A 205,002-nucleotide genomic window follows, 5' to 3' on the forward strand; every position below is an offset into this window, starting at 1 on the left:
GCCCTTTTAGAAGAATGGACTCTTCTTAAAACAGTTATGTTTCTGCTTTCTAGAATGTCCCTGGTTTGATCCCCAGCCAGGGTGCAGGCCAACTGTGTATAGTTTGCATGTTCTCCTGGTGTGTGTTGTGGGTTTGCTCCCACATTCCACAGACAGGCATGTTAGATTAATTCAGCGGCTTTCGGCTTGTCCCTTCGGGGTCACAGCAGAACATGTTCCACACATTGATTTGGTATGAGTATTTACACCGGTTGCCCTTCCTGCCACAACACTCCCATTTTTATCCGGGCTCTGGACTGGAACCAAGGTCGCCTTTGGTGGCTGGGTGGGGCCACACCCGGTGGGGTGGGATTCAAACCCACGGCCTTCTGTATCCCAAGCAAATGCTCTACCATTGAGCCCAGATCTATACAATGTTGAGGCCTCAGGTGTATTCACTGAATGTGCATATGCTCTTCCATCTAAATTTTACATATTTTTACATATTAGCTTATCCCGTCATTTTTTATGCCGATTTCATTTAAATATTAGTTATGTTTTCCATTTGGAATTTTTGTGTAATTGTTAACAAATCAATTGCTTATTCATTTGCCTGCCTGTCTGACATTGTTAAATAGCCTTTTTATGCAAATAAAACATTTGAATTGAAGTTGGATATGGAGGCGAGGGGCTGCAATATAAAATAAGAACAGTTCAGTACATGCAGAGCAAATACTCAGGCACACACCTGGGGAGATGGAGACAGAGGCGGCTTGCAAACATGACCTAATAAGGTTGGTGTTCTATTTATTTTTTTGATCATCATCAACTGCTTATTGAGGAGCGTTTGAACGCTTGAATAGTGGACATCGTATAATCTCCAAATTGTTTCACACACTCAGTAAAGGTTTACTGTGTTTCGTATGGTAAGTACCTCTAAGCTGGCACAGAGTGTGTAGGTAGTGAACACTTTCAACATTTGACAGGAAACGTGTGTTTTATGACCAAGTTGTAGTCAGAATCTCTCAGATTCTGTTGCACATATTTTTGACAATTGTTTTAAATCTGCCTATAATGAATTCCCCAATTTTAAGTACTATGAATACTGAATGTTCTTTTGATTTCACAATGAGGTTTTTCTTTAAATAATGCAACCATAACAAATATGCCATAAGTTTACACATGTTTTTCCTTCTTTGAAATACAATGACTTGCATCACACAACAGTTTAAAAACTAAGCATATAGGTCTTCCGATGTGTAACATGCTGTGTGAAAAATTATTTCCTAATTGATAAAACCCCTGTATGTTTGTCCATTTACTAAATAGGGTACTAACGTAACCGACAAGTCAGTTTATATTTATCTAGTCCTGAACACTAAAACAAAAATTAAATGAACTGTATTTAGTTAGACAATATATTGACAGAAGGAAAAGCTTTGTGTGCAGAAACTGGGAAAGAAACTAAACAAAAAGAGGGATAAAGTCAGAGAGACCACTATTCTACAACAGATAAATGAGGGAGATTTGGAAATTACACATTTTTCTTCTTGACATGTCAGTGAACTCCTCCTCGAGTGACTACCCTATTTAACCACACTTTTCATCCATCAACTCCAACTCCAGCATCAATAACCACACTGCTTCACCCACCACGTGGTCTTCATGGAGCCAAACAATGTCTCGGGAAGTATCATCTGTTGTTACGCTATCTGTGGGAATCATGCCCTGATGTTAGTGTTATGGTTCAAGCTTTTTGCTTCACCTTTTGACCTGTCCTGGGCACTCCAACAACCTGCCGGAGTCTAGAAGAATAAATCTGAGGATTATAGAAAACATTGTTATCATTGCGATTTCTTTTCTTTTTGCAGCCTCTCTGTTCTCAGAACGGGGAGCTTTCTACTCTATATAACTCAATAACTTCGACTAAATGTTTCCCACCATAGACTGGCTTGAAAGGATTTTAGTCCATCGATCATTAGGCCAGAACCTGCTATGGACTCACCAAAGCAGTTCCCCACAAAGCTAAAAGAACATTTCACTCAGATATTCACAGAGCAGGTGTTCTGGCCAACAAGACACAATATGATTTAAATAGATACTAGTTTGAGTGACAGGTTTGTGAACCCTGTCAAACTGATGTTAATGTGTTTGGAAATCTGTCAAAAAAAATGTCATGTATCAATATACAAATATAGTCAATATAGAGTTTAACTAAAGCCACAGTTAAAGGTCACATGATCAAAAATAAACTAGATTTCTGACGAAATGAACGGTTGTATAACTCCAAAGCAATTTTCAAAGCTCTTATTGTTTTTATTGAATACCTAAAGTTTAAAAATGCACAACTTACAAATGGGCAAACTGCAGCGATGCGATGATAAGACCTCCTTCACCCACCAGACTACAAAAATACATACATAGTATTTTATATGGGGTCCCACTTTATTCTCAAGCAGAGCTTGAATAAATAATGATCTACAAAATTTTAATACCTCACACTTCAATAACAGCTATAACAAATGATAGAGACAGTAACTGAATAAAATCTGGGAATCACGTCACAGAGTCGTTTAGAGAGAACTTTGTGGAAATAATTTAGTGTTTTGATGAAAAAAAAGTCGTTTTGTTTGTTTTTTTTCTGCCTCTAATTAAAGCTCAAGCAGACATTAATCATTTTCCCATAGACTCTGTCAACTATAGCCGGATTATGCAGCATGCGTGGCAAGTGGTAAGCACCTAATAAATGGAGCCATTTTGGAATCTTACCATTATCTCTATCATTGAATCTGTTAAACTAAACATTTACACTTTCTTGTACAACATATGAAGTAATATAATTCTTGCCAATCTTCTTATTCTTATTTGATGCTGTTGTAACCACACACTAATGCTCCTAATCTGTGTAGAAACAGCAGAGGTAAAACCAGACTGCTGGGGAGATTAGCCCACACTTCCGTGAGGATCCACACACATATTTCAATGTCAAAGAGCACAGAGTGCAGAAGCCAAAGCAGATTTAACACACATCTAAACAGGAGCACTCCCAGTATCAGCAAGATGGTGTTGAAAGCCCTGAGCTTCGATCGGTCCCTGTCCCTGCTCTGCTCCCCTGGGCCTTTACGAATCAGAACACAGAGAACAGAAAAGCAACAGAAGGACATGATGATTATACACATTATCAAGAGGCAGATGTCTGAAAAAGAGGTACTGAAATCAAACATAATCAACATTGCCCATCCAATACAAAGCAGCCAAATGAAGGCAATAAGGATGTTTCTCATCCTGATCCCTCTTTGTTTTCTCAGGCTCAGGTAGGTGATGGGATGAACGACAGCCATGAAGTGCTCCACACAGGTCAGAAGGTGAAAAAATGTCTTTCCATACCAGGTTAAACAGTACAGATAAAACCACATCTTAATCAATGAGAAATTGGTCCAATAGGCACCACAACAATGGAGGACGCTTCCAAAGACATTAGTTATTTCCATGATGGCCAGGTGGTAGGTGAAGCTGTCAGAGTGACTTGTTGCTGTTGTTCTGGGTGAGGAGCGCTGTCGCCACCATCGCTGGAGACCATGGTGGAGGATGACGACGTAGAGAGGGAGGAGGAGGAGGATGTTGATGATGGTGAAAGAGGTGAAGATTATGAAGTTTGAGCTGATAAAGGTGCAATGTAGCCAACAAAGGTTGAAGTCACATGGCAACACAGAAGAGTTTAACGACATTTCTGGAAGATAATTTAAATATCAACCAAAAGAAACAAATGTATAAACACTACATCCTTCTACGTGGATTTAGAAATGTTTGTAAGTTAGTACAAAAAAGTTAGTTATGCGTTATGTGTAGACATAAATGAATGAATCTGTAAAATCACCATTTGCCAACATGTATGCCAAATGTTTTAGAGTTGCTCTGTATAAATGCTGAGTTTGCACCTTGTTCTTTAGGCCCAACCTGGCTTAAAATGTCAAGACATGCTGTTTTAAGCATAATGTCCTTCACATTTTAAGGTAATGAACAATGAGAAGTTTGTCATGAATAAGTGTATTTAAAAAAAACATTAGAATAAAAGGCCTATTTCTGAGATTTAGTTTTGCTCTTCAATAAAATCTACCACAAAGTAACTCAAGTGTCTACAGTAGCTTTGATACATCCTCTGCCTATTTATTACTCTGAACTTTCAAATTCCATGTCCCATTTTCATAATTGCTTGCCTTCTTTTGAAAATTGTCCTCAGCCTGATCACTTAAATATGAGGAGACCACTCCTAAATACGTAGCTGCTGTATTCATCATGTGTATACAATATCAACTATGCAAGTAATATAACAATAAGATAGATTTGTTTTCTGAGCCGTTCAGTCATCCACAGCTATATTAGGTTTAAGAAGATGATGGTCAAATGAAAAAGTAATAAGAAAACCAACCTTATCAGTAATCATATGTTTTCGAGTCTGTTCCCTGCGACTTCCCACACTGGAATCTTGAGCATTTGATCCACAAATACTGTTTTCATACAGTGTTGCAGCCCCGTGCTGCCACCAGCAAGTTACATTTAAATATGTTTTATTTGCATAAAATAACAATTTGACAATGACAGACAGGCAAATGAATCACCAGCAGACAAATAATAAAAAAACATAAATAAAAAAATCAAATACAATTATACATCCAGTGTGACAGTACACAGTAAACATTCAAGTAAAAATTGCATAGAAAAAAATGTTATCTTTACTTCTTATCCTGGCAGCCTGAACATATTTCTGTTCAGCTTGAGAAACTGAAATAAACTTATTTTAAACAGATGCCCTTAAAAAATGATTCTCTAAATATTTCTAACATATTTCCAAAACTTGATTTATCAACCCAATTGCAGTTTATTTTATCGTGTCATGATAATAAGCGACTGACATAATACAAATACCATAACTTCAGTTACTACAATACCTGTTGACAGGTGAAGAAGTCTCACTGAGAGTTCCAGAAATTGCTTGATTGCAGTAGCTGCCTCAAATGATTGTGTAACCACTTATTACATTAAGGATACGATCATTTCTGTCCAGGCCAGTTTCATTCATTGTTTTTTTAAATGTCTGATTTTCTTTAGTTGATTGTCAGTAAATTTGTATTCATTATTATATATGTGTGTGTTTCAAGTTATTTTAGTGAGCATTGTGAGTCGTTCTTTCCCAACCAGAGGATGATAACCCACTTTAAATGTAATCACTTCATACATCTACTAATTATGCATCAATCCAATAGTAGCATATTTTATCAGCTTTCAGCTTGTCTCTTCAGGGGTCGCCACAGTGGAACATGTTCCGCACATTGATTTGACATGTGTTTTTACGCCAGATGCCCTTCATGATGCAGCCCTCCCATTTTATCCGGGCTGGGGACCGGCACCAGGTTTGCCCTTGGTGGCTGGGTGGGGTGGGATTGGAAACCCGCTGCCTTCTGCATCCTAACCCTATGCTCTACCACTCTACCACCAGGTTATTATATCAGCCTATTATAATGAACAAAATTCAAATGTTGTTGACAAAGTCTGGTGTTTATCCAAATCAGAGACAGTCTTTGAGTGTTCACTATTTGCATAATCATGGCTGTGTTGTTTTAATGACAACTGTGACTGCAGCTTAGTAAAACAGAGTACATAGCTGCATAGTTGTTGCAAGCAAGTTGTCAAATAACCCAAGAAACCATTTTTTTTTCTCAAATGCATTTTTTAGAATTATTTCAAAAGGGAATTTATCAAATGGGTTTTGTTCCACTATTTATACCAGTCTCCTAACATTTCATAATCAACTAAACAGATAAGACCACAAATAGTGAAAACAGCCAACTACTAATTCACATCAAACTAATCCCCGACCCCTGTCATAACAACTAATTTAGATCCAGTTTGAAAATGATTGCTTCTGATGTAAGACACAAGTTTTACAATACTGACTGTATGATACTGTATATTAGACCAGAAACCAAACTCTTGAAAAACACAAATTGGTACACATGCCATGTGGGGGACACAGCAGACATGTGGAGGAAGGTGCTCTGGTCTGATGAGACCAAAATTGAACTTTTCGGCCTAAATTAAAAATGTGGCTGAAACCTAACACTGCACATCACCCTGAATGCACCATGTTAGAGTCTGCAAAAGGCTTGGGGAGACTGGGGAGGAGGTCCGCCTTCCAACAGGATAACAACCCTAAACATACAGGCTACAATGCTACAATGGAATGTTCTAGATCAAAGCATTTTTGTGTGTTAGAATGGCCTGGTCAAAGTCCAGACCTAAATCCAAACGAGAATCTTTTGGCAAGACTTGAGAATTGCTGTTCAAAGATGCTCTCCATCCAATCTGACCGAGCTTGATTTTGCAAAATTTTACTCTCTAGTACTGCAAAGCTGGAAGAGACAAACCCCAAAAGACTTGCAGCTATAATTGCAGCAAAAGGTGGTTTTACATAGTATTGACTCAGGGGATCTGAATACAAATGCACGCCACAATTTTCAGATATTTATTTGTAAAACAATGTTAAAAACCATTTATCATTTTCCATTCATTACACAATTATCTACCACTTTGTGTTGGTCCATCACATCAAATCCCAATAAAATATATTCACATTTGTGGTTGTAACATGACAAAATGTGGACATTTTCAAGGGGTATTGATACTTTTCAAAGCACTGTATTATGTACTCACGATTATGTTGTAAGATAAACTCAAATTCAAATCGATTTTATTTGCTTATTAGAACACTTGGACAGACTGACTGGAATCCCCTAATTACAAAACAATTACAGTGAAAGAGTAAATGGAAAGTATAATAATATATTTTCTGATTGCATGTAAACAAATTTACATAGAAAAAATGGAATTTTGTGAACATATCCCACACAGGACTGCACATAATAAAAACTGAAACTAACATCAATTAACAAGTCTGATGTCTATTTATTTGAATATAGTATCATTATTTTATTGTAGCATTTATTACTTTATACTTAAACTGCTGCTTCTGTCTAATCAGAGAAACAAACAATTCTTAAAAAGATGCTATTGTAAGACACTTTTACTACTTAATGGTGTTAAATAAAGTTCTTTAGGCATATACACAGCCACAACTTTAATACTATCTGGTGATTTTGATATAAGAATATGATATGGGTTTAAAAAAATACAAATATCATATAAAGTATATAAAAATATTATAAACTCATCAATGCTGAGGTATTTTATAGGTTAACCACCTGTTAGCACATAAAGTGGTTAAAGTCAGCTCCACTGTTACGAACAATGATGCTAGGCCCTTATTTCTTATTAAATAATGTACATTTTGCCATAATTACCATACTATTCTTTGAAATACATTGTTAAAAATTGTTAAAACACATTCCTAGTGACACTTTTACTTTTGTACTTTAAGTAAAAAAAAAGATAATCTGCTTAGTACTTTTACTTGAGTAAAAGATTTGAAGGCGTTTGTGTACTTCTACCACGTTAAAGCACACCTTGTATTTCATTTTGCTGTGTATGGGGCTGTGTAGCTGCAGTCTTCGTGCTGACCCTTGTCCTCCATTACTTTATTTAGACCACCAGTGTTAATGTTGAGGCTGACTGATGTAATTGAATGCCTTTACAGTTTTACTTCTACACTACTGATGTAAAGGTGTACACTTGAGTTGACAAAAGAATGACAGTGACCTCAGATAAGTCTATTCACTGAACAGGAATAATTATGTTAAGCAATGTAAATGGCAACCTGCAGTGTCACGGCTGATGATGATAGTAATTCTTAAACGGAGCTTATTTAAGTAAATTGTTTTGGGTCTACGCATGTAAAACACCAGACCAAAGTATTTAAATATTAAGTATTTAAGTATTAATAAACACAGTTTAAACAAATAAGCTAGCATTCACATTAATGCTACTACTAAATATAGTCAACAGTATTTTTACAGGGTTAAATGTTTTAAAATGTATTATACCTGCCGGCAACACTGCTTATATGTTTTAATAGTAGTGTTCTCATATCTAGTGCGTTTTGACTTTTGCGAACAAAACATGAGACTCAAATGTGAGTTTCAAGCAAGACTCTACACACTCTACTTTCTGCGTAAACTTGATATAACTTAACAGTATGAGCAACTCTTTGGTATTGGAAGTGCAAAAAAAGTTTGGACAGGTGTCATTTTTTATTTTGTTTTTGCAATGCTAATGATAACTTAATTTTATTTTTCTCAATTGTAAAATTGTTTGATAAAAAAGCTTTTCCATCTGAAAAGAACATTTTTCCAGTTTGTTTTGTTGTAAAACTTTCTGAAATTGGGTTAAAAAAGTTTCCATTTGTGAAACGGGTAAAACTAGATTCCATTTGTAAAACAGGTGAAATTCCTTAGAACTTATATCAGCACCAGACTTATTTTTTTCACCCTCATGGCTGAAATTAGGTGAATCGTACTAAGTATAGACACAACACTACTAACTATAACTGTTGTACTAACTCCAACGTCGACTTTTGTTGAAATTGAATCCAATGCTTGCTCTAAACCGAGTCACAGCCCTCTAACAGCTTTTTGACAGGAGATGTGAAAATCTCTGCAACAAAATCTCGTCCCATTCTAAAAATGTCCTCAGTCAGTCTAAACCTGAGGTCTCAGACAGAATGACTGACAGAGCAGGTGTTACTGCATGACACAAATCGATTTGAATGCGAGCTACTTTTAGTTACAGGTCATTTGAATCCTGTCTGATGATAAACAAAGCAACGGTGGAGCATTTGTGAACCTGGCATCCCAAACTAAAACTTGGGCACAGTAATAACATAAAATATAACCGATAATTAACCAGCTCTTTGTTTAATGTGAAGCATTGGGGCTGCACAGTTAAAAAGTTACTCTCCATCACATGCAGAATGTCCGTCTCAGCTGGACAGTGGCTGTCCTGCATTGGTACATGGAAATGTGGAAACGAGATTTGCCTTCTTGAAAGAACAAATGGGAACGAAAAAACCTACCAACCTTTACTGGCTGTACACCTTGCCAAAGGTTCTCTTTATATCTGTCTCTCTGTGCTTATGTGCAAAGGTACGTGTGACATCGACTCAAACATGCAAAATTGAATCTGTAAACCGAGTTCTGCTTAGTCATGTGTGCGGACTGAAAACTGAACACTGTAATGTGAAGGGTTGCCTATAGCTACTCTAGGTATTTTGTTCAACATTAAATATACAATAACCTAACATTTTACAGGAAGGAACAGGTTGCTGCAAATTACCAGCAAATTTGAATAAATCAGTAGAATCAGAGTCAACTGATGAACCGCTTGATGATTATTTTTGTGGCTAAATTATTATTCAGTTTTTTTTTGTTTTTTGTTTTGACCAGTTGTTGTTGTTTTTTTTTTTTATAATTATTTTTTGTAGGTTTAATCAATAATGTGGCAGGGCTTATTTAAACGCTTTTCTGAATTGAAAATGCTGTGATGAGCTATTTTGGTGTTGGCTGAGTAAAATCGTGTTGAGATTCTTGAACTGGAGTGTTGAGATGTTTCTGTAGGTTTGTGTTTGGCATTCCTGCTCTGGTGAACATCTCTTTCACGGGTGGTTCTGAATTCCACTTTTGGCTTTTGGCAAATGCATAAACACATTCAAAGAGATCAGGAAATATCAACATCACATCAACTTTGGTCATTTCCTCAACCCTGTAAACAATAAAAAAAATTACAGTAAAGAATTAATGACAGCCACCTTAGGTGTGCTAGTTGTACCCATACAATTGACTTTCTATCTGTAATCCCTTATCAGTTGCATATCTGTTTGTTTTTTTTTTTTTAATTTGGTGTAGTGTTCAACCAAGACAACCCAGCCAAAAACAATGTTCCAGAGTCTTATCCAAATGTCTGTAGCTGAGACTTAGTTTCTCACGTTTGCTATGTCTGCCTGTAGCTTTGGTTCAAAAATGTGAATGGAATTTAGTTTTTAGTTATTAAGGTTAAAAGTTGCAATTCAATAAAATAATCTGTGTTTTTTCCCAAGAAACAAGTAGGGTTTCAACTTAAATTTCATTCCTCCCACTACAGTCATAGCGAGAGAGCAAGTGCAAAATATACATTTATAATTTTTAACTTACTTGTGCTCCCAGGCGTTTCGTAAGAAGCGCAATAATCCAAACGTGTTTTCAGAGTAATGCTTTTTGCCTTCCATGTCCTTGACCAACTCTTGTGGAAGCTATATAGATGGCAAATGTTTTAGAATTATTCAGTACTTACAGAGGTGGTTAGTACACTTCTATGAAAAACAAAGAAAACCACAATTTTATCTGGATTAACTTGAAGGTGACAAAAGAAACAAACAAACTTATTCTTTTCCTTTCAGCTGTTCCCTTTCAGGTGTAGCCACAGCGAATCATCTGTCTCCATCTAACTCTATCCTCTGCATCCTCTTCATTCACACCAACTAACTTCATGTCCTCCCTCACTACATCCATAAATCTCCTCTTTGGTCTTCCTGTAGACCTCCTGCCTGGCAGCTCCAACCTCAGGATCCTTCTACGAATATATTCACAATTTCTTCTCTGAACATGTCCAAACCACCTCAATCTGGCCTCTCTGACTTTATCTCCAAAACATCTAACATGAGCTGTCCCTCTGATGTCCTCATTCCTGATCCTGTCCATCCTCGTCACTCCCAAAGAGAACTTCAACATCTTAAGCTCTGCTACCTCCAGCTCTGCCTCCTGTCTTTTCTTCAGTGCCACTGTCTCTAAGCCGACTACATCTCTGGTCTCCCCACCGTCTTGAACACCTTTCCTTTCATTCTCGCTGATACTCTTTTATCACACAACACACCTGACACTTTTCTCCACCCGTTCCAACCTGCCTGCACTCGCCTGTTCACCTCTTTTCCACACCCTCTGTTGCTCTGAACCACCAACCACCCAAGCACTTAAAGTCCAGCACCTTCTTCACCTCAGCTCCCTGTAACCTCACAGTTCCACCTGAGTCTCTCTCATTGACACACTCAGGGATGACCGTGACTCCCACCAATACGAAGTATCTCTATGTCTTCGTGGAAAGCATCCTCTTTTCCAATTTTCATTCTCTCAGTCAGTCTGACTCAGGTTTCACAATACCTATCACAATACCTATGTTCACAACTTTAATCATAACTTCTATTAATGACTTCTATTAATAATAATACACATATGATTTTTATCACACACCTTTTTAAAATTAATTTAAAAGTTTTTTATAATATCTCTTTAAAATTTGATATTATTTTACCTACTTCTAAGTTATTTTGGATAAAAGCATCTGCTAAATGACTCATTGTAATCTAAAGTAATAACATAGACCCAGTGGGTAAACCGGCTATATGTTGTATACTGGTTGGAGGGTAGCAGTTTAAAAAAAAATTAATCTTTTAGTCACCTTTTTTTTCCACTCTTTAAAGGACCCATCTTCAGCATAATTTTCCATTGAAGAAATTAATTCCGGGTTGGCTTCTTTATATTTTGCCACTTCCTTCCTGTTTGCAATCTTTCTCAAGTATTCTAATCTCCTGCAAAAAGAGAAATAAATGTAAACATATAGCCAGAAAAAAAGAAACCTGCCCTCATGTATATCTTTTCATTGTCTCACGTATTAGTCCAATTTTTACTAGTTTTTTTAGTTGTCTACAAATAACTAAACTAACCCCCTTGGTTGGCTTATACAAGACTATTTAGTAGCATTGAATTAATCCAAAAAATGCTGGTCATTGTCCGACCCAACCCTAAAGAATACACATAATTCTGAGCTGTATTAAAAGCAAAAGATAGTGATCCTGGTAAATAATATTCTTGCAAATATTCAGCTAAATTAATGAAGTTTGAATAATCTGCTTTGATTAAAGTTATTCTACCTTTCAGCATCCCAGAAAAAGGGATGACTCAAGCATTGTTTCACTGAAGGTCTCATTGTTGGTTCTTCGTTGATCATCCACTCAATGAGGTCCTTAGCCACCACATCTGTAATATGGTCTATTGTGTAGGTCCCTTTGTAAATGTTGCCCTCACACAAAGGTTGGTTGCCAAATGGATGGTGTCCTCCAGAAAGGATATAATAAATCAGCATCCCAGCCACCTTAAAAGTTAACAAAGAACTTTAATTGATTGTTCACCTACAGTAAATTTATATAGATATAGATAGTTTATATGGAAAAAAAACTGACCTGTATATCAGTGCTCCACTTGTATCTTATGATGTTCTTTCCTCCTAAAGTCTCCTTGGCCATCCAGCATTTTGTTCCTGCACTGCCTGTGCGATAGGTTGTTTGGTCTTTGAGCAATCGTCTGCTTATGCCAAAATCAGCTAACCTTGCCCTTCCAGTGACATCTGCAAAAATAAATCACTGATTCAGGCAACAAGAACATGCAATAAAGAGCACATGTGTCTAAATGTTTATTTTACTTGTCTTACCAATCAGCACATTCTGTGGTTTGAGGTCCCGATGGAGAATTGGGGACTCTTGACAGTGAAGCACACTCAAACTGTGGAGGACCTGAGCGACAAGTTCATGCTTCCTTACAGGGACTCCGTCATTTGTATAGTATTCTTCAATGTATTCTTCCAGGGTGTATTCACAGAGTTGAAGAGCAAGATATCCAAAGTTTTCATCCTCTGCAAAGTCAAGGTAACGTACAATGAACTGATGATCAAGCTCTGGAAGTCGTAGGAATCCTTCTTCATTCTTCAGCTCTTGGTAGTTATTTTTAGGCATTTTCTTAATTGCAACTTCAGTGCCATCATCTCTGAGCCCCAAGAAGACTTCAGTACCATCACTTCCCTTTGCGATGCGGAACTTTATATCATTTACATACCTCAAGTTGCCAACCCTGGCAATTTTTCTTTCATCAGCACTATCAAGCTCCTTTATTTTTTCTCTCCACCTCTTGCTGGTTTGTAACCATTTTCGTTGGTTTTTCACTGTACTCGGTTGAGTAGTTTGAATGGATTGTACAGTAGGAATAGCTGCTGGCTCATTTGGACCCTCGTCCGTCCTTTTCTCAGATCTACTTAAGGCTGAACCATCTTCACATTCCAGGGTTAGGTTGCTGAAATTTTTTTTCAGGTATCTGAGCACCTCTTTCAGCTTGTCATTCATTGTCATATCTGCAGATATTAATATGGCTTCCGGCACGGAATTTATCCCATGTGATGTAAAGATGTCAACAGCATGTTCAGCTGAAAGCAAGTTTGCAAAGACACCGTAAGTGTAGACTCTAACGTTATTGCAGTATTTTTCTTGCACAAGTGGAGCTATTGTTTTGCATACATTTTCAATCCAGCTGTGGTCCCATCCCTTTGCTTTCTGTGTTAGCAGATATAGTGCTGTCAGAAGACTTTCTTGTACATCGGGTCTCTCTGAGCCAACTTGTCCCAGTAGTTGGAGGGAAATACTTAGTGCTTGGTCCTGTGGTATTTCTTCCATCGTACAGAAAACTGCATTTAATGTAACAATTGCTGAATTGACATGTTCCTCGGGAATATTTGACAAGCGAGAAGTTACACTTGCAATGTAAGAGTTTAGATTTCCAGGGTCCTTTAACCATTTGATGCTCTCCAGTTGGTACTTTTCTGCATGTGGCACAGTTACATTAAAAAGTGTTTCAATCGTGGTCAGGTGGGTGTGAGGATCTTCCTGCAGCATTTCAAATGTTTTGAAGACTTCTTCAGGGGTTTTTTTTTGCATGGCAACTTCCATGTCCACAAAATATCTCTTTCTGGAGCATAATTGCTCATTTGCTCCTACTTTGGACTGTTCAGGAAGAGTTAGAGGTAACACTGTTACGCATGCATCAGCAGACGGCAGCTCTTTACCGAGATCCTCTCGGTCCTTGACGGCAGGCATTTGGAGTGATTTTTAATGGGTTCTTCAGGGCATCTGTGGAAAGGCATAAGCATGAGGGTGCTGTTAAACATTCAATGATCAGAACTGTTCTAAAACTGACCACAGGTGAGTCATTATATGGGCCCCACTGACGAGTTTGACTCTATTATTTACCTTCAATTTTTTCTTTCATGTGTTTTCAAATGTTTTATTTAATTTACAATGAAGACAGCGAAATATGTTGAATTATAAGGTGTTATAAGGATGTTAATGGTATGCTAGTACATATGCCTGTCATGTAATGAAAATAAAAAAGATATATTCAAAGACTGTAATTAAGCTTTCCTTGGTATCAGTTTCAATAATGTTTTTCTTGTATGTGTGTAACATGGGTATGTTGTAAACCATACTAGTTCTATGTAAGGCCATCAAAACACATTTAATAGTTTTTAGCTTTTGATGCAACATTTAAGTGCATAAACCCAAGTACCCACTGAAATATTACCTATTTACTCTAACCTTTTTAATGTTCTAGTGGAAAGATTAGTGGTTAACTCCACAGCTCCCACTGACTTCAACTCCCTCATTCAAGTCTACAATCCTTCCCGCCCACTGCGGTCTGCTAACAAACGACATCTGGTGGTCCCAGCACCACACAGAAGACACCAAGCAAAACGTTTTAGCGCAATGATCCCACGATGGTGGAAAGAGCTACCAAACTCTGCACACTCAGCATTCTCACTCCCAATATTCAAAAAAACTGCTGAAAATAGAACTCTTCTGCATATTCCTATGCACTTAAATCTCTATAAAAACAAAAAACAACTTCTTTTCTGCTCTTTCTCACACTTGCATCTTGTGAAATGTGAACACATTTCTGATGGGACTTTGCTTTGATGTTTTCTCATTGACTTAGATTTTTGCTGCCTTGTACTTCACTTGTAAATCGCTTTGAATAAAAGCATCTGCTAAATGATCTAATGTAAATGTAAATGTTGAAGAAGCCACTTACAACATCATAAGTCTGTGCAATGATGTTTACGATTTTAATTTGAAAAAAACAAATGAGAAAAACACAGCTAAGAACACCTTCCTCAATACTATGAGCAACATTTCATCAGTATGACGTTTAGCCATATAAAGCAGGGAGCAACGTTAAACCATCTGAACTTCCTGCTTTGTATCAATGCCAAGGCACCAAATTCAAAGTGTCATAACTATAACCTATGACAATACAAAAACCAAGTATATCTTCTAAGTTTACAATGCATGATCTCTATTCTGGTGCAGGTATTGTCCTATCTTTGTCTATGTCTAACAGAGGGCAGGTCTGAACTCTTCACACACACACACACTGACATGCAGACGACAAACCAGGGGACGAGTCTCAATAAGCATAACTTTTAAGACATTGTTAAACAAGCCAAAACAAGTGATACTTTCCACCAACTTACCTGCCGATATGTCTTAAGTTGCTAACAGACGATTCCTGTAAAACAACAACTAACTGTTAGTAACTTTTTAATTAAAAAAAAGCTATTCTAGACTTTGTGGTTGAGGAAACAGGCACCGAACAAAAAGTAATTTCTTCTTCCTGCTTCCCAAACTCCACCTCTTGCTTAAAGTTACAGTACAGCACATGATATAAAAAACCTATTTTCTATAAGATGTTGGTGATGTTGGTATTTTAAGTACTAGACTACGCCTCTGACTAATTTACGTAACAGGCAGACACCAATGCATAGATATCCCACGGAAGGTTTTTGAATGGCACTCACTCTAACCAGTCAGTGAAGACCCCTCTTCTCTGATTTACTGGTAGTTTCATTTACTTTGAGAAGGACTGCTAACTAAAGAGAGATGGAGAAATGGGTGGATGGTCTCATGCTTGACTTTCAAAAGTTACATATTGGAGCTTTAATCTCATCTCAGAAATCACGTCCTCTACAAAATTCATTTACTGCTCTTGACCTCAATCAGAACCTTTTTTTTTTATTTTACAAAGGTTTTGTAAGTAAAAAGATCATGTTAAGTTATCTCAGAAGTCCAACGCCTGTGTTTAATTTCCCCGGAATGATCAACTAAACCCTGAACCATATCAAAAAACAGGCTTCTGTACTTTAAAGTGTAGAAAAAGTAAAGAGCATCAGAAAAAGTTTTATCTATACTTTTATCACTTTTTGTGATTGACGGCAGTTGTTCATTTTGGCCTTGTCATCACTTAAAACCACTTCCTGCCCAATTTTTAAAAATATGGGTTGTGCACATATGGAGGACATACTGTCATTGCTCTGTAAAGCTTTCACTGTGAAGTTTCAGACCATCATCTAAAGTTGTATGATTTTCAATTATATTAAATGGTTCTTTATCTTATAATGGCTCTTTATGCAACAACTCAATTCAGTGAATCATTTTTTCTTAGATCCTGTGTCTCTAGCGTCTACCTTCTCCTGAGCCTGTTCTGATTGGCCAGTTTGCCCCAGTCATCCTGTTGCTGTACTCAAAAGGTCTGGCCATCCACAATGGACGTCCTGTGGTTGTATGTTACACTGTCAGTCATGTAAAAAAATGATATGGCTCCAGCTAAAGAGCAGTCTAGGCTGGGCATTTCATTTGCATCAAACTTGTTACCTCAAGTGACTATACATGGTATTGACACCCAACTTTACAGAAATGTTTTACACTAAGTCACAAAAAACATAATATGGCCTCATTAGTAACAGTCTTTAAAAATAATAACATTTGTTATTATCGTTATTATATAGTATATAAAATATTATATATGTTCTGTGTATAAAAATACTTATAACATACTAATACTAATAATAGCCCTCTTTATACCGCTGTAGATTCGTGATCATTTGTGATATCAAAAAAATACGGTAAACTATCGCATTCCGTGTTAATTTTCAAATATTACAGTCATAAGTCAATGGCTTTCAGCTTGTCCCTTAAGGAGTCACCACAGCGGTCTACATGTTAATTTGAGAAGATTGATTTGAATAGAGGGAACAGAACTAAAAATGTATACAGCAAATTTTTACACAGACTTGAACCTGACACCAGAGACATATCTGATAATTTTCCTGAGTTCAAATTTCTTGGATGTTTTACTTCATTTTTGTTCTAATAAAACTGTTAAACAAAAGTGGTTTACACACTGCTTCTTCTATTAAACGGCATAATAGAGTTAAATAAGTAACATATCTTAAAAGTGGGAGTTCTGCTGAAAAAAAATGATATGTAGCACTTGATAGTGCAATGTATCCCCATTTTATACAGTACAACAAGAAAATCAAGCCCTGCCCATTCAGCCATTTTTAGCATAAAGGGGTTAATTGTGTACTGTAAGTGTTTCCGTAAGGTTCTGTTATTTTGGTGATTGCAAAAAGGTGATTGAAGTTGAAAACAAAAACTTCGTACAAACAATCGTGAAATTTTACTTGATACATATTTACACATAATCACATACTTTTGAAAGATGGACAATAGAAAACATGTATCTTCTAGTCTTCTAGTCATTTTAAATATGGTGTTTGCATCAACTTTAACATCCTAACTCGCTTCCTAACACAAGCAGCTTTGTGAAAAGAAAATGTTAGTCGTCTAATTTTTCTTCTCATCTTCTTTTTCAATGTAATACACAAAAATCAAATGTTAACTTGTGTGTTAACTTGCCACTATAGTGACTGCTGCTTCCATCACTATAGCTACCGACACCACAGGTCACCTTAATATGTGTGCTAACATGTCAAACAGTACAAATGAATAGGACAGGAATATGATTAAATTGTGTCTTGGAGGTATGGCAAATGACAAACATGATTAATTATGGCAGAAGTTTGCTAATCTAGCATCTTGTAATGTAAATGTGTAGTTACTTCCTACTAACCAAAATTTAGTATTTGTGTTTTATGAAATAAAATCATTTCTTTTATGCAAATCTATTCCTTTAATCCTTTGATGTTGTTCGTACAAGTAGCTAATGTTCCTGCTCTCTGCAGAAACAGCAGGGGTAACACCAGACTGCTGGGGAGATTTATCCAGATGACACACATGGACAACACACACCCATTAATGAATCCGAGCGTTAAAGTTTGGACACTTGCGACCACATTCCAAATAACCCTCAACCACAGCACTCCCAGTATGGCCAGGATGGTGAAAAAAGCCCTCTTCTTTGATTGGTCAACCCGCTCTCGGCCCCTGCTCTGTTCCCCTGGGCGGGGACGAATCAGAACGCAGAGAACAGAAAGGCAAAGGAAAGAGATGATGATTATAGCAACAACCATGAAGCATAAATCCCAAATTAGGTAGATGTTTTCTGTAATAGTCAAAATTGTTGATACGGTGCAAAGCAGCCAAATGCAGCCGATGCTGATGTTTCGGATTCTGATCCCTCTCTCTTTTTTTAGGCTCAGGTAGGTGATTGGATAAATAACAGCTAAGTAGTGCTCCAAACAGGTCAGAAGGTGAAAGAACATCTCTCCACACCAATTAAAGCAGAATAGATAGAACCACACTATTAACATTGGGAAATCATCCTTGTAGATACCACAGCAACCAAGGACACTGCCAAAGATATTCATTAGCTGAACAGTGACCAAGTGGTAAGTGAAGCTGTCCGAGTGACTCGTTGTCGGTGCTGCGGAAGAGGAAGCCTGATGCCGCCATCGTTGGAGACCATGGTAGAGGATGAAGATACAGAGCGGGAGGAGGAGCAGGAGGTTGGTGATGGTGTATGCGGTGAAAACTAGGCAACCTGGCTTGTAGTTGAAGCAGTACAACTTAAAAGTTTGAAGATATGGATTGGAGTCATTGGAGGAGGTGAAACGGTTCACTGACATGTCTGGAAACAAAACGAAGACATGACATTTAAATGTAAATATAATTTAAGTTTTGGAATACACAACCATAAACTTGGCTTGATTATTTCAGATTTTAACGTACACTCCTCCAGTCTAAGTACTTAATATATCAGTGGAGTTGTCCCTTTAAAGTCTCTGCTATAAGTCTCCAAGCTCATCAACTCTTTCTGTTTGTTGATTTTAAACCTCCAGACACTGTGGATTTAATAAGATGACACAATTAAGAAGAATTAAGTACACCAACCTTGTGAGTATGTCTTCCTGGGCTTGCTTTCTGTCCGTCTCCTGTGTGAGGACTTCTGTGTCTGAGTACTCACTCTCTCGTATATTGAATATATCTCAACTTTGCTTCTGCTGCCAAGTTAGATTCGAATTCAAATGTTTCATTTGCATTAAAAAAACGATGTGACAAAGATAGACTGACTGGCAAATGGGTAAACAATTAAAGAGACCAAATGGTCATATCAATGTACAATTATATAATATAACACTTTATACACAGTGCATACTCACATTCACAGAATCACACATGCACACACCTTCTGAGGACTGTGCATCATCTGGACCATCTCTGCATCAGTAAATTACTTATTATCTCTAACATAAACTCATAATCCTAATATTTGTCCCACACATACCAACCCGATAACAGTTTCTCGGCCCATTACATTTTAAAATAATGAAACTAATTAATTAGAATTGGAATTGAAATGCTATGTAACAAATTATGTCGTGTATCATATGAAGTCATTAAATGATTGTCTTTTCTTATTAACAGCTGTGACTGTCATTTATTGAAATACAGCTTTACGCCATCACACACAAGAAGGCCTAACAGAGGAATCAGGTAAAATGTTTAACTAATCAATTGCAGATTTTTACTTGCACTAATCACAACTAATCAACCGACCCAAATTTGGACCCAACCTGGATCATGTCAGAGGAAACACGGATTTATCAAGGCGAAAAATGGTGGCTATGGCCCCTGTAGCTATGACGACTGAAAAACATCTCCATCCCCGAAGTGTAAACCTAACTTTATGTGAGCAACATAAACCAAGCGGATAATTTACCCTGTAACTGCAACTTTAAGGTGCCGCTGTTGTTGAATGACCTCAACAACAGATCAACAATCCGATCAGTTGGAGTTAAGAAGGCCTAACAGAGTTCAGAGCCGTTAGATCTGATCAAGCCTTTCCCTGAATCTGGAAATAATATATGGTGAGCATCTTTGGAAGGAAACTTTTAAAGGCTTCTAAGGACAGTAGGACTGTTAGTGTTCATTTCACCATCAGACTTGGAAAAACTGTGAACTCATCCTTTAGGGGTTTGGTCGAAATATTGGATGAATCGTGTAGGAATTATCGCCATTTTTATTTGCAAAAAGCAACAAACAAACAAATGCGACAAGTCAACAGGAACAATACCAAATAATTATAATAAGATCAAACAAAAAATATATCGGTGTATAATGTAATTAGGTGCAAGCATATTAAAATTAACTCTTGTACAAACCATGAACACATTCAGAAATACACAGAACCTGTGAAGGATGCAGGTATTACACACCTGCTTTGCATCAATAGTGTTAGTGTTGTAAATATCCAGCATTTATTCAAATACAGTATCTTCACTGCTGTGTTTCCTAAAACTTTTTCAATTATACCATACTCACAGAAAGTTAAGGTTATTCGACATCTGGTGAAAATGTAAAAAGTTCATGGCATAGTGATATTACATTATGAAAGCAGGGCATTTAAGCATGCGATGGCAATTTCTTCATCTCAAACAATTTGTTGAAACAAAAGCTAACAGCAAAAAATATCAATGCCTCAATAAATGTTTAGGCTTCAAATATTGAAGCGTCAGGGTTTTCATTTTACTTCACTAAATGCTCTGTGCGTCGCTCACCAATGCAAATAGTTTACTTTAAGGGTCAGCATGTAAAAGGACTGGAAACAAAAATGACCCTTTTTGATCCCTTGGGAATGAGAAAGGGTAGAATCATATTATTTATCACTGATATGTAGCTTCCGGCCTATTGGCAGGTGCAGTTAGAAAGAAATAAAAAGAATAATTAGGAATATGATTATAAATAGACTAAGTCACTAAATGGCTCGTGTTAACCATAACAAATCAGTCTAATAGAAATGGAACAGAACTCCATGTCAATATGTTTTATAGTTATACTGCCTCCAAATGGCCAAAAATAAGAAAACTAATAGCTATGAAAAGATTTCTCATATGCAAATTCATTCTAATCCCTATTCTCACAACATGCTAAGATTCCTACTCTGTGCAGAAACAGCAGAGGCAACACCAGACTGCTGGGGAGATTTATCCAGACTCCACTTATGTTCGACAGACATTCATTGATCCATCCATTCAACACATCCATCACAGTCCAAAACAGATTAGAAATACACCTCAACAGGAGAACTCCCAATATGGCCAAGATGGTGTAGAAAACTCTCTGCTTTGATTGGTCAGCTCTCCCACCTTCCCTGCCGTGTTCCCCTGGGCCTGGATGAATCAGAGCGCAGAGAACAGAAAGGCTGCAGAAGGAGATGATGATTACAGATATTATCAAGAGGCACAAATCCAAAATTAAATACCTGCTTACTACAACCATCAAACTCATCCCTCCAAAGCTAAGCAGCCAAATGCAGCCAATAATGATGTTTCTGACCCTGATCCATCTCAGTTTTTTCAGGCTCAGGTAGGTGACGGGATGAATGACGGCCAAGTAGTGCTCCAAACACGTGAGAAGGTGAAAGAAAGTCTCTCCGTACCAGGTGATGGAAGCAGCATAGTAAGACACCACTAACATCTGTAAGTCATTCTTGTAGATAGCAAAACAACCGTACACACTGCCAAAGACATTGATGAACTCCATGGTGGCTAAATGGTATGTGAAGCTCTCAGAGTGAGTCACCGTGGCTGCTGGGGTGCGCTGCTGCCGCCATCGTCGGACACCGTGGTAGAGGATTAGGATGCAGAGAGGGAGGATGAGGACGAGGTTGGTGATGGTGAACAGGGCAAAGACCAAGTTGCCAGGTTTGGACATGAAGCAGCACAGCTCAAAAACGGTTGAGGAGTTTACAGAGGAAAGCTGAAGATCACACTGAGGATCACTGGAGGGCATGAAGGAGTTTACTGACATGTCTGGAAACATGACAATAAAATGAAAAGCAGCGTAAGTTGGAGGAGATACACAGTAGCTATATTTGGTTTTTGTCCATTTCAGTTATCAACAACACTGCAGATCTAAGAGGACAATAAAACAATTAAAAGAGAACACTAACCTTATCAGTGTGTGTTTCTGAGCCTGCTCTCTTTGTCTCCCACTGTGGATTCCTGTGTTAGAGTGTGTGCTCCACATGTAATCTACTTGTATAAGTTCTGTTCATTCAAATATGCTTAATTTGCATAAATAAACAATGTGACAGCAGCTGGTTGACTGTCTTATCTTATCTTATCTTTTAACATCATACTTTTTCCCCCGTTAATACTAAAAATGAAATTTACTGGTTAATGCAAAAGGTCCTGTTCCTACACATGTAGTTTCTATCTTTGTGTTTATCTGTGCACAAACACATTTATGTTCCACATTCTGTTGTAGCAACTTTCGCAAAGTGTATTCTGTCCAGTCACTCGTGCAACTTATGATTCTTCACTTTAAACGCTATGTAAACAAGTGTCCGTATCTATGCTTTTTAAATTTTGCACAGCAACATTTGGGAGCTCTCACATGTTGAAGTATCCTTGGGCAAGACACTGAACCCCATCTTAGCTTATGCATCTTCGTGTTTAAACATACGCTCTGCCACATTGCTGTAGTCCCACAGGGCTGATGTGTTACATCGACTGAAGTGAGAAAAAAGGGACCAGCTGACTCTGATCTGTTTTAGTATTTCCATGACAGGTGCAGAGAGCTACTTACCAAAGTCACGGCGCTGACCAATTGTCGGAAACAGAAAACAAGTACAACATGTAGTAGATGTACATCAGTCATCGTTTCAGTGCACTTTGCTCTAATGAGTGATAGAGAATAATAGGCAGGAGAACTGGTAAAGACCATTTAATGACTGGATTCTTTAATCAGACAAGGCAGGAGTATCACACAATTTATAAAAGCTATATAAAGCTACAATATGCTACTGCTGGGAATCAAACTAGCTGTAGCATGAGACAAGAAATTAATCCACACAGGACGTCAAATACTGACGTCTTTTTAAAGTTATGTGACCCTTTTTCTTTCACCCAAATAAGGTTTATTCATGTTTATTCTCATTTGGTGTCGTTTTTACAGCTTGCTAATGTTTTTTTGTAGAAACAGCAGAGGCAGCACCAGACTGCTGGGGAGATTAACCCAACCATCACACATGATCCAATCACACTCATTTATCATTTCAATTACCAGCGTGTCCAAAATCCAAACTAGATTCCAAGTCAACCTCAATAACATCACTCCCAGTATGGCCAAGATGGTGTAGAAAGCCTTCAGCTTTGATTGGTGGACCCTCTCCCGGCCCTGATCTCCTGGGCTGGGACGAAAGAGGAGGCAGAGAACAGAAAGGTTGCAGAGGGATGTGATGATTAAGGAGAAAATTAAGAAACAGAAATCCACAGTTAAAGAGATCCTATCATTTTCCATGATAGATGTTCCTCCAATGCACAGCAGCCAAATGCAGCCAATAGTGATGTTTCTGATTCTGATCCCTCTCCGTTTCCTCAGGCTCAGGTAGGTGACGGGATGAACGACGGCCAAGTAGTGCTCCAAACACGTGAGAAGGTGAAAGAAAGTCTCTCCGTACCAGGTGAGGGTAGTACAATACTCCCCCACTGTAAATACTAGTAAATCATTTGTGTAGATACCACAACAACAGCCGATGTACCCACTAACACAAATCAGCTCCATGGTAACTACATGGTAGGTGAAGCTGTCAGAGTGACTCGTCGTTGCTGTGGAGGAGGAACGCCTTTGCCACCATTGTTGGAGACCACGATGGAGGATGAAGATGTAGAGAGGGAGGAGGAAGACGGCATTGGTGACGGTAAATGTGGTAAAAACTAAACTATTTGGCTGGAATGAGAGGCAATCCAATATAAAGAGAAAGGATTTATTGGTGGTTAGGTAAGAAGGAAGAGGGGAGTTTTCTGACATCTCTGAAGAAGAAAGAGACATGACAAAGGTAAAATGTACGTTTAACCAATAGGTTATATCAAACATAGACAAGATATTCTGACTCATATTCCATAGTTACTCCAGTTGAATAAAAATGTATGCAGATGCTCTCTGCTCGACTGTTGGCCCCCTGTGCCCCCAGTTTATAGTTCTCGTTTTTGGCAGATACTGTAAGTCATAAGCATAACTCGAGATTTAAGAACCCACCTCCCCAGGCACAAGAGGATCATCCAGGCATCTTATCTATCTTATGACCAGTGAAGCGGACTTTTAAAGCCCCCTTCTGCCATCCAGAATATTATGTATTATAAAAATATAAAAAATGAATAAAAACACCAACCTTATCAATATTTGTTGCTAAGCTTCCTCTGTCTGCGTCCTCCCACTGAAAATTTCTGGACCTAGAGTTTTTGCTCTACATGTGCTGTATTTGCCAGTTATTGCAGCCTCAGCCAAAGTAAATTCAAATATATATTTGCATAACAATGACAGTGATAGAAAAATGAAAAAAAAACAAAACAAGTTAATGATAACATTAAAAGGTCAAATGGAAAATATGACATCCAGTTTATAAATGTTATCGTCAAAAAAAAAAAAAAAAAACACTATACACACAAGGAAAACATCAACAGTCACACATGCAAAACCTGTGATAATTTTACATCGTGCAGACCTTCTATCCATGAGTATGAGTGACTGTCATTTCCAGCACCACCTGATCACAGTATTGATAAATGCATACACACTTTTGTACAGACGTCTGTAACAACACCTTCTCAATGACTAGCAACACAAATTTACAACTTATAAAACCATTCACAGAATCCACATCACTCAAAGCAGAACGTTTAAATCGGGCTTAACCAACACAGATACCTGCTCACAATGCACCTCAGGTAGCACAGATTATTACTTCCACGCCACTTGGGCCTGGAACCCGGTGCTTTCCTTCCGGGTAGTGGTGACAGAGACACTCTCCACCATAATGAGCTGCAGAATCTCTGTGTCTCCATCCTCTGTCTACTTGGAAACATCTCAGAAGTTGATCATCTCCATGTTAAAACTTGAAATCCAGTACTCATCTCATTAACATTTGCCAAGAAAATAATTATTTAAAACTGGAAATGTAAACGCTCTCTACATATCAGTCACTGGACAAATCTTCTCACAGAAAATAAAACTATAGAGAAAACATCACCTACATACAAAAACAATACAGCAAACTTTAATGAAGCTTGGAACCTATTTTTAGAACAGATTACATGAAACTTCTGCACGCACAACCCTACAAAGCCTTTTATTAATATCCATCGACATTATTATTAGCAGTAAAAAAAAAAACAAGATAAATCCGCAGAATACAAAGTGTGTCCCATTAAAGAAACATATTTGTACTAAAACTTTAATCTAGTTTCCTCTGTTATAATGGACAGGATAGCAAATAATAAAGGCCATTTAATAGTGTAAGAACATTAAAAATATCTGGTTTAAACATATACACAGACCCACACACAAAAGGATGCAATGGGTAACTGTAGGTGACAGAGATTCACAAGGACCCAATATGCAACATGTATGTTCTCATAGTGGTTTGCTAAATGCAACACTGCCCCCTAGTGGGGATGTATTGTGCATGTTTAAAAGCCAAAGATACTGTATCTGCACATACTGTATCTCCCAACTAAACCCACATACAGCAAGTTAGCTGTTATTCGTGACAAATTTACACGGAATATTGTCTTTAAGCTTGTTTTGTGATCATATCAGTCTAAAAATCATATTATAATCATGTATCAATTATTTTGAATATTTACATTACTTTATTGATGCAAATCTGTTATCATCCCACAATTTTACAACACACTAACTTTCCTGCTTTTTGTAGAAACAGCAGAGGCAACAGCAGACTGCTGGGGAGATTGACCCAAGCATCACACGTGAGCCACATGCATTCATTTATCCTTTTTTTCAACACAAACTGCAAGAACTCAACAACATCACTCCCAGTACGGCCATGATGGTGTGGAAAGCCCTCAGCTTAGATGGGTGAAACCTCTTCTGCTTCTTGGCCTGTTCTCCGGGGCCTGGACGAATCAGAACACAGAGAACAGAAAGGGTGCAAAAGCAGATGATGAATAACGAGAAAATTAGGAGACAGAGGTTTAAGGAGATCTGATCTACAGTCTGCGGATATGTCCCTAGAAAGCAAAAGAGCCAAATGCAGCCAATGGTGATATTTCTGATCCTGGTCGCTCGCTGTTTTCTAATGCTCAGGTAGATGATGGGATGAATGACAGCCAAGTAGCAAACCCCCACAGGTTAGAAGGTGAAAAAAAGTTTCTCCGTGCCAGGAAAAGGTGATCGGATAAAACCCTAACAAAAATACCTTTGAGAAAGCTCTGTAGTTAGCTCCATGACAACTAAATGGTGAGTGGCCGTTGCTGTGGAGGGCGAGAGCTGTCGCCGCCATCGTTGGAGACCATAATAGAGGATGAGGATGCAGAGAGGGAGGATGGAGGATGGAGTTTGTGGGGACGAACATGCAAAAGATCGAGGAATATGAGGGAAGTGTGAGGCAATTCAGCCAAACAGAGTCCGACGACTTGATCGAGAAAAGGTGATTTCAAGAAGGGAAATCAATAGAGGTTTACTGACCTGTCTGGAGGAGAAAAAGCGAAAAGGTCACTCCTCTGTTCCTCTGGTCATTTTATTGTGTCCCCATTTTTCACTGGTGAAGGTTTTTCCTTCACAGAGTCAAAAGTCTAAGACTATTCAAATTGCTGGAACTATATTTTATTTAATTTACTTTAACAGGAACAATACAAATAAACATTGTTACAACAAAGCAACTGATGCCAAGTACACAGGTCATATTACAGCCCCTGGTTAAGGGTTTTAGATAAAAAGACAACAGACAACTAATAAGCACAGTTATAAAAACAAGAATCAAAAAATGTATTTACAGATATTCTGTTCGTGTGCATTCCACATCACAATGTTAGCGTCAGGCCCGATGTGGCAACTATATGGAACGTCACACACATATACACACAAAGTAAAAATACGCACAACACAAAACAAACACCAACCTTATCGATATTTGTGTCTAAGCTTCCTCCGTGTGGTTCTCCTCCTGTTCGCTTCACATAAACTGTATTTGCAGCCCCTTGCTGCCTCAGTCATTCAAATGTTCTTTATTTGCATAGGAGAAACAACGTGACTCTGACAGACTGACAAGTGACAACTATGTAAGGAGATCAAATGGAAAACAGCGCATTAAAATGCATGTACACCAATGAACACATCCGTAGAGTCAAACGTACACAAAACACCGAGCAGACCTACTATGCATTAATAATGTTAGTGCCTCTAATATCCCGCATTACATGATGATACATAGATTAGCAATTGTGTCCCACTTAAGTAAGTCAAATATAGAAATATTGAACAAACGCACTCTACAACTTGTAATCATTTTTCCAAAACGTTTTTCAACAATGTATTAATCTGACCGCAGTTTGGCTTTTCATCTCATTATGATGAACAGTGGATAGCAATATTATAATGTGTGGACAAAGTCTGTTACTGCAGTTTTGTGAAACTGTGCTTTACATACAAACATGTTAAAAAAAACCCTTCACTGATTTTGAACCTGCTTCTCATTAAATTCTTCCTATATCAAACTTCCTATATCAAAATATCTCTGTATGTCTAACTGAAAAATTCCTCCAGATGACATCACTTGGAGGAGCCTTCAGTTGAGACGATGGTATCTTGTTGCTCACACATATGGAGTTGCAAAGTAAACTATGGACTTTACTTTGATTACAACTCAAATTTAATGACAAGCTCTTGAAAAAAAATTGGAAATCCAGCATTTAAATATCAAGATGCTTTTTTGTTTAGGGAACATTTAAACGTCCTACCTAAGGATGTGAAGGCACTTGAATGGAAGTTGAGTCATGTCAGCTCAACTTTCTTTATATTTTCTTGGACTTGATCACATAAAATCTAAATATGAATCATTCATTCATTTCATATTGTTTTTACAACACGCTAACCTTCCTGCTCTTTGTATAAACAGAAGAGGCAACACCAGACTGCTGGGGATATTTATCCAAGAGTCACATATGATCCAAACACATCGACTTATCTCATCATTTAACATTAACAGCACAAACCAAACCAGATACCAAATACACCTCAACAGCATCACTCCCAGTATGGCCAGGATGGTGTAAAATGCCTTCAGCTTTGATTGGTCGACCCTCTCCCGGTCCCTGCCCTGATCGCCAGGGCCTGGACGTATCAGAACATAGAGAACAGAAAGGCAACAGTAGGAGGTGATGATAAAAAAGGAAATGAGGAAGCAGAAATCCACGGTTACGGGCACCTTGAATACAATGTTTACAAATGTTCCTCCAAAGCAAAACAGCCAAATGCAGCCATTGATGATGTTTCTGATCCGGATCCCTCTCTGTTTTCTCAGGCTCAGGTAGACGATGGGATGAACGACGGCCACGTAGTGCTCTGCACAAGTTAAATTGTGAAAAAATGTCTCTCCATACCAGGTAAAGTTAAAAAGAAACATCCAGGCTAATAACATTTTAAAGTCAAACATGTACATTCCAGTGCAGCAAAGGATGGTCCCAAAGACTTTAATGATCTCCATGAGGGCCATGTGGTAGGTGAAGCAGTCGGAGTGAGTCATCAGTGCAGCCGTAGAGGATCTCTGTTGCCGCCATCGTTGGAGACCCAGGTACAGAACGACAATGCAGAGGGGGAAGAGCAGGAAGCTGTTGGTGACGGTCAGGATGGTGATGACCAAGGAGCTTTGTGCGAAGGAGCAGAACAGCTCAAAGTCGAGGGATGAGTTGATGGAGTAGAGTTGGGGATAAGAAAGGGAGTCATCGGTATTGGTGGAAGAGTTTAGTGACATGTCTTGAGGAGAAAACAAAGAGACATGATGTGATAAGTTCAGGATAATATATGCATCTATCTGTTCTCCAAGACTCATTCTCCCTCGGTAAACCATTTCCCTTTCTTTGTGCTCTATCCATCACTCCATTTAAAGTGTGAGGGTGGAAGCAGGCGAGTGATTAAAGCTGCACATCAACATATTTTACATTAACACATTATTAAACACTAAATGTTGGCTCTGTACCATGAAGCGAGATTAGTGGGTTGACCAGCTCGCTTTAGACTTTAACCTGGTCAGACCACCATGGTTCAAGCTGAACCTGCTGTAAGGAGCAGATCAAAAGCTGTCGACATTGGTCGACTACGACAGCAAAAAAGGCAGAAGGGAAATAATATCAAAGGAAAAACTGATATAAATGTTATAACAATTGAATTTATATTATTTTGGTTTTTATGTCAAATTCAATTGTTATATCATTTATATCAGTTTTTCCTTTGATATTATTTCCCTTCTGTCCCAGTGAATGTTTTAAGTCTTACGTTTAATTGAAAACCCCACAGGCAGAGGGGTCCCAACCAGGACCAGTAAACTGACATTCTTTTAAAGACTAGGGTTTATCAGCATCGATTTGAAATGGTAATAAAACGCAGTAACACCTACCTCATCAACAACTGTCTCTAAGCGTCCTCTGTCTGAGTCTCCCCACTGGTGTATGTCCGTGCCTCAGTATTTGCTCCACATGTACTGTATCTGCATTTTATTGCCGCCCCTTCCTGCGTCCTTAAAATCAATGATTTGAATAAAAAAAGCACAGTGTCGCTGAAAGACTTGAACACAAGACGTGATCAACACTGATGAATGCATACAAACAGACACACGTGTATAGAAACATTAAACACGTGCTCTGTCAAACTAACACCATTTTTTGAAACAGTTTTTTAAAACAATTTATTGATCTGTCTGTGGTTTGCATGAGGATGGATGCATGGATGTATCCAAACCAAACAGAGCCATTAAACTGTGTTCTCTGAAACCATCTGGGTGTCATTTAATCACACCTGTGGTTTGGTGAAACAGTTTATTTGCTCTGCTACAACCTGTTGTGATTGGATCTAAATTAGGCATTTTAATGTAACTGGAGTCTACATTTTATAATGTACAGGAAGAATTGTGTTAATTTAATCAAATCCCTGTTCTTATTCAGCATGGTACAATCAACACGGAGGTCAAACTAAATGCTGCAGAGATTACATGTTGTATTTTTTTTAACATTGCTGATCTTATTGAAATCCCATCACCGGACCCCATTCGACTGTTAGCTCTTCATCATTTGTAGAACGCCAGTCTCTCAGGCTCACAGCAGGAACTCACTGCATTATGGGCAGCTGTTGTAGTAAATAAGATGAAACACACACACACACACACACACACACACGCGCAGCTTTGTTTTCCTACAGGTGCAGCTTTCCTGCGCTGATACATGGAAATGTAGAAATTAAATTTGCCTTCCTCAAATAACAGCAGAATATCTAGTGATCTAAATTCGTTGTACAATATGCAAAAACTCACTTTTTCCTATTTATGTCTCCGTGTTAATCTGTGTGCAGTAATATGCGAGTCATATCTACATGTAGAAACTCATGCAAAGTTTAGTGTAAGTAGATTCCTGCTCTGCCATTCATGCAAACTGGAAACTTATTAATTACGATGCAAATTGTTGTTCATGTCTACTCTGGATAATTTTACAAGGAGAAACGAGTTCCTGCAAATTGCCAGAAACAAGCACTAATCTCTAGAATTGTCTTAAGATCCTGCCTTTCTGCTCCATTTTCCTACACCTCCAAGAGGCCTTACCTCCACCTGTTTCCAAGGGTCAGTGGGTTTCCACTTTCTTCCCCCAAACAACGTCCTTCTCAGCTGCAGGTGCAGCAAGAAGCTCAGCAAGGTAGAAAACCACAAAGTCTGATCTGTGGAGGAAGATTGGGAATAACAAAAACTGTCAACGCTGGCAGCTGATAGCAGTGAAAAGAAGGTAAAACAGACATGTAGAGTATTGGACAGGTCATGCAGTGAGACCAGCCTGCAGGAAAAGCAATAAAATGTAACTCAGCTGAATTCAGAAACCTGGAATTGCGGCTTCTAACAATTTAGTTTATGTCACATAGTATATGATGCATGGATGCTATACAGTGTCTAATGACAGTAAAATGCTGTGATTCGCCTGAAAATAGATGCTTAATTAACATGTCGTGACATATGTAACAAAGCAACACAACAGAAAGTTTTTCACATCAAACCTTAGTCTCTGCTTTGTTGATACAACCATCTACTCAAGACGTCTCCCAACTGAAGTTTGTGTGTCTAAAAGAACAGGAATCCATCATGTTGACCACAGCTACTTCAAACTGCAAATGTCTCTGCTCACTGCACATACAAAGTAGCAACATGCACAGACAAAGAAGAAATTCACAATTTTCTCTGAAATACCTTTAAAAAAGTAAAGAGAAAAAGTTAAGGAAGAGAGGAAATATCAATTTGTTTTCGATTGCTGATTAGCCATTAGATTAGAGTGAAGACTGCAGGTTCTTCTTTTTCTGTGGAACTGTACAAACCTTTTAATTCACGTCTGCATACGACTTTGGCGGACTCTTAAAGCGGACTGGACCAAAAAGTTTTTATTATTAATTTGTGTGCAGGTAAAAGTTGAATTTAGTTAAAGACCCCAACCTCATACTTGCAATGGCTCATCACGCTGTAATGCAGGTTTTACTGGAAAATTTGCCATCTCCGAGTAATTATTTTCTTGCCTTTGAACAGCAAATTCTTTTTTAAAACATAAGGTTAAATCAACAGTTTCAAACATGTACAGGCTGTTTCAAAATTCAAAATGTTTTAAGCAACAGTTGGAGAAGTCAGATTAACCCAGAAACAGAAAACGACAGAAAATCACATCACAAAACCAAAACAAACTCTGGTGTAACCAGGCAGACTGACTTTAATAATTAATTGTCATCATCATCGCCAGGATCGCATCAGTTAACAGTGTTATTACCATCTCCCCAACATCAACATCAACACCAACTCAAGTGACATAATTATGTTAAACAGGCCAGTGACAACAGCTATAATCTGGTGTGATGCTGACAATCTTATTATCAGTTACATATTAAGTAGCTTAAATACTGAGGACCTTTTGCTGTACGGTGCTTGAACAGAAAGCCCAGTACAATAATGCATTGTATATGACATTATTGTTTCAAGTCCTCAGAGGCTGCATGTACATAACAACTACACTGTGGTAACAATTCATGTGTTCGACAGCTCACAAGTAATCCAGCGACATTAGATATTTAGCAGGAAACAAAACCATGATGTGGAGGGACATTGCATGTGTACTGGTAATTTAGTGTTTGAGGAGGGTTTTTTTTTTTATATAGCTTTCAAAAGCACATTGTCCAATGACGATACTCAACAATCAGGTAACACATTAACGGTAACCATTTAAGTGTTATTGAGTAGTAATTATTATGACGAATACAATCCAACCCTGATCATGAAAAATTAAGAAACAAAAAACCACGTGTGAGTCGTTCGTAAGAGTCGAGGACATTGGAATAAAGACTGTATCCCTTCAAACAGAAGCTTGTCAGTGCACTAGGGTTTGTGGACAGGCCGTGTGGACAAATTCTCAGTGTCCGGACCCTATCAGACTGGGGAGATGATGAGCTTTAGATTATGGATACAGACATAGAGAAGAAAAGTATTATTGGCACAATATAATAAATGTATATAGGCTTATTATACTGATACTAATGTATTGCCTTAGACTCCAGAGAATTATTACTGACACGTTGCAGTCACATGGTGATGACATGGTTGCCAGCATTTGAGTTGGTGCTATTTTCAATGTTTGGCACCAAGTTCTGGACAAAACACTACTGGCTAAAGGCCATGTCGAAAATACACAGCGACACACAGATACACAACTCAGGTCAGGCACAAAACAGATTTCTGCATGTTGGGAAATTCATTAGTTACACATCAATTAAACACACAGTGAGTTTCGCTGCTGTCTTCAGTTGTGAGGGGATTTTGTTTTAATGCAAACAAATTCACACTGAATTACCCTGAATTCTGTTTTAGGCAGTTGCTGTTTGTTACCTGATAGTGTGTAGTATCGACATTAGACCAACTACATTTTTAAGAGAATTAGGCCGGAAAATGCAGCTGGAATTCATGTGATTTTTTTTCCCCCATCAAACCAAGTCTACTCATTTTTTTTACAGTATTCGACAAACTTGATATGATTACTTGACTCTTCCCAGGACCACAAGAGAAACAGTAACAGTATTGACAACAATACATCGGTCATAATTGTTAAAGCACTGTAGAAGATGGTGAAGTGTTGATGAAAAGGTGAAAGAGCGAGGGCAGAAATTTAGTGAACACGAAGGACAAACTGTGGGCTGACTGTTGTGGAATAATAGAAAATAGTCAATTATGAAACAAAACGTCCGGCCCATTTATTTGGGGGGATTGTTATACTAAGGCTGACTGAAGCTCTTAATGCTTGTGATTAACAATATGCAAGTCCAGCCAGAAAGCCGAAATATGGGCGACGTTCAGTCCCAGTAAAGGAAAAGAGTGAAATCAATGGAGGCTGAGATAATGGATGCACAATCACATTAGAGGGCACTGCTCTGTGTGGGTATGCTGCACTGCTGCACACATCAGCCGCTGATGTCAAAGCAGCTGCTTTCAATCAGCTGCCAAAGACCAGTGACCTGCTTTGAAAACAGGGTCTTGTGTGCGGGCACATGCGAAACATGCTCAGGTATTAACCAACACAGAGCAGGACAGCAGCTGTTTTCTGCCCTGTCCGATCCACCGTTGGTGTCGAAAGGCAGAACCAGATGTGTTGTCACAGTAGTAGAAGGCTTCTCTGCCACCTAGTGGACAAAAACCCAACCAGCCGGACATACATCATATTGGACACATTCAGGGTGGATTTAAACACAAATTGCACCTTTTTTGTCCGCCCCTCCATTCTTCCTTTGGCATGGTAATGGATTGGTGTGTGTAAATGTTCCGCTTACAGCGACACAGGCAGCAATAACTAAAATCCAGTGCACAAACGTTGGCAACATCGGAAACAAAGGCAACAAAGCAGGACGGCTCCATGCTTTCAGTGTGTGTGTGTGTGTGTGTGTGTGTGTGCATGTTAGTGTTAACCCTCTGCACACTATTAAGGATATTGGATTAATTTTACTGTCGTCTAAAATAAGCGGTTATAATGGCTGCTTTACTGCTGTGACTTAACATGCGCGTTTGTGTAGGACATTATGGGCACAATGTTGTCTTGGCACACTACCTTTTGACACACTCTGAGATAATTAAACACCATATAAATATCCAGTAACAACACATATGAGTGAAATATGCTTCTCATTTTAAAATAAACTAGTATCACTGGGAGCAGACACCTAGACCAATTGAGAAGAAGAAGGAAAAAAAAAAAAGAAATTTCTTTAGCAAAAAGCATTTCGATTTTAGGCATCAATTAAAACCAGAAACGTTTAGCTGTTACAATTTTAAATGTGGCGCACATGAACTATTGCACATTTTAAACGGAACCTCCCAAACCATTTAATTACAATTAAAATAACTAAGGAGATTGAGAGCAACAATTAAAATTTAATTAGCACAGAAGTGTGTTCCGGTGCTTTTTTTGGTTAGGGGATGTTAATGAAGACAATTTTATCCACAACAGGCTGAGATAATAATTACTAGCTGTAAAAAATAACTGTCTTATATCACATTTTCATTCTTTCCGTTTAAGCCGAGCTTTCATCCTTTAACCTTTTTATTTATAGAGCCCCACATGTACTGGTTGGTGTTTACCGTCTCTCACTGTCCATTAATTCTTTTGTCCATTTACTTTCTTGTTTCAAGTTCAGCTTAATATCCCGACAGCGACCGAAAAGCCACCGAGCCACAATCTGTGTATGTGAATGTGTCATGTGTGCTGTGCACCAAATCAGGCTTTCTTCCCACAAAGTTGCCAACGAGAGGCCAATTCTTGGCGTCTCTGTTCCGTCCAGCTTAGGTGGATTGGTCGTTACATACTCGTGTGCCTGCCGGTGTTTGTTAACATGTCCATTATTTTATCATTCATGGGGTGTGTGGAGAATCGCCCTCGGCTCCATTTCACACTTAAGTCCTCGTGTGCAGCTTTCTCGAACGTCATTCTTTCAGTGTGCTTTTCAGTATCGTGTCCGAAGTCAGCAGGTAGAGAACGAGGGAGACCCTTCCAACACCACACAGTGACTGTAGTGACCTCTGTGTGGCACCACCAGTTTGTAGAGAAGATGAAGACATGTTCGTCTACCTACTCTAGCTGCTTTCTTGCTACTGTAGCAGGTTTCGTGTGCTTTTTTTTTTTTTTGCGTTTGCATCAAAGCACTGATGGTTTTACTGTCTGTGCCAGCTGTCTCTCCCTGGGTTGGTTTTCCATGAACACACCGACGCAAAAAGTAGGACAGAGAGCTATTCCCTAAGGATTCTCATCTGTGCCCTGTATCTAAATGAGTGAGGACTGATCATGGATCGCTGCTTTTTGGCACCGCATTTTGCAATGGCAGCCATATTTGCTACGTAGCTACTAGCAGCTCCTGCACAATATCTATTATTAAGTTACATGCATCTCTATGGCCAGCTAACTTTTACACATTTCACTGTGAGGCGATGTTTAGAGAGCACTGTTACCTATTGGCAGATGATTCTTCCAGAGGAGGAGCTAGCAACATGGCACAATGAGGCCAAACTTATTCTATCACAGGGCTGGAAATTATCGATTGTGACCATACAGTGTTCTGAACTGCCATCGGCAGTTTTGGTGTCTACATTGAAAAGTACAAAGCAATAGAAGGCTTCATTTTATTATGCCAGCTGAGCTTGACAGTTTTGTTTTCCCACGCGTCCCAATACTATGGACTCAAATCAGATAAAGAGGGGATTTGTCATGCTTAAACACGTACTGGGATATATAGCGTACAGTTATTGGAGTAAGGGTTCGCGGCTATTGTATCTTTTTCTTCGTACTGCACAAGCTTATCTTTGGGTACAAATGTTTAAAACTATGGTAAAATCATCTAACTGTTGGAGATTAGCCAAACATTTTATTGTGTATAAAAATCCCTTCCTGCGTTAGCCTCTATTGCCCTAAGTCGGGGTCTTCAAAGGCCAATTTCGTCTACACCTTTAGCTCCTCTATGCATGGGGTAAATTCAAAGTACCCCTATACAGTAAATATACACTCACAAGCCAGTTTATTAGGTACTGCTGGCTAAAGCAAATATCTCATCAGCCAATCACATGGCACCGACCCAATGCGTTCAGGCATGTAGGCACGTGCAAGCAATCTGTTGAAGTTCAACGTGAGGACCTTTGGAAAGTGATGCTATCTTGTCAATATGGACCAAAATCTATGAGAATGATTCCACCACCTTGTTGAATTTATTATAAAGGCAGTTCTAAAGGCAAAAGGGGTCGACCGGGGTACTAGCAGGATATACCTTATAAAATGGCCAGTGAGTGTATGGGTAGAGAGGAGATGTAGCTGAGACAGGTATGTCACATAACCACGTCTTTAAAAACGGAAAGGGGTCAGCAGAAGGTGACGCAGTGTAAAGTAATAATGGATGCAGTGAACCTATTTCGGTTTAACAACCTCTCACTTCACTTCCAACAACACAGATGTTGCGTCTAACTGCAGCAGCTGTTATTTATAAAAAGCAATAGATGTGCTGCTCAGAATTACACCTCTGCACTTTTTACTAACGGCGGTTTGTGAAGAGGAGATTGAGGAAGGAACGAGTGCAGAAGAAGTGATAGAAATTGAGAAAAGAGCAAATAGGACGATGAGAAAAGACGAACGCACACAGCTAAGATGTAGAGGAAGCAATCGCTCCCCTTTTTATGGAATTTTTTTTCCTATGGGCTCCACAGCACTAATGGATACAGAGTGGTGGGGAAGCTAATGGTGAAGTTAATGGTGAATGGTGAGTTTGATGGCCATGAAGGGAAGAAATAAGTGTTTATCCTCAGTTATTGGCACTGAAACAAGTATGGCTGCTAGCGAGGTGCTGTGTAGTAAAGAGAAATGCCTAATTTATCCAATGGGTTATGCTGGGATGTTATCTGGATTTCCTCTTTCTCCTCTTAGTTTTGAGAAATTTAAGAAACTGAAAACAAGATTCAGGGTTGTCTTCTATACCTTCTCTATGTTTGTTGTTTCTGTGTTGCATTTTCAAACTCTCGACTTGTCATTGTTGGTTTCGCCTGATCTGCTTCTCTAAACTGCATTTTGTAACTCTTGACTTGTTCGATCTTTCATATTTTTCACTGTATTTTTATTCCACCTCTGAGGGTTTTCATGTGAGCAAAACCGCTTCAAGCCTTCAAAATGCCCTTTTGTAGTTCCTCCACATTTTTATCTTTTGAAATATAACAAAACAAAACAAAAAAAAACCCCACAGCCACTCATCCGGCCTTTCTGTGCTCTCCAAGCTGCTATCTTTAGACCTATTCCTCCTTCCTCTCCTGTTCTTGCATAGATATATCTGAAAATAGACATTCCTAAGTTTTCAGTCTTCCCATCATTCAAACGTTCCATCTCGCACACACAATCTCAGTGTGGCAAAGGCTACATTTGCAAGGGTTTTCTTGCCCCCAATCACCTTTTCAGACTCCATCTTATCTTGCTGCTGCATTTTCTACAAGGTCTTTTCTCTCTCTGAGAAAACATGTTTCCCGTCTTTTTATTGTTTCATCCATCAGGCCACTTACTACTGTCTCTTTTCTGTTTCTCCCCTTTATCTTACAGTACTCTGTCCACTTAACGTGTCTCTGTAACATCTCTCCTTAGTGATTCTGTCACAGAGCTGTTCTTGCCTCTTATGCATTGTTATGACTGAATCCTGTCTCCTGTTTCTGTGGTTGGTAAACCATCAACCTCAGCCTATTGTCTATATATCTTTCTTCTCTGATCAAGTCCTTTCTTTCTGTTCTGTGCCTTCCTTCATCTCCATCAGCCACTGCCCATCTTTTCCCTCAGTGTGTTGATTTTTCTTTTTGTCACATGTCGTCTCCAGCGTGGCAGCTCTCTTCCCCATGTATAATGAGGACAGGAAAGAAGAACGCGTCCTGGTAGGATGGAGGTCGATCCCTCTCGCCCTCCCTCGCTTCGCCTCCTGCCCCACTATCCTGCTCTGCTTCTTCGTCCCTCTCTGTCCCTCCTCTTACCCTGTTTTCCCTTCTCATCGCCTCCTCCTCCTGCTCCTCTTCCTCTTCATCCCCTTCCCCTTCTAGCACTCCCCTGGTCTCTTCGTTGTCCTGTCTTGAGCCTAACCCTAGGAAACCTCCACCACCTCCTCCTCCCCCGCCTCCACTACTTCCTCCTGTGCTCCCTCCTCCTTCTTCCCTACTACCTCCCAGTCCTCCCCCCATGCTTCTTGAATGAAACAGGCTGTTCTGGCGCCCGCCTGCCAGTCTCCCTAATGAGAATCCGCTCCGACTCAGCACCAACCTTCCTCCCATAGCCCCACTTCCTGGCCCTGCTGCCCTGATCCCTGCCACCGTAGCATTTAGGAGGGCTGTGGTTCCCATTGGGGCCCTTAGCCTGGAGGGAAGGCTGGAGCTCGACGTGGTCCTCCGGCATCGAGGGCAGCTCTGGAGAAGGTAGGCCGAGTTGAACACTACAGGCAACGCTAGAGGAGGGGGATTGGTTCCCTGGCTGGGGGTGATTCCGAGAGGCCCAGAAATGGGTGTTGAGGCTGTTGGATTTGAAACCCCACTGGATTCCAAGTCCATAAGTAGGGCTTCAGAGTAGCTCGGGACCATCTGTTGGTTACAGCGGATATGCCACTCCAATTCTGTCATGTCCACTGTGTTGACCCGAGAGATGGCTCTGTAGCTCGTCCCATTCAGACCAATTCCAATCCCAATGTGTGGGTGAATTCCATTCTCTGTCCCTCCTTCAACCCCATCCCCTCTCACACCTCTACCTGGTCCTCCGCCAACACCTCCTCCTCCTCCACCAGTATCCTCGTCCTCTCCGAACAACTTCTCCACATGGTAGTGGACATAGGCTGTGCGATATTCTGACACAACCCGCAGTGGCCATGACAGTAGGAAAGCCGAGGCCAACCAGAAAACCCTGTGCCTGGAGAACCACGGCTGGTGAGTGGGATCTGGGAATGCCAGGATGTGCTCACGGAAATCCACATTCTTCAGGTGCATTCCCTCCCTGGCCTCCATGTAGTCGTCAAGTCCCTCGTTCTCTCCGAAGAAACGTGCTCGCTTGGAATTGCAGAAAAGAAAACAACATGTTAGCGTGTAAGAATTAGCACTGAGGTTTCTTTTCACATTGAAGAAAATGTTTGTTGTGTTAACCTTTTTAAATGTTTTTTGTAAGTGACTATGCCTTTTTAAACATTTAGAGAATGATTCTGAAAATGGCCACATTTTATAGATTAAAAACAATTATGATTAGTCTGACCCCTCATAAAAACACACTACAATAAAGGATATTATATTTGTGGTATTGTTACCACAGCTTACCTGGGTGAGGTAGGCTGCTTCAGCACGTGCACTGGAGAAGCTAAAGAGTACGAAAACCAGTTAATACCTTTCTTACACCTCAAACCATCCTTTTAATCACATGGGGTGGGGTCTAACCTGAAACACTTTGTGAAACGAAGGCGAACAGCAGGGTGCAACTGCAGGTCCAGCAGCTCCTTCGATACATCTTTGACGCCATAACGGGCGTAGTCGAACTCTGAACTGGAGGCGTGTGTGTTCACCCGCTCGTGGTAAACCTATGGGAGGAGCGTGTGGCAGATAGGAAAGGGAAGTAGAGGAGAGGGAACAGACAGGGACGATTGATAGATTCAAGTTATTGGGAAGATATTTTAACCTTTATATATTTTTCAGCATCAATAAAGCTACTAAATTGAATATTTTTCTTACGGCACATAGCTGTTTGCACACAGCCCCGCAATATTTCACTATAGGAGAAATTAAGATTTTCATAGCAGTTATTATAAAAGTTATAATAAAAATTATAATAGCTCAAGCTGATACAGGGCAGCTATAAATATGAAAGGAAAAGAGTTTAATGAGAGACAGTGTGAGCTAGAAGAGTTCGCCTCACCTGTGTGGTTGTGTATGCATCCCCATTGCGATATCTGGTCACCTGCCTCGTCCTCCTCACATAGTGATAACTGATCGCTTTCCACCATATGCAGGGTGTGGCCTGCTGAAGTCTCTGCACACGCTCGTACACTTCCTGCATCAAAGGGTGAGGAAATCATCCAAATGATTTATTATTATCACATTTAAATGGTGCCAAAACACGGCACGGCTGCTTTATTTTACTTGTTTTCTTTCCCACGCAAATGTTTTTGTAGAAATAAGAATGAGAAGATAAAGACGTAACCATGCCCGAGCAGACAATGCAATGGCAGTGCAATCAGAAAGAAAACAGTTAAGGCACTATTGTTTTTATACAGCATTGTTACGTCTGAGCAATCTGGTGCAAAACAGACTCTGTCAGGTTTAGTTATGGCTTTATCATTTGTTTTTATTCTGTATTTTGGACTGGCTTAACCACAGCATACGCACCCCTGACAGTCTGGGCTGAGATAAAAATAGCTGATTAAAAACAAGCATGGTTCTTTTGTGCTCCGGAAATTCCTGATAAGTGACAGACCAGACCAGACAAATCATCCCTGTGGTTTGTGTATTTACACATGAGCGGGAAAGTATATTTTTCTCCTCGCTCAAACAGGAAAGAGAAAGTAAAACAGGGTTCTCTGCTCATGAAATGTGAATATTTCGGATGAAACCACATGTAAAGTTGGACTGTTTATATTTCATACTGTTCTGATGATTTCCTTGACAACAACAGCATCATTTCTTTTGACTTAAGTAAGTCATTTTGAGAATTTTGCTGATGCTAGCATATTTTTTTTGTTTGTTTTTATTGAAAAAACAGTACAAATCACACAATACAAAACATAACAGCATAACAACACAGTGTATGTTTGCTTGTGAAGGTGCATCGGGGTTGGAGGATTGAGGAGGGGTACTGAGGGTGAGCAGATGCTAGCAAACTTGACAAAACTTAAGCTATACTCCTCTTGCAGCACTACACTTCACATTCTGTTGTGTGATGAGTTTTGGTGGTTGTTCAAGCCCTTGGGGCGCTTGCTCAGTGCCAACTTGTTTTGAGCAATACCTGGAATTCAGCATGAGCCAACATGGCCGTCTTGGAGAAGCAGTGCCAACACTCGACCAGGTAAACCACATACAGCATTGCCAGGAAGGCCAGGGGGATGTAGACGTAGCCGCTGGAGCACGGACTCTCCAAGTGCAGGATGTCGTTATAGTAAGCTGCAGAGGTGGCATCGTCGTCTGAGCCGAGGGGGATGGAGGAGGAACCAAGAACAGGTACACGACAGAGAGCGCACCAGACGAGCGTGGCAAAGCAGCCGTACATGAGGAGGGTCAGGAGGAGGCACTTCCAATGGGACTCCCGACACAGTGAGGAGGCCAGAGACTGTTGGACTGGCCGTTGCTGTGGAGAGCAAAGGGAGGAGGACACTTGTTAAAATGCTCCTGCACACGGAGGCATTGGCCAAAAGACCAGTGAGACATTTGAAATGACACCAAATGTCAGCGAGTCTGTTTACTACACTATAAGAAGCATCGCAATAAGAAGAAATCCAATATTAAATGTTTGATTTTAGCTTCTATAAAGTGCAGTTTCCCTTGGGGATCAATAAATGCTATATAGCTATTCATCTGTTAGGAGCCGTGGGCAAAACTTACAGCAGGTCATTTCAGATTCAAGAACCATTTCAGCAGAAATATTATTAGGGTTGAGGATATGGCCAAACAGATTTGTGTTTTATAGATTTTTATTCCTCTCCTTACATGAACTCAGGACAAAATATGATTCAAAAGTAGCAGTATTCTCTAAAATTTCCCACATTATATTGAAAACACTGTGTTTATAACTAATGCATATTAAAGACTGTTTCTTATATATTTTGTTATAACGAACAATACAAAGAGCAACTGTGCAACAATAATAAAGAAGTATTTATCCAAATCAACTGTATAGTGTTGCTGTCCTGTCCCTGGACACCTCCAAGAAAGTCTGCAGCTACAGCTGTTAATGTTATGCAACGAGTATTACCGTCCTAATGTAAAGCACAAAGGCCGGAGAGAAGGACAGGAGCTGGAAACATCACTGGAATAACACGACTTTGTTTCTTCGGTGTCATTCTGTCATGTTTATCTGCTGCGGTTGCCATTAGCAACTCAAGCGCATGCAGACGCATCAAATGCTGGTGCTGCCGTTCGAGTTACAGGAGAAGAAGCTGGGGTTTTTTTTGAATTTATGTTCAAAATTTAAAAAATCTGAATTAATCGAGTTAATTTGATACATCGTCCAGTTGGTACTGATGGTTATTTCCTTCACATTTCCATCTTGAATTGTTAGTTCTTACATTAATTTCACCAGTCAGCAGAGTTCACATATTTCCAGGTTTCCACTTTGACATTTAAGATTATACTGAATAATGGAGCTTGAGTCCCATTTTAATAATTTAATTTCCGCTGGCAGATGAAGTGGGTGTAGATATGGCAGTAATGGGAAATATTTTGCCAAAGCAGTGGCCCATATTTTAAGTACCTGGTGACTCCCCCCCCCCCCCCCCCCCCGGTTTTTAATTGTCATAATCTTCCTGTTTGGTAAACAGCGTCATATTTCATTCAGACCAAGTGTGTAAGCTGAGGTCTTGACCAAAGGAATGCATTACATTACCACTCCAAACCCATCACTAAGTGCTGCATATTATTGCACTGTGAAGACTTCATATTACAGAGCTCTCTCTCTCTCTCTCACACACACACACACACACAGTATGCATTCGATACACAGTGACGGTCTAAAGTGCCCCCTTTCTCTCGCCATCTCTTTCTATTCAAACTCGCGCCAGCGTGTGCGTCCTCAGCATTGTAATGCAGCCAGCGAAGAGTACGTGAATAATTTAGATGAGAACGATGCTTCTAGACTGTTCTCTTGGAAACCGACTGCAGTGAAACATCGGCAGCGTTATCACTGCAGCTGCAATTTCTGGTTCTGAAGGACGGAGATTGGGGTCGTGCCAACACCGACGAGCTTGTGTATGATGATGTGTTGTTTGTGTGTGTGTGTGTGTGTGTGTGTGTGTGTGTGTGTGTGTGTGTGTGTGTGTGTGTTAAAGAGTGATTGTTTGTCTCTATATTGCACGCGGGCTCTCTATGTCATTATCCTCTGTTTCATGATAAATGCGACAAGGCTCAAGAGCAGCGAAGCAGGTGAGAATAAAAGGTGGGATGACACCGGTGTCCTCTCCTCCTCATAGCACCCCCCTCCCTCCAGCCCCTCTCACTCCGTCACTCACTCCTGCTCTGCCTCTCTCGTGCACAGTCCCATCCCTTTAATTGTCTCCCCCCTGTCCAGCACAATGCAGCCACACTTTGCTTTCTGATAGCACGGTTGGCTGGCTGCAACACGCACCCACACTGCCTTTCAATTCTTTTATTAATTAATTAACTTTTTTTTTTACTACCGTACGTCAAGGGCAAGTACTGAAAGGCAAAAGTGAAGGGCACCCATGGTTTCATCAGTCCTCTGCAAAATCACTCTGCATGCACCATCCCGAGAAACCCACTTTCTCTAACAGTGCTGTACGTTTGACAGTTTAATCGACGGCCACGATCATATTTTCCTTCCTTTACGTTTGTAATCTTTCCCCCCCTTGTTCCCTGAATCCCCCCACCTCCTAAGCATTTTATACTCCCATCCCAACCTCAGCCTCTCCTCCCCATCATCCTCGCCCCCACGTCTCCTCCGTTACATCCTCCCCTGAAAGTCTGTCTCTAAGTGGATTGATTGGACTAAAAGTGTTATGCGAGAGGAAGGGAGGGCGTGAGGAGCATGAGGAGAGACAACGAAAGAAATGGCCATGAACTTTGAATGAATGCAAGTATGAAAGAAAGTGAAATGACAGAAGGAGGGAGGGAGACTAAAGAGGCGGCAGCAGTGACAGACGGCACCTCTCTACAGGGAACTCCACTGCCAAAATCCATCCTTCCTGTCCTTCCACTGCCCTCCCTGCCATGTTCGCTCTCATTATGTCTTTTCCTGCTTCTCTCTGCAGATAGACGTTAACAAAAATAAAACGAGTAATTAAAAAAACAAAAACAATCTTGCAATAAAAGAAAAACAACCTACGTAGGTCAAATAATTCCCCGAAGTCAGTGCAGCTGGTATGTGCCCAGTAAGGAAAAAAAAAAAACAACCCCCCCAAGACAGGAGTCAAATTATCACTGCATGCACTTGTGCCAATCAGTATTTGTCGGGATTAGCAAGTTCTTGTTCCCACTGGCAAAGAGCAAACTGCTAACATAACAAGGCAGAGCCTGAAGATGCGCCATTCACAGCTAACTCAGATCCATGCAGTGTTTCTCTGCTAGTATCAGTGATCAATCAATTTTTAACTTTACGCAGCTCTCGCATTTTGCAGAAAGGAGAACAAAGAGCCACTTTAAAAGAGAACCAAAGGTCTCTTTCGAAAAGGACTCTCACGACCGATGCACTTTGAGCCAAACAAATAGCTTCTAGCGACCGCCACCACCTCCTGGAAGCAAAACCGTTTTTGTTGTGTCATGATCGTGTGTCTGTTAGAGCGGCCTCTGCTGAGCCTCAGGCCAGAGCAGATCAGAGGGAAATTTCAGTCTCCTGGACATCATCACGGAAAGAAATCCACGCACCCTTATCCGGAGAGTGTCTGCTTTCATTTAGGACGGGTCTCTGAGGACTGCTGATCTCAGGCATCCATGACAAATGCTCATTTGTCTGCTATTTACATTAATAACAATAAAACAGATCATGTCATATTTATCAGCGTCCGCAGTCATAAGAGACTTTTGTTGTTTGTTTCGTTCACTTGATGGTTTGGCCCACTGGTTTCTTACGGACATACTCGCTGACTAACTGTGCCCAGAGTGTCATTTCTCGCCCATTTTCTTGCCCATTGCGGCAAAGTTCACCTTTGACATGTGACGTAAATATGATATAATATTTATTAATTTGCTTTTCTGCTTATATATAGTTCCTTAAATTTCCACTGTGTGCAGTGCTGTATGAATGCAATATAAACCCTCGACCCTCGAACACCTTTGCATACTGTGCTCATTTCCTGCCTCTCAACACTGACTTGGCTCTTTTCTTTAATTGGATTTGGTTCAACTGGCAAATGTCTCTGAATTCAATCACTGTTCTGTAATCTGGGCTTCAACCATTTGCCGTAATATGCTGCCGTAACTCGGCAGTTGTGTGACATCCATTGTTACTGGCTCTTGCTGTTTCTGTGTGCGCAGGCCGAAAGTGTAACTCATTGTGTTTTTACTATTTCACTCGGTCGTTACCTTATGAGCAACAACAACAAAAAAAGATGTGTTGCAGATTTTATTTTTAGGAGCTTGATGTACTATTAATAAATCCAGATTCTACTATTTTATAAACCCGTGTCGCACAGACAATTCTGCATTTGTGCACTGAACAGATGAGTCTTTACTCCTTGTTTTGAGGCGTCAAACAGAAAGTGTCTCTCTCTCTCCCTCCGTCTCCGTTCGCACTGATTCAGCCGGTTAGGTGCGAACCGGAGGATCTATAATTAGCGCCCCCACTGTAGCGTGTGGGAGGCAAATGAAGTGAGCAAGTGAGGAAGGCAAAGTGCGCTGTTGATGCCTGCGGTGCATTTTGAAACACAATGTGTCATTTCAACGCATTTACGATGTCAGCTGTCCACCAACAAATAATCTGTGCGCATTCGATGCCGGGTGTTGTCACGCGCTCTGTTAAAAACCTTCTGCATGTAATCAACCCACCCATTCAATTGGCCTTAGAGTGCGTTCAATTGAGACTATATCCAGCAACAACAACTTTCAACAGGAAATGAGCAGGTTTCCGATTAGTATTATGCTCAGCAGCAGCAGCAGCAGCAGGTCGTCTGTACATCAATGAATGCGGGAGTTCAGGGACATCACTGTACTTTTGATAGTGTGAATATCTTGACTTGAAATAGCTTATTATACAGGGACATCGTTGTGCTTTCGCATCACTGTTGGCAGGAAAAAAAAACTGTGGCAATAGTGGATATTTTGTGCTTTGCATTTCATCCGATCTCTGTAATGTTTAATACGATTCTGGCAAAGGTGGAAACACAGTGGTGTTAGTCTGTTGCCTTCGTTTTCTCAAAGTCAGGAGAAATATTTTCATGATCTGGTTTTGCCCGGTGTGGCGTGGCACTGTTCTAGATGTTTGACACTTGAGTCAGTGCACATGCATGTACCCACAGGCGCCAGAGAGTGGAAGCTTAAGCGAGATGTGAGTGTGCAAATGCTCGAGACTGAAAGTCAAGGGTGACGCTGTGTACAGGGAAACCTAAGACGGGAAGAAGATGAGAGGAAGTGAAGAAGGCAGGGAGCAGATGCCGGCTGAATTCGTTGCATTGCGTCGCACTGTCGGCACTGCAGGCGTGGGGATGAAGTGAAAGGCATCATTTAACAGGTTTAGTGAGTACACATTAAGTGCTTGAGGGTTTTAATTACCACCGGATCAGTGCCACGTGCTCAACTCTGTGGAGTTATATTAGGATTTCTTGTTACTAGTTGGACAATCAATTAAGAAACCCCTCTTACCTCTTCTAGTTAGTTTTTCTTTCCAATTTTTCTTTTTCGACAGGGATTTAGACGGGATTTTTTTTTTTTGAGCCCGTGTTTCATGTATGAAGAAATTTTTGATCAGTCCACAAACTGTTCACACAGCTCGCACAAGCGGTGAACTGGACACGGGTGTTTCTAAAGCTGTCAGCTTCCAGAGCTAATGGGAGAGTTAACTGTTGTAAAGTGGGCAACTGAAGATCTTTGACAACTTTATAAATGTCAGTTCTATTAAAAAGTATTAGGATCACAGTAAAAAAAAAACAAAAAAAAACATGATTTTTATTTCAGAACAGTGAGGGACATAAAACTTAATAACTTTGACTTATTTTCCCAGAATTTTGAGAATAAAAAGTCAAGAATATATGATTTATTTATGTTTTATTTATGTTTTTGTGAAGTCTGACTTTAAAATCTTTTAAACCACTCTAATATTTTTTTGTGGCCCCATTCCTCTTCATAAGTTTTGGTATGGGAATACTAGTTTTCGTTTTAACAAAATATAATTTAGCCGCTTACTTTAATTTTGTTGCTTAGCCGCATCCCGTTTATAATTATATTACACCAGTATGTTTTAGTAAATTGGCCATAGCCCAGTTTCCTCTACAATGGAACTGAGCTCTGTACGCAATGGAGAATCTTTTCAGTTATCTCATCTCCTGCCATATCTGCACAATTCCACAATCTTAACGTTTCCCATTTAAGGGTTCCGGCGTCCAATCCGTTTCCCCATAAAGACCTGATCATAAAGATTCCCCACTTACAATAAAGTAAAAATGTTAAGATGCAACCAAATATTGCGCAAACAGCTAACAGGTAGCCAGTAGTGTCTCACCTGCTCAACACATGTCTCTGTTCAACGAGGACACAACGAAAAATACGTAATAGCATCTTATGTGAAAAGTATGGAAACTGTTTACTTCCTCCGCTGCTCCACATGCACTTCAATATGTCCCATTAGACCACATGCATAAATAACTCTACTCAGTCATCATAAGTAGTGCAGTGATTGGTAGTGAGAAAACAGCGTGCCCACATCCTTAGGTATCCATTTCTCTTTCCTGGCAGATGACTTACGTAATGTCCAGGTCATTCAGAACTTAGAACAGTCTTTAATTATAAAGGCGATGTGTTTGATAAGCTGCATTATTTATTTAAAGTAAAATGGTAGTAGATGTGAGATGACAATGGTCCAGGAGCTGGTGAAGGACCATTGAAGAGAAAAAGGAAAAGGAAGGTTGCAGGCGAAATTAATTTAAAACACATCGATGAGCATGCTGCTGCTGAAAGGTGTTGTTCTGTGATCTCACCCTTCCCCATCATGTGGGACTCCGAGTGGGAAGTGGGTGTGACAGCTGGCAGCTGGACACTGTCTACTACGCTGGGACGCCACTACATCCATCGCTCCCACGAGTAACAATCAGCGCTGTGGTTGTATTTCAGAGTTCGCTCCCCTGTCTATTCACCTAAACCACAGCCTGGTCTCCATTCATACAAAGCCAATACAGCTCCTGTTCTGCGTCCTTGCTCTTGTACATCAGAGACAAATGTCACCAGAGAGCGGATCTATGAAGCATCACTGTAGTTTATGTGATGCACGGTGTGGAAATGATGGGTTGTTTGAGAACGACCGGTAACAACATTAAAACTGAAGACTATGCGCAACTTTACGCGATCCTGGACTCTTTCTGTCCACACATAAACACCAGCGTGCTCTTTTTGGGGGACAGGGGGGGAAAACAGAAGACAATGTCCTTCCTTACCTGCTCTCGCCCTGAACCTTCGTCCAAAATGGGCTCTTGTGCGGTGGCCGTCTCCTCCTCCGTCTGCATTTTCCCTCTTACCGCTCCTTGCTTCCTTCCTTCCTCAGAACCGGGCGCAGGCAGCTCCCACCCCGGTAACGTCCGAAGGCAGGAACCTCCCCGGCGGAGCAGCCAGCTCGGTCACCCCATCCGCTGCAGGTCGGGATCCAATTTCACGATGGCGGGGCCTGCGGCAAAAAAGCATCGTCCACTCCAGATTCTGCAGCCTCCTCTCTGGCTCTTCTCCCGTTCAGAGTTTGTCCTCTATCCGCTCCATCCTTCGCTTCTTCTGGGCCGAGCCTGTGTGTCTAAAAGCGGCCAAAGTCAAATCCCGTCTCCCCCCCACCCCCCCTCCGAGCGGAACCGATTAACGCTGCTGCCGCCTCCGCCACCCGTGATGCTGGGGCTACGAGTGCACGTGTGAGCGCGTGGCCGACAGCGCGAGAGAGCCACGGATTCACCGGCAGCAGCTGCATAAACAAAGGAAGACGCTTATTTGGCTTTTTTGAGAGAAACGAAACGCGTGGGGATGAACGAACGAACGGCGAGGGGGACCGGGATTATGTCAATCCGTTTGGAGCTCGCTGCACCTTGCGTCGGGTCTCCTTTGACGTCATAAAGCAACATCCCCACCCCGTCACCTGAGCACGGGCGCGAGTCTCCTGAATCGTGAGCGCGCACGCACCGACAAGAGCACGCACCGACAGGCAGGAGCACACACTACGCGTAGACACGTCAAAAGAAAAAGACATCATTCACACACATTTTTCACTTTTGTCAAAAAAATGCATTTCAAGGAAACATCAAAATCCATTAAACCATTGAAGGCACTTTCAGCTTTTCCAGCATTTTACAGCTGTGGTAAATCAGTACTGTAAATTATTATCCCTTTTAACATCATATTAAAAACAATTTCTATCAGCGGAAGAAATTAGGATACAGTCACTTGACAAATAATTTTCAATGGATCTGTTAGTAAAGTAAGAATATTTGCCTTTGTATTGTGCAAATTGAAAGCAAAAATTGATTTGCACAAAGATGCAGTATACACAGATTAAGCATTGTACTGGAGGAGTGTGTAATGTTGAGGTGTGGTTCTAATGTTTTGGCATTGCTATTTAAGTTTAATGAGACACTAAATAAAGGTTTGAGACAAAGCTGTAGGTCTTTTCTGCAGAAGGCTGCGCGTAGATTTGGTCCTCTCTTTATTCATGCTTTGTATTTTTCGTTTTCGAGCCAACGCTCATTAAAACGATGACCTCCTGGGATTTTGGCGCAGTCATGGGCGACTCAGTCTCCTAGGGGGGTGGGGCAGGGTCACACGTGAAAACACACTGGCCAATCACAGTCACACACAGACCATGGGGTTACAGTTTCAATTTTGGACTAGTTTATTTCTCCACCTACTAAGCCGACCAGCTACACTGCTATTTTTATTTTTGTGAAGGACACAGTTACTGTTTCCAGCATTTTCAAGCACTTTATCCAAAATCCGAGCACATTTCAGACCTTGAAAAAAAAACATTCGAGCATTTTCAAGGACTTCATGCACCCGTACGGACCCTGTATTTTGGGATGTCCTGAAAATTAGAAAAAAAAAACACTTAATAACGCAAAAGGTTTTATCCAGCTTGAATCTTTTTAAAGCTACTGACCTGTTTTTAGCAGGACTGGTAAGAAGGCACTGGTGCATCATCTGTGATGGCTAGAAGACAATGTACCTGTCCTGGGGAATTTCTTTTTGTGTGCACTGGCCTGGTCTTTGAGCCAAATGTCATATGACCTTTCAGGAAGGATGGGTGGGTTTTTTTAAGGATTACAACTGCTGTATAATTCATTCAAGCTTGTTAAATCTGTTAATTCACCTGAGTTGTAAAATACACTCTATTTAGTGAGTTCAACACAAGCAGGCTGAATGGTAGCTGATTTGGTTCAGACACAAATACACTTGCCTCTAAAAAGGCCAAAGTTTCTTTATGTATTCAAAGGATATTAGCAGTTACAGGCAGGTAGAGGATGTCTGTCTCAGTGTGGATGATAATATCCTGGGAGATGCACGTTCTTGGCTGTACCTCTCCTGTTTGGCCTGCACACATGGCAAACAGCTGGACCTGCAGCTCAACCTGCAAACCTGCAGCCACCTACACACACACACACACACACACACACACACACACACAGAGCCATACTAAACATCTATTCATCTAATATAAATTGTTAAGTTAATAAATGTTACGAAAAGGGAAGTTCTGGAATCACAAGCTGCTGAAAACTTACAGGCCCAGGAACATAGATGACCCGAAGGCCCGTAGCAGGAGGAGGCTGTTTCACATGGAACCTGACAAGGACACATCAAAATAAAGCACAAATAGTATCAACTTTTCCCGTTGGACTTGAAGGTGACCCACAAATCTCCTGCACTGGCCCAGAGCACTCGTTCTTTTCTGACACGTTGACGGACATTTCAAGCTGAAGTCTAGAAGAGTTTGCGTATTAAATGAATCATCTGTCCGTCTACGCCATCATCTGGATCACAATCCATACCTGCATGTGTCAACACCCACATTCTTCATCACCACAGTAATGGCAGAGGAGGTGCCCTCCTGCAGCGTGCCAAAGTCAACGCTGGATGGGAGCAGGTGGAAGCCCCTTACTACGACATTTGGATCAGTCAGAGAAATGGTTCGACACTTCCTCCTCACAGGCTCTTCCAGTGACAGAAACTGAAATGAAAAACAGTTATACATGAGCATGTGTGCGATTTACAGATGGAGACTCTGGTACAGGAAGGTAGAGCGGTTGTCCACTAATCTGGCAGTTGTTGGTTCAATCCCCAGCTCCTCTGGTCACATGTCAAAGTGTCCTTGAGCAAGACACTGAATTCCAAACTTAGTTGCTCCTGGTGAGTGTTGGCCAGCTGCATAGCAGTTGTATATAGTACATCTGTATGCCCTTCCTGACGCAACCCTCCCCAATTTCTACCAGCCTTTGGATGGGCACTGTGTGGCAGGGGAGGAGCTGTTGGGAGTTCAGTGACATGGCCAGGGACACTTTTGCATGAGGCCGGGAAGAGCGGGGCGCAAACCTCTTCATAGACATAGTTCACTTATAGCGCATACAAATTATTTAAGACACGTTAAACAAAAATGGAAAGAGAAATACTCCATAAACATTCCCACATTATTTGTGATGTGCATTCAGTTACATTTAGTGAAACACATGAACAATCATTATTATTTCACGTTCAAAGACATGCTGCTTCTTTTGTAGGTGCATGTGTATGGTTATCTACCTGATGATTCGGCAGACTGCGGGGTTTGGAGCTGAGGATAGATGTTGGTAGCCTGACTTTAGACCTCCTGGGTTTTCCAGTCACATCCACTTGTACTGACTTACATGGCACACGTGAACCCCTCAGGCTGCTGTCGCCTGACATGGACATGCACAAAAAAAACATCCATTTGCACGTAACTGAAGGTGGTCTGTTCACCCTCTAATGGAACAGAAAAACCAATACTGTAATAATTTGTACGGTGTAGACAATAAAAAGGCACAACTTTAATGTCATTTGTTGCCTAATGGCCACACTGTGCCTGCAGTTTCGGTGTAGTTACATTACTCGTGAGGTCGTCGATTGGGTGATTGATTCAAACATATTCCAGAAGAGAAAGGGAAAGAACAAACCAGGTGTGGGGTTTGTGGGTCTCTTCTCGAGCTCGCTGTCACTCCTTGCTGCACGACTAAGAGCAACACATCAGACATTTACCAGACATGAAAAAGCACCTGCTTCAAATAACAGCAAAAAGAAAACACAGGAAGCAACTGTTTATCAGATCATTTAATCTCATCATTACCTTGCTGATTTAGAGGGTGTTGTGTTTAAGGGCTGTGGAGCTGCAGGGACAAAGGCAAAGACATTATATTAGAGAAAATGCACGTGACTGAATCTACAGGTAACAGTTTTCATGCATTTCACCGTTTGCTTTGAAAGAAAATTGTTTTATTTAAACATTTTAATTTAGCCAGGTTAGCCTGAATTTCACCTTAGCAGCTGCTAGTAAATACTGCCAGTAAGACTTTACCGTTCTCTTGTGGATCATCTTTCAGGAAGGCCTCAAAACTGTCTGACTTGGGGAATGGAGGAAGGTCCATGGACAGAGCCCTCATGTCTGGTGTTTGCTGCTGTAGCAGACTCTAAAAAACGAGTAACAGTGGTTGTGTCTTACGATGTGTCTTAGTGTCTTAGTGTGACCTCTGTGTGTTTCCGTAAGGCAGCAAAAAAAGCTCAATCTACTGTGTGGTTAGCTTGAGGGTTTTATCACAACACAGCAAATCATATAACAATATTGATCCAGATTTCCTTTTAATAATCTACATATATAAATGTAATATATAACATATCGAAGTAAAGTACAGTACAGTACCTGGTATAATGGAGTATTTTCCGAATGGAAATAAGAAACAATGTTTTTATTCCTCAGAGCCGCTCGACAAGCCTTCTCCTCACACATCTGCTGTCTGAGGTACACATGCAAGCAGAACACATTCTGATGAATCGCTGTGTTTTAATTCAAAGAAGCTTATTATTGTGTCTCCCCACAGAATCACGATGTGTGGCAAAGAATGTACAGCTACCTGTGTTGTGCAAGTCTTTCAGTCCATTTTGACTCCTTCCTATTAACAAAACTGGAGAGCAGAGTGCAGTTTAAGAGGACATTGAAAACAGTTTAAAACTGACACAATGTACATTTTTATACATGCCATTGTAATCTCTCAAACCTGTCGCTAGCTGCTGTGGTTGTGTCTACTGAAACATCTGGCTGCTTAACTCCTTTGCTGTACAGACTGGCAATATCCACTGCAGGTACACAAAGAAGACGGTAGAAGAAGTACTGTATACATTTCCCGTATGAAACGTAAAAAATAAATAAGGGAGGATCTAATGTGTAATTTTCAAACAATATTTTGATCCTGATAACCTCAACCAGGCCCCCAGTGTAACATCAATGTCGTAAAAAAACCTCTTCAGCTGAGCGATTAGTATGGAATATGACTCATCAGAGACATTAAACAAGTATGATGTATTTCTTGAAACCAAATCAATAAAACCAAAGAATAATGAATGCGGGTTCTGTTTCCGTTCGTCTCTCACCTGAAGTCCTCTTGACAAAGATGCGGTTCGCATCCTCTTCCTCTGCAAAAGACTAAAAAATATATTATAATAATAATTTATATGTATATTGTTAAAATAATTTGACTGAAGGTTTTCTGTGGAAAAATCCAGTGTAAGAGATAGAACTTCTAGATAACACTTACTGTATGTGTGTGTGTGTGTGCGTGCGTGTGTGTGTGCGCTAACCAGAACCATGCTGAGTAGATCCCTTGCATGGGCGCTCTCCTCCTCACTACGAGGGTCTTTAACCTGTCTCTCCTCTGATCGCTGCTCTCTCTCCATCAAAACCTCGATGTATTCCTACAGTCACAGCCACATCTCAACATGGAGGTTGGAAATCCAACCATAAAAACCACGTGATCACAGCCATGGGTTTGTTTTACCTTCAGTCGTGTGTCTATGGTATTTCTGAGCGCTGTGGAGAATGGTTGGTGCTGGTACAGCTCCCTCATCTCCAAGACTTTAGGGCAGCTCCTGACAGGTTGGCGCTGAGCTGTGAAACCAATGGACCCATCTCTCAGATTCAGACCTGGTCCCATGTCAGTACCAGACTGAAGTCCTGTGATATTTGTCTGGAAGAGAGAGAAACACAAACAGGGGCAAAGTGTCAGTGTCTGGCTCAGGGGGCATTCATGTAGAATATGTTTATGTGCCAGGACCTCTGCTCTAGGGTAGTCAAGCCAGCTATGGTTTCTGAGGTTGGGAGGGGTGATATCAGGGTTCTGTTTGCTCAGCACCCACTGGGACCACACACTCTGGTGGCTGGGCTTAAGGATGGTAATGGCGAATTCATCTGGAACAATCACAAACACAAACAGACGTTTTCGATGATTATTTCAGTATTTGTATCTTTATTCCTAACTTTGAAACCGGAAACAATCAGGTCTGGCAAACATTCTCAAGACCTTCTCAATGCCCAACTTAGATTCTCTAGTACATTTGCTAGAATCTAGAATCAATTCAAATAAATTCAGTTTTAACTAGGGCTGTCAAAAAATCGACCATCGCGTCTATCTGTAGTTGTGATTACTGGCAAATTAATTGTATGTTTTATCCCCTCACAGTTTGCTGTAAAGGACATTTTAATACTCTTAGCAACGTAAGAGTCGTCACAGAACTGATGGTGGTGACACGGTGAAGCTAAATGGCAACTGAGTGAAAGTTCAAAAATTAATTTCTACAAGTTTCAGACCTTACCTCCCTTTCATCCATAAAATAAAATAAAACACTGGTAATTTTAATCTGTAGGTGAGATTTAAAATCCCACAATCACTCACTGATCCTTTTTTCTTGTCCATGCAATTCATTGGTACAATTCATGTGTAGAGGGAGGGGGCAGGTTTAGAGTGGACTCCACCAGTTATTAAATTATGTGACAAACCAGGCTAAACAGTTAACATACAAACAGCTATGGTTTGATCTGGTTCATGTTCATGAAATCTTTTTATCGGATTTGCATTTGTTAAGTTGTATTTGTGTGCAATAGTACAGTTAAAGAGTTACCACTTGAGTGTCTCACCTCAGCTGCAATATGTCTGCTGCAGCTGCTGTGCACTACATATTTGTGTGTTTGTGTGCGTGTGTGTACGTGCGTGTGTGTGTGTGTGTGTGTGCCCCACCTTGCATCGGGAACACCACAATTATAATTAATCTGTTAATCTTACTCAGTGCACTCTTGGAGTGTGAATAAAACGCTCGGCCGTCTTACTTACAACCTTACTCAGTCACTTCACTGTCAAGCACAGGTGGAGCAACAGGTCTTCATAACAGAATGTTCATTAAAAATTGTAAATAAACATTAACATTAATAAACATTGACAACATTAACACAGACATTAAAAGTTAATCTGCATTAACACGTTACGCTAACAGCACTGGTTTTAACTACATACATTGAGCGTTAGAGATACATTTAACTTAACGTGACTAAATAATATAAAACATCATTCGCAGTTTTTTGGTTTCATGCTGTTGGATTCTGAACCGTGCACCTTGTGTGTGTGGCAGTGGTTCCTTCAGAAGTGCTGTGGCAGGGTCATTGTACGCCTGGTAGAGCAGCTCTTCCACATTCTGAGAGCTCAGCAGTTCAGTACCTGATCCATCCTCATGCACCAGAAACAACCTGAAACACAAGATACTTTTCAAACTTACAGATATGTGGAGTTTGATGTTTCTGTTTAAGATTTATCTCACTTCTACTGATTGTAACACATCCTCTGATTTGCCCTACCAGGATACAGTAGCTGACTATTTATATTTGTACCACAAACTGATTGAACAAATTTTCATTGATAGGGATGTGTACAGTCGGTGTGGGAGCCCACCTGGGAAAATGTTCTCTGAATTTTACTTGAAAATCGGTGCTTTCCTCTTGGTCGGCTTCCGACTCTTCCTCATCGGGTTTCAGTGTGCTTGGAGCAGGACTGAAGTTCAGCACCGATATCTGCCCATCCTCCATCACCTGCAACACAGTTTGTCACCATTTCCAACATTGTGCTTTAAAACAAAAGGTGTTATTTCAGTATGTTTTCAAAAAAAATGTTCCCGTAAGAGACTAAGAATTAAGAATACGAGGATCTGTTTTAAAAATTCACACTGTCACCTGCATCACTGACCCATCTTATAAAACTGGTAACTGACCTGGAAGTGGTTTCCATCTGGGTCTGTGACGTCACAGGCCACTTTGTCTGAGTGACTGAAGGTGTAGCTTCCTGGTGGGTTTGTGGGAGAGCCATCCATTGGACTGGGGGTCACAAGAGAGTCAGACGAATACACACACCTCCCATCACTTTGAATCTGCAGCAGCCCCACACTGGACGGGAAAACCTTGGACACACAAGCATTTTCAAATAAACACGGACACAGACAAAAAAACAATTCCGACGATTGTTCATCTATCTCTGAATTTTTAACATTGGCCAGTCTAATGTTTATACCATGGCATTTAACATCTCACCTGATAGGCTCCTTGGTTGTTCCCAGTGATGACGGTTCCGTCTGCTAAGAAGGCGTGGACCGTACGTTGCCCTGGATACATCACCACTGTGGCACAGCCCTCCTTCTCCACCACCACCACTCGCTCTTTGGCCGTCACACTCCCTTTCTCGCTCTCACGTGAATTCCTCTCATTAATCTCCGCCACAGCCTCTTCTGCAAACACACTCTCCTCTCCAGTCTTACACGAGCGACTTTCAGCACGCTGCTGTTCTGGGCCCACATCCTCACACGCACTCAACATTGCACGAGCAGGTCCAGCATCCTCCCTCTCACATCCTCCACTAATCTCATCTCCAGAGTCAGGAGTACCCTGGATGTGTGACTTCTCATTAATTGTGTCCGCACAGCGCGTGGCGCACACACATTCAGTGTAATCACATACACATTCAGGAGTGGATTTAAGGGTCACACTCTCAGACTGGTTTCCTGGAAAGGAACCATATGCAGGTACTCAGGTCAAAAACTACATTTAAAAACATTAATTTGCCAAGTGAGGTCTGATTGTCTGGTAGCCTCCTACTGTCACCTGCATGCCGCAGTACGTATGTATGTGGTGGCCCATCTTTGTAGAGGCTGGTGATTCTGGTTCCATCAGCATGTTCCACACTAAGAGAGCCATCTATGTTCTGGACAGAAACCACGAGATCCTCTCGGCTCAGCATCACCTTACACGACAAAACATTTTTTTGAAACACTAGATGGTTAGAGAATGTCGAAAGGCAGATACTCCCATCCCCCATAACATATGGAGACAGCTGATAGTCTGTGTAACATCAGTTATAACACTACACTCTTACCTCATGCGTGACGGGGTCTGTAGCCTTAAAGGTGAGAAGAGGGGTGGTGGGTATGTATTTGTGTGTGGTCCCCACAGTGCAGATGCGAGCTCCTGAAGGAGTTGTAGTTGACCAACACCCTCTCTGTGCACCCTTCGGTGAGCTCACTTCTGCCCAGACAAAAGACAGCATGACATTGTGGGTCAGTGAAAATTATGCTTAACTGCTCTCACAGCAGGGGCTGAGGGGCATCACTGGGCAGGAAAAGACTTAAAGAGATTCAATGTCAGTACAATCTAACCTTTCTTGTTGTCTTCAGCTTCCTGGGAATTCATGTCAACCTCACAGTCAGGTACCCATACTGGACCACAATCCTCGCTAACACTGACCGAGCCATCAGCAAACAGCACCTGTAGCATGCACAGAAGAAGTGGGCACTTTGGAGTTGTCCACATTTTCATGTTGGAATTCTTGATAAGACAATTCTGTAACTTAATCAGTTGTACATTTGTTACTATGTGTGCCTATTTCAGTGTGTGTCTGTGTGCGTACGTGTGTGTGTGTGTGTGTGTGTGTGGGTGTATATACCTCTGTGGACCCATCTCTCATGTAACGGATCACCGTCCCCTGGCTGGTGATAATACGGGAGAGTTCTTTGGAGAGAGACGGGTCCTGAAGCTGCTTCACTTCTTCCCCGCCGTGAAAAGAAAAGCTCTGTCTCACCAACATACTCTGCTCCTCAGTAGACACTTCTGTAGAGAAAGATTATTCAATAAATTTTGAGATTAATGTATAGATTTATATGCAAAATTATATACATATTTTAAACAAAGCACACGGATTTAACTGGTTGTTTGCAGCTGCACCCTTTGATAGATATTGAATAGAGTAGCATTTTCTGTCAGAGTGTGAGAACAGGGAGATGAGACACTGAACGTTATTGTTCTGGGTTAAATCCCTTGGATGAATCAAAAGATTCCTAAAATGCACAGCTGAGAAACAGCTTTTTATCAGACGCGTTCCTCTGGTGATGAGTTCACTGATACTGAGCCATTTAAGGGAGGCAATTTAGTTTCAGCTGAGTGCTTTTTGTTTTGCGTCTCCCAAAGTGCACAGGCTTTTTGAGAAAATGTTAGGATGTGCACAATTGTGCGTGGGTCTCCATGCACTGCACACCCCTGAGAAAAAGCATCACCGACCTTTAGCATTCTCTCTTAGAAACTGCAGCAGTAAGCCATTAGGAACAGACAGGTTGAGACAGTTGAATGGCTGGCCTTCACACACCGTAGCCTACAAACAAACACAAGGTGCTACACAGGTATCTGATACACACGTGTGTAAGGGTTTGCACATTTGTGAAACCTGAAACTCTGGAAGACGGACCTGGCTGGCTGGAGTGTGTGTCTTAGAGGAGGCTGGTTCCAGCTCTTCCCCTTTAGGGTGCTGGGTGGGGGAGGGGGGTGGAATGGGAAGCAGGGTGCAGGTCTCCGCGATGCCCCTTTCTGCTGGCTTGGGACTTACTGTATCATAAAACAGAAAACACTGTTAAGACGCTCTGCAATGTAGAGAAGATGCAAAGACGCTATGTAAATACAAAGTCAAAGCCTCCCAAAAGCTAAACACGGTATGTGATTTGAATGTAACACCTATGTATTGTCCTGTGGGACCGTAGAAGCTGTACGAGAGGCGGACTCCACTGTCTAGCACTGCTGTCAGGGAGCCCTGCTTTACTCTTTTCATCTGCACAGACTCGGACTCTGAAAAGAACAAACAGACAAAAAAAACAACAACAACAACTTAATAGCATTTTGGTTTCTCCGTTTGTATTAGCCGCTAAACAAAATGAACATTCTGCAAAGACAGATACTAGGAATCCTTGTACTTGTGACTTCTCTGGACTCAGAATGCTCCTCAGTGTCCCCTTGTTGTGTCCAGCATGTTTACCTTTACAGTCTTTCTTCTTTTCACTGGTGTCATTGTTCTGGAACTGAGGGGGAGGTTTTACAACATCAACGACATGGTTGATGTGTGTGTAGAAATGGTGCCCATCCTTATTCACAGCTACTTTCATTAGGCTGGAACCTGGAGCAGAAAAAAAAAAATACTATCAAAATAAAAGCACAAAACGAATGGCCTGTCAGTACCACTTGGTGTCAGTGAGGAACAGCTGATCTTCGCTCCGTCTCTGTACCTTCGACATAGCTGATGTTCTCCACAGCAATGTGTCCACCGTCTGAGGGGAAAAGTCGTTGGACACAACCTGAGACGTGGATCAACTTACCATCCAAGTCGTAGCCTGTGAAACCCTACACATGGACACACACGATGAATTACTTACAAGTAGACGTACAGTAGCTCATTTGTCATTGTCTGCTGATTGTGTTCTGGTGTAAAATAACATCATTCACCTTTTGTATGTCTTCCTCGGCCTGCTGCAGTACATTCTTTTCCTCCACAGTGGTAGTAACGGACTCAGTCTTGGCTAAGCTGCCTGCTGTCTCCGTTACGCTTTTCCCACCAGAAGTTTTACTTTTCTCTGTCAACTTATCATCGTCACTCGGCTGCTTGACCTTTAGTCCAGTCTCCTTCTTTAATTTCTTAGCCGTCTCGTCCTCTTTTAGCCGGTCCTGCTCCAGCTTCCAGGCCTGTGAAGTCATGTTTACAGTAATTTAAACGGGAGGCAGTGTTGGAGAGATAGTAATGAAATGACTGCTCTCTGAAGACTTTATTTTTTCCCCAAAGCTAAAAATACAATAAGTCTAGTAATAGTTAGTGAAAACAGTGCTTCCCTCTGAACATCCAAAGCGGCATTCTTTTAAGGTAAAGCAATTAAAATTCTGCTTCAACTTCATAAGTGATCAGATATGGTTCTGAGAAGATGATCATACTAACTTTGAGGGAGTCTTTTCTGATGACTGGCTCCAAAGCATTCTCCTCCTCTGCGCCATTTGAAGGCATTTCATCTAGTCGAGGAGCAAAACAAACATTGTATTTGTACAATGGCAAGTACAGACTCACTGCAGGAGCCTCCTGTTGACAGCAACAGTACCTTCTGGAGATCCAGCTGGGATGAGATTTCTGAGCTGCATTTCCTCCCTCTTTAATTCCTCCTCTCTTATCCACTCGCCAATGGTATCTGCCACATGCTCCAGGTACTTCCTATCACAAAGATAACTTTTCTTTTTGCATTCTCTCAAATAATACTATTAATTGCTTCTTAGAAGAAACGGGAGAACTTGCTTTCTGACCTGAACTTAACATTTGTGTGAAGGGCTACACCCCAGAATTCCTTGCTGTGGCATTGGGAACCCATAGGATTATGGCAGAATATGTACAGAATGTTGTTATGGCTTCCTCGGAATGTGTCCAAGCAGCAGTATTCTTCTGAGGCTAGCTGGAGTACCTACAAATTCAAAAGTAAATTATAACATTATCTGTCACCGGGTCCCAGGGAGGCTGGAGCCTGTCCCAGCTGTCATAGGGTAAGAGGCGGGGTACAGGTCAGCAGTCTATCTCAGGGTCGACACAGAAAGACAACCATCCGTACTCGCATTCACACAAACGGGCAATTTTAGATTCATGCATGAGTTTGGACTGTGGGAGGAAACTGGAGTAACTGGAGGAAGTCCACGCAAACTCCACACGGGAAGGCCACGGCCGGCCGGGGCACGGACCGGCGACCTTCTAGCTGTAAGTCCTGCACTCATTTTACCCTTTTTGTTTAGATTTAAAGCCTAAATGCAGCAAACATATAAAATCAGCATTCCAATGTGAAGTTTCTGCAGTGTGTCTAATCTCACAGCTATGATTAGGATTGTAGCTCTTGTTACAAAAATGTTGTTTAACACAGGAAACATAGCCATTGCTGACAAAGAAGAGGCGGAAATGAAAACCTGTGGGAAGACAGATGAATCGTGGTGTTCAGCATAGTGCCAGTCAAACAGGTTCCTCAGCCTACAACTCTGAATGTCATTTAGGTCCAGATGGCTGTACACTCTGTCACTGAGGTGCTACAGAAAAGAAAAAACAACATGCATCATGATGGGAGGGACATCGGCACATTATTTTATGAGAGAATACAAAAAGTGTAAGTAGATAAAATAAGATATAAACATTACCTCTGTGTTAGCAGGATCCTCCGTGAGAAATGTTGCACCTGTGGTTAATATAAATAATGACATATAGTAACATGCTGAACAATTTTACAACTTAGAGGTAATATGGTAATTATGTTTTTTTAGGTCTCCTGAGCCTTATTAATAATATACTAACCTCACATGACAGTAAATGAATTATTAACAAAGGTAACAGACCTTTAGTTTGCAGGTTGTGAAGCTGTCGTTTAGCATAGGACAGTGGGTCGTCCCAGGGGATTACTGAAGGTATCTGCTGATGTGCTGGTTCCAGGGTTCCCAGTGATCCTGCAGTTTTCAGAAGCACCCCATACTGGTCCGGCCGGGTCAGCGGCATAGACTCAAATACACTCTGATGAATTAGACGCTCCACCTCAGGCCACGACACAACATCTGTAGGTTGTCATCACATTATAATGACATTTTCAAATAGACCAGTTAGGAGAAAAACGAGCCGTTTATCTAACATCCTTCGGTGAGTAATTAGTTAGATTCAGTCAAAAAAGTGGGAAATAGAGACAGAGGTTTATATATTTGACAAAACCTTTGACAGTCATCAATACTGACCATCTGTGCAGTAGTGTTGGAGCTGCTGTTTGATGGCCATCCAGCAGGAGTTTCTGTTTTTCTGAAGTGCTACTGACTGAATCAGTCCACACACTGGAGACAGTCTCATCATGGACAACTCCACCTCCGCTGGGTCAAAACCCTCAACCGGCTGAAAGCGAACCCCGCGCACACAGAAAAACACGATATATAAAACACATTTGTGGAAGATAATATTAACCAATACAGCACAAGCGTTAAGAGGCAGCTCGACTCACACTGACGTCCTTCAGGCGCACTGCCCTCTCATCATGGTGTCTGATAACCAGAGGGTGCTCCAACTTCTTTCTAGTGACCTGTGCTCCAAACTTCTGCACTAGCCTCTAACGCAGAAAACAGAAGAGAGTAATACAGAGACGGCTAAGTGATTAATTAATTCTGTGTATGGTGTGTCATGTGGAACATACTTCTAGATTTTGTAGTCTAAATATTATTTTACTACTGTGTTTACTTAAATTTTGGTGTAGTTAATTACTTCTCTTGCTCTGCTTTTATCTTCATCTTATCGTCTACATTGCATTTGTGTATCACAGACCCACAATCTTGGTTTACTGGCATACTTAGCTAATAAAACAGTACATAATTCTCCTACAGTGCACCTCAATATCTGGACAACAAAGTAAAACAAAGTTATTCATGCAGTACATAAGTGCAATATACAATGTAACTTGCCCCCTTTGCCCCATTTTGTCACAATCCCTTTTTTCGTTGTAAGGAAAATGAGAAAATAGCTTTTCTCCAACATTGCTGTTTAGGAATATTACATGTAAAGATTGAGATCAGAAACAGTGCTCCCTATTGGAGCACCATTTGTTCACCAAAACTTATAATAAAGCAGAAATGCAGTGCACTTCAACCTGCTTTGGTCATATAGCACCATCTGCTGGACATATATTGTATATGGATTTATTACTCATCTGCACAGTAGACTAGTTAGTTAAGACCGTATGCAATAAAAAAGGCATTTCTGTTGTTTTCTTATTAGAGATAATATGGCAAAAAATAAATAGCCGGATCGCTTAAATATGGGTCTTATGACCGTGTTCTTAAAACAATTAAAACCTACCAACAATGCTAAGGTTGAGTAATAATAACTGAGTTATGTTTTAAAACCATAAATGTGAAATGAAAGTTGGTTTAATGTTACTGTCATTTTAACATCAAATTTTTTGAAAACAACCCACAAAAATACAGAAACAGCAAATGAGAGGACAGATTTCTGTCTCACATGCTGCTTTAGTATTTCACCCTCCCCCCTTATGTGTGTGTGTGTGTGTGTGCGTGTGTGTGTGTGTTTGTGTGTGTGACAGAGAGAGACAGCCCTCTTAAGAAAATAATGCGGAAGCTTGGGGTGACTGATTGGCTGACGTGCTTCAGGCACGTGTACCACGCCCCGCCCACTGAGCTCAGCTCAAAGAAAGAAAAGACATACTGCATTGGCCGGGAATCGAACCCGGGCCTCCCGCGTGGCAGGCGAGAATTCTACCACTGAACCACCAATGCTGCACATGTAAGTCTCAGAACTATTGACACCGATCTATATTACACCCCTTTCACCCTGATTACAGTGTTTTTACCTTCTTTTCTTCCTCTTTCTGTACTGTATTCACTAAGCTATTTAACATAAGCTCTTTCTCCTCTTCTGTGTGCACCAGAGGCAGGAAGCTTTGGAGCATGTAGCCAACAAGTTGTTGGTCTAACCAAGGACCCCCAGGAGGTCTGGGCTTCTCGGAAACAGGCTGCTCGGTGGAAACCACCACCTACAGACACAAATACACCAATTCAAAACGTGGTTAAACCAGCACACTAAGGCCACAGCACATAGGACTGTGACTAAAACTAATCACCCATCACATTAGTATTACTCACAAACAGGCTGCAAATATTTTATTTTTACTGAAATTCATCTCTGAGGACACACACACACACAAACACACCTGCTCCAGCATACAGTGCAAAATAATGGGGACTGAGTAAGCTTCAGGGGGAACCAGGTCGAGTAGGTTGCTATAGTAACGCATATCCACATGTGTAGAGAGAGGATGCAGTTTGGATTCTGTCCACATAGCAAAGAATGTTAAAAAATGTTGATGTTTTGTAAATGAATTAATCATATGTGGCTAGACAACACAAAAATGTAAAGATGATGGTTTTACCTTGGGTTGGTAGAATTTCCTCTTGCGCTGATTTCTTCTTGAAGTTTTGACTCAAGGGGACACTGGAGAGGGGGGTGGGTACATCCTAGTACAATAAAAAAGGCTGTTGATGCTTAAGCCGGAGATTGAGTGTTGGAGCACTATGTGCCATAAGCAGCAGAGTGGCGCAGCGGAAGCGTGCTGGGCCCATAACCCAGAGGTCGATGGATCGAAACCATCCTCTGCTATGCCAGCATTTTTACACAGAAAACGAATATCTCAATGTCTGGCAAAAAAAAAGGCATTTTCTATATCGTATCATGAAATGAGCGACTCGTAAGAAAATAAGCTGAAAATGAATCCCTGATGTTAAGTGTGTGCAGGTATACTAACTAACGTTCTTTCATGCATGTTACCTCTAAAGACTGAAAATCCAACCTAACAGCAGCAGGTACACTGATGAGTTTGAGGTTGTCAAGGTAGTGCTGATGCTGCCTGCGCCAGTCCACAGAGTCAAAGATGAGACTGGCAACACCTTCTAAGATTTGACTTCCCAACTCCAGCTGGACACAAGAAAAAAAATTTAAGGAAGTCGAAGGGAATGTAAAGATATCAAAACAGACAACGAACTGCTAAATTGTATATCTCATCACTGTTGTGTTGATTAAATTAATTCCTAATGTTCAGTATTTCAGAAATTCATGAAACACAAATCTCACCACAGATTCTGGGTCCTGTGTGGGCAATGAAGGTAAGACATCAGGAACAGAGTAGCTGAGCTGAGCCACACTGTGGAGCTTGGAGTCCAGTGGGGCACTGTCTAAAACTGGCCTCAGAAAGGACCAGAACAAATCCAACTTCCTGACCTGCGCCGCCTTCTCTCCGTCTGAATCTGTGATTTGTGGGGAGCAAGTGCTCTGTGTAAAACCAAGTAAAAGCTTGGATGGTTGATATGCTGGATTGAATGTGTGAAGGAGGAGCGAATTTACCTGCATCCAGAGGTGGAGATGCTTCCTGACTTTGTTCATTGCCCTCAGCAGGGGTTTGTTCTTGCTGCACAGCAGAACTTTGGCTTTGCTGTGAACACAATTTGATGACATTAGCTACGTGTACACCTAGGGCATCCAGGGCCTCGATCAGGTGGGGCTGGTAGAAGCCCAGCACCAGGATGTAGTGTTGAGGACCATCGTCTGGCTCTTCATCTGTGCAAACACAAAAAGCGTCACAACAGTAGATCAGTAGTTAAGTTCCTCTTTTGTACACGGTGTCAAGAGAATTTGAACTTAACATGCATTTATAGTTTTAGTTTGGAAACAGGCAACTGTTGATAAAGTTAATGCCTATTATGTTAATAGATTGTTTGCCCTGATGCTGCACAAACAACCTCAACTGTTTGACATTCCTTTGTATGTAACTTTTATTTGATGATAAAAGCTATACATTTCCTGGTTTTAGCATAGTTGGTTTCATTGTGGGTTTTACCTTTGAACACAGGTGAATCCACATCCTTCCTGTGTTTGAGCTTGGTTTTCTCTTTTGAAGCTTCCAAAGGTGAGGCCTTTTTGACCCCTCCTCTTTCCTTACTTGCAGATAGAGCACTGGCCTTTATCTTCTCCTTCTCAGCATTAAACAAACAGGGGGGGGGACAATAATTTGTACGTAAAAGCATCACTGGATGTCCGAGTATAAATCCAATCCAGCTCACAGCTGTCCTGAATTGTTTACAACTACAGCGAATCACTTTTATTACGAGACACTCACATTCTCAGCTTCCCGCCTCTTCTGATCATTGGCTTTGACCGCTAGCAGCTGGAACTTCAGTATTTTTGCCATCAGGTCACAGGGAATCGCTTCTCCTGCATCCAGCAGCACTTTAGCGGCTGCTGTAACCTTTAAATATAAAATAAACGTGTACAGGCAGACTCTGAGTCATCACAAAATTATTTCTTTACTATAAACTACTTTTAAGTGATCTCAAGCTTACCTCATAGTACAGAGGGACATCAGATTTTTTTGTTTTGGGATTCCCCAGTTCATGGATCTGTAAAAAAGATGGACAGGAGAACATTTTCAATGGACAAAAATTGAAGCTATTAAGAGTTGCATTAACAAAAATATTGTGTTGGGCAGGCTAGAAAAAATATTAAGCCGACTGAAGATGTTATAAAATGTGCCATTCAAAAGAAACAGATCAAGGTGTGGCTGAAAGCATGAAGATATTTGGATTGTAAATTACAATGAGATAACACTTTTAATTTATTTCACAGTGGTTATTGTGCTTTCACAACTTATTGTTTCACTGCTTCACTGCTGGGAGCAGCCGGGAGCAGTGAAGTAACTGGAAAGGAACATTTTAAAGAATAAAAAACAGCTCTAGGAAATTATAGGAAACATAATTAAAACAACCTAAACCACGCTGTGAATACCTTTGAGAGGGTGCTGTCCCAGGTCAACGGGGTGAAAAGTTTGTATTGGGGTCGCCGGAAGGCCAAGGCCAGAGCCTGAACCAGCTCCTCGTCCGCTGGACTACTCCCGACCACCCAGCAGACACAGGCCTGCCAGGCGTCCTAAAAACCCACAGAACACCACGACACAGCTTCACACGTGCCCATCGTCCAGGTGACCAGTATGTTCGCAACACTACTTATAATTTGCAGGTGGATATAATGAACAAACACGAGCTAAATGCTACTTACGGAAACATTGTCATGATGTTGCGGAGTGAGGAAAAGCTGCACAAAGCTGTTCTGGGTTTGTTTGTTTGTTAGTTTGTTTACATTGACGATGGCGACAAACAACTCTGCTTCCGGTTTGCCAGCTACGGTTCAAATTAAAAGCCAAAAGGTTTAACTATGTCTACGGGTTTGCAGGAAGTATGTTTGGTAGCTGGACAAACTTATCCACGAAAGGGTTTATGTTAGTTCTTCTTAAAAATAACACAGGCTTTGGAATGTGCCTTAAAGTTCCAACAGCTAGTTATAGCGTCGATTATAACTTTAACAAACAAGTTAAGCGCTCACTGGGTTTGACTCTGTGTGATACAAGACAAAGACAACAAACCTCTTCAAACTGTGCTTTGATGAGACCTGCCTCCCAGTTCTTGTCCACCACTGCGCCTTCAGCAGCAGTGGGCTTTTTGGGTGAGCCCTTTTGGGATGACTTCGGTGGCATTCCGGTGTCGATGGTCTAAGGTTCAAAGAGAGGAACCATAAAAAAACAGTGAAGTACTATTAGGCCAAAAATATCTAATTAGGTCAAAGCCAAAATCATTCTAATAAACAACAGTTCAAAAAACTCACGGCGTCGTCTTGTGCTTCTGTTGCCCCTGGCAACTGCAAAGCTGGCGATATGGCTCTTCAAAATAAAAGCTTCACGGAGCAAATACTTCGAATGTCAACATCTTAGAGGAAACTAATAGACTACAAATATTATTATTTGTAGATAAATATATATATATTTAAGATTTGTGGTGCATAATATCGGTTCACCAGCTCACTAGTTTGTGTGCTGCTGTCATTCCTTTCAACCGCCAGGTGGCAGTAAGGTATTTGAGCTGGGAGACTCTTAAGCATTGTGGTTCAAACTATGAATCTCCAAACAGTATTTCTCAGCGTCACATAAATGAGTCTATTTCTATAACACGGTGCAACCATTCCACAAAAAAAGTCATCAAAAGTTGTTACGATCCACACACAGATACACGTCCTGCAAGTTTAACCACAGTCTGGTGCTCAGTCCAGTCCGAGAATGAAGCAACACAAATCTATGATGGACATTATGAAAGGCAGCTGGTTTGACTTCTGTGCCAGAACCGTTCACAAATGACTCAAAGCATCCCAGGAACGGGAATCTGGAACACATAGCACAGTTTACTGTCATTTCATCTGTGTAATACACTGCCTGGTGATTCCATTATTCCACCAGATGATTTGAATAACAAGGGAGAAATGTTAAATTAGAGCAACACGAATAAGAAGACTTTCTACTTCTACTCTGATAAATGGCACGATCTTAAGAAGTTGAGCAGTTGAGCAATAAATGGCAATATGGCTTCCCAGTTTATATTTCCCTTAGAGATTTGTCTTGGCACATACACTTAATACAGTATTTTCACAATATATTGTGCTTCCATAGGAGAAGCTTATCTGGGTTGTGCAAGTTTTATTTAAGCTTGAAAAATTAATAAAAGAAAATTACATTAATGGCTCAGAACAGTAGCTACATACACAATATATATTATATATATTATATTTATATATATATACATTATACAATATATTTCACAATATATTGTGCTTCCATAGGAGAAGCTTATCTGGGTTGTGCAAGTTTTATTTAAGCTTGAAAAATTAATAAAAGAAAATTACATTAATGGCTCAGAACAGTAGCTACATACACTGGGTCTCTGTTAACAATGACTCAGGGAATCCACAGGATTCTTGCACACCTATAAAGATTTCCATAACCAACATCAAAGCATCAAAGCTTTACTTTCAGATTTCCAATGCATCCTATTGAAGCAATTTTAGTAATGCAAGAGATTATTATCATTGACACGAAGGTGATTGCACTCGGCCAATGACCTACTTCTAGCCAGCTCCCCATAAAAGGTCAAAAGTGAGCCAAGGCCCACTTGTTAGATGCCAGAGACATCCACTAGTTATGAACGAGCTGTCGGCTCCAAGCCTTCCACAGGCAGCGTCTTACCAAGGTCACAGTCCAGCCAGATAAACACTGTAGTGACACTTAAATAACACTCCATCCACAGTGCAGCAAACAGCATAGCAACATCTTAAAATATCTGTATTTTATTTTAGGAATACGCTGCAGTTAAACATGTGCATCATGTGTCTTTTAGGGCTATTTTGTTTCATTAAACAGCAGCAGTCGTAATGGTTAATTTAGAATCTTTATCCACTTGCTATTGATGGATGTTACTCATGTTGACATCATCTGATCAGGTTAACAAAGGGTCAACATTACATAATTAAAAGCAAAACTTGACGTCAAAACATGCCGGAGTCTCAAGGTACGTATGTGGAAACACAGGCAGATATCAGTTTTAAATCATGGGCTCATAAACAGCATGAAATTGTATTTAGGCAATAGGTGGTCTTTCAAATATCGAGCTGTTTGTCAACTCACGAAGCATCATTTATAGTGTTGAGGTGACTGAACACATCGTCCTGATGTAAATACATAAAATAATCTGATAAACAGGAACAACATTGCATTTCAATACAATCCCGTCAGTTTGTCCTTTAATACATGCTGCCAATGTAAAACATATGATTTACAATCACTGCTGGTCAGTTATCAACAATAATTTAACATATTGGGTGATGTTATGTTATTGCAGGGCTATTTGTCTGTGTTGTAATGCATCATGCATTGCTATATTTCTGGACATGGCACATGTCTAGTAGGACATGCTACCATTTGCACCCAGTGACATGGACCAAGGCTCATGTGACATTTCTATCCACCTACAGTCCCCCGAGCAGTAAAATAACAACAATCATGTACCATATTATCGGCCCTTTGAGGCTGGTTTCACAATTTGCTAGTGTTCCCCAGTTGAGTTCAATATGATACTTGTTGACAGTACAGTTAGTGTCTCTCGGCCTGTTTGCAGCGCTCAGATTGCCCTCAGTGTTTTGCTGTTAAAGGGCTGCTTAGAAATGCAAAGTAGATTTAAAATTTCCCTTAGTAACATTTACATGTTGCCAGCTCCAATGGCAGCAACAGCCAAGGGTTTGAACTATAGGAATTCCAGTACCCAGAAATCCTCACGTCACTAAAGAGCAAACAGCAAGATCGTGTTTACCAACCATTTAACGAGTCCAGCCTTCGGTGGGTGGAGATCTCATTCTCAGCTGTTTGGGATTTTGATTTGTTACAAAGAAAAAGTCAATCTGTGATATTTTTAATGAACCCATCTGCACAGGTAAGATCACAGCCTTTCAGGCAGCACGTGCATCCCAGAAAACGGTTTCTGGCCCTGTGTTATTGTAAGAATTGCTGTCTTATTTGTCAGTAACTTATTTGACATGGCAATAGACTGTTCTAAATCTGGTTCCTACCTTCCTAGTGCCAAGTGGGAACAGTGAATGACTAAATAAGGGTATAAGTGTAAATCCATTTACTTTCATTGGACTAGATAATACAACATAGATATTTAAAAGTTGGATACACAAATCAAACAAGTGTGATAAGACTGACAGATAAATGTCTTGTAGATTAACACAAAGTAAAGATATATAATCTGTGTTGCTTATGATACACTCAGGAGACAGATAAACATTTTGTATAATAAAATAATTCCAGTCCCAACGTGATACACATCTGCCCTCAAGCCAAGTTCATCAGATTTCTGTCTTCTCAGAAAGTGGTAGTTCAGTCAGTCAGGAGGGAACATGGACTGAAGCCCGGCACATCCCCGGGGAACAAACAGGCCTATCCGGTGACCCGGACGCCTTGTGGGAATGGAGAAGCGACTCGAAACCGGTAAACATCTGCAGGCTGTCAATTCCACGGTATGTGCTTTGCAGGCGTGGGTGATCAGTCCGATCAGCGCGATCGATTCTGCAGCTGTGACCAAGCCTTGGGCCAGTTTCACAGAGTGGCACTGTCACCGAAACCCACACAATGTGGGGCTGAGATGAATCATGTCGACACAGAGGAGCTCAAGTACCACTAACAGATGCCTGTGCTTCAGTTCAATGAGCTGCCAAACCAGTACAGTGCAGCTCAGATTCTTTTGGTTGTAGAGTCGTGTAAAGGCCTTCAGTACTTTTCCATGTTGGCGTGTCCCTCAGTGGAAGCCTTAGCTGCCTCCACCTTTCATTAGTCATACAGCTTAAACCAAACATGTAATATACAGTAAATGTCACATTTGAAGGGGCCTCTTGACAGAGTATTAGCCTACATGAAATTCAGCAGTTGGCAGAAAGCTTTGCATAGGGTGACCATCAATGTATCTACTGCACATACTGCATATTAATACGGTGGAAATGTTTAAAGCAGGGAAAGTGAAGGGATGATGTTTTAGTGATCAGTTTATTTCACTAAAGTCAAACAAAATATATTTGGTGCGACCGACTTTTGCCTTTCAAATAGCACCAGTCCTCCTCAGTACTGTCATTCACAGTTTTTCTAACCAGATATAGGAGGTTCCAAGGATTTTGGACGGACTTCCTGATACTGAGAGAACCACACCACCCGCAGAACTCCTTGTTATTGTCATCTCTGAAGATTATCTTTTGAACAGGCTGTTCGATAACTTTGTTGGGAATGAATCTGGGCGAGTCAGATGTGAAAGTGACACATGATGTATTACAATTATAAACATATAATTACCTTTTTAAAGTTATGCATGTAGTGGACGTTGGAAGATTAAGATACTATTAATACTATTATTTAATACGATTTATTTTAAGAGAAAAAACATTTAAACCATATTTGCAATGTCCACCTACGTTGCCTATTGTCTACTTTTTGCCTTAGTATTGTCAGTGGGTTTGTCAATAGGTTTTCTAAAGACTTCTTGCAGGAGAGGTTCCTCAGCCAGGAGTTAATAATATATGTGGGGCCTCCGCATTGAAAAGTTTGGCTTAGCATAAACTGAAAGGAGACACCGCTACTATGGCTCTGTCCGATGGAAAACAAGTCCACCTATGAGCACACATAGGTGCTTTACTTTCCACAGTGTCAACACTACTCTATAAACCTTTAAAAAAAATTGTTTGAGAACATTGAGACAAAACAATCAGGTGAAGCTGGAATGTGAAATGACTGATCACTCGTGCTTTGTTCTGTCAAAATGGCAGTAATGCAGCTTGCAGAAGATCATGTGCTACAGTCATTAAGCTCCTGTAATCACATGAGTCTCTTCATATGTTTAAGCACATAAGATCATATGAGTGACCATATCACTGTTTTATGTAATCAGCATTTGGTGTATCGTCGTCAGTGGCTCTTGGTTTAAAATGAAAAGCTGAACCTGAGGCATCAGTGTTTAGCTTAAATGCCTCTGCTGCAAATGTCCCACACAAGTGTCAAAAGTACTGGACGCATCTGACACACACTCGCCGTCAAATTCACTGCAGAGATGCCTCCATTATGACCAGTGAGAGAAATGGAACAGTCTCTGTCAGGTTGTCCAACAATCAGCTGCTAAACTTTTACCAGAAGCTACAGCATTGCGTGTATACAAGCTGCTGTGGAGTCTTGAGCCGACAATGAAATGCTTGGAGCAGCTGGGATCAATAATATATTGGGCAAGTTTTAAGACTTGCCAAAAATAAAATATAGCAAGCCAAGTAGGTGAAAAATCACAAGGATTAAAGATCAGCCTCAAATCAATAACATTTGCAGTTATGTCCTATGACTGTACCAGATGTGCAACCTTGTGATGCAGGTGGTTTTTACTGACTTCTGTTGTTCCAGTCACCACTATGCATAAATTCACACATAGCTGGGATCACATTCTTGTTGGCAACACGCAGTGTCCATTGTCCTCTCTAAAAAGCCTGCATTGTGCCACTGTTGCCTGCCCACTCCCGCTTGGTCATGGATTCAGAATATGCACAGTAATGTTCGGAGGCTCCCGGACAAACAAAGTTACTTAGACACAAATGGCAAAGACAGAATCAAGTACAAATGTAACATAAGGCTTCATATTTTTATTGTCCAATAGACAAGACCTAGTTTCTGTCAACAAGATGTTTAACAAGAATTAAAAAAAAAAAAAAAAAAGTTAGAAAAATTGCACAATTCACTAAAATTTACAAATTACTTACTGGACCTCCAGTAATTTTTTTGCACATTCCAGTTGGAGGACAACAAAACATAAGTTTTTACATTTAGATGAGCCACCAGTTTAATAATCTATGATTTGCATTGTAAAGGGGTGTCTGGATGAGGGCTTATAAAAATAAAAATGCAATAAAACATTTACAGTAAACACACACAGCTGTGATAAGAGTGAAAAAAAAAAAAAAGTACACTTCTGACATTTAAGGCGCCACACATTCCCCTTAGTGTGAGAAGCCCGCACCGCAACAGCAGCATCATCATTCCATTTTAAAAACACCCAGAGCCCTAAAATACAGCATTATGCATATAGCTACATATGGCCCCAAAAGACTAAGTACAAGTCTCCCATTAAAGCCTTGGTGTGTTTACTGCTGCTGAACACATTCAATGTTTCTGGAAACAACACAGATGCTTTAACAAAGTGGCTAGTGTCTTTAACAAACGTGTACCCACAGTATGTCCTTCTCAAACACGTTGATGCGAACAATGTTTTACATTCATCATCTGCAAAGTGTACAAAGAGCAAAACTAATGCCCTTAGTAGAAAACACCCTCCATATTACAATTTAGCTGATACAAATGCACTTTTAGAAACAATGCAAAGCCAAACCCAGAGCTGTCCGGCTCATGTATGCATAAGCTTTTACCTTTAAAATCCCAAGTTCTAAACTGAACTGACTGGCTACTAACAGTTGACCTGCTGTACAAAAACACTGTATAAAAGTGGGGACCAGACCAAGTGTCATTTACATTTGGGCAGAAGTGCATTGACCCACAGGAAACTCATTATCCCACTCTAATCCCTCTCATAGTTCAGCACTCCTCCACCACGGTGCCAGCCGAGGAGGAGTACAGCTTTTTCTTGACCAGACGGAAACCTGGACTCAGTTTAAGTACGTGTCTGAAAGCTGGGGCAAAGCAGGTTCCCATGAAGAGAAAGTCCCGCAGGCTGGGCCAGGCGCTGCCGTCCTGCTTGAACACCAGAGTCAGCTCGAATGTGGGCACCACGGTGGCATCGTACACGATGCGCTCCAGCCGCTTGCAGCCCTTGTCCAGCTCCAGGTGGACGTAGAGGACGCAGCCACGTAGGCCACAGGGCTCGCAGGATGCGAGCCGCACGACTTCGCGGGCTATTCTGCGGGTCAACTTCTCCGGTACCAGCACCGAGGAGCAGTGCAGCGTCGTCTTCTTGGCTCGTGAGAGACAGTTTTCAAACATCTTGGCCAGCTGTTGACAGGTTCTGTCCTCAGTGACATCTGCGTTCCTCTGGGGCTCAGCCAAGCAGTGATCCCAGAAATCCAGTTCTGAGAAAACAATGATAAACATGTTCACACAAACATGCCAAATGCAACGAATTAGCCATTTTTTAATGCTTTTCCATTTCTGACCATCTGCAATTGCACAATTCATCTGGTTTTGCATCTCTTCTGGTTGCAATGTGTGCATGTGTGTCCCCACTACCACAGCAGCAAAGTCAACCATTATCTTTACACATTTTCCAGCACAATAGTTTAGCTTTGTGCAGAAAGAGATGCTGCCAGATCTCCTGTTACAGTCAGGTGGCTGTTGTGCAGACAGGGTAAAGGGATGACTTCATCCTGTGTTGACTTCACTCTCCCTACACCCCGCTCCTCCTCCTCCTCCTCCTCCTCCCCACTGCTGCAGCCATGCACCACACAGGGACAAACAAGCACAACAACTGGAAGTGTCCAGCAGCTAGCAGCTTAGCCATTTGAACAAAAAGCCCACAGAAACAGCCAGCATGCTCACCTTTCTCGATGCAAGCCTGCTCGTATTTTCGCTCGACCAGCTCCGAAATACACTCGCCACTTTTGGTCTTTAATGTGCTTGTGGCAACCATGGCGACAGCCTGAATTTCTCCAGGTACGGGCTGCTGACACTGTCTGCAAAATGAAGCAAGAAATAAGTGGAAGGGCGAAGCGGCGTCAGCGTTTAAAGCTCAATAGCAGACAAAGTGGCTCGTTGCACTCGCTGCGTCAGGACGTTAAACGCGTCAAAGTATCAAAATGTAGCAATTAACCACGCGTGGTACCCGCCCCCTCCCCTCCCCTAAAAACCCACCTACTATAGCTGCTCATCACATGACATTTTATTCTGAAGATTAATAACTTACCTTATATTTGCTGCAAACCAACTTAGTTCAGACAGTTTCTCTTGGCGATGAGCCGAAAGCGCGTGCACCGTTTTCTCACCCACACCCACTCGCGCGCGTACACACACCCACACAAACACAAAAACAAACACACAATAATTCAGCAGGCGAACTTCTGAGGCTTATTTATACATTTCTGCACTCAGATGACCAGAGGGCTTGACCAATCAAAACGCTGCTCATTCCTGATTGGTTACGAAATAGGCTGTAAAATGTAACCAATCATTGTTTTGAACAGTTGTGTTGCTACCTTTACGTGGGCAGGATAATGTGCTCGCTACGAGATTTCTATCAACTCTAATAATCAGGGATGTGGCGATGATAAATCCACATAACAACTTTTACAATATACACCATCAAGCTGTCATCAAGTTTATCTACTTTTTAAACACAAAACCATCGCTAGTTTTAAAGGAAGCACAACTAATCCACTAACTAATGTTCAGATGCAAAATTCAAAATTGTTAACTTCTCATATCTCATATCTCATTGAATACGCCAAACTTTTGACCTTAAAAGATGAGGGCCAAACAACATGTTAACCATTTCAGCTACATTTGAACATTTTTTTAACAGTTTACTGCTAAGAAATCTTCTTTTATCTTTGTTGAAATTATAAATCTTTTCTATATACATTCATAGATGTTTGTTATAGGCAGAGACCTTCAAAAGATGTTTGAGCCCACTTAGATGCCTAAATTCTCTCTCTCTCTCTCTCTCTCACACACACACACACACACACACACACACACACACACACACACACACACACACAATGATTTGTTAATTCAATTTCAAACTAAGGATTGCTGAAAAGACAATATTGCAACACATTCGAACAAAGTACCAGACATGAGATAAAATGCAGAAACATTAATTTATGCTGCGTTTCTTGGCTTAACCTCCACATCTCATCCACAAGAGGGGCCTGCAATAACATGAAGCGTTAGCTTATATTAGTGGATGCCATATGAGAAAAATACTCAAAAACAGGACATCAGTGGATCAAATCTATTCTAAGTGACCTTTACCTCCCACGGGGATGAAAAACATAACGTTTTCCCCCAGATGAATGTATAAAATTAAACAAAACAGACATCTGTTTTCTATTCCAAGCTTTATGGCTGGTCCTCCACATGAGAAAGGAGGAAGCCCCTTGACCATTTTGACCGAGTCAAAATGTCTAATCTTACTGTATTTGTATGTGTATGCTTGTGTACATTTGGCAGGTAAAACACTGAGCACAGTTGTTCAGCTCATCAGCAGTTTATCCCTCACCATACACTGTCTCAACAGAGATTTCCTCACAGTAACTGGATCTTGCCCTCTTATCCCCAGCAGCTCTGCTGGCTAAAGGGTAATGGAATCCAGTAGATGATGAGAGCGTTTGTGTGTCTGTGTGTGTGTGTGTGTGTGTGTGTGCGCAGTCCGTCACATGGGGAGAACTAGATATGCCTCAGAAAAAAAGTCACATGCTTTAGCTTGTGTTACTGCTTTTGTGGGTGCGGCCATATACTGTGTAAAGTGCTAGAAAAGTAGGGCTTTTATAAAACGTATGTAAAACGCAGGAATGTTAGCAGAGGCTAATATTTCCAGGCTAATATTCAGTCTCGTACAGCAGTTTGTCAGTTCTACTGGACAGTGCTTTAAACACATTTGTATGCATGTGTATGTGGAATATACTGTACGTTTCATACCATATACCCTATACACCCCCCCTCCCCCAATCTCAAAAACATTACAAGCAGGAATAGAATCCAGGTCAACCTAGTAAGACTGAAAATACTGGCAGAATCAAGTGAAGTGAACAATATTTAATAATAATATTTTTTAATAAGTGAAATATTAAGTAGACACTGGCCCTGTATGGCCCTGTTGTTTAGTGTTTTATACTGGGCAACAATGTAGGTCATCTGTGCAGACTGAGTGAAGTCGTGCACCACTTACTGTAACGTCTGCAGCAGACACATGCACGCGCTCATAATCAAAGTAAGGGCTCCATGCATGTCCAATGCCTACAAGTGGCAAGAGTTATTCGGGAACCAATTAAATAATAATTAATAAATGCATAAATAAATAACAACTTTTTAAAAAAAATCCAATTCAAGCTCATTTGATGAAATTTTATGAACAATGTCTTCTTTTCTTACTGTTCTCATGCCTTCGTCAGAGTTAACTAAGAAAACCCTCATGCAGCTAAAACTGGAGGGGACCTAATATGTTTCCCTTTCCTCTAAATGATTAGTTTTCCTTTTTATGTACTTAGCTTTGGGAGGTCCTGGCACATGGGCTTAACAAAGACTTCTAATCTCAGTGTCATTTCACTTGTTAAATAAATGTTAAATCAATATTTCTCTTCCCCCCTAACAGTAAAAGATGGAGCGAAAAAGCAAAGCCAAGGCCGTGACCTTGCCTCCGTGTGGGTAAGGCGAGTCAACCAAAATCTGCTTTTGAATTTGCTTCATGTGCCAACTCCTCTGTCTCTGAATGAGGCAAAAGATAAAGTGTGTTGTATTTCAGCGCACTAATCCATCGCAGTCCGCACGAAGCTCCCCTTATCCCCCATAAAGACACCTGGTATGTCAGGCAGCACGGCCTTTAGCTGGAAAACGTGCTGCTCGCTGCACCCAGTGCCCTCCCCCGTGAAATTTAACAACGGGAGCCTTTTTGCTGAGTTGCACCCCTCTACCACAGAAGATAGCTGGTTGCATTTGCTGAGCTCTGCTCGTCTTGCAAACAGCTGACATTTCTCTAAGACGTCACACTCCCCCCCCCCCCAGTATCCTTTATGCCAAACTTTCTGTTATAATATACATGTTTTTCTTCTCCCAGACTCTCAGGACCAGGCCCCTGTAGACATCAGTTGGCATCACATTGCCTTCAGTGACCTATAAAAGTGCATTTTTAATGGGAGTGGGAATAATTGGACTTTGGCATTCCAGTATGTCACTGGCAGTTGACAAAGTGGTGCAGATTTGGCATAAGTGAGCAGCATGAAGCAACAGGAAGGACCAAAGGCCACTTGGAACCATTGAACTCGGTTTACTGGACAAACACAGGAGTTTCACCGAGAAACATTTCCTCTCAGCTCAGATCAGTTAGAACACATTGCTAGTGGAATCCAAAAGAAACAGTTTCTACTTAACCTAATGCAAATATCCAAGCTTTGTTAATTACAACTTTGTTAAACTTATACTGTGGTTTAAATTTAGACAAATCTACAACTCATGAAAAAAATGTTAGGAAGGAACATTCCCACAACTTATGGTAAGATTCCCTGCAAGTTCTGTCAAAGAGGAAACATTGTTTAAAAACATTATTTTAATGTTCTATATATTTGCAATAAGCCTATTGGTCTCATCTATTACACATTCACAGTGCTGGTTGAAATAGTAAGAAAAAACCTTTGGATTTGATGACTGGTTAAACCTCCATTGGCACAAATAATTTCAAAAAATGACCCCAAATATTCTTCCTGGTTGTCTAGGAATGATCTGGAGAAGAAAGTAGCTGTGGGATACTCTCTGTAAAGGCTTGGCCAGCTCAGTTGACCAGATCTGAATTCCATTGGAGCTGGTGTGGGAGAAGCTGGACCAGAGAACTCGGGAACATGGCCCAACCAGCAGAGCAGACCTTTGGGAGGGTCTGCAGAAGGCCTGTCACAAAATCCCACCTGAATATCTGCAAGAAATGGCTGTGTTGTGGCATTGCAGATTTACTTTGTACTAAGTCATTTCATTTGCAGTTATCTAACTACTGCTGGGTAATGAGGTCAAATGTATTTTCCACATGTTCACATTTTTCCCACTCTTTTAAGTTGCTACGTGACCGTTCCATCACTCAAAGGCTTCTTTTAAACTTTAACTCAGTGCAATATTTATTTATAAAGCTCAGGTTTGAATAAATTAGTTTAGTCTCAGCTAATGGTAAATGTATAATAGGACACCGGTGTGTGTGTTTGTGTGTCTGCATATGCACAGGTCATAAGCAGTTAATGAGCTGCGATGTTTGGACCAAAGCCGTTAAACCATAACATGATAACAGGCTAACTTTGTTGATAGCACTGGAGTTGGAACAGTGGGGTTTTCCAGGTTTGACTGCCCGCCACAGTAGTTGCTATGGTTACGATGTCACAAACAGCTCAAAAGTGCAGAAGTGACCTCGTTTAGATTTCGTTGAGTTGTTGCTCAAAAGTAAAATAAAGAGAATTCTATTTCATTTGTGCGAACCTGAGCCCAGTGAATTATTAAGCACAGGGGCTTGATTGAAGCACTGGGGATTTATACTACACAGGACCTCACCTGTGTATGTGAAATATGACCCACCTGAGATCTGAATATTTAATGAAATACTTGTTTTAATTGCTGACATTATGAAGGTGGTCTTATATGGAAACTCGGTTTTACATCACACAGCAAATGTTTTTGAGCTAAGAAGTCTGCTGGAAGACCTTAAACTGTGGCTGGAAAAGAACGTGATGTGCAACATTTGGTGGCATTTGCGAACAGTATCTCTGACTCAATGACGTGCCATCCTGAAAACTATTAAAAACTATTATGGGCTGTGGCCTTAGAGAAGCGCAGTGCAACCGCTCTATTGGATCAGAGAGCAAACTGGTGATGGTCAGGAACATTTCAGCAGGTAAATATAGCACTGATCAGCTTCGACTGTCATCTGATCACTGATACTATTATTTATCCTTAAATGCTTTGCCAGAACTGTGTACATGTTTTCTGAGTATATAAGGTGGATATGGTTCGAAGTTCAAATACTCCTTCAAACACCATTAAAACATTATGGTTTTATTTTAGAATGTTATTTTAGTTAATTGGTTTGTGTGACGGGTTGTGAAAAAGAATGTTGGTATGATGCAAATTATGGTGTGTTCTCCCACACAATGCTTGTGTAAAGTCCTTCATTTCTGAAGGACTTTACACACGTGATATGCGATAACATTCTTCATATTGCTAACTGTTTCTAAAACTGTTCAGGAAAGGAATGTGTAACAATGCTGAGAAAATGTCAAGAGATAATATGTCGGTAATGGTTTAACACTGACAATCAAAAATCTAGGAACCTTTTACAAACATGCTGCTAAAAATATGTAATGGGAACACACAAAAAAAAAATTTAAATATGAGAATATTTCATATGATACCCAATAAGAGGGACCTGGAACTTTCAACACTAATGTTTTTGTAACCTAGCTGATCTGAGCTGGTTTCTTACTTGAGGTCTTTCCACCTAACATAATGAGTAGAACAAATAAACTTCTGGTCGTTTGCTCAAGTAAATAATTTTTGTTTTACAGAAACAAAGCAAGCTGACTTCCCAAAGCAAGACTCTTCAAACTTTATTAGTTGGAAGAAAACATTCTTGATGGAAACTTCTGAGTAATACATATTAAAACCTTTATTGCCACAGTACTAAAAATATAGTTATAAAAACATTATGATAAAAAATTGTGTTAAGCAAGATGAAGGTTAGTGTAAATTTCAGTCCCTGCCAACAGAGGGGGACTGGGAGCAGCGTCTTTGTACTGATTTGGTACAAAGTGAGCTCAACAGCTGCAGCTACAAAGTTCCTCATGTTATACTAACCTGTCTGTTGTCCATGTGACTTAACAGTTGAGTCAACTTAAAATCTTAAAATTGAGTTTACTGGATAGGTTTTCAGAAGAACTCAACTGAACCTTTCGACTTCAGTTCAGATAAAATGGGAGCTAAGGTTTTCATTAACAGTGCAGGATTAGTAGTGTTAATTCTATGTTCCATGTCATGATAGAAATCCCGGGCAGATCAACGAATGATTGCCTTTTTCTGGCTGTGCCATGAATGATACAGAATTAAAATGACCTTCACTGGTTTTATTGTAGTTTACAGTTGCTGGGCCTGCAGGCAATACTGAGCAAATTTCCACAATAAAAAGTGCTCAGTTGAAAGTAACTATAAGGGCAGGATTTGTATTGATTAGACGAATAGATATTTGGTCTGCGTAGAGTAAAGCTTCAGGACAGAGCATAGTATGACATCCTGAATGTAAGTCAGCCACAGCTGCTGAGACATTATAGCTGTGTGTGATGGGCCTCCTGCCAGTCGGCTGACTGTCTCTCCGATGGAAGAGTGCCCACAGTCGCAGCAGATAGCGTCTCAGCAAATGCCTGAGTCTGTCCTAATAACCCTGTGTGTGTGTGTGTGTGTGTGTGTGGGGGGGGGGGGGGGGGGGGGGGGTGTGAAGCAATTCATCATGGAGGTCATGACTACAAAAAGACAGTTTTACTATAAAGTAAACAATTCATTACATTTTATCTAGTTTTAGTTGCACTGGTTCTGAACCGTCCTGTGCTGTAAGAACGTTTTGTTACTGAGATCAAGCAGGGACACAGAGTGACATTTGCACACCGGTTGCCCATATCTCACTCCTCTGTCAACAACCTCACCAAACCTCTCTGCAATAAACACCAGGGTGTGAAGCAGGGCAGAAACCAAGCGTTGCTAATTCTTCCCCTAAATGTTGACTGTCTGCTCCCTCTGGTGGTGGTTCATTAAACCAACACTGTTGTGAGCATCTGCAGCCATGTAAGAAAAGCTCATGGCACAATCGAAAAGTAGGTTTAAGATAAAGTGTGGTGAAGCAAAGCAGAACAACCAAACCATTCTTTTATTGTTTTATTGATAAAACTGAGGTCGAGATCAACAAATTCCAGTCATAAAGCAGTTGCAGCGTCTTTAAATGCAAGTGTTTACGTCTGCTTTGCTTAAACGTTCCATTTGCCGAAGAAAACACTAAAACCATCGTCAGATCAGATCTGACTTCTTTAACTGTTATTTGAGTTTAACTACATACACAACATGTATGAATGAATGCACAGTATTGTTTGTGGAAGGCAATATTTGTGGCTTAACGTACACTGGAGCAGATAAACAGTAAAATATTAAACTATCCACTTAAGAAGCACATAGAAATTACATGACAACGATACACGAAAAGTAAAAATGGAGTACATCTCAAAGGAGTCTGTTCTTATACCATCTTATGGTACAAAAAAACATCATGTACAAATGGTTCAAGGCAAAGAAACAAAAGATGTGTAACAACGCAACTAAATGATTATACAACTGTGAAATGATTCATTACAGCAAATCAGCAAATGTGTGATGGATGGACTGAGGTCAGCACACTGTACAGAAAATGTGTTCTGTGGCCCAGCACTCAAAGTGGAGCCAATAAAGACATTTTTTGCCTTTAAAGTCTTTGCTGATTGAAAAAAAGGTCACTTATTGTGAGATATACAATCACAGTTACACAACCTGCCTTATAAGACTGCTGAAAACTGCTGTGCACTTTGTTTTTTTGCTTCAAACAACTCTCACACACACACACACACACACACACACACACACACATACACATACACATACACACACACACAAAATCAAGCTTCAGAACAGTTCCTCTAGATCATCGATGTGTGGGCGACAGCTGTGACTCATCCACTGGCCAGTGTTGGTGCTACTGCCCTTCTTCTTATCTCCCCGCAGCTGAAACACACATAGCAACAAAGGCAACTGATGAAGTGGTGCCTGATGAAAATGTACAATTCGGACTTTTGTCCTCTAAATTCTGACTTCAAAATTTGGAAATGTCAATTTTTATTCTTTTTTTTTGTTTGTTTTCTTTGTCAAAATTCTGGCTTTATTTCAAAAAGACACAATTCAGAAGGGTCATAATTCAGAATTTGAAGTCAGTGTTGTACTTAACTTTAATGTCTTGCATTGTTTCAAAAATAAAAAAAGTAAAAATGTTCACAATTCGTGGCTGATTTGTAAAAAGCCCGAACTCTTTCATCAGGAATGAACAAGAACGTCGACCTGATCAAGTTGTACCCCACTGCCCACTGACAGCTCCAGACCCCCCCCCCGTGACCCCCAATGGATAAGGGCTCAAGATAATGAATGGTTAAATTCAATAAAATCAGAATTAGTGTGGGATTAAACTTATCACTACACAGCGTACAGTAGACTTCTGCAGCCGCAGGAGAAGTTATAAATCCACAATCCAAAACACTCCAGGAGTCTATAAAACACACGCTTCCTCTGCAAAATTTTTAAAGCGTGACTCAATTTCCCCGTGTAGCTCTGCGAAGGAAGGCAGAACATTTAGTACCCGGATTTTTTTTTCCCCAATGGATGGGGTGGAGGTGTCCTCATGTCACATGCAGACTCGTGCATTTGCACATGCACCTCCTCCACCCGCAAACAAATGAGCACAGCCACAGCGTCTAGCCCACACTGACATTTACTGGCCGCACAATAGCCCCTGTCCAAAATAATCACTGTTTATGTTAGGAAGTCCCTATCTTTCAAGCCCGGCTGCTTGTTTGAGGGCGGGGGTGCAAAATCACAGGAAACACCTTCTGTTGCTCAGCAAAGCCTCAAAAGCCAGTATGGTACAATGAGACATTAAAACAGCTTTAGCAAGTAATGGATGGATTCTACAAACACAAGGAACATGGAAGGGGCTCTTGCAGGAAACAGACAAGATGCAGCTCACCATTTTCCTCTCTGCCTGATGACTTCACGCCGAGGAGCATTACACCATCTCTGGTGCTCTCGGGCCTGCTCTGGTAAGATGCGCTGTGGACGACCAGAGAGAGAGAGAGACAGAGGACAGAATGCAGTGGTTGATGAGACGCGTTTAAAATACGGTCGAAAAACTTTTGAAAGTCGAAACTCACTTCTCGGTTCCAGTATCGAAGGTTTCTGTTGAATAGAACACAGATGAAGACATAAGTAAAATCAAACGATTAAACTTCAAATATTTCACGCATCCAATAGGCCACAAGTTGACACTAAAAGTGATAAATAGGTGCTGGTTCATCTGTATCGGAACACTGACACCTTCATGAAAGAAAATCTGCTGCATCAGTTTTAGCTCCCTGATGACGTGATATGTCGTACACCTACTTTTAGTTGACATGTACCTGTGTGATCGTGGACCTTCTTGCATTTGAATTTGAGGGCCATGGCAGAGGCAGCTGCAATGAGGATGCCGGGCAGGACAATCCACCACAGTCTTTTGTCTGAGGTTAAAGCAGAAACAGACTGTCACCGACTTCGCTCCGACTTCTGACAGACGAAATAGCTAATGACAAATGAGTGACCAGCGATGAAGTAGCTGCAGCAACTTCAAAGTCATTTCTGAGTTTTTTTTTCTTTGCAATTCACCCGAATCTCTATGGATTGTCATGCATCCTTGCAAGTGTATTCATGTCCCTTTAGTTATATTTGTTATCCTTAACTTTCCTCTGGTGTTAGCAAGGTTAGAATTTGTCATTCGATTAAATGAAATGTCAAAAATGTTAAATGATGTCTCGGCAACTCTTAGAACAATGTCCATCTGGAGGTAAACTGTGATAACTTTAACCTCCCACTTAGTGCCACCGTCAAAAATTACAATTTTGCTGATAATGAAACAAACCAGCCTCAGCTGGTTTGTGCAGAGTTAATTAACACTTAACTCTGCACAGAGTCATTTGTCAGTTAGAGAAGCTGCAGCTGCGACATCCAGGTACGTTTGTAGTGTTTGGGGATTTGGCCGAGTGAGTTCAGCACATTACCTTTTGAGGATTCTTTATTTTCATTTCCAGTTTGAGAATCTGCCAGAACAGAGGGGTTTTTATCAGTTTTCTGTTGTTACTGCTACATGATTTATGATTTGACTTCATGCAGATATTGTAGTACATTATATTGTTACTTACCAGACCCTTTTTTTTGCCCAGCCGTCGATGAATGTACTTAAAATGAATCAAAAACTTTTTCAGAACAGTTCTGAGTTTGTCTTACACTCCATTCAATAAAAGATGTAAACGCCAGTATCTACCTGACAAGTTTGTTTGTAATGATAATTCATGTTACGATTTTTGTTCATGAATGTAAAAGAAACAAAACAATACAAAATGTTTGTTCTGTACCTGAGGCAGAAGTAGCTGTGGATGCAATAAAAATCAGTATAAGTTTGATTAAAACCTAAAATGCCTTTTAAAAAAACAAGTCATTTTGAGACAATTTGTTTAGTACTTGCCTGTTTCTTGGTCTACAATACTGTCATGGGGTCCTAACAACATAGTAAATAGTTTAAATACAACTTTAAATGCAGTTTTCTTTTAAAAGTATCATTACACCTTTTGATTGATAGGTAGAATTGCAGTAGCTGTTACACATAATAATGTATATAAAAAGTAATAAGATATCAATAAAGTTAAAAATAAAATAAAACAGCAATAATACTAATACTACATTGTAAACGAACATTCAGCCGGCTGTAACCGATGATGGGCGACTTGGAGCAAAAGGCTTCTTACCCGGAGCAGGTGGAGTACTAGTTTTCATGGTCGTTGACTGTGTCTTTCTCGACTGAGTCGCAGTTTGCGAATTACCTTTTCCCAAAAGAAAAGAAAAAGAGTCAGATTTCTAATAAAAGAAACCAGTCTCGTGTTACCTCAAGACTTATTTCATATACATGGATCCAATGGACATTTACATACAGCTTTGATTTGATTAGGAAATAAAGTCTAACTAACCAGCAGTTGCAGAACTAAGATTCAAACTGTTGTTGGATGCAACAGTTGTAGGTGAAGGTGAAGTAGTAGCTCCACCTGTTGTTGTTTTCTGAACGATACCTCCTAGGGAAAGAAGGGAAATCGGGACATTTTCATAACCTTATCTTCTAATAAAGACACTTCACGCCTCTTCTGCATCATGATCTTCTTTTCTGTTGTATAGGTAATTGTGACGATCTTCAGTCCACTCACCTTTAGTGTTGTTGTTGCTGGACTTGACAGTGACATTTACATTGGGAGTTACAGTGGTAGTTACATTGGTAGTTACATCGGTAGTTACATTGGTAGTTACATTGGTAGTTACATTGGTAGTTACATTGGTAGTTACATTGGTAGTTACAGTGGAAACTACAGTGGAAGCTACGGTGGAAGTTACATTGGAAGCTACAGTGGAAGTTACAGTGGAATCTACAGGGGAATTTGCACGGGTAGTTGGCTTCGTTGATCCTGAGGATGTGTCTAGCGAAGATGACGAAGAAGCTGTAGGAGAATAAAGCCAATATTGGTCATGTTTCTCCATAATTAAGAGTAAACTGAGAGTTTAGCAATTTCCCCAAGTTGCATCATTACGTACTTATCGTCGTTGAACTTTGTGTTGTAGCACTTGAACCAGAACCGCTATTGGACGCTGCAAAGCAGAAACACAATTGTGAACCTCCAGTCATGAATCTGGTGCCCACATATTACAAACATTACAGACAGTGAAGATGAGGACGAGTTATAAAATGTGATTTGCTAGTTGACAGATGAAATCAGCCCCCGTATTCTTTCTTCAGCAGTGTCAAATGAACTGCTTAAAAGTCTCACATCATTTCCCTTTTCAGCAAGTAAAATCAGCAATTTTGGGTCTTAATAAGACGTCCACAAGTATTTGCAGCCCTCATCCATTGCAGTTTTTGATGCCTGTTGCTGTGAATGCTAAGAAGTCCATGATAGCCACACCCCTTTTATTGGGCTACCATGGCAACAGTTGACCGGCAGAATGTTTCCGAATGATTTTGCATTTTGCACATAAGCTCTCTGATTGTGGCATTAAAGCATGTTATGAGCACACACTTAAACACAGTCTTCCAGGGCGATGTGATGTCATATTACCCAGGAAGTCGACTGAAGAACTAGGGGAAATTTAAAGTGTGACATCACCAATTCACAACCTATATCCTACAGCTCTAGTCTGGGGAATACATGCATTATAATGTTTCTAAACTTGTCTGTCTTCCCTATATTTAATATGTTTATGCTTCTAGCTGGAAATCTCGTGCCGATGACAGCATCCGGAGGAGTTTTTCATTAGCAGGAGTTCAGATAATGTCATCTACAGGAGTTCTGGGCAGCAAATTACCAACATTACAGTCATTACATATTATGAGCGATGAGATGACATCACCTGAACCGAAACACTCCTCCAGATGATGTCATCTAGAGGCATTTTCCGTCTAGAAGCATAGAAATATTTTAATATAGGGAAAGCACAAAAAAAAAAAACATTTTATGACATTCATCTAAATCTATTCCCCAAACTAGAGCCAGAGGAAGCCTGTTGAAAATCAGTCAAGTTGCCCTTTAAGGGAAAATCTTAAGTTTATTAGAAAATCATAGTTTCGCAAATTTTGGCCTTGCTTAAAAAAAACAGCACAACAGTGAATTCACAACTACAAGCGTTCAATACCCTAATTTGTCCTCTTTAAAAGTTAATACGTCACTGTAGACTAATGGCCAGCAATACTAGAGCTACAATAGCCCTTAACCCTTAGGCGTCCATGATCACGCCTCCTTGATCGACTCATGATTATTTTAATGGGAAACATCTTTTGATGTGGTACATTATGGTAAAATCCAAAGTTTCAAAATGTCCAAAAATAACTGCAGAGTCCGTTCGGTTAACACTGCACAACACATGAGGCCTGTATGTTACATAACGCCACTGTCTGAAGTAGCAACGCAATTTAAACTAATATTTCAAAATGCTTCCATCAGATAACCCCCGCGATCCGTTTGTGTGTAAAACATTTCCTCTGACAGATTCTCTATTTTAGGTTCATATCTTCATCATTCCTGTTTGGCACAGCTTTAAAGGCCAGCTTCTGTCGGGAGGGGACGGCCCCCCCCTCACCCCTCACAAGTGTCAGACTGAGTCAAGAAGTCAAGACAGTGGTGGAGGTGTGTTGAGGTGGATTTCCTCTGCTTTTAATGCAGCAGCATAGTGAAGCTGCATCCTGTCTCAGACGCATTATTCTCGTCCTGTGACCTGTCTAAGCAAACTTCCTGTCTGCACATATGTCTGACGTGATCCCATTCGACTTGTTTCACAGCAGAGAAGTCGCCCAAAGGCCGAGCTTCACGTTTCAGAGAAGACCACGTGCAGCTCCGTTTGACTTGATTAGCCTCACCCAGGGGAAAAAAATAGCATTTTGGAGACTTTAGAGCTGGAAGAAGTCAAGTCTAACAAGTCAAGTTAATTGTCAAAGTCCCACCCACATCTAATTCTGCCCGACTGGGGAATTGAACTAGCAACCTTACGTTCACAAGCGTCCTTAAAGCTTAAAGCCAAGTCCGAAGCCCTTCGAGACATTTGAGACAAGTTGCAGTTCGTTCTCAAAGATTTTGGAACAAATTCAGGCTCTAGAGTTTATTATAAACAGAATTTGCAAAACTTTGACTAAGATTTTCCTTTAAAGAGCAACTTTAGATGAATGTCATAAAATGTTTTTTTGACCAACAAGTCTTAAAGCCAAGTTTTAAGCCCTTCGAGACATTTGAGACAAGTTGCAGTCCGTTCTCAAAGATTTTGGAACAAATTCAGGCTCTAGAGTTTATTATAAACAGAATTTGCAAAACTTTGACTAAGATTTTCCTTTAAAGAGCAACTTTAGATGAATGTCATAAAATGTTTTTTTGACCAACTAGTCTTAAAGCCAAGTCTTAAGCCCTTCGAGTTGTTTGAGACAAATTGCAGTCGAGCTTAATATAAACCCAAGTGAAGTGACAGGTCATCATACGTAGGTAATGAAATAGCAAGTTAAAACGAATCTTTTAATCTGAATTTATTGTATTTAACCTGGGGAAAAAAAAAATTGTGTTTGGCAGGTGCAGACACAACGAACTTAATAAAGCTTATATTTGTTCCTATTTAAACTACGAGCTGCTCAAGCACATCTCCGCTGGGGTTTAGAAGGCAGGGCGAGGGTGTTTCCTCCAGATGTTTACTGCTAGAGACTGGAAGTAGCTTTGTTGCCAGTTGGGACATTTTGGTCTCAGGACAATGATTTGTTATTTCTGTGAGAGAGGGGGCCAGTCTGGTTCTCACTGCCTATCTGATGTTGGCCAGCGCAGACCAGTTTGATGTTCTTTTGTTTTTTAGGAGGTAAACACACAGATCAAAAACCAGTTTTTCCCTTTCCTTCAACCCAGAGACACTCGCTTGTCACTTGGGCACTACTTTTATTCCTAAGGTTTTAATTTATGACTAACGTCTAAGGTTTATATTACATATTGAACGTCTGCCTTCACTTTAATCACTAAGTGATCGACCACTTGTGCTGCTTGTTCTCACCTGTAAGTACAAAAAACAAAAAGCATGGGACAGTTGAAGGTATGAAAAAACACGGTGCTCATCTCAGCCCGAGTATCGGAGATAATGTGTCAGTGTGTTTGAAAACTGAGATTTTTGCACATGCCAAAAGAAAAATAAATACTATGAGTATAAAGCTACTACAAGTTACATAGTTGTGTGAGATGAAATCATGTTTGCAATCAATACCACAGTATTTTAGATTTTTTTTTACATGTGTGATAAAGGTCATTTGTAAAGAAATCGTCCACACTGAAAAAAGACCAACACTAACTAATTTTGGAGAGCTGCATCCTAACAGCTGTTATCCAAACTGAAACGTTCCCTTACCTGTTGTGAGGTCATGGACAGATGCGAGTAGCAGGAGGACAAGAATCCTGATGGTCTTCATGGTGATTCTGCGGCAGTGAAAACCTCTGACTTCTCCCTCAGTCTCCAACTGAGCGCAGAGTGGAAGAGGTGTCCGGGCTTGGCCGCTCCACTACTGATGCTTATTTTGGCACTTCCTTTAGATTAAGAAGGGGAAGGAAATACACCAGCTTCCCTTACTGACATAAAGTGGGTGGCTACGGAGACCAGCGCAAGGCAGCCAGAGGGTCCACAAATTCAATTAAACAGGAATCTCAGTTGGGAGTGTTTGCGTTGCCAACTCCCATGCCCTATTTTTTCCTTTTGAATAGTTAGGAGCAGATTGGTAGTGCTATTTAAAATGTGCAGTTATGACCAATCAGATAAAGGTTGCCAATAAAGAACAGTGAGTTTAATTTAAAGGTCTAAAGAAAAAAAAAATGCTGTATTAACACACACACGCACACACAAATACAGTCACAACATGGCAGTTTACTACGGTAAATAATGCTCGGAACAAATGACAAAGTCGAGAGCCCAAGGGAGCTGCTCAAATACCAACCGTGACGTTTCCCTATTCTTCATTGTTTATGCAGCAGTGCTGTAAGAAAACACGGGGACAACTTTACGTGAGTCTACATAAACCAGATTATCACGGCCTCTACACAAAGTTGCTATGTGACATAATTATTACTGACCGATGGATTGAGAAACGCTTCATTCATTCATGTGCCATAGGAGCAAAGCAAAACCGTGTGGCAAAAGTCGACACCAGATCAGAATATAGAACAAATATGCAGAACAATAATTATCATAACTATAATATTATGTAATTTCGGATTCCAGCTTTTTGTGTGTGTGTTTCAGTACAGTTCTGCACCTCTGCTCCTGCTGGACTTTAGGCCTGAGCGTTGCAGGACCGTTAGCTGTTGCCGCGTGTAAACCATGCTGGGTCTATTGTAACCATGGTGACGTGTACCCCGTGACACATGCAGCAAAAAGCCCCCCCACACGAGCTCAAGGATCAAGAAGGATTAAGGTGTGCCCATCACCTCAGAAAGAAAAGCTCGCAACCCGTGTTGGCGGAAGATAGCAAACAAAAACACAAACCTGAGGAACAACACACAAAGAGAGGAGGTTCTGTATCTGGCTGCCATCCCACAGGATCTTATTCTTTGTCTTTGTGACATCAAACTTACTGAGTCTTTCTATTGTCCCCCCCCCCAGGCCACAAAATCTAGTTGTTTTTGGGTCCTCCCCCAAAAAACAGGATGTCTCAGTTTACTTCCTTTGATTTTAACATTGTTTAATTTCACTAGAAGACCAAAGAAACACTGCTCCGAAGCTGTGTACAGGAAAATGTAATCTGTGTGTTAATGTTAAGTCACGATTGTAAAGCTACTTGATGCTAAGAGCTATTTGGATCACGACGTACTGTTCAAACTTTTACAAAAAAGACGAGTCTCCTAAAGTCAGTAACTGTCAAATCCATGTTGTTATACGCATGTCTTTGTATAAAAACGATGGCTGCAGAGATTTGTTATTGAACACAGGTAAACTTCCACAATCTTGGCCAAGCCTGCATAGTTTAATCAAAGAAATCACCAAGGTTGCAGAAGAGGAAGCACCTTTGCTGCAAACTTGCCAGGGAACAAGTTCCCATCTCCACTCGGCCAAGAGGAAACAAACAGTGGAGCAAAGCACCGATATCTCTTCCCAACTTGAACTTCTACGAATGTAAGGATGCATTCGAAAATGCAGGATGTTTTATTGTTTCTCTTTGAGCTCTGATCTGTGACTTAATGATTGTCGCCATTGTTTTCTCCAGTATCTTTAATTTCCTTTCACATTTGTATTTTGGGTGAGTGTGAGCGTTTCCTGTGATTCTGTTGGAGAACAGCTCAACTGCGACTTAACACGGCCACAAATTCGACGGCGTCCTACTGTGGGAGAGAGCGAATCACACAAACACGAGCCGTTCATTTCAAGTTGAAAATCATGCACGTTTTTATTGAACAGTTATATAAAATACTTTTCATAGTTGCAAGTGCATGCCTCATCTGCCAACAGTTTTGAAGTTAAATTACAAAAGCAAGGCTTCATGTCGTGTAGTGAATTACTTGGGCACTTAAGCAGTTCTTAAAAAAGATTGAAGTTTTTTTTTTTTTGTTTCATCTTAAAGTATTGAGCAGTATCAAACCCGTAACTGATATACAAAGCAGAGTTCCAAATAATAATAATAATAATAATAATATTAATAATAATAATAATAATAATCAAATTACACTTTCTGTGGCACATTTACAAAACAGAACAAAACCAATTTACCTGTTATATGACACAAACAGCTAATCATGCATTTTTGAGTTCCACATTTAACCACACACCTCACAAGAATTGTCAAACATGCTTAATTGGACTGTGTGCACTTACAAGCGCAGGTTAAAAATATGATTTCTCCTCTGTCTTAGATAATTAAATGCTTCAATTACAAAAGAAGTTGAAGGCATAGAGCATCATGGTGTTAATTGAAAGTATGCAGGTATACGTTTCCAGTATATGTTCACTAAAGCGCAATATATTTCAAAACAGGCTTCCACAGCCAAGGTTTTCAGATTTACTATTTCCTTTGTTTGATTTTTATAAAACATGCATAGGCAGACACTTTATTGTATTCTTTTTTTTTACACAATATAGGTTCTCTATTTTTTACTTTGTTCGCAATACTTAAAGAGAAAAATTAACACTCAATTCCAGCAAGCCACGATAAATCTACCCTCCCCCCCCCCCCATTTCCAAAAGAGACAAAAATAAAACATATTTTGCAAATGATAGATAGGTAAATGTAAATTCCAGTTATGAAACTCAAGAAAATAGGTATTTATTACCGAGTTATTTAGCCATTATACAGAAAAATCAGGTCAAAGCACACACCAAAATAACCTGAGGTAAGCATAATATGTACAAAACCATAAAACGTTCCATTATTTGGCATTTCGACAACATTGCAACATTCTTTTTAAGACTGCCTAATTAATTTTAGAGCTATTTTATAAGAGTAGCAAAAAAGAAAAAAAAAAAAAGATATCAATAAATAGTCCTTATTTAGTTTGTACACCCTTATATGTTAAAAACATTATCTCATGTTCTGTCCTTTTTAGTGCTGTAGTTTTGTAAACGTACAATAGTTAGTAAGAAGTTAAACGACTTTCCATTTCGGTGTAAATGAGCAAGGGTCTTTCAAGAAAAAAATAAAATTAAACGAACAAACAAACCTCCTTTAAGATCTCCTTCGCCCCCCCCCCCCACTCTCCCTCTCTCTCTCTCTGTTTCTATCTCTGACATACTGTGTTGTGGTGTAGCATCAAGCACATCGAGGGCCTGACCGTTCAGACGTGTGAACCGGCGATAACTTAGCAGATTTGACTATGAACAAATATTTTGAAGGCATATCCAAAGACTAGCAAGTGAGATGTCCCCCCAGTGTGACCCCTAGATGCCTCCCCCCCCCCACCCCTCCATGCTCAAACACTCCAACCCACTGCCCCTTTTTCTACGGTGGCGGGCCGTGATGAGGCTGGGGGCGGGGCAGCCCCGTTGGCCAAGGTGGCGCCTGCTGCTGGCCTTCACTGGATGTTGCTGCCGCTGCTGGTGCTTCCCTTGGTGTCCGTGCCGTTGGTCTCCGAGGACAGGGCCTTGTTCAGGGAGTTGAGGCTTGCGTCGGAGGGCAAGGCGTCTCGGCGCGGCGGCATCCTCTCGTTGATGCGGTCCAGACCCTTGGCCTCCTCGAAACTGGTGATCTTGTGCTGTGGCGAGAAGCCTTTAATGGCTGTTGAGATGCAAGAAAAAAAAAGGGAAGAAGAGGAGAAATCAGGACACATTAAAGAGTATAAAAAAATAAAAAAATAAAAAATAGAGTCACACTCGCTCACATTCACCCACACATCACCAGATTTGGCTCATCTTTTGTTTGATCTTGGTTCATGGAATTGTTGCAACAAAAACTTCAACTGCAAGTCATCCATGAAAAATGAGAAAAACTGAAAATCCTTTCCACACTAATCATAACTGCATGATGTTGATACCTGAAAACCCTGCTGTGAAGGAATGCTCTGACATTTTGAAAATGATGCCCGTTTCCTTTTTGCATACAATTAGATGAGATTCATTTGGGGAAATTGCCACAGCCTCATAAGCTACAAACATTCTGGATATTTGTTTATTCTGTACAAGAACATGTTACGTGTGTTTTTTAAATTTCAATTTGATCTGATATGGATTCGTTCTTGGCAGGTTGTGAAACACGACACTTTGCTGAATATGCTGAGGGACTTTATCTCCTAACTGTCTACAAGAAGATGAAAAAAGCACATTTCCAAAAATGTCAAACTGTTCCTTCAGCTGAACATACAAACTAAGTAGGATGTGACATGAATCGGTACTGAACTCTTCAAGCACTGATATAATTGTTTAAAGGTTATCCTTGCAATGGACAACAGCATATATTGTTCAACATATTAATCATTTTAAATGTGTAGCTGCTTTTTGAAAATATTCAATAAAGCATAAAAAGTTTTGATGAAACGGCAACACTGTTTTATCAGAGTTTCAAAATAATGTACGTGGACAGACGAAAGGATTAAGTAATCCTTCTAAATCTATGCGGGCCACTCCCGGCATCGGGGTCAACAGGTTATCACTGTGCCATCAATCTATGCAGAATCAGTAGCTGTCTACTCGCAATCTCATACTGTTGCTTTGTAAATCTTAGGCGTAATAAGCATCCTGTAAAATCGTATGTTAGAAATGTGTTCAGACGTTAACGAATATCGAGACTCTGGCACATTCCAGACCACCTGAAGACCCCAAATGTCCAGGTCGCCCCATCACGACACAGCTTAAAATGACAAAAAGGGAAGGAGGAGTATGATCAAAGAGACGAGAACAAGGGGAGGAAATCAAAAACAAAACACTAGAGTGGAGCCCACTCAGACATTCACTTCCACAAAATAGGACCACGTTGAGACCGAGCTCACGTACAAAGACACTACAAAGGTAGTTGGGGTGCTAACGACTTGTCTATGTCTGCTTGGAGCATGCAGCAATTAGGGTTTCACTGGAGGCTATGAGGGGTGGAGGTCGTGATATGAATTATAAAGAAGTTAAATAACAACAGGATCAAATTATACTGTACTGAATAATGGAATCGGGGAAAAAAACAGCGGCTGGTGTGTTTAAATTATCACTAAAATGAATAAAATCAGGCTGATTTACTCTGATAGAAACTCATTTGTTATTTTGAGACTGTTTTATTCATTTTAGTGGGATATAGGCGCAAACTCATTCCAATATTCAGCTTGATCGAGTTTCATTTCCGCCCATTATCTACAAAAAAAATGTTACTTCCACCTTTCATAGAGGCTTGGGGGGGGGGGTCTTTGTGGACTATGATTAAGAGACTATGTGGACTGTGAGGGGGGCTATGTGGGGGGGCTCATTTCAGAAGACATGGAGGGCGTGATGGGTGGCGTAGTTGTGTTGCTGCATAGCACAGGTCAGACACAGGTTATTAGCAGCTCACGGGAAAGAACACGACACAGCAGGGCCACAGAGGATCCACATGGAGAGAGAAGCAGAGAAGTGTCTCAACACTACAATGGACTGTCCTCTGTGGGGCTGAAGAGGAAGTACTGGACAATTTCCACGTAAATAGCAGCTGGCAAACTACTATTTAGCTCGCAGTTGAGGTTGTTCTTGCGCCAAAGGCGGTGTAAATGAACTTTTGGTTTTAAAGGGAAGTCCAATTTAGATTCCAAAGCTTCCTGTGGAGCATTTGTCTATCAATTCAGGTCCAACTCTAACAGAAGCTATGCGCTTGATATTGGCCGAGAACTGCAACAACAATGCACAACTGCTTCAGCGGTTTCAAAGGGGAAATACACTCACAAGTTTCATAGCAAGACTCCACTGTATTGTGTGAGGGCAGAGCAGAGGGTGTTTGGTAAAGTCAGAGATCCAAGTAAAAGGATGATGCTGACTTATTTAAGGGACTTGCAAACTTCATGCAGCTTCACATAAAACAGCAAGAGAGTGGAATCTACATCTCGATTTACACCAAGTCTCTCTCTTTGTATATATTAACAGGTTTCATGCAAATTTGCTAATTCTTCTGTGTGTACACTCTCTAAAGTGCGGCTAATCCCACACGCACGCACGTCTTTAAAGGCTGATAATGATATTGCTGTTGTTTTGCAACTTCTCCGAACATATTTTAGCATTTTTGTAACACGCTGTTTGTACTTTCGGGCCAGCGTATACTCCATCTACAGCAAGCTGGGCCAATTTAGCGGTTTAGCTCGAGTGGATACAGTATGTTGGTCCAGCAGGCGTCTCTGGTATCTGGTAGAATCTCAATACAGCTGCCAAATGACCTAATGATAACACCCATTTATTTACACCTCCCACATTATGTGAGTGTGAATTTGAATTTCCTCAAGTGCGATCTCTTCCCTGAACAAGGACTGTACAGTGAAAAATGCACAAACTTGTATTAAACTCCTAAAATGATCAGCAACACAGAGGTGTACTGCATGTTTTCTAGACGATTAACAATGCAGGGGCACAATTTTTCTAGGGAATGCAAAGAACGCATTCAATTTGTTGTGTTGTCTGTAAGATTTCCGTGCAACTCCCACTGAGCGTTTGCTGTGCACTCACTCACACTCACAGTATGCCGTCTGTGATCATGAAATCTGTGCTATGAAATCCATTCCCCTTTCAAACGCGTGTGGCCACAGGATTCCCTAATCACTTACTCCGTTTCCTCTGTTAATATGTCACATTTTGTTAGCCCAAACATCCAACACACTCTACTCAAGCACCAGCGAGATGGATGGAAACCCAGTGGAGCCCCCTGTCTATTGCCATAAAAAGCAACAGGAGAGGGCAACCACATCCATTTACCTTCGTCAGCCTCAATAGCTTCAATAGTAGCTGAAGAGAAGAAGAGGGGGGTTGCAAAACGAATGAGAGAAGTGAGCAGAGGAGATCATTTTGTCCCAGGTACAATCAATGAGCAGCAAAGACAGCCAATGCCCACAACAAAAAGGTTAACGTCATCTCCACACGTTATGACAAAGGACACATGGATGTTAGCAAAAGGGGGGGAAAAAGGGAGGAGGAAGAAGAGAGCGATGAGCCTTAGCTGATTGACGAGCTCCATATCTGTGAAGGCAAAGTGACACATTTGTCTTTGCGGATGAGCGAACAACCTTGTATCAACTAATCGAAAATCTCAGGATTGCAGGGATGAACAACATGATAAATATAGTTTGTGCTACATTTACATCGGACGAAGAACAGTCTAAGTGTTTGCTTGTTTTTAACTGTAACTGTACAATTGAAGCGCAGTGTTGTGCTGTGTGCAGCACCTTCTGATAAGATGTGCTGAAGTAATTCAGTAAAAGGTGAAGGGAGGAAAACCTCTGTGTCTTAACCACTTACCAACATCTCTACAGTCGTCCCTGAGATGAGAAATAACAATGCAGTACAATACATGTGGGATGAGGCACTGGGGGCGATAGCAAAGTAGCTGCCTTACAAAACTGAAGAGTACAGAACATCCTGCTTTGAGGATTGGTAAAAAAAAAACAAAAACAAAAACATAAAAGACACAAGAGCAACAGACAAGGTGTAAACAATGGTTGATGGAGTCAACATTACAGTAGAAGCACACTGAAGGAGGGGAGCAATGTGATTCTACTAATGTTGCAACAGGAATCTCTGAACATCGCTCGGCCTCCACTGGGTTTCTCGTCAGAGTCAGCTGCTTCGACTTGGCGTAAGATCGAACACCCTGCGTCTGTTTTCGTATCAAGTGGCAAGAAAACGTACGTGAACCCTTCGCTAACACTGTTTCCAAGGAGATTTCGTTGCCATCTAAGATTCAAAGTGCTGGTGGAAAAATGAAGTTAAGTTTAATGAGTGGAACAATGATTTCAATCTCTGTCTTCTCAGTTGCTTAAAAACATTTTCCCTGCAGCGATGAGGCGTGTCAACATGCTCCTTAACAAAAGGTAGTTTGTAGTGTTTGTTTTGGAGAGCTGCAGCTTCCCTTTCTTATGGCTCTTCGTGGACACAGTTCCAGGTCAGTGACCTGTATGGACACGTGCACATGTAAACACTGAGATGACTTTTCTGTCCAGTTCTGTCCAGTTCTAAACAAATATACACCTTCCAATTCGAAGGTTTCTGATAGCTTCTGATTTCATGTGGTGCCTGATTCATATCATCAGCTTCGTGTGAAAGAAACTTTTTTTCTGTTAAGACAATGTAACTGGAGTACGGAGTCAATGACTGCACTGCAGGTTTGCTTACTCCTGACTTTACTTAGCTTTGCTGAGGTTTCCGGCCTGCACCGAACATTTGAATGGGGCCAAGTGAGGCCAAGAACAGCACAATGATCTATCATCAATGCATGCAGGTAATTCCAAAGGGTTCATTTAGTGTTTCTCCCATTAGACAAGACCATCATGCAGGTCAGTATTAGAAACACAATGCCAGGAACTTCAAAAAAAATAAAAATTTCAATTTCACTGGGTGTGTTCTATCTATGATCTGTTTATCCTTGTAAACAGATCTTCAGCAGGGCCATATTTGATCTGATGTTATTTCATCCCAGTTTGCTCACAAGTCAAATGGGTCCGTTTCAGAATTCTTGCAAAAGTAGTTACTTGTTACTTGTGCAATCATGAATTCCAGATTTGATCTAGTATGAAAATTTAACATCCACTACCCGTAAATCCCCAAAGTCATGTCAAAAACACTGTGTGAAGCTATGTAAAAAACATTCCTGATGTTATAGTAAAGTAATAAAACTCAGTTCTGCAGTGAAAGCAGGTCTGTACTGTACATCATAATGTACCACATTTCAGCTTTTATCATTATCCTGTGATTGTTCCTCATGGCCACAGTAGTCACAGCTCACATTGTTCACACACGGTCGATTTAAGTTAGAGATAAGAAGTAGCTTTTTTGTTTTGGTCAAAACTTGCTTTAATTTCCATTAGCACCGTGGTCCCTATTTTAAGGAAAGAGCTAGCTGATGTTTCTTGAGAACCAGTGAGAGGAGAGAGAAGATGTACGGATTTCTGCTTGGTTTTGTGAATGAAAAGGCAGACAGCTACTATCCCCCCCTCCTTTTCATTCACAGCTGGTTGTGTCAATTCCAATTCATCCTTTGAACCGTGCGTCTATCGTTAACTACTGTAGCGCTCGAATTCGGTCAACGAAATGACCAATGCTGACTTTAATTCCAAGTAAATTTGAAGCGTTGGCAAAGGCGTTTTCCAAAAAGCCTTTACGTATTCACTGCAGCAGCTTGTTCAACTCATTAAGGGAGTGTTTGGAATTCAACATGAGAAGCTCAACTGAACTCTAAAACAATCTTACCCACACACACACATACACACACACACACATACACACAATCATACACACACACACACAAAAAACAACTCAATACTTGCACAACCGATTATACCTGCAGTTTCTAGGGATAAAGGAGAAAGAAAAAGATACAGGTAATATTGGAGATAAAACCAGTGGAATACAGAGACGAGAATGAAAAGACAGAGTATTAATGTGCGAAATACATTTGAGAAGACAAGTAGGACAAAAAAAATCTGCTGAATGTATCTGACATTTTTTGGGAAGGTGGGAGTGTGTGCAGGAAATATAACTTCCTATTTTATAGTCATTTGCCCAAGATAAATATTACTTAAGCTACAATAAAGCTAACAGAAAACTACACAGAACAGATATCATCACGTTGTAGTATTTATCTAAAGAAAGTACACAGAGGATACTGATGGACACTGCTAGAAACATTTCCCTACTTACTACCTACTAGTATTACTTTGCAGGAGCCAGTTGAAAATCCAGGACCATTGTCGGGAAAAAAAAGCAACAATTGTTTATATGCTGTATTTCCTAAACACTGAGCTAGATCTGTATTTGTGTGTGTGTATGTGTGCGTGCATGTGCGTGCGCATTCAGGGGGTCAACAGTCTTACCATTCTGCAGTTTTTCCTTGCCACCGGACAGCACTCCACTCGGTAGCATCCCTGTTGGGGTCAGTCCCTTCAGCGTCAGCACGCTCTCACTCTCCTCTCTGAAATATTATCACAGAAATACTAATACTATATGTGCTAGTACCTAATAAAAACTATTCCTAAATGACTTAAACATAAAATACTATTATAATGTAAAGAAATAGATGGCGATATTCTTGAGGAAACACACATTTTGGTCGCAAGCTGTAAATAGACACACACACACACACTATTATATCAAATATCGCGCTTTTTAGCTTCTAAACGTTTAAGTCACATTAACTCATATCTGCTATTTTGGTTAGTGCCTTACAACATCATATTGAACACATCTGGACTAGATCATCTAATTCCTATCTTATATTACATTACATGCAGAGTTCTTATGATACTATAGAGACTAAGCATCGATCCCATTTTTTAAGACCTTTTGTGAAATCGGGCATGTTAAGCCACAACAATCACAAAAATATCAGAGAGCTTTACTACAAATCAGAATAGGAGCCGGATCAGAATAGAAATGCATTGTGTACAGTGTAACCAGATCAATCAGAAGAAGCACCATCAGAATAAATGAGCGGGGTGGTGAAAGGCTTTGTTAATCTTGTCAAGAGGAAACTATATATTTAATCAGATCCAGTGTATATATTTTTAGCCATGTAAACACTTAATCTGATCATTTCTCTCTTGCTTGAATAAATATAATCCTCCTAAGCAACTTTGCCCCACGTGGGGGTGACTTGACAGGTTTGGTTTTCCTTAAAGATTTTTCACGCTTGATGAGCTGCAAACTCTGCGGTTTAGAAACTACAGATGTAATATGTGATTGTAAGTTTGCAGCTTAATTAGTAAAAACCAGTGGAAACACATTGCAGTTTCACACAGTACTGCGGGTCCATATTATAGTGGTCTTCTTCTAGTCAAAGAACTAAATTTCTTCTTGTATTATATTTCCAGGACATTAAATGCTTTACAGCAGTTGTAACCACTTTTAACCAATTGATTTCTTTTTAGATAAAATGCTTTAATATCATCATGCATGTTATTGGCCAAGTTGAATCTCTAGTGCTGTGATTAGTGCAAACATGTCCATTAGCAGCTTGGAATATTCAGTATTATTTAAAGTAACAGGACAAACATCCTCTCATCTTCTACATACCTGAGCACAGAGAAAACCCTGGCCATCTTCCCAATGGCGCGGATCTTGTTGCGGATGACCTCCTTACGAGCAGAGGCGGTGGCACCTGGAGAGGTCATACAAAAGCGTGACTCGTTTGTTCAAAGCCACGTTCTATGACAGTCATGTACACTGCACTTCCACTGTGTTTGCTTGTTTTTTTAAAATATAAAAACTATAAAAACTCGTGTGCTAAGAGACAGAGCGTGTTTGTCGGACCATTAGTCTTATCCACAAGTGCATCAGAAGAACACGATGCAAACACAATGTGGTTATTGAAGCCCGAAGTTCAAATTATACAAAGTAGTCTGAATACATCCACACATCACAACAACTGGGTGATGATTCTGAGTATTCAGTGCATTCATGCTGCCTTTATTATAATTCTTTTAGTAACCAACTGTGCACTAACATACCCTCCAACAATTTTAGTTTTAAGACTTGTTACATCACCAGTTGCTTGCCCAAGCATGTGTTATCAGCATGTTTGATGGCTCAATATGAATTTTCCTATGCTGTGTTTTCATTGTAGACACGACACCAGACTTTGTTTAAAGAGACCCTTCGGCAGAATAACAGTTTCAAGGCCCCGGGGAGCCAGTTGGAAAATGTACTGGTATGGAGGATGGAAGTGAAGCTGATGTGTGGTGATAGGAAAGAGCTGTTTTTTATTATTATTATTTTTAATTCTTCTCATGCTATTTATACCCCGATAGTGGGACTGCTCTTTTTTCGGGATAAGTAAATTAAGAACAACAACAGAAGTGTTAGAGGGTGCTTAAAAACAGTGACATTAGTTGACAGACCAGTTGAAATGCAGAGAGCAAGCACTGGACTAAGGTCTCTCCACCTCTGCACACACCAGTGTGGCTACTGTTTGTACCTTTTTTAGGGGGATATATTAGCTGTCCTTCTCATGAAACACCCCCAGAAGAGAAGACGAGAGAAAGGATAGAGAGATCAGTGAATGGCTGTAGAATGAAAGAGGAGGCGGCCGAGAAGTGGCAGGGAGCAAACGGTGAAACAAAGAGTAAAGAAAGCACAACAAGTGTAAAGAAAAGCGATGCCTTGAACACAAATATCTGGAAAACACAGAAAAGAGAAATTAGATGAGGTAAAACCAAGGCAGTGACAGCATGAGAGACAGAGAGAGAAATATGTGAAAAGAAAAGTAGTGGAGATTTTGAAATACCAACATAATGGCAACCGAAGACCACGGGGGGAAGAAAAAATAGCAGAGAAATAAAAGGGCAAGAAAATTATGAGTGAGAAAGTCATAGAAAGGCACAATCCAAATGTCAACATGATGAAAATTAATAACACAGATGAACGTGGAGATGGCTGCAAAAAAAAAAAAAAAAAAAAGAAAAAGAAAAAAAGAAACTGAAAAAGAAATGAGCTTGAGAGGAGAAAGAAAAGTGAGAGTGAGCATGGAAATGTACAAACACAGTGAAAGAGTCGATGTTAAAGTGCGGCCGATTCTTTGAAGGACTGCACATTGTGTGAAGTGGGCCACAGTCGAAAGCTATATGAATCTTACTGGAGTCTGCATCACAAGTTATCATGTATGTGCAATCTCCCGCCCTGCCTAACAGCCTAGATGTTACTGATAGACGATTCATATCAACCGATTTAATTAGCACATCAATTAGCTTCAGAAAACTGGATTCAAATCAATTTTGCTAGTGTCACAACCATTAAGCGACACATCTTTTCACTTGTAACTCTTCATATACCAGCTCTTTACATAATGGGATTAATCAGTAGCCGATCAGCAGAACTCTGTTTTCGTCAACAAAGTGAACACATAGCTTGTCAGCATCAAACGTTTCAAATCTATTCGAAATCAGGAGTTCTCCTGACACTCCACCCCTGCGTTGCTGTTTACAGAGTCAACCCGAGTGCATCAGTAAACACAAAGAGACTGACGGGGGACAGGAGGAGGAGGAGGAAGGAGCAGTGAGATCATTTCCTGTCTGGCAGTGTGAGGTGGGGCAGGCGGAGGGAAACTGGCCATCTCAGTGGAGATAAGCTGTAAGCTGGCATCCAACTGATGATGAGTTCAGCTCGCAACTATTACATGAAGATAAAAAGTTGGAATACTGTGTGACTAATACTGTGATGTTTGAACTCAGAGAGCGGAGCAGTGCAGCAGAACATCTAACAACTGTACTAAACAAGGCATGTTCACACGTATACATGTTTAAATGTAAATGTCCGTAAGAGTTTCTGGTTTCTCTGTTGACCATATGTTTGAAAATGTAATATATTTAAACCACGTGTTCTGAAAAAGAGCATCAGTGGTGTGTGTGTAAACATGCAACAAATGAGCACGTGAGGTCGTGCCTCCTCTGTGTGCGCGCGCGTGTGCGTGTGGGTAGGTGTGTGTACAGCATACAGTGCTCCTATTAGCAGATGACTCCCTCTAGTGGAGCTAAGGCAAACTGCAATGAGAATGTGTGTTTACCATCCAGTTCCTCGTCAGTCGTCAGCTCATCATTGGAACAGATGCTCAGTACGTTCACAAGCATCTCAGTCACTGCAAAACATAGGGGGGAAAAACACATTTTACAAAACAGCACAATTATAAAAAAACTAAAATCCAACTAACTTAGTTTGTATCTTTGCATGAAAGCATGTTTCTAGCTGAACGTGAGTCAAACATGAGTCCAAACAATAGGACCACTCGCGGATAAAAGGAATATTAGCCAACTCAAAACAACAATGCCATGTCAGGGTCAGGGATGTATTTAATTCTCTAAAGGAGTTTTCAGATGGAATCTGGACAAAGTCCGGAGAATCAGGTCCTTTGTTGTTTCACACATACAAAACAGTGGGATGGTCTGAGTCAGAAACTCAGCTTGATTTCATTGAGGGGTGGGACAGTGCAGGAGGTGCAACGTGATAGAAAAAAAAATATGCTGCAGAAATCACATTGGTTTGTTTAGAGCACAACAAAGCACCAAATAGAGAAAAAATAAAAATATGTTGGCTTTGAATGCTCCAGACAATTTGTCGGACTGTCTCGCTCAGTTCTCACATGCAGCTCTTCTGGGTAGCGTGTAGAGAAGTTTGGCTTGCAATGCATGTGTGAAAGCAGCCTGGTCTGGAAGAATTGGGCTGGTGTAAAGACCTTCGCGACTTCGACTAGACCCACATTGTCGGAAGCAGATGACCGCGTTAAATCTTCTCTCGGACAGCGAGGCTCGCGGGGGGATCCCAATCAGCCCATAGGCTGGCAGCAGGCTAGTGGAGGCGTGTGGGTGTTTGTGCTAGAATAAGTCTGCTGTCTATCAGTTCCAACTTTAGGGACGTAAAATTTCTGCTGCTAACAAACCGCAGGTCGCCTTCAAAAGTCTTGTAGAGTTGATTTGTGCAAGAGATTATTCTGGAGCCACATGGAGGATCGATAGCATTTTAGGGAGACATTAGAGACATCCGGGTCCAGTGTTTTCTGTCCTGGATACTGCTCCAATACCTCATTACTGGAGGTATCACTCAGTCCACTTAAGCATCTTCCCTCATAGTCTACGCTTTAACCACAATGTCGCTGACAGAAATAAAGTCCTGAAACCAGGTTTGTTATTTTACCCAGTAAATGCAGCATTGTGTGTGTGTGTGTGTGTGTGTGTACATGCTCACCCTTTTCGCCAACAAAGGGCAGAGACCAGGTGAAAACGTCCATGAAGTTGGGCAGCCAGTAAGGGTGAGGTGAGCAGTTAAACTGTCGGATGTTCATGACGTTGTTCTCATACTTCAGCACTGCCGCTGGGGAGGGAGAGAAGAGATGAAATGGTAGTTGTTAAAATGTGTCCACATGTGTAAGGTTAGACATAATGAGATTCAGTTCTGTCTCTGCTCCATGTTAAAAATGATGAAATCTCTCATTTATTCTTTTAAAGCCTTAGAAAGTGAGCAAGCAGCTTGAAATCAGGTTTGTTTGTTTGAGTCCATACCAACACACAAACAAATATTATCAGATCAATTCGAGTTCTGGGGCCATTTCCAGCCTACATCCTGTTTCCAACCACCACTTAAAAATAATGTAGGCCTTCAGCAGCTGGAACATGCCAAGATATATTCTGTGTGCACGCTTGCTTTAAGTCCAACACGTTGTTAGCCAACAATCCCGTACTGAACACAAAATCTGGATGCGAAACGTTCTGTTTTTGTTCTCCAGCTTTTCTTGTTAATGATTTATGAGCTACAGGTGCTGTGCAGCTCCATTTGTCAAAACCGTCCAACACCAAAACTGAAGCCTGGATGTAATTCAAGATGTTGTCAGATGCTGTCAATCAACCTCTGGCGATGATAGTGGGGTGGAAAAAAAAAGGATCCAGCGCTAAACTGCCCACACAAAGACGCTCCCCCCCCCCCCACACACACACCCAAAAAGCTAATGAAAAGCTAATGAAAAACATATAAGGTGTTAAAAAAAAAGAAAAATCTGCATTTGTCAATCTCTTACATTGACAGAAAGTGAGAAATACATGGAAAACTGCAAACAGAGATGTGCAAATTAAGGCTATAAAAATGCACAAGCATCAAAATGACAGCAACAAGCATCTGGGGTGGGAAAGAAAAAAAAAAAAATCAAAAGAAAATCTATACTCCCCCTCCAGAACACCTCCTCTGAACATTGTATACAGCCTCCAGTCAGTAGAACCTACATGTCAGTTGCAGGATTGAATGCATGAACATTAGGATAACGTCACAGAAATACATGGCTCAGCATTCGGGCTCTTCAAGACTGAGCATTTCTAATTAGTTAACAGAATAAAATGTCAATACGTGTTAAGAAGGAGAGGAGAGAAAGGGAACGCGGGGCCAAAGCTTGCAGTCGTAATCAACACTATGCAACGATCATAAGAAAATTCCCATTTTCCAGGCAATTTGACATGGACACGAGGCCACGAGATATAATTGCTGACTCCCACTGACCTGCTTCTGCCATCTGCTTCAATTCCTCTGATACATTAACAACTCTAAGACATTATGTGCTGCATAATGTCAAGAATCCCCAGCTCCCAGGCTTCATGCTAATCTAACAAAATGCCAGCTGTAGCATAACAGACTGATATGAGTCACTACAGTACAGGAAATAAGCTTATTCCGTGCAGGTTTTCCTTTAAAACCCATACAACTACCTTAGATTTACAATCTAAAAGCAATGCTATTCAACTTTGCTGTTCACCGTGTTGTTTTTACTGAGTCTCATCACAGTCACAAGATCTCTGTGCACCTACCTAACACTGCCCCATGTGACCTCACTCATGATTAAGTTATGGCGTGATCGTGGGTGCTAAGGAAAACATGGGGGCTGGCGAACATAAATATACCCATGCTGTATATAGTGCCCGCAGCCACTGTCATGGAGCAGTCCAGTCTGGTCACTGAGAAAGCGGACACCATGTCCAGCAGGTCACCACGGGGGACTTTCCTGCCTTGGCCCCTCTCAGGGTCGGGAATAGCAAGTCATCAAACCTGGAATCCCAAGCAGCTATAAACTCAGTCGCAAAGCAAATCGCATCAGAAAACCTCCTGCAAGGCTGGGGTTTGCCTCTGTGTGTGTGTGTGTGTGTGTGTGTGTGTGTGTGTGTGTGTGTGTGTGTGTGTGTGTGTGAACTCAATGAAACCTGGCAGTGCATATAGTGTAGTAACTATGCCATCAAAGTGCTCCCTCACGTATTTCACTGCCATCACCTCTTTATTCCAAGCAACAAAAACGAACATACACACATCCTCCAACACAAAGAGAAAGAGCAGGGGGGGAACATCCATATACTGTATAATTAATGTGGAGATATTATCAAGATCAGCAAAACGCTGCTACCCAGTCCAGTAAGAGAAGTATAGTATTAGTCTGACATACTCCGCTCAGACAGGGCTGTGGGTGTTAATGCATGTGCGTCGGCGTGCATGAAAGCACTCGTGGGCAGCCATTGCATAAACATCACATACTGCATAAACATTGTCGAGGCACTTGATTGAATGCAGCCACGGAAGCCCGCAGGAAAAAGGCAGAGCGGGGGAGGAGGTCAGCTCCCCTGCCGCTGCTCCTTCAAATCGGATTCCCTTTAAAGGAGCAGAGGCACCCAACAACCTCCCTCTCCCTACCCCCCCGCCCCCCACCCCTCGCTAAACAGACGAGTTTGTCGATCTCTGGGTGTGAGCAGGTCAAGGCCCATTTTCTCTTTTTAGGAAGACGCACTAAACAGGCGGCTGGGGGTGACAAGACCAGCGCTCTTCTTCCCAATTAACAGACCACTCATATAATTTGCAAGTGCATGCAAAGTTATTTCTCATACAGAAGCTGGGCACTGCCCTTGTGGCGAGGAGCTGTGAATTCTGTGCTTAACTCTACATCTAAATTTCACAGCGCATGGCAGCCACTAGATGTCTCTAGTGTTCTGATGGTGGCTGAGGCCAAGGCCTGCTGCCTCGGTAACACAGATATTGTGAGGCGACACCCGTTCATTAATTATTTATAAGGGAGTGCCACCAGCCAGTTCCCCCGGTAACGAGGACTGTGAAGTCTGCTTTGAGATCGGGGGGGAGATTCCCACTGTCCTGTCCCGACACTTAATGCCGACCGCATATCTGCGTCTGAGGCCTCTCGTATCGAGTTCCTCTGGGTCAGTATTCCCCAGCAACTTTCGCAGCCCGTTACACTCGGTGCCCTACTTCTGCTGGAAGTCACACTTGCATTTACATGCTCACTTTTAGTTAAGAAATTAATGAGACCACTGAAAGCGAAATGTCAACAAACCGCACTTTAATCAATCCATCCATAGGAGTTTTACAATACGGTGAACTGGAGCTACTGTACCGTGTGAGTGTGGATACAAACAAAAAAATGTAATCACTTCAAACACAACAAAGTTTAATGCAACATCGGAGGCCTGTCTAAAATGACAAATCAGTTTATGCTGCACAGCATAAGACTGCAGTGCAGCTTAAGTGATAAACAGCATAACAGCGAATAGTTACACTAACACATTTATATTTTAGCTTTTCACCTATAACACCAGGTTATTTGTTACAAAAGACTGAATATAGGAGCATACATTTCCTGACAATACGTAGTTTTTGAAAGAAAACTTAGGTGATGTAGGTACTTTTGTGAAATGAAAAAGTAAATGAATAAATAAAATAAGCTCACCGCAAGGCCAAATTACTGCATCCTTCATTATCTTACAGTTAGCATTTGATTTCAAAACACTTTGGTTTAAAAACAAAAATGATGTCTAAGATTTAAACTTATTAAAAAGAACTTAATTAGACTGGTTTTAGCTTGTGGCTTTCAATTGCATCTCATACTGTAGTTTTCTGGGGACAGTTTGTTCAGTGTTTTGTCAAGTTTTCTTATAAAAAATAGACAAAGCAATTAATTTGGGCATGACTGTGCCCAATAAGCACACAGACAATCTGTAATTTAACTTGCCGTCTACATTGGGGAGTGCGTGTGTGTAAATAAACATCTGTCTTCAGAAGATGTCATCTGCTTGCAAAAACTATAAAAAGGCTGCAAACATTGGTGACCTGCTCTTCCAAAGCTCCTCCAGGTGACATCATCTGAATTCCTGATGATGGGAAAAAAAAAAAAAAACTCCAGATGACATCTTCTGGAGGAGTTTTTTTTTTAGCTAGAGGCAAAGATAGTGTTTGAATCTAGGGAAGACAGAAGAAATAAAGTTTACTCCCCAGACTAAAACAACAGATGGATTGTTGACAATGAGTGAAGTTGACCTTTAAGGATACAGAACACTAAATCAGTTTAAATCCCAGTCAGGACGGAGGAACAGAAAGAGCGAGTTCTGCATAAGGTTATGATATTAATTTTTCTGGTTTAACCTAGCTTGAAGACATCTGTAACCCATGCTTACAGAAAACTAGACTAGACTAGACTAGAAAACCAGAATGATAACAGATGGGTGGGCATCTGCAGCCAGGGATACTCTTCTTGCTGGCACTCGTGACAAGGAGGGGAAAATTAACTCCCTGCTGCGGTGACGTCATCGGTGCCCGAGCTTCCATCCTGCTATTTATTCCAGCGGCAGGGCCAGGAGCCAATCATGCTACTTCATTTCCCCTCTCTTCAAATCACTCATGTCTTCTACCTACCAGTTACTCCTGCCTGCAGTTATGCACTAACAATAAACAAAGAAAAGAACTATTTAAAAAGTAATCCCCAACCAGTTTGACCTGCAAGTGAACCCGGAGTGACGTCGCATTTCTCTTAAGACCAGCACATTTCTCTTAAATTAATAAATAATTATATAAAATTAATGATTCAAGTTTCTGTTGTACTCCAGAAACAATAACACAAAAAGCAATAAAACATTAATTAGGTTATATAATGTTTAACAGGTGTGTGAAGTATCTAAAACAACCATTTCGTTGGTGTCTTGCGGGTAAGATTATCAGTGCTGGCAACATCGCCGTGATTTAGCTCTTATTCCATCCAAGCACCATAACCATTAAGATTCAGTTGCTGGCTTTCAGGACCAGTCAATAATGTTGCAGCGAAAAAAGAAAAAAAAAAAAAAAACGCTCCATCAATACTAAACCCCCAGCAACTGCCAACTACACCCCCCCCCCCACTTCTCTCCATCTCCCAGTCTCTTCTGCAGTCACTTCAGGACTCAAAGAGTGAAAACTGCTAAATCACTGCAGCTGTGTTTTCATTTAGCACAGCATCCCTGTCAGCTCTCCAGTGTCCGTGCCACTTTGTGATTTCGTTGAGGAGGTGCAGGGGTCAGAGGTGTGATGGACAGACGGTCAGTGCCTGACACTTAACCAACAGCCTGACTTGAGAGCGAGGTGAAAAAAAGAGGGATGGGTGGCATCTTGAGGCTGGACTGAGCATTATTCATGTGTTGATTATCCTGACTCAGCTACAATTTCGATTTACTTCTAGCGGAGGAGTTTTTCCTTTCCTGTTTGTGTTGCCTCATAGATATTCTCCGCCTACTCCTTTCCGATGGGAGGTGCACTTCTCCCCCACACGGAGAAGTCTCATTGGCTAATCTGGCCTACTCCCAATGCCAGATTGATGGGACCTGCTGATGCCTCCTCCCTCCCCTTTAGGATTTATGTGCCCACTCGACTGGCCATCAATCACGGACATGCTCAGTGGGCTCCCAGCTCTGACAAGAAGCTAAGAGCAGAGCAATTCATTACAGAGGCTTTGATTTTACCACTGAACTCCGCCCACATGACCTATTCAAAGAGCATCGACAGGACTACATTGGCTAGCTCTGCCTGGAAAGGTGCAACTGTGGGGAGGTGGACAGAGTTAAGAAAATGACAGATAAATCAAAATGGGATCCGAGTAACAGCATCACGACAATGTGATGAAGCTTTAATGGTAAAGAGCGTGAGCTTGAAGGATGCATGAAGGATTTGCTTGTTTGTTTTCCTGATATTATGTGTGTGTTATAAGCCAAAGATCTCATCACTCAAAGGTGCCTCAATTTAAAGCGGACAGTAAATGATGACAGGGATAAAGACTGCTGCTAGATAAGATGTTTCCGAGTGTCTGAATGCAGTCACTTCTAAATACACACAGAGTCATTTTCTTTCTGATGACCACAGTTGGTGTCAGATGTATATCAACTGAAGGCCGTATCATTTCTGAAACCCTGAGCTTGAGAAGTGCAAATGATTTGCCAGCCAATTCACTGCCAAACTAAAAACAACATGCAAATGACATGACTTTGTTTGTTTGTTTGTATTGTGTTGACTGAAAGCCCCAGGAAGATTAGTTGGCACGGAACAAATAGGGGCCTAATAATAAACAAGAAACCAGACAAGCACACTGCCTCCCTGTTCCTCGACTGTACTTACTGCACAGAGAAGATGGCATGGAGGCAACAAATGGGAAAAAGACTAAAACAAATACAAACACAGCTGCAAACTGGCTAAAAGAATACCAAAAAAAAAAAAAAAAAGGGGGGGGGGGGCAGCCCTCGCTCCCCTCACACAAGCAGCACCACAGTGCAATGCTCGGTTGTGGCATTTATCACGAGATCACCATTGCGCTTCTCTTCCCATTTCCATTTCCTGTGCCTTACTCACCACCGCCCCCACTACCCCTCCTCTCCATCCAACACGCCCCAACAGCCAAAGCAGATCCTGTCCGTTCTCCTGAGAAAAGTGCTGACTCATTACAAAGAGGCCAGCCTATTTTGTTGCGTGGGCACCGGTGTGCAGCATAGGGGACCACCAGGTGCCAAGTTGACCCAGTACCAGGTCACTTCATTTAACACCAGCTCCATCCCTGACTAGACTCGACTGAAACAAGTGCAACACAGTGACTAAAATATTGTATATTGTTGATATGAAGTAGAACGGTTCTTGGATAAACTGCACGCACTGTTTAAGGGTGAAAAATGTAACGATGCCAAACCTGAAATTTACCTTAATGAGCCAAAATCCAACAATCCAACACTGCATTCGATATCCAAAATATTTAACAAGGAATTACATTATTACAAATATTATCTATTCTTAAATGATAGCAAAACAATTTAAATGGTATTGCAATCGCCAGGTGTTACATTTGTCAAATGCCAGATTGTTATATACACAATAAAATATTTTGATTGTCCCAGCAACATACAGCTCACATTATTGTTTACAATTTCTGATCACGCCCTAAAACATAAGCTCCCTAATTTTAAGTTTGTTTTAACAAACATTTTTGGAAAACCAGTGCTTGAACAGAAAGAAGACATTTTATGCAAAAAAAAAAACATGTTTAACTATTGCTCACAGGAAACGGCTTTATTAAAGGATCCATTCTATTGCGGGGTCCCAGTGAGCCATGTCGTGTCAGCTGGCACACAATGCCACAGCCCTGAAACTCCCAAAACTGAATGAGGCCATTTGCTGTGTTATTAATTACCTCAGAGCTTTTGATGTTGATATGATTTATGATGAGGTGAAAAAACTATTTGGTATGGCGCAATTCTGTCGTTAAATTTTGCATAGATCTGAGACCCAAAGTAATTCTCCAACCCAGAGCCACCTGCCCTGAGGCAAGCCATAAATATGAAACTGGGTACAAGCCACAGAAGATTGATAATGATAGATTCCTTATTCTTACCTTTGTTGTTGTAGACATCTAGGTAGTTGGGTGCTGAGAAAATTGTTATAAGGGACGGGAAGCCAGTGGTCTGACTCTTTCTGTACATGCGATATCTGGTAATAATGTGAAGGGGAGAAATAAGGATTAGTGACATTACATCAGTATCATTAAAACATTTCATCTCTGGATTGCTCATTGGAGTTCACCCCTCAGGATATGATTAGCCGTGGCTGTGTTCATAGCCTCATGTTTTCACCGTGACTGTGTTTGTCTTGTAAACTGATGCATTAGCAAAGGGGGCGCTGTGCATAGCCTCAGGAGGCCGTGTCACAGGTGAAACATATCCTTATGTGGCGACTGCGCTGAACTAACTTCAGCGAATTCCCAGTGAATGTCTGTGCTATGTTTGGTAGTGTGGATACTCTTTAAATGGAAGCTTTTGTGGATTTGTTGCTTCTTTTTTTTTTTTTGGTATCAATTACACTGAAAACACAAACTCTGTAACATTATTACATGTGCGGCTTAAGGTGGCTAGGGGCGAAAGCCTCATCTGAGACGTGGCAAGGTGTCTCATGTGACCATGGCGTGGGAGCACAATGGTAAACAACTGTGAGCTGTGCCACCCACCACCTTAACCTCGCTTAGAGGGAGATCAGCTCGACACATCCGCCCACCTGCCGTTTTAAAAACCAAACTTTGCAAACAGGTTTTCCTGAGACTTTTTGGAAATCTAGCACTGTTTTGACTACATTTCATATTAAAAAAGAAAAACAAAACAGCTTAATAATGTACAGGTGGTGCAACTGGTGTGCAGGCAGGGATGTCCCTGACTGTGCGTTAACTCAACCTCAGGAAATCAGTAACATATTGACAAGACCTGAATGGATTACAACTGTCATGTCACACCTGGCCAGCTCACTCATCACGCCGGATCCATTTTCATTTCTTGGATTAACACGGCTTTCCTCAAAAGTTCAGGCTGCAGCAAGCCTGTTCTCTAGACAGGCTTGAGCAAACCACCGGAGCACCTGGAAAGCTTTATATTTAATGCCCTGAATCACTCTGCTGTGTGATAGTGTGATGGGGGAAGAGGAAAATGCCACAACACTCACCCAGCATCCTGCGCTTCATGGGCCCGGATGATAGATAATAAGTTATTGTGTTGTAGAAAGTCGCAGACTGCAGGGTAGCTGTTGAATAACGAGACAAACATTTGCTTTACTCATGCATAAAAAATATCCCCGAAAGATCAAGAAGAACAATCGATGAAAATAACTGAATAAGTCATGGGTGTTATTGATTGGGCTCAGATGAACAGTGGCTGTACAACACTTTCAAGTTCCAGCTAAATTTGCTCTAAAACTAACTGCAGCTAATAACGAGTAGAGGCTTTTAAATTAATTGTGGCTTCCAACGTGAATTTTAACACAGGCTCTTAAATTTCCCAAAAGCCATAATTTCTGTGAGCAAATGTGTGATGACACCCAATCTAAATAATAACCCATAATATGCTTAACATTTAACCACGCTTTTATACTCTTAAGAGGTGTTATCCTTCGCAAAGAGTGCATTTTACTTTAGACTAAAACTCAAAAAATGTCAAGTCTGACACATGATTCATAGCAGATGGTTTCTTAAAGGGGAAAAATGATTTCTTAGAGCTCGTTTTACGCTCATGCTGATCTATTCAGTCTGTGAGCAGAGAGAACAAGAATCTTACAGCCAACTATCAAACTGCATTTTTCCATTCTACAACCTTTCATCCTCTAGCTACAGCTTTCACTGAAAAAGTCCTTTTCTCACAAGACAAACACCGCCAGTATTTATTAGTCAAAATCGTTTCGCAAGTTGCTATTAAAAAACCTGAAATCCAAGTCTGTGTTTGCGAATCCTGGGATGCTATGTAGTGATCGGTGAGTGACGGCTTGTGATGAATGACACTTTGGCATTACATCTGAAAAACTTTGATTGAAGATGTTGTGCTTGATTAACACAACAGTCATTTTACAGCTGTTGCAGTAATGAGCATTTCACAGCCTTGTCTGCAAACAGATAAATCTACCGAGGGCAACTCCATCAAAATGTGCAATGTGACACGACCACCCCTGTAATTAGTTGTATCTGTGACAGTCATTTTTTTTTTTTTGTCTATGTTGTTGTAAACAGAACTTGTAAATGGCATAAACGACCCCAACATATCTTCACCGAAGTAATATCATGTGCTTGTTCAAAACACAGACTGTGATTTTGAGCTAAGTTCTGTAATCTTAGCTCGACGCCCCTGCAAAAATCAGAGCACAACAATGAAGAAACACCCACATGGTGCAATCAAAACCAAACTATACATTTTAGCCCTGGGTCTTACAGCAAAACCAGGAGATTTGTTTTATGTTCTTTCAGCAACTGCAGACCCTCTCCGTAGTTCACAATACAATGTTGAGGATTTTAAACCTTTGCTATTAGAGCAGCTTTACTTTTTTTCTCAATGTAAAGTCCTTTGAGGCAGTAATGGCATAAAGCGTTATACAAGTTAATTAACTTTATTTCTCAGGTTTGCTTTTGCATCGTCTTGTTCTGGCTGCTTATCAGATACCACGCTTGGTGCAGAGGTAGATCATTTCAAATTTAAACTGTGGGAAAATCCATCACAGGAAACTGAAATCGAAAAAGTTCATTAAAGTCCATTAACAGTCTCAGTGCATGCAGACATGAGAACACACAATAGGCATTTGCTGGAAGGGATGTGGAAAGCAAATTATGTATGTATGTATGTATTTCTTTTTGTTTGTTTTTTTTTGGAGGAGGGAGAAATTAGTAATAAATGTTTTATTTCTCACTTGATTTCCTGCAGCAGATGTAGGTATAATACCATATGGAGTCGTTTGGTAGACAAGATACATTTTGGCCTGGTTTGGGTTTTTTGGCAGTTTGCATTTTGGGTTAAGAGCAGCTCCCATCTGTCCGACAACAGGGCACAGATATTTATGAGCTCCTTTGACAGCATGAGGAGTTCAAGAAAACGACTTCACTGAGAGAAATGAAAGCGGCACTACATTACAATCGAAGCTTTAAGGTCAATTTGTTATTAGGTTGGATTGACATCTATGATAAAATATGTAAGAAATAATTAAATAAAAATAAAAATAATCACTTTAGGCTCATTAATCTAAAATGCTGATGAGCAGATGCTCAAATGAAAGCAGCCATAGTTGAAATATGCACAATTTCATGCTTGAATTGCATTTGTAAGAATGTTACGAGGCACGAGTGGGAAATGTTGGTCGTTGCTGCAAGACAGAAGCGACAAAAAAAGCTGATGGTTTTAAAAGGAGGGGTTTGGATGAATGGCTCTGTCCCTCAGCCTGGCTTAAACTGTCTCATAAATCCTGAATGCCAGTGTGATGCCAATTAGCGACCCTCTCCTGGGCAGATGAAGTGGAGAACAGTGTTAAAAACAAGACCCCAGAAGAATTTTGACCAAATGGCAGAAGGTTAACCAAGATCAAGGACATGAACACGTGATCGTGAGCGCAATCTTGAAATAAAAAGGGCACCAGCACGTCAGGTTAGCCTCTCATCAGTAGTGGGCAAAATAATTTGAATGAAGGAGCAGTGGAGGATCTGCAGCCTACAGTAACAAAAGATGATCAGTCAAAATATCCCCTCACAAATACACAACAGCAGTACTGGGAGTTCATCTCATAGCGTGGAAAAAGGAGAAACAAATGCATATGACAGGCCTTGGGACATTTCTTACTACTTCACCAGGTCCTAGCGAGCATCGCTCAGGTGGTAATGAGGGGAGGGAGCGTCGAGCACATTGAGACACAGGACTGCACCTCGGTGTAATGTGCCAGTTCATTACATTTTGTGAAAGCGCGAGCTGTCTGCTCCGAGCATTTCCTCTGTTTGTTCAGTTACCCAGCTCAATTGGAGGTAATGCGGGTTACATAAATAGTGGCGATGGTCTGAGGAGGAGTCTTTGGGACTGCTCTCATGCACGCCATGTCCTCAACTGCTCTCCTCCACACAGCGGTAAGAAAAACGCTAAGAGATGAGAAATGGAAACTTGGCAGCAGAGTGTTTTTAATATATCATCTCTTTGAAAACATGATGGTTGTTTTTCCCCTTTGTTTTTTGTTTTTTTTATGACATTTGTTGATGATTACCTGCCTTTACAGTATGTCCAAATATTCTGTCCTGGAAAATGTTCATTGTATTGAAAAGCGCTCAAAATCAATAATGTTTCCACATATGGTTCATCCAAAACTAAATCAGCAGATGGTGTATTTTTCCTCAAAGCAGCACTAAATCAGAATGCAAGCCTTTTGAAATACAGTTACCAAGATTAGGTTTTAAATCCAGTGATCCAATATAAAGTGCACGTTTAATATGGAAGCTATCTCAAATTGAAAAAAGCTGTTTTTTTTTTTTTCAGGTTGGAAAACATCCCATTCCTCCAGTTATAAGAGACAACAACTCACCTGTAAAAGTAGGAACAGCCTCGCACTGTGTTGTGTGTGAAATGCTCTTGGCTCTTCTCATTCCCAAAATCTTCCAGGGGGTCAGACCATAGCAAATCACACATCGGCCCGTACGCTGGGGGCTCTTTGAATCTGTCTAGCTGTGGACGAGAATGTGATGCACATCAATTGTCCATACCACTGCTTCTTCCACACATGAGCTACATTTGCTGCTGCCTCCGCCATGATCCTAATTAAATCAACAGCTTTAGAGATGCAAATTCCACTCAAGGTAGAACAGAGTGGAATTTCTTACAAGCCACGATATATATGTGACATGTTAAAAGCAGTCCTCATCTTTCAGTGCCTACAAGGCCTTTTTCAGACAGACATGAAAACCTCAATGGCAGCAATTCTTTTGAAGAAATGAACATTAACAACTTTACTCTCACATAGCTCTTTCTCAAACAAAAGCTGGTGGATTACTGGATGGGCATGATGGACACTTCAACAGAGCAAATTCTATTATGCATTCCCTCTGATTGCTACCCCAAAATCCATTTCAAATTACTGAATTAGTTTGAAAGCAGGGTCCGACTCTTGAACATTTCTTAATCAGAGGGGACAGACCAGACCGGTGCCTACAATACCCTGTTTCCAAGTCCTGAGGAGCATTCGAAACACATCTGGTAGTATCACTTTATGCATTGCAAGTAAGGTTGCTATTTACACATCACATCAAGCTCAAAAGAATACAGATTTGTATTAACTCTGAATGAACACGGAAAATACATGCGGACAGGTAGCTTCGATTTGAAACAAACGGTGCGTGTTTTTACAGCCATTAACAGCCGCCTGCTGTTAAACATACACACAGACTGTAGCTGCATGAAATTACAGCGACTATTGTCTCAAATCAGACACATACTTTCCTGATGTCGTCAAGATTTGTGATTTCTGGAGACAGCCCTCCGTGTACACACAGGAACTGCTGGTTCATAAGTGCAGCCAGGGGAAGACAGTCAAAGGCGTCCATACATGCGTCATACACCCTCTCTGAATACTTAATTCTACCTGTCATGGGAGGAAAACAGGGCAGGGAAAGAAGAGCATGCCAAGTCAAACAACACGGCTTTAATACATTGGACCAGTATGCTTGTCTGGGATGGAAACGTTTTTCAAAAGTGCCAAAAGGCTTCCCATCCATGTTTTAAAAACAGCTAAATTTCACAGGGCTTTTCTGTGTTTTTTCCCCCCTCACTCCGTCTGCATCCAACAGAAATAGTTCTGACATGTGTAAATATCAAGAAGGTCAAACCTCTGACTGAATCCTGCAGCAGCCCAGAGGGCACTTTTAAGTGAGCGTTTGAGGTCAGTGACTGAATTGGATGCATAATAAACAGCTTTTATAAAGAATAACTCGATTCTCCTTCCAGTCTGTACATAGCCTCCCAGACTTGGACTCAATTTAGATCAAAGATTAAAAAAAAAACAAAACAGAAAGTGTAAAAGCATTACTTACATTCCTGCTTAAATGTGAAATACTCTGTTAAATGTCTACATTCATGATTCCCACGCAGCAAAAACAGTGTTTTGGGGTAAAGGATCTTTAAGGCCCACAAGTACAGCACACACTGAAACAGAAAGAAGAAAAAAAAAAAAGGCACAAGAACAGTTAGCTTTTCATCCTCTGAAAACTTAAAACAAGTCAGACTTTGTCGTTTTCAAAGAGTGGCACAAAACACAAGGCTCTCTGCTTATGATCAAACATTCATGTGGTACATTTCGTGGCACATTTCGCGCTCGCAGGAAGAGATGACAAATATACACGGGGACCATCGGAGGACCTGCTCAACACACTCCATTAAAGTATGTTTTATTAATAACAGTATAATGCTTCACACAATAAGATGGCAGTCCTGATTAAATGCGTGTATTTTGCTTCATATTAAAAACTCTCTCTGTAGGAGCCTAAGCTACACTGTGACATTTGCTATCCAGGCTACATTTGAAGTTATTACAGAAGCCTATTACCACTCCCAATATCTGCAGCCTGATTCAATCTATGCTCAAAGAAAGCTATTAATAAACACAGCTTCAGACGGCCACATGGTGTGTGTCACACTTGATTAGGCCCTTGTGAGGACAAAAAAGAATGCACAGACTCACTTCAATACTGAAATACCCTCTGTCAACATAGTCCCCCAGGAAAAGATAGCGAGTGGATGCTGGTGATCCTCCTACTTCAAACAGCTTCATCAGGTCGAAAAACTGCCCGTGGATGTCTCCACACACTAGGATGAAGAAGAGAGAGGAGCAAAAGCACATGAGGATCAGGAGTTCTTTTGTTATTTTTGTATTTTCCATTTTCCAGATGGCAACAGATATTATACATGATATTCTAGTAAACCTAGACCACAGAGGATGTTGTTGTATCCTGAACCAGTGAAAAGCCTACTTCACTGGCCATACTGGGCCACTTTTTTTTCTGAAACCTTGCTATATCATTCATAATTTATGTTCTTAAATACGGTGAAATGTGCTTGTATAAACAGCACATTTGTAACTGGAAAAACAATTGTTAGTGCAACCCAGACTTACTCCAGAAAAGAATGCAAATTTGTTCCAAATAGGACAAATACGAGGAGCTTTTTCTTAACACATAAATGAGGAGGTGATCCTGAATCTGAGAAAAACTGCAAATCACTGTCTGTACAAGCCATTTCTATTGCGGGGGCTACACGTTAGAAGTGAAATGAAATCCAGTTAGTTCTTATATATCGTGATTGTGACACTGCAGAGACCATCCATCAAACGTCTTCCCACAAGCCCAAACTTCAGCACACATTATTTTGTGAAGGGAATCACAAGCGATTGCGTGTTCACCCCTATCTTTTCCGCCACAAACTCTTTCAGCTCCCTTTTGACCTTGAGGTGTTTCCATTGGCCAGTAAGACCTATTTGGAAAACACCTATCCATGCCAATTACGTTGAAGGTTGAATGGCTGAAACCAGCTGTATGCTCATTGATGGCCTTCAGCTGTATCCACATCTAAATGTCTTTTTAAGTTAGCTGTGATTACAATTCTGGCCTGCCACAGTAATCTACAGTGAATGCTTCAGTGAAATGTTCAGCTTATTAAGGACATTATTCCTTCCATTCAAGTTGTTTAATATCTTTTATACTTTATATGATATTCAGCTTTTTTCTGCTTTTTTTTTCCTCAATCAAATGAATTGGGAAAATCTTCAGCTTTGTCTCTTTCAGCTTTAACTAGTCCGGCATACTTGAGCCTAGAAAGACCATTCAAACTTTCAGCAAGGCACATGCCCTTCAGCTATTAGTCTTCCATTCAGCTTTTTAATATCTTTTACAGTTTTTGAGTTATCGCAGTTTTCGTTTGCTGAATTTTTAACTTCTCCATTAGTGTGGAAAGCGGAATGTTGGCCCAGCTGGACTGGGTGACATCACACGCGGTCCAACTTCTCAGCTTCAACTGCTTTCTTTTTCTTCTTTTCTTCAGTCGATGTAGGTGTTTTTGTGTTCTTTTGGGAAATTTAACCCTCGTGGTGATGGGACGTAGTGATGGTTCTGTAAGTGGCAAGAAGCAGAGAGAGTGGCATCTAAAACACCCGTCAGAGCCTATTATAAGATTCTCCTCAAATCACAAATGGGGGCTGTTTTATAATCGTCACCATGGCTTCACTTTATTGACTATCTTCAAATAAAGTGCATTACCTTGTTCTGTAAAGCCTTCTGCCACTCACAGTTTTTACATTTTTTCAATACGACAAATGCTTTTTACATTTTCTACATTTTACGAGGCAAAGTCTGAGCAGTTTCCAGCCTGTTTTCAGCAACAGTGAGTGAGTCAGCAGGACGGCAGCAGTTGTAGTCATGGTAACGAACACAGCTGAATCAGGTCATGTGATCAGCCTCAGAACTGTGTCCAAACACTTTACCTGACAGTTTTTCTCCCTCATTTCCTCTGAAATTGCCTTTTCTACTTTTTCTTCTGGTTTTTGAGTTAAACTTTGCACTGGGCTATTACATTTCTACAGGTTCCAGGATTTTTTTGCAACTATTTCATGTTTCAGCTTCTTGAGGTAAAACAGTTGACCTTCAATTCCCATATTCTATAACCACCAAATGCATATTTTCTCCATCTTTCAAATGTTGTTACATTTACATAGTATACAGTTCAGGTATTCCAGCAAAAGCAATTTTTTAAATTGTTCACCTTCAATCCAGCTTTCAAGCAAAAGCAAAATTTTCAGTCTATTTCAGCAAAAGCAAACATATCAGGTATTTCAACAAAAACAGTTCAGCTTTTTCCAGCTTTGCTTGGAAAATTCTTTCAGGACTGAAGCATTCACAGTGCATTTTCTTTATGGAAATGCTCTTTCTAGTTACCAAAAGATGATTATTAAGGACATTTGGCCCCGTTTTTTTAATGGAACAGTGTCATTCCAAGTCAACTATGTCCCAGAAAACTCATTTTCCTTAAAATTTTTTTCACTATAAACAAAACAAGAAAACTTGGGAAATTCACAAAATATTAGTATTTTTTCTATGACTTTATGTAGTAGAAGATGGGTAGACTGTTTGAAAAGGAAAAACTGCACCAGGCTTCAGCTAAAAAACAGGTCTGACAGAGGTCAGGACTCATCCTGATTATAGTCACCATGTTCCAAATGCCCTTTCATCTTCATTGGTCTTTGTTAAAACCAGGCTAGAATACAACTTTTCTTCTCTTTCTTCTTTTTCAGCTCTGCAGCGGTTGCCCTGGCCTGTTATTATCAGACCAATTTACATGTTATGCTGTACAATTTAGTAGCCTGACCAAGCTTGAATCAGTTGCGACTTCTATAGCAATGCTTTGAATTTTCTGTTAAATACTGAGTTTATATGCTGATTGCCTTTCCTTAATGAAACTCATTTTATTTCATTTAATTTAAAGCTGCAATATGCAACCATTGGCAATCAGTCAGTCACACTCAAAATCAATCTACTCCAATCTTCACAATCTGCAGAGCTGCCAAGCTGTTCGATGAGACTGGGTCAGGAAGCAATTGGCAGGTTGTATTATATGTTTGGAACATATTTCTACGAATATACTTTGAGAAAAAAAGTTGCTTACTATAGCTTTAAACTCAAGTTAATTTTCATTAGAATTGCACAGAGGTTATTACTGTTTTCTTGCAGCAAAGAAAACTTTTAGGTTAGAATCCCCTGATGTGCCAAACAGATGGAAACACACTTAATACGTGTTAGGTCGATCTTGCACGCTAATGCTAGACTACAGGGGAATCTAAATAAAAATATAAAAGAATACCTGATGGTAAGGTCTAATTTAGTTTGGTTTAGGTGAGGGCCGATTGCTGGAGAGACCTGGCAGGATTTCAGACTTGCTGCAGAAATTGCAGCATTTTGTCTACAGCATATTAAAGAATGAAATCAAAAAAAAAAAAAAAACAAGTCCCAGACTGATCCTTGAATTTGACTGACAGTTTCAGCTTTAGCCCTTATTGGCAAGAGTTGCCAAATCCCATCCTCTCTCCAATCAAACATTTCTATTGGCATCTTTAAGTAAACTGCTCTCATTCTTCATCCATAGATGTTTTTGTTCTTCTGGTTTCACAACAGCCACAAGACAGAAACATCCTCACCATGCCCGCTCATTTTGGACAATGACCTGCTATATTCACACATGGGTTCAATCGGATATTACATGGACTTTGTACTTTTAATGTCCAGTCCAACTGATTATGATAACAGCTCCTCCAGATAATGACTAGATAATCTCAAGGTTGCAGTGCATGTCTGAAGTATGTTTAACAGTAAAAGGCTGGTCGATGCCATCTAACTCAAGGTGCATCGGATAAACAAAAACCCATTTCTTTTGTTTCTTTTCTGACAAAGCGTTTCTACTACAGTAAACACATTTAAAGAGCCTCTTTCTTCACCTGAGAGCTGCAATAAATACACAACACCAAGATAACAATCAGCAATATTTGCTGTGAATAATAGGGCCAAGGGCAGCAATGATAAGCATGGCATCCGATTCATCTCTTCTTCAAGAAATCAGCTAATCAAGTAATTAACAACTAGGTAAAAAGACTGAAATCTATTATGAAAAGGACACAGACTTTCTTTTCATGAGGCTGTTGTGGCTTTATAAATTTTAGAGCCTGTAGAAGACAAAAATCTTTAAGGGAGATACCCAATTAGTGGGAGCTGGAGGACAGAGCTGGAGAGCAATTATCTCAAGTTACGAGCCTCGTGAGACACCTCTGTGAATCAGCTCTCCCTGACTGTATCGTAAACCTTCGCTTTACCATATGTCTTGAATGAAAAGCACGGTGAGCAACAGTTTAAATCCACAGTAGGGACTAACTTCAAAAAAGAGCCCCGTGTCTGATTTCTGACGGTGTCCGTGACCTTTCTTGCAATCAAGTCATATCTACCACAAATATAAAGCTCTAGTCAGTTTTTAGATTGGTTGTGTGGTTCCTGGAAATTAACTTTAATGGAACAAAAATGGCTTAATCAGTGATAGAGGAAATAGAACTTCAATTGTAGCTACTGTATTATTTATGCCAATCAGCCACAACATTCAAACCACAGATGAATAACATTGATTATTTTATTACAATGCCAAGGGGTGGGATATATTAGGGAGTGAGTGAACAGTCAGCTCTTAAAGTGAATGTACTGGAAGCAAGGAAATTGGGCAAGCCTGAGGAACTGAGTCCAAATGCCCAAAACCTGATGACTCGATGACTGGCTCAGAGCCAAGGGCAGATCTAGACATTTTTTATTTGAGTGGCAAGACTGGGGCACATAATCAAATCGGAGTGGCTCAATCGAAAAATTATATAAAGGGTTTAAATTTGAATTTAAAACCCTTTTCAGGTACTATATAATAAACTGTGTATTATTAATAATGTTTCTAAAGTGTTGATTTAGTGTTTGGAAACAGGTAAAAACCAAACCCTCCCAGGGACAAACTGCTTGGTTGCAACTCCTAAACAAAATTTCATGTGACAATATATGAAAACAAATAATTACATTATGAAATGTATTTCAGCCTCAGATTTGACCAGTTACCTTGTGCTTAAAGTTGTACAGCTGATACCTGGATGGCCAATCCGATTTTGGTGCCAGTGCCACACCTGCAGTAGTCACTAATTACAAAAAGTGGTCGAAAAATGCTGATGCTGACCTCTGTCCCTTTGCATATGAGCCTCACAAATGGGCCATGAAAAAAAGAAGAAGGTCTTGAATAAGAATTGCATTTTCATGGAGTACAAATACATGGAGTTCTTTCACCTGGGAAGGAGATGGCACCAGATGCACTATGGGAGTCTAAAACATGTAAGTTCGTGCTCACACTAAGCATTATCAGGATGCATTGCCTAATTCCTAAAAACCAAACAAACAAGCAACCAGTAAAGGAAGAGATCTGTTTAATTTATTAATGAGAAAGAAATTAAATAAAACCAGTTTTGGTGCATACTCGCCCCAGTGAAGCTTTAAAATTTATGATTAATATTCTATCTAACCTAAAAAAAAAAGAAAACCTTGTAAAAAAAGCACAACTAGGAAATACAAATGAATGCAAATGGCAACACATTTTTTTCAACCACTGCCTATGTTACCAGGGAGGAATTACTAAAACAAACCTAAGCTCCTGCAGACCCGATACAAGGACCTCTCGAGCATCACCAATGGCAACAATGCAATGCATCTATTGTGGAACAAAGACACAGATGTCATGGGCATCCACATCCTCAGTTCTAAACACATTCACATTAAACTGTGCTCTGGAGTACAATACTGTCTGAAGGGATGACCAGCAAGAGAGCAATATTTGTGAATATCCAGTCCAGTAGTTTGGCACTGACACACCAGCAAGCTTTTTCTAAACCCGAGTCTTCACAGGCACATCAACAATATTTTTATGTTTTTAGACGTCACCACAGCAGGGGGGCATCCAGTGAGCCAATAAGAGGCTGCAATTTCACCTGAAGTGCACGTCAAATACGCTGTGTGTGGGAAGCTTGCACTTCCAGCTGACCTTTTGGAAAGCTGTCACTTGGCGTCGAAGAAAACAGCGGGGTGACACAGCGATTGCGAGAGTTCAATTACTGGCCGAAAAGACCCAAGGTGACGGTCACTGTGAACCGCAGTCCCCTTATCTGTGCGAGCATGGATGACGCCGCTCGATGCAAATCGAACAGAGGCGCTGCAATGGCTCACTCATACAGCTCCGGGCTCTGCTTTATCACAGCAAACACACAATCTAGCCATCGCTCTGCTCCAGTACACCTACAGACATGCTTTGCCTCCCCTCCTCTTGCCACACAACACACAAAAATGAGGTGATAAGCAAAGCCCACATAAGAAGAGCAGGTGGGAGTACATTATCTGGAGTGAGAAACAATTCGTTCTGGCCATCTATTGCTTGTGCACTAAAGTGATCTTCCTGAGTAGCAGCATATCAGTGGGCAGCAGCTATTGAGTGGGTGGTGGGCATTACACAACCTGGCTTCAGAACCTACACAGGCCACTCCAAAGGCCATGCTCATTGAGCATGGCCACGCTGAGCCAAACTGTTGCCAGATCATGTTTTGATTGAGATTGGATCATAACAATTCTCCCGGTTTTATGGTGGCACCCTGAGGACTCACTTCCTGCAGAGCATGTATTTATGCACAGGAGGAGGTGGAGCCTGCAATCTGTTAATCTGTGCGTAATGTTTAAGAAGGGGCTGTCACCAGTACGGTAGCAATAAAAAATGTTACAATGTCCTGAGTCAGGCTTTGTCCAGCCCAAATAATAAAAACAGCGCAGGAGGCAGAGTTTGTTGGGGCGGGGGTGTTGTTTTATGTACTGGTGACACAATGAAACACGACCTAGGAAATACAGATGGATGAATTGAGTGCGTGTGTTTAAAAGGCTTATTACCTGCCAAAACACAGCAAAGCGGCTTGTAATACTCAAAGTCCAAGCTGCACAACTCTTTGGTCATAATGATCTCAAGATAAAAAGAAATAATAAAAACAGAAAAACGGCATCCACATTACAAGGTAATCCACCTGGATTGCACCATATAATGCTCGTGCCTGGTTAACAGGGTCCTGCCAAAGAACAACGTGATGTGCTGCAGGAAAAGTTAAAACAGGTCCAATTTGTTTTTCGCAGGTTTCTGTGTCATTTTGCCAGAGTGCACCATTGCACCGATCCCTGCTGAGCTACCCCACTGAAATTAATGGGCAATGCTGCATCTTTTTAACACACAGCGAAAATCTGTCCTAAAGTTTCAAAGGTTAAACTAACTTCACAACTTCACCTCCTAGTGTTGGATCCCTTTATACCGTTTTGTACCGCTAAAAATTAAAGTTAAAAAAGATGCTCAATTCCAATTTCTGAAATGAATCTGATCTTTTTAAGCTGATGGTTCACATCACATTTTTATAGCAAATGTTTCTAGCCACAGTAATAAGACTATTTCAGTTCTAAACCCTAACTTAAGTAAAAATGTAATTATAAGTATAGGCCACCGGCTCATAATGGGGAGAACAGGATTTGTATTAAGGTCAAATTGCACATTTTCTCAAAAGTCGTACATAACATAAATTGATAGAAATGTATTTAAGAATTGTAAACCCACTTAGTTTTCAAAGAGACATTACCAGAAAGAGATCTGTCTCTGTGCTCAAACACTGGCTGTAATCTTCAACAAGGTCTTTGGAAAAACACTGTTAAATTGTGAAATGAAAATTCCACAACCAATATCACCTACTGCCACAATTTCATAACTATATCAAATTTTGTGCCCTGCAGTCATGTCAAAAAAGGGAAGGAAACGAAGTTTAATTATAGCTTCTACTCTGCTGCATTCATTCAACAAGTTGTGAAAAGTAAACCATTGTGTTGTAGTGTATTAGAGACCAAGCTGCAGCACTTGCCCTGCAAACAGGTGTATGAACAGCGCAAAGGCCTGCTGCTGCCTGGTGATGTGACAGTAGGAGCTCTGCTGATCGGTGACTTGTGCGAAGGCCATGGAAGCAGCTTGTACTCTGTGGCCTATGCCAGCTCTGTTCATCCCCCACACCCCTCCCTCCATAAAAAAAAAAAAAAACCCCACCTGCCATCTGGCCAAACCAGGAAGTGACTATGTGAATGTGAGAAGCAGAGAGCGAAAGACAGCTGACATGTCATGGAACTTTGCATCTATGATAAATATTTACATACTAATTTGCGGACCATGTGTCGTTGCTGGAATTGGATATGCGCTGATGGACAGAGTGAAAGAGAAAGAAGCAGTTTCTGGGCATGGTACAGAAAGATAAAACATGGCAGACAGAGGGAAGAGGAGCACAGAGAGAAACAAAGAAATGTTTATAGCAAATGTTGTGTGAGTTTGGAAGCACGCCTAGGAGGGAAACACAGCAGGATCACAAGCACGCGCAACAGAGAAATCCTTGTTGAAATGAACCAGTGAGTGGGAGAGGGGTTAAGACAGAGGTGTTGTGTGGGAGGCAAAGAAGAGCTTCATTGCTGCGCTTGTGTGCACACACATAGACACAGCTCCTCAGGATCCTCTTGCTTGCACACATAACAGAAGTTGTCCACTGTTCCTATGTAACACAACAAAAGGAGGAGGTTTACTGGCCAATCCATCAAATGAACTGCTAGAAAAAGTTCAAATCCAGCTTGCGGTGGAGCTTTTCATAACAACATGACCAATACGGAAGTTCAGCGTGAGAGTCCGTTTGCCCACAAGAAACCAGATTGTGATCAGGTTCAGGCAGGAAATCAAATGGTGTTTTTACATGTTCTGCAACAGACTGCAATACACGTCATTAGTCAGTAATCTGATCTCTCCCACACCCAGCACCACATTTCATGAGTAACGTCCTGTATTTGAGTTTTTTTAAAAATATAAAATATATCATTTTTACAAATAGCCTATATATATATATATATATATATATATATATATATATATATATAGCCTACTGTCTAACTATGGAAATAAACTTATTTGGTGGTTTTAGTGGTTAAACTTGAAGATCAATACAATTTTGTTTAATCTGAGTCTCATTTTGACTTGTTTGAGTACAACCGTGTTCCTTTCATCTCTCTACATTGCTTTACAGTGACACTTGTCATGCACATTAATCAAAGAAAAGCTGTTCAGAAATGGTAAATAATCCACAGGAGTCTAACAGGATTTTCAATAATCCTTTATTTCTGTGTCTGCAAATGCAAAGACAGAGGCAGCAAATAATGCCCACGATAATCCAAATGTGTTTGGAACTTTTTAAAATCCTCCTCAGTAGTTGGACACGATATCCTCTTATCACAATGGTTTAAGTAAACACTAAAAAGGGGCCATGCAATCATGAATTTAACATGCAAAACCAGCCAGTTTGGACCACGGGAATTAACTCCTATGGGGAAACCATTGCTTGCCACAGATCCCTTGAGTGGGTCTCTGATTACAGCAACATCAAAAAAGCCTCATCAGAAAGTCTAATAGAGGAACAGGGTACTTGACCAGAAAGAACGACAACAATAGATGCAATGGATCTGTGCATATGCATCAGCGAGCCTCCTACTACAGTATGTTCCTCCACAGAGGCGCATGAATGAGCTCAACTTCAGTCGCAGGGCACTTCCAAAACAGAGTAAGTGCACAACTGAAGAAAGAAATATTGTGAAACACATACACAAATGTGACAGAAAAAGTTTCAACTTTACTTGCTTCTCGTCTTTTTTACCATAATGGCTAATAGCTCTGATAAAAAGAAATTAGTCTTATTACCTTTCTTGAGCAATTTAATCAGTAACAATCTCATTAGTTTTTCTGTTAGAGCACATTGTTTATTGCGAGTGACAGAGCGACTCAGCTTTGCCAAATTCGATGAACGAAATTTGAGTGTTTTCTAAAATGAAACACACTGCTGTGGCTAGCTACATGGCCCACGTGTGGCCTGGAGGGACAATGACTCACTTAATTAAGAAAATGAAGTTTTCATACTGCTGTAAGCAAACAGTCCTCGATTAGAAGAGCACAGTGTGTTTCTCTTTCGCCCCATGTACAAGTCGTCTCAAGGGATGTGCAAGAAGGGTAACAAACAGCGCAAATTCTCTTGTCACTTGAATTCATGTCCTGTCAGCAGTCCTTAATGGAACTGTCTTCAGACCATTACATAAATAAACAAGGTGGAAAATGGCTGAATTGCCGATTACTTTTAAAGAGTTGGTACTAAGGCAATGTTTTTCATAAATTTCTGTAATTTAAACAAATGTGACATTTTATTCACCCAAACATGATCAGATTTTTTCTAAATTCTCCTTTACAAATAGCCCAGATTCCTCTCTGTCCTTCACCAGGCTGTTTCGGGAAATTATCGCCATAAAAATCGCTTTTTTTTTAATTTTTTTTTTTATGAGCAGCTAATCTCATTGTCTGGAGGTGTGGTCTACAAGTTCATGATCAGATTTTTTCTAAATTCTCCTTTACAAATAGCCCAGATTCCTCTCTGTCCTTCACCAGGCTGTTTCGGGAAATTATCGCCATAAAAATCGCTTTTTTTTTTTTTTTTTTATGAGCAGCTAATCTCATTGTCTGGAGGTGTGGTCTACAAGTTCACCCCCACCTAATGAGAACACAGCCTAATTGATGACGCATTGGAAACTAAGCCATTGGAAACATAAATAAGAGTAAAAGAGCAGTGTTGAAGCCATCTGTGAGCTGGAGTTTAAACCCTTAATGTTTAAGGGAAGAATGTGCTGTGGCACAACTTAAACTGGATGGTTCAAAACAGTAAGATCAAGTCATTTACAGTCATTTTTCCAGTGTAGCTTAAGGAAGTTAGCCTAGCTTTAGCACAGGTAACATATTGTATTTCTAAAGCTGAGTAACAGAAAGAGACAATATTCACGGCTATTGTTTTAAATGTTCATCAGGCAGCAAGTGTTTGAAACATGCCCCCAACGTCCTGCCTTGCTCTTCACCAGGCTGCTAAGCGAACTCTGTATGGCCTCATTATAGTATTGGGCAGAGGCAGGCTAACTGTCAATTATCAGATTTTATTGATGGGTCATGACATCACTATGGGCACAGTTATAGAGGCGGGATATTCAAACTTTTAAAACCTAAAGAGACCAAGGAGATAAGGAGGAGCGTTTGACAGCACATGACACATGACATCCACCACCGAGCCCGTTCCTTTTGTATTAAAATTAATGTTTTAAAATCCAAAATACAATTCATGACATGGTAGAATAAATTACAACAGCAGTTGATGACAAGGTTTGTGCTAGATTTTAAAGTGGATGTAGGCACAGAGACCATTGTAACATCTCATGAAAAAACTCAAATTTCTCTGTGGCTACTTCCAGCTAATGTGCCACGTGTGCGTCCTGACCTGTCACTGGGGCCTCGATGTCCAGTAGGTTCTTCTCTGCATGCAAGATCGCAGCACCCTCTCCTATGAGCCTCAGAGCCACCCCATCCTCCACGCGGCCCTCCTTGGTGAGGTGGGCTTTCAGCACATCCACTTTAGGCTTCCCATCGCTGTCAAACACCTCTTTAGCCGTCAACCGGTGACTGGGGGGGAACGGGACAGCTGCAAGTGTAAGTAACAGAAAAAACAAGGATCAGTACAGCTGATACACTCTCATCCCATATTTACAGTGTTTTAATATACTTTTCATTGACAAAGAGCTTATGAGCATACGCAGTTAATTCCACATCACTGAGCAAACGGCATTTAAGCTGTTTGATTAGCAGGTACTTTGTACCTTTCCAGGGGATCTGCTCCCTGCAGGAGAGGGTGTTAGTGTTCACTCCCCTGCTTCCAACCCTCCCTCTGAGACAATTTACCAGATTGCTGCTATGATCTGTGAGTCATTCAATTTCCAATATTTATAACAGTCCCACACAGTTTATAGTTTGCCTGGCATTATTCATACTAAAAGAGATTTTGCAGAGATATGGAATATCGGTTGTTTTGTTAACACAAAAAGCCTTTGATATAACGACAAAGTCTAAATAATGAGTAGGTTATCTTGCAGGATTTAGTGTGTAAGAATCTCTACATTTAAACAAACTCTTCAGACGTAATCTTTTGTCTGACACATGTTTACTTATTTGCCAGCCACGATTATTTAAAAGAGAAAAATAATGTATATTTCCGAGAGTTTTTAAGGCATCGTGGAAATTAGACTAACCTATTCCGCATCAAAATTATTGTAAATGTCCATAATTAGCAGCTTATAACTGACAATGTGCTCTCGGCACTTTGTATACAGCAGATGCACTCAAAAGCCCGCATCCGGTTTACATGCATTTTAATTTGACAATGAATTTTAGATAGGAATAGATGGTGCGCACACATGTTCATGCAAAAAGCCCAGTGAGTCTTAGATGGACTTTAATGGAAAGCATGTACTCATGTCACGGCCATTTTAGCAGTTGACGTCAAACAGATAAAAGGGTTCTTTAGCATTTTAAATGTAACAATTATTAAATGTACTTTAAGCGGCCTCCACCTAATCCAAAACCTAGATTTACCGTTTCTTTTTTTTAAAACCCCCTAATGAGAATATTACTTCCTGACAGAAAAGCTACAAAAAGCCTGTAATTAACAACCGCATCCTGTGAACATTTCAATTCAACAGCATCACAGAGACAGCAATAAGAAGACACGCTCTTAATTAATGTCCGCTTGCAGACTTTGCACATAGCAAACAGGTGACTAATGCACTGAGGCAGTAGCAAATACTACTGAGTTGGTGTCTCTGTGTTTGTGTACGTGTTAACGTCCACCCTTCCCAAAGATGACATCAGTGGTAATCAGACCTGCACTTATCTGTGTCCAACTGACAGATAACACCGAGAGCTCAGCTGCAGTAGTTAAAGCTTTCTAACAGCTGTACATTAAAATTACAGATTCCGATTCCATGAACTTTCACCATTGTGACCTGAATATTTTCAGCATTAATATATCTTTGAAGATGTAAGGGCCCCAAAGTAAAGGAAGCAGGTCAAGCTGACTGATGGTAACATTCTTCTTTATGCTTCTTCTGAAATTCGCCACTCGATCCACTTCGATAAACCCCAAAAAAGTGGAACCTCACTGTCATATCTGAGAGTCTTTTTGATGCACCCATATGGAAAGTAGGACTCTTCTACCTTTCTGATATTTATTTGCTATTTACCTGCTATTTTAATGGTCTGTGTGACAGCACAGAAGAACTATGGTATTAAGGTACATGTAATATGGTCATATTATCCGAATACTGCAGTTCTACCATTGTGTGGCTCTTGTGGTTTCCATTTTCCTCTCTTCTTCAAACCACCGACTTTGAGCCTTCAAAACAACCCTTGCTCAAGCCAGTGAAACACCCAGTGCTTAAAAAGAATCTTTGAAAACAGGGTAAGTCTAATGTCTTTACACAGGGATGTGGGGCACTCAAAAAAAAACCATTGGAGAGAGAATTACCCAAGGACCCAGTTCGGCTTTTCCTAAGCATGTGCTTTGCAACTCCAGCAAGAGGCCTGGCCCTGGGGCTTGAACGGCTACAACAACTTGGCCTCTGAGATGTGTGACACATACAGTGTGAAAGCTCATGTGTACTAGTAAGAACCTGTTTCGGGCATTGTTACCTGAACAGTAAGACAAGTCTGTGCTTAACCATGAGAACTGAGTCAAGAATTTGTAACGTAGATCATGAAAAAGCCATTCACAGAAAAGTTGGTACGGTCTTGGTAACGTTTTTTTTAGAAGAGATTGCAATGACTTGAATATCACTTAACACGAAGACAACACAGCGTTTACCTTGGAGCATTTTTCAGTCATGGCGGCAAGAAGATAATAGAGGTTTCACCTGCATGTGCCATTTCTGCACAGCACAAGACTTTTGGTTGGTCATTTCTATGTAAAGGATATATAAAAGTACTTACGTACAAAAAATAAGAAAATTATGTTAAAATATATAAATAAAAATAAGATCCAAACAATAGAAGGTATCAAATAAAACTAATAAACTCAAGTTGGTGCAAACTGCAATTTAAAACAAACCGCTCATTTCCTCATCATGAACACAACGAGCATGACTCATTTCTAGCATTGAAAGCATTTTTCATCATACCATCATTGTATGAAAATTCTCGCACAATAGGCCCATTTTTTGATAATCTCCTAAAGGCCCCCTTGCATCCTGTGCCTGAAGTCTGTTTTCACCAACTGAAGGTGAAGATTTTTCTTTGTTTAGTAAATTCTTTAAATCTTTGAGCTCAGGAAGTCAGGGTACCATGGACAGTCTGATAGATTCTACATATATATAAGTCCCAGCCATGATGTCCTACGTTTGCTATCATCCGTTCTGTCAACCACAGCTTGTGTTTGACCCATAGCCTGTAAACCTGCATCACTGATGCACATGCTAACAGCGGATACCCCTTCTTCTGCATTTTATGTTATCGGTGACTCTAAATTGCCTGAAGGCCTGAATGTAATTTCTAATGGTTGTTGTTGTTGCTTGTCTGTGTGTGTCTCTCTATCCATGGTGAACACTGCCTCTCACCCAATGATAGTTTGGACAGGCTCCAGCCCGTGTGCCTGAACAGGATAAGCGGTGAAAGATAATGGATAGATTAATGGATTGATGGTATTGCAAGTGAAAGACAAGAGACAAATACAGGAACATTGTATGTTCACATTTTTAAGAAGTATTACTGTAAGTTACTGTAACTTGGACAAACCTGGGGGAAAAATTAGTGAAGATAAACCTCATAAAACATTTATTAAAAGCTGTTTTCTCTGCTTTGTTTGCTTTTCTTACCAGAGCTGTCAGAAGCACATCAGATCATAGCAGGGCGGAGACACAGAGGGAGGCACCTGACAGAGACTCCCAAACGCAAATGATTACTTCCAAATGAGTGCATCTTGGACAGTATTAGATTTTTTTTTTTAACCTCCTGCCTTGAAGCCATGGCAGGGGGTCTCGTTAGCATGGCGGCCTGCCATGCCAGCACGATTATAGGTGAAACATTACAACAATGTTAAAACTGAGAAATCTCATTGTACTGAATATCTGCTTATTTTGATAAAAACAGCTTGGCCTTTCTTATGGCATACTCTTTTGCTTCCTAATGAACCAAATATTTTTAATGGGTGAGAGGTCTGGACTGGCCAGTTTAGCACCTGGATGCTTTTCATACAAATCTATTCTCTTGTAACATATACAGGATGTGAAAAAAACATTTGGATGGCAGCATGGCATGTTGTTCCAAACCCTGTAAATATAGTTCAGCATTAATGGAGCCCCCCCTGTTGTGCACCTTACCCACACTATGCAAATAATGCACCCCCCACAGCATCAGAGAAGCTGACTTTTATACTGCATGCTGAGTCAGAAGGTCCCTAGAATTTCCTAAAAGAAGTCTGACTAAGACCACAAGACAGTTATTCCCCGTTACCTCAGTCAGTTTTAAATCAGCTCGGAAGGCAGCTGTGTTTCGGTTTCTTTTTAACTTGCATTTGTGGATGTGGCCATGAATTGTGTTCACGGACAATGGTTTTCAGAGCTTTTCCTGAGCCCGTGCAATGATTCCACTACAGAATCAGGTTTTTAATGCAGTCCTGCTTCAGGTCCTGAAAACTGCAGCCATTCATCACTATTGGGTTTTGGCCGCGTCCTTTATGGACATAGATTTTTCTGGATTTCCTAAATATTTTAATGTTATGTGCCGTAGATGATGAAATGCCCGAATTCTTTGCAATTTTTAGTTAAAAAAGGTTACTCTCAAGGCACTGAACACAGTGTTTCACAGTAATGAACCTTCCTCAATCCTAACTTCTACAAGACTAAGCTTTTTTGGGATGCTCTCATGGTAATGGCCTGTTAAGGGGGCCTAAGTGCTCAGTGGTAGAGCATTGGGTTGGAATGCAGAAGGCAGCAGGTTAAAATCCATAAAATGGGAGATTTGCGTCAGGAAGGGCTCAAACTCATGCCAAATGAACGTGCGGAACTCGTTCCACTGTGGCGACAAGCTGAAAGCCGTTGACCTCAATAGTTGTGAGATATTCCACCAGGTGTTTTGTTCTGTATTACACAACTTTTCAAGTGCTTTGTTGCCCGTGTTCCAAGTTTTTGGAAACAAGTTACTGGCATCAAATTTAAAAATGTAATAGATGAAAAAGAGATCAGTGCATTCTCTTTCTATTTACACTGGGTCCCAACTTTTCTGGAAATTTGAATTGTATCATAATTATTCCACAGATGGTTCACTCAAGATTAGGAGCATTGACCTTAGTTGGTTGTCACAATTAGCTCTATATGACAAGGGCAGAGGTTACAGTGGTTACAGTATTTTCTCCAAACCACACTGTTAGCCAATTAAGTTTTCATGCAATGACAGGTAAACTCCCAAGACACCAAGTCTAGCATAGTTATGCCCTTAGAGAACATAAACTTTTAAGACTAAACAAGTTGTTTACAACTTTCCTTGCAAAAGCTAAATTCTGTTCATGTGGAAAGTTAACTGGTAACTGCTAACCCACGGCACAAATAATGCAGGTGTGGAGAACATTGGGTCGAAAGGTAACAGCACCAAGCCTCATCAGGAAGATGCATGGGAAAACCCCACATTTAATGGTTAGAATGATTACCAGATTATGTTTCTGTGAACAACAATCATATTCAGCCTTACAGTAGCTGAAATATGACCACTGCCGAGATAGGGTTTCCCTCAAATAGTACCCCAGTTGGTACTTTCAGAGTAGCTGTGAATAATGACTGTGTCCCATCAGCTCCGAAAAAGTACACAAAACCGGGCACTTTCGAAATCCAAACACTGAAGAACAATATTATGTGTGTAAACGCTGTGGTTTCTGCTGCTCTGGCAAGCTCTCAACACATCATCCTTTCATTTTCTACAGTCATGACAATGGAAACACTGTGAACTTTCCCCCTGTGGAATTTCTAACAGCCCTTATATTAACAAGAATAACAGCCACCTCTGCCAAAACATTACATGGCACATTGTAATGGTGGGTTCTACGCTCAAAAGAAAAAGGCGTTACTCCCATGACAAAAATTGAAAACCCCGAGCTGAAGAAAGAGCACAACATGGATCAGTGACTCAGTCAAACACGAAGAACCATCAAACCTTTGTTGTGTTCAGTTTCTTAAAACCAAAGATAAATGGTGTTGTCAAATATTGGATTAAATAATGGGCAATTTCTTGCAGTAATTATCCATTCAAACAGATCAGCTACTGACGGTTGAAGTCTAAAATGGCTTCATCTCAACCCGTTTCCGTACAGTATCAGAACATCCCCTCACATACAGCGACTGCTGATTGCTGCAAATAACCCGGTGCATCTATCCATCCTTACAGCTTAGAGAGCCATAAGACCATAAACTGACCTGAGGCTGTCCCCCTGAGGCTTATGTATGACTCGAAAATGGTCTCCATTAGCCTCTCTCTTTTGCCTTCATTAATTTTGCCATTTCTTTGTTCCCTTCTGTTATGTAACCAGGAAATTGCACTGCAGCCTCAAATCTAGCATGAGAGAGAAAAGACCAGAGTATGAGCGAGGGCTAGAGACGGCCAAAGAAAAAAAAATCTGGAGTCTGATTTAACGCTCCCTGGTAATTTGTCTCAGATTAGCATTGTAATTTCCAAGTTACAAATTAAAGCCATCAATCAGCCATTAGCCTTAAAGAATAATAGAGAAATACACCTCTGAATGTCTAGGGGGCATGTTAAATCAACTTTAAAGTTTATTTAATAAATGTATATCACGCTGGGCCAGTCAGAAAGGTCTATAGCAACATTTAATTTTTTCTTCTGCAGTCGAGTCTCAGGTCTCAGGACTCAAAGCTTTAAATCATCAATCCAAGCAGCCACTTTTGTTCTTGCAGCAATCATGAACATAATAATTATACCAGAATGAATACCACTGCAGGCATTCAGGTGTGATTCTTTAGAAATCTGCACTTCTCGGCGCAGCTCATCAGAAACTTCAGAGAAGCAGCCAGAAAACAGGCAGCTTGAAACGTTGAGGTTGATGTAGTTCAGAGCTAATGTGATCTCTCTGAGGAATGAGACAGCAGGAGGTGCACAGTCATATGGTGCTAGACAGATCAGCTTAATTGGAGAAAGTGAGACAGACTGCTGCAGAGCTCCTGGCTTCGTTTAGTGAAGAACACCGAGTGCAACTGGGAGTCTGACCTGATCTGGCAGTTCAGACGTCTACAGTTCCTGTACACTACCTTCCTACCTGGACTTGTCAGCCATCTCTGCTAAAGCTGACATTATGAACAAAACAAATATCAGTACAGCCACATTCAGTGGAGCTTACTAAAGATCGGAAAACTACTGAAGAGCCAAAAATGAGCTACTGAAACAATACCGCTCCACTCACATAATACGGTTGGTTGATCAATATTTAGCTAGTGGTGCTACTGACAGCCACGGTGCCAGGTTATTTTTATCAACATCAGTATCTATAGCAAACATCAACTGGATTTCTCAGACAGTCACGAGCAAGCTAACAGCCTCTGTTAAAGCTGGCTATGTCCGAGATGAGTTGGGATCATGGCCAACGAGTGTGCGATGTTAAAAATAAGTGAATTCCTTTAAAATCGCACCAAAACAGCAGACTGACTGGCAAGAAAAGCAACAACCTATGATAAATGCTTACAGTACCAGGGCCAGAAACCTAAATCCTGCGCTGGACAGCATCTTTCCCCAGAGATGCCGAATTGACCCTCAAAAAAAAAAAAAAAATATTACTGATGTTGCAACATTTGGCGCGAGCCCTCGCGGAATATGAGCGACACTATCGCTGTCACTGCCATAGTCAAATCCTCCGCCCCCTTGCACCAGACAAGCCACCACAACAGCAATTTTCCTCCCCTAAGACTCAGCATGACCAGTGGAAATCTCAGCAGGACCGAGAAAGAGCTGAGGCACAACAAAGAGTCCAGAACTATGTGCGAGTGGAACAAAGGTCAGTTCATACAAAGCATAGAATACCAAAAGTTATTTGACTGCGTGGTGTGACGTCATAATGCAAAGGCAGCATCAAGCACGATACTGATCTGTAGCGGTGTTTCCTTACTTAAACAAAAAAGCCATCACCATCTCCCCTGATCCATTTGTCTCTTTCTCTGTGCTCTTTATCTTGAGTGGCTAGAAGCTGAAGCAAGAGCCCTATAATGAATCAATTGGAAACTCAATATCTGATCAAACTGTTCATAAATGCCAGTGCTTGGTAAGAGGGAGAACGACTCGAGGGTTTGCAGTAGTGTTTGTTTGCAAAAGGCATCACGGAGTAAAAAAAAGAAGTAATGCACACGTCGAAAAATGTGAGATTATGCTTCGGAATAACAGCAGGATGCAGATGCAGTATATGCACATGTGATAAATCTGCAATGCAATCACACTCAGACGTCCTTCCAGTTGGAAGCTTTTTTGTTGGTTGCACGCACAGTGGACGACAAATGTTGAATAGAGCACCAAGAGTGTGCAACTCACTGTCCACTGATAGTCAGGGTTTGTTAATCAAATTACATAACACTGAATAAGAGCAGGATGTGTTTAGGAGTTCCAGGATGAACAGAATCCATGGGTGTCTGCAGATAACAGGAAACAAAGGACATGCTATTACATTAGACTGTTATTACACTACCACAGAGCATAAGATGATGACCCACGCATAATGCAAAAGACCTTTGTCCACAATAAAAACAAACTGCAGCAACTGAAACATATAACAATTTCTTTATACCAAAGTTGAAAATGTATTCACAGTAGGATCTAGCTCACACCTCCATATAGCAGCACGATGTCGATCAGGTCTGAAATTTGTATGTCATTCACATTCGACACAACTCCACCACCCTCATCAGTCCATCTAGGAAACCTATAACATTGTCAATCAATAAATTCATAAGTCCGCACTCAGTAGGAATGATGGTCCTCTAACTGTACACACAATTAACACAAAGTACTGTATATTCCAGCTGCATCATGAGTGACACATCCAGTCCACAGGACAAATAGGATATTATAATACCAGATGAAAACCACATTTAATAAGGGAGTTATGGCTGCCAGATTAATTTAGAGTTTAGACTTGAATGAAGAAATAATAAAACTAACAAATGGTAAGCTGATCCCTCTGAGAACAAAGCAGCTCTGAGGAAGCAAAGAATAATTCTCTGCAGTATGATTTTTGAAAAGAAGATATAATGCAATACTACATTAGTGGATGGTAAAATAATTGCACACGATGTCCATGCTTGGTGATGATCCTAAAGTGAATGGACAAAAATCGGAAAGGACTGTGCACATGTTCTCTTCTCGCCAGAGTCTCGTCTTTTACGTCGCACGCTTGTACATATTAAAATGTATTAAAATGGAAGTCAACCAACAGAATATACTGGTCTCCAACCTGGCCAATGAGGACAGACCAGAAAAGGCCTGCAGGCTCTGAAGCAGCAGTGGTGAAAAGGTCACTTAGAAATTGTTGTGAACCTCCTTACCATGCATCAGTAGGGGTGGAAGCCGACCCTTAACGAAACGCTTAGCAGAGCATAGCTTTGAAGCTCAGTGCCTTTGAGTCTGCTGATTGTATCTGGTGTGGGAATAGAGTTACTGTACCTCTGTGGTTGAGGCAGGAAGGAGAACAGAACCAACAGCACGCACCTTCCCCAAGAAAGAAAAACAAGAGAAGGAGCCCACGGCTACATCGGAGAAAATATATATGCAAAAGGGAACTGAGCTGTGCTGTCAACAAAGAATCTGGGGGCATGTGTCACAGACTGATATCTTGCCATGATGACAAGCCCAGCAGGCATTACGGAGAACATATTTAATCATTTGTTCATTCAAATTATCAATCGTTCCCGGGAATTAATAATTTGTGCTCTTGTACTACCTAATTTGCTCCCTGTAATTAATAATTCACACCTTAAAATTACTAAATTGTGCCTTCAAATTACTATTCATTCCCTGAAATTATTATGTTGTGATTAGTCCAGTCAGGGAGGAAGAAAGCGGCCAGACTCTGTTTGAGTACAAAGATGCTCACAAACTACTGATTGTTGTTTCTTTTCAAATTAACTGTAATATTTATATATTTGTTTTATGTCTATTTGTTGCACCACACTCTTGTGCTCCGTTGTTTCAGCACTACTGGTGCTGTCGGCTGATTGGCTTTAGTTACATGGAGCACAAATGCCATTGTGTAATATGCTGAAAAACATATTGTCAAAGTTGTCAGATGGACAGTAATTTAAATAAACCACTTCAGTTATTTTTGATTATTGTTTTTTTATTTTATTTTGCACACACATTTCAATTCTGTGATTTTATTGTCACAAACTGCCAATTTGAAGATTTTTCACGTTGTAAGTTCCTGTGCTCCAAACAATGCCAGGCTAAAAACAAAACAAACAAAAACAAAGCATTATTGGTTATATTTAATAACTTTTTAACAAACATCATCATTATATTTATGCAAACATAAAAACACAAATAATATATTTGCTTGTGCTGGCATGTACAAATTGCAAGCTGGTCTATAATCTGTGGCCACTGGTCATGCCTAATTTGAGCTCTGATGACCATAACTTTAACTTAATGCTTTGAATGGACTGTTAAATGTAGTGCAAACAGTTGCTGACCATCATCATCAGTTGCAGAGATATAAGCTTTTACATTGCATCAACAAACACGAGAGATATTAGATAAAAGGGAGTAAAAAGGGTTGCCAGGGAAACAGCACTGTAGAGTCTGTCTTAATCTTTCATCCATCAAAATATTGGCTTAAAAATGATTCGCCTGCAGCATGCTATGTACTGCACCGACTTGATCCAAGGATGGAAATGTGAGCAGATGCCTGATCATACATATTCTGCTGTTACATGCTTAAAGATCATATATTAGCAGAATGAAGTGAAACACAAACGATAGGAATTGTGCATCCAGCAGCTGCTTAATGAGATAATGCATGGCCGTCTGCACAGAGGTTTCTGTCAACGGTGCTAATAAAGGGATCTTAATTATTAAGATAGACGGGTCATATAGTGAATGAGCTGACAACGCACCCAGGACGTGCACCCTTCTTGCCATCGCTGTCAGAGATATCAAACACGATCAGGTTCTGACAGGAGATGGCAGTACCTATAGCAGTATTGTATAGACCTGGCCAATGTGTGATGGGTGACAAGCAAATGTTAATGTTAATCCTGCTGTTGCCTCGAGAGATTTTAAATGAGAATTGTAGAAATCGTTCGGAGCAGCAGGTGATCAAAATGCACCGCTGCTAGGCAGCATCCTGACTAAGTCCCTGATTAATTAGTGGGGTTATAGGGCTCAGTCGTGGGAGGCTGGCATGGGCGAATGAAAGGATGGCTAAATGTATGTGCGCATGTAAGGATGGGAGTAGGTGGCGGACGCAGTGAGGTGGGGGGTGGATAGGCATTTTTCAAAGGGATGTCCCTGCAGTGGTTTTTTTGGTGGTGGCTGGCCATGTAGCGAGCCATCAATATAGTTACCGATCAATGACACAGTGAGAGGTCACCAGGGACCTGGATCACAGCCGGCAAATGAAAGTAATTTGGAGCTGGAGTGGGGGAGGCGCGTGAATCCGAGGGAGTGAAAGATCAGTCAATGAAATAAAAATGCATCAAGAGTCAGGATGAAAAAAAAATGTTAGCTGGAAAAGAGAACCTGCCAATCAAAAAAAACGATCCACTCGCTGACCTACAGTCTCTGCAGATATACCATCCTCACGCAACCTATAGTCTTCAGCAAATTACAAGCCATGCCCTGACCTCAGGCAAGTCAAATCAGTTCACTGTCTAGAAAGCCACATTAGCTACTGACACTACAACTGCGCCACAATTTCTTCTCCAAGCCAAACAGGCAGAATAAACGTCAGCAGTCTGCAGATTCTGTATCATGCTGATGTCCTGCCAACACCAGGGCAGATGAATTAGCGAGTTGACTTTAACTTTCTGTCTCGTGCATTAAGTTGTCAGGAAAGTGGATGTTCTGTTCTGTACTCTACGCTGCAATGACCACGTTTTTCACTATTCTCGCTTAGCTGTTTTGCACATGCAGGGCTTAAAAGATACAGATCATGTTTTATTTATTTCACATTTGCCAAGAAAAGTTAAGGACCAGTTTTATAACCAGGAAATGTGTTAGCCATTTAATTTACGTATAATGTGTCCTTTATACAGTTTTACACTCAGGGAAACAATAGGGTTCATTGCTTGCTGAATAAATAAACAAACAAGCGCATGATAAATGATAAATTAGCTCTTTGGCTAATTTGAATGAATGTAAATAGGAGAGGACTGCATTCTTCATAAACAGCAAGAAATGCAATTGTTCAGGGCGGATTTTCTGGACAAGTGGGTCACATAGTGCAAGCCAGATGTTTCTTCAACCTACAGTATTACGTTTAGTATTAGTATTAGATTCTCAGCCTGGGCGTGGATCTTTCCATATACATGAAATTGTGTATATAGCAAGATAGGGCAGAGGGACCTGAAGCACTATAGAGCAGCAAACTTAAGGTACCAACACTAAATAATTTAGACCCCCTCACTTTTTGCTAATAGGATGCTATGATAAAAAAACTGGACTGAATAACTGAAATATTAGAGGCCATTGCAAGTTTCAGTAGTACTGTGTGTGAGATGTAATGGGCTTCCATCTTAATGTGAAACAACCCGCAGGCTTCCACGTTTGAGAAGACACTAACACCATCTGGCATTTCCCCTGAAAGCCACTCTGACAGGTCCTGATGAAGACATTCCCTACTAGCTTTGCCGTGCTAAGACCTGCCGCCGCCCCCCACCCCGCCCCCACCTCTTTCTCCTCTTCTTCCTCCACAATGCCGTGACACAGGATTAGCTTTCATTAGAGAAGGTGCTGTAATCAGCTTTGGAGCGTAACAGAGACGGAACAACAAAGGAGGCTGAAAGGATCTGGAAGACATGGTGCGACGGTTGCACGGTGCGATGGAGGCACGCTTGGCTGTATGCAAGCTATTCCGGTATATGGAACCTGTGGCACAGTGTCACAGCCACCTTTATCTGCATATACACCACTGTTATGTGCTATGCATAAGACTGCTATTATGACAAATGCAAAATACATGCAACTTGCTAAATGCTACACTTGATTTTTATGGCCATGACAACCAGCTGACACCTATGTAAAACATAAAAAACGCACAAGAGAAGAACCTACAGTTTGTAAGTCTTAGGCATGATGTTAAATCTTCATTTGAAGGTCTAAAAAGATTTTTATCTCTATTATTTTGTTTGTTCTATTCATTTAAATGTTTGTAAAGGGATTACAAAACAGACCAAAAAGAAAAAACTATTCATTTGAAGCACAGAATAACGGTCGCATGTTAAACTTAACCTTAAGCAGCAACTGCCTGAAAAATCTGTGGCAATCTTATGACTAATTTTTCCAGAAATTCAGGTGGGGACAAATAAAAGTTCATGTCCAGTAAACCAATATTTGGTTTACTGGCTTTTCCTCTCTAGGGAGAGTGGCCTGTGATGTTCAGTGTGAATTATAACTAAAAATGGTCAAACAGATCCATCTTCTTTCCATAGAAAGTCATCAGTCTATGTTTGTTTTTGGGAAAGAGAAGTTAGTGCACACTATAGTCTCCAGAGACATATTGCAACATGATTAGAACGGATGATGCACTGGAAGGCCCGAGAGCACATTTCCCCGAAAGTAGAACTGATTATAAATGTGCTTGAGAAATCGACACCTTACTGCTGCTGAATTGGCTGCATCATTGAATAAAACGAGAGAAACAAGTGGGCACAAAAACTGTGAGTAGGAAACTCAGGTCAGCTGGCCTCATGGGCAGATTTGCTAGGAAAAACGAAAAAAAAAAAAAAAAACACCTACAAAATTTGGCAAATCAAAAGAAAAGGTTGCATCGGGCCAAGATTTGAGATGACTGGAACAGTCCTGTGGACTGATGAGTCAAAGTTTGAGTTGTTTGGATCCGAGAACATATGTCAGACGCAGAGCTCTGTCTACCACCATCAGTAAAGCATGGAGGTGGAAATGTGAGGATGTGGGGATGCTTTGGCAATGGGAGAGTGGGCGATCTGCATCAAGTGCAAAGCAAGCTCAATCAGCATGAATACCACTTCATACAGAAGAGGCATGCCTGGTTGGGGACAACTTCCTATTTCAGCAAGACCGTGACCACAAGCATTCTTCCTGCTTGTAAAACAAAAACTTATCTGGAGACGAAAGGAGCTGCAGGAAATCACACCTGAATATATAGATAACAAATCAGTAGAATGTCACACATTTGACAGGTAGTTATTGCTGTTTTTTGATGAAAAACATGCTAATATAATTTGATGATCATTCTTTCTATAAAAATACATTTTCTTTCATTGTTTTACTTCTGAAATGCATCTTTTCTGGGGATCTTCTCACCCCAGTCAGTAACATCCATATGCATTTTCATCAAAGCAAATGTTCTCGTCTAACTAGACAAGTGCCAGTTGAACTGAAAGGTCATCCTCACTATCTTAAGTTGTAATTTGGCTGAAACTGTTAATTTATAAAAAGGCCAATCATGGCGTGAAAAATGCTCATCAAAATGAGCTAAAATGCTATGTGGATTTATCAGCAAACACTGGATAACCGACTTATGAATCCAAATATTCAATGTCAAATCTTAGCATGAAGAAAGCTGTGATCTACAACCCCAATTCAAAAAAGTTGGGACAATGTGTACAACGTAAATAAAAAACAGAATGCAATGATTTGCAAATTTCATCAACCCACATTTTACCATTGCACAGGAAATATTAGCTCATTTCTAATTTGATGGCAGCGACACACTCAAAAAAGTTAGAACATGGGCAACAAAAAGCTGGAAAAGTAATTGCTGCAAATAATAAAAACAAATGGAGGAGCATTTAACAACTAATTAGGTTAATAGATTCATTGAATCAGGAGGAATCTCTGTGTGCAAAGGACAACGCTAAAGGTCAAAACTGGATACGCGTGATCTTCCAGATCCAGACAATTTCTCTTTCAGTAAAGGACTTGCATATTTCAGCAAGACAATGCTAAACCACATACTGCATCCATCACAACACCATGGCTTTACAGGAGAAGAGTCCTGGTGCTGAACTGTCCGGCCTGCAGTCCAGACCATTCGCCAATAGAAACTATTTGGTGCATCATAAAACAAAACATCCAGTAACAAAGGCCCAGGACTGTTGAGCACCTAGAATCCTGCATCAGACAAAAATGGAACAACATACCCCTCCTTAACTCCAGCAGACAGTTGTTAAAAGAAGACAGGATGCTACACAATGGTAAACATCACCCTGTTCAAACTTTTATGATTTTATGTTGCTTCCATCAAATTCACGTGCAAATATTTTCCATGAATTGGTAAAATTTCTGTTTCAACATCTGATATGTTGTTTGTTTATGTTCTATTGTAAATAAAATATGGTTTCATGAGATTTGCAAATCATTGCATTTTGTTTTTATTTACATTTTACACATTGTCCCAACTGTTTTGAATTGGGTTTGTATATCCATATGCAGAAATAAATGCATTACAACAGTTTTTTGTGACAAAAGATTTTTTTTAAATCATATTCATTTAAACATCTATAATTTATGGATTAATAACCAAATAGGCAGGACATAGACATTAATAGAAAACTATGGCAATTAATTATCAAACCATGGACATTTTGCTATGTTGCAAGGTTACAGGGTTTTCACTTCCAACTTCATCACTGTTGTGTAACATTATTTAACCTTGCCCCGACACCTAACTGGGGGATGTTAACCAGTTGCAGATACCTTAAAATACTAAGTCAAAATGTCACAATAATAATATTATTATTATTATTATTATTATTATTATTATACATTTTCATTCTGTGAATTCCAATTAAAAAAAAAACTCCTGATGCTCTTCATTTGGTACTATGTAGTTAACATTACTTGGGACAAAAACATTACATTGGACACAAATTTAGATGGGTCATTAACCTTTGGCTACAAGCTCATCATATCGTAAGTATAAAAAAATAAAACAACCCTCCCTTAAGCTTATGAATGGTTGTAAACGAAAGTTTACAGAGTTCTCCTTCACCTGTCTTTATAATACCCTTAAGTGAACACTGTACTTGCAGTGTAACAGACTACCTATAAGGTTGGTGCTATCATGTGACTGGTCTTTGACATAATTAAGGAACCTTTCCACAAGGTTTCAAGGCTACAGTTTCAACATTTTGATGGTAAACAGTAAGGTCAGGCAGCTGAGGTAGGACTAGTGGGCATGTTTGGATTCCAGTCTGGACAAAAACCTGACCCTGCACATACACAGAGCAACCTTTGTGGGAGTCTTCCACCACTCTCCATCTTGCTGTCAACTGGCGCTTGTATTGGAAAGGTCTGACGACACAAGTCTATCGAGAACATATGTCCCCACTAACCCCAGAGCGATCTTCCAGTGCCCAGGAAGCCTCTTAACAAAGTGTTCTTGTTTGTGGCTTGTTCTCTGAGTGTGTGGTGATATGCCGACAGGTGGCTGGACATGATACAGATACACTGTGTGGAGTAATGCTGGAGCTGCGGTTGTCACAAAACTAGAAATTGGGACTTCAAAAGCTTTGCAACCAAGTTGTAACATGCAATATATATGTGATACCAGGAAAGAGTAAATACATACAGTCTGCTACAATAATTGAACTGAGCAGCTTTGTAACAACTTATTCAAAGCGTTTAAATGTTGGTTGATTAATACCAGTTCTGTAAGCGAATCACTTCTATAGTTTGTAGCTGGGATTAGTGTCCGTGTTGCTACAAATTTTTATCCGATTCTCTGCCTGCCAGTCAGCTGCCAAGAGCAATACTGTATTTCACTCTTTTTCAGCCCCAACACATGCAAACCCTCTAAGTAGGGATTCCGGACCCCAGGTCTCAGGGACCTCTGCCCTGCTTGTTTTCCACCTTTCTCTGCGCTGCCTACAGTATATTACCTAGATCAGGTGTATTTAGTCAATAAGAACCTGGAAGATACATCTTAGATTAGGGTGGGGTGGGGAAAGACAAACTGGTATCTACAAACTTTAAAATGACTGAACACACCTCATCTAGGTGATCAGCAGTGTGTAGAACAATAGTTGGGTGGGGTTAGTTGGAAAACGAGCAGGGCAGGGAGCACTTATAACCAGCTCTAGGGTTTGCGTCAAAGAGGAATTTTCTGCAAGCACAAAATCATGTTTGCCATGTGTCATATATCTTGTCCATGGGCAATATTACTCTGTGAAGCACAGTTTAGAATGACACGAAGGTAAGATAATATTATGAATATGGAGAATCACCTGTTCTACACCTACAGGAGGCAAAGTCAAAACAATCTAACTGAATAGAATATGATACGCCGCCATACAATTTAGTATTTAAATCAATAGAAAAATGTTACATTCCAGAAACTCCAACTGACTTCAGTGTTTTCAGTACTCATTCACAGCTTGCCTCTGAGATAATATGCCTCAACAGGCGTGATCGCACCTCCCAAGGAGGGCTTGTTGGCAGCCGAGATGTTGGCATTTCTAGAATGCAATTACTAGACACATACAGAGGGGATGAGGCCAGTCTATATTTGCACCCACACTTTGTAAACGGAGCATACAGGACCTGAGGCTGACCCGAATAAAACATTGCCTGAACTGTAGATAACATTCTTCATCATTAATAGCTCCAACACATTTGTAAAATGGCATTCCCTATGCTGTGTCAAAAGGGGAAAAAAAAGGGAAGGTCTGAATTGGCAAGCGAAATATTTAGTGTTCTAAAGAAATAAATGTATAGACATTGCAAAAAGCATTAAAGAGTTGTTATTCTACTATGATTTTTTTATTATTATTTTTTTTTTTTTGTCCCCTTTGCTTATCCCGTGAGTTCAGGGTCTCCACAGCGGATCATTGTCTGCATGTTAATTTGGCACAGTTTTTACGCCGGATGCCCTTCTTGACGCAACCATCCCCAATTTCCACAGGGTTTGGACCGGCACTGCACAGCTGGGGATGGGAATGGGCTGTTAGGGGTTCGGTGTCTTGCCCACTTTGAGACACTTTGACATATAACCGGGAACTAAGGATCTAACCACTGACCCTGTGGTCCGTGGATGACTGCCTTACCAATTGAGCTACAGCCGCCCCAGTTGTTACTCTACTAAGATTATTACATATAATACTAAAACAAGCATTATTCTGTGTCAAGTGTTTGTTTACAAGAGATTCATGGTTGAGTTTTAATTTCTGGCCGACTAACACTGGATTTTTGGAAGACAGGTGGCGAAGCAATGGGATGGCACAGCCAGCCACCTCCTCCCACCTCTTGCCAAGACAACAAGGTCCCTAAGAGTCCCCTTCCTTTGTCAAGGCTTTCTTTTCCCCTGTGCCCACACCCACCTCTCAAGCCCATCTCTGTTACTAGGCCATGACTGTGCGGGTGTGGTGGGTTCTCCTGCCAGCAGGCGTACCTGACTGCCAAGAACGAAAAGCAAAAAAGCAGCATGGGCTGGAGAGAGAGGGAGGAAGGGCAAGAAAGGAATTATTTCTCTCAAGACTAAAAGAATTATGAGTCAGCAAAGGAAATAACTCCACACCAACTACACACAAACACCTCATCTCACCATTTCTAGCCCCCTAGGGCAACTCCATGTATCAGGAGAAGCTGTGGTGGATTCCCTGAAGTCGCTTGTATTATGCAACCCTTCTGGGCTAAAAGTGACTGTAAAGTAAATCATCCCTCTCTGCTGCCAGCCTGACCTCCATATTGCAGAGAAAGCACTTTCAAAATTCACTAGCAGAGTATTATGCTGAATGCACCATCTGTGCAGTCTTTACTAGCAGCTGTTAATGCATCACATTCAAAAGTCGGTCAGTGTCCAGCCAAACACTGGAAGCAGAAGTAGAGGGCAGGGCCTTTTTAGGACTCTAGGTGCTACAGGGTATTGTGGGTCAAGCAGTAGTGGGCTGCCTGGGTCATGCCCCGATCCCTTCAGGCCAAACAGGCTTGCCTTGAGGGTCATGTGTGCCCGTTGATCAAATCAGTGGTTAAAGTCAGGACTGAGATAGGAACACTTGACAGCTTGAGTGCCTGAAGGAAGCGTTGACTCCCCACGTCCATTTTCTTGGGCCTTCTCAGCTGTGCACAAATATCTTTTTTTTCCCACTTTTTTCAACAGGACACAGAGGATGAGCTTTTTTCAACTTTTTCTTTTGTAAAGATATGCCCACTTGGTAAGTGCCCAACAGAGCTCTCCTGTAATGTTAAAGTTCAATAATTGCAAATACAAAGAGAGTGAACACGACTGAATCATTTTTACATGAGAGGCAACAACAACTAAACCGTCATTTATCCTGGCAATGGTTACAAAGGGTATTAAAGATAGCACGCTCTCAAACACACAGCATATTTACTTTCATGAAAAGCAAACAAGCTTTATAAAGACATCCCATGAAGTGCTGCAGCCTAATACTCTGGAACCACATAGCTCTGTACTGTATACACCATCTGTTAAGCGGAATAGAAGTCCCTGCCCTCTTACCTAACTGCCAGCTACAAAACAGACATTACTTAACAAATGTTTAACATAGCTTGCATCCAATGTCCAACAACATTACTGGCACAAAGTGTCTGAGATAGAAAATAACCATGAAATTGGGCTGTTGGGGAAAACTTTCACCCTGCCAAATGCTTCCAAAGTGCTGGCTTAAAATCACTTGGAAATACGCTATCTGCCACCCAACTGGCTGATTTGTACCTCGATTAAGCTGCCCCCAAGGCTTGCCACATTCCCCCAAGGGGGGGGGGAATCGGATTACGTTCTATATAGGGAGACGTGCCTGAAGCCTTATGGGTGTTTTGGTCTTGATACATAGGTCTGATACAGTTGAATAGCAGTGTTAGCATATGAGTATGCAAAAGGGAAAGAAAAATGCTGAATGAATGGCAGATGGTGGCCTAGAGGAAGCATTGTAGTCATGGTTGAAAGCAGGGATGGCAGAACCACAGCTAGAACTGAACAGAGGAAAAAGACAAGAAGCGTGTTGTTGGTTGAGTGGCTGGAATACACTACAGAGGCAGAAAATAATTGAGCCAGTGAAAAAGAAAATAATCCGCCTCGCACAGCATGTCTCACATTTTTACAGGACTGGGGGGAAAAAAAAAAAAGACAGTGCTGACTGAAGTATCAGCTGAGTCTCCGTAGAAAAGCTGTCAAAGATGTTGTAGTCTTTAGTATTCTTGAGACTGTGTGTCACAGGCAGGCACATACCTAAATTTGTGTTCAGAGCAGTAACTGTGCACAAGCTTGCTTCAACAACACGGCCGTTTTTTATAGAGGATGGGCCACTATTGAATTGCATGATATAGCAAAGCAACGAACAAGCTGCCAAAGAAAATGACAGCTACTGAGGGTGTGTGTGTGTGTGTGTGTGTGGGACTGGGGTGTGACAACGGCATTAATTACCAACAATGGACCATATCGTAGGCTCAGGAGATTATCTTGTTGGAACAACAACAACAACCACATCCACTGTTTCATGATTCACGATTCAGTGGGTTGAACGCAAAAACTAAAATTTGTGGAATGCTAAGCTCTAGCTACCTCTTAAAGTTGGACATTCCTTAGAGTCATCACTGCACAAACGCAAAAACACATGCATGCATGAATGGGCCTGCACAATAATGACAGCTGACTATTGCATCAACCGCAGACTATGAGAAACAGGACCTGTTTGCAAGCATTTATGAAGTCAAAATGCAACTGTTCATAAGCAGCAGGCACCAAAAAGATATAGTAGGAGTCCATGAGCCTTCCCTTTACTCTCTTTAATTGTCCGATAGGGACCAGGATGGTATTAAAGACTAAATGATTGGTCAATGTAATGCATAGATCCCTGGCGGCGTTTGGATAGGCACAAAATCAATGGGAGCCATGGGACACACTAACCTCTCCACAGCCTGGCTAAAGGAGGTGCACAGTTTGCAGTATGATTGGGCTCGACTTGCCCGGGCAACTGGAGGCAAACGCTGAGTCCACTTTAATTTCAGGGGTTCCAGCTGTCTATTCTGATCTGTATTATTCGCAAGCTACGGCCTATCGCGAACAGGTGTTGTGTAAATTACTTTTAAATGAGATAAATTGACCTTGCTTGGCCGAATATTCGCTGAGAAAATTTACTGGTAAAAGCCCACAGCTAGTAATGAAATTCCACCTGGTGGTCCTTTTTCAGTTGGCCCCAGGACCTTATTTGACAGACAAAACAGCAAGGGCAGGGTAACAAATATGTCCCACTTCTACAGTTTGTCTACCCCCTGCCTACCCAATAACACACTCAGTCACGACTCTGGCTCTGGTCAGCCTCTGCAGAGTGTGTTTTGAGGGAGTGGGCCAGGCAATGGTCCTCCTCCCTCTTCTCTCCAAGGGGGGGGGGGGTGGGAGTTACTGAGTGGCCTGCCATCATAAGCTCTGGGGCAAATTTAACCCTTCTCTGCCTGGTTGTCTCATAACACATTTTTTGGAGATTCAGAGGCAGAACCAAAATAAAAACAGCATAATGGAGTTCACTTAAAAATTAAACGATAATGTCAAGTCCAAATTTAAGTCCTGATTTCTAACAATTTTGTAAGAAGTAATATGTCAGTCAGGAAGCGCTGTCATGTCTAGTCACATAAATGTCAATCTTGCAAAACAACATCCTGTCAGGTCAATTATAGAACAAGCTGACATCTAATGAAAGATTCCTTTTTTCCTACAGTAGACAAAGATAAGCTGACACCAAATTCACCACCACGTGGAATAGGAGGGTTAATTTTCAGCCAGGTGGTCTAAAATTAACACGTGTGTAAATAAACCTTGGGGCCTCGACTCACCTCCAGCTGTATTTGTATAGCTGGAGTTTCTCTGTTGTCCACACACTACGTACTTTAGCAAGGTTAGCTAACACCTGAAAAAAAAAAAAGGAAAAGTCCCCCCGAGGTGTTGTCATTTCCTGCACACAGATCAACAGTGAATGAACAAGGTAAAAAATAAAAAAATACAAAAATGTGAGTATTTATCAGTAATTAGGGCTTTTCTCACTTAACCTAATACACGTTCATTAGCGAGTTTTCTTTTTTAAACCTTTGCATTTCAAAGGTTCCGTTCAGGACCTGGAAATAGCCTTTGCCTTGCAACATAAGGTTAAAAACAAATGAGTTTATTTTTTAAACTTGATTAAAATACAAAAGTATATGAATTATTAATTGCTCTTAGATTTTATACAGTATTGACTGGTCCCGCCAATTTAAAACATAAAATAAAATCTGCAGTACATTAATTCCGATTTAGTAGGATTGAGCTTAAATAATGAAGAAATAAAAAAAAAAAATCAAATAAAACAGCAGGGAGTGGGGTCAACCCTACACTGCATTCTTTCATTGTGCAACTAACAGCTGGCGAGCTGGTGCAAAAGACATATGTTGTCAAACTGCACGCTTAGGCCAAAAACCACCGGGCGACCTGTGTGACTGGACAGCATTGATGCCATATTGGCTGGTACTAGTCTTGGTGTCTAGGCTTCAGTCATCAGCCAAACTGGGCTCCCGCCAAAGTAAAGCGGCAGGGGAATGCGGTGCTGCAACCTGGAGACAACTCGGAATTCACAGAGAACTCTCCTCCCTGAGAATTCAGAGTCGGAGTTAATTCTGGGAATTAACTCCAACGGTGCAGTGCTTTAGCAGCTTTGCCTTCTGATGTCTCCTGTAAAGCCAGCTTCACTGTCCCCGTTTGGGGTGTGCTCACACAAAAAAAAAAGTCACAAGAAACAAATAACTCCCTCACAGACGAGGTTTGACTCTGACCCATCAAGCTGTGGTGTTGGATAATGTGTACAGGTTTTATGTGATATTATCGCATTAGTGAATGTTCCCTCACACACATGCCCACGTCCTGGGAATGGAAAAAAAAAATTAGCATATTCATCAGTCCTTCATATGAACAAGCTGCATTTCAATCAGCTTCAGTGTGTGTTTGTGGGTGTCAACGAGTACTGATGCCTAGATGATAGCAAAGAATAGGCAGCTTAACTAGTTACCATGAGATATTGCACACCCTTGCTATGTCATATCCCACTATACATGCACTGTCAGCTCGCAGTCGACGAGCTGACGGAAGTACAACTTCCCTCCCCCAATGTAGACCTCTCTGCTTACTAATCTGCCAGCCTGCAGATGGCTTTGCACATTTTTACCCACGGTTAAATACAAATGACTGCCTGACACAAAACAGGAGTGTGTGTCTTTGTCACACAGCAGCATGCAGGTGCTTGTCCAGATCCACCGAGACAAGTCTTTCATTTAGCATGAAGGTATGCTCTCACCACAAGGAACCTCCCCTCCATCTGTATCGTTAGAAAAATGAGGGCCAAATAGTGCTTGTTCACACAGAGGAGCTTTGTCCTAGATAATAACGTTATTGTGGAGATCTTTACATCTGAGGTGCAAAACGTGACTCACGGTTGGGTTTCTCATTGAGCACATATGTTCGAGGCGATTATGTGTGTGTGCGCGCATAACTGCGGTCTGAGGTTAATTAAATATTAGGCCAGTTCAAAATGTAAACAGACTGCAATTCCTTTGCCAGTGACAAAGCAAGAGGTGTAAGAATTCATGCATCACATTTGTGTCATTAAAATTTGTAGTACAGGAAAGTTTGATAGTAGTCACTCTGTAAATTCTGCCAAACCAATTACCCCTTTCTGAAGAAATCTGTCCAACCACCTGTAAAGTGACAAAGTACTTCCACTAACATCTGAGCCTGAAGCTAGTTCTGCTGACCAGACACTTGGAAACCGTAATGTCTGCTACAAGATTTATCTACGAGGCTTTTTTTCTGCCAATGCACTGTAGTCATTATTGTTGGCTTCAGTGAGATAACACACTACGTGAAGATTTTCATGGCCACTTGCTCATCCACAGCTTCCCTCAGCCACTTTCATCCACTTTCACTCAGTGACCTGCTCACTCCTACGCACAGCCCCTCTACTGACAAGTTGAAATCGGCACCTGTCCCTACCACCGCTAGTATTATTATCACTGCATTATTAGTAATGTTTAGACTACGTGCAGCGGTAGGCGCTGAAGTGTGAGGTGAACACTGTTTCGATTAACTTCATGAAGGCCTTTTGTCATAAAGCGTTTATGAAAAATATCAAGAATTTTTTAAGGGTGGATATTTGAATGAAGAAAAATACTTTCCTTGGGTCTTTAGTTATGTGTAAGCTCTCAACATTTTTTTTTTCTTCCCTGTAGTAGAACCATGTTTTAAATCTAAATTCGCTGTCTTTTTCAAAATGGCAGCCTCATTTGTTTTACTACATATTTGTTTAATTTGCGGTTACAAAACAGACTGTAATTTACAAAATGGAATAAAACGCGCACACAAACACACACACACACACAAATCACTCCTGGATCTAATCATCATCCACTTAGTTGTTAATTGAATTGAGTTTCTGTTAAGCTAGTGATTCGCAGCCCTTGACAAAGCATTTGCTCTCAATTTTTGCTAAACAGCATTTGGCAACAATCCTGTGACAGATGGTTTTCTATTTCTGAATTCTTAAGAAAAAAAGCGCCTTCTCAATTAACCAAAAGTGGACCACGTTGTGACTAATATGTATATGTATGTGTCTGTGTGCATAAATGTATTGTGAATCTACCCCCCACAGGATCCCATTTCTGCGCTGCCTGTCAATGCCCAGTCCTCTGTGTGAGAGTTTAGGTGATAAAGCAGATTTAATACTCTGCTGGGTTCTAATATATCCCTGCAGACCAGTTGCTCTCTGTTCACTGGGTTAGCTGCTCCCCCCCCCCTCCCCATGCTCACTGTACCTTAGGCCCAATATTTATCTACATGTGTTGTAGTCAAAATATTGATTGATCAGTGACTGTGCTGCAAACAGCTACAGTGACACAGCACTGTGGCCTCTGCTCTAAATGGCTTTAGTCAACCACTGTAGTTCACAAAATCCTCGTGTGTTGGTGTCATGAGATGGGAAACACTGAGTAATTGTTTATATGGAGAATAATTTTTATTTAATACAATAGTGACAGTGACGTTTTCTGCTTGGTGCCTGCAAAATGGCACTTTGGAACATTTTGCCCATTACATTAGGTACATGTACGTTGCCTTAAGAAGATTCACATTTGTACCAAAAACTGTATTTGTAGGCTGAGCAACTATCTAAAAATGCGAATGTAAGTAAACATTTTTTTTCTACACTTAATACTTTATCGAGACCCAATACCCATTTGTTCTGATGAATTAGCAAGAGCAGCAGCTAATGCATGGAGTCAGATTACAACCTCTGAGCAGAGCTGCCTTTATCCCCCTATATGGAGCTTAATCTGTCTAAATCCACCGCTTTGCTGTGCCCTAAATCCACAACAGAGCCTAATTCCTCTTTAATCTAATGAGCAGTAAAGGTGCACTTACTCAGGTTCAGAATACCACACTTTGGATCTGAACATCCCCTGACAAAAGAGGTAGCTCAGGTGTTTGCTACGGTAACATGCTGCAGGATATTGTTATCAGAAACAGACAGAAAGTCACGGCAGACTAGTCAAACACATGCATGACAGGCTTTGATCGCTTGTTTGCTTTTCTTCTTGTCACTCGTGGTTTCTGCTGCAGGCCACACTTCCAGATTGATCTGCGTTAGTGGCCTGCTGTCAAAAAATGCTGAGGAGGAGAAGGGGCCCCCCTCCCCATCCCCCCAGACTCCTTCATGTGCCAAGGAGACATGACAGTGAATCGTGAGAAAATATCCCTGCAGACCTATGAGAACTTACAACTAACATTTTCTTATTGCGGAAAAAAAAAAAAAAAAAAAAAAAAGTTTAGAGACACAAAACCAACCAAACCATACAAGTCAGCGAACTCCGAGGAGTCGTTTCAATACCAGCATGTGGCTACACAAATAATAACCGTGATCATAATTCAGTCTTCCATGATGTTATGATAATGACCACGCACCGGATCAAACAAACCTTGCACATAATTCATCTGTCTGACCAATCACAGACTATGTTTAATCAATTACCGTGCATATTAATTGTATTAATGATAGATTGGTATATAAGCCATCTATAAAAAAGTGTTATAGATAAAAAAAAATCTAATGCTAAACAGTCAGTTATTTTAGCTTTAATGTTAAAGTAAAATATAAACTATTTATTGTGTTGTATTGTTCTTCGTAACAATACACAATTTTAATAAATGATCAAATTCTCAGGCAACTATCATAAGCATCTAAGACTAAATAGCCCCCCGACAGCTTTTCCCAGAGTAGCAAACAAATGACACTGAAACAGTCGAACATAAGAAGAAATGACAGTATGTGCGAAAACAAAGGGTTGAGTCACTGACAATTTGATCTGCAGTTTTCTGATTTCACAAAATATGGCAGTGTGAAATTTAAACAAAATTACACGCCACATCAAAATCACAAACAGCCTCAGAAGTAAATATAAATCCCTTCACCTCTCCATAGTAATCTGATTACCATATAAATAAAGCTAATGACAAGGTTTATGCACGCTGATTAGGAAATACGACTCGCAATGACAACAACTCAAAGAAAAATCCTTCCAAATGATTATATTGCTGTATCACTGTGTTTACACTCGACAAGAAATAAACACTGGGATGGCACACACGTCAGCCTTTGAACATGAAGCAGCGCCATATGCAGGTGATCACACACGCCATGAGGATCAAGTATGTGGCATTACTTAATGTTCTGTTCTATAAATGACTACCAGCGATCCAGCTGGAATCAGCGCAGCGTCGCTGTCACCACCATGTCTCCAACCCATGCATGTCTGAGCATGGGAGCCTGTCCTCAAAAGTCAAATGTCAGATGTTATCCATCCACACTCAGAGAGAAGGACGCAGCACACCACTGGGGGCTCGGAGGCCCTGCTTCTCAGCTGGTGACGGAAAAACACCATTAGTGAGGTCGTTTCACTTTGGAGCGCAGTGGCAGTCACGAGTGCGCCATGGTAACAACATTACTGTTTATTTATATTATATCTAACCAACAGTAGCACTAGTGCAAACTATCATATGGTGTTCAACTTTAGACCACGACATTGTTTCCACGCTCAGTCTCACAGAGTTAGATTATTGCCCATAATCTGTGTACGTGCAAATACTAAATATTTTGTTACAAGATAAGTCAGATGAATGATATTGGCTAATCTAAACCAAAAAAAATAAAAAATAAAACATAGCTGCTCAAAAGAAAATTAAGCAGAAGCTACTTTATCTAAAAATATATGGTTTAAGTAACTTCTTAAAGCAAAAAGATCCTACATTTACTGGTTTTAAGCTCTTTAATGTAAATATTTGCTGGATTTCCATGTTTTCTATTACATTAAATTGGGTTAAGCATTAGATTAACCCAAACTTCTTTGGCTTATGAGCAATAGGAGTATGTGAATAGTTTATAGGCTTTTTTTGTGACATTTTACAGGACAAGAGATTTATTAAGCCGTATTACTTGCACCCGAACAACTAATAATTGTAGCAAAAAAAAAAACGACACTCAGCAATCAGCATTGTCCTAATTCACAGCATAATCCTTATTTGAATTTTACCAAGCCTTTAAAAAAAATGAAGTCAAATATGCAACAATATCACACAATTGTCCTATAAAACAGGTGAAGTCCGCTACATGTCTCGCTATTATACAGTACTGAAGATTGCTCGTACATTTCAGTTCATTTCTGTCAGGAATAAAAAGATGCTGACAATTACACAAAGTCTCCTGCCTTAGCTGATTAAACTCATCTCAGTAATTACAATGCAGCAGTGGCTTTCAGGAACATCATGGTGATTCCTTTTGAAAACAGGTGGATGCAGGGCACTTACGATAAGTTGGACTGACCCCTTGTCGCGGTGCAAACTAGGCAGCTGAAAACAAATTACTTCACACCTATGGCCTACAGTTATTTTGCAGAGGTGCTTTGTACACAGCCAGGTCCTGTGTTGTCATAATACTGATGCATTACCAAAACACAGACTCCTCAAAACTTCTTGAATGAATAATGAGTTGAATTACTTTGTTGATCTCAACATCAGGTGGAGAGGTGAGCCCCAGAAAATGGCTTCTCAGATTCACTGGCAGCCCCTCTAATGATTAATCAATACATTTCAACCTGATTAAGAGCACAGCAGACAGCTGAGCAAGGAAGCACTGGAAAGAAAAAAAAAAAAATACAGCCCTGAGACAATGCATCTCATCTGGGTTAAACAGCTATGTAAGAAAGGAAAAAAATAACTTCAGATTCATATAAACACGACCAGCCAAGTCTCCCAGTGATCCCGTTAAACCTCTTCAAAACCCATACTTGTCATATCTATTTTTCATTACCCTTCAAGTTGGTTGAGACTGTTCTGGGGGGGGTCTCTTCGTCTCTTGAAATATTCATTACAAAAGCACCCAATACATGCTGAGAGTCTTTTTTAACCCTCAACCCCCTTTTGCCCCCCTTTTCTGAGCAAAAACGTGTTACCAGTTTTGTTAAACAATTTCTCACAAGGGCACAAGCATAAGGAAATTATGATGTGTGTTTGTGCAAGAGCTTAACGAAGCATCACTCATTTTAATGTAGTGTATAGTGAATGATTCCAGTATTGGTCACTCAGACACTGAAGCATCGCTTTTTTTTTTTTCTCTCTGCCAAATCTTGCTGTTGTTTAATGGTCACAGATGTTCTGATCATTTCAAAAGGTTTCAGCTAAGCCTCAGTAAAATTACTCCACAATTCCCCTCCTGTGCTTGTGCAGACTCAAGTTGCTGCACATGTGTGTTGTCAAGTCATGAATTCCGGAGAAGAGTCAAGAGACTCGCAACCGGTGCTGGATCAAAATCAGCCTATACAAATAAACACATTCTGTCACCTTACTTCTGCAAAGGCATTTGCATGCGTCTCCCAATGTGAGGAATTTCTCTTAGAATCATGTTTTTGGACACATAAATAGACCGAAAATGCCTGTGGAGAGCTGCATTTAAGCCAAATTGTAATGCTGCTTCTCTGTGAGCAAGGGCTTAGGTAGCCTCGAATACAACCTTTATTGCACTCTCATGGTAGGCAGCAAAGGTGGAATGCCAGACCTGTAAACACAGGAGGGAGGAAGAACCACCCTGTATTGCATGAATTCTGAATGCACGCCATGAACACCCCCCAAATGTCAGATTACAAAACATGGGCGACATCAAGTAGTATTATGCAATAGTGGTCGGGGGGGGAAGAAGCCTTGGTAAAACTACGCTTGGTGTTGTTGCATGCAAAAATGAGGGGGGGGGAGGACAAAAATCGCCCTTGGGTTGATTGTAATGGTTGTGAAATATCTGCATGCATACTGTTAAGTGTGTGCACTTGTACGTGAATCAAACTGTCTCACTGTTTTAATGGAAAGTGTATCACTCCTCACGGGCACAACGTGACACAATTCTAGCTAAATCCAAGCTCAGGTCTACATAAGTCGAGTTAGCCTCACTTCCTAGTTGACTGCTGCTGTAAAAGCTCGGCTAACACCCTTCTTCCTCCATAGCCTGCAAACAAATTTCGACTACATTTGCTGGTGCTGCTGCTGCTGCTGCTGCTGCTGCGACGACTGTGAATTCTTCCAAGTCTGCTTCTGCTTCTGCTGATTCTCATTTCAGCCTGCCATGAAATAGATCATTACTTACATTTCACCACCCTGTCCGTCGTAGATAACTTCGGTTCATCATTCGGCTTGTTTTCAGACATTTCCAGTGTGATATAATATTGAGATATAGCAGAAACGAGACTGAAAACGGCCGCTGTGTTGCTCCCAGCGAACAACTCTTGAGTCTATCCGAGGAAAGAGACCGCGGTGATCTCACTCCGTCCTATCAGCGGCCAAAAATACTTGCAACAGGGTTACAATTTCACCGCCGGTGCTGGAGGAGCTGCTCTGTCTGATTTACTGTTACTCTGTCAACTCTCTATCAAGTTGTCTGAACGCAGTGTGCACTCAAACGTGCTCGCCCGCTAGGTCCCGCCCCCTGCCCACAGCGACTCTTCCCATTGGTGGAGAGCAGCAGGCTCATCAAAGCGCTGTTTCCGAGTCAGTCTGCCCGGTTGTGAATAACTCTATGAATTACTTATCATAAACTTGTAACACATTTGAATATGGGTGTAATAAAAAATAAAGGAACAACAACTAATTACTTAACATATGTTTAGGAATGCATTCAGAACATTTTCTGAATTTAGCCAAAGAAACTTTGAAAATACATTTTGAATTACAGTTACCTATGGAAACCAACTATAGCCAAAGAAAAGAATAACAATATGAGAAGATATAAACATACTTGTGATATACTTGGTTTAGTCATAGTTACTGGGTAGACTAATTATCTTGTCCATGGGCACTGACAAATAAGCTTCATAAAAATGGAGAACACTGTCTTAATTAAACTTTTTATTACTTTCTCTTCTGCATATGAAACAAAGTTGTACATTTTTTATTTACATGATTTTTTCTTAAAATGCACAAAAACATATGTTGAATTTAACAAAATAAAAAATAACCTAAGAATATATATATATATATGTGCCTTTGATTATTTGTATCATCAAAAATCAAGCAAAACAGTGATTTTATTTCTTTGTTTTTAAGCTAAAGCTCTGTTCCCAGAGCCTCTTAATTGATCAGAAAGCAACACTGTCTTAAAGTGGCTCTCCTTAAGTCCCGTTTCCTTAACAACAAAAGCCTCATTCTCACTGAATGTATCACAGACAATAACCTGGATTTTCTCTGCTTAGCTGAAACCTGGCAACAGCTGTCAGGCCATTACAAACTGAACAGTGTACACCTACAGGATTCAGGCTAGAAGTTAACTATTAAAAACATGTCAACACAACTCACATCCTAAACCAAGTTTCTCTTTCTTCTTTTACCTGTCTGCTATTCTGACTCAGCATTGTGTCATCTCCACATCTATTCTCCTGCTTAGCAACATCTATATAATGATCCGTTTTTTTTTCTTACTTTAGAGGGCTATACAAATCCATTATTATTAAGGATAACACACATTATTCAATATGTCTGTAAATGTGTTAGTATTGGCCAGCTGCCTTCAGTGAGGAGAATGCAACCAATGAAAGTGAACACTCTTGATTTACTATAATAAACAATTTAAAGAGATATTAATAAAGATATTAAGTGATAATCATAAAGCAGAAAGCTCTTGATATATAAAAATTACAACTTTTAAAATTACTATATGCACACTAGCATGAAACTTGAAATCAATGTGCTCTGCACCTCCTCTCGTATGCATCTGCATAATCCCTATAGGTATTAGTCATTATCAAATTACAATTAATAGGAATGATGCAAAATCGTACTAATCATGGAAAAATTGTTGACATTCCTGTAGCTTTACCTTCTCATTATATATAATACAGCTGATTTTATTGATAGTGTGATTAACTCTTTTTAATTCAGAGAAAAAAGAACTTCCATATCTCAGGGCCAAAATAATCTGGTCTGCAATAAAGGGACTGGAGATGAAAATTAGCATTAAAGACTAAACTCTAACTCTGATATAATAATATTGCAACATGGTCTCATACAAATAAAATGTTATATAATTATTTGCTACTTCACTTGTCATCATGTTGCTGGCTTTTAGCCTACAGTAACTTTGCTGCATGCTTCAGAAGGTTCAGTTTGTTCAATTCAAGTCGCTACAGATTCAATAAAGGTATTCACCCCCTGGCTTTGTGCTCATCTTGGACAAGTCATATACAGAAAACGCCAGTGATTAAAAGTGTGTGGATCTCCATGCATGGGAACAGCATGATCTGTCAGTGGTGAGTCACCTAACACACAGCACTGACAATTTGCATAAAGGAGACCACAGCTTTCACCTGCTCAGTTGTGTATTTAAGTTACCCCACTGCTGCTCAAAGGAAATAAATGGTGGCAAACGGCTATTAGTGAGATGCTGGTGCAGTGTGAGTCAGTTGTTTGGCAGGAGGAGGCAGTAAATGAAGACTTGAATTTTACATTTCTCTCAATGAGAGTGTGTGTGTGTGTGTCTATGTGTAGCAGGTCACAACATCTCACAGCCTTTTAATCTCTGCCTGTAATGGAGACATTCACACCAGATCATTAGTATTAAGACGCCTCAGCTTCTAGTGCTCTGTCTTGCACTCATTGTGCTGCAGACTTAATTAAACTAGTTGGGTTTGTCACCTTCAGGTCAACTGTTGTCTATCTTTCTCTTTTTTTTTTTTTTTGCACACAGACCTTTACATTTGTAGGGGATCATACAAAATACTCAGCATTGCTCTGAGAGTAATAGTAGTAAATTTATGTTCATCTTTTCTGTTTCTTAGTTTCAATGTGGAGTTCTTCCTACGCTAGCTATGCTCGTTTCAATGCAATTAATGACAAAATATGCAATCAAGCAAACATTATTCCAAAGTTCTTTTTCCAAGCTGACAAATGTAATTATACAACCAGTGACCTTTTTCATAGCACCGTGCCAACCTCCTCGGCAAATAAACATTAACACATTAGTATAACTTTCACTACACATTTATGAAGACCCCATTTGCATATGAGGTTTGGCCTGGTGGTTCAGTGGTAAAGCATCGGGTTAGGATGCAGAAGGCCACGGGTTCGTGTCCCCGGATAAAATTGTAGGGTTGTCGCCCAGCTTATGCCAAATCAATGTGCGGATCACGTTCCGCTGTGGTGACCCCTGAAGGGAACAAGGCGAAAGCCGCTGATCTGTGCCAGCACCAGTGACATATTACCAAACGAATCTTGGATGAAAAATGGTGGATTTCCGAACCCACACAGTCAATTTGGGAAATTTCCCTCATTTTAAAATTGCACAAGTGCATTGCGTTCTGGTGACTAAATTACTCTGAATTGCTTTAATTTGATTCGAGTTAGAATGACATTCCTTTGGAAAAACACAACTTCCCAGCCTAACACGTTCATTGTCACCAGAGCCGTGATGTTAATTCAAAAAACAAATCGCTTCTTTGTCCATTTTGATGTAGCAGGAAACTTCCTCAACTGAGCCCCTCCTGACAACAGCAGTGCTGTTTTCCATGTCACTGTAAGTAAGACCTGCAGACACACAGCACTGAAGCCATGAGCCAGGCAGGTAAGCTGAACAGTTGTGTTCTTTTTTACAAACTCTTTTGCTGTAAGTATGTTTAGTAGCCTAAATTTGATTCAGTGAAATTCGTGAAAAAATTTGCTTTTCCGTGGAATATTAAAAACCCATTTATTAATGTGGATTTTTTTCCACATTGGAACAAATTATATCTTTTTCTTGTAGCAGCGGAGTTGCTAATCCTCTATAAAACAGAGGCAAAGCAATGGGCCACCTACCTGCAGTCAGTCTTCACGGGTCTCATCTCAGAGGCTGGGATCTGCCTCTATGACATTGCCGGAGTGTCCGGCCGGCGGGAAGAGTTCCTCAGGCTGGCCCATTATACCTGCAAGCTCCTGATTCTTTCCAGAGACCTGCTAGAGGGTCTGTGCCAGGTGCAGCGCTTCTTCCTGGCCCGTGTGTTGAGTCCTGCCTCTAATGTGGTGGTGCTGCTTTGTGGGGTGGACAGTATGACCCCACTGCTGGAGCTGGTGCCCCTAAATGGCAACGAGTGCCTGCAGATCTCAAGTGAACAAGACGTCCATGAGTACCTGTCCACTGTGACTGAGATTGTGAGAAAAGGTATGGAACTGCCTTCAAAAGGTTTGGTTTTCTTTCACTTTTCTATTGCTCTTCTCTCAAACATCCCTGACACCCTGTTTGAGTCCTTTATGAGGTTATTTTGGCCTTAGATATGATTTTGTGCTGGCTGTACTACAGACAGGAAAGAAATGTGGACCCGTGAGGAATAATAAATCTCACCTCACATTCCCCACTATGCTGCATAGTTGAAATTCTTTCAGAACACGCACACTACTGCAGCTTCTATTTACCAATCATTATGATGTTACTATAAATTTGAGTTAAACACTCAGCTTCAAAATGATTATATAGGGGATGCCACTGAAATTTTTTATAAAGGTATCAGCTTCACTCTGTATCGCCAGCAACAAATATCCCAATGCATGACAGTAGTCAGACAGTAGACAGCGGTAGACAGGGTGAAGCTCATTTTTGCAATTTCTGTACACAATCGCCCTCTTCAACATGCCTTTTGTACAAGACACATTCCATATGGTTTCCCTCGCTGAATGCGAGAGGAAAAGAATGCTCATTATTCGTGAAAGTGCCTGAGCGGCGGCTTAGGAACCTGCTTATTCACTTTTTTTTTTTCTCTGAGAACTGTTTGCTGAAGATTGACATCCTGTAATTTTTAGCGCCAGCTGCAAAGACATCTTTGGTGAAACTGTATCTCTCACCTCATCTCATCTGTCCTGCCAATTACCATCTGCATCCATCCCTTCTTCTTCTTTCTAATTACACTATCTGTATAATATCACAAGGCGGAGGAAGGGGGGGCTGTGTTTAAACAGGTGAGTGTGCAGGAGGAACATGCAAATAGTCAGCTCTTCCTCTTTGGCCACCACTGATTACTCATGGCGAGCCATGCAAATTCAAGTGCACTCTGCATCACTCCATTGCACTGATACGATGAAGTGGTTCAGGCCAGGATCCTACGAACAGTTATATTTTAACCCTAAAGTACCTTCACTTTTCCAAACAAGATTATTCTGTTTCGTTGTTGGCACATGCAATAGACACGTAGTTGCTGGATGAGCTTTAATACACAGGTGGAGAAACAGGCAAATGAAGTAGCATCTGCTACCCTGAATGCAAATTACAGGAGTGTTAATTTCCTTTTCTTTACATTTCTTTCAAATTCTTTACACTGCTAGAGTCTGCAGAGTTAATTTAATTTTAACATGCTTAAGCTAGAAGGTTAAATGGTACAATTTAAACCCAACTTACTTTAGTCTGCTGCCATGCAACGTAAGGCTAATATGAATACAAAAAGTGGATTCTTTTATAAACCTCATGATGGTTGGGTGACAAGTAGGTTGGGGATCAAAGACTCATCTACTTGCTAATCTTTTTTTACAGCCTCATTGAGTTTATAACTCACAAACACTAACTTTATGAGGTCACTTTAAGAACAAACTAAGCTAAGAAGAGCTAAGTGTGATAAACGTAATTAAAAATTCAAAGTTTAGTGGTGGTGGTGTTGAAGTCATGCAACCATGCTGTGGTTCTTTAATAGCCTAACAATACCTTTTTACATATGCACTTGTATTTTGGCTTCAAAAATCAGAAAAGCGGTGAACACTTGTGAACGTTACACGTAGCCTATCATAAAGCTCTGTTTGCCATGGAGCTCGTTTTCTGCAATAATCCTACTGCCAATGGAAAAATCCAATTGACTTTGTGTCAAGGGAACCGTGAAGATGTTAACTATTGGGTCGACCTAAACGGAAAAAAGGAAAAGACAAAGAAAAAATTCATCTCTAAGGCTACAGGTGAGAAATCTATTATCAATTAAACCTAATCACACAAAACAATGAGAAAAGAGGCGATTGCACAAATTGTGCAGTCTGGAGACCCCCCAAAAGAGGAGAAAGACAGAGCCAACACCACATAACCAAAAGAGGATAAAACAGAAGCCTGTGCGTGCGAGACGACAACACTGTCATCAGTGTCACTGCTGCACATATCCCTTGCGTAGTTTGTATATGTCTGGAGGATTTAAAACACTCAGGCATAATCATCCCTGAATGACAACCACATTTATTTCTCATGAACTTCCACTTTTCCACAACATGAACAAAAGCCATGGCTGCCTCTACTCACAATAGTGCACTGTATTTATCATTTTGTAGTAGTGTCACAGTGTTTAATGCCTGTAACTCTATCAACTATCTATCCACTTCCAAAATGGAATTTAAAAAAAATACCGTACATGGCACGTGCACCAATCTACTGTGCTAACAATCCCACAATGCAATGATCCCAGTTTTGGAGATGAGAAAATTACTGTTGCAGGATTCCCTTTTAATAGCTAAGGATGTTGGATACATGTATGCATAGTTTAGAGGCATTAGCTTTAATTTTATTATGTGAAGTGCCTTGAGATGACTTCATTGTGAATTGGAACTATATTAATAAAGTTAAATTGAAAGAAACATTTGTGTAGACTGTATGTGTCAAGCAGGAACTGCAACCGAATGCAACCTCCACAGAATATTACACGACTAGGGTTCGAACATATCCGAGTGCTGGCAAGGCTGGTGATCAGGAGACCCAAGTTCTTTTTAACAGTGAGGGTCCTTTATGCCTAGAGTGTTGAAAAGACAGTTAAAACCCCAAAAAGATTCAGATGTAATACAAGCGAGCAGTCTGTGGTTACACAGCCTCATACGCAGCGACATGTGATACTCTCTTTGCAGAGGTGGTAGAAGTACACAAATTTTAGTACACAAAGTACACAAAGATTTTACTTTAGTAAAATGTAAAACCACTCCGCTAAGAAACAGATTTATTTTAAACAATACTGATTATTCAAAGGTCACTGTTGGTGCTGAAATTCTCACTTTATGTGCTGACAGGTGATTAACTCAGAATGATACATCAGCATTCATCATTAGTTCACAATGTTTTTTTTATTAAAAAACATCTTTTTTAAATTTTAAAAGCACAAGATGGTATTAATGTTAATGTTGTGCCTGATCAATGTATATAGAGGTGGGGTTTAGGGTGGACCTGTCCAACCTGATACAGTTGCATTTTATTTTGAGGGGAACTTGAATTTGTGTAGCATATCTTATTCGTACCTTCTCACATTTCGCTCAAGACAACTTCCTGGTGGCGCTGGAGGAAAAATCAGCAGCAGCAATGTCAGTATCTGTCTCTGAAGACAATGAACATTTGTCCAAAATGTCGACTGGTGCCGTTTGAGTCATGAGTGTAGCCTGGCTAAATGCATGTATTCAGGATGCGGTTGAATATCTCATCTTTTGTAGGCGTGTCACCCACAGCAGCAAATGTCAAAGCTTCGACACATAAACCACCAGGATCACAGCAGGAAGTTAAAATATCGCCCTTAAACGGAGCCTCCAGTGTCAGATCCAGCATTGTGGTTGTTCCTTCCAGAGTTGCCTGCAGGGTGAGACATACATGTAATACAGGGGATCCCAACCCTGGTCCTGCTTGTTGACCCACTGTGTATTGCCTGGACATGGTATGTTCAGTCAATCAGAAGCTGAAGGATACCATCTTGGATTAGGGTGGAAGTACTAAAGACAAAGAAAATTTGTACACATGTAATCCAGGTAATGAGCGGTGGCTGGGGCATTAGTTGGGTAGGGGTAGATGGAAACAATCAGGACACGGGGCCTTGAGGACCAGCGTTGGGAACCACTGATCTTGTCAGTAGCAAAGGTTCTACTTTTGTTCAGGAAGCAGTCCTCACATTGGCTACAGTGACCGTACCCTGTCTTTGGCAGAGCGCCGTGGAGGTGTTCATTCTTTTGAGAAACGAGGCACTTGGCGACGAAAGTGACATCGAGTTCACCGGTAAGAATCTCACAGTGAGAGTGACGCCTGTCCGCTGGAACAACCAGTCCCTGTGTATCAATGCACCAGGTGAATAGCATTGTATTTAAAGATGAATGTGTGATTAAAGAGATACGCAAGTTTGCAAGTCTTTTGTCCTGCCCGTGTTTTTCTTTTGCAGATTTTCCAGCAGGAAACGTAGACGTAACTGTGTATAGTAATGGAGTACCACTGGGCAAAGCACAGTTGCAGTACTACAGTAGTATGCAGGAGATCGCTCACCTTCTGCAGAGCGTGGCACAGCCTGTGGAGTTCATGTGTCAGGTAGAGCGACATTAAAGGGCCGTTTCACTTCGAACAATATACACATTTCTTTTTTTTACTGTCAAGTCAGCTGCGGTGTGTAGTCACATTGGGTTATACTTCGTCTTTGGTTGCATAGAAAATGTGTCTTCACATTATCTGAATTTAACGAAACTGGGAGAACGTAAAGTTACATTGTGCTGAACTAATTGTTAGAGGAATTGGGCGCCGTCTCGTGAGGTACGCAGCCTGCTTACTGCCTGATACTTCGGTTAGCCTACACCTTTGTGTTTGTCTAGAAATGATGGAAAAGGTGGGAAGAGACGAAGGGGAAGCATCTGGATCCTACCTGGAGAAATAAATAGCAAAATCAAGCAACAGTATTTAGTAAAACTATTAAAGATTTACAAAAATGAAAAGTTTTCCAGTCAACATTTGTCTACAACAGCCACTCGCAGAGGTTTTCACAGCCTTGCAAAATGTTGAACCCAGTTTGCAAAGCGCATCAGAGACGTTGATTACTATTTCAAAACTTTATATATTTAAGGGAGAAGAAGCTGTAAAACAGCAGTAAGCATCCTTTGAAACTTTCAGCACTTTCAAATGTATTCAAACAACTCCAGTCATTGATTTAGCGGTGTAGGAAATCCATTTAAATGCAGTTCTGTTCTCTGTCTCTCCTTAATAAAAGTAGCTCCTGTGAGGCACTTTGAATGTGTTATATTACTTAGTGACTCATTGTTATGTAACTGAGTTACCAAAAAAAATTAGTCAATCACCACTGCCTCAAAACACTGCTCATTATCGATCCACAGCAACCCATTAGAAAGACGAGGAAATCCAGAGGACAAACCGAATCAGCATATTTCTGCTGATCCTTATGCGTGCTGGGTTACCAAGTCCTTCCTGAAATTGAAGAGACTGCAGGCTTCAGCCATCTTTCAGCCACGTACACTTGATTTGATTAGGTCTCTTTCGCTGAAGAGGCAAAGTTAGCAATGCCAAAAAAAAAAAAAAAGGAATTTGGCCAGAGGGTTTCAAACTACACATCTGGACTGGAATTTACATTGTGTCTATTGTGCAAAGTATATTCTACTGTTGTCATTAGGAGCTGCTTTTGCTGATTCATCAAATTCAAATTTCAGGGGCTCATTTGTTTGTGTTGTGCTTGCTACACTTCCTTTTTTCTATTATTATCTGGATTTCAGGCTCTCCAGGTTTCTTCTCTGGAGAAACTGGATCAGAAGTTGGCCTCCATGCTGTTGCAGACTATGCCCACTGGAGGCTTCCAGGGTCTACACTGTACAAACACACCTGAGAGAGGTACTTAATATGCACTTTGGTTTATCAGGTAAAAGCCAAAGCCTGGTGCAACTTTCCTAAATCTTTCTTCAACCTGAAAACTGGTTGCTAACTTTTCATCCTTAAACTGTCCCTAATTCATTACTTATTAATTCACTTTGTTAGTGCTTCCAGTTTGAATTTATTCTTCAACTTTCCTAATCAAAAACGGTCCCTTTTCCACATCAGAGCTCCACCGTACAGATGTACCATCGCTCCTCCACTTCGCTGCTCAATTCGATTTCAAAAGTGTCTCCAGCGTCCTCCTGCAGTGTCCGGGTGCTGAGCGAGCGCTGCACACAGCCAATCGCCACGGAGAGACGGCCGCCGAGATCGCCAAGAGCCACGGGCACGCAGAGCTGCACGTCTTGTTGAAAGAAACACTGGTAACTACTTTTTCTCATCAGCTACAGTGCTTTCTTTCTTTTTTATGAAAAACTATCGATATGTTGTAGCCTGCTACAGCTGGAGTGCATCCTTGCAACATGCTAGAAGGTATTGATTTATCTTTACTGGCCCTTCACACAACAAGACATTTGTCAAAATGCCAATATAATGACAACTATGTCCTCATGTTTTTCGTGTCCTGATTGTAATCTGATTAAAACCATTATGTGATCTAATGTGAACTAAAATGCAATGGGCAGTTACCTGCTGACAGATGAGAAAGCAACACAAGGCAACCTCACCCAAAATAATGTCTCAGCTCTGTCGTGGGTCAGTTAATGGTGGGATGGTGACACCCCCTCCTCATATTCTGAGTATGTTGGGCCTGTTAGGTTCCTAATGGAATAACCCCACAGAGATTGGAAAGGCTGTGTTTGTTCATGCATGCACAATGACTCACCGCACAGGTCGCCTGCATACATTCAGACAATTAATGCGCCCACCATCATCAAGATTCTCCCGCACGACGACTGCCATTTTCTCGTGTTTCTACTCAACGTCCCATTTCGGTGTACGGATGCAGTGACACAAGAGCACTGCCTCTCACTCATTAATGAGTGGCAATCCAAATTTAATAGATCCCTTTCATGCGTGCACATCGTTTTATATGATAAACCTGGAGGACACTAGAATCATAATGTTCTTTCCAATGCTAATTTCATTAGGCAGCGAGGACATTATCATTAAAAAAACATGATGCACCCAGTGACACAGCCACGATGGCAGGTTTAAAACATCACGTTATTTCTGCTGTGGACCCGCGACACTGTTCAACATAAACACAATGAAGACACAAATGGACATTTTTGCATGCACGTGATCTCATCGATCTTATTGTCAACACTGTACGTAGCATGGTGTTGCTGAAACTGTTCAAAACATCACGGTGGTTGGGGTTTGGTTCTTGCTCCTTTTTTGCACAGCACTTTCATTAACTGATCTGCAATGCTTCCCCCACCTCCAATTAATCAACTCATGATGCATCAGTGATTTGGGCGTCAGTGTAGCGGCACTCTGTCAATAAATCCTAGATGGATCACTCCCCTGCTTCATACACAGGCTGAATCACTCACAGGGCCTGCGTCAGATCCACTAGTCTGCCCTGGCACCACATTTCTTTGTTAATTAGCTGTGAACTGCTCCAGAGGGTAAACTGAATTATTCAGAGAGAACATAACTAGCATGCAAATATAGAAAACGCTCCGCTGTTATCTACGATGTTTATGTCCTCAAATGGCAAAATTGTGCTTGCTCATAGTAATTACTAACACACACAGACATCGTCCATATTTAATATTTTAATACTGTGTCACACATTTGGCTGCGTGACACTTGGCAGTTTTTGCAGATGGACTGCGCGTTGCTACCCAGATTTCACTGTGTGCTCTCAGATGAAGAGCGGAGCTCGATAAATGGAAATTTGCTTGGAACTGTACGGCGGCACAAAGACTACAAAGAGCAATTGACGTGCAGCCTGCCGTGTTTAAGCACAGTACAGTATAGTCTTATCCAAATGCACAAAAGCCAAATTTGGCCACGCCATACACTCTGGTCCAAAGATTTGCTGCTTCCCGTGACCTGCTTTTGCATGTTAGTCAGTAACTGCATCACAATTGTTGTCGACAAGCTCCAGAGATTTGTTTATCATTTGAATGCTACGGTCATCGTTGTTCTGAAACAAAAAAAAACCTGTTTTCATCCTTCAGGCTTCATGTTGCTATGTTGCAGAAGTACAACACGGCAGAGAAATGTTTACACGCAATCAACCATCTGGAGTTAGATTGAAGTCACGCTGCTGGTTCACCACTTACAGTAGGTTTAAATGTAAATGTGTCCAACCACATTCATGACTGCGTCCCCGAGTTTAGGCACCAGCCGGATGTTTGTCATTGTGAGCATACAGGTGCTGACCGCCAGCATCATCGTGCTGAAGCCTCACAGATCCACTAGTTCCAGCAAGCTACAGGACTTAAAATACGAGCATGCAGATAACACTTTGCTGAGTAAATATAGTTTGAAGTGTGAAATGCTCGCTGAGCTGACCACTTTTTACTTTCCCATGCCAATAAAGAAGTTGGACAGCTTTTTACTTAAGTGATGGGTTTAGTGTTACACCCAGTCACTCACACGCAGTCTGCCATGCATCTGAGAACCACCACCCGCACTGAGGACCAAGATCTGCCAGTCGGCACCGTGGCCATTTCAGTCGCTGAAAACATATTTACACCCCTTGATCTATTTACTATCCCTTATTCTAAGGTTCACTGGAGATCTGTTCTCCCTCTAACAAAATCACCATGCCTGCTGGGTTTTTTTTGTGTGTGTGTTTTTTTTTTTTTCTGTCCTGAAGTGCTGCGGCTCGGATTGCGGTGGTGAAACTGAATTTGTCAGGAATGCCTGAGGCTGCTGCAGTGTCAGACATCTGTAAAATGATTTAGTCCTTGCGGTTAGTAAATAAATACCCCTCCCTCATCCAGAAAATACCACACTGTGCTTCAGCACAGCATCCATCTATTATAATTCAATGTTCAAGCTGCGTTGGTAATTAACCCATCCTGTCTACCTGTTGGGCCTGTTATGAACCGCTACTGTTAAGTAATGCATTCATGGCAGCCAATAAGTAATTTGCAGTACTAGGAACATTGTAATATTGTTAGCGACTCGTGAGTGGCTGTGTCGCTTGGAAACTGCACACAGTGTGTGGCAGTTTAAATGGAGGATATCTTGATCAAAGTGAGCCGTAGCTCACTTTGTATAATATATAATAAGATTTTAATGATATACTCTGCACTGACTTACATTATTGACTGAGAGTTAATTTAGATCACATCCTCTCAAAGTGCAAACACTGTGAGACATTTTTATGTGTATCATTATTGTGAGTCTTTTGCTATAATGTGTTTGGATGCAAACTGCAAAATACAGCTCATTTGGTTCCTGCCTGATTTCAAAATGATTGACACAACCCTTGACTCGTTTAAAATTCAGCATCAATTGTAGAAATATGGCAGCAGATTGAGATCCATATCTCACGCTATTTATGGATGCAGTCTAACTATCAAACAGAGGGTCTTGAATTGTTCACTAAATGATATGTTTGGACTGAAAGGGGAAGATTGTCTGATTTCATAATTACCCTGTTCATACCCCTGTCTGTCCCTCAACATGTTATTAGCAAATAGGCCAACTCTGCAGCAGCCTCGCTGTCAAAGGGAACAGTTTTCCCCTAGTCAGGGCAGGGTTACTGCACACCTCTCTAACTCCTGTCACAGCCGCAAAAGAGCCTTTTCCACGAGTCGCAATGTGACGAGAAGCCTCGGTTAACGATTCTGTCGCATCGTACACGAAGATGCTGTGTATTTAAGGCTGGTGTTGGAGGCAGATCTAAGCCTGTAGTGTGACAGTGCTGAGTGCATAGTCATCTCAGATTTTATCTTACATTTTTATGCCCTTGCAAAGAGGATACTGGTGAGAAAATGAGCCTGCCAAGAGGAGATTCACATTCTTGCCACAATTACAATCCTGCATTGCATCACGACTTGTCAAATGCATGAATACGTACAGTACAGCTTCACAATAACAGATTAAACATTGCTTTCCCTTGAATTCTAAATGGCCTCTATTGAGATGTTCGTCATTCGGAAGACGCATAAAACACTTCCCTTCATGCTCTGTTGTTGCAGAATATGTTCAACTCCAGCGAGGACAATGGGGGTGCCAGTGTATACGAAATGATGTGCACCGCAGGTAAGTGAGGCGCTGATGGGAAGAGGAAGGAGGACAAAGGAAAGCTAGTAATGAAAAGGTTTTCTTCCCCCAGCATATCATTATGCTTGAATATTTTCATCGTGCACCATGTAGAGTTGCTTCCGATTAGTCGTGTAGTGACAGGGGCAAAAACAGCACGCAGAACTTCATCATGACAGTCAAGCACCAGTGCAGTAAACACTTTGTGCATTAGGGAATCCTTCCACCACGGGTGCACAGAAAGAGCAACAAGGAGAGGAGGACAAGGAAGAGAAGCAGGAGGAGGAGGAGGAGGAGGAGGATGTCTACGCACCACTGGGGGTGAAAGATGAATATGACACCATTCTGAACTCAGCAAGGGCAGTAGATGTTGCCAATCGCCCACCTGCGCCCACACCTCGGCCTCTGAGCACCCAGGTGAAAGAGGATAAAACCCCTTACATCACTCAGGGTAACTTGTTATTCTTTTTTCCTTTTTTTTTTTTTTTTTTTAAATTGCAAACATTGCAAAGCTGATTTAAAGTAGAAACAGTACAGTTATGAAAAGTATGTGAAGGGGAGTTAGGGAGATCATGTGGGAGGGAGGAAGTGCCTGGAATGTGCACCGCCATTGTCAGTGGAGTGCTGCTCAATAGAGTGGAGCGGCGATGCAGTTTGTTTTGATCCCACAAACCATAAGAACACGGTCGCTCTCCCCACTGCAAAACAAACAAAAGCCAGCAAAGAGGAAGGCGTTGGCCTGCGTCAGGAGCCCACACTCCCTAACTGTTCAATTTCGGCAGCGTGAATATTTCATGAAGACGAAACATCCAAAAGTGACTGGTGTTATTAAGGCTCATAAATCATTAAACAGCTGCCACGTCTCGTTTTCATCCCGCAAATGCAAACATGCTCACATGCATGCACAATTAAGTATTATTCCATCGGGTATCACTTGTGCATCCAAAACACACAAGAATGATTGCAATTGTGCAACAGGCACCCTTTCCCAATTATGCAGCTTTTTATTGAGCTTGCCTGTATCCACTGAGCCAACCCGCTTCCCAATGGAGCTTACGAAGCAAAAAAAAAAAAAAAGAAAGAAAGAAATTGAGTGCACCACTGAACTCTCTGCATCCCAACCATCCCCTCAGTAACAGAGAGGGAACTACCGGGGCTGCCGTCTGCAACCAATCTTGGCCAGACCAGGGCCAAGTCAGCCAGAATAAGTCATTACACATGTTTTCCATCGTCCTTGTCCCCAGAGCACACAAGAGAAAGGAGAAGGGATTTTGAGGTTTCCATCTATTGGGACAGCGAAGCTTCAAGCCACACAAGGATCACATTTTGCTCCCTCACTCCTACTGCTGCAGTGCAAGATGTGAGGAGGAGATGTGAGGAGAGATGAGGCTTGATGGAGGATTAGGCAAGAGGCCAGTTAGTGGAGAACACAGCACAAGTGGAAACAATGAGGCGTTTTCGCTTGTTTGCAGACTAAAATGCTGAAACGTTAATGAAATGCGATTGGATGAAGACGTTTTGAGGCATGTAAAGTGTGCTGAAATGTAACCCACCAGGAAGCAGTTACTAGACATGTAAACTACATATGCACAAGGCAAAAAAAAGTCACAGTCACTAGTTTCTCCACTCACAGTTTGATTCTGAATTCAGTCTTTAAAGTCCTTAAAGGCTGGTGCTGTGAGCAAAGCAAGAAAAGGGCAGGCTGTGTTTGAACATTTAGTGGGAAAGGAGAAGCGCTGTCGTGGAGGAAGTAGTCAGAGGTGGGATTATCTTGCAGGGTGTGGATGTTGAATTTTAATCCAGTGTTGGTCGCACAGCTGCAGCTCCACCACCTCTAACAGCTAAACAGTGTGCCCTTTCATTCAGAGTGCTCAGCGGCAAAACCAAAAGAATCATTCACACCAGCTAATTCAATCCAGAAGGGATTTCTGGAGTGAAAGGACAGTTTTGTCTCTGAAATAACAAATGTGGACGCTTGCACTTTTGTAGCTGTTCAGATTCCATTGTTTTTCTGTATTTTGGACGAGAGGTTGGAGCCAAACTTTCTCTGGAGCTTTTTACAGTTTAGTTTGACACTGCGAGTGCGTTCAGTTTAGCATGTGGCTCCATCTTGTGGAGAAGTGGTTAAAGTGCAGATTCGCAGAAAATTGTCCAAATGTTACACAATTTTACACATTTCATAATAACTGTAATAATGATAATAATAATAAAGAAGAAGAAGATGAATGAGATTAGGAATGGGAATAATAATGTTATTATATAATCTATATATATAATATTTACCAGGAGCTAATCTGTGTCTACAGTTTTCAAGAAGAAGACAACTCCCCAGGAAGATGTGTATTCTTTTCCAACAAAACGAGGGTCAGGTAATGTGGACAAACAAGAAAAATCAGTCATGTAATGTCATAAAAGACAAATTACATATATCTATATATATATATATATTGTAAATTACTGTATTAGGCAGGAGACAAAAAATAGAGCTGCTTATGACACACAACAAAGGTCCAAGTCTGAAATAAACTGGGATAACAATGTCCAGGTCAACAGACTTGAGAGGTTTTATCTGAAGAGTATTAATGTTTAAATCATCACCCTCAGTTGTTTTCAGATGCATGATGGGCATTTGGTGCAGTCAGATTTTCTAAGCGTTAGCTAAGAAGAGGCAGGTGTTCTCATATATAATGAGGCCAGGTGGAACTGGGGATCGGACCACCAACTTTGTTTTCAAGGACACTTGAATAAGCCACTGGAAACCACGTATCAGTGCCTGAATCCATGTGCAGCTGTCCAATAGTTTCCAATATGGATCATTAGAGTATCAATTCTTATTGGTATGAAAAAGCTGAAACTCTTTGCAGCACAACGACGAGACGACAGCGTTTCTGCCGCCTATGACACCTTCGTGCCAAAGCAGGTGCAGAAGGCCGGTTTACCCACTGTGGACGAGGCTGCACGGCAGCAGATTTACAAGAGGAGGGATCCCACCCAGAAGGTAGTGTGTTTGTTTTTGTGGGGATCGGGGGGGGGGTCAGAGGTGCTGGGGACACCTGGTGAGCAGGGAGAGAATGGCAAGTGTGGCATGAGAGACAAAGTCAGAAAAAATGTTAAATTACACTTGTCATTCGATGACCTGCCCCAGATGTGACATGAATGATCATAAAATGAAGGATGGCACAATTTCATTTTTTTCGTAAGTTTCAAGATTCTGGAATTAGTATGATGAGAAGGAGCCTGGTTTGAATTTTTTATTTGTCGTTTTAAGCATCTATCAGCAATTTGTATTATAAGTATCAAACGTTAAAGAACTTGTTCAAGAAAAGAAAATCCTCCCCCGCTTTATTTTTCTTTCCACAGGTGGACAACTCGATAACTTTTAAATGTTTCCTTAAACATAGCTTAAAACTGGTTCATGACGATTATCAGTTTTCAAGGTTATAAGTACTGAACCAAATTACAGCATAAGAGACGTAAAAAAATAAAAAAGTAGGGCTCTACTTTCTTCTAGCCTCATTTCCTTTTTTCTTGCCCTGAATAAACTAATGGCTCTATCAAAGCAAAGCATGAAGTTTACAAATGCAATTTAAATGAGAATGTGCACATCTTAAATGACATAGAGACGTTTAAAGTGCAAGGAATCAAACAAATAACTTGTTGCATTATTGTTGTTTTACACATGAACTGCTACACAATATGATTATACAGATGTATCAAATTATTATTATTTTTACTTGTTCCATCATTGTCATAAATCAAGGAGGAGATTTATTTTTTACTACTAATAATGTATGGTTCATTCACTCCCATCTTGGGATGTGGCCCCCTCTGAAGACTGAACCGAAAAATACTGGGATTGTGAGATAAACAATAAAGGAAATGTAAAAAAAAAAGTCTGCTTCACACTTTTGAATAGATGATTTGAACTTCAAACTCTAAATTATAATGAAACTATGTGGGATGTTTAAGAGCGAAATCACTCGCAGAAATCTAAAGATGTGTTAATAATGCAATATTTAGTAAAAGTTCATGATATTGTACGTTTTCGATGTGAAACCTGGAAAGCAAATTGTAACTATAGCCTCTTATAAATCACCACTAATCACATATGAGTTAGTCAATTGGCCCACTGGGTACGGGCCCAAAGGTCCCTAGAGGTCAGCAGGGGTCATGGGCCAGAGCCTCTGAAGTCACTGTTCACAGTTCGTGTTTGAAAGAGCTGAATGTAATGACACAAAATGGGCAGAAATAAATGCAGAACAGCTGCAAAAAGAGGATTATTGACTCAAAAATTAATTGAAACGGACTAAAATAGATAGAAAATGGCCCAAAACAAACGTAAAATATCCACAAACACACTCAAAACAACTCTGCCTCTGTCCGGGCCCCTTTTCTCATCATCCCATTCATGCAGATGTGTTGCTCTGATATGGAGTGTTTGTGTCAGACTGGTGAACATTCAGTAAATACAGAAAAGACTCACGTGGGGAAGAGATAATACCAGTACTTATACTAATAACATCTGTGAAATTGACTTCACTCGTTCGTTTTGCTCCGGTTGTTGCGTATTTAAACATTTTTTTTGCAGACGGTCAGTTTTCCGCCAGACGTCCATGAAGGCACCAAACACATGCAAACCCTCAATCGGATCCTTTTTCTCAGCCAGTGCAAACATGAAACAGATCACGCACGGAAATCTTGTCAGGTGTAAATAAATGGATGCCGGCCTCTTGTTTAAGCCGTGAACTTTGTCTCCGCAGGAGACGCTGAGTCAGCTCAGAGCCAGTGACACCAACAGCAGAGAGGACAATGACAGTGTCTACGGTAAATATTGCTCTCCACCATCCTGGATATGTGGGCTAAACTTTGACATAAAAATCCACAATGTGCAGCCGAGGAAAAAGTCAAACAGTAATAAGCAACCTCTTAACAAATGACTGTGTTAAACTGCAAACTGGCTTAGAGACTCTCTTCTCTCTCCCCAGATAAGATCAACATTGTTCATCACACGCCGAGTGAGTCTTTAAAAACTTATCTCCGTGTGCAAAGAGAAAAACCTGTGTTTGCATGCCTTTGAACTTCCTCCAGTCCCAGTTGCAGTGATGGGGAATTAATCCACAGGGAAGCCCTATTGCATCAAATCCCCAGTGTTGTGTTTTGATCCAGTGAGCTTCCCCGTGCACTAAACGGGAGTCTTTTAGTGTCTGTTGCTGAACAGTTCTCCGTTGCGATGTTGGATATTTTCTCCCCAGGTGTCACGGTGAAGGAAAACCGAAGCAGGAACCAGTCGGATTTCTACAGCAAGCCACTTAAAGGACAGCATGTAAGTTTGCTTCACAATTCCAAATGAAGGCTCAGCGGAAATGTGCATAAGCACGTTCATCAACAGCTGAGGTCACAGTAATCGAACACTAAAAACTCAGTTGTGGTGCTATCTTGAATTGTTTTGCAGTCGAGTTTCTTTCGGAAAGCGGACAAACGCTGAAGGTAAAGATGCAAATAACCCAGGTTTTCATTTACTTGCCATGAAATAATCTTTTATATTGATTAAAACCACGTATTTTGTTTTTTCCATTTCTACAGGCACCATCTCCCAACAAAGAATTAGCCCTTTCAACTATTGTGTTGGCTTAATCGGTTGGAATGCATCAGCATGCATTATCTTTTAATTATATTATTGTGTTTATTTAGTAATTCAAAGAAAGACAGGACCCCCTGCTTGCCCCCCTCTTTGTTCAGCCTAAAAGTAACGTCTGGTTTAACGAAAAGAACCCGATAAGTTGCAAAATTCCCAGTTTTCAGTATCATTTTAAACGTCATTTAGTTTTTAATTGAAGTTTTTCACGTCTATAAACACACAGTTATATTAAAGGCAATTTCTCATCATACACAGAAGTTAACTTGAGTGGACGTGTGCATCATTCTGTCTGTGCATCTGAACAGCTGAGAAGATATTTGATTTTCCCGAGGATGTTTCAGGGAATCCCTTCCCACTGTAGCCTCTAGAGGATGCTGTAAATCTAAGTATATTCATCGGCCTTCACTGTTCCTCACAACCACAGAGCACCTGACCATCACAGAAGCATCTGCTCCTGATAACTGCGAGGCCAAATATGGAAATGTGATTCCATTCATGTTTGTGAATGTACACAGAAAATAAATAGAAATACAAAAAACATGTGTTTAAGATTTGTTTTTAGTTAACATTAGCAACGTCCGCTTAGTTCATGTTGAAGTGTTTGAGGATATTATAAAAACTGGCAAAACATTAGAGCCCAGTTGACTGGGATTAATAGAAATGTTCACAGAGCAGTGCTGTGACAGCAAGTGAGAGAAAAATCAAGGTCTTTCCCTCACTCTGTTCCGTGCAGGCACTTGTGTTTGAAAATGGCTCAAATAATAAGGCTCAAATTAGGAAACATTCTAACTACATAGCTATGTCACAAATCCAATTTTTTCTGTGATTTCCAAACCTATTCAGGAGCTCGCACACTCCGTCCCACACACACAGAGACGCCGGTTTGTTAGTGCGGCGCGGCCTTTGCCTGAGTGAATGAATAAGGGCTGCATGGGGAATTCAGCGAATGTGTGGCTAAATCCAAGCTCAGTCTTGAAACCCGGGCAGAGGCTGAACCGTGTGCCAACAAAGCAGCTGGGTACACGCCGGGCACATTTTTCTGTTCAATCATGCTCTTTGTGAATAATATGTATTAATGCCATCCCTACTAAGACCTGCCAGTTAGCCTTTGGAGATGATCTGGATTCAGGACCCCATGGCATTTGAGGCATATGTTTGCCTGTCACCTGCTGAGTATATTTCAGTCTGTGCACCAGGCGCGGCCACTGATATGGGCCTTGATTCATTGTGTATGCAAATATCTGAGCACCGCCACAAGAAGCAATTCCCCCGTCGCCGTGGGACAAACACATATGGAACTTTATGAACAAACGCTTCTATATGTGGGCAGCAATAGATCAAAGGCAAGGGATTAAACATTTACTGTTTATATGAACCCCATCGTCCGAGATGTACACGATCAAAAACGCTCATCAAAATATTATTTAGTTGAAAAAAGGGACAAAAACCGAGCCATATATCCTCTAAATTCTATATTTAACATTTAGTGGAAATTAACAATGTGCCTTTGTTCGAGTGCTTTAGATGTTTCCTACTTTCTACTCTGGAAATTATGGCATCTAACCTGAAACAAATGAACACTCAAAGGCTTTACTTTCCGTGGTGGTGCAGCTTTTCTTAACCTTATCTTAAATCTACAATAGTCGACTTCAGCCTAGCACTAGCGTGAGACCTGGAGTTAATCCACTCTGCTCCGCCTGGGCCTCCCTCTCCCTGGTCCGCTGTGCTCTTTTGCCATCTGCCAAGTTCTTGCACAGCCCTTCAGGTATTAGTCAGTATCGAGTTACAATAAATAAGAATTCTGCAAACAAACAAATTGTAATTTCGGAATAACAGCTTTGGAACATATTTCTACATTTATTTTCATAACGTAGCTTTAAGTAAGTCAATACTTTCCACTGCCTGCATTATGTGAACAGCCTGGTGCTGAATACAACCAACGGCTTTAATTACACTTCTTTAAAGCGGCGTTTATTTGATTTTTGCCCCCTGCTTTACATCATAATGCTGAAAAGGTAAATGCTTTTGCTTCTTTTTAGCACTAGCCTATTCGCACATATAGGAATCGCAGGGAAACCGTAGCATCTTTTTATATTCCCCTGGTCCCTCTCCTTTTAGCTCTATTTTTGGTCTCCACCAGGACGTTTACTACTGCCAGTTGATGCCGGATAGTACTCTCCAGATTTGAACGTAACGTTGTAGCCCACGCAACCAAAACAAAGAGCGGAACGATGCCTCAGTGGTTCACAAATCTGAAAGGAACTGGTGTTGGGTGATAATTGACAGTGTGTTTCTTATTATGAAGGACTCCTTTCATGCTACACGGAGCCATTTGACCCACAGTGCAGCTTTAAGTTCCCTCCAGCGCTGAGTAGAAGTATTAAATATTATGCATCATCAATTCAAAATTATATAAAAGCCTTGACAGACTACCCAATTGGATCTGCTCTTCCTCTCTATAGTCAGATAGGGGAGCGACAGGATTACACAGCCACTGCATCAATAATAATATTATGACGCAGCTCTTGACTGGCGATGGCCTCTACCAATTGAAACATGAAAAAGCTGTCGCCTCAGTCATCCGCCGAATCCTCGCCGCATCCCAGTGACACCGCTGGTTCCGCACGGCTGCAGAAACACTCCTGAGAGGACAAACACTAGAATAACTTATCAGGGATAACTAGTCTACTGAAGGAGCATGCATTGCATAAACACAATCGTTCAAGAGTTCTCCATTATACACCTTGGCATGCATGCAACACACACGCACACACACACGCACACACACACAGGGAACACACACTTCCCCTCCTCGCTTGGTCCTCTCTCTGGCCCTGGGATTAGGGCAGAGGATTGTGCACAGCTGCTCCCCAACATCCCCGATAAAAATCAGGCAATTTCACAGTCAGTGGCATTCTTTCATCCACTAATCCACGCCCTGCATACAGTATAGATGAACCTCACTGCGATGAGAACAAGCTGTTCCGAGCTGACCCCCCGGTTAATGTGGACACCTTCGATTGGCTACAGACACACTGATCGACTGAACTGTGTGGCGCGGGAGCAGGAAAGAAGTGTCCACTGATGCCACATATTGACCCTCGCTTCCTTTTTGGCCACTAATTAGGCGTATTTGTGACTAAGAATAGCCATTAGCTTGGCAGGCATGGATTAATCAATTTTTAGCAAAACAAAATTGCGTTTCAATGCGTATAGTTTGTTAAATAGGGTCTTTTTTCTTTTTTTTTAAATCACTACTATTGTTGATTCAAATCCTTTTACACCACTAGAGCTAGGTTCCTGTGTAAAAAGTCCACTCCTAATAACAGCCAAGACAGGAGCAGTGTAGCCATCATTTATAGAGGCTTTACTTAATGCATTCCCTTAATCACCGTATGTCATTATTCTTTGTAGGTTGTTCTCTTTTCAAGTCATTCACTTGACCCATTTTGTCTGATCGCAGCCCCCATTTGCAGAGTGATTCTTCACCCGAGTTTAAAGAGGCAACAAAAAGGTACTTCAGAGATAGAGAAAAGCATGAATCAAAAGGCCAGGAAATGGAATTCACTGTACAAACGTCGGGGGAATTTCAATGTCCGCCAAGGCACAGTAGAGCTCTGTTCGGTCGGCGCAGGCTGCGGGGGTGAAAAGAGCTGCAGCCACAGCGGGACACGTCGATTCTGACTTGCACACAGCGAAAAAAGCCAGAGCCAGCTCTGTTTGTTTAACAGGCAGAAGACCCAGCTGAAGGATGCCGCAGCTTTGACGTGATAACAGGATCATTTTTTGCTCGTGCTTTTGGATGCGATGGCAGTTGAACAAAGGGGAAAGTTTCCTATTATCGTTTTTTGATTTGCAAATTGCAAACATAAAACACAAAGTGTATAACTCAGATTTCTAAGTAAATGAAGGGGATTGGAGCAGACTATGATGTATGAGTTTCTCTCCAAAGGGACCACTCCCCTTTACAAACTTTAAAATACTTAGTGGGTGTAGTTCATATTGAAAGTGAGCCCTTAACCTCCTCCACAAAGGTCAAAGGTCAGCACACTTGGGACTGGTCTTACTCAGAGACACCTCATAGGAATTCTTGTTGGACCAGGTCTTATGATAATAATCCGATTACATTAGCTATGTCACACATCAAAAACATTTGCCACTATACATACGGAATTAATTTACCACATACAATAAATTATTGTATTCCGTGTGAGATTTGTCTGTACTTTTAGCGCAGTGCGACGTAGCTCTGTACACTTTCAAGGCACATTTTACTTTTAATTTTTACATTGCGTTTTTTCTTATTATCACCAAACTATGAAAAGACTCAAAATGCTCACAAACATCGATGTTTTTCACTGGTTATGAGAATTTTTACGACACACTGTTGCACTGTAACACTGATGTGTCTTTCATATTTTCGTAATCGATCAAACAGAATTTATAAGGCCTTGGGAGTTTCGGTTTATTGTTGGTTTTGGTGTTTTCCTTTGATATCATAATATATCATTTGAATCGGCTTGTTAACACTTTTAGCTGGTAATTACACAGAACTGACGCTCTCCCAAATGATTCTAAAGACAGTGTATGAAGCCTAAGGGTTGTTTATCTGATTAATGTAACATCCAGTATATGTTTTTGCATGTGGAAACATGTTGGGAAGTGATAATTTTGTCCCATTGTGATCTCTCAAAAAAAAACAAAACAAAATCATACCAAACAGGCTTATTAGGCTTTTTACCCAGAGCACAAGCAAACAGATGATTTACACCCACAGTGTGCTTGTTGTGCCGTCAGGTTTTATCACTTCATGTATCAAGAGATCTGCTGATGGTAAAACGTGTCTCTGTATGAAAGTATAAACAACAAAGACAACGGTGAAGGTGAGAGCGATGCCACAGGTGTTGCTTATTCATTCAACTTCTGTGTTGAACACCGGAGAGAAAAGCTGCAGCGGTCTCAGATCACCCTCCATCTATCTCCTCTTTAATGATGGTGGAACCGCAGCTACACCCTGATTGATGTCGGTGAAGACCGGCAGCACCACGACTGATCCTCTCACCTCTCTCCGGAACACGCCGCAGCCAGCATCTGCTAAAAGGGCACAGGTACGCTGTCCCGCGCCCTTGTCCCGTCCCTGTCTTTTTGATCGGGGGCCAAGAGCGACCCCGCAGAGCCTGCCAAGGACCTCTGTCTGTGGGCCCCAGGCACCAGGCTCAGGGGCCCTCGCTGGTTTCTCTGCTTTTTGAGGCTTTGGGAAGATTAATAGGCCTCCTCTGTAGAGTGCCTTTGTGAGGCAGCGCCCAGGCGTGTTCAAGCTGTTGGGTTTGCAGGAGACGAAAGCAGCAGCGGCTAATTCCTCTGCAGGTCAGTTTGTCTGTTGCTGCTCTGCATTTTCAATGACTCGGAAAGGTCACATCCGCACTGGATAAGCCTGCGCTGGAGCCCCACCAATTTAAGATACACATCCTCGAGGCATGTCCAAACCTAACGACCAACGGGTAACGCACTCCGCGTCAGGAAGCGGCCAAAATTGTTGAATCTATCTTTATCAATGCTGGGATTCTGACCCAAAGCTCCTTTTTGCACACATTAACCCACAGGACAAAACCTGCAACCGCAGCTGAACAATCACACACAATGCCGCTTGCCACCGGTTTAGTTTGGATTATGGATTAACGGTGAAAACGAATGACAACAAACATGCAAATGTACATATCATATTTGCACAGCCGTTTTTAGCAGGGGGTGTTAATCGTACGCAAATATGTGGGTCACCATAGCGATGGGTGAGCATCATTGGAGCTTTGTGTGTCTCACACAAACTCAAGCCGTGCAGATTCTGCGCAGGAAGGTTTTTCCTCCTCTCATATTCTCATACACCTGCTTCAAATGCCTAAAAACCTGAGCCAAGAATTTTCTTGAACGTACTTTGAACTTTGAATTTAACACCAGGAGAAAAAGTTGTTTTCTTTTTTCCAAACTAAACGTTTCAGAATTTTATGCAAAGGCTTTTTGGCCTGAAACCATTTTAATGATTTTTCTTCTCACTTGGTTGCAGGTGAGGGCCTTTGATTCTCGCCATGTCACGCCTCCAATAGTGCAGCCACCAATAACAGCCTCTCTCACCCACACACACATAACGTATACGCACACACACACACACACGCACACACACACACACACACACACACACACACACACACACACACACACACACACACACATATACTTCTGGCGGCTCCAGGTGCCAGGGTGTGAAGGGATCAGCCAATCCCAGCGCTCGTCTGAAGCTGGATGGTGGCCATCGTGTTATTAAAAGCTACGGGTGAGCTTTGCAGCTCGCCTCTCCTCTGCACTCCAAACACTTTATGAAAAAATAACTTGTGAAACAAAACATGGTCGGGTAGTGGGTAAGCTTCCCACGGGGAATAAAAATACATCTGAGTTTTCAGCTAGTTGTTTAATAAGCCAATGCGCCGAACCACTCTCACCACCCATTTGTATGAGCTGATAAGGAATCAATTTATTGGGTCATCTTTACAAGATTGATGCCCCCGTCTCGCTGCTCTGTGTCCAATGATAATCTCCAGTGATATTATTTCCATAAACATCATTATCAGATCAGGGCATACAGTGCTATCTCCTCACTCAGGACTACTGGGACAGCTGAAGTGCCTTTGATGAGATGAGATCACATTTTAGCAGGAGCTGCCTGCACTTTGCCTGTAGCCAAAATCAGCCTAATTGTGTCTAGAGCTATATATGAATTATCATTAACGACGATTCATTTACTACACTTCCTTTGCCAATTTCCTAAATTAAAAAAATACCATGTTGAGAATTACAGCGTGCCCCCCCCCACCCCCCACCCCCCCACACACACACATACACACCCCCACGCCCCCCTGTTTTCAGCACCGGCTTCCAGCATCGCCATGGCAACTTCCAATCAGCAAGGATGGTGGAGCCTGCCGGCCGTGTGTTTGGCGTGAGGCTCTGAGAGGCGCAGGTGGAGCACATATGGAACAATGGCCTAGCGAAGGAAAAAAAAAAAAAAAAGGAACACCCTGCCCGCCTGTATGTGCCAGCAGTGCCCATTTTAATCCCACCGTTACCTTCTAGTGCTCTCTGATGGAGACGTTCTGCTGCAATCACAGCCTCAGACGGCTGCTGGGCACATGCCAGACTTTCACTTGACAAAGCCAGACTCGGCGTGCTTTTGGAAAACAATGTCCCCACGTTGTTGTCGATCCACCCTCTCTCGATCGCTTAGTGGAGCTGCTCCTCGCCGACCTTCGCCGAAGCATTGCTGACCTTGGCTGATCTCGATGCAGACAGATTCCAGTGTCGTAAATCTCGGCTATGCATTCAGCAGCTTTTGTAGTTGAGGCACATTCATGGCTATACATACATCGAGACTGGCTGCTAATGACTTTTGTGCCTCTTATGACTAGTAATTGGGGTAGTAATGTTATGGAAATCACTAGCATGTGCAATAAATAAATCAATCATCCAAGGGGCCTTATCTATCACTGCACATTTAAGCAGTCAGCTCCTATGTAGGTTAATTAAAGCACAATGGCCAAGGAGAGGACCTGGCACCCGTCCTGCTTATATTTAAGCCTTCTCTAGGCCCGCTGGGCTGCAGCTTTCTACAGCCAGATGAAATTTGCCCATTTTATCCACCCCCATCCCCAGTTGAATACATAAATCATCGGTAAGGGCCTCAGCTTCGACCCCAAATTCCACAAACAATGGTGTTTGTCCGCATATACCACACATAATTGCTGGATACGCTTCAAAGCCAAAATCGTGTTCCTCTGCACTTATCTAGGGGCATATAGTGCAGATTTTTTTGTGAGTCACTTCATCTGGTTTTGGAACAAATCAATTTAGATGTCGTGCCACATCCAGCATGGATGGTGGGTACCATGTGCCACCACTGATTTGCTTTCATGTTTGGTCTGAGCTGTGAGATAAGAATGAATAGAATCTGTGTGTAAGGGGAGGATGGTTGGGAGACACAGACATGTCAAAGTTCAAACAAAGGTGTGTTTCACGATAAAACTCGTCATATTACGGACACACACTTCACTTACAGTAGGTAAACGTATAATATCCTGCGGCTCACATGTCCACTAAAGAGTCTTTTCCCTTCAAAAGATTTCAGATGTTTTCATTTCAGTAACTACTCACTGATCCGACATTACCCAACATAATGAAAAAATGTGCCACTCGCATTTATTTGGTGACTGTGCAAAGGCTCATAAATCTTGGGAACATTGATTGGGAACCACTGTCATTACTGTTCACCTCGAGCAGCTACAATAGTAAAATGACACTGGAGAACTGAGAACTCAGACCTTGAAAATTAATAATGTCCCGAAAAAAAATCTCAGTCACATGAGACTTTTTAAGTATGTAAGTGCAGTTATTTGAAGTACATTTTGGGGTAGATTATTGTGTACTTGAGTGGGATTTACCATGCAGGACCTTGCCTTAAAACTGACTATATTGAAACTGTGGCACTGCATATTTTATTCTAGTAGTAATGATTTAGAACTACTGAGTACTGCGCAGTAGTCTGTTCCAGATTATTACAGATTATAGTAACAACTAGTGACAACACACTGTCTTGTTGCAGAGTGAGCATCAAATTGAGCGCCTGCTCCCTTTGGTTGTTCCCACATATTGCAGTAAGGTGAATCCTTTTTGCAGCAATGAGGGACTTTTGAGCAGTTTACCCAGACTTTCATTCATACTTGTTGCCGTCACCTGTGCAAACTCTGAAACCACAGTAGCCTGACTGCTTGGTTTTTTCTATTCGGGTTAAAGAGAGAGGTGACACGTAGGCGTGGATACATTCAAAGGCACCTGTGACGGAGGTAGACGGAGGGTTGTTGGCTTTTGAATTAGCAAACAACATTAGCAAAGTGAGCGTTACACCTTGTGGTTCTATCAAGAAGCAATGACAAATGGTTTTCAAGTCAACACTAGCGTCATCCCGGTGTCCTCGCTCGCCATGGGAGCATCCGAGCAAAGGCACCAGGTCGATGCGACTCCTCGTGGCCCTCGCCTGTCACTGATAACAACTGTATCTCATTATCCTCTTTGTGGGGGCCGCGGAGGCAGCGGCAACTGTAAACACCATCCTCCTATCTTTTCACAATGGGCCGTTCACCGACAAAAGACACTCTACAAAGCTTGAACTCAAGCCAACAGCTTTATTCATGTTGCCATGTATGGCAGATGTCTCGGTGAGCCTATGGAAAGTTACAGACCTGAGCCGCTCATGCATATAGCCGCAGCACAAGTGTGAGGAGCAGTGGCATTTTCTTTATTTCTTACTGAAAAGGAGGGTTGTGTATTTAGCAACACAGCATTGCTTTAGTAGGAACAGCAAGATGATCAATACACTCTTGAGCTGCACAACTTTGATTTGTATAGAACTTTACTTGGTTTCTCTGTGGTCAGAGACAAATTCGATTGGGTCAAACTGAACAAGAAATCCAGTATTTTTTCTCCAGAAAGTAGTTTAACTGTTGTTTCAGTACATGCATGATCTTCTATTGCTCTTCACACTGTTTTTCCTTCTCCTACACGGTTTTAATTATAGAAAAAGCAAATTAGGTGTCAAAGTTTAAAGGGTCTATATGGTAGACACACACTTAATCTAATCTGATCCCCATTAAGCACTGCTTAATTAGTTTTTTATTTTATAGTTTTTTTTTCTGTGATCAGCTAATTACAAGTATGAGAAATTTGTATTGATATTAGGAAAATGTAATATTTGTATTATGTATATATAAGAAACAAATTATGAATCTGAGATTCTATAATAATCTTTTCATTTAGTTGCTTATTAGTCTACGAAGCCTTACACACATTATACAGTATTTTGAGGGAAATAAGTTTATAGTTTCTCTAACTTGCATGTAAGTGTTCAGACACCCAAAGGATTTGTCCACAAACACTGTAAATCATTTGAATTCTCTTTAACTTGGAAGCTGAATTCAAATTAATTAATTAATTAATTATAAATAATTAATGCAAAACGTTTAGTGAACTTAGGTTTAATGGTTAGTTAAATGTCCGTTTCAATTCTGAAAATGCAAATCTATCTCAGTTAATTTGAATAAACAGTTAACTACGCATATCAGTTGACACAGTTGGGTCCCGTGTCTTTCCTTTGACAGCTTCAAAAGTGATTTCTTTGTGTTGACATGTCAAACCTGGAACTGCAGCTGGTACAATGACAACACATGAGACCACTCCCAGTGAGCAAATGCCTGTACATAGTCAATGAATATCACACGGTAAACATTCTTTTTATTATTATCAAACAAAACCATTTGCATGCATTTTATCGTTAAAGACGCACAAAGTTTCATGCAGCATGGTGGTGGAGCGGTTAGCATTGCCGCCTCACAACTAACTAGTCTCAGGCTCAAATCCACCTGCCGTGGCCTTTCTGTGTGGCGTTTGCATGTTGCCCCTGTGTTTGCTCGGAATACCCCCCGGTACTCTGGTTCCCCCCCACAGTCCAAAGACATGCGTGTTAGGTTAATTGAATGGGAGTGTGAACGGTTGTCTGTCTGTGTATGTCTCTCTGTGTTGAGACCTGATATAGACTGGAGACCTGTCCAGGATTCACCCCACCCAATGACATCTGGGATAGGTTCCAGCTCTATACTGTGACCCTGAACAGAATAAGTGATTAGGATAATGGATGGTTGTCTTCTTTGAACAAAAAAAAATAAAAGAAAGAAAATTCAATAAGTTTGCTCTTCATTGATTCAACTTATTACTTAAAATAAAATGACCTGGTGAAGTTTCTTCTGAAATTGATGCTGCAACTTATAATTAGTACAACCTACATATTGACATTAGGTTATGAGAAAATAAAGCCATGTACTGTATCGAAAGCCGGACTTCACGCTCGCTGCAACGTATCTGACTACACTAATAAAAGCTCAGTCGAAAAACAAATAGCACTTTACGAAAGTGAGGAAACAATAGTGTCACAATTATAGCACGTAAAATCGCCGGTGACAAGCTGAGCCATTATTTTTTTAAAAAGCCAACAAATCAATCATTACTCAGTGTAGCACCCGGGCTTTCATTAGAAAATCATATAGATTAAATGTTAATCATAGCTAACTCTATACCAGTGGGCTACTGCCAAGATGACAGATGGACCATTAATGAGAGTAACGAGGGGATCTTAGTCTATACACGGATATGGAGATGCAACAACAAGCATATCACCACACTTGGCTTCCAAAACCAAAAACTGTTTTTTAAGACAGAAATAGAGAAAGATAATCAGCGTGCACATGCAGAGCTGCCTCTCTCTCTCTCAAAGTCAAAGAGTATGTATTAAAACGTGTAAGATCGCTCCGACGTGAATTCGGGCGGCGTTTGAAGGCGTTTTCATAATGGCCGCTGCCACAGGAGACTGAGAGAAATTGGTGGTAACACCTGTCACACACATTCAGCATCAGATATGAGCATCCATCTCTTTTACTGGTCTGTGAATGATAAATAATTACTCTTGTTTAAAAATCTGCCTATTAGCGCTAACCAGGTTATATTGGACATCTGTCTCAGGAAGCCGACTGATATAATTGGCTGCCATCGCATCGTGCTTTGCTAAAAGCGGAGCACAATGGCGTGACAGACGCCGGGACGAGTTGCTGCTGTTCACTCGTGACGTAGGCCCCCACCATGTAAGTTTCACAAGCGAGTCAAATGAAACCGTATGAGATGAAAACAGAACACATATGTCTGCGCGTGGTGCTCAGTGGCACGTTATTTGCACAGTGTATTTCATCAGGCCTGACAACATATGCTTCGAACTCGGGAGGCTTTGGGCAGGAGGGAATTGCGTGGCGTTTGAAGTCAACTGCCACATTAAGCAGAGGAGCGGCACAGTTGTGTGGTGATGCTCTCTTGTTCAAAGGGATGGAAGGAACCGCTCCAGGGAGCGTCCGACTTCAAGAGCTGACCCCGGCACTGTTTCCCGCTACCTTCTGCCATGCATCCCGCCGCCGTATGCTGTGATTCCCAAAGACCGGCAGGCCTGTGCCATCTGGCCTCACATCGGATTCCCCGGACACATATTGGGAATCCAAACTATGCCACCTCCCCATCTCTCCCTTCCCTCTGCGCTCTCTCTCCCTCTGGGCTGTCTCTGCGCCTCCACTTCATCCCTGCTTGAGTGTTGGCTCAAGTGGAAAGGGTCTGCTCTCCAAGTGATCCCGGTTGTCCTTTTCTAATTTAATCCCCTTGTGACGGGATCCAGTAGGGTTCCTTTAAATTTAGAGGGAAATGGTCGATAGTTTTTAAGACGACGGAAAATCCCCAGAGGGACATCCAGCCAGTTTGGTCTGGGTTTAGTTCGAGTGACCTTTATTAACTGCTCCACATCAGCCAATGAGTCAATACTCACTTTTAAAACTCAGATTAAGAAGCCGAACCTTTGGTCAATTTGCGCAGTTTAGTGCACTGACTGCGGTGTAAACATGTTTATAGAGACGCACAGAGACTAAAGAGGCTCCAGGAAGAGAGCAGTGGTGGGCTCTACAGTATTGTGTGTCTCTTTCTCTTCCTCTCCTCAGGGCGTTGCCTCAGTGGGGAGTTTGATTCCCTAATAACTGGGGAATCAAAGTTGGACAGCACCATTGCTGAGAATCATAAAGGAAGCAGTGGGGTTGCAGGCCATTCATTCATCCAGGCCCATTACAACGTATACCAGATGGACACTGCACGTGACATCTCATGGTGACATCTCAAGACAGCCGCGGCCGCCCGCCTGCCCGGCTTGGAAAAGATGAAAGTTAGGAGGGAGACGGGAGGCAGGTTTGCGTCAAACAGAGATGGATCTGATCAACAACTGCACGGAGATGAAATCAAAGTGGTTGAAGCATGTGGCGTGAGGCATCTGGTATTCTAGCAAACAGAAGCTAGCGTAGCTGCCAACGCTTCTGGGGGAGAGCTGCCTCCCCCGCTCAGCGGCCTCAAGCCAGTGGAAATGCTACGGGCTTGGGTTTTAAATCCACAAGAGGAGCTTTGTTTGTCGGCGTTAGACTAAGGTTACGTTTTGTGGAGGGGCAGGTAGGTAGTGGTCCTGGGCTGAATTCAGACCAGGAATTCATGTTTACATGCTACACACATTTCCCACCCCTGAGCTGCTCGTACGCCCCCTGCGCTAAGTTACTAACAGAACAAGTGGAAACAGTAGATTATTTGTTTAAAGTAGAGCAGTAGCAGAGGTGACATTTGGAATTTGGGCCTGCTGGAAAGATGCCAGGACACCTGCTTAAATCCTGAGCCACTTTTCTTATTTGCAGAGGGTGCCGTGATCTGATAAGAGATTTTTTATTTTATTTTTTATGGCTTGTTTTACATCAGCAGATATTACATTTTCATTCGAGACATGGGATTCTGACGAAATGCAAATGACAGCATCCTCCGCAGTTGCTGTGATGTTGTATCTGTGTACATCTGTACATCAAGTGTAAAGAACCTGTCAAACCCTCCCTGCCATTGATTTTACATTTCATACTACTTCCTGCGTAAAGCGCTGTGAGCATCTGATCCCCTAATCTCAGAATGCCAGCTTTCACTCAATGTCATCTGCCAATGAGCTGCAACCAGGCACCCATCCTGCCTCTGGCACCAGAACGGCACCCATCCAGCTTGTGTGCGCTAATACCCGCCGTTGCTAGGCTACGACAAGAGGAATCAAATTTAGGTGGCTTCCACAGCTGCGCTGTACTGTTGTGCACCGAGGGACATACATGGCAGTGTTCCCAGTATGCACCTGGATGGAATGAAACAGGAAGGAGTGGAGAAGTCTAATCTACTAGGTACAGTAGTGGCAGTTTCCTCAGCATTTCTCCAGAAAACAAGCGGAAATCACATTTCACATTGTGGATTTTCAGACTTTTTAAAATTTTTTTATTTTGTGTGTCGTGTGTTTTACTGAGAGCAGGAAGGTCAGCGGGGGGATTTGAAGTACTAGGAAAAGTAGGATTTTATCTGAAAACTGTGAACTTCTGGTCTTACTACAAGTACTTTCTACAACGGTGCCACAGGGTGATTGACTGAGCCGCGGAATAAACAGAAACATGTGTTTTAGCAAAACTGGGAGAATTATTCGGAATTATAATTGTTACAATGCACACATCTAAAACACTCGAGCTCTCTCAGAAGAGTAAAACGCTGCCATTTCTTCTGAGCTTTCATTACTTTCCAATTGCTGTGATCTCATCCTCTGTTAATCACTTCATTGCATCACTAGTCTTTGTTCAGATGTGTGAAACGGCCGACATTAGAACGAACGACTGGCAGCAAAACATGCTCCGAAACATGCTGGAAAACTTAAAGGGCTTCTCCACAGCTGACTTCCTGCAGCTTGGTTTTACCTCCTGTAAAACCACAAATTGTTGTTCTTACACTTAAGATTAAAGGTAAACCATGTTAATTAGGGGGCTTTAGAGGTGCTGACAGGTGCATTTTGTTACTTTTGGACAGAGCCAACAAAGCTGTTTCCCCTTATTTCCAGTCTTTGTATGAAGCTACGAGAGCTGCGTGTTGCAGCCTCAATTTCAGCCCACGGATATGAGACAGATTTCGTCCAACTCACTTGACTCTGTGCAAGAAACCCTCCCTCAAAAGGTAAAACATCAAGCATTTACTGAAGAAAATGAAATGCATGTAAATGTGCATCGAAATTTAATAAGCTTAAATTATTGTGACTGTAATTTGTCTGGTTGTCTACACGCCGCAAACTGATTTCCACTGAGCTTCTTGTAAAAGCCAACATCACTCAAGTCACTTGTTTGACACGGAAAAGGAAAGAAAGTGACTGCAATCAGTGAGAGTGTATTCACTTTCGTATTTTGCTCAGCCTTGGACAGGACACGATTGCTAATCCTTTTACGTTTGACTTCAAAGCCGCAGCGGTGGTTTAACGCAGCCTGGCAATGCACACTAATAAATGCACAAGTACACTTTCATTTGAAAGAGGTCCAAGTTACTGGGCTTTCGGAGCCACCACCCCCGCTTGGACAGACGTACGCCTCCTCTGCTGCATTTACTGCACCCACGCACTTCTCCCACTGAACCTCGTCTTGGAGCTGCATCGTGCCGCGAACACAAAGGAAAATTATCCCTTGCCACCATCACCAAAGTACATTAGGACCTATTACAAGCTGCATATTTGACCGTTATGTTGTAGGTTTATCCCCAAAATGCTAGATATATCATTTTGTTCCTCTGGCGCCTCCCTGCCACTGTGAGCCAGAAGCAGATGCTAGTGCCGCCGTGTTGCCAGCTCTCCCTATGGCAGAGAAGACAACAAGAGCTGCCAAAAAATGCTGTCTCCTTCAGTAGAGGAGGCTCATGTGAAGTGCATCCTCTCAAGAAACCTGTGACTTTCTCATATGATAAAGTACTGCAGTATTGAGGTGGACATGTATGAAAAAATACTTTCATATTGTTTTGGCATTTTCATCAAATAAAGTCTTTTAAGTGGAAACAGAACACGGATGTGGTTCACATCCTGCTCCTGCTTTTCACTTCTCGGCCCCGAACTTTGTTTAGGTAGAAGACGAGTTTTCAGATTGAGTTTCTCTTATTAGAGGTGCCACTCCTATGTTTTTCACGGAAACAATAAAGAACAGAATGAAAAAAAAAAAAAAGAGTTGAATTGCAGACCTAATACGTGCAACCTCTCCTCTCATATGTATTTGTTCGACATTTTGACCTGAACCGGTGGAAAGAGCAGGCGAAGGAGGACTGGCAGAGGAAGGCAGTGGGCTGTTTTTGTTCTGCAGAGATGAGATTTAACTTCTGTGTTATGAAATCTGCCTCTTAAAATGACCTAAAGCTGCGTAACATTTTGGTACATTGGGCCTCAGGTCATTCAAACACGTTAAGGTCAACCCTAATATTTTTTTCCCTTCCTCAATACGCCATCAGTGTACAGTCGAAACATCAGTCGTTCTTTCTTTGACAATGTCGTACTTTAGGCTCCATTCTGTCCACCGTTAGATTAAGTAAAAGTAACACTATCACAGTATTGCAGTGGAAATACTGCACAAGTTAAAACCACTACTTCTACTAACGTATGTATTATAAAATATTTTAGGAGCTGTTCAATTTTCAGAAGTACTCGGCTGCATGCATTGCAATACGCTCTTAGTACTGCTTAGTACTTAGTACCAGTCTTAGTACTGAATGATGAATGATTCTATGTGTACTTCATGTTTACAGCTAAAAACATTTTCTAACATTTGCTAATAAGTTGCAGGGTTTTTCCTTCACAGTCTTTCAAATGAAATGTCAATAACAATGGAAATTCAATGAAAACATGGCAGGACAGCTCAGTTTTAAAGCCCGCAGCATCACTGGTGCAGTATTTTGTTATTCTGTATCATTGGGAGAAAAGAGCAAATGCTTTATCGACTCAAACCATATATTTTACATTAACATTGTCAAAAGTCATGTCAAGTTATTTTTTACATTTCTACTCATATCTTTTTTAAAATGCTTCAAATAACACTTCCTTAAAAGTGATAATAATAATGAATATTATTATTGTAATAATAATATTCCCAACTCAATTTTAAGACTGAGACTAAAAAAAAGATAAGAGTGACGTAACTACATCAAAGTAAAGTAAACCTGAGTGAACGTTGTTTAAAGGATGCCAACATCTACTCTGGTCTGGGAAAGCTTATAAAATCAAACACCTAAATTGAGTATTGCCTGTGGGAGCTGGCGTATCAGAGGACACTACCCGTTCTCACACACAAACATACACAGTGTCTCACGCCCTTGTGAACACTCGTCTTTAACGAGGGGAGAGCTGAAACCATGCGTGATTGTTTTAGAGAGGCTGCCCTAAAGGCACGTCGTCGCCCAGTGTGGGACTGTTTCTCCCCAGTCCTGCGTCCTCTCTTGTTGATTGTGCTGCATGGATCAGCAGCAACAAAGCCATCATTAGTGGGGCTTTGGTCTCCACCAGGCCTGAGCTAATTATGAATGGGGGGCCCGGTGATAATTTAAGGGCCCATCGGTGCAGCTTGAAACTGAAGAGAGACCTTTATAGAGTCAGTGGTGGCACACTCAGCCCATCTGCCTCCATTTCCCAGCCACCTGCCTGAAGATCTGATCCACGTCAGCCACGAGGATGGAGCACCATTACACATAAGAGAGAGGCAGAGGAAGCATACGGCGCTTTAATGAATGATTTGTAGTGGTCATTAAAAGTTGGGACAATTACCTGGTTAAAGCGTGATGCCTTTCTGGCCAATTGTTTAACTGTTGTTAATTTAGCTTTTGTTTTTATAGAGTGGACTTCTCTGCTTTCTCTCACATGCTGAGCTACATTTAGTGGCTTTTCACACAAGTCTGTGCAATCAAAATTATAGATTTGTGCAGCCCCACATCTGCACACATTCAGCTGGAGCTTTTGCAGAAAAAGGAAAAAAAAAAGCTCAAATAAAGATTTAAACTTGTACGTTCAGTGGCACACCCATCATTTTGTAATGCTCTGATTACTCTGAGTGCCTTTGCTTGACTGATTCATTAATACGTGATTATGGTTCCCACCAGCAGAGGGCAGTATCCATTTTCTTTCTCACATCTCAAATGCTTTTTTTTTTTTTTTCCCCCCATGGCCACAGCAAGCACAAACATTGCCCCAATTCCAAACCCACAAAAGAGGGAATTTGAAAGTAAACAAATGAGCCCGATGGGATGATCAGCATTCTCAGATTCACAGCATAAACTCTTTCCCATGGAGCAAGGCTTATAATTTCAACACAGGCCACCGCTCCGTCTCTCAGCACTTGATTTATTTGGTGACGGAGCTCTGATTTCTAACAGCTCTCAGATTTGACATCTTTTTTTTTTTTTTTATTGCTTGTGTGTGTGTGTGTTGCTAAATCCGAAGAGGAGACAGGGTGAGATTAAAATGTAGTTCGTGAAGCTGCTGCACAGCTGCGAGGAGCCACAGTTGTTTGCATTAGTTATAGATGCTGAGGTGGATACTATATCATTTTACATACGGTATAAGTTCAACTAATTTCAAATGTGAGCCGTTTGGACAAACTGGAGCCTCAAAGTATTCATGAAATCATGAGGTGTATCATTAAGTGGGACGGCTAGAATGCAAATCGAGGATATGGTTTTCCTTCCAGATGCTGATGAATAACATGGTCAAGCAAACAGTATGTTCAGAGGCTGTGCAGCATGCTGATTTAAGAACTAATCAAACTCAAAATGTACTTTTTTATGATGTTCACATGATCTGAATCTACTAAAACCAACCAGGGAACCATCTAGTTTGCAGATCAACGCAAATGCCCTCAGTTAAACACTTGAAGAATCACCAGTCTGTCCAGTTTCAGTCATTAATATGCAAACTCTAACGAGGGCCTCGACGTATAGAGGTCCTTTCTGAATGGAGCAGCTAATTTGAAAATAATCCGGAGTGGCACACAGCTTTAGGCAGCAATGACATCACCCTGTGGATTATTCACGCAGCTTGAAAAAAAAAAAAAAGGCTTCCCTATCATGGCTTCACTACCAGTTATAAGTGCTGCCCCGGAGCAAAGAGTCTTTTCTCCTCTGTTTTCTTTTTTTGCACCCCATTTTTTTTCTACTCTAAATTCTCGCACCAAAGCACATGGCCCGGAGTCTTCTCAAAACACCGCTGCATGCTCGAAGGCAGCATTTTACAAGAACGGGTGATAAAATGTTGTTGTAAAAATTTAGGACCTGCACACACACACACACACACACACACACTGATGCTGTAGGATGTCATGTGTTGTACAAAACTGGCGGCGACTTGAGCAAGCTGGTCATATTTGTGGTTTGCAATTCAGAGCTGCGGTGAAGATTCGCCTTCCATCTCAGTTCCAGTAGCAGTAAGGGACTGATTGTAAAGAAAAAAGGAGCTGAAGAAAAAAAACAACAACACGAGGCTGGTTTTGATCTGGATTCAATGGCCTGGAATAACTGGGCCCTGAAGAGCCCCTGTGTCAAATAGTATCTGTGACAGGGAGCAGAAAAAGGGGGATAAACAAGCTGTACTTAACATGTGGACATACGGTAACATGTCCCTCCACACACCATCTGGAAGTAAACAGCCTCATCTTCAACTACGGGAAAAAGACGTTGATTTGGTTGCATTTCATAAAAAGCTCATCTTGCAACCGATTCTGACACAGCTTGGGCTCGTAGGTTCTGAATGGGGCCAATTTCTGAAGGGAAAAAAAAAGCTACTGACACTGCAATTGAAGCATCAAAATGTTCCCTTTCAACAACAGACAGGGTAGTGAGGACACATTGACAAGTTGGCTGACTCCCCTCTCCCTTTGGATCGTCCTCTGCTTTGTAACGTGAGGGTGTTTGGAGGCAGGTCAAAAGGCCCCTTCAACCCAAGGCCTCACCTACTTCCTAATGAATTCCCAGGGTCCATCAACCTGCAGGCGCTCCCATACAAGCTAACCAATGATTACACCTTGAGGGGGAGAAGGAGTGGGTGGTGGAGGAGGAGGAGGAGGAGGTGGAAGAGAGGCTGGTGAGATAGAGCATCTCCAGTACACACACACACACACACACACGCATGCAACCTCACACACAACCACCACCACTACTACTATCACCCCCCAGATTGGAGGCAGGTGCAGCAGCAAATCAAGCCTCATTAGCTGCACCTTCTGCTAGCGTATACCGTGGACAGATGGAAGCTCGCCCTCACATGTTACCTCACATCAGATGGCAGTTGGAGGAGGGTGGCTAGGGGGTAACAGGGAGGTACACTCGCCCCCTTCTGCCGTCACTACTTCCTCCTTCCTGCGAGATGCCTCTAAGCACAGACCTAGCACCAGAATGCTCCTTAACCTCAATCCTGCTGGCAACTACTAGTTCCCAGAGACTATCTGACATCAGATCAGTTGTAACTTATTCCGCCGTCAGGCCTAACCCTGGTAAGAAGCGCACATTCCTGGCCCAAGGAGGAGCCGTCGACCTGGAGAGGCCCCGTGTGGATGCATTTCTGCAGAATCCGTGTAAAAAGAGCTGGGTGTGTGTGTGTGTGTTTGCATGCACAGGCATACATGATATGCTAAAACACACTATGGGGCCACCAGGTAAGCGACAGAGCCTCAGCTGCAACGTATCACATCACCCCCTTGTCCTCGTGGCTTTGACACAAGATCCCGAGCAGCTAATTGAAGCAACAGTGCAATTCACCAGTGCCGCTCCCAGTGTCAACACCTTCTTCAAGGTAACAGCAGATTTATCCCCACGCCGCGAGGGACAAGGGCAAAAAGTGTCAAGGGGAGGCCATGTGCAAATTGATGCTGTCTGTGCGATAAGAAATATTGCACATGTGCTTTCAAACACAGAGAAAGGCAATCAAATGGGTTAAGGATGCTAGAATTTCCTGCTGGGACCCCGGAGGGTGTCATGGGACTAATTCGTCGAAAACATCTGTGAGGAAGGCTGCCCATATGATGACAGATAGCAACCAAATCTGACAAACAAGCGAGAGGGTATCGGCTTCAAAAGTCGACAAAACTGGACCCATCGATCGAAAATCAGCCACAGCTTTATGCTTATTTGTCAACTGAATATGTGCAACATGTCAAAAGAAATGTTCTCAAGTCTAAACGTGGGTCTATATGACTCATTTTAAGGCTTTTAGTTTTAGCCTGACGAGGTGGGGACAGGGAAATTCTTTAAAAGGTTGGTGTTGCAGGAAGAATGAGGGCAGTGGTACAATGGGTACTTTGTCTAAGCTTGGTAGCAAGTGGAGGGGGGGGGGGGGTCACTGTGGTGGGAAAAGAGCTGTGGCATTAATGGATTGACTTAAGCAGTTGGCTTAAACTGACTCCTGAAGTTTGGGGATCTGCAGTACAAACCACAGCTCGGTGTAGATTCCTTGAAAACCCTAACGATCTGGCTGAATTGTGTTTTAAAATAGATTATGGGCCTTAACACTGCTATTGTTTGGTATTTTTATAGACACAACTGAACAGATGTTACCTGTGAAAGGTGTCACTCACGATGGCAAACTAAATATTTTCACCCAGCTCTGCAGTTTCTCTGTAGCAACCATCAGTCTCTTGGTTACGTTGTTCTGCAACTTTACCTTTGAGCTTCACTTCCCTGTTTTTTTCCGGTTGGTGTTCAGAAGACAGGGGCTGTATACTGTATTTATTAGCACCGGGAGGCCGAAAACGGTGTCACACCTGATCCGATCCTCACGTACGACCGTGTTCACAAAAGCAAGAAATGGGGGAAGTGAGGTTTGGGCAGCGCTTTGTGTATGTGTTCAGAAATGATGTATTCCTACAGCTCTTATTAACACTGATGCTCGAGCAGCCATCTTGGATTTTAAAAGTCGGATGTCGATGGGTTTTTTTAGAATTTGCACATCCAACTTCAGGGGTTCTTCCTTATAAAACGTCTGACAGGGAACTCAGAGAATCCAACTCCCCTGTTCAATTTCCCCCAGATTTTAGTTAAACGGAGCTACAACAAAAGTCACCGTTGGGCTTCGAGTCTCCAGCTACACAGACATTTAATTGCAAACAAAGCAGCTAACATGTTAGCTGTATGTGGTTCACAAGTGCCAGAAGTAAACTGTATCAAACTGTAAAAAGTGTCAAGGCCCTGTCAGAGCAGCTCTGCACAATGACTGGAAGCCAGGTGGTTTGAATGATCTTCACACTCCCTCCTTCATCTTTAACCAACAGCAATGTTAGATGGAAGGTTTATTAAGGTGAATCATTCAAATGCAGCTTGAAAACGAAATGGAAATATGACTAGAAAAATGAATATAGACCTTTTCTCGAGGCAATGTCATTAACGAAGCACCGACGTTTGCGTTTGTGATGTCAAGCCTCTGCGTAAATGAGCTGCGTCCGTTTGACATTTTTAACAATATTAATTTCAATCACGATGCTGAGGAGGTACTTCTGTTTGGCTGGGAGCTAATGAAGAGAAACAGACACACATATGGGACTTTTTTTTTTTTTTCGTCTTCTTTTTTGTCTCATCCTTCGATCCACACCCAGATTCATATGCCATATGGGAAAGTGTGGATAAGAAGATCCAAGAGTTCAATACATGTTCAGTCTCTCTCCAAATGCAGCTGAAAGAATCAAAAAGTCCCCCGCTCTTGTCTTGCTCACTCCCTTGGGCACATGAAAGTGAAGGTTACACTTGCAGCCCTTTTAATGATGGTCCTTTTTTTAAGGGGGTTTGTTTCATTTGCCGGAGATCTTCATTGTTAATCTGTTGCCTGTTGCCAGGTTTGAACATGCTGCACCATATGCTGCATTCAGCCTCGCTACCTTACTTCTAAACCAAGGATTTCAAATGTATGATTTTGATGTCGTTCACAGCCAGACGGGCTGTTTCAGGTGGGCTGAGGGTCTTTGTTAGTGTTGGTGACAATCGGAGAAACAATGCCTTTCGAAACTCAACTGCGATGCAAACTGTCCTGATTTCGAAAGGCTTAAAACCTCAAGGTTCATTTTGAATCGATCTTAAGCTTAAACACGTAAACGTCTCTTAGCAGGAGTCGCTTCAGAGGAGAGTTCCCGCTCAATCACAGCGACGTTCTTCAGCCAAGATGAAGTCTGGAAGCTATTAACAGAGAGTGTAGCAGGGCTTCGGCAGAAAGTACAGTAAATGTTAAGCAGGTGAGGGATTCAAAAGCTATAATGATTTGAATTTTACTCATCAATCTTCTCCATAAAAAAATAAAGGCTGGAAAATGAATGTGTGAAGTCAGCAGCTTTACTTTCAAGCTTGGCACTGTTATGCTCGTTTTTTTTGTTTTTTTTTTGTCTTTCTTTTCATTTCACGCTCTGGAAAGTGTGTTTAAATGTTCACTGAAATGTGCATGCTTGCAGGATATGTACACAGCAGCATGTGGCAGTATGTGGGTATGTTTGTTGGGGGGGTGGGGGGCGATTGTGGGCAACATGAGGCAGAAGTTTACGGGTGCTATAACCACCCTGCCTGCATTTTATGAATAACATAGGCTCCAGAAACATAAACCATCAGTCCAGCTAGTATTTACACATGCCAGAGTGCAATATTACTGTGCCAGAGTCTATACATTACACCATTCATCATGTAATTAGATTTTCATGAACTAGATTGCCTCCTTATTGGCTGTCACTTCAACTCCACACAGTCACTGACAGAAGCCCCTCTGTGGGCGGCTCCGTTTGTCCATCTTAACTTTGCTCGCAGTGCCACAGACAAAAGGTGAGATGGAAGGAATGACGGACGTGCTGCAAGAACACAACATGCTTTCTATGCCGAGCACTTGGACGCCAACTTCCTGGATGAAGAAATGTTTCCGCTGTTAAAAAGTCCGGTGAACGTGCTGTTCAGAGCGCGGTATAGGAGCCAGGTTGACGTCATATACTCGCTAATGTTGAGTGCCAGTCGGCAACAGCAGGTGACCCACCCAACAAACAATACACATACACACATGCACACATACAAACACTCCAGCACCACCACCCCCTGCATCTTGTCTCTCTGTTTGCCAGGAGTGCACCTGCAGCTTATTATCCGAGCCTTTAGGTTTATAATGTAGCGCAGGTGCCAAAGTGCTGCAGTGTAATTGTAACACACACACACACAGACACACACACACACACACGTATACACAGACAAGTCAACAAACATAACTGAAACTGAAATGGGCACACACACTTACAGATGTGCAATGATTAATTAATACTATGGTGGGGACATTCTAAACAATGTTGGGAAACACTGGGAGCACGTATGGGAACAGCTGGATTAAAGGGACATGCCACTCTTTTTTAAAAAATTAAGGAGGTCCAGCAACCAGAAAACCGTCTGTTTTGTCCGGATTTTTTTTTTTTTAATTTTATTTAGATGATGCAGCTATGGACGTATTATGCGTGGAATTTTAAACAGAGACAGGTTTCAGCTAAAAGGATGTGTGCATTTCATAAACACATACCTTCACAGTCTGGTAGAAATGTAATGTGAGGAGTGATGGGTTTTGCTGAGGTTAATGTGGGATTTGGTACCATTAAGCAATGCGAAAGTGTATCACTGATGATTTCACATTTCAACACAGCAAAACCTGCGCAGTGCTCTGAGGACATTCCTCAAGGAAATGAACTGTTTTGACAGACTATTGTGTGATTGTCTCATAAAACATCGCACTAGGAGATAAAAGTTGCAAACGGGATTTATTTGTTACGTATGTATATCTAATGTGTTTTTGTGAGTAGTCACTTTAAAGCCCAAAGCCGAGTGAATTATACTGAAGCAACTTAAAGACATAATCGAAGTCCTGTGATAGCAGTGGGATGTGACATTATTTGATGACATTATGCACAGAGCATGAGGGTGGATAATGTTCCTTTGTCCTTTATTTGTTAGATGCAGATATGCAAAAAGTGTTTTTCGCACGCTGCATGGATGATTTGTCCAAAGTGAACCATATTTGCCGAACACACACCACTGAAAACAGCAGTTACAGGTTTAAGCTGTGTCTTTTTGCACACTGGTGATTTACTGTAATATTAAGGCGACGCAATGCGTTATGTAGCAGGGTGTTAGCACCTGGTCAGGCTGCACATTTGTTTTAAAAAGTTCCTGGCAAACGTCCCGCTGCACTCACCTGACCAGCATTTCTACTTTCCGCACGTCAAGGCAATCGACTCGAGGCCCAACACGTTGCGAGTCCACTTTATGGTGAAAAACAAGAGGGAGAGGAGTCAGACAAAAAGCCAGCATGTGCAGCTCCCCGTTCACTTTTGTTGTGAAGTGATGTGATAAAACATGGCACGGTAGGAAATCATTTGCTCGAGAGGTCAAAGGTCAGACGGCTCTGAAAATGCCAGGGATGCAGTGTGTTGCTCAATATTCGCAGAGTGAACATTAACACAAGCGTATCGTGGCTTATTGCTGTACTGTGCTGCTGTGTCTTTAGGTAATGGTGCTATGTCCGTTGCAAAGCAGCTAAATTCTAATCATATGAAACATTTACACCAAGCCACATTGTCACAGCCGAGAACATCTGCCTCATCTGTTGAAAGACACTTCTATTGATGTCGAATATGTTCAGACGCAAATATGTTTCATTTTTATTTTTGGTGGCGATTTTGTGCGCCGAATTGTTTGGGAAACACTGAGCCGCTGACCACAAGCTCGTTCGATCCAGACTCAGCGACAGACCCCGTGGTGACATCTGCTTTTACTCAATGCGGGCGCTTCAGCACTTAATAAAGCATGTAATCACACGGTTGTAAGTCGGGGAGCAGACAAAACTCAATGCTTCGTATACGGACTTTTTTCCTTTTTCAGAAATGTCTGTTTCGGATTATCTCAATTCTAGTTTATCAGCAATTTTACATTAGGAGCCAAAATGAAGACAAACAGCCACTTAAAGCATTTATGATTGATTACAGGTATTTACTGCGCAAGCGAGAAAGCTATTAACAGCCAAAATACTACTGAAAAAGTGTTGCTCTCTTCTCCTACATACACCTGCATTCAATTTTCTACGTGTAAGTGGACAGGAAAAGGGAAGGAGTTGTAGTTTTTAATCCCAACGTAATTTAGGAGGGTGAAGGCTGCATGTGACAACCAACAAAAGAGGGTTTCATGTGAGATTAAACTGAGCTACGATTTTTCCTCTTCTTCTTCTTTTGTGGTTGTTGTTATCAACCAACAGACTGTCGAGACAGACAGACAGACCGACCGTGGCACATTTCTGACATACTTCTAATCTAAAGACGGCCAAAAAAAAAACCAAATCCAGGTTGTCGCTCAGGTTTTTCCACGGACAAAACGCTTAGGCTGCACCAGCTTTGCGGTGCACAGGCAGGCTGAACTGAAACTCACTTAGAGAGTGTGTTCTCTGCATCTCTTCTCATATTTCAGCAAAACTGCCTCCTCGCCAGGGCCAAGGAATGCATCAAGCGCCATAAATCAGGGGCTTGATAGGAACTTGGCGGGCGGACAGCAGTGCAGAGAGCTGTATTATGTAGCTACAGTACAGTAAAGATGTTTTAAGGTGAACATTACCA

General features: G+C 41.1%; 8 protein-coding genes, 1 long non-coding RNA gene and 1 other non-coding gene across 17 annotated transcripts; 2 read left to right on the forward strand and 8 right to left on the reverse strand.

Moving 5' to 3' along the window:
- Positions 1–6,488: 6,488 nt before the first annotated feature.
- Positions 6,489–15,457, reverse strand: LOC137138200 (serine/threonine-protein kinase/endoribonuclease IRE1-like). Its single transcript, XM_067525229.1, has 7 exons — positions 15,313–15,457; positions 12,448–13,912; positions 12,200–12,363; positions 11,891–12,111; positions 11,419–11,548; positions 10,119–10,216; positions 6,489–9,690 (listed from the first exon to the last, which is right to left on the reverse strand). The coding sequence occupies exons 2-7, from the start codon at positions 13,877–13,879 to the stop codon at positions 9,477–9,479; spliced, it is 2,259 nt and encodes a 752-aa protein (XP_067381330.1). The 5' UTR covers positions 13,880–13,912; positions 15,313–15,457; the 3' UTR covers positions 6,489–9,476.
- An 11,242-nt stretch (positions 15,458–26,699) lies between these two features.
- Positions 26,700–31,661, reverse strand: LOC137137451 (uncharacterized). Its single transcript, XM_067523717.1, has 4 exons — positions 31,133–31,661; positions 30,690–30,802; positions 29,496–29,615; positions 26,700–28,855 (listed from the first exon to the last, which is right to left on the reverse strand). Exon 4 carries the CDS (start codon positions 28,851–28,853, stop codon positions 27,945–27,947), a length of 909 nt encoding a protein of 302 aa, XP_067379818.1. The 5' UTR covers positions 28,854–28,855; positions 29,496–29,615; positions 30,690–30,802; positions 31,133–31,661; the 3' UTR covers positions 26,700–27,944.
- A 151-nt stretch (positions 31,662–31,812) lies between these two features.
- On the reverse strand, positions 31,813–48,815 carry LOC137137450 (transmembrane protein 151A). 2 transcript variants are annotated; one of them, XM_067523715.1, is made up of 6 exons: positions 48,437–48,810; positions 41,134–41,472; positions 40,048–40,182; positions 39,573–39,712; positions 39,456–39,495; positions 31,813–39,194 (listed from the first exon to the last, which is right to left on the reverse strand). In XM_067523715.1, the coding sequence occupies exons 1-6, from the start codon at positions 48,503–48,505 to the stop codon at positions 37,971–37,973; spliced, it is 1,947 nt and encodes a 648-aa protein (XP_067379816.1). In that variant the 5' UTR covers positions 48,506–48,810; the 3' UTR covers positions 31,813–37,970. The 2 variants fall into 2 exon arrangements, with proteins under 2 accessions (XP_067379816.1, XP_067379817.1); XM_067523716.1 differs by lacking the exon at positions 41,134–41,472 and having other exon boundaries at positions 48,437–48,815.
- A 544-nt stretch (positions 48,816–49,359) lies between these two features.
- Positions 49,360–68,022, reverse strand: spag17 (sperm associated antigen 17). 2 transcript variants are annotated; one of them, XM_067523714.1, is made up of 50 exons: positions 67,595–68,020; positions 67,356–67,481; positions 66,722–66,862; positions 66,280–66,336; positions 66,057–66,185; positions 65,778–65,910; positions 65,285–65,497; positions 65,015–65,187; positions 64,712–64,858; positions 64,317–64,401; positions 64,098–64,216; positions 63,738–63,920; positions 62,379–62,483; positions 62,122–62,272; positions 61,735–61,947; positions 61,540–61,577; positions 61,315–61,431; positions 60,670–60,824; positions 60,471–60,580; positions 60,314–60,384; positions 59,830–60,066; positions 59,613–59,727; positions 59,366–59,503; positions 59,068–59,178; positions 58,805–58,941; positions 58,621–58,711; positions 58,010–58,173; positions 57,723–57,831; positions 57,443–57,591; positions 57,172–57,310; positions 56,605–57,071; positions 56,289–56,474; positions 55,973–56,109; positions 55,640–55,770; positions 54,308–54,441; positions 54,032–54,220; positions 53,835–53,948; positions 53,628–53,679; positions 53,255–53,333; positions 53,111–53,161; positions 52,900–52,993; positions 52,558–52,669; positions 52,330–52,369; positions 52,160–52,215; positions 51,768–51,904; positions 51,020–51,198; positions 50,753–50,813; positions 50,469–50,616; positions 50,131–50,274; positions 49,360–50,055 (listed from the first exon to the last, which is right to left on the reverse strand). In XM_067523714.1, exons 2-49 carry the CDS (start codon positions 67,464–67,466, stop codon positions 50,168–50,170), a joined length of 6,315 nt encoding a protein of 2,104 aa, XP_067379815.1. In that variant the 5' UTR covers positions 67,467–67,481; positions 67,595–68,020; the 3' UTR covers positions 49,360–50,055; positions 50,131–50,167. The 2 variants fall into 2 exon arrangements, 1 of the variants encoding a protein (XP_067379815.1); XR_010915727.1 differs by lacking the exons at positions 49,360–50,055; positions 50,131–50,274; positions 50,469–50,616; positions 50,753–50,813 and having other exon boundaries at positions 51,061–51,198; positions 52,090–52,215; positions 67,595–68,022.
- On the reverse strand, positions 63,593–63,663 carry trnag-gcc (transfer RNA glycine (anticodon GCC)). The gene has a single exon. It is a non-coding gene; the product is annotated as a tRNA-Gly (tRNA).
- A 1,490-nt stretch (positions 68,023–69,512) lies between the features above and the next one.
- On the forward strand, positions 69,513–80,098 carry LOC137137406 (uncharacterized). Of its 2 annotated transcripts, none has more exons than XR_010915716.1 (3): positions 69,513–70,242; positions 70,681–70,831; positions 78,773–80,098. It is a non-coding gene; the product is annotated as an uncharacterized lncRNA (long non-coding RNA). The 2 variants fall into 2 exon arrangements; XR_010915717.1 differs by having other exon boundaries at positions 69,515–70,242; positions 70,681–70,802.
- On the reverse strand, positions 72,960–75,400 carry LOC137137405 (DNA damage-inducible transcript 4-like protein). Of its 2 annotated transcripts, XM_067523634.1 has the most exons (3): positions 75,247–75,400; positions 74,883–75,016; positions 72,960–74,416 (listed from the first exon to the last, which is right to left on the reverse strand). In XM_067523634.1, the coding sequence occupies exons 2-3, from the start codon at positions 74,971–74,973 to the stop codon at positions 73,926–73,928; spliced, it is 582 nt and encodes a 193-aa protein (XP_067379735.1). In that variant the 5' UTR covers positions 74,974–75,016; positions 75,247–75,400; the 3' UTR covers positions 72,960–73,925. The 2 variants fall into 2 exon arrangements, with proteins under 2 accessions (XP_067379735.1, XP_067379734.1); XM_067523633.1 differs by lacking the exons at positions 74,883–75,016; positions 75,247–75,400 and adding an exon at positions 74,501–74,875.
- A 1,840-nt stretch (positions 80,099–81,938) lies between the features above and the next one.
- On the reverse strand, positions 81,939–89,983 carry LOC137137404 (uncharacterized). Its single transcript, XM_067523632.1, has 13 exons — positions 89,808–89,983; positions 86,481–86,534; positions 86,099–86,386; positions 85,868–85,969; positions 85,649–85,723; positions 85,369–85,401; positions 85,259–85,273; positions 85,046–85,081; positions 84,905–84,943; positions 84,269–84,367; positions 84,023–84,047; positions 83,839–83,921; positions 81,939–82,826 (listed from the first exon to the last, which is right to left on the reverse strand). The coding sequence occupies exons 1-13, from the start codon at positions 89,866–89,868 to the stop codon at positions 82,813–82,815; spliced, it is 924 nt and encodes a 307-aa protein (XP_067379733.1). The 5' UTR covers positions 89,869–89,983; the 3' UTR covers positions 81,939–82,812.
- Positions 89,984–91,807: 1,824 nt separating this feature from the next.
- LOC137137247 (protein phosphatase 3 catalytic subunit alpha) lies at positions 91,808–159,855 on the reverse strand. 4 transcript variants are annotated; one of them, XM_067523266.1, is made up of 15 exons: positions 159,562–159,855; positions 130,116–130,316; positions 118,839–118,963; positions 118,192–118,303; positions 117,598–117,743; positions 116,691–116,830; positions 113,319–113,396; positions 112,225–112,319; positions 104,757–104,882; positions 103,582–103,653; positions 101,998–102,024; positions 101,097–101,181; positions 99,899–99,996; positions 96,789–96,818; positions 91,808–93,654 (listed from the first exon to the last, which is right to left on the reverse strand). In XM_067523266.1, the coding sequence occupies exons 1-15, from the start codon at positions 159,620–159,622 to the stop codon at positions 93,452–93,454; spliced, it is 1,599 nt and encodes a 532-aa protein (XP_067379367.1). In that variant the 5' UTR covers positions 159,623–159,855; the 3' UTR covers positions 91,808–93,451. The 4 variants fall into 4 exon arrangements, with proteins under 4 accessions (XP_067379367.1, XP_067379368.1, XP_067379369.1 ...); XM_067523267.1 differs by lacking the exon at positions 101,998–102,024 and having other exon boundaries at positions 159,562–159,854; XM_067523268.1 differs by lacking the exon at positions 96,789–96,818 and having other exon boundaries at positions 159,562–159,854.
- Positions 159,856–162,968: 3,113 nt separating this feature from the next.
- On the forward strand, positions 162,969–179,403 carry LOC137138335 (B-cell scaffold protein with ankyrin repeats-like). Its single transcript, XM_067525436.1, has 16 exons — positions 162,969–163,026; positions 163,204–163,599; positions 166,872–167,014; positions 167,355–167,493; positions 167,585–167,727; positions 168,915–169,029; positions 169,237–169,433; positions 173,178–173,241; positions 173,456–173,692; positions 175,548–175,610; positions 176,106–176,239; positions 178,002–178,065; positions 178,227–178,256; positions 178,494–178,564; positions 178,694–178,728; positions 178,825–179,403. The coding sequence occupies exons 1-15, from the start codon at positions 163,014–163,016 to the stop codon at positions 178,724–178,726; spliced, it is 1,842 nt and encodes a 613-aa protein (XP_067381537.1). The 5' UTR covers positions 162,969–163,013; the 3' UTR covers positions 178,727–178,728; positions 178,825–179,403.
- Positions 179,404–205,002: the final 25,599 nt, after the last annotated feature.

This window comes from Channa argus, chromosome 12 (assembly GCF_033026475.1).
Source record: "Channa argus isolate prfri chromosome 12, Channa argus male v1.0, whole genome shotgun sequence".
Taxonomy (NCBI): domain Eukaryota; kingdom Metazoa; phylum Chordata; class Actinopteri; order Anabantiformes; family Channidae; genus Channa; species Channa argus.

What these genes read in the sequence shown, in the direction of transcription:
- LOC137137405 (XM_067523633.1), bottom strand. Translation starts at nt 74,594, where the DNA reads ATGGTTGACTTTGCTGCTGTGGTAGTGGGGACACACATGCACACATTG. An exon ending in GAATTGTGCAATTGCAGATG is followed by an intron (nt 74,417 to 74,500) that starts GTCAGAAATGGA and finishes TTGTTTTCTCAG; the next exon opens with AACTGGATTTCTGGGATCAC.
- LOC137138335 (XM_067525436.1), top strand. An exon ending in TCTTGTTGAAAGAAACACTG is followed by an intron (nt 169,434 to 173,177) that starts GTAACTACTTTT and finishes CTGTTGTTGCAG; the next exon opens with AATATGTTCAACTCCAGCGA. An exon ending in GGAGGGATCCCACCCAGAAG is followed by an intron (nt 176,240 to 178,001) that starts GTAGTGTGTTTG and finishes TTGTCTCCGCAG; the next exon opens with GAGACGCTGAGTCAGCTCAG.
- LOC137137450 (XM_067523715.1), bottom strand. Translation starts at nt 48,505, where the DNA reads ATGCAGACGGAGGAGGAGACGGCCACCGCACAAGAGCCCATTTTGGAC. An exon ending in ATGCATACACAACCACACAG is followed by an intron (nt 39,713 to 40,047) that starts GTGAGGCGAACT and finishes CTCCTCCCATAG; the next exon opens with GTTTACCACGAGCGGGTGAA. An exon ending in CGTTTCACAAAGTGTTTCAG is followed by an intron (nt 39,496 to 39,572) that starts GTTAGACCCCAC and finishes CGTACTCTTTAG; the next exon opens with CTTCTCCAGTGCACGTGCTG.
- LOC137138200 (XM_067525229.1), bottom strand. Translation starts at nt 13,879, where the DNA reads ATGCCTGCCGTCAAGGACCGAGAGGATCTCGGTAAAGAGCTGCCGTCT. An exon ending in ACCACAGAATGTGCTGATTG is followed by an intron (nt 12,364 to 12,447) that starts GTAAGACAAGTA and finishes TTATTTTTGCAG; the next exon opens with ATGTCACTGGAAGGGCAAGG. An exon ending in TTAAAGAGTGGAAAAAAAAG is followed by an intron (nt 10,217 to 11,418) that starts GTGACTAAAAGA and finishes CCATCTATATAG; the next exon opens with CTTCCACAAGAGTTGGTCAA.
- LOC137137247 (XM_067523266.1), bottom strand. Translation starts at nt 159,622, where the DNA reads ATGTCTGAAAACAAGCCGAATGATGAACCGAAGTTATCTACGACGGAC. An exon ending in CATCGAGGCCCCAGTGACAG is followed by an intron (nt 118,964 to 130,115) that starts GTCAGGACGCAC and finishes TCTTCATCCTAG; the next exon opens with TGTGTGGAGACATCCACGGG. An exon ending in GACTGACGAGGAACTGGATG is followed by an intron (nt 102,025 to 103,581) that starts GTAAACACACAT and finishes TTTCATGAGAAG; the next exon opens with GACAGCTAATATATCCCCCT.
- spag17 (XM_067523714.1), bottom strand. Translation starts at nt 67,466, where the DNA reads ATGCCACCGAAGTCATCCCAAAAGGGCTCACCCAAAAAGCCCACTGCT. An exon ending in TGGATTTTCAGTCTTTAGAG is followed by an intron (nt 64,402 to 64,711) that starts GTAACATGCATG and finishes TTATTGTACTAG; the next exon opens with GATGTACCCACCCCCCTCTC. An exon ending in TCCCACAGGACAATACATAG is followed by an intron (nt 58,942 to 59,067) that starts GTGTTACATTCA and finishes TTTATGATACAG; the next exon opens with TAAGTCCCAAGCCAGCAGAA.
- LOC137137404 (XM_067523632.1), bottom strand. Translation starts at nt 89,868, where the DNA reads ATGAAGACCATCAGGATTCTTGTCCTCCTGCTACTCGCATCTGTCCAT. An exon ending in CAGCAACAACAACACTAAAG is followed by an intron (nt 85,970 to 86,098) that starts GTGAGTGGACTG and finishes TTCTTTCCCTAG; the next exon opens with GAGGTATCGTTCAGAAAACA. An exon ending in TGGGCAAAAAAAAGGGTCTG is followed by an intron (nt 84,944 to 85,045) that starts GTAAGTAACAAT and finishes CTGTTCTGGCAG; the next exon opens with ATTCTCAAACTGGAAATGAA.
- LOC137137451 (XM_067523717.1), bottom strand. Translation starts at nt 28,853, where the DNA reads ATGTCACTAAACTCTTCCACCAATACCGATGACTCCCTTTCTTATCCC.